The sequence below is a fragment of the Carcharhinus amblyrhynchos genome, chromosome 1 (assembly GCF_965287045.1).
Source record: "Carcharhinus amblyrhynchos chromosome 1, sCarAmb.v2.hapA, whole genome shotgun sequence".
Taxonomy (NCBI): domain Eukaryota; kingdom Metazoa; phylum Chordata; class Chondrichthyes; order Carcharhiniformes; family Carcharhinidae; genus Carcharhinus; species Carcharhinus amblyrhynchos.
The window spans coordinates 91,073,948-91,362,305 of NC_137324.1; positions in this window are offsets into that span (position 1 = coordinate 91,073,948).

Consider the following 288,358-nt stretch of genomic DNA (forward strand, 5'->3'; position numbering starts at 1 on the left):
CGGGTACACAGGTCACAAAGTGGCAATGCAGGTGGAGAAGGTAGTCAAGAAGGCATACTGCATGCTTGCCTTCATTGACCAATTTATTCATTCTATAACTTTATGGAATCTTAGTTAGGCTCCACTTGGAATATATTGTTCAACTCTGGTCTCCAGAAGGATATGGAGGCTTTAGAGAGGGTACAGAAAAGATTTACTGGGAGGTTGCCTGGTATGGAGGGCATTAGCTACGAGGAGACGTTGGGGAAACTTGGTTTGCTCTCACTGGAACGATGGAGATTGAAGGGCGACCTGATGGAAGCCTACAAGATTATGTAGGGCATAGACAGAGTGGATAGTTAGAAGCTTTCTCCCAGAGTGGAGGAATTAATTACTAAGGGGCACAGATTTAAGGTGCGAGGGGTAAGATTTAAAGGGGATGTAGAGGCAGATTTTTTTTTTTACACAGAGGTGGTGGGTGCCTGGAACTCGTTGCTGGGGAAGGCAGTGGAAGCGAATGCAGTAGTGACTTTTAAGGGGCGTCTTGACAAGTACATGAATAGGATGGGAATAGAGGGATAAGGTCCCCAGAAGGGTAGAAGGTTTTAATTAAGTCAAGCAGCATGGTCAGTGCAGGCTTGATGGGCCGAAGGGCCTATTCCTAAGCTGTAATTTTCTTTGTTCTTTGATTATTATAGATTCAGTGACTTCTTTGCCGGTGAGAGTAGTTCATAGGCCTCCTGACACTAGCTAAACTGTAGGACTGAATATAAATCAAGAAATAATGGGATCTTGTAAGAAAAGTACTGTGACGATTGTGGTAGCTTTTAATCTTCAGATTTTAATAGCAATTGTAATAGTTTTACTAAAAGTAAATTTATGGATGCAACTAAATGTTAATGATCTCATCAGCAAAGTGATTAAAGTAATACCCCAAGTTGTAATTAAAGTTTCTAAATCAATATACGGGACAGTTTCTTTGAATCTTAAGACATGATGTTAGAATTGGTTGAAGAAGTTCATTAAATGGTTTTATGTTAGATATATTTGTGTAAATAACATTAGTTCGAATTAATGATGTTTCATAACAATTCTGATTACAAATTATGTTGCTAAATTCACCAATTAATATAGTGCTATCTGAAAACATTTTCTTTCTCTTTGTGACATATATAAATTAGAGTGGACTCACACTCAGATAAAGATAGACTTTAAATCCCAGCAGAGGCCAACTTCTAGAAAGAGCTATGATGGTGAGTATTTGATTGGTCTTTCAGGCAGCAGCTTGACAAGTGACATACTCTGGAGTTAAACAGTTAGGACATCTTTAGGTGATTCTCCATGCCTGTGTAGCCAACGCTGCCTTTAATTGGCTAACTGACAGGTCATTGAAGTGCAGTCCATTACAAGAAACCAAAGCATCATCTGACACAGCGCTGCAGTCACACTTAGAAAACTGCAACAGTCCGTCGCTACAGAGTAAATGCACTGAGAAATGTATCAACTGCAATCAAGGGTATAGGGAGAAGAGCAGACCATTTAATCCCTTAAATCTGTTCCACCATTTTATGAGATCATGGCTGATACTCAAGTGAACTGTAATACACCAGCCTTTGTCCCAAAATCATTTCCATTGGTTAATAATAGTGCATGGATCTCATATTTAAATTTACAATTGATGTAGCATCAGTTACCACTCAGGAAAGAGAATTCCGGACAAGAAGTCTTTTCGAATTCCACTCCTGAAAGATTTGGCACTAACGTTCAGAATAAACCCCTGGTCCTAGCTTACCGGACAAGTGGAAACAGTTTCTCCTCATCTGTTCCATTTAATATCTTGAACAGCTCAATCAAATCATCCTTGAACTTTTAAATTCTAGTGAATAGAAACATATGCTTGTCTAATCTTTCCTTGGAGTTCAAATATGATTCTGGTAAATCTATGCTGCACTCTCTCCAAAGCCAGTATTTCTTTCCTGAGGTGCGATGGCCTGAACTGCTTGCAGTGCTCCAGGTGTAATCTAACCAGGACTTCTACCCTTCGTATTCTATTCCTCCCTAGTTATAAAGGCCAACATTCCATTAGCCCTTTTGATTATTTTCTGTACCTATTCATCATGTTTTCATGATCTGTTTACTCAAAGACTACAAGTCTCTGAAGTTTAGTGATTCCTTGTTTCCCACTATTTAGAAAGTACTCTGTTCTATCCTATTTAGGTCAAAAGTAAATGAACTTAAGATTCCCAACATTGAAATCCATTTTCTACAGTTTTGCCTCTGAATTACTTTGCAATGCCAATTATCTTTGTGTAACTGGTAAATTTGGCTATGTGGCCATCATCTAATGAAAATTCAGTAAGTAGCCAAGGCCCCAAAATAGATCCTTGGGGGATGCCGTTAATCACATTAACTGTCTTCCCATTATCCCTACTTTTTTGTTGCTCAACCAACTTAATAAGTAGATTCATAATTTATCTACAATCCCATGAGCTTCAACTAAAGAGCTTACTAAAGAAAAATATCAAATTATTAGAACGTTTTACAATCTTTCCCTGAAATGTGGTGGATGAAATAGGTCACTGGTGCAGGGTACCAGGCACTATTTATCATTCAGCACCTTGATCAGTTACTGTTTTACTCCTGTATAAACTCCTGCAGCATTTATCATACTGCTATGTATAGATTTTGTTATTCAAACCTTAAGTGAATAAAAGATAACCAACCAAAACTAATTTGCATGTATATTAACTGTATTTAATTCCTGTTAACTAAGTCATCATCACTTTGTATCATCACAATCTTTCCATTTGAGGCCAATGTGTTGTACTGGAAGGATTCACTGGCTGACTGTTCACAGCATGAACAAATGGTTGTAACTATTTGTGCATAAACCAACAGGGAGGTAGGTCCTTCACTACATGGATGTTTGATCTTGCACAACCCACATAACAGGGTTGGGGGAGGGAGTGTCAGGCACCCACTCTGATCAAACATGATATCACATTTGGAACCAGAGCTCTGGTCTTTACCCAATGGGGTTGAATAGAGCAGGGTTCAAACTTCATAACTTCTGACTCACAAGCAGGAATGCTCCACTAATTAAGTAATTACAGGTCCAAATGCCAGTGCAGGAGGAAATATTTAGTGGATTAACAATGAAAAAAAATTAGGGAATTGCCTTTAAGTTATCAATTAACCCAGTGAATATAACAAAAGTTACATTCGCTGGGTTATTTTCTCCCTTGCAAAACCTTGATATTATCAGGCAAAGAATGACTTGATTAATGACCTGGACTCACCCCACTTGCAGCCCTCTTTCTTCCCTTGTCCATGTTCCACTTCCCCCTGTTGGAATATACCTTCAATGATATCAGCATGAAGTCACTAGAAGGGAAATGTGTCATGAAATCCGGTGTTAGTTTCACTTTTCCTTTGAGTGGAGACCACTAATACAGCTCTGATGTCTTCAAGCTTTATACTTATGTAAAACTGTATTCATGCATCTAATAAATGAAACCACAATGCGTTTACCCAATCCCAGATTAGTGTCTTGTGTAGTAAATAGGTTCAATGATTATGTTATAATAACAAATACACTCCCAACCAAGACTTCTAAATCTTCACTCATGTTGCTTTTGGCAAGGCAAGTAATCCTTGTTGAATTGGATCACATGGCCAAACTGTCTCTGGGGATGTGAAAGCAGTAGCTTGCCCAATTATTCAGATGAGGACAATGACCCAATTTACTTTGCAATGTTTGTTCACTTCTTTTCTTCTTTCTCCAATTACAAATAACCACACAACCTCTTGTAGACTGTTCTACAGTCTGCCTTTGGCCCATTGAGTCTGCACCGGCAAGAAAGAAACACCTGAACTCCCACCTAATCCCATTTAGCAGCATTTGGTCCATAACCTTGAATGTTATGAGATAAAATGATGCAACTGATAATTCTCACAAAGATTTTGGAAATATCATGCCAATGAATGAATAAGAAAAATCACTTGTTTTCTTTACTAGAAATTGTAAAACATTTAGTATCAATCCATCTATATATCATTAACTCTTTACGGTATGACATTCAATATGCAAATGACCATGCTTGACCAAATTATTTATTGAGGTACTAATTTAGTTCAATTTGTCTAGTTCTAATCAATCTATTTCAATACAATTCCTAGTACACATCTATTCTGTTCATACGTTTCAAAAAAAAACCTGTTCTCTTGTTGGAGCTAAAAGCTAATTCTGGTATAGATCATTGGTGGAAAATGGATGAATAGATCACTAGCATCCAAGGTTTGACAGGAATCCAGCTGAAAGCCAGTGTGAATACCTATTCAGGCCTTTTGAAGGCCTCAAATCTACTCAAAAGGTAACCGGTTCCATAAAGCAAAATTGACCTTTTTGAAACTGTGAATTCAAAATTTTAGTATCACCTTTGCTTTAAATGTAAGACCTCAAACAAAGTAGACATGGGATGCTTCACTTTGTGAATCTGGATCAACAAGAGTCACAACAACTTCTATTTATAGAGCATCCTTAATGTAATAAAGTACCCCAATGTGCCCAACAGAAGCATTAGAAAGCAAAATCCTGACAAGTCACAGAAAAAATCTAGAACAAGTGATTAAAAGCTTGATCAAAGTGGTAGGTTTAAGGAGGAAAAGAAAGATTGCCAGAGAAGGTTTGAGAGGGAATTCCAACCATAGGCCCCAAGCAGCTGAAAGAACAAGCAACAGTGGAGCAATTAAAATCAGGTGCTCCAGAAACCAGCATTAAAGAACTCTAAAGAGTTGTGAAGTGGAGCAGGTTACAAAGATACTGAGGAATGAAGCAATAGAGGAATATGAAGGTATTTTAAAAATCAGATAGTACATAACTGTGAGCAGTGTAGGTCAGCAAGCCTGATAGGTGTGATAGGTAAATTAGAGTTGGTGTGAATAACTACACAAGTGGCACAATTTTCAATTAAAAAAAATCATTTGTGGGACCTGGGTGTCACTGGCTGGCCAGCATTTATTGCCCATCCCTAGTTGCCCTTGTTCAAAGAACAGTTGAGAGTTAACCACATTACAGAGGCTCTAGAGTCACATGTAGGCCAGACCGGATAAGGATTTCCTTCCCTAAAAGGGCATTAGTGAACCAGATGGGTTTTTATGTTAATTGACAATGGTTTTATAGTCATCATAGATTCTTAATTCCAGACTTTTTTTTAAAATTGAATTCAAATTCCACTATCTGCTTTTGGCAGGATTTGAACCCCGTGTCCCCAGAACATTAGCTGAGTTTCTGGATTAACAGTCTAGTGAGAATACCACTAGGCCATCACCTCCCCTCGATGACTTCACATTAATAGAGGGTAGGATGTGGGACCTGACCACAATTGTCAAGTTTGAAAGTAAGGCATGACTGCAGATTACAGGTGAGTTGGGGGATGGGGAGTGGAAATTGTGCAATTTTAGGGGTGAAACTAGGCTGTATTACTGATACCACAGAAACACTGTTGAAGATCACCTCAGGTTCAATTATGTTGCAAACAGTCTGGTTCAGTGGCAGACGGTTAACAGTTAGAGGGATGAAACGGTTAATTAAGGAATGTAGTTTGTAGTGAGAGCCAAATAAAATATGACTTCTCGATATTTAATTGGAGGAAAATTCTGCTCATCCAGATGTCGGGTGGGTGACCTGATGGAGTAGAACAATTTGCATCATCAGTGTCATTGAGTCCATATTTAAATAGCCTGGCAGCATTCACTGTCTTCACACAAACATGAAGCCTGAGCACTTGAGCAAAGAACTGAACAGCAGCTGATGCCTTTGAAACCAAATGCCGGTGTGAGTTCATACTTTCATGCAAAGAAGTGAGGAAATTGGGAAGTGTAAACACTTAACTTACCTTTCTGTTGCTTTCTCCCATCTCTGCCAATAATATCATCTGGGTCAGAGAGAAGTGAAACAACAGCTGGCTGTTGTATGGACGGACGCATTAGTACAGCCCCTTGATTGATTGAACAGGAACCAGCTTTCAGACAATGGGTTCTGAGCTGATTACTCTTTCCTTCCTCAACCAACAAAACGAGGTTAGACAACATAACCTTAGAGAAAGTGAGAATGAAGCTCTAAACTGGATTTTGGATACTAGCTCAATTTTCCTGGTTGCAAATGCACAAGTTTGGGGAGGTGATGGTATAATTGTTAGACTATTAACCTGGAAACTTAGCTAATGTTTGGAAACCCGGGTTTTAATCTTGCCACGCCAGATGGTGGAATTTGAACTCAATGAAAAATATTTGGAATTAAGAATCTACTGATGATCGTGGAACCATTGTCAATTGTCAGAGAAACCCATCTGGTTCACTAATGTCCCTTAGTGAAGGAAATCTGCCTTCCTTACCTGATCTGGCTTACATGTGGTTCCAAGACCACAACAATATGGTTGACTCTCTACTACCCTCCAAGGGCAACTAGGGTTGGACAATAAATACTGGCCAGCCAGCGACAACCGTGTCCCACAAATGCATAAAAAAAGTAGTCTTACAACACAAGGTTAAAGGCCAACAGGTTTATTTGGTAGCATGAGCTTTCGGAGCATTGCTCCTTCATCAAATGAGAATAATAAAGTAAAAACAATAAAGTATATTATTGCTGGGCTAAACCTATTAGGTTAATGTTGGAAAGATACATTTTGTTATTATGATGCCATGACACAGTATGTTACAAAGCTATGGCTTCAAGCTGTGATTCTGTAATTCCCCACACATCTCATCTCAGGTTGTCAGCATTGATCCCTCAAAATGAGGACGACTTCTGTCAGGCTTCATGCTTTGTCTCTCCCCAGGTGACTCAGAAACCCATGCTGGAGCCACAGTTTTTGGGCAGAGGGGCCAAGAGTTGTCCTGAGGGTTGGTGGGAGTGGCCGGGTGGAGAGGAGGCTGGGTGGTTAAAGCCAGAGTACTGCTCTCTTCTCTTCTGAAGCAGAGTATATGTCCTCAGTTTCCGACTATTGTGACTTGTTGGAGGAGATGCCACCATATGGCTTGATTGCAGCAATTTTCTCCCTTGTACCAATGTCTCATGGAACACCCTTCAGTGCAGAAAGAGGCCATTTGGCCTATTGAGTCTGCACCGACGACAATGCCACCCAGGCCCTATCCCCATAACTCCACGTATTTGCCCTGCTAAGCCCCTTGAAACGAGGGGGCAATTTTACACAGCCAATCAACCTTACCCACACATCTTTGGAGCATGGGAGGAAACTGGAACACCTGGAGGAAACCCACACAGGCAGGGTGAGAATGCAATTTGTCAATGTCAATTTTTCACCTTTCAATGAGGCCTTCAGAGTTTCCTTAAAATTTCCACAGTCATCCATAAAATTGGGTCCTTTCATTAAATTGTGAAAACAGGATGTTTTAAAAGCCTGATTATTTAGAGTTAGATTGATTTTTGACTTTAAAGAAGTCAAGGGTGTGGACAGAAAAGTGGAGCTCAGACCACAATCAGACCAGCCATGATCTAAGCCAATGGCAGAGCAAGCTTGAATGGCCTAGAACATAACAGCGCAGAACAGGCCCTTCGGCCCACGATGTTGCGCCGACCAGTTACAAAAACAATGACCCACTAGCCTATACCAATCCCTTTTCGTCCATAAACCTATCCATAGATCCTACGCCTGATCCTTTTGAACAAGGGATCTCAACTTTCCGGGAGCCCACAAATGACCCCAACAGGTTTTGCCTTTTTTTTAGGCTTCCCGCATGGTGAGTCCCTGTCCGCCATTCAATTGCCCACTTAAGGATCTCAGTCAGTAGAAGGGTGGGAAGGCTTTCCAGGTGCCTTCCCATCTGAACTTAATCAGGGCAGGGGTGTACAGCCCACCCACCACCTTCCTGCTTGATTTAAAACCCCAACACTACCACACTCGCTTTTGGAGGCGGGGGGCATTAAATTCTTACTTATGACCTAAAGGGTCTTGTCTCATTGTCACCAGTTTGATGATGTCCCAATGGGTCTCAGAGTGGTAAATGATATCCAGAGACTCAAGGAGAGTAAGAATAAAACAAAAGTAATTTGACAACCTGTGTAAAATCTTAGTTTTAAATTAGGTTTCATATCAATATTAAATCCTCATCCACATAATTATCATGCTTGCCTCATCATTGTTGCATGCAGGGTTAAAGGTTTAATCTCCGTAGGGTAAGCCTCCAGTCTATAATCGAGATAATTAGAAATTTTTGCCAGCTCCGTATAAAAGAGCAAAATAATACATAAAGATTCTACTTAATTGTATTAATAAACTTTAGCTTTCATCTAAAGTTTGCTGATGTAAAGCTTTTTCCTACCTGAGAAATGCAAAGATTTCAGTTAGATGTGAACGCCTGCTGGCAAAGATTTCCCACAGCTTTCTCCTAGTAACCATGAAAAGCAATAGTGTTGCTGCTCCATATTAAAACCCATTACTAAACACCAGAGATTTTTTCTGAGTTGATCTCTTTAAAAAAAAGTTAATTCTAATAATAAAAATGACTAAACTGAAAATAAATATACCATGATTGTTCGACTCAAAGATCAGGATTCTCCTAACCTGCTCTTGGCAGGTTTGGTGGGAGGAGGGAGTGGAAAATCTCGTGGGAGCCATAAAGTCAGAAACCCACCAATGTGACATCACATTGCAATTCTCCCAATGGTGAGCTGGTCTTCCCAATGGCTGGTAGTGTGAGTATCATTTGCATCCTCATGAATGCTCATTGAAACAACTGCCTGCAGGCGTTTCAAGCTTCTAATCTTGTGTCACACCAGTGTGAAATTGTGTCAGTCTGAAACCGCATTGATTTTTTGATTTGATTTATTGTTGTCACGTGTATTAGTATACAGTGAAAAGTATTGTTTCTTGAGTGCTAAACAGACAAAGCATACCATACATAGAGAAGGAAAGGAGAGGGTGCATAATGTAGTGTAATAGTCATCGCTCAGGTGTAGAGAAAGATCAACTTAATGCGAGTTAGATCCACACAAAAGTCTGATGACAGCAGAGAAGAAGCTGTTCTAGAGTATCTTGGTACGTGACTTCAGACTTTTATATCTTTTTCCCAATGGAGGAAGGTGGAAGAGAACAAGTTCGGGGTGTGTGGGGTCTTTCATCACGTTGACTGTTTTTCCGAGAGTGGGAAATGTAAACAGTGTCAATGGACGGGAGGCTGGTTCGTGTGATGAACTGGGCTTTATTCATGACCCTTTGTTGTTTCTTGCAGTCTTGGACAGAGCATCTATAAATGTTGGTGAGAGTCATAGTGGACATGCCAAATTTCCTTAGCCTCCTGAGAAAGTAGAGGCATTGGTTGGATTTCTCAACTGCAGCATTGATGTGGAGGGGCCAGGTTGTTGGTGACCTGGACACCTAGAAAATTGAAGCTCTCAACATTTCCACTTCATCCCAGTTGATGTAGACAGGGGAATGCTCTTCACTATACTTCCTGAAGTTGATGACTATCTCCTTTGTTTTACTGACATTGAGGGACAGATTATTGTCATCGCACCAGTTCACCAGTTTCTCTATCTCTTTCCTGTATTCTGTCTCATCATTGTTTGAGTGTGGGCCAACTATAGTGGTGTCATCAGCAAACTTGAAAATTGAGTTGGAGGGGAATTTGGCTGCAGTCATACATGTATAAGTTTTTAGTAAGGGGCTGAGGACACAGTTGTGTGGGGCACCGGTGTTGAGGATAATCATGGAGGTGGTATTGTTGCCTATCTTTACTGATTGCAGATGTGTTAGGAAGAGTGGCACACACAAGGCAGTCCACAATTCACAAGAGACTTTAAGGTAAGTGCGACAATGGGTTTTTGTCATAGTGTTGTGCTGCATCAGATAAACTGTACATCACTCTGCTGGGGCATACCAGTTCTGCCCTCCATCTCTACTTTGAGTTGGTCTTCATGGACAGCACTGTGCTGCTGGATCCATGCACCCTCCTATGTCCACTGTCAGATCAGTATTGCACCTGTGGTTTGGGGATACAGGATCTCCTTCCCCATGGTGATACATGCCACTGTTTACTTGGACTGCCCTATACTGTGGGAATCATGCAGTCACCACAACAAATGTTTAAAGTTCAACTGGAGTTGGAGTGCAAAGAGAGGCTGGGGGCAGGGGGTTGGGGGCTGTCGTGTCCTGAAGAAAACAAGTGAGACAAGTGTGAAAGGAGGACTCTGCAAGGTTTGGGGGCAGGGTGATGCCAGGACAAAGGGCTAAATGGCTTCCTCCTGCTCCTATCTTCTCTGTTTCTATGTTCCTATGCATGGCTTTGCTTTAACATCCCATTCAGCTCCTCCATCAGCACAGCTCTCCCTCAATACTGCATTGGAGTACTAGCCTTAATTTCTGTACCCAAGTCTTGAACTGGGATTTGAAACCAGAACCCTCTGACTTAGAAGTGAGAGAGCTTCAATAATGACTGCAATTCACAAATATCACATTCGCTGTAAAACATTCTGGAAAACCCTGAGAGCATGAAAGGTGCTATGTAAATGCAAATGTGCTTGTTAATATGCAGCGGGTTTGCATTGACAGTCGGGTGTAATCTGTAATGAATGGAAATGGATAAAGGTTACTTCATTCATGTAAGTGATATATTGTGTGACATAATTACTGCACAATATTAATGTTACCTGTTAGTTGCAAGCTGGGAGAAATCAATACATGTAATTTAGAATAGCTAAAGCAATTTAATGAATGCAAGATATTTTGTTTATCTCATTCCATTCTATTGCCAGCAGCATCATTGCATTTCGATGAAATAAATACTATGCAAAAAAAAAGAAAAATGGCAGCGCAAATTAATTGAGTGCAAAGGGTATTTGACCTTTTGACTCATGGGATTTATTATTTGGCAAAGAAAAGTTTTGCTGACTTCCAGTTCTGCCTAATCGTCTAAAAGTCTCTTGATGGTATTAGTGGCTAATGGCAATGACAGCATGTTCCTGTAGTACTGTCGAGTTGGCAAGTAAAGCCTGTCTCAGGAAATTTCTTGTCATTGTCTATAGATCTGCACGTATGTTCAGAATGCTGTAATATCAATAACGTGGCTGTTAGCTGAGAATAAGAGAGAAAAATCTATGCTAATAATGCAAATCTTTTTCATTCACTTACATAGAAACATAAAAAGATAGGAGCAGGAGGAGGCCATTTGGCCATTCGAGCCTGCTTTGCCATTTATTATGATCATGGCTGATCATCCAATTCAATAGCCTAATTCTGCTTTTTCACCCTATGATCCCCTTTGATCCCATGTAATATCCAGCTGCCTTTTGAATGCATTCAATATTTTGGTGTCAACTACTTCCTGTGGTAATGAATTTCACAGGCTCACCACTCTGAGTGAAGAAATAGAACATAGAACATAGAACATAGAACATTACAGCGCAGAACAGGCCCTTCGGCCCACGATGTTGCGCCGACCAGCTTTTTAAAAAAAAACACTAACCCACTAATGTAAACCAATCCCATTTCGTCCATAAACCTATCCACAGATCTCTTAAACGCCCCCAAACTAGGCGCATTTACAGCTGCAGCTGGCAGGGCATTCCAGTCCCTCACCACCCTCTGGGTAAAGAACCTACCCCTGACATCAGTCCTATAACTACCCCCCCTTAATTTAAAGTCGTGCCCCCTCGTGCTAGCTTTCTCCATCCTAGGAAAAAGGCTATCACTATCTACCCTGTCTAAACCTCTAATCATCTTATATGTTTCAATAAGGTCCCCTCTTAGCCGCCTTCTTTCCAGCGAAAACAACCCCAAATCTCTCAGTCTCTCCTCATAGGATCTCCCCTCCATACCAGGCAACATCCTGGTAAACCTCCTCTGCACCCTCTCCAAAGCCTCTATATCCTTCCTGTAATGTGGGGACCAGAACTGCACACAATACTCCAAGTGCGGCCGCACCAGAGTTGTGTACAGTTGCATCATGATGCTGCGACTCCTAAATTCAATCCCCCTACCAATAAATGCCAAGACACCGTATGCCTTCTTAACAACCTTATCTACTTGATTCCCAACTTTCAGGGATCTATGTACACATACACCTAGATCCCTCTGCTCGTCCACACTATTCAAAGTCCTCCCGTTAGCCCTATACTCAACACATCTGTTATTCCTACCAAAATGAATTACCTCACACTTCTCCACATTAAACTCCATCCGCCACCTCGCGGCCCAGCTCTGCAACCTTTCTAAGTCACCCTGCAAACTATGACACCCTTCCTCACAATCTACCACACCTCCAACTTTGGTGTCATCAGCAAACTTACTAATCCACCCAACTATACCCTCATCCAGATCATTAATAAAAATTACAAACAGCAGTGGCCCCAAAACAGATCCCTGAGGCACACCACTCGTAACCGAACTCCATGACGAATATTTACCATCAACCACCACCCTCTGTCTCCTATCTGCTAACCAATTCCTGATCCAATTACCTAAATCACCCCCAATCCCATACATCTGCATTTTCTGCAGAAGCCTACCATGGTGAACCTTATCAAACGCCTTACTAAAATCCATATACACCACGTCAACTGCCTTACCCCTATCCACCTCTTTGGTCACTTTCTCAAAGAACTTGAAAAGGTTAGTAAGGCACGACCTACCCGCTACAAAACCATGCTGACTGTCTCTAATCAATTCATTACTCTCCAAATAACTATAAATCCTGTCTCTAATAATCCTTTCCAAAACCTTACCCACCACAGAAGTAAGACTCACCGGTCTATAATTCCCAGGGAAGTCTCTGCTCCCCTTCTTAAACAATGGGACAACATTCGCTGTCCTCCAATCTTCCGGTACTATACCAGAGACCAACGACGACCTGAAGATCAGAGCCAGAGGCTCCGCAATCACCTCTCTTGCCTCCCAGAGAATCCTAGGGTAAATCCCATCCGGACCAGGGGACTTATCTATTTTCAAACCCTCTAAAATGTCTCCTCATCTGTCCTAAATGGTCTACCCTGAATCCTCAGATTGTGACCCCTGGGTCTGGAGTCCTCCACTATCGGGAATAGCCTCCCTGCATCTATCCTGTCTACATCTGTCAGAATTTTAAAAGTCTCTATGAGATTCCCCCCCTCATTTGTCTGAACTCCAGCAAAAATAATCCTAATCTAGTCAATCTTTCCTCATACATCAGTCCCGCCATCCTCGGAATCAGCCTGGTAAACTTTCGCTGCACTCCCTTGAGAGCAAGAATATCCTTCCTCAGAAAAGGAGACCAAAACTGCGCACAATATGCTAGGTGTGGCCTCACCAAGCCCCTGTATAATTGTAACAACACATCCCTACTCCTCTACTTGAAACCTGTCACAATGAAGGCCAACATGCCATTTGCCTTCTTTACCTCCAGTTGCACCCACACGCTTACCTTCAGTAATGAGTGCATAAGGATAGGTCCTGCTGCACACTCCCTTCTCCCAATTTACAGCCTTAGGGCAAAGCAGTTCACTGCAAAGTTTAGGGTGTGGCAATTTTGCATTAAATGTACTGAATTATCTTATTTAATTGTGCCATTCGCAATGTTCATCTCACTACAACAACAAGTTGCTTGCATTTATATGGCACCTTTAACTATACAGGTCTGTAACTAGGAAATTTTAACACATAACTTTTGGTTAAATTTTAACACATTTAACCAAAAGTTTGATCAGAAAGGTAGGTTTTCAGGCACACCTACGAAAGGTAGAAAGATTGGAGGAATGGAAAGGTTTCGGGAATAAATCCTATAGTTTAGTACTGAGGCAGCTGAATGTGCGGCTGCCAATTTTGAAGTCATGGAAGTTGGAGGTACGCAAGAGGCCAGAATTAGAAGAGTGCTAAAAATCACTTCCAATAATGCTGAACCTCTTCATAATACATAATGAAGATTTATTCTACTATAGAGTACAGTGTGCAGAAAAGCCTTGTAAATTAAGATACAATGGGTCTGATTTGGTGTGAGCAGACTAGTCCAAATGGGACAGCAATGGCTGTGAAGATTCTCATTTATTAATTTAGGAAAAGCACTGCTGCTTCACAGCCCCAGAGACTAGCATCCAGTTGCAGAGGAAGGAGCCGAGCCGAGCCCCAGGCCATGAAGTTTGGAGATGAGTCTCGTAAGAATAATGTTATTGAAGGCTGAGTTATAGTCTATAAATAGGAGTCTGACATAGGTGTCTTTGTTATGTAGGTGTTCCTAAACTGCTCCTGAGCATCTCAATATGTGTAGCGTGGGGATTAGTGGGGTTGCTAGCTGGATAAATATGTGAAGTTATGGGGATAGGGCCTGGGTAAGATTCTCAGTCAGAGTTGATGGGCTGAATGACCTCCTTTTGCACTGTAGGGATTCTATAATTCAGTGTTTGGCTCTCCTGCATCATTAGAGCTAGAAACAACCCCTGAACCAATTATATCCTTACTCTTTAAAATGTTTTTCCAAGTAAGCCGACAGAATGTAAATAAAACAATAGCCAGGGTTTTCCAGCTCCCATCGGTTTTCCATTGGAATAGTGACTCACAATTGGAATTTTCTCCCCCCAGCAAAAGTTAGTGACCATTTGCATTACTCACTAGCCATTCAGCCACCAAACTCACTGCGGGTGTTTGGCAGGACTGGAATATCTCATTAGCAGAAAGGGACAGAAAAATCCTGGGTTATGTAATGGTAGAGCTTTGATGAGAGGTATTGGTGATAACATTCATTGAATCCCTACAGTCTTGTAAGAGGCCATTTGGCCCAACAAGCTTGCACTGACAACAATCCCACCCAGGCCCTATCCCCTGTAATCCCACGTATTTACCCTTATAATCCCCGTGACACTAAGGGGCAAATTTATCATGGCCAATCAACTAACATGCACATCTTTGGAATGTGGGAGGGAACTGGAGCACATGGAGCAAACCCACACAGACACGGGGAGAATTGAACGTGGGTTCCTGGAGCTGTGAGGCAGCAATGTTAACTATGGTGCCTCTATGCCGCCCTAGATCGAGAAGGCAGGCCTTCATAAATAACCTCAGGCAGTATAGGAATTGAACCCACACTATTGACATCGCTCTGCATCCAGCCAACTGAGCTAACCAACCCCCATTATTCTTTAATATGAATGAACAGTGGATAATTTCTCAAGCTTTTGAGTTCTGTATTTGTAAATTTGACCCTTATTGAAGTAAATGGCTAGTTAAAGCAAAATAAACATGAGAGGGTATCAGTCACTAAATAAACCAGCAACATAGAAGAGTCCTGAATTATAAACACCACAGCTAGTTTTAAAGAAAACACAAAAATGTAACTACTTTTCTTCATTTCAGTAGAGTACTAATCTGGTAATCTGCTCTCTCCTGACAAATATTTCAGGATAAGGATCTCATTATGGTAAGCAAAATAGGATAAATTATGTACTTGTCGTTTTTATTAATGGCATCATTAAATGGCTTGCTAACATCCAAGGGGCAACTTCAGTAATTCACCTACATTTTACGAAGTACAGCAATCACAAACATTTTGTGGTCAATTAATTTCAGAGTGCACCATGTAGCTCAGTGATTCAACCACATTCATCGGACTGAAATCTGCTTCAATACCAAGGTGCTGTCAATAACAATTGTACTAAACAACACAACTGGTGTTTATAATTATGCTGATAATGCAGTATTAAATAACAAGGCAAATACAATTAACAGGTGAAATGCTTGTCAGTTGCTTGTATTAAAAATGCAAAGTTTCTATTAGTTCATCTGGATAAAGATTATGTCGTCACGATTGCTGTAATTAAAGTGTTGCTCAGATTTCTTTCTCGGTGGTGCAAAAATTTTATATTTTAGGATCCTGATTTGTAGAGCACTTGAACCATGTAGTCGAGTTCTGCAGCTTTAACACTTGTAGCCTGTCCATATCTGAGCATGTTTGTGCTCTTGTATATAAAGCTTGAATATATGTCCTCTGGCTTTTAGCGCCACCTCGCACCCTCCCCCCCCACCCCGCCCAACGTGGGACCTGAACATCCCACTTAAAGTCAACAGACATTTTGCTGGTCCATCATATTTCTATCCCACTGCCATGATTTCTCTGGTGGGCAGAATCAGAAAACTTTGCCCTTAATGTTAAAAGCAAAAGTCTGTTACTGATCCTATCTATATACCTATGCATATGTCTAAGTATATCTCTGTGGGAAATGGTATGAATTTGACAGTTGAATCAGTTAAAATATCAGAACTGAATTACACCAACATCTTTAAAGAGCAAGTGCTGTCTTTTTAGGTTATTTTTTGCGAAGGTACTAGCTTGACCTGAAAGATAAGCTCAACCTGAAGACTGGCATAATCCATTCGAACTTTTCAAAACATGTGTGTTAAATATAAATAAAAATTGCTAAAAAAAAACTAAAAACACATTTTACGGACTTTCTCAAATTGAAAATTGGTTAAACAGAAAGAAAGGGATACTTCTAAGGAGCTGTTTTTTGTGAAGTTCACAAGTTGTGGGAAGCTTCATTGTCTTTAACTCTTTCTGTTGTAAAATGTTGAGGATTTTGTTAAATTGTTAAAGTTAACTTTTTCTTCTTTTGTTTTCTATAATTTTATTACAGTCATTTGGAAGTTGTCAGAAGAAACAGTCATGAATGACAAAATGTACCTTTTCTTCTCAAAGTGCATGCTGAATTACTAATTGTTGGTTTGAAGTAAATTGGGAACATTAACCATTGAAAGTATAAAAAATGTACGGGGGAAAAGAAAGGAGGATATGTTGAGAAACATATTAGTCATGATTGAATGGTGGAGCAAACTCGACGGGCTGAATATATGTTATGGACATATGAGTTACAGTAAAATATTTATTATCCAGCATGTGCGTGAAATGGGTGGTACAAGTTAATCAAAAATGGAAGTTATTATTGTGCAATTTTTGTAAGCGTATTTGCAAGTACTCAGGAAGTAAAGAACAGTACTCCTTTTTTAACATCTGAACTTCAAATCTACATTAGAACATAAACTAAAGTGTAAAATAATCTGGTATACAGATATGGGTTCCGAATAACTTTATAATTGCTTCCAGTTGGTAAAATGATGACTTGAATCAGGGAAACATCAAAAATTCTAGTAAGTAGAGGATTCTGGTTGACAGAATGCCAGAATACACAACATTTACTGTATTACATCAAGTTGTATGTGGGAGTCTTTAATTCCAGATATGGTTCACACATTTATAGCTGACACTTTTGAATTTTAAATGTTTGGCTACATGAATTGGGAATCGATTATGGTTGTTTAATTATCTGGCATACAACTGATAAAGTAATCTTGGATGAAAAGTTTGGACGCAGATGAAGTTTAATCTAAAATGCTGTCTTCTTCAATCATAACGTTTTCTCTCAAAGTTGATAACACGACTAATCGTTTTTTGCTGTTTTCAATCTCCAAGGATAAAATTTGAGCAAAGTTGAAGCAAATATACCAAAGAACTGGAAAAATAAAACAGTCTAGAATAGAACTTGGTTCCTTTCCAATTGAGAACACTTTTCAAAAAGATTATTGAAGTGATGTAATTGTGTGCATCTGAGAATGCTTTACAGCAGCCCTTGCTGTCGAGCAGAAAAGTTAACCCTTTCTTCTGACCACTGTTTTTTAAATTCACCACATTACTTCTCTATTGATTAGTGAAAATGTATTTTACATATTAGACATTATTACATTGTGGTGGTGATAGCATTCATTGCATTCACAGTGCTGAAAGAGGACATTCGGCCCATCGACAGCAATCCCACCCAGGCCCTATCCCCGTAACTCCACATATTTACCCTGCTAATCTTCGTGACACTAAGGAGCAATACTACACTTTAAGTTCTAAACTGACATTCATCCATTGGGCTTCTAAGCAAAGCCACAATGATTTTAGCTTTGTTTTTCATTTAAAACAGTTGATCATTTCCAAGTGCACGCAAATATTGATAACCAAAAATAACAAGAGATCTAAAAGTTTCTCAGAAGTTCAGAACTCATCTGCAGACATCAAATTTCATGGCAGAGTCATGATGTCAGCTAAGGTTGGAATTTTCCAACCTTATCCGTGGCTGAGAATCTCCAGTCCTGCTGCTGTGAATGGAGATTTGGCTGAGCACCAAATTCTCCATTCTCTTCAGCAACGGTGACAGGCAAACGAGAAAAGTGCAGTTATCTTCCGTGAGAAGCAATTTTTGTTATTGACGTTTCTGAAACATGAACTCATGGCACTTATGAATTTGAGGAACAAAGAACAAAGAACAATAAAGCACAGGAAACAGGCCCTTCAGCCGTCCAAGCCCGCACCACTCATTGGTCCAACTAGACAATTCTTCTGTGTCCCTCCATTCCCAGTCTGTTCATGTGGCTATTCAGATAAGTCTTAAACGATCCCAACGTGTCTGCCTCCACCACCCTGCTAAGCAGTGCATTCCAGGTCCCCACCACCCTCTGTGTAAAATATGCCCCTCTGATATCTGAGTTAAACCTCGCCCTCCTCACCTTGAACCTGTGACCCCTCCTGTTTGTCACCTCCGACCTGGGAAAAAGCTTCCCACTGTTCACCCTATCCATACTCCTCATAATTTCATACACCTCTATTAGGTCTCCCCTCATTTTCCGTCTTTCCAGGGAGAACAACCCCAGTTTACCCAATCTCTCCTCATAGCTAAGACCCACCATACCAGGCAACATCCTGATAAACCTTCTCTGTACTCTCTCCAAAGCCTCCACGTCCTTCTGGTAGTGTGGCAACCAGAACTGGACGCAGTAGTCCAAATGTGGCCGAACCAACGTTCTATACAGCTGTAACATCAGACGCCAATTTTTATACTCTATACCCCATCCTATAAAGGCAAGCATGCCATATGCCGCCTTCGCCACCTTCTCCACCTGTGCTGCCACCTTCAAGGATCTGTGGACTTGCATACCCAGGTCCCTCTGTGTGTCTATACTTTTGATGGTTCTGCCATTTATTGTATAGCTCCCCCCCTACATTAGCCCTACCAAAATGCATCAGTGTGACAGTGAAGAAAGTTATCGCCATTTGCAATGGGATCTTGATCAATTGGGCCAGTGGGCTGACGAATGGCAAATGGAGTTTAATTTAGACAAATGTGAGGTGATTCATTTTGGTAGATTGAACCAGAGCAGGACTTACTCAGTCAATGGTAGGGCATTAGGGAGAGTTACAGAACAAAGAGATCTAGGGGTAATGTTCATAGCTCCTTGAAAGTGAAGTCACAGGTGGACAGAATGGTGAAGAAGGCATTCAGCATGCTTGGTTTCATTGGTCAGAAAATTGAATACAGGAGTTGGGACGTCTTGTTAAAGTTGTACAAGACATTGGTAAGGCCACACTGGGAATACCGTGTGCCACTCTGGTCACCCTATTATAGAAAGGATACTATTAAACTAAAAAGAGTGCAGAAAAGATTTACTAGGATGCTGCCAGGACATAATGGATTGAGTTATAAGGAGAGACCGAATAGACTGGGGCTTTTTTCTCTGGAGCATTGGAGGCTGAGGGGTGACCTCAGAGGTCTATAAAATAAGGAGGGGCATAGACAAGGTAGATAGTCAATATCTTTTCCCAAAGGTAGAGGAGTCTAAAAATAGAGGGCATAGGCTTAAGGTGAGAGGGGAGAGATACAAAAGTGTCCAGACGGGCAATTTGTTCATACAGAAGGTGGTGAGTGTCTGGAACAAGCTGCCAGAGGTAGTAATAGAGGCAGGTACAATTTTATCTTTTAAAAAGCATTTAAATAGTTACATGGGTAAGATGGGTATAGAGAGATATGGGCCAAATGCAGGAAATTGGGATTAGCTTAGGTATTTAAAAAAAAGGGTGACATGGACAACTTGGGCTGAAGGGCTTGTTTCCGTGTTGTAAACCTCTATAGCCCTGTGGAGCGTGGAATTAGAGATGATAGCCAATTTTTGAAGTGGCAGCGACATGGGGAGGTGATGACCTAGTGGTGTAATCACTAGACTATTAGCTGAGTTTCTAGATTAATTTTCCGGGGCCCAGGTTCGGATCCCTCCACAGCAGATCACAGAATTTGAATTCAATAAAAAATATCTGGAATTAAGGATCTGCTGATGACCATATCGATTGTTGGAAAAACCCATCTTGTTCACTAATATCTTTTAGGGAAGGAAATCTGCTGTTCTTATCTGGTCTGGTATGCATGTGACTCCAGAGACACAGCAATGTGGTCGACTCTCAACTGCCCTTGGGCAATTAGGGCTGGTCAATAAATGCTGGCCAGCCAGTGATGCCCATGTCCTATGAATGAATAAAAAAAATGAATAAGAGTTTAAGCACAGTTGAGCCAAGACAGGGACTTAGTAGAATTGTGTCAGATGTGGAAAAAGGTGTTTTTGGTGTTAGCACAGGAATTAAATACATCTCAGGGTCAAATAGAAACCTATTCTCTGACCAAATCAGAATTAATGCTAATTATGATCCATGAGAGTTAAAGATGGAGTGAGAAAACATGTTTTTATTGCTGTATGTTAGGAGTGGATGATCCATTCAACAGCTTACAGATGACAGAACTTTAGCAGGTACTACAGTTGACTGTCTACTTTTTTAAATTCATTTGTGGGACATGGACGTCGCTGACTGACCAGCATTTATTGCCCATCCCTAGTTGCCCTTGAGAAGGTGGTGGTAAGTTGCCTACTTGAATCGCTGCAGTCCACATGCTGTGGGTTGACCCACAATGCCGTTAGGGAGGGAATTCCAGGATTGTCAGGATGGTGTGTGGTTTGAAGGGGAACTTGCAGGTGGTGGTGTTCCCATTCATCTGCTGCTCTTGTTGTTCTAGACAGAAGTGGTCGTGGGTTTGGGAGGTGCTATCTAAGAATCTTTGGTGAATTGCTACAGTCCATCTTGTAGATAGTACACACTGCTGCTACTGAGCATCAATGGTGGAGGGATTAGATATTTGTAGATGCGATGCCAGTCAAGCGGGCTGCTTTGTCCTGGATGGTGTCAATCTTCCTGAGTGTTGTTGAAGCTGCACCCATCCAGGCAACTGAGAAGTATTCCATCACATTCCTGATGTGCCTTGCAGATGGTGGTCAAGCTTTGGGGGTCAGGAGGTGAGTTACTCACCATAGTATTCCTAGCTTCTGACCTGCTCTTGTAGCCACTATGATATTGTGGTGATATCCAATGAAGTTTCTGGTCAATGGTAACCCCCAAGGATGTTGAGGGTATTGCATTCAGTAATGGAAACATCATTGAATGTCAAGGGGGAGTCGTTAGAGTGTTTCTGATTGGTGAGGGGGCTTCCATCATACTTAAGAGGTAGTGAGGGCATTCTAAACTTTACAATACAATAGAAGAATCAAATATTCCATTTATATAATTAATTACATCTTTACAAACAAAACAACTTTGTTTCCCTTATTCATGGGATTATGCTGTTTTAAACCTATTACTGTAAGGCAGAGTAAATCTTTATTTTCCATTTCTCTGTTCAAATGTGGAATCATTTTCATGTATAATTAATGCTACTTGATAAGTTAAAGTGAACTTTAGACTTTACTATGTGCCAGAAAAGAGATTTTGACAGAACAAAATGGGTCTTTGAATAGTTTGTGAAGAAAATATATAATTCAGAACAAAACACTTGAAACAGCTACTTACTCAAAATCCTGTCGCATGATTTTATCCAACATTCGCAAATGTCTGCTCAGTTCAACACAAATGTCAATATACACAGAGCATTGATTTCCAAGATGGGTATTGAGTACATTTTAACAAATATCTACTCAAGAATATAGATTGGAATAATAAGGCATTGAGCTCAAAATCCTAAAGTTCCTCAGTGTGGAGGGCAGAAAAAAATATAGGAACTGGAATTTCCTGAGGAATTCCACCAGGATGCAACGTTGACCAAAAGCAACTTTACAATTGATTGTGAGGGTGGCTGTGATAACCCCCACGAGATCCACTGATTAAGCTGTGAGGCTCATTAAGCATGGGTTCCCATGGGAACAGGCAGTGGCCTGCCCAGGTGTCTCACACCTCAACCTTTTATAAGTCCAAGGCAGGGACCTGGTGCATGTACATCACAGTAATAGTTTCACTTTGCATTCCATAATAAATCAAGTTCCTTACCAGCTAGGCTTCTTGAGTCATTACATTGGTGACAAGGAGCAAGGTAGGTTTTGGACAACCACACCCCAAAATGGGTCCAATCAAGATTAAACTCCGGGTAAAATGGCCACACCTTAGACATGGAGTAGACCACTATTGGGGAGCAAACATTTAGGCAATTCTGATTGGGCATATTTTCTTTAAGCCTGCGGGACACCAAGGAACACAACGGAGTTTAAGTCCTTCTTAGGTCTCATAAATTACTATAGAAAATTCATACCAAACTTGTCGAGTCTGCCAGCTCCCTCCACGTATTTGTTTAAAAAAAAATCAAAAATGGTCATGAAAATGACACAAGAGAACGCCTTCGCAAACATCAAACAACAACTGCAGCAAACTTTCCACACACCTGACGAAGGAACAGTGAAGGAAAAGCTTGTGGGTTTACTATCAAATAAACTGGTTGGACTTTAACCTGGTGTTGTGAGACTTCTTACTGTGCTAACAAAGATACCAGCCCATTATGATGCTCTGACACCACTCATTGTAACCTGCAATGCCTCCCCCTATGGGATAGGAGCGGTATTATCACACTGTTGGGGACAGAGCATCCAATCAAGTAAGCATCATGAACCCAAGTATACCCAGATCAAGAAAGGTTTGGCAATGGTGTTTGCAAGTTCCACCAGTACATCTACAGTTGGTATTTCACCACAGAAATTGACCACAAACTTCTGTTGGGCCTCTTCAAGGAAGACAAGGTGATTCCTCCCATCGCATTAGCCTGGATCCAATGCTGGGCACTGTTATTAGGTGCCTATGAATATGCCCTAGAACGTCACGCAAAGCAACATATAGCCAGCACAGATGCCTTGAGCTGCCTGCCATTACCCACCAGCCTACCTTGCAGTGAACCTGAGGACCCCAACACATGGACCCACACATTGGCTCATCCGCAACTGCGACCCCAGAGACTTCATCTTACTGGCCCTCGACCTATCCATGCTGGAGCATGGTCTGGACATCCTCCGATCTCTGAATCGGACCACAGCCCAGTAGTGACCCTAAACGCCCAACAGTGCAGACCCATGTGCATGAGTCGCAAAAACCCAGCTTGCAGGTGCAGCAGGTGGTCAGGAAGGCGAATGGGATGCTGGCCTTCATAGCGAGGGGGATTGAATATAAAAATAGGGAGGTCTTGCTGCAGCTGTATAGGGCATTGGTGAGGCCGCAGCTGGAGTACTGTGTGCAGTTTTGGGCGCCGCACCTGCGCAAGGATATTTTGGCCCTGGAGGGAGTGCAGAGGAGGTTTACTAGGCTGATACCGGAGTTGAGGGGATTGAGCTATGAGGAGAGGCTGAATAAACTAGGCTTGTACTCGTTAGAGTTTAGAAGAATGAGGGGAGATCTCATTGAGATGTATAAGATGATGAATGGGATGGATAGGATAGAGGTGGAGAGACTCTTCCCGCTCAAAAAAGACAGTAGGACTAGGGGGCACAGCCTCAAGATAAAGGGGAGGCGGTTTAGAACGGAGTTGAGGAGGAACTTCTTCACTCAAAGGGTGGTGAATCTCTGGAATTCTCTACCCATTGAAGTGGTGGAGGCTGCCTCGCTAAATATTTTTAAGAAGCGGGTTGATGGGTTCTTGATAAGAGAGGGGATTAAGGGTTATGGGGAGAGGGCGGGAAAGTGGAACTGAGCCACGACAGATCAGCCATGATCTTATTGAATGGCGGGGCAGGCTCGAAGGGCTAGATGGCCTACTCCTGCTCCTATTTCTTATGTTCTTATGTTCTTATGTAACATAGAAACCACAGGTAAAACAATAAATCCTCCTTCCACACATCGACCTAAGTCAAGAGCCTCATTGGACACACCTATACCCTTAACACCACATACTACTCTCACCGTTTCCCAGGCCCGAAAGGAAGCAATCACTCCAGGAAGTGTGGAAAATGTGCAGGTGAGAGAGTGAAACAATGTGGTCAAGGCCTCCCTCGCTGGTTAAATCCTAACAAATGCCCAATCTCTGGAAAACAAGCTAGACGAACTTAAAGACAGACTCACATTCCAAAGAGAATGAGGGACTGCTGTGTGCGCACTGTTTCACGGAGGCATGGCTCCCTTATGCTTCACTAGGCTGTGCCTTACATCCAAAGGGCTTTTCATTCCACCTAATGGACCATACACCACCCTCAGCCAGGACTAGTGAAGGTGGAGTCTTCGAACTAATCAACATCTCATGGTGTCTAGACGTAGCCAAACTGGCAAGTTTCTGCTCCCCAGGCCTAGAATGCCTGCTGCTAAAACATTGCCCCTACTATCTCCTGCAGGATACCTCAGTTATCCTGACAGCAGTTTATATCCCATGCCACGTGGAAGTGAAGACTGCACTGGAGGGAATATACAACATCACAAATAGCCTTGAGATGAAACATTGAGGCCTTGTTCATCGTGGCTGGGGACTTCAATCAAGAGTGTTTTACTAAGATATCACCAACACATTTCCTGTTCCACCTGAGGCCCAAACATCCTAGACCACTGCTACACAAATATCAAACATGCCTACTGCTTTATTGCCCACCTACACTTTGGTAAAATCAGACCATAAGGCTGTGCTCCTGCTCCAGGCATACAAGCAAAAACTTAAATGGGAGAATCTGTCAAAGGAAGTCGTGCGTTGCTGGTTTGAGGAATTAGATGATCTCCTACTGTACTGCTTGGAATCAGTAGACTGGTCAGTATTTAAAAACTCTGACCAGCCTGAACGAGTACTCCACTACAGTAACTGACTTAATTCGTAAATGTGTAGAAGACCATGTGCCAAAGAGGCAAATCTGTGTTTCCAACTGGAAATCACGGATGAACAGGGATATCGACTGCCTGCTGAAGTCCAGGTCTGAGGCGTTCAAGTCAGGCGACCCTTGCCTATATAAAAAAGCCAGATATGATCCATGGAAATCCATCAAAGACGTCAAAAGATTGTACTGGACCAAGCTAGAGTCCCAAGCTAGATACATGGACTTCCAGCAACTGTTGCAAACTCTGCAAGAGACTACAAGATGAAGGCATGTAAAATCACCAGCTCCAATGCACCCATCCCTAATGAGCTCAATGTATTCTATGCCCATTTTGAGTAAGAGGTCAGATGGAGCATGTCCTCCATCCTGGAAGCCTCAGATGGACCTGTATCTGAGATCACCATTTCAGATGTCAGAGCAGCCTTCTCAAAAGCCAAACCGAGGAAAGCTACCTGCGGAGCACTCAGGTCCTGTGCAGACCAACTGGTGGGCTATTCACAGACACCTTCAATCTCTTTCCACCAATCTAAGGTCCCTATCTGCTTCAAGATGGCAACCAGCATCCCGGTACCAAAGCAAAGCCAGGCAGCATGCCTTAATGACTAACACCCGGTGGCTCTGACATCCAACATTGTGAATTGCTTTGAAAGATTAGTCACGGCACAAAACAATTCCAGCCTTTCAGATTGCCTGGATCCACAACAGTTTGCTTATCGTTGCAACAAGTCTACAGCAGATACCATCTCCCTGGCCTACACTCATTTCTGGAAATAAAAAGACATTATGTCAGACTCCTATTCATAGATTACAACTCCATCTTTAATGCCATCATTCCTGTGAGACTCATCTCTACATTTTGTGGCCCAGGGCTCAGATCCTCCCTCTGCAACTGGATCCTAGATTTCCTAACCCACTGACCGCAGTCAGTAAGGATAGTCAAGACACCTCCTCCACGATCATCCTCAACAGTGTGGCCAAATTCCCCTCCAGCTCGATTTTCAAATTTGCTGATGACAGCACTTTTGTGGGTCAGATCTCGAACAATGATGAGATATAGTCCAGGAAAGAAAAAATCTGGTAAACTGGTGTGACAACAATAATGTCTCCCTCAATGTCAACAAAATGAAAGAGATGGTCATCGACGTCAGGAAGTATAATAGGGAACATGCCCCTGTCTGCATCAAAGGGGGATAAAGAAGAAAGGGTTGAAAACTTCATGTTTTTAGGTGTCCACATCATAAACAAACACCTGTCCTGGTCCCTATAGTTGCTTTAGTTAAGAAAGCCCACCAATGCCTCTATTTTCTCAGAAGACGAAGGAAATATGGCATGTTAGTTACAACCCTCACCAAACTCTACAGATGCACTATAGAAAGCATTCTTTCTGGTTCTATCACAGCTTGGTGTGGCTCCTGCTCCGCCCAAGACCGCAACAAAGTATGAAGAGTCGTGAATGTAGCCCAATCCATCACTCAAACCAATACCCCTTCCATTGACTCTGTTTACACTTCCTGCTGCCTTGGAAAAGCAGCCAGTACAATTAAGAACTCCATGCACCCCAAACATTCTCTTTTCCACGAGGAAAAAGATACACAAGTCTGAGGACACGTACCAATCGACTTAAGAACAACTTCTTCCCTGCTGCCATTAGACTTTTGAATGATCCTACCTCACACTAATTTGATCTTTCTGTACACCCTAGCTAAGACTGTAACACTACATTCTGCACCCTTTCCTTTCCTTCCCATGTACAGTATGCTTTGTCTGTATAGCGCACAAAAAAACAATGCTTTTCACTGTGTACTAATACATGTGACAATAATAAATTAAATCAAATCAAAACCTTCTCCATCAAAGATAGATGAAGTTGTCATGACTTTGAATTTCATGGACACTCCAAGCAAATCCAGGCATAGATCGAAAAGGATCTATGTTGGCAGAACTATGTCATGTTGTACTAAGTGGTGGACCACAAGGGTGTCCTGTAGAGAATTTGAAACCTTATTTCTCTAAGTATCAGGAGTTGAGTGTAGGAGATAGCATCATGTTGTGGGGAGCCCAGGTAGTTACCCAGTACCTGGGCCAGTGACCAATACTTTAAGAATTGCACAATAGCTGCCCAGGAATATCTAATTTGAAAATGTTTGCATGACGAAATGTCTGGTGGCCAGGTATAGTCTGTAATATCAAAAACCTCAAATGGTGCCAAACGTGCCAGGAAAATCAGAAAGCCCACCAGCAGTTTTGTTGCACCCTTGGGAATGGCCAGGGAGACGCTGAGTGCAAGTACATTCAGGCTTCACAGGGCCTTTTGTGGGCTACATGTTTTCTAATTCTCATTGATCCATTTTGAATGGGCATCAATGTACATTGGATGGTCTCTACTGTCTCTTAAAATAACAGAAACTCCATCAATCTTTTAGTGCACACAGTAAGCCCAAGGTTCTTGTGATGGTCAAAAGAACCCCATTTACTAGTGGGAGTTTCAAACTTTTGAGTACGAACAGAGTAAGGCACATCCACACAGCACCCCAACACCTGTCCTCAAATGGCCTGGCTGAGCAGGCAGTCCAGACAGAATCCCTGGAAATAAAACTCACCAATTTCCTTTTTAACTATAGCCGTATACTGCATATGACAACAGGAATAGCCCAAGTGGAGCTATTGATGAGACAGTGCCTTTGGACTAGGCTTAGCTTGACATTTCCAAATTTACCCCCAACATCAAGTTAGAACAAGAAGCCAGAAAAGGTGCCATGATGGTCAGAGACCAGGTACAGAATTCAAACCAGGAGATACAGTCTACGTGCAGAACTTCGGCGATGGCTCTTCATGAATTCTGGGAGTTATGCCCAAGAAAACAGGACTGTGTTTTATAAGGTAAATACCAGGAAGAAGACCTTAAATATGTAGATCACCTCAATCATAGGGAACCCTCCAAAGAACCCATCTTCATACACACTTCAGTGGAGAGGTAAGTTTTTGAGGAGAAATGCCCAGACCCTTATAATACCTGGATTGTGATAAACAAGCTAGAATGTGTTAAAAAGGCAAAAAGGAGGGTGTTATTATTCTGAAGTGGTTCCTTTCCCTCAGAAAGATTGAGATAAGACTCATTTAAGTGTCCATCAGACCAATCTTTCTCAACTTTAAGTGGGAATGATCATCTGAGGAGTACACTTAATCCACAATAGTCCCAAAAAAAAGCTAAAGTTTATTTATTAGTCATAAGTAAGCTTACATTGACACTGTAATGAAGTTACTGTGAAATTCCTCTAGTTGTCACACTCCGGTGCTGTTTGGGCCAATGCACCTTACCAGCATGTGTTTCAGATTGTGGGAGGAAACCAGAGCACTCGGAGGAAACCCACGCAGACATGGGGAGAACATGTAAGTGCCATGCAGACAGTTACCCAAGTCAATAATCGAACCCGGGTCCTTGGCGCTGTGATGCTGTGCCACCCAGGGGTGAGGCTTATAATCCACTTCACCAACTCTGAACATTTGAACATGCTATGCCTTGATATTTTCAGTCAATTTGAAAGATAAGTTAATTTACTGTAAAAATCATCTCTATGCACCAATATATTTGAAGACTTTAGTTAGAGTTTGAAGTTGTTGTTGAAGCAGATCCATGCCTTGAGAATATAGTGTGCATATTAATTTTCTCTGCTATGTCATGGGCTTCAAATACTAATTATATCTATTTATTGCAATGATGTGTATACTCCCCCATGTAAGAAATATTGTTATTTTTTCTTATTAATGAAGAAAGCAATTGCATTGCAATATTGCATTCTCCCAGTTGAATCAGGGTAGGTGTAGAATTCAGAACTAAAAGGTTTGAAGAGTGACAATGTGTATTGAATATAAACACACTCTGCCTTGCTCTCGCTTCACAAAAATATATTCACCTCCTGTGTGTACAATTTTATCATTAAACAAATAGCCACACTTTGCCATTATCAGATCACTGAGGCAATGCACTCTTTCACATTTTGCAGAATTGTTGGGTTAAATTTCACAGGCTCAACTGGGTGCGAATAAGATAGTAGCTCTCTGGAAATTTCAGGCTCATCTTACTGCCTCTTTCTCACTCCAGCCAGATTCACCATTGGTTTAGTTTGAAATAATACTATGGATGGTGCAATCACCTGCCTATTTCAGAATGGAGTCCACTACTTACGTGCATATTAAATATCCTATGGCATTTGTTAAGATACAACCATTATGTACCAGTGGTCTGTACGCTCAGTTCATTGGTACAGAGCATAAACTAAGCTAACTGTCTTTAATGGAACTATCACAAGCCACTCCGAAATCAGTTAGCTTTTTGGTCTTTAGAAATTTTCTGGGTCAGGAAGTACAGCTGCTGGCTCATTGTTAGCCCATCCATATCCTATCCCACTTATAACTGTGACCTCACTCCCATCAAGCCTACTGCCCTTAAAAACCAGCTTCCAGCTTGACACCGCAGGGAGGTTTGATTTCCTGTACACATTAGAAAAATTGGAATCATCTTTCAACTATGAAGCTGTGATTCTACTCAGCACTCACTATCTTCTCCTGCCCATTCCCCCCCCCTCACAAACTGACAAACTCTCCATCCTCATGGACCCACAATCCCTTCACTAACTCACCTCTTTCCAAAATGCAACCCGCCTCTCACACACTCTCCATTTCTTCACACTATTTTCCCCACACGCATCATTCTTATAATCTCGCTCACCTGGGGTCTTCAAGGCTACCCCCTGCCTCACTTGTCATCTCCTCGTGGTTAAGGCATGACTTGTGGTGCCACGGCACGTAGCTGCTGGTCTGCCTTAGATTGAGTCACAAACCTTATACTGTGGGAAGAAACCCACCCTGACACAGAGAGAATGTGTTGACTTTGCACAGACAGTGACACAAGCCAGGAATCCAACCTGGTATCATTGATGCTGTGAAGGAGCAGTGCTAACCATGTGTCACTGTGCTGCCCCCCAAAAAAAAAATGCCATGCAATGCCAAAAGTTTGAGCTTTGATTTGATTTATTATTGTCATACATATTAGCATACAGTGAAAATTATTGTTTCTTGTGCACTAAACAGACAAAGCATGCCATTCATTGAGAAGGAAATGAGAGAGTGCAGAATGAAGTGTTATAGTGGTAGCTATGATGTTGAGAAAGATCAACTTAATGCAAGGTAGGTCCATTCAAATGTCTGACAGCAGCAGAGAAAAAGCTGTTCTTGTGTCAGTTGATATGTGACCTCAGGCTTTTGTATCTTTTTCCCAAAAGAAGGTGGAAGAGAGAATGTCCAGGTTGCATGGGGTACTTAATTATGCTGGCTGCTTTGCCGAGGCAGTGGGAAGTGTAGACAGAGTCAATGGATGGGAGGTTGGTTTGCATGATGGATTGGGCTACATTCACAACCTTTTGTAGTCCCTTTTCATCCATGGTTACCAGTTGGGGAACACAGATTTGCTTTGTCTGATCAGTATGGGATATTTTGTCAAAATATTTCTTGCACTCCTGTTAGATGCTTTATGACATTCTCATACCAGAGTTGAGTTTTTTGCAATTGGATTTGAAACATTTCCATTACTGCCATTTGGCAGCGTCATTCACCGACATCTCCTTGCTGCTAGTTTGTTTTTTGCCCCCAAACCAGACTGGTTTCTGAAGCCAGAAACAGCCAGATACTGCTCTAAATTTTGATTAGTCGACTTCTAATGATGCAGAATCCCCCAAAACTGCATAGAATGAGGGATAATGGGATTTATATTCTTGAATTTGATTTAGTCAAATAAACTACTTTATTCAGGAGTGTGAACCTTTTTTTTCAGACCACACCAAATGGATTAGCATGGTCAATTGTGTGTCATATTTTCAACAGATGGGACCAGCCTCTTTCTCATTCTGCATAACTTTACAGTAGTTAAATATATTCTGAGAAACTTTGGTTTGAATTAGCCTTGCTTTGGGGGACAGAATTTTAGCAGGTTTGCATATAAGCAGTTCATCTGTCTCTACATGTAACATACATAGCAATCTCTTGATCAAAGGTCCACTGAGTTTCAAACTGTGAATAAGTTCATATTAATTAGATATTTCTGAGGAAAAACACTACTAGTTAACTATTTCCTTGCTCAATTGTCTAAAGTATTTGGAAATCAATGGAGAAATTATCCTCCTTATTCACTTTTAAGACCAGTTCTAACCTGTACACACATGAAACATAGTATTAATGAGATTGTTACTGCATGACCTGTTGTATTGTAAACACACTAACGTGGCATTCATATTCATAAAAGGAGATAAATCTCCAGAGATACTACATTGATAACTGGTAAAGTAATGGAATTAATTATCAGCAGCAAATTTGGGAATTACTGCTTATTATTGCTTCACATAACATACTCAATGGGGCTTTAAAAGGGAAAAGTTCTTTTATGACTGAAAGGAGATATTTTCTTGGCAGTTTTGAGGAAATTAGATTTCAAGTAGACTGTATAAAACCAGTTGAGTGCTCAGACACTTGCCTGTTGTGCAAATCCCATCTAATTTTTTGAAGTGGTCTTCTGGAGCTTATGGGACCTGGGTGTTGAGAACACAACGGAGGAGTTGGAAATTGCCAGTAGGTGGCCTTTAGAAATCAAACTTGATTACATTTAAATGGATTCATCCTCCTTGGATGCATCAGCCAAAAGATATTTGTGAGGGATGGAGAAAGGTTAGCATCATTTTAATGTAAATTTCAACCTCTGCAAAAGTTTGAATAAGGAATTTTGATGTTTGAAATTAATTCGCTGCCACAATAAATGTACAGATCAGAAACCAAAACTGTGGCCAATCGGTGGAACACCTTGTTAAAAGGATTGTTCAATACCACTTGTGTTTCAAAAACAACATGATGAAGAGGAGATTGAATCACCTTGCAAAGGAAAGTGCTGCAGCATACTGTGATGAGGTGAATGGTGCGGGGAGGGGAGGGGTGCGTGGGGATGGGAGGATAAGGGACACAGATGGCCATTTTAGAATCATAAAGAGCATGGCACACAGATAGAGACCACTCTGCCCATCAGGTCTGCCCTGGCTCTTTAGAAACCAGTTGGTCCCGCTCCCTAATTCTTTTCCCATAGCCATGCAATTTGATTTCCTTCAGGTCTTTATCAAATATCCTTTTGGATATTATTGCGCCTCTACCCACCGCCCTAGAGGCCATGTACTCCAAATGCTAACAAATGCATAAAAATATTTTTCTTCATGACAGCTCTGATTCTTTTGCCAATCACTTAAACCTCTGTTCTCTGGTTATCAACCCCGCAGTTGCTGGAATCATCTAGCCACTAGATGGTTTAAAGCACCTTTATCAATTCTACTCTTCACCTTATTCACCTTACAGAGGATAACTCCAGCTTCTCCAGACTATCCACAGACTTGTAGTTCCTTGGAACAAAATCTTTTCCATGCCCCCTGCAAAGCCTTTGTATCTTTCCTAGAGTGGTGTCCAGAACTATACACACTCCAGCTAGGATTTATATAGGCTTATCATAACTTAACATTTGTACTCTGTACTTCTGTATATAATGTGGAGTTGCCAGCATTGGACTGGGATAGGCACAATAAGTAGTCTCATAACACCAGGTTAAAGTCCAACAGGTTTATTTGGTTGCACAAGCTTTCAGAGCATTGCTCCTTCATCAGGTGAGTGCCAACTGGATGATGTTGTGAGACTACTTCTGTTTATAAAGCCTAGAATCCAATATGCTTTGTAACCTGTCCTACTAAATTCAAGGATTTAGGCACAAAAACCTCAGGTCTTACACACTTTTAAAAATGGTGTCATTTAATGTGTATAGTCTCTTCTCATTCTTCCTGCCACAATGCATCACCACACAATTTTCAACACTGAATTGTATCAACCATCTGTCCACTTATAATACCACCATGTTTATGTCCTTTCAATATCACTACCTTCCTTAGTGTATACTACATTTCAAAGAATCTGGTAATTTCAAAATTGTGTCCAATTACAAGTCATTAATAAATATCAAAATGGCAGTAGTTCTAGTACTGAGTATCACCTTTTACTTTTATTTTGTTTTACCAATGGATTTGGCATCAAAAAATATTTTTGCATTTAGTTCTCCCCAAAAAGGGGAAAAATTTGCTTCTGTTCTACGGACTTTGATCAAGATAGCTTATATTCCAATTTAAATGGGTTGATAATTTGAAAATGCCAAACACCAAGATCTTTCCTAGTGCACCACGTGTACAATACATCCAAGCCATCCACAAACATTGCACGCCCAAATCTTAATATTGATTAAAAAAAAGTGGTCCTAACATCGACTCCTGTACCCAGGAAAACTATTATCACTCTCGTCTGACCAGTTATCTTGGTATAACACTCATCTCTGTTCCCTTAAGTCCAAGTGGTTGCAGTCTTGAAAGCATATAGTGAATAATTAGTTTAAGCATTCACTCCCAGATCTGGCTGGGACATATCAAGCAATATGTGATCCTGCTCTCACCTGCTAAAACTGGTTATTCCAGGATTATCCTGGAATGAACATTGGCTTATTTTCTCTATGCAATCTAATTCTTAGACCCCTCTCCCTACTCCCTCCATTGTTACCTTCAACTCATGGATATCTTTGCCATTGAGATTGACACCATCCAGTTGGCTGCCTCGGTCATGCTTCCCTCCCATTCAATACCCCACAAGGCAAAATTCCTTGAATGCTCCCCCTACTCTAACCATGAACTCACAACTTCCTCTGGATTCTCTCATCTCCCCTTATGCCCTCTCCACCCTGTCCATAAACATAAGGCACCACAGATACCAAGCCCTGTAAATTGTTATTTGAAGTTAATTTAGGAAAAAAGCCTAAAACACTTTTCACATCTTTGATTGGTGATGAACAAGGGATAAAGTGTAAAGGTCATCACCTTAGCAATCATTTTCCTGCTTTGTGTTCCACTGGGGAGACTTTCTAATGGGAATGCAAATAGGGCATGCTACATACAGGTCTCAGCCATCTAAATTAATGGTTATAATATCATGTGCAGCTGGATTTCTAGCATGCTCTAGTGTGTATCCCCGACAGATATTAAGCAGGAAAATTACCCCTCATTCAGAAACAAAACGCATCATTGTTTAGTTGAGTTTAAACTCCACTATAAAAATGAAAATATCTCTGCAATCCATCAAGTTTGGAATTTGCAATTTTAGAAGTATACAATTTTGTTGACCATTGCAAATGAAAGTCAATTTACTTTAGTGCCACAAATTTCTCTATGCACACAAACAATTGACAGAAAATTATTATTTTCTGTGACCATGTATAATGGACTCTGTCAAGCCATCTCATGTAACATTCTATTCGAGATAAACTATATCTCAAAGCTCTGTCAATTTGGTCAATGGGATACTATTATGCTTTTAATAATTGAACAGAAAGAAAGATTAGGGGCCTGATTTTACCATTGCTTCATGCCTGTTTTTGGGCACAAAAACGTGTTAAAGTCAGATGTGAGGCCACTAACGCTAGCCGCACCCGTGTCCGTGCGGATTGCCACTTTACCGACACCCAGGAATGTTTTGTTTGCATGCATTTAAATTGAATTAATGAACTGCCTGCCCAGCTTTATTAGCATTTCCCCCTTTACTACCGCATTTGCCAATCCAGAACTGCACCGTAATGGACCTGCTAAATAAAAGTCTGAATCGGACATTCCAGCTGCTGAAAAGCGTGTTGAGTGCTTCCAACAGCTCTCTGGCTCAGGTAGTAGTAGTGGTCAGATCATTCTCTGCTTGGGGGAGGAGTAGGGGAGTGAGGCCAGATCGTTGTCTTTTTGTGGGGGGAGGGGGGGGGGCGCAGAGGACAAGGCAGATCAGATGTATCCCTGGTGGCAGGGGGGTGGGGGAGGAGAGAGGGCCGATCGTTGTCTGGTGGTAGGGGGGAGGGCTGATCATTGTGAGGGAGGAGCAGGCGGGTCACATCTTCTTCTGGAGGGGAGGGGAGTGAGGCCAGATTGTTGCCTGGGCATTGGGGGGGCAGGGGGTGTGCGGTGGATAGGAGGGAGGCAGGTAAGATGTATCTCGGGGTTGGGGGGGTGGTGAGGGAGGCCCAATTGCTCTAGTGGGGGGGAGCCAGATGGATCTCTGGTTGGGGGGTGGGGGGGGTCTGCTGCCACTCTGTGGACAATCGATGGGGATGGGGAGTAGGAGTGGTGATCGCTCTGGGTAGCAGGGGTCTGAATAAGGGGGACAGTGATGTGTGTGTGCACCATCGCTCCCGCTTTTCACTCCCGGGCCATTTTCTCCGCTTTCTGCAGCCCAGAGCAATCTGACACGGGGGCGCTTCTTCAAATTTTTTTTCTAAATGTGCATGTGCAGTTCAGAGCTCTGATCATTCCAGCCATGCTAAGCCCCGCCCACAGCACAAATGGGACTGAGATGACTGAGTGCATATGAGGGCACCTGAGAGCAGATTTCTAAGTCAGATCTGCATTACGCCCAGATTCGGCACTTAGAATGAAAATGGCAAAATCGAGCCCAAGAGTTATTGATAGGTAATTGTTAAGTATTAAGTAGGTCTTTACTTGCTTTAGAATATCATTGGTGATCATTTGTTAAATGCACTTGCTCAGAAATATCAAATCTAAATGTCAGTATGTGCAGCAAGTAAGGATAAGATTAAGTTTGAATGGTGAGTCTTTGTCTATCTCTTACTGGTGAAAATATCAATACAAAGTGTATACGTTAGCGCAATAGCATGCGGATGGGGAGAGGCAGCAAGGAGCTGCATGTTTGTGTCATTTATTACTGTGTTATGATTCATTCAGCATTTTTACTGAAATAGGTTCAGGGAAGTTTAGAGTCATAGTTCTGAAATTTCTGATCTACATACTTGGATTCAGTAATGAATCTGTTTCTTAAAAGGATCGAGAAGCTAATTTTCTGCCTGGTAATGATGACAACAGGCATCACAGAGTGACTTGGAAAAATTGCTATCATATATGTGTGTATGCCCACTGACTAACATTCTATATTTTGTCAGGCACGAAAACAGACTTCTAGAACGAACAAGGTATTCTGAGGGCACAGAGGCTGCTCCTGAAAAAGAAATATTCCACTGTAAATGAACAGACTGACAAGGTTAAATACTGAGTAAGTGAATACTGGGAAGCTCCTGGATCAGTACCTGGCATTATGCTAGATGAACACCAGTCCAGCAATGCAATTCAAACGTTAAGCAATGTGCTATCCCCTGATAAGGCAAGGTGACAGCTGAACACCGTAATAATGAATGACAGAAACAGAACAGAGAGTGCCAGAGGAGCATCAGGCACATGTTGGAACTATAGTAAGGTGACAGGCAAGAAGTATACAGCACAATAAATGAACAAGGTATAAGTTCCACGTGGGAATCAGGGCATGACTGAACAAACCACACTAAGAACTAGGTGCAGCCCTTCACAGCTGAGGCCTTGTCGCCAGTCTTAGATTCTCTCATGAATACTCAAGTTGCTGCAGATAGATACAACTCAAAAGGACAGAAATAGTACCTACCTCTTGCAAAAATGCCAAACTGGTCAACCCACAAATCATTTTTGGATGTTTTTTGGTTGTATGAACTGTTAATAGTTGGGTTATGATATATGATATGATGCAGTTGATGTACTACTGACAGCAATCAAGTTATAGAACATAGAACATGACAGCACAAACAGGCCCTTTGGCCCACAAGTTGCACCAATCATATCCATACCTACCAGGCCTATCTATAATTCTCAATCCCATTAAATCCCATGTACTCATCCAGAAGTCTCTTTAAAGAAACCAACGAGTTCGCCTCCACCACCACCGACGGCAGCTGATTCCACTCACTCACCACCCTCTGAGTGAAAAACTTACCCCCGACATCTCCTCTGTACCTGCTCCCCAGCACCTTAAACCCGTGGCCTCTCGTAACGACCATTTCAGCCCTGGGAAATAGCTTCCGAGAATCCACCCTATCTATACCTCTCAATATCTTATAAACCTCTATCAGGTTGCCTCTCAACCTTTGTCTCTCCAGGGAGAAAAGACCTAGCTTCCCCAACCTATCCTCATAAGACATGCCACCCAATCCAAGCAACATCCTTGTAAATCTCCTCTGCACCGTCTCAATAGGTTCCACATCCTTCTTGTAGTGAGGCGACCAGAACTGCACACAGTACTCCAAGTGGGGTCTGACAAGGGTCTTATAAAGTTTCAGCATTACCTCCCGACTCCTAAACTCAATCCCTTGATTAATGAAGGCTAGTACACCATATGCCTTCTTGACCACATCCTCCACCTGCGAGGCCGATTTAAGAGTTCTATGGACCCGGACCCCAAGGTCCTCCTGATCCTCTACACTGCTAAGAGTCCTACCCTTGATATTATACTCCTTCGTCCCATTGGACCTACCAAAATGGACCACTACACATTTATCCGTGTTGAAGTCCATCTGCCACTTCTCCGCCCAGTCTTGCATCCTACCTACGTCTCGCTGCAACTTCTGACGTCCCTCCAGACTATCCACAACACCACCAACCTTCGCGTCATTGGCAAACTTACCAACCCATCCCTCTACTTCCTCATTGAGGTCATTTATGAAAATGACAAACAGCAAGGGTCCTAGAACAGATCCCTGGGGCACTCCACTGGTGACCAACCTCCAGTCGGTCATGTGTGTGTTAGACACTTGTCAAGGTAGTACAAAGAGCAAGTATGCTTGCAGTTTATTTCAGAATTAAATCCAAGGCCTGGAATCTAAGATAGGAGGACCCACCTCAGAGCACCTTCCATGATTGTACAAGGATAAAAACACAGGCTGCGCTGGGAGCAACAGAATGGCCGCAGACTGAAACTGAAATGTTCTTGAGGAACCTCTTGCTAAACTGGGTCTTCAGAAGTGTTGCTTCTCTAAGGGATCCAGAAATACGCATCTTTAAATCCATTAAGCTTCACGCCTCCAGGCCTCCACTGAAATTGCCTCACCAACCTGATATTCAATAAAGCAAAACTGACTTATCCGCCTTTTTTGGATAACACAAGAAAAGGAAGATCTCAATGGAAACTCCAATCTTAGAGTATGTACATGCGTCTGGTTCCCTGCCAAAACAAGCAAGACAAACAGACACTCGTGCCTCAGCTCCCAACAACTCAAAGTTCTCACCCTCGATTACAAATCGCACTGCTCCAGATCTCAACGTACCCAAGTAGCTTTGGAGGCAACTTGACCATGTTTGTGAACAATACTGGTCCAGAAAACTGAGTTTATGTCAAACATACATCAAGAATGGCAGCTTTGTACATCAATACTTACTCCTTAGGTGCAACACATTGTCCAGTAACTATTAAATCAAACATACAGCATTACAGGTTACCATGGATGTTTCCAGTTCACAATTACAGAATCACAGAATAGTTGCAGCACAAAAGGAGTGTCTTATCTGTGTTGATGCTCCAAAGTAGCAATTTACTTAATGCCATTCTCCCATCTTCTGAACATAGTAGTTGCAAATTCGTCCTTTTCAGATAATAATCCAATTACCTCTTGATTGCCTCAATTGCACTTGCTTCTACCACCATCTCAGATAGTGCGTTCCAGATCCTAACCATTTAACATGGGAAGGTTTTTTCCTCATGTCTCCATTGTTTCTTTTGCCAATTACTTTAAATCTGCCCTCTGGTTCCTCCCACTAATGGGAACAGGTTTCTCCATGGCTACGCTGCTCTGACCCCTGATGGTTTTGAATACCTCTATCAAATCTCCTCTCTAACTTGTCTTCTCTAAGAAAAACAGTTGTGACTTCTATAATTTATTTGCACAATTGAAGTTCCACATCCATAAGACCATGTGATACTCGGCCATTTGGCCCACCAAGTCTGTTCTGTCATTCGATTATGGTTGATATGTTCTTCAATCCCATTATCCCACCTTTTCCCTATATTCTTTTATCCCCTGATCAAGAACCTACCTCTTTTTTTAAATATACTCAATGACCTGGCCTCCAGAATCTTCTGCGCTAACGAGTTCCATAGTTCTGAAGAAATCCCTCCTCATCTTAGTTCTAAAGGATCATTGTCCCTTTACTCTGAGGCTATACACTCAGATCCTAGTCACTCCTACAAGCAGAAACATCTTCTCCATATAGGATTTCAGTATTCTAAGATTTAATGAGACCTCCACTCATCCTTCTAAACCCTACTGAGTACAGATCCAGCTTTCTCAAACATTCCTCATACGTCAAGCTTTTCATTCCTGGGATCATTCTTGTGAACCTCCACTGGACCTTCTCCAAGACCAACACATCCTTCTTTAGATACAGAGCCCAAAATTGCTCACAATGTTCCAAATGTGATCTGATTAGAGCCTTATAAAGCCTCAGAAGTACATCCCTGCTTTTGTATTCTAGCCCTCTCAAAATGAATGCTAACATTGAATTTGCATTCCTAAGTACCAACTCAACCTACAAGTTAACCTCAAGAGAATCTTGTACTAAAACTCTCAATGCCTTTGCACTTCCAATTTTTGAATTCTCTTCCCATTTAGAAAATAGTCAATGTCTCTATTCTTCCTACCAAAGTGCATAACCTCCACTTTCCCATATTGTATTCCAATTGCCACTTCTTTGCCCACTCTCCAAACCTGTCCAAAGTCCTTCTGCAGCCTCCCCACTTCCTCAGTACTACCTGCCCTTCACCTATCTTAATATCATCTTAGTCATAATACCCTTAGTTCCTTCACCTAGATCACTGATTTGTGAAGTAAAAAATTGTGGCCCCAAAACTGACACCTGTGGAACAGCATTAGCAACCTGCTGCCATCCTGAAAAGGACCCTTTTAACCCCATTCTGTCTTCTGCCAATCAGCCAATCTTCTATCCATGCTAGTACCTTGCCTCTAACACCATGGGCTCTTATTTTATTCAGCAGCCTCTTCCACCTTGTCAAAGGCCTTCTGGAAATCCAAGTAGATAACATCCATTTGTTCTCTGTTGTCTAACCTGCTCATTACTGCCTCAAAGAATTCTAACAGATTTGTCAGGCACAACCTCCCCTTGACAAAGCCATGCTGACTTTGCCCTATTTTACTGTGCACTTCCAATTACTCCAAAATCTCATGCTTAATAAATGGATTCTAAAATCTTACCAATGACCAAGCTTAGACTAATTGACCTCTAATTTCCTTTCTTTTGCCTCCTTCAGCTATAATCTTATTGAATGGCAGAGCAGGCTCGAGGGGCTGAATGGCTTACTCCTTCCTGTTCCTATTTCTTATGGATGCCTGGAACTATTCTTGCGAATCTTTTCTGCACTGTCTCTAATACCTTCACATCCCCTAAATTGTGACACCCAGAGCTGGTCACAATACTTTGCTTGAGGCTGAACCAGTTTCTTATAAACAAGATAAACATAACTTTCTTGCTTTTGTTCTCTATTGTCCTATTAATAAAGCCCAAGATGTTGTATGTTTTATTAACTACTCTCTCAACTTGTTCTGCCACCTTCGATAATTTGTACAGTTGTACATCCAGATCCCTCTGCTCCTGCACCCCCTTTGGAATTGTACTCTATTTTATATAGTCTTTCTCTTCTTTCTACCTAGATAAACACTTGACTCTCTTTGCATTAAATTTCATCTGCCATTCATACTTCATTTACTATTTAAAATATTCTACACTATCCTCTCAATTCAAAATAATTCAGAATTTACATAGAAACATAGAAAATAGGAGCAGGAGTGGGCCATTCGAGTCAGTTCTGCAATTCATTATGATCATGACTGAATGTCCAACTTAACTTGATCCAGTCTTCCCCTCATATACTTTGATCCCCTACAGCTCAATTGCTATATTTATTTGCTTCTTGAAAACATAATGTTTTGGCCACTACTATCTGTGGCAATGAATTCCACAGCCACTCAGTGAAGAAATTTCTTCTCATCACTGTCTTAAGATGTCTACCCTATATCCTCAGGCTGTGACCCCCGTGGTTCTGGACTCCCCCACCAACAGGAACATCCTTGTAGCATCTATTCTGTCTAATCCTGTTAGGTTTTTATAGTTTCTATGAAATCCCTCATTGCAGTGTTAATATAAGCCTACTTGCACCTAATAAATAAAATTCTTCTGATGTCCAGCAGATATAATCCTAATCAACACAATCTCTCCTTATATGCCAGTCCTGTCATCCGAGGAATCAGTCTGGTAAATGTTCTCTGCACTCCCTCTGTAGCAAGGACATCCTTCTTCAGATAAGGAGATCAAACTCCATACAATATTCCAGATGTGGCCTCACCAAGGCCCTGTATAATTAAATCAAGACATCCCTGCTCCTGTACTCAAATCCTTTCGCTATGAAGGCCAACATTCTATTTGCCTTTCTTACTGCCTGCTGTACCTGCATGCTTACCTTCAGTGACTATTGAATGAGGACACCCAGATCTCGTTGTATGTTCCCCTCTCCTAATTTCTGGCCATTCAAATAGTAATCTGCTTTTTGGTTTTTGCTATTTAAGTAAATAATTTCACATTTTTTTCCCAAATTATAATTGCAACTGCCATTCATTAGCCCACTCACTCAAACTGACCAAATCACACTGAAGAATCTCTCTTCGCAGCTCATCTTCCCACCCAGTTTTGTTTCATCTGCAAAATTGAAGATATTACATTTAGTTCACTTATTTAAATCATTAATAAATTGAATAGGTGGGGTCGCAAACATGATCCCTATGGTATCCCACTAGTCACAGCCTGCCATTTGGAAAAATATTTCCTGTATGCTAACCAGCTTTCTATCCTCTCAATAGATACCCCCAATCCAATATTGTAAGTGGGAAAATCTTAATAGGTTAGTAAGATTTTTAAAACATTAGATAGCAGTCTCTTTGTGGACATCCCACTGAGATTTGAACTCAGATCACTGGATTCAAAGTCCAGAGTGCCAACTTCATATGATTGTAAAACACATTTGCTGATATTTTGAATGTATTAATGTATTTTTGAAGATATGTTATTCATTTTAGCCAACACCAATTTGCTGCAAAGCATCATGGTAAAAAGGAACCATATTCCAAGAGAATATTTAGACCTTGGGCTTATGCAAGATATAATCGATAAAGTAATAGGTGCCAGAACGTCTAGGGCACTTAATTATATTTCATGGAAGAGAGTTTATTCACTCCATCCAGTGCCTTTGAATGGTTTGTTAAATAACAAAGTGCTATTTTTGGGAAGCTTTCAATGGAATTCTGGATCTTAGGCTGTCATTTTTGAATTTCTGTATTTAACCACACGCCTGCCGTGGCCTGAATGTGCTATGCAATTTGCACATAAACAGTGTGCATCATTAGCCTCACTACTATTTTGATGATAAATTCCAATACATTGCATTTTCACTCATAGTGGTTTGCCTGAGATTGGAATTTTCAGTGGGCATGAGGATTTTTTCATTCTATAGGGACATAGGACAAGTTTTAACAAGGTGAGAAGTGATAGTAGTTTTTCATTCATTACCACTTTTTAATTTGCTAATGCCATCATTGCACAAATGCAACTCCAGTGAATCTTAATGTAGACTGAAGGAAACCTTGCTTGGAGTCATGCTACTTCGCTAACTATTCCACTAATACTGGACTCATACTGACATACAACATGACCACAGACTTCTAATCAGACTGTGGTACAATACAGCAGGAAGAAACTAAAAGGGCTTTGCATGTTGAACTCACCTGCACCAGTCAAACCCTTTGAAATTCAAATAAGTCAAAAGATATTGTCTAGAGTCAGACAGACCAAAATCGACAAGTGCCTTGTCCTTCCCATGCTCATAATTCACTTTCTCTAACATTGTTAACTGTGAAATACTGCTGAATAATATTTTAATTGAATGCAGTGAACAAGCAAACAATGAAGGTAGATGAGGGCAGTACAGTTGATGTTGCCTACATGGAATTTAGCGAGGCCTTTGACAAGGCACCGCATGGTAGGTTGTTGCATAAGATTAAATCTCATGGGATCCAGGGTGTGGTATCTAAATGGATATAAAATTGGCTTCTTGACAGAAGCCAGAGGGTGGTTGTAGAGAATTGTTTTTCAAACTGGTGACTTGTGACCAGCTGTGTGCCTCAGGGTTCAGTGCTATGGCCACTGTTATTTGTCATGTATATTAATGATTTGGATGAGAATATAGGAGGCATGGTTAGTAAGTTTGCAGATGATACCAACATTGGTGATATAGTGGACAGTGAAGAAAGTTATCTCCAATTGCAATGGGACCTTGATCAATTGGGCCAGTGAGCTGACAAATGACAGACGGAGTTTAGTTTAGAAAATGCGAGGTGATGCATTTTGGTAGATTGAACCTGGGCAGGACTTATTCAGTTAATGGTAGGGCACTGGGGAGAGTTACAGGACAAAGAGATCTAGGAGTACATGTTCATAGCTCCTTGAAAGTGGAGTCACAGGTGGACAGAGTGGTGAAGGCAGCATTCAGCATGCTTGGTTTCATCGATCAGAACATTGAATATAGGAACTGGAATGTCTTGTTGAAGTTGTACAAGACGTTGTTAAGGCCACACTTGGAATACTGTGTGCAATTCTTGTCACCCTATATTAGAAAGGATATTATTAAACTAGGAAGAGTACAGAAAAGGTTTACTAGGATGCTACTGAGACCTGATGGATTGAGTTACAAGGAGAGGCTGGATAGACTGGGACTTTTTCTCTGGAGTGTAGGAGGCTGAGGGGTGATCTTATAGAGGTCTATAAAATAATGAGGGGCACAGATCAGCTAGAAAGTCAATATCTTTCCCCCAAAGGTAGGGGAGTCTCAAACTAGAGGGCATAGGTTTAAGATGAGAGGGGAGAGATACAAAAAGTGTCCAGAAGCATAATTTTTTCACACAGAGAGTGGTGAGTATCTGGAACAAGCTGCCTGAGGTAGTAATAGAGGTGGGTACAATTTTGTCTTTTAAAAAGCATTTAGATAGTTACATGGGTACGATGGGTATAGAGGGATGTGGGCCAAATGCAGGCAATTGGGATTAGCTTAGGGTATTTAAAAAAAAAAGGGCAGCATGGACAAGTTGGGCCGAAGGGCCTGTTTCTATGCTGTAAACCTCTATGACTATGTTTCAATTAAAACATGTGCATAAGAAGATCAATTGAGGTCCAATTTTAACTCCTAGCAAAGATCTGATGGGAATCATTGACGACTTGCAGGGGACACATTCATTGCAGGCCTAGTCAATTTTAACTGCTGGGTTTCATAATGTCCATCTTGGGCAGAATATCACACTTGGCTAGCATGTGAGAGGAGTCAAAGATCGCAGACAAGATGCTGCTGGCTGGCATCAGAAGGAGGTTATCAGTAATAAGTATAGGAGGAATAGGGATAGTGACGATTCAAAATCGGAATGGGCTATTTTGGCCGTCAACCCTGTCTGTCATTCAATAAGATCGTGCCTCATAGCTCTCAATACTGCTAGTTAGAAAAATCTATTGATCTCAAAGCTGAACATTGATGAAGCCTTGTCAGGCTTCAGCAGCAGCAGAATTGTTCTGCATTAAAAATGAAGCGTCAACTTGGTGAAGCTCCAGCACATGACCAAAGCATGATAAAATCCAGTCATATGTAGCATTAGAACAACTAATCAGGCAAGGCAGTCCAAGCAATCAAACCTTAAATGACAGGCATGCCAGTGTTCAGAGCAAAAAACAAGACTGACGTTTATGGCCACTTTTCAGACTTTGTCATATATGATGCCTCTGCTTTATTGATAACTAATCAAACCATCTCCCATCTCTTCTTTCAATCCCTCTGCACTCTCATCCTTCTGTCTCCAGTCCAGGACAAACAACAAAAAAAGAACAATCTGTATTGCTACCTTTGATACTGGTGTTTCCAGTGAAATCTTCACTTACTCCCATCCTGGTCATTTCCCCTTGTTCTTTCCTGCATCGTTCTTTCCTCAAGACCTTACCACATCTACTACACAACTAGTTTATTCAGCCAAAACTAGATCTGGCTGGATTATTTCAAGTGCTTTCAGATAGTTCTGTTAAAAACTCATTAATACAAGGTCAGCATGGCAAACAGAGATAACATTCTTTTCCACTCCAAATCATCTCCTTTAATCCCTCTCCCTTGCATTGTCCAATATTATGTCTAATAAAGAGCTTTCTTGCCACCAACAATTAAACCAGCTATTTAGCTCCTTCTGCTTTCAACATGTTTTTATCCAATTTATCCTCTCATGCCCTCTCAATCTTTATCCTGCCCATGAAATCAAAACCTTTTGACCCTTGACTTCATTCTCTCTAAAATACTGACCACCCAAATTTCCCTCCTGCCTCCCATGATAATTGACTTTGTAAATGGGTTCCTCTGCTCAAGTACTGTCCTATTTTAAAAGAAGTTATCATCTTTTGAAAATCCTTGCCTCATCCCTAATGAGGCTTTCCCATTCAAAGCTTGTGAATGTGCTGTTGCTTCTAACACCTGTGGAAATCTTTGACGTGACTCCAGTTAAAATCTCCCTAATTTGTTTTTTGGCATGGAAATAGCCACTGCTAGGAGGAGGAACCAATAACACTTGGGAAATAACCACTACAGGTCTATTTTAAGATACGTAAAACCAGTTCAGACCTGCACCAGTCATTTCCCAAGTTTTACTGGTTTCTTCAACTGAGCTAATCATATTCACAAATGGGATTTTCTGTGATTGCTATGTTCCCTTCCTCATCCTGTTATCTCTCCACAGCTTCCTACCACCTTTTTTCACTTCTCCTCTGTACCTTTTATATTCAGCCTGATTCTCCCTTGTATTACAAAGTCGAAATTTGTCATTTGCCCCATTTTGCTCTGTAGTTCCGTTATCATGCAGGGAGCTCCAGTCCGGGTTGATACTTTTCCTCATTGTAGAAACATCCTTCGACTGCATCTGAACCATCTCTTGTTTAAAGGCTATCCATTGGTCCATTAGATTTCTGCTTGCCACTCTTCAACTTTATTTTACCCAACTAGATCTCTCCTTAATTTTCTGAAATTAACTGGAGGAGGAAGGCTAAATATTTTTCATCCTAGATTACTCCTTTTCCACAACTGATCACAAATCTATTATATTGAAACCACTATTGCTGATGTTCCCCAAATTTGACAGTCTCCATTTGACCCTTTTTGTTCCCTAGGACCAAATCCTGATCTGCTTCTGCTGCCACTTGGAACAAAACATTGTAATTCAGAAAATTCTGCTCTATATACCTTAGAAAGTCCTCACTCTGCCTTTCACACAATCACTGTCCCATTCAATATCAAGTTAGTATATGTCTCCTACTATCACCACTTCATAATAAATGTACTTCACAGAAATTGTGCTACAAATCTGTTTGTTCTTATGCAATCAATCACAATCAAAATTTAAAGTGTTGATAACATGCAGAGAAGACACATGCAATCGCAAAGCAAGTGATCTTTTTCAGTGGTGAAACTGTCCATCAGCTGAAACTGTTAACAGCTACATGTGCGACTTTAATATTGAGCATCCTGGGCAACAAGGAGGATCTTCATCATGGCCACAACACTCCAGTCCAACAACATTGCTGTTAACACAAGATTTTGAGAGCACGAAGATGGATGGATGTATTCCAAGTTTAAATTTTGCTTGTTAGCCTTTCACAGGACACTGGTTTACTCATGTGTGCACTTCTGTTATTTGTTGAGTCCAGCTTAGTCAGAGCTAAATGTACTGGCACACCTCACAGTTGATACATTTTGATGATTTCAAGGGAGTTATGGACATTTCTGTACTATAGATAAAAATGATGGGTTTTTGTGCCCACTCTTTATTGAATGTTCACCTTAGTGTCTGGTGTTCTACTCACCACTCAGTGGGTCATGGTTGAACTTGCAGTCTCAAATGGCTCTCCCTTTTATGCATTTGTTGAAAATCACTGAGAATAATTGGAATTCTGCAGGTTAACTCGAAGCCCTATAAGGACTGCCAGCCAGCATCTTGAGATAGATCCATAGATGGAAAATACTGACATTTCCATTAAGCTCCTTATTTTCTCACCTTGAATGGTCCCATCACCATGAAACTATGAAGCCAGGCTCTTCCCTACCTCCACACCCAACCCCCATCATACTTGCTGGTTCCAAGTGTACCTGTGACCTCCATCCTTCCCATGTGCTACAGAGTTCAACATGGAAAACAGCTGACAATTACATAAGCTGACTCTTACACATCACTTAAGCAAACATAAACTTGGTGCCTTGAGTTTCGCATGGGCCACTGACTTTGCTTTGATGTTAGAATATAATTAAAGGAAGGTGTGTATTAATAAGCATTCAGTTGGGAACCTGCCTCAGGCTGGTGTGTGTGCTAAAAACCTGCCACTGACTTAACCACTAGATCTCAACCTACCATTGGGGAAAAGAAAAATCAGAATTTCAGCTCCTGCCTAATTCGATCACCCTGTGAGTGATATCTCCTGTTCTTTCTGGTTCTACAAAATCCCTTCAGCATTTTACTCCTGCATGACTTATAACTTGGTTGCATTTCTTTTGGCTAAAAGTTCATTTTGCAATACCATTTGTCCCCCAATGCTCCTTTTGGAAGAATTCTTCAAAAGCAAGTTAGCAGTGTCTTGCAACGAGGAAATGTAATAGGTGGATTAGCATTATTGGTGCTATTGATGCACTTGGCGAAAACAGCTCTGTGATTTTGGGCTCATCTATGATCTTTTGCAGATTCACATTTGGACACTAAATTAACTCTTACATTCCAAAAGCAATGAACTGAATGAGTTAATGAATGGAAAACTAACCTCATGTCATAACCTCATGGTTCACTTCATTTTATACAGTCAGATTTTTTTTGTAAAGAAAAGGAGAAATTAATTAGGTAACGTTTCTGTTCTATGCAAAAAGTCTTTTACTCATAAGCAATTTCCTAAAATATAATACTCTGCTTCAATAAGGATGGCTAAAGTAGCCACTTGAAACTTGGCTTTCTGCCAGAGGATGAATTAATTTGAACTTTTAAGAGCTCTCAGCCTGTCAGGTAAATCGATGGAACAAAGAATACATCAAAATGCTGTAAGAATCCTTGGAACAATGAACTTCACCAATCATCCTTTGAATGGGATTAGAATATATTTTGTTCAACCACATTACAGAATGCAAAACAGGAATCTTGCGCATTAAGTGCAAAACAATAGCCACTGCAGCTCTTCGCGTCTGGCTCTTAATGACTGGAACAACATTATAGCAATAACCAGGAAGAGCTGCAAGAAACTAGCAAACTGTTTTGAAGGGCTTTTAATTGAAACAACAATTTCTTCTTTGTCTTGAAACTTGTTTGAATGCCTTCAGAAACAAAGAAAAGCTTACAATTTCACAACTCCCTGGAACTACCTGACAAAGCTAAAATATCTTTGTGATTAAGGTACAGCAATCTTCATTGATACATTTTTGAGAAAAGTAGGCAGCCGATATAATCTGGTAACAATGCGAAATGTCCGACATTGTAAAAGCAGTATCGGTTAATGTGCTTTAAGTGGCAGTGAGCTCCTGAAGAAATCAGGATATTTCTGAGCTGTGTTGAAGGATGAGGCTTAAAATTCCTAAAATGTCTGCTGTGTTAACTAAGGTGAAGAAAGAAAGGATTTCTTCAGTACTGACAAAGAAAATGAAACCTTTAATAATGTGGTGTCATCAACTCTTTTGCATTATGCTGGTTTTTCATGATGACAGATGATGAATCGGTACAATGATGATGGATCAGTACAATGAAGATGGGTCAGTACAATGATCATGATAAATTGGAATGTCTTCATACTCTTCTTGTAAGTAATTCTTATGTACAAATTAAAGGAAATATTCCTTATGCTATGATCCAGTTGATATTATAACTGGACTGGAAGATCCCAAAATGGAACTCAGGCTCAGACGTAACTTTTACTTTTTTCCTCAATAAAATATGGAGGAACAGAGTCACAGGAATGCTTACTGGTGTTAGTTTTAACAAGAAAATAGCATTAAATACGAATAAAATGAGTTATGATACAAATACCTTTACTCCCCCTTTAGTTTAACAATTACTCAAGTTTTAAGCTTTATACGGATTATAAAGTACATCCTAAGTTACAATGATCTCATTAACAAAATCATTAAGCACGCAAAGGTGACTGTGGTGAAACAAACTCCTCTTTGAACCAAGTAAATGCCTGGTTTTCTCCCCAAATACATTGTCACATGAGTTCCAAACTACATTCCTAAAACTCTTTAAAATCCCTCTCATAATAATTCACTTAGTAGTTTAAATCTGAAATCTAATCGAGGTGTTCCAAATGACTGTTTTAAATAAAGCTTATGCTCCAATTTTAACAGTGAATCCAATCCAGGATTTTATAGCAATCTCTTTAGGATTTCTTTGGGCAAGATCTTGAAGCCACACTTGCCATCCACAGGAAAGGTGGCAGGGGTTCAAGATTTGGTGAAATCCCAGAAGCTCTGATCTTGCAGGTGAGATCATAATTTTTGCCACCCCTCACCAGTGATGTAATCAAGTTCACACCCATAATAGATGTGAACCTGTATATTCATTTTTATTGTATTTACACTTCATTACCACCCCTCCCAACTGTATATTGGCCTCCTGATATATATTCATGCCTTGTTTATGTGGTGTCACATGGTGTAAAGGAGGATATAGCCCCAAAGAAGGGTACAAGGCCAGGCAGTACCCTGGAAATGTCCCCGATCATGGCAGCTTGACACTGCCTGGTTGGTACATTGTCAAATTGACAGTGCCAAAGGGAAGTGCAAGGGGCGGGCCTCGTGAGGTAGGTGGTTGAGAGCAGATGTGGGAGCTGGGAATGCTAGCAATAGCAGTTTGGGGCCAGATGCTGGCTATGGCTGTTTGGGTTGGGGAGAGGAGTCTGATGTTCTGTCAGGAGTTGGGTGAATGCTGACACTGTCTACTGGAGGGACACAAGGGGTTCAATGTGTGGGAGGAAGTGGGTGGAGTACTGACACTGACTGCGGGAGGGGGTAAATGCTGGCTATGGTTGGGATGGCTGGGGGTTGAATACTTGCTCCAATCAGGGCTAGGGTGGGGGGAGTTGCTGAGACTTCCATTGTGGGATGCTGGGAAATTCACTCTTTGTTCAGATGGGCACCCTTTAAATATGGTGCCCCAATCTCAGTGCAACTGGACTTTGCCAGCATGTGGAGGCCCCACACCAGTCCCACTGCATGATGGCTGAAACATGTCCACCATCTCTTTTCTGGCAGAGTATGGCAAGATCTGAAGAGAAGACCAGCATGTTTCTTTGAAGACAAACACACCATGCATCTCGTCAGAACTAACTGCCATTTTTGGTAAGATTTTGCCCTTTGAGTGCTGTGCAAACTGTTCACAATTCCTTTAACTCTCAATTCCCAGACACTTATTAAATCATTGTTAAAATAGCATGGACAATTTAAATTTACCTCTGAAGTTTGTTATCCCACTATAAATGTGGTTACTGCAATTGTCTTTCTTTAGTTCAGAACTTGTTTACTCCACCTTGAATTCTTCTGATACATACCTTGGTCTCTGTTCTCTTAACTCCAGTTGCATTAAAAAATTCTCTGACCCAATTCCCAGGTTATCTGGATTGTATCATGTCCCTTATTAGGAAGCCTGCAGCTTTGCAGTTCTCTTGTCCTGTCCAGCTTCCCCTGGCAGAACTGAGAGGCATTCTCCCCCTCCCCCACCATGCCAGTTTCCTCTCTCCAATTGCTAAGCTAAAACCTGAAGGCACTTTTATCCTGACCGGGCTCCAGTTGCTAAGCAACACCCACATGCTTATGCCTTTTATTTATTCTTTACGCTGTAGCCCTCTCTTAGCACAATAAATCACAGCTGGAATTGAAGGCAACTCACAAACACAAACACCTTTGTCCTGCATAAATCTAACAGTAGGTTTTATCCTTCAAGGCATAGAACAGTACTTAAAGTACAACTTATTTTTAATGTTAATCATACAAAACATGAATCCCTTAAAACTCTTTTCCTGACACTTATCCCAAGTTATTGCCCATTGCATCATTAAATGGCTGCAAAGGTTATTGAGCTCATATGGTGTTATGGTTACCTGTCTGCACAGTTCAATTATAAGAACATAAGAACATAAGAAATAGGAGCAGGAGTAGGCCATCCAGCCCTTCGAGCCTGCCCCGCCATTCAAAAAGATCATGGCTGATCTGTCACTGCTCAATTCCACTTTCCCTCCCTCTCCCCATAACCCTTAATCCCCTCTCCTATCAAAAACCCATCAACCCACGTCTTAAAAATATTTAGCGAGGCAGCCTCCACCACTTCAACGGGCAGAGAATTCCAGAGATTCACCACCCTTTGAGTGAAGAAGTTCCTCCTCAACTCCGTTCTAAACCGCCCCCCTTTTATCTTGAGGCTGTGCCCCCTAGTCCTATTGTCTTTTTTGAGCGGGAAGAGTCTTTCCACCTCTATCCTATCCATCCCATTCATCATCTTATACGTCTCAATGAGATCTCCTCTCATTCTTCTAAACTCTAACGAGTACAAGCCCAGTTTATTCAGCCTCTCCTCATAGCTCAACCCCCTCAACTCCGGTATCAGCTTAGTAAACCTCCTCTGCACTCCCTCCAAGGCCAAAATATCTTTGCGCAGGTGCGGCGCCCAAAAATGCACACAGTACTCCAGTTGCGGCCTCACCAATGCCCTATACAGCTTCAGCAAGACCTCCCTACTTTTATATTCAATCCCCTTCGCTATGAAGGCCAACATCCCATTCTTTATGTTTCTAAGGGATACATGAAATCAAAACCAAGCATGTTCAACCTAAACAAGTGAATGGAATATTATAGTATTGAAGCTATATTTACCTTTCCAATATTTATCTTCTACGTTACACATAATAGTTATTCCAAGTCTTATAATGGTTATTCCAAGCTATGCAGGGTATGGCAAGATAATTTGTTTGCTTGTTAAATCTGAAATGGATTTCTACTTAAATCTCTTAAATTTTCTCCTATTGTTCCTCCATTCTACAAGGTGGCAATTCAGACAAGGCCATAGGCACGGTAGCATTGTGGTTAGCTGCTGCCTTACAATGCCTAAAACCTGGGTCTCGGCTGACGGTGCAAACGCTACACAGACAGTCACTCCACGTCTGTGTGGGTTTCCTCCAGATGCTCTGGTTTTCTCCCGAACTCCAAAGATGTGCAGGTTAGGTGGATTGGCCATGCTAAATTGCCCATTTGTGTTAGGGGGAGTAGCAGAGTAAATAGATGGGGTTATGGAGATAGGGCCTGGGTGGGATTGTTGTTGATGCAGACTCAATGGGCCATATAGCCTCTTTTTGTACTGATGTGGTTCTATTCTATTCATAGGTGGCAGGAGCTCTCTGGCACTTTGTTCGAGTGACTATTCTTCAAATGCAAATCTAGACAGTAGGCAAGCTGGTCCTGGGTACTATCACAAGCAATTACAATAATCTCTTAGTGCACACATGGATTATTATATAAAACTTTGAAACAGCAACTTTAGCTGACTTGAATTTTCCAAGTTGGAAAATGCTGAAGGAAAGTCAGCAATTCCACTGTCACCCAAGGTGACAGATTCATCTCTAATGTAAAATTAAAGACTTTTGTAACTTACAATCCAAACTGTGTTTTGCCAACACACAAGATGTTAGCACAATATTGCTTCCTCTGTAGGCAGATAGTATACACTCTATAATCACATAAATTTAGATGCCTTTACTTGGTTATATGATGGGGTTGATTTTGAGTTCAGGAGGTAGTATGTTTCACACAACACTTTTCAGGGCAACACCATTCCAAGGTGCAGAGGCCCTTGAAATCAGGGCTAACAAAATTTTAATTTGATTTACAGAACCTTTTACCAAACTTTGCTTTGATGATTGTCCATTTTTTCTTAGTTGTAAGCTTTCTCCTGATCAAAATCAGGCTAAAGATTTTACACTAAATTACAAATCTTTGTGCCAAGTAAAGCTATTCCACGGAAGAACAATTTTCCCCTCATACTTATGATTAAATTTAGCCCTGTGAGAACAAACATATTTCTGAAGTCTGACTTCTAGCAGAATTTCATAAATCCTTCTGTAGATCTCGTTATTAATGCTGACATTCCTCAAATTCATCCTATAGCTTCTCCAAGTCATGAGTCCACAAACTTTCATAGAAACAATACAGCCAATTATATATTAGCATCTTCTAATTATGTTTCATCTTTTCTCTGCTTTCAGCAATTTGTTCCCTCAAACTATTTCAACTATTATTTACAGCTGCTAAATCTTTTGGAACTACATTAATCTTCAAAGTGTTAATAAACGGCAACTCAAATGATGCCATTAATTTTCAATCCAATACTATGAAGACCAAACCAATAAAGTTAACACTTGAACAAATGTAGCTAAAAAACTTTTGACCCTCCACAAATGATTCTTGGTGAAATCTCAGAATTGACAAGGATTCATATTTAGGTTTTGTCAACAAGAAAAACTTGTTAGTTGATTGGATTATCTGAGAAAAGGGAGAAAAACTGAATTCATGAAGTACCTTTGGCCTGGTTCAATTTATTCAGAAGGGGTGCAGTATGAACATGAGAATCGATTTGGAGAAAGCTGGTTGAAGTGGAGAGGAATTTTAACAGAAAGAAAACAGTGAACAACATAGGTAAAGAATAATGAGCTGAATTTAAAAAAAATTGAGAAAAATATCACATTTCTACTAACATTTTAATTGTGACAAAACTAATCATAGATATAAATAATTGATATCATGTTAAATTGATACATAATTCCTCTAACCTTCTGGAAATGTCACACAGAAAAAAACAAAACAGCTCTTATTTTGTAAAAGGGGCATGCATGTTCAATACAATCACATTATTAGCCAGGATATTTTGTATCTAAAACAGGCAGGTATGCAAATGGAATTGGGGATGGGAGGAAGTAATTTTGCGTTCACGAGACTTGTTCCAGGGATGGAGGGACTCTTACAAAGAGAAATTGGGCAAACTGAGCCTGAATTCCCTAGAGTTTAGAACAATGATAGGTGATGTCATTGAAAGCTACAAAATACTTAAAGGAATAGAAAGGTAGATGCAGGTAAGATGTTTCCTTGGTTGGGGAATCTAGATCCTAGGGGCCATGTCACTTAGAATTGAGATGAGGAGAAATTTCTTTACACAGAGGGTTGTGAATTTTTGGAATTCTCTACGCCAGAGGGCTGTGGAAGCTCAGTCAAATCTATTAATCCCTACCTCAGTATGTTTGAGGTAGGGATTCACAGATTTCTGATTAACAATAACATAAAGGGTTATGGGGATAGGAATGTAAAAGGCATTGAAGTATCAGATCAGCCATAATTGTAATGAATGGTGGAGCAGGCTTGATGGGCTGAATGGCCTACTCTTGTGTTCTGCTATGTTCCTATGTACGTTGGTGTGGATAAAAATTGCACCTGTCTATTCACATGGTAGTGGAAGGCAGTAATGAGCCAGATGTGTAGTCAATGCTACCATATTAGTTCCTGGCTGCAAAACTGTAAGAGAAATATGTACCTTTTTAGGTATGCATATTCCTTAGATGTTGTGTAACATATTAAATCTTGGTTTTGACCATGATTATGGTAACATTCATTGAAAGTCTGAGGATATTAATAGACTGAAAGGTAATATCCCCCACAATTGGATGGCTTCTCGTAGTCACTGTCCAGGCTCACCAACATGGGTGAGGCACCAGGATTGGGGGGAATCAAAACAGCTATCAACTTCACGAGGAGGGGAAGTGGAGAAAATTGCAATACAAGAAATAAATGTAAAAGCTTAAAAGAAATTTACAATTATACAGCATCTTTCATGACCTCAGGAAGTTGCAAAGCGGTAAACAGGCAAATGAAGGACTCTTGAAATGGTGTCACCTTCTAAATGTAAGAAACATGGCAGGTAATTTACATACAGCAAGCTGCCACTGACAACAATGAAATAATAAGCAGGTAGTCTGTTTTCTTCAGTGATTCTGGCTAACCATTAATCAGGACACTTGGGAGAACTCTCCTGCTTTTCCTTGAAATAATGGCAAGCATCATTTAGATGCACCTGAGAAGACAAACACCTCATCCAATAGAAAGCACCTCTGACCATGTAGCATCCCCTCAGCATTGCATGCAAGTTCCAACCTGGCAATTTTTAAAATGTGCATTTAAAAGATCTACATAAAACACTGGATTTTTTTTCGCCTTTAATATGTTAGCCTTGATTATATTAAGATTACATACGCAGCAAGAGGAATGATGCCAATTATCCTGATCAAACACTGTCTATTTTGCATTCGCTACCCTCTTGTGTATATAACCTTTATATGTTCACAACACTTCAGTTTCACTGTGTCCGTTTCAATTTGCTTCTTGGAAATTGACAATAACTAAAGGGGACATTATCTTGGATATTAGACAGGCATATTTAAATGCAGGGATTTACTAGAATGATAATAGACTACATTCATATTAATGGCAATAATTATGTCCCTCACATTAAATGTCAGTTTTTAATATTGATGCCATTCTCCATATAAATCTCCTGTTTTTATTTTTCTTTGCAATTACTTGGATTGTCACTGCTATTCTCAAATGAAACACACTTTCTTCCAGAACAAAAGATGTCCTACCCACTTTGTTTTTTGCAGTGAGAACAAATATTGTTCTAACACCGTGCGACACAATATCTTTTGATTACATTGAAATTAGAAAGAAAAGTTCCAAATACCAGCTATCTTCATAAAATCATGGATATTGTGTTTTCTGATGAGAAGATTAAATAGCCTTCTTCAAATTATCAATTTTATATAATCATCTTGTACTTCAAGAATTCAAAATTGGGTCCAGTTCCTTTCTCCAGAGGAGGCCGGTGTTAGAAACATTAATACTTCCGTGATGCATTTATCCATTTTTAAAAAATGTTTCTTAAACACTGCATTTGTAACAAGCATTATAAAGCTAGCCATGTTTTGGTCTGTCTCTTTAAATTAAAGTGAAATGCAAGAATGAAAGCCTGTTCTGAAATCTGCCCAAGAACAAGTTTCATTATTAAAGGCTAATGGTGGATAGAATGTGGGGTGGCAGCTTATTTACAGGGAAGAAGGTGCAAGATATTCACACCGGTAGACACTGTTAAGACTGTGCTTTGACTGGTCTGGACTTGTGTCAGAGATGGGGTAATGCAGGATTGGAAATTTCCTGGCCAGATGTGGCTGTTCTTCGAGGTCACAATTTTCATTCTGAGGTGGTGGGTACATTCTGCAGTCAGAGCTGCTGCTCTCAGACAGTTATGAAATGCAAATACTTACCTTGATTTAAAGTTGGAGCTCCAGTTCACAGTCAACGTATCCCAGTCAAATATGGCAACACTATGTTTACTTGCCGCCAATTTCCATCAAACCTAGCTGGCAAGTTGGAAAATCCTGGACTATTGGATACAGATATTTTTAAAGGGATAATTACTTGGAAAGGAATTGTCTTAGGGAGATGAGGGCTAATTTCACACTCATGCTCAAAAATCTCATCCGCAGAGAGCTTTGTATGGGAAATTCAGAGTGATAATTGCAATCCAATTTTAGATATGATCCAGAGAATCTGGGATTATGGGAGGAACCTTATTGAAATAGGACAAGGAGCTATGAATAGCAATATAAGAACATAAGAACATAAGAAATAGGAGCAGGAGTAGGCCATCTAGCCCTTCGAGCCTGCCCCGCCATTCAATAAGATCATGACTGATCTGTCGTGTCTCAGTTCCACATTCCCGCCCTCTCCCCATAACCCTTAATCCCCTCTCTTATCAAAAACCCATCAACCCGCTTCTTAAAAATATTTAGCGAGGCAGCCTCCACCACTTCAACGGGCAGAGAATTCCAGAGATTCACCACCCTTTGAGTGAAGAAGTTCCTCCTCAACTCCGTTCTAAACCGCCTCCCCTTTATCTTGAGGCTGTGCCCCCTAGTCCTACTGTCTTTTTTGAGCGGGAAGAGTCTCTCCACCTCTATCCTATCCATCCCATTCATCATCTTATACGTCTCAATGAGATCTCCCCTCATTCTTCTAAACTCTAACGAGTACAAGCCTAGTTTATTCAGCCTCTCCTCATAGCTCAATCCCCTCAACTCCGGTATCAGCCTAGTAAACCTCCTCTGCACTCCCTCCAGGGCCAAAATATCCTTGCGCAGCTGCGGCGCCCAAAACTGCACACAGTACTCCAGCTGCGGCCTCACCAATGCCCTATACAGCTGCAGCAAGACCTCCCTACTTTTATATTCAATCCCCCTCGCTATGAAGGCCAGCATCCCATTCGCCTTCCTGACCACCTGCTGCACCTGCAAGCTGGGTTTTTGCGACTCATGCACAAGGACCCCGAGGTCCCTCTGCACCGTCGCCTGCTGCAGTTTTTCGCCACGTAAGTAATAGTCCTTCCTACCATTCTTCCTACCAAAGTGGACCACCTCACACTTGCCAACATTAAATTCCATTTGCCATTTCCTGGCCCATTCGCCCAGCCTATCTAGATCCTTCTGCAGACTCTCCACACCCTCCGCACAATTTGCCTTTCCCCCAATCTTGGCGTCATCAGCAAATTTCGACACCCTGCACTCGGTTCCCTCCTCCAGATCATCTATATAAATGGTAAATAGCTGAGGCCCCAGCACCGACCCCTGGGGCACCCCACTAGTCACCAACCGCCAATCCGAATAGCACCCATTGACCCCCACTCTCTGCCTCCTATTTGACAACCAATCCTCTATCCACGCTAACACCCTACCCCCAACTCCATGTCCCCTGACCTTCTGCAATAACCTCTTGTGAGGTACCTTGTCAAACGCCTTCTGAAAATCCAGAAAGACCACATCCACCGGCTCTCCTCTATCCACTGCCCTAGACACATCCTCATAGAACTCCAGTAAATTTGTCAGACACGACTTCCTTTTAATGAAACCGTGTTGCGTCTGCCCTATCAAGCAATTCCCTTCAAGATGCCTCGCAATTTCCTCCTTAATGACGGATTCTAACATTTTACCTACCACAGACGTTAAACTAACCGGCCTATAATTCCCCGCCTTTTGCCTGGCACCCTTCTTAAACAACGGCGTAACATTAGCCGTTTTCCAATCTTCCGGCACTTCCCCGGAATCCAGCGACGTCTGGAAAATAACCACCAAGGCATCCACTATAACCTCCGCCATTTCTTTCAGAAAAAATGTTAGTGAGTAGTTGGAGACCGGTGCTTTCAATGGAAAGAAAGCCGATCACTCGGCTTTATTCACCGATTTCTGTGAGCAGAGATGTGTGGACAATGCTGAAGTAGAGAGCTGCAACATTGACAACCACACAATCTGCCGCCAATGGGACTCGAACCACTGGAATTGGGATCTTAATAACCTAACGCGCTAACCACTATACTACTGCCGCACTCCATATGAAAGGTTGGATTTGACCAGCCTTCCTAGCATGGGCTGGGAGCTGATTAAACGGTATGGGAAAGCAGAAGGTTGAGTTCTGACTGACTTCCTGCCACCATGATATGGAGATGCCAGCGTTGGACTGGGGTAAACACAGTAAGAAGTCTTACAACACCAGGTTAAAGTCCAACAGGTTTATTTGGTGGTAAACACCACTAGCTTTCAGAGTGCTGCTCCTTCGTCAGGTGAGTGGGGAGTTCTGAAGGGAAAGCTAGCGGCGTTTACTACCAAATAAACCTGTTGGACTTTAACCTGGTGTTGTGAAACTTCTTACTGTGTTCCTGCTACCATGCCATTTTAACTGTGGTGATGAAGGTGGATGATGGCTCTCTCACCGAGAGGACATCGAGCCACTTAATTGGCCAATTAAGAGTCTCTTCTCGCTACCATTGGATTTCAACAGCTATGCAAGGGAAAACTGCCTAATAAACCCTGATTCATGGTGAGGTGGGCCCTCCTTATTGGGAGGTTGGTAGCATGAGGAGGGATCCTCCCCCAGTGGCAAAGCCAGCATCTTAACAACCAGCCCCTTGCACTCAACAACCACCCCACTCCCTTCCTGACCCTGTAGCTCTAGAATCCATTCATCTGGTTGACAGCTGCCTGCTCCCATAGTGTTCTCTTCTTCAGCTGCAGTCCCACTAGAAGCCATGGCTTCTGAGCGCCTGGTCCTCCAGTAGTTTGCCTGATAACTGAAATACATGAGCAGCAGTTCCACAGTGGTTAAGAAGCCTTCACTTATAGGCCCAGTGTTGGGGCTCACTCCATGCCAATAAAATACTGGCCAAAACATTGCTATGGCAAATAAAAAGACAACAGTTGTTACAATAAACCAGTGGAAAAAAAATGTTCTTGGGATATGGCCATAGAAACCTGTATTTACTCTTCATTCCTACTTGTTGTAATGGTATTCAGAGCCAAGCGCATAATGTGGGATTTGATTCACGTGTAAGTCAGACAAGATGGAGATGGCAGTTTCCCTTCCCTGAAGTAATTAGTAAATCATTTGGGTTATGCAACAATCCAGCAGCTTTAATGACATTATTCCCTAGTGCCAGCTCACAAATTACTAGATTCATTGAATTCAGTTCCACAGTTTACTATGTCAGGATCTCAATTCCCAACCTCTGGGTAACTAGTCTAGTAATCTAACCACGAGTCGAAGCCAACCATGCGTAGTTCTGTTCCTAAGTTTCTGCATGAATTTAAATCAAGTTAAATCCACGTTGTCTGCTGATAAACTGTTTAGTTTGGGTCAGAAACTTCAAGCAGAAATGTGATAGTTTCCAAACTTTCCTTTACTGTGTTCAATCAATTATTGGAAAGATTTTGCACGATGAAAATATTCAAGGACATGCAATGATCATTATGTGTGGTGAGTTGCTAAGTAATGTGGTTTGCAAATATTTCCCTATTAATTTTCATTATATTTGATATTGTTTTGAGTAGAGTATTTGTTCATGAATGTAACAGAAAGGTTTTGCATCTACACTTAATTTTCTCTATTTTACAAAGCAAAATCCTGCTTTGTTTCCTAAAGTAGAATAATGAACTGGTGGAATTGTATCACTATGGGGCCATAGCAGAGGGACTGTGACGGTGAGAAACAGCCTGACAACACTGCATTATTTCACTCAAGGGACAGTTATTTTGTAATGGAGTTTCACCATTTCATACTCTACATTGTGTTGGCTGAGCTGCCATCTGTAAAACCTATTCACAATGGCTGAAGTGCTAAATTTGCAGGTCTATTTAGCCATTAATACTCATTTTTCACATGCAAACTATGAAGCCAGTAAGAATATTTAACACCCATTACACCAGGCAAAGACAAAGTGAAAAAATGAACAGCTTGCCAAATTCCTTATCAGCTGCAACATGAAAAGAAACACTGTTCTTCTTGCTAGCTATGCTTGGAGTGGAATACTACCATACTGAAATGACTGAACATGGTGAATTTATAGTTGGAGGTTAGAGATGATAGCCGTTCCAATTTTACTGCTTTCAGAATGTGTAATAAATTCTGTGTCAGTATTATTTTATTCACAGCATTGACCAAAATACTTTTGCGATATTAGTTGAATAAGCTTTAATAATTTGCTATTCATGCAAATATCAGGGTAAGTGTAAATGAGCAGTCACATTAAAATACAGTCAAAATGTATAGGTGTCATCTAGTGTAATCCTTGGTTTATCCATATCTAGCATTTTGGAAGAAATGAACCAATAATTGGATTTTATTCTTTACTGAAAGCTACAAATAAAAACAAAAAGGATGATTTTTAACCTCTCTTACCCAGCAGGAACTGGTCAAGCAAGCTGTTAAAAGTGTCTTGGAGATTTAGCCAGTGAAGATGTGAGTATGCGTCTCAATAAATGGTTTAATTCAGTCTTCACAAAAGCAGGCAATAAAGCAGATATTGTGGTTAGGGAGAGAAAAAGTATTGGATGGGATGAATACAGTAAGAGGGGAAAGCATCTTTTAAAGTCAATAAATTGCCAGGCCTGGATGATTTTAGCCTGACTGCTAAAAGAAGCAAGGAACTAAATAGCAGAGGTTCTGATCATCATTTTCCAATTCTTTTCATCTGCAATCACGGTGCCAGAGGATGGCAGATATGCTAAAATTTTGCCATTGTTTAAAATGGGATGATGGGTCAGACGAAGTAGTTACACATCAATAAGCCTAAACCATGGTAGTGAATAAATTATCAGATCATGTTCTGAGAGACAGTAAATTGTCTGTATGGATTTTAGCAAGGCTTTTTATAATGTCCCATAAGACAGATTGCTCAGAGAGGTGAAAGCTCAGAATCCAAGACAAAGTGGCAAGTAGGATTCAGCAGTGTTCATTCACATGTAGCAAAGGGTGTTTTGTGTGACTGAAATACTGTTATCAATGGGATCTTGCAGGGCACAGTATTAGATGCCTTGCTTTTCATGGAGTATGATCAGTGATTTAGATTTAGGGACATAATACATTTGCAGATAACACAAAACTGTGTATAGTTGATAGTGAGAAAGAAAGCTGTGGACTGGGGTGAGATATCAAATGACTGGTCAGATGGGCATAGTATGACAAATGGAACTTGTTTCAGTGAAATAGAAGGTAATCCATTGGGGAGGGAAAACAAGGCAACAGAATTCACAATAACTTGTTGGATAGTATGGAAGAACAGAAGGAACTGGAAGTGCATGTCCACAGATACCTGAAGGGGCAGGATAGTTAGGTGAGGCAAGTAAGAAAGCACAAGGGATACTTTCCTTTAGCATAGGGTAAAAAAGTAGAGAGATCATGCTTTAACTGTATAAAATACTAGGCCATAACTGGGATACTGAGTGTATTACAGAAAGGATGTGCTGCTAACACTAGAGGTTATAATTGACATTTGCTGAGGGGTTTGCAGGAATGGAGGATTCTAGCTATGGGTAATGATTTTTTTTTCTTTACAAAAGGAGGCTGAGGGAAGATTCAGTTAAGGTGTTTAAAATTATGAGCAATATGCCTTCTGTGTCACCCAGGTGCACATTCCTCACATGTTCATTCAGACTGTTGGGTTGACATTCCTGTTTCACTATCAGTAAGTCGCTGAGCTGCTTGCAAGTCAGTCAGTTCCAGGCTTTCTCCATCTCCCAAGATCGATTAACAATGTCAGCTTGTTCTTTGTTAACTTGTTCTCATTTCGCTTGCAAGCAGAAGGTTGAACACTGTTAGCTTTCCCACAGAGACAACATTTATGCTGGTGGCCTATGCTGGGGTCTCAAAAATATTTCCTCTGTACATCTGCTCTTCAGGGGTGTGCTGGAGTTCAACAATGACTAATGGGAACCTCTGAGACGCAGCCATGTAGCTGAAGGGATACAATACTTCCTGGCCCCCTTACCACCAACTGCATGTTCTCTCCTTCCCAATCAATCTATAGATACAAATGGTGTGCAGACCTCATCCTGGTTGAGCTAACATGATCACTGACTCATTTGTGGCACTGCACCCAGGATTGCATGGCAGTGACACCATGGTTGGTAATCTGCTATCTTTATCCAGGCTTGCTTGATCAGGCAGGAGGGTGTTTTCTCGCTGTCCCTTGGCAAGAAGGCCTCCTACCATGCCCATGCAGCTGAACAGAGAACCAGCAGAAGGCATTGCTAAATGATGTGGCCAGCCAGTATCCTCCATCTGCCATTCTCCTTGGGTCTTGTGCCCTGGTGGAAGAGAGCAGGGGTTTTCAATTGTAGTCCATGGTGCAGAGGTATTTCTTATTGCTGGAGGTGTCTTGAACAATGTAGTTGGGGCAATCAACAGCAGAACTGCAATGCATAACGGGCTTGTCACCCTTTAAATATGGCATCAGTGCTTGCCTTTGAACCAGGTGAACCTGCAGTGGTGCTTCATTACCCACTCCTAGTCATGAATTTGAGGGGCCCCGTGCCTCCAATTAGTTAAATGGTCAACCACCGAGTGATCTGGTCAGACGCATGACATTCAAGTGGATGTGACACTATTTCTCGTGCCACAATGAGGGTCTGTATGCAGTCTCTAAACAAAAATCCAGCCCTTTGGGTGAAGATGCACTCTGTGGCAGTAACACAGAATAATGCAGTATATAGGTGAGCTTGGGGAAGGAGTTCTGAGTAGGTCATCCCGATTTCCTCTTGACAAGGGATCTGGTGTCATATGTTTAAATAACATCCTGGACTGAAATAGAAATCTGCATACAAAGGAATGGTTGGGTAAGGAACACAAGATGATGTTTGTTTTAATTAGTACACAGGAGAAAGAAGAGTGTAAATTGCTGTCTAATTTCCCACCTCTCATGAGGAAGAAAACATTCTGACACTGAGTTACAATTCAGTGAACAGTGATTGAAGCATTTACCTGTCTGCTGACTACTGCTGGGTTCTCTCCCACATTCCTTACAAAGCTGTTGATAAAATGGAGGAGAAACATCCAAAGCTCATCAAGCCCCAGGTCAAATGCAGTTGGAGCAACTCGGGAAAAGTGGAGAAGAATAATTCACCGGAGTTGTTTCAAAGCATTATTCGTAAGTTTATGATGAATAGGCGTCTGACGTGGGGATCAGCTAACTTGCATACAAATCAAAGCTGGCTTCAGGGATGGATTATACCTTGGGCTCGACTCCATTACAAACTATAAAGAGGTAACCTGCCAACTGGCTTACCCAGCTGAAATCTCTGTATGCGCACCAACAGTTAAATATACTGGAATCAGCTCTCTGACAAGCAAGCCAAGGGATTGTGCTTAGCTGTTAATTAACTTTCTGGATGATTAAATATATTATCTCTGCAGACCAAGTGCTGGTCATGAAAAAAAAACTCCATTAAATGCCCAAATATCCCTTTCCAAATGTCTGAAGCAAATTCTACTGCCCTATTTGCTGAGTAAATCACATGGAATTCAAACCATCGTGACATGAGAAAGGCGATTTGCTACTTCTAACTGAAGGCACTCAGAATGTCGGTTTACATTGACTGACTCATTGATCTACAAGAGAAAAGACTTGAAGAGGCATATAATTATGATTAGGTGAGAGAAATAGCTGGCATATTTTCAACATAAGCAAATGATCCAGTGCTCCTCATGTCCATTAAAAACTATCCTATACTTCAGAGGTCACCAGAGACTATGCAGCCAGGTAACTTAGGAGAAAACCTCAGCTGACGGAAAGAAAAGACAAACCACCAGGTAAGCTTGGCTTATTCCCAGGAATGGGGAGTATCTACCACAAAGATCTCTGTACTGCAAAAGATGGAACCAGAGCATGAGCACAGAAGTCCTAATTACTAAAATGATAAAATGCTAATATTGCTGAACTCCCACCTGTAAAATTACCAAACAGAAATGCAAACAAAGGAACAGCAAAGCACAACCGAACACAATTTGGCTGCCTGATCACATCACCCGGTAATGATTTGATAAGGAGAACCAACATCACCACAATTGAAATTAGCCATATTCCAAATCCTTTTTTTTAAAACTCACACAGAAGACACATGGACCTGACTGACATCAAATCCTGTTCAGGTGCAGTCAGAAATGAGGGGTCATTACAGAAATTTAAAAAAACACTTGTTCACAGACCTAAGGAGAATAAGGAGAGTGTGTTAATTACTAAAACAGGCAGAAAGGTGGCTACAGGAGAAAATACAACTAGAAATTCAATATTCCTGCAAAATGTGTTGCTGAAACTTTTCATCTTGAAATTATGAGCACAAACACGAGAATGCCAAATTTCAAATGATCAAGACAAATTATAATATAGGAGATAAAAGTGTTGATTGGTTGACAAGTTGATTCTGCTTGGCCAAAGCATCGCCATAGTGAAGGTAGGGAACTATAGGCTCATCAAGGTCCCAGGCAATTAAAAGTGCAAGCTTTGACCATATTCTTCTGTTTATAGAGAACAGGTTTTAATGTACGTAATTTCTTGCCAGTGTAAGCAAACTGGACTTATCATCCTACATTGGTTGCTGGATCAAATTGATGAATACGCAGGGCTGATGAGTCAGAGTCTTTAGGGTGATATAATTAACATCTCCCTGTACTGTGGGAAAACCTGCAAGCGCCACAAACCCTCTGGCTCGATCCAATTGATTCTGCTTGTCCTGTGTGAAACAGCTGTAAATCCCTGCCCTTCAAAACAGTATCAGTGAAGATCTTGATGCAGTGATATTCAAGAGGCTGTGTTATGCCACTGAGGTTTCTACATGCTACCTGAAAGAAGCCTGTTGTAAAGAGGTTGAGCGAAATACTAACCTTCAGAAACATAGCAGAGGCATTGGGTGCCCACAGCACAGCTGGAGAAGATCTCCCCTTTGAGCATGTCACACATTAATGAGACTGTGGCCCTTGCAGTGCAGAACCTTCTCTTGCATTGTGTCCCTGACATCTGCAAATAGCTCAGTCGCTGTCTGCAGACTTGAGGGGCAGCTGCACAAGCCCTTTTATGCTTCTGCTGAGGATGCATGATGGTTTCATTGCCCTCTGCCACTTTCACATACCACCACAGTATCCTGGATCTCCTGCTCTGTCTTCTTCCTCTCACCCTCCTCCTCATCCCCCTCTCGCTGGACGTTGTGTCTGCACTGAGACCACAGTGCCCGTTTTTTCCATTACCAGGGGTAATGGACAAAGACTAAATGGAGCACTCACTCAGCAGGAGGAAAAGGCCTCCAGTTAATAAGTTTTAACTGGAAAATCTGCTTCCTGAATGAAGCACTCCCAGCAGTAACAGAACTCAAACCTGCTCAGGGCCCAGCTGAACCTTTCAAAGCCAACCTAACAAGCTGTCTCATAAAAAAAAAAACAGGAATCCTATATGGCGTCAAACAGACCCTGCAAGCATTTTACTGCAGGCACTATTCCAGGCAATTGGGTCAACAAGGTTAAATACCTGCTTACATAAAACTTGAAAAATATGGATGGCCTCCCAATTTTTAACACTGCCTGCCTGCCTTATTGGCACAAGTGGGGAAAGCTCCTGATTTCAGAGCATATTATTCATTCTGTCCTATGTTGTCAAATTGTCTGATTGGCAGAAAATCTTTCTGGATTGTCACTCGCATCCTATTAGTTGGAAAATATCACTCTTAGCCATTGTACAGTAGCAACATGAAGTAAGTTCCTTAACCTATTCTTCGAATTTGAGATACTTTGTCTTTCCAGAGTAATTTGAGGTAAACCAGACACTCATCAGTTTAAAGTGGTGACCTTCAGCCCATTTGTGACTGTGTGACGTACACAGCAAACGATGATCAGGATAGCCATGGCCCTGTAGGATAGAGTTGGTGCAGTCTATTTTTGTGAGAGCTTCCAAGGTGTGGAAATGGCTAGGGCCCTATTTACAAGATTGGGGAGAATGTGCAAACTCCCACAGACAGTTACTCAAGTTGGGGGTCGAACCTGGGTCCCTGGCGCCGTGAGGCAGCAGTGCTAACTACTGTGTCATCCCATCATAATCCTGACAAGGCCTGGTTATATGTTCAGTGCCTTCCTGGATGAGCATTCACCATTTTGATTGGCCACAAGTCAGGGACTCCAATGAATGGGCAGAGGTGTTTGACCTCTTTAGGAATGTTTTGAGAACATTCCCAAAACACCCATGCTGTCCTCCTGGGAATCTCCTGCTGTGACTGAGTTCTGAGTTGAACAGCTGTTTCGGGAGTCTGATGTCAGGTTGATGAGCAATAGAAGAATGAGGGGAGATCTCATTAAGACATATAAGATGATGAATGGGATGGATAGGATAGAGGTGGAGAGACTCTTCCCGCTCAGAAAGGACAGTAGGACTAGGGGGCACAGCCTCAAGATAAAGGGGGGGGCGGTTTAGAATGGGGTTGAGGAGAACTTCTTCACTCAAAGGGCGGTGAATCTCTGGAATTCTCTGCCCGTTGAGGTGGTGGAGGCTGCCTCGCTAAATATTTTTAAGAAGCGGGTTGATGGGTTTTTGATAAGAGAGGGGATTAAGGGTTATGGGGAGAGGGCGGGAATGTGGAACTGAGCCACGACAGATCAGCCACGATCTTATTGAATGGTGGGGCAGGCTCGAAGGGCTGGATGGCCTACTCCTGCTCCTATTTCTTATGTTCTTATGTTCTTATGTCCTGCCCAGAGGAACTAGCTTTGAATGATTAGTACCTCAATGCTGAGCAGGTTGGCATATTGTGACAGTCACAACTGAGGTAGGCTGGTCATGTAATCAGAATGCCTGATGTTTGCTTAACAAGACAAATTTTCTGTGGAGGGCTTAAATCTGAGGAGTGTCCCCATGGTGGTCAGAGGAAGTGTTGTAGGGACACACTGAAGGGTTTACTTAGGAGCTTCAATGTCAATTGTAAGTCCTGGAAGATCCTCACCCAGCATTGCTGTGCCTGGTGAAACCAAATAAAATGCAGAATGAGGGACAGAGAAAGTGCAAGGAGAGGAAATCCTGTGCCAGTAACTCATTTGAAACTCAAACCGTCTGCTGTATCCTATTCTATTTGCAGGAGAACCTTCTGGATGTCAAGCAGCCTTAGCAGTCAACTACGCATCTACTGGAACCCTACCAAACACCCCAGATGGTGTTTATTCAGGACTGCAGATATAAAATAACCCAGGCCTCACAGGCGTGACAGGTTCACTTTGCTAAATGACGTTATTGAACCAGTTGTATTTTTATCATAATCCAGCAGCTTTTATGTTATGTTTTCTGTTGCCAGGCTGCAAGCAGCCAAGTTTTCTGAATTCAGTTTCAAACATGGGATTTGAATTTACAGCCTCCGGAATTGCTAGTCCAGTAACATAATCACTGTGCTACCCTAATCCCCTAATTTAACAAACTAGAAACAATGTCAGAATTCCTGATATGCTCCTGGCAAGCAAACTCCTAGCAGAAGTGTGATTTCATGGAATTATCCCAAAATAATGATGCTATGGATTACAAGTCTTATCCCAATCCTGGCCAACATCTATGCCAGCTTGTGTAAAATTGCTTTGAAAAACCAGAGGACATTATCGGAAACTTCAGTAATATCAAGCAAAATACAGTGGATGCTAGAATCTGAAATGAAAACAGAAAATGCTAGAAAATTTCAGCAGTTTGGAAGCATCTGTAGAGTGGGAAAATTAGTGATTTGAATCCGTATGACTCTTCTTCAGAAACTTCACCTCTGAGGCCACTTTACTGTAAAAGACTGAACCAGCGAGAGGACATCTCAGTTTTGACACATGCCTGAAAGACTAAAAGTGTGGCTTTTGGTAATTACTTGAGGAAACACCTAAGAGTTAAATGCTAAACAAACCCAGCCACGAATTCAGCATTACACATTCACTTTTAAAACATGCACCAGTTATGAATTTGTCGTTCAGTGGCTTTCCCTTATGCTGCATGAATTAATTAACATCCTCAGAAAGCAGTTGTGGAAACAAGAATCTCTCTCCATCCAGTGATGGATATCTTTGATATAAAAGGAAAAATACAAAGAATTCCACCCCCCCCAATCAACTTTATCTAAAAGATTTCATTAAAAACAAGCCAAGCATAGTTAAATAACAGATTTCTGTGCTCAGTTTTTCAGGTTACAGCTAAAAGGTGTTTATTTGATTCAATAGGGTCGATCTAGCCATAATATGCTAATCGTACACTGGACACCGGACTAGTACCTCAGCAAGTGGCTCACATAAATCCCCCAAATCTTGTTAATGAACTGCCAACACATCTGATAATCTACATGTTGGCAATTATATTGATCTTTTCAGGTTATGAACAAAACTTATTTTGCAAAAGAGAAATACATTTGGTGAGATGAGTAACGTTGCTTCATTTGGGGGAAGCTAGAGAAATACATGAGGGAGAAAAAATTATTGTCAAAAGCTGTTAGGGTTAAAGCTGAACAGAGGGGACGTTCATATGGAGCATAAATGCCGTAAATTCTGTGATTCTATGAAATTTAGGCCAGAGAAAATACATTAGTCTCCCAAAAGCTCCTTTTCCGTCCTCAGCAGTGGCATATTAATTGAGCAAGCCCAGAAACAGGTGAGCTGGGATTTGAGATTTGTGTGTTTTTCTGATTAAACGAGCTTAAAGAAAAGAATGTGAAACAACTCCAAATTTGATTTCAAATGTTAGTCACGATAATGAAGCTGAGAATAATTATTCATTGAAAAAAGGCATATAACATGTTACGAGTCCCTTAGTGACCAATCACATTTAAAAAAGAATTCTGAATTCCCAGTGACCAACTTAAAGGAATTACACGACAAACGTTCAAATTTTGGGACTTTTATTGTAACACAAATTAAAAGCAACATTGACTGAACACTTTTACAGTAGGCAGCATGTGGTGTAAACTACAGAAAAGATCCTCCATTTAATATTTAAATTAACTTATGAATTAATTAGCATTCTCAGAAAGCAGTAGTAGGAATTGGAATTTTGCTCCATCCAGTGATAGATATTTGATATAAAGGAAGGAAAAATGCAAAAAATTGTTTTCTTCCCTAATCATCTAAAAGATCTCATTAAAAACAATCCAAGCATAGTTAAGTATCAATAAATAACAGATTTCTGTGCTCAGTCCTCCAGGTTACAGCTAAAATGTATTTACTTAGTTAACTTTCTCTCTTAAGTAGAGACTATTTTCCCAGAATCAATCCAAAGTGATTCTTTTATTTTCTTTTCCCAACCAGGTTAGTCCTACTCCCTGAACTATCTTCATAGTGAGGGACAAATTGGAGAGTCTTATCTCTAGGTAAAGCTGAGTGAACCTTTCATTCAGCCTCATTGAAATCTTAATGAATTTGGTTCTTTAATCCAAGTGCAAGTTTTCACCCATATGCTTGCATGGTGAACCATAGGGATTTGTGGTCTATCTGTTGGATTGTTGTAGACTTAGACAGTCTGTGAAGTTAAGTGATATTTTAAGAAAATATCCTGTAACCCGATCTTATAATGGCTTACAACATAATTTGCCTCTTTCAGGACTATCTTCATGGCAATATGGATTGCATGGGCTTTGTATACAGGTTAAATATTAATCAGCTATCCTTTAAACTCCCAACTTAATTCTATCTTGAGACTTGATATAGACAGTTTAAAGTATAGCCATTTGCAAAACCTGACAGTCTGTAAAAATTCCTGAGACTTAATGTCACAGATGCTTTGGCCATTGTTAATAAGTTTTAAAACCCTCACTTTCTGTCCAATGGGAAAAAAAACCTGGGCTCCCTCTAATCTTTAACACCCAAGCAATCTAGGTTTCCTGAGAGCAGAATTTAGAACAGATCATATGACTCCTTTATACTGTAAATTAAAGACAGTTTCAAATATAACAATCTTATAAAACCTTGCATTTGCAACAAACAGCTAATAAAATAGTAATGGGCATACAGTAGTTTTGCATAAAGATGTGTCTGTCAACATTGCTAGCCATATTTATTTCTTTCTCTGTTGCTTTTTCTTTCTTAAAATTAAGGAAACTGGTTCATGCACAACACAAAAAGGCGGCAATGGCCATCTCCAGCAAGATAGATTCCAACAATCTTTCCTTGACATTCAATGCCATTATTATTGTTGAATCTCTGAAGCATAAATTGAAATGGTCCATATAAACATTATGACTACAAGAGCAGGAAGGAGCCTGGGAATTCTGCAGCAAGTAACTCTACCTCCTGACTCTGAGGCCTGTCTAATATGTACAAGGCACAAAAAAGGAGTGCAATGGAATATCCTCCATTTGCCTGGATGAGTGCAGCTTCAACAACACTCAAACTGTAACACCATCTAAGACAAAACAGCCTGCTTGATTAGCACCCCATCCATCAATTTACATGTTCACCTCCTCCAGCACCGACACACAGTGGCAGCAGTATGTATCTCTAGAAGATGCACTAACAACTCACCAAGCACCCTCCATATCCACAACCTCTACCATCTAGAAGGACAAGGGCAGCAGATGCATGAAAATATCACCGCCTGCAAGTTCCCCTCCAAGGCGCACACTATCCTGATTTGGAAAAAAAAAATCACTGTTCCTTCATTGTCATTGAGTCAGGATCCTGGAATAGAACATCGAACACTACAGCACAAACAGGCCCTTTGGCCCACAAGTTGCGCTGATCATATCCCTACCTACCAGGCCTATCAATAATCTTCAATCCCATTAAATCCCATGTACTCATCTAGAAGTCTCTTAAAAGACCCCAACTAGTTTGCCTCCACCACCACCGACGGTAGCCGATTCCACTCACCCACCATCCTCTGAGTGAAAAACTTACCCCTGACATCTCCTCTGTACCTACTCCCCAGCACCTTAAACCTGTGTCCTCTCGTAGCAACTATTTCAGCCCTGGGAAATAGCCTCTGAGAATCCACCCTATCTATACCTCTCAACATCTTATAAACCTCTATCAGGTTACCTCTCATCCTTTGCCTCTCCAAGGAGAAAAGACCGAGCTCCCTCAACCTATCCTCATAAGGCATGCCACCCAATCCAGGCAACATCCTTGTAAATCTCCTTCATAACACCACATTCCCTTCATAACACCACATTGGTGTTCCTACACCACATGGACTGTAACAAGAAAGTGGCTCATCACCACATTCTCAAGGACAATTAGGAATGGACAATAAATACTTACCCAGCTAGCAACACCCATATCTTATGAAATAGAGAAAAGTCAGAGGACTACAAAAGGCATTACAATATTGACGACAAGAAACAAAAGTAGGATTATGCTTAATTGTAAGACAGAGAAAACAAATGACAATAAGAATCATGGTAATTATGCATACATGTGCTTGGTTGCTTCAACATGATATTTCTTATTGGCAAGTCTGACGTATCGCTCTCTAAAAACAATTATACAATGATATATTAATACAAAGATCCAATGCATTTGTGCAGAACTAATTTATATTTAACTGCTTGTTAATGCTTAACCACACCTTTCTAATTTAAATTTATTTCCTGATGCAGATGCTACATTAGCAAACAAATGATGTTGTTTCAAACAAGATTAATATGCATTATTAATAGAAAATAGGTCTGCATTGCTCAGCAAAAATAAGTTCACTAAAAACAGAATGCAGAGAGAAGTATTTTCATGGCCTAGTTCAGTGCTGTTTCAGTCAACTAACCCGAGGAGAAAATATAAAATTGATGCATCCATTTAATTGCAATCTTACACTACTGATACAGCAGGAGGCACAGCCTGCCGGTGTGAAGAGATCCTGATACCGCTGGGATAATAAAACACGCTATCATCCATGCCAGTCTAGATACCCATTAGATGGCTACTGCAGGATGGGAAGAGTGAAATGTAGCACTAGTGAATTGCCTTTGATGCACTGGTGATGTACCTTCAAAGATGCTATATGGGACCCTCAGAAGTGCCAACACTGATTCAGTGGGAATTTTCAAAGAAGTTTAAGACTTTCTGCTGGGTAATCCCCTTGCTACCTGGGATCCTCCAAAAAAAAACTCCCCAGCTCTGACACTTCAGACAGTTCTGATTTATTCAACTGGATAGTTACCCAGGGAAGATTAGACCGTAAATCCTAGTCTAACTCCTGGGTAATTATAGAACACATACCCACCTCCCTCTGCCCCACCCCTGACTCCTGCTATAACCCTACCAAATCACTCCCTAACCACCCCCATTTCCCCACCAACCCACTGACTCAGCCCCATATCTAGTTCCCCATTATTTTTCCATGGCAATGCATTGACCAAGGAAATGATCTGCACCTTCTTTCTTCTAAAATATAAATCATCATTTGAAATTTATCACTCTTGCCCGATTAGTGCAAATTAAGCAGCTTTTCCAACATCTCTCTTTCATCAATGTACAAAGGAATTAGAATTGTAATTAAATTACCATCATAAACAAAAATAAATCTAAATGGGGAAGATGATTGGAATGTTTTCTTAACTAGGCTTTAAGACCAGGAGCTGCATTGGCCGTGCTAAATTCTCCCTCAGTGTACTCAAACTGGGTCTGGAGTGTGGCGACCAGGGGATTTTCACAATAACTTCATTGCAGTGTTAATGTAAGCCTACTTTTGACACTAATAAATAAACTTTAATAAACTGAAGTGGACTGCGCATGATGGACAATGAAGAAAATGAAGTCTTCCAACAAATAGAATGAAGTATGAAGCTTGTTTCAGGTTTAAATTGTAACACTTGACTAATTTGACAAATAATTATGCTGCAGGGATGGAATTCATAGTAAGTGAAAGTACTGGTTTGAGAATGGAAAGAGGAATCTACCCTAAGCAAAATTTCCAAGATCAAATACACAATGAAAACATGGACCAGTGACGGATTGCATCTTGAGAAGCATGTTTCGGAATGTCCTCGAAAATCATCAGAATGGTTTCACCGTCACCAGAAATGCACAATTAATTAAGCCAAATTAAACCCTATATTCAATAAAAATTTCAGACCAACATTAGTGGTGAAGTCACTTTATGGAATGAAAATGTTTAGTGTTGTGGGAGAAGAAAAAGATTGCTCAGAAACTACCAGAAAACCTGAAAGGTAAGATTGCTCATTTATTGATTATTGTGGCAAAAACATGACTATCCAGAAACCTCAAATGAACCTGTATCTGAGGTCACCATTGCAGACATCAGAGCAGGCTCCTTGGAGGTTAACCCATGGAAAGCAACTGGCCTGGATGGGGTACCTGGACGAGTGCTCAGATCTCACGCAGACCAGCTGGTGGGGGTATTTGCAGATATCTTCAACCTCTCTTTACACCAATCTGAAGTCTTATTTGCTTCAAGATGATGACTATCTCCCTGGTATCAAAGAAAAACTAGGCAACATGCCTTAATGACTATAATCTAGTGGCTCTGACATCCATCATTATGAATTGCTTTGAAAGGTTAGTCATGGCACAAAACAATTCCAGCCTTCCAGATTGCCTGGATCCACAACAGTTTGCTTACTGCTGCAACAGATCCATAGCAGATACCATCTCCCTGACCCTGTACTCAACCCTGGAACACCTAGATAACAAGGACATCTATGTCAGACTTCTATTTAATCGACTGCAGGGCAGCCTTTAACGCCACTATTTCTACGAAACCCATCTCAAAACTCTGTGGGCTGAGGCTCAGCTCCTCCTTCTGTGACTGGATCCTGAACTTCCTAACCCACAGACCACAATCAGTAAGGATAGGCAACATTTCCTCTACGATCACCTTCAGCACCAGTGCCTCATGAAGCTGTGTCGTCCTCAGCCGCTTACTATACTCCTTATGTACCTATGACTTATGGCCAAATTCCCCTTCAACTCCATTTTCAAGTTTCGTGATGACACCAACATAGTGGATCAGATCTCAAACAATTATGAGAGATAGAGCATCTGGTGAACTGGTGTGACAACAATAATCTCTCTCTTAATGTCAACAAAATGAAGGAGATAATTATCATCCTCAAGAAGCATAGTGGAGGACATGCCCCAGTCTGCATCAATGGGGACAAAGTAGAAATGGCCGAGGGTTTTAAGTTTTTAGGTGTGCAGATCACCAACAACCTGTCCTTGTCATCCACGCCAACACTACAGTTAAGAAAGCCCACCGATGCGTCTACTTTCTCAGAAGACTAAGGAAATTTGGCATGTCCGTTATGACTCTCAATTTTTACAGATGCACCATACAAAACATTCTTTTTGATTGTATCACAGCTTGGTATAGCTCCTGTTCTACCCAAGATGACAAGACAATACAAAGGGTTGTGAACAAAGCCCAGTCCCATCACTCAAACCAGCCTTCTACCCACTGACACTGTCTAAGTTTCCCACTGCCTTGGAAAAGCAGCCAGCATAATTAAGGACCCCACGCACCCTTGACATACTCTCTTCCACCTTCTTCTGTCAGGAAAAAGATACAAAAGTCTGAGGACACATAGCAACGATATAAGAACAGCTTCTTCCCTGCTGCCATGAGACTTTTGAATGGACCTACCTTATATTAAGTTGATCTTTCTCTACACCCTAGCTATGACTGTAACACTACATTCTACACCCTCTCCTTTCCTTCTCTATGTATGGTATGTTTTGTCTTCAATATTTTTCACTGTATACTAAATACATGTGACAATAATAAATCAAATATACATGTCAGCAACATGTCCATGAATTTCAATATGCCCAGCAACTGAACTAGCCTACATCACCAAGAACATAAAATTAAATTGTATGGTAATTTTTGAGCATAAAACTATACTGAAAATCAAGCCCTTTTGGGAGATTGTGTGCATGTCCATGCCAACATTTGGATGGGCAAGGATGGAATGAAAGATTTCACATTTGAAAATGGTGACCTCCTACACCAGAATTGATGTTTGGTGTGCAATTTATCCCCAGTTTTGGAATGGTTTTAGGAGACTTAAGGTTGACTTATATGCCAACGTCCACTTACCTAATTGAGAGCTTATATTATAGATCAGCAGCTAGAGCAGATTTCACAAAAAAAACCTTTCTTTCCCTTTGCCACATGAGGCTCAATGGGTCAAGAATATGGCTCATCACCACTTTCTCAGCAGCAATAAAGGATGAACAATAAATATTGACTTCAACACATCACTGAATAAATAAAAATAGCAATACCTCTTTTAGGTAGCAGGTGACGTTATGTAATTTAGCCCACTCACTCCAGTAGTCACTGCATCTCATTTGGTGTTGCAAATCGAGATAGTTCCTTTGGGAAACCCATTAACATTTTTTGTTCCACTATAATCTGTTGCACAATCACCACCCTGTTGGTAAGATCTCTTTGGTATCTTTTTTGTTATTATGTTCAATTTATAAATATGCTCCCCACATGTACAGTTTATTTCCTCAGGCTTACCAACTGATCTCTTGTGATAGCTCTGAGGTTTTTTTTTCACAAAAAGATTAAGGCTGTGATTCTCCCAGCCCTGCTGTGCTGCTCAAGCAATGCAGCAGGCCAGGAGTCAACAGCAGGGGATTAGTGACCAGTGTCCATCCGATTGCAAGTCTACGACGCTTTGTTTTTATTTTGAGAAAAAGCACAATCAGCTCTGCACTGGAAATAAGTGCAGATCGGATTACCATGTCGAAATTACAGTTTCTATATGATTTGCAGGCCTGGGATGGTAGTGTCTCGGCCTCCTACCATCTCCTTCCCCCCACCCAGCTGGAAGAAGTTCCCACCAGCAAAAGCAGGCATCAGTGAGGCCCTCCCAGCACCCTGACAAGAGGCACACACTGCCCACCTGGCACCTTGGCATTACCCAGTGGGTGGGGTCTGCTGGGAGGAGTGATCAGTTGGGAGGGGTGAATCCACTGCCACTCTACACTGACAGATTGGCGTATGCACAGTGGACCGCTCAGCACTATACCATTGGTCTCTCGGGCGGGATGAGGCCCTGCACCCCACTTTCCAGCATGAACCTGAGGCACTGATCACTGTGTCCAAGATTCATTCAGATAATTATGCCCAAAAGATAAATGGGAAATTCTCCTGTTTTCCTGCCCGTTGGGCACTTAATTTTGGGAAAGTGCTCAGTATGTTTACTTCAAACAGAAGCAGCAGAGAGAGGATCTAGAGTGAGGTGAATTCCCTTGGGTTCCATAGTTGCAACTCAAGATGTCATGAGTTGGACGGACAAAGGGATCTTCTCATTCTTCTTTTATGAGATTAAGACATTCATTAAACTAACAAACTTGTTTCAGCAACCCCACTAACTGGCTGTCACTGAATCAGATATTGTCCATCTAATTTTTAATTAAACTGTACTTTGCTTCTTATATTCAGAAATTCCTATTACTTGGTGGCAATTATCTGGCAGATAACAGCACTCTATTGTACTTTTTTCATGAGAATAATTAACAAACTGAATTAACAACTTCATTTCAGAATTAGTAATTAATACAAATGTGTTCAAGGATTTAACTGGTCTGACATGCAAAATCATAGAGCACAGAAGAGGCCCTTTGGCCTATCGAATCCACACTAACACATTAGAAACGCCTGAGCTCTCACCTAATCCCATCTACCAGCATTTGACCTGTAGCCCTGAATGTCATGATGTGCCAAGTACTCATCCAAGTACTTTTTAAAGAATGTGAGGCAACTCACCTCTACCACCCTCCTGGGCAGTGCATTCCAGACTGTTAGTCTCTAGGTAAAAAAAAAGTTTTTTCTCACATGCCCCTAAATTTCCTGCCCCTCACCTTGAACCTATGTCCCCTTGTGACTAATCCTTCAAAGAGGAATAGCTGCTCCTTATCCACTCTGTCCATGCCTCTCATAATCTTGTACACCTCAATCAGATTGTCCTTCAGTCTTCTCTGCTCCAACGAAAACAACTATCCAACCTCTATTCATAATTTAAATGTTCCATCCCAGGCAGCATCCTGATGAATCTCCTCTATCAGTGCAATCACATCCTTCTGATAATGTGGCAACCAGAACTGCACACAGTGCTTTAGCAGTGGCCTCACCAAAGTTCTATACAATTCCAACATGACTTCCACTTTTGTAATCTGTGCCTCAATTGATAAAGGTAAGAAGGATCTAGATAGGCTGGGCGAATGGGCCAGGAAGTGGCAAATGGAATTTAATGTTGGCAAGTGTGAGGTGGTCCACTTTGGTAGGAATAATGGTAGGAAGGACTATTACTTACGGGGCGAAAAACTGCAGCAGGCGACGGTGCAGAGGGACCTCGGGGTCCTTGTGCATGAGTCGCAAAAACCCAGCTTGCAGGTGCAGCAGGTGGTCAGGAAGGCGAATGGGATGCTGGCCTTCATAGCGAGGGGGATTGAATATAAAAGTAGGGAGGTCTTGCTGCAGCTGTATAGGGCATTGGTGAGGCCGCAGCTGGAGTACTGTGTGCAGTTTTGGGCGCCGCACCTGCGCAAAGATATTTTGGCCTTGGAGGGAGTGCAGAGGAGGTTTACTAGGCTGATACCAGAGTTGAGGGGGTTGAGCTATGAGGAGAGGCTGAATAAATTAGGCTTGTACTCGTTAGAGTTTAGAAGAATGAGGGGAGATCTCATTGAGACGTATAAGATGATGAATGGGATGGATAGGATAGAGGTGGAGAGACTCTTCCCGCTCAAAAAAGACAGTAGGACTAGGGGGCACAGCCTCAAGATAAAGGGGGGGGGGGGGCAATTTAGAACGGAGTTGAGGAGGAACTTCTTCACTCAAAGGGTGGTGAATCTCTGGAATTCTCTGCCCGTTGAAGTGGTGGAGGCTGCCTCGCTAAATATTTTTAAGACGCGGGTTGATGGGTTTTTGATAAGAGAGGGGATTAAGGGTTATGGGGAGAGGGCGGGAAAGTGGAACTGAGCCACGACAGATCAGCCATGATCTTATTGAATGGCGGGGCAGGCTCGATGGGCTAGATGGCCTACTCCTGCTCCTATTTCTTATGTCCTTATGTTCATATGCATTTTTTACTACCCAACTAACATGCACTTCCACTTTCAGAGATCTGTGGACAAACAAGACAAAGTCCCTTTGCTTCACAAAACTTTGTTTCTCCCATTCATTGAGTACTCTGTCAAATTACTCCTCCTGAAGTGTATCACCTCACATTTTTCAGGTTAAATTCCATCTGCCACTTATCTGTCCATTTGACCATTCCATCAAAATCTTCTTGAAGCACAAGACACTGTGCCTCACTGATAACTACCCGTCCAATCTTTGTATCAGCTTCAAATGTACTAATCCTACCCCCCACCCTCCCCCATAGTCAATAATAAATGATGAATAATAGGGGGGCCAACACAGATCCTGTGGTATACCACTGGACACTGGCTTCCAGCCACTAAAGAGAGTTAATGATTATATTTAATATATTATACGATAAAGCTGGTGGTGTATGGTCATGATTAAATGATATGATGCCAATATTGTACTGAGATTATATTATGATGGTAATTAACACAATGGTTAGTGCCAGGGACCTGAGTTTGATTCTGGCGTAGGGTCTGAGAGTGGAATTTGCACATTCTCCATGTCTGAAGGTTTTTATGGTTTCCTCCTAGTCCAAAGACATGCAGGATAGGTGGATTGACCATGCTAAATTGCCCCTTAGTGTGTGAGAATGTGGCTATACTTGATGTGGGATGGTGCCCTTGGTGACAGACTAGTGATCTGGTTCAGGAATAATTAAGCGCAGTAAGAAGCCTTACAACAACAGGTTAAAGCCCAACAGGTTATTTGGATGCACAAGCTTTCAGAGCGCTGCTCCTTCATCAGGTGACTTATGCACCAGAGCGTTTGAGAAAGATTATTTAAAGGTGAGCATTGAAAAACTTGATCCAATCTGACTATGATGCACTTTTATGTTACTTGCATTGTTTCCCATTCTCATAAGTTACAACATTGTAAATAAAACTCCTGAAATTCTGTAGCTATAGAGGGCAGAGAGCAATTACATCACAACCATTATTTGTATTCGACCACAGAGCTGGAATTTGGGGTAGAAAACAGATATATTGGGATTAATTTCCGTGTGTGTTAACTTCTGTCGGGGTTCTCTCGATCATCATTGTAAATCTAACGGAAAAGCTACGGAAACTCTGGAAAAGAATATAAATGTTAAATTTCAGGATTTGTGTTTTTTCTAGCAAAGTTACAATGTATGGTCACAAGAAGCCTTGTGCAAAATACTGCCCTACCATACACACTTTTTTTTAATCTAGCATGGGAAATACTGATCTGGCAAGGGAGTCTTCCATTCTGTGGTGCAATCAAGGGACCATGTTTGAAATAGTGCCTAAGCCATTTAAATTCCACCCAGTAAGTACATACAAGGTCACTGGGCTTCAGAGAAACTCTCATCTTTACTAGGTCTGAAGTTGATGGCCGGACACTTCTCCAAGTTAATATTCATCTACTATCATTTTGCTCTGTTCTTTCTAGTATCTTTCTAGACTGCACTGGGGAAAGGTAGTGAATTCTAGAGAAGATGAATTATCTTCAAGCAAAAGACCCAAATGCACAATTTAACAAGTTTCCTGCCTGCTTCATTTTGGTCATTCCAGGCTTGCATTCTGTCCCTGAAGTAGCAGCATTCTGACATTCCAGGCTGCTGTCAGGATGGGGACCTCTGAAGCATCCTTACAGGTATAGGCTGTCTGGATATGATATGACTCTTTCTCAGCAATTTGGACAGCTTCTTTCATAGAACATAGAACAGTACAGCACAGTACAGGCCCTTCGCCCCTCGATGTTGTGCCGAACTATATCTGAACCCAAGATCAAGCTATCCCACTCCCTATCACTCTGGTGTGCTCCATGTGCCTATCCAATAACTGTTTGAAAGTTCCTAAACTGTCCGACTCCACTATCACAGCAGGCAGTCTATTCCACACCCCAACCACTCTGAGTAAAGAATCTACCTCAGACATCCCTTCTATATCTCCCACCATGAATCTCACAGGACCAGCATAAATTCAACTTTGTGCACTTCTACCAGTGCAATGTAACTCCTAGTATTTTCTTTTGGAATTTGTGGTTTCTATTTGAGAGCCCTGGATAAAGTGGACGTGGAGAGGATGTTTCCATTTGTAGGGAAAACTAGAACCAGAGGGCACAATCTCAGGCTAAAACACATGAGGAGGAATTTCTTCAGCCAGAGAGTGGTGGATCTGTGGAACTCTTTGCCACAGAAGGCTGTGGAGAACAGGGTCATAGAGTGGGTTCTTGATTGATAAGGGGATCAGGGGTTATGGGGAAAAGGCAGGAGAATGGGATTAAGAAAACAAAAAAAAAGCCATGACTGAATGGTGAAGCAGACTCGATGGGCTGAGTGGCCCTATTCTGCTCCTATGTCCTATGGTAATGTAGCAAGATGGAACTCTGCATTTCTTTTTATCACCTAGATTGGAAGAAAGCCACATTTAATGGCTTAGACTTTTCCCCCTCACAAATGGCATGCAAGTGACAGTGTCTGATCAACTCCCAACACAATTGCTCCCATCATTTTTAGAGTTGTGCTCAGACCTTATAGAATTATTGCACATTTAGACTAAAGAATAGTGGATGAGTATGCTGATTTCCTCAATTTTTATAGCAAACCTACCTGCAGTCAGCCTTCTGGTGGTATAATGGGCCTAAGAACTATATACAGTTTAGGAAGGAACATGGATTAGACAATTCAATTTGATCGTAGCTGATCCACTTTGGTCAAAACTTTAACTCTGTTTCTCTCTCCACAGATGTTACCAGATCTGCTTAATGTTACCAGCAGCTTGTTTTCATTTCAGATTTCCAGCATCCACATTATTTTGCTTTTGGATTAAAAACTTAATAACCCCAGATCTTAACTGTTCTATTATCTTCAATAACTCTTTTGGGTGAGTGTTCAAGATTTCCTTGCCCCCTTGTTTAAAAAGCATTTTTGGTGTTACTCCTCAAATTTTAATGTTATGCCCCTCACTTATGGAACCTTCCATTTAAAAGACGATTATCTTGAAGCATCATATCAAATTCTTGAATAATCTCAGAATTTTAATTTGGTCTTCCTTTACTCTTTGATATTCAAGAGAATACCAGGCTAATCTATGTAACACATCCTCATAATTTAACTCTTTTTGCCATGCATCATTCAGGTAAAAGGTGTTGCATCCACTCTAAGAACAGTACATCCTTCCTCAGCTATGGTGACAGGAGCTTAATACAGAACTTCAGATGGAAGTTGATTGGAGCTCCGAGTAGCCATAACATATCTTCCACCTCTTTGGATTCTAGTCTCCTTGAGATAAAGTGCAAAATTCCATTGCCTTTTTATTATGAATGTGCAACTTTGCATGGTGGTTTGGTTTTAAACTGTCTCCTTTAATTAGAGGTAAAACAGAGTGCACTGAAGTGGGGATGATGATGATGATATCATACTAATCTGTCTGGAGATAGGCCCATATGATTTGGTTGTCATGGGAAAAGATGCCTAGGCTGAAACCTACACAAAATGAAGTGCCTGTTTTCAAAACTTGACAAAGACAGGGAGTTTGTCTTTCTGGATGCACACTGAGAAACCTGGAGAAGACGACAAAAATAGCTACATTTGTGTGAAGCAGAGGGAAGTACATTTTCTGTTTGCCAATGAGTAGGATGCTCAGCAGAACTGGTTTTATGTTCAAAGAGATGGGATCTAAGAAGATTTAAGGATCAAGCAGTTTCCAGAATAGTGATGCAGCTTAAAGTCAATTCAGGAAATATACAGAATAGTGTGAAGGGACTTTCAAAAGGTCACTGAAAAAACTTGCCCTAGTGTGGCAGTGAGAAGGGCTATAAAGTCAGTGGAAGTGAGAGACTTAAACTACATGATAACTTCTGCTGAAAATGTGGGATGATGTATAAATGGGCCATGAAGTATTTTGTGTTCTGTTAATGAGGAAGTACCTTTTATGTAATTTGGTATTATAGTTGCCTATTAAGTAATGTTTAAAGAACAAAGACTAGTTCAGCACAGGAACAGGCCCTTCAGCCCTCTAAGCCTGTGCTGATCATATTGTCCTATCTAGACCAACTGCTTATATCCCTCTATTCCCCATTTGTTCATATGTCTATCAAGATAAGTCTTAATGTGGCTAACACAGCTGCCTCAATCACCTCACTTGGCAGTGCATTCCAGGCCTCCACCACCCTCTAAAAAACTTTCCCTACACATCTCTAGTGAACCTTCCCCCTCTTTACCTTGAACTTGTAATAGTCATTTCTGCCCTGGGAAAAAGCTTTCATCTGTTCACCTTACTTATACTGCTCAATTTTATAAATTCCTATCAGGTCACCCCTCAGCCTCCATCTTTCCAGGGCGATCTGCCCTCATAGCCAATACCCTCCATACAAGGCAACATCCTAGTAAAGCTTTTCTGTACCCTCTACAAAGCCTCCATGTCCTTCTGGTAGTGTGGTGACCAGAATTGGACACAGTATTCCAAATGCGGCCTAACCAACATTTTATTTAACTAACATAATTTGCCAACTTTTATACTCTATGCTGCACCCAATGAAGGCAAGCATGACACATATGTTTTCTTCGCCACCTTTCTTTCCATCTGTGCAATCACTTTTAAGGATCTATGGACATTTACTCCAAGATCTCTGTGTATCTATGCTCCTGATGGTTCTGCCATTTATTTTATAGCTCCTACTCGAACTGGATCTACCAAAATGCATCACCTCACATTTGTCTGGATTAAATTTCATCTGCCATTTCTCTGCCCAATTTTCCAATCTATTTATATCCTGCTGTATTCTCTGACAATCTTCATCACTATTTGTTACTCCATCAGCCTTAGTATCATCCACAAACAAGCTAATCAGACCAGCTACATATTCTTCCAAGTCATTTATATATATTGCAAACAGCAGAGGTCCCAGCACTGATCCCTGCAGAACACCACTAGTTACAGATCTCCATTCAGAAAAATACCTTTCCCATGCCACCCTCCATCTTCTAGAGCTAAGCCATTTCTGAATCCATCTAGTTGTTCACCCCTATCCCGTGAGATTTAACCTTTTGCACCGGGTCTGCCATGAGGGACCTTGTCGAACGCTTTACTAAAGTCGATGTAGACAACACCCACAGCTGTAGGGGCAATACTTAAATGACCCGAAAGCTAGCTGAGTGCAACAGAGGATGCAATTGTGCGTGTGCAAGTCTCTCTGCTCTAAGAGCAGCAGAGACCTACCTCTCAGCCTCTGCTGCTTTCAGCTGGCCTAAAGCAGCCATACCCCTATTCCTCCACCACCAACTCCCCCCCGCCCCGTGCATTCCCCAGGTGGTGATAGTTAAACTTTTCACAAATCAAAGTCATGTTAGACCCCAATAAACCTCCAGTCCTTATGTCTGGAGGAACTTTGTTCATGGTAGCCAGACAGTTCATTTTACCTATAGCCTGCACAAAGGTCTTTTCAGCCTTGATATTGCCCTGTGTTAAACCATTTACTTAAATTTCTCAATTAAATGTGTAGCAACCTTCAAGGAAAAAATTGTTTGTGCTTTTATTTTCATCTGCCTACAGCCAATAACATCTAAAATAGCTTTAGTCTGGTTAGCATTTCAGGATTTAAGCTTACTCAGTAAGGTTCAATATGACAGGATGATGTTATCTAATATAAATGCAGCTGCGAAGTTCAGTCCCATTATTAGTTTAATAAAATTTTGCTGGCAACTGGAAGTTTGAGAGATTTAAATAGACTGCACTGTCATCACAACAGCAATTCTTTTCAAAGAATGTACCATGGAATCATGATAACTGCAGAACTCGTTTCTGAGACTACCATAGGATCAAGATAATATTTGAATTAGGATTTTCTGGACCAAATTTATATGTTAATAATATTTTGGCTTAATCATGCGTAAATTCATTGACCTAGAAACCTGTTGATGCCATACCCTTTTTGTAGTTGTAAACCAGGGACCTAGGTGTACAAATGGCAGGCAGTGTACACACACACACGTTCCACACCCAGAGCGTGTCACCTGACATTTTGGTAAAGGATGACGTATGTACAAATATGGGACCTGACTGTTTAAGAATCATGTCTTAAAATTGGAATGTCCAGAATGTTGATGCTGGGAAACCATGATTAAATTTGGTCTATCCAACAATTCTTAAATTGCCTGCTGGCATTTGCCACCAAAGAGGCGAGTTGAAAAAAAAATGCACCTGATAGTTTCTTGCCACAGGATTCCCAACATCTGACTTGGTCTTGTAGCTATGGTATTTAGGTGGCTAACCTAGTTCAGTTTCTGGTTAATGGTAACCCCCAGAATGTCATTCTGGGTGCGAGGCTGATTACAGCACCAGATCAGGGCCAGTAGGATCACAGTAAAACAGAATGTTATTTATGTATTTTCTTGTTATCGTATGAATAAAGAATTACATCTCATTGCAATTATCAGTAAAAAGGCAGTGTAAAGGCCATGAATTTTGCTATTCCTTGCTACAATGCTTATTGCTACACATTTATCTCTTTGCCAATTACCCGATTATTCATTACTTGAACCTGCTGAAATAGGCCCTAGGGCTTTGTTGCCTAATAAGTCAGTGTAGGTGGTTACTGGAGCTTACCTGATCAATCATGAGATCAGAGGGAATTATGATAGAAGTTGGTTATAGGTCTCTGGAGATAACTTCCGAAGGATTGAAAGTTGATGCACAGGAATAAATTCAGCTTAATGATGGGGCAAATCTGAAGGGGTCTAATGAACATAAACTTCACTTCTCTTGGATATGAAACACAGTTATGTCATCAACTTAATATACATCTCAGAAAAACAAGATAAACATGTCTGATGGACAGAAGGCAGAAAGTGGGGACAAGGTGGCCCTTTTCAGGATGGCAACCGGTACAAGTGGTGTACCACAGGGGTCAGTGTTGGAACCACAACTTTTCACTACATACATTAATGCTTTGGAAGATGGAACTGAGGACATGGTTGCTAAGTTTGCAGATGATACCTAGATATGTAGAAAGACAAGTACTGTTGAGGAAGTGGGGAGGCTGCAGAATGACAGGTTAGGAGAGTGGGCAAAAAGATGGCACATGAAATACAATGTGAGAAAGTGTGAGGTTATGCACTTGGTGGGAAGAATTGAGGTATAGACTATTTTCTAAATGGGGAAACAGTTCAGGAATCTGAAGCACAAAAGGGATTTGGAGTCCTGGATCAGGACGCTAAGGTTAACATGCAGGTTCAGTTGGCAGTGAGGAAGGAATATTCAGTGTTAGCATTCATTTCTAGAGGGTAGCATACAAGAGCAGGGATGTACCGCTGAAGCTCTGTTAGCAGTTTTGGGCTCCGTTCCCAAGGATGGGTGTGGTGGCCTTGGAGTGGATCCAGAGGAGGTTCATAAGAATGATCCCAGGAATGAAGGATTTGTCATGAGGACCAGTTGAGGAGTCTGCATCTATACACGATGGAGTTTAGAAGGATGAGGGGGAATCTAATTGAAACTTACAGAATAGTGAGAGGCATAGATAGAGCGAACATGGAAAGGATGTTTCCATTAGTGGGAGAGACTAGAACTCGAGGGTGAAGGAACGCTCCTTTAAAACTGAGATGAGGAGGAATTTATTCAGCCAGAGGGTGGTGAATCTGTGGAACTCGTTACTACAGAAAGCTGTGGAGGCCAGGTCATTGTGTCTCTTTAGGACAGATAAATAGTTCTTGATCAATGAGGGGATCCAGGATTATGGGGAGACGGCAGGAGAATGGGGATGAGAACCATATCAGCCATGATTGAATGATGGCACAGACTTGATGGGCTGAATGGCCTGATTCTGCTCCATTATCTTATCATCTTGTGGTAATTACAAAATGGATTGGCAAAATTAGTACAAGATGAGATAGTTCAAACATAGCTTTTATTGTTCTATTTAGTGATATTCTCATCTGATTACCAAAGTATCTATAACATTAAAAAGTGTGTGCCTCTTTCCTGATCACTGCACTTCAGATGTCACACACTTCATGCAAAATTCCAGGTCTTGGTTTAAAAGTATAAAGGAACGACCATTATATGCAATCTGCAGGACAACTCTCCAGGAGCACAAAATACTGGTGCCAAAGATGAAGCATTTTCAACTTCGCTGCCTGATTTTAATGAGACATGCATAAACAGGTTTCTATCGAATGCCTGCAGAAGTTATTGCGAGACAGTTGGACAAGCCCAAAAAAAAACACTGGCGTTTCATAGGGCATAATGTTTCTGTTTTCAGAGCAGCACATCCTCTAACTTTATAGAAGTATTTAATTAAAGGGATTTGTTTTCAATGACGTAGCAAGGGATGGAGACAACAGTGTTATTATACCAGGTCTCTTCATAATAATGAAGAGAGAACACAACCTTCACAAAGTGCGCCGTGCCCCAAAAAGGACGTCCAAGTTAACGGGAGGCTAGCATTTCATAAAGGCACTTTTTAATGCAAGATTCATTCTAGTTGCATCGGGTTTTTGAATTGGTTATAGTAACATTTAGGAGCTTTAATCGATCAACTTTTCTTTTTATACATATCACTACATGTGCAATTAATAAATCATCTTTGAGTTACATTTAAATCAGTGCATCTGGTGTTTTAGAGGGTGCTTTTCTTTTAGAAAGTCTGTTACAAGTGATGCATGATATGGCCTTTCCCAAGAAATGACAAAATCATGTCATATAAAATTAAAAGACATTTTTAGCTCATCTTGTACCCATTTTTCAGGACTGTGTTTAGAAATCAAGCAATTAGGGGATAACTAAGACAATTTTTTAACAATGGGGCAGGGAAACAAATAAAAATGGCTGAGACCCAATTTATATTTATAGCAACTGTGTTACAAGGGAAGCAACAACCATTTTTCCCAACGGACCAAAGACAAATGTGGAGAATAGTTATTATTTTCAACATATCTCCAGAACAAATAAGTAGCATGATGTTTTACTGCCGTAGCCTGAAGCTAAACAATGAGAATGGAACCACATTTCCATCAACTACTGCATTAGTATGTCTGAATTTTTGCAGTGCCATGGTATTGCATTAGTTTTCAGAAGTTCAACAGGTCCAATATACTAAATTGCAGCCAATTTAAATGCAAATTTTGTAAGTTTAATTGAACAAAGATATCGTTTAAACGAGGGAGCACTCCATTAAATTCACTTGTTTAAATGTTTTTTATTCCCCTTTATGAGCTTACCTCTATATCTTTTGTTCTTTAAGCAATCATCCAATTTTACTTCTTCATTTGCCAATTGTTAGTCTCAAAATAAAAGTTTCCTGTACCTGAATTGTTTGCTTAGGCTTGTGGTGACATTGCTGCCTAACATAGGAGAGATGTAGTGGGAGGGGATAATGAATCCAAGTTATTCAGTAAAATACCATAGATGTTGGAAATCAGAAATAAAAACAAAGTGATGGAAAGGCTGAGCAGGTCAGTGGAGGGGAATAGATTTTATGGATGGGATGCTCTGGTCTTGTCCATGATGGGACCTGTTGTGAGTAAGAATGGGTTTGGCTTTCCAGCTAAAACTCCATTACATTTCAGTGGCACTGGAAAAATCACTGCAATAAAGGAGGATGGAAGAGTTTGGCCAATGATTCACATCCAACATGACTGATTCAGATCTGAAGTGCAGCAGAAAGGGGTTTTATTCTGAACAAAATGACAGAGGATCAAGTAGAACAAAAGGGGGGAGGTCAGGAGTGGATCTGAAGGCGGGGGTGGGGAGAGAGAGAGAGAGATTAAATGACTAAAATGTCATGCAGTAAAAAGCAAAGGAACAAAACATTTGTCTGGAGTAGGTGTTAATCGTAGGTTCTGCATTTACTGTGGAACAATGCTTTGTTTCATTATTATAGCTCCCTTTGCCTTTTGTTCCATGATGTCTTTGTCACTTCATCACTACATCTCTGATCCCTAACTTTCTATTTTCTTCCACCTGACCAACTCTCCCTTTCCAACAGAATAAAACTCAATCACATTGCTACTTCTCTTCGGTTCTCTAGAAGAGTTAGATTAAACTTAACGTGGGGCCTCATCATCTAAGCTTTCCATAGTTAGATTTTAAGGGTACCCCAAAGGTGCACTGGGTAATCCCTTTTGGAAGTTTGCAGGTAAGGTGTGCACAGAACTGAAAGCTTCCTGGAGAGAATTGCCTTGCACTGGGAACCCTCTGAAGATGCAATTTAAAAAAAAATCACAAACTTCCAATGGTTTTGACCAGATTATACCAACTTCACATAGAGGAAGTCAGAAGAATTATTATCACTTCTAACCTCTGCTAACTGTTGTACAAACTCAGACCAATCCCCACAGAATTCCAAGGCTTAACACCTTCCCCTACCCAGAGGCCTGATCCAAACTCCTCGCAGGCTTCACAACATCCCTGCTGAAGTCTAGACTGACCCAAAGCCTGACACCCTCCCCCCACCCAGGCCCAACCACTCCCTCCCCCAGTAGCCCTAATTCAACTTCTGTTCTCACCTCCACCCCACCTCCCCCTGCCCAACCTTCCTCCGTGCCCGTTGGTCACCGCAGGGGCTGAGTTGCGTTATACACCCCGACAATCACATTTTGATTTGACGTGTCTTAAGTTTCCTTTGTACTTTTTGTTTCTGTTCGGGCCGTTCCCCCTCCTTTTGGGGAGCTGCCCCCTTTTTCTTTGCCCGAATGTAATTTAAGTTTGTTTGCTTGGTTTGACCCAAAAGAACGACCTGCTCTCCCAACCTCCAAATTTCACCACCTCCCAAATCCTATCCATTTACTTTAGATGCTTACCTGGTTTACAACAGCTAGTGCCATAAGAAGGGGATGTGCCTCTTTCACTTCAACATTCCTGGATTTTAACTGGGCCCCAGAAACATGCTGTGCTGTTTGGACTCTCTGCAAGGGTCAGAAAGTTCAGCGAGCCAGGCTGGGGAAAAAAAACTAATGTACTAATTGGACATGGAACAGCAGCATAATATGGATTGCTACTCAAATAAATTCGAACATTAGTTATCTCTCCACAGTCGCTGCCAGACTTGCTGAGTTTTTCCAACACTTTTTACTTGTGGTTCAGGCCTTGTGTACTTTTCTCATTAATTTGCTGCCCATATCAGTCCATTGATTCAACTCATTTACTGAAAAGCACATGTTTTGCTGGTGCAGTTAGTTTTACTCTTAATAACTGTTAGTTCATTAAGATCAATGATATTTATCAGGTCTGATACTTATTGGTGCTCGTTCATAATTGAATGATAGCATATCATGGGACCTGTAAAAACATGGATAAGAAAGTAATTAAAGATGACTGCTTCCACAGATTATGTTCAATTTGGATGGTATCCATGCTCGACAAATTATGTATAATTTGGGATTGTCTTGGAAGTCAAATAATTTCTTCAGAGGTAACCAAACAACTTCAGATCAATTCTTACATTTCTGTAATTTGAAGCAGTCCTCCTGTTGATTTCCAAAGATGGTATTTCTGTGGTTCCTGCAGCTTAGGAACTATCATATTCCACGGGGAATTTGATTATTTCTACCATATATACCTTTACTACCTGCAATTTCATTTTTAACCAGAAATTCATAGTGCTTATTACTTGTTTTTTTTCTATATACACATTGTTGTGTGGGTAAATTCTCATTCCTCAGCTATGTTGAGGCTTGTTAATGTTGTACTTGTGTCTTCCAATTTGGCATTGATCATACAAGTTAAATAGCCTACTTAAAATGAGCTCTCCAATTTAGTCTTCTTAAGTGGCACCAGTTTCTAATGAATAGATAGAAACTCCAGGGGATCTTGTAAACTAACTTTCTCCTTTGTTATCACTTGAAAAGAAATTCTTCCCAAATTAGAATAAATCCTCATAATCAAGCAGACAATTGTCTGTATTGATCAGTTTTTTTTGTGATATTGAGTCATGCTGTTTGTGCAGGAAGGATAATGCCTACTATTTGAATATTGTATGTTTTTTAATTTCGTTGATTACTGGGGGCAATGATTAGAATTTGCATACCTGACTATTTATCAGAAAAACTTCTTAAAAAAACTGCTCTAGAAAAGAAAGAAAGTTATGATTGTGATGGATAACTTGATAAGTTTATGGAACAGCAGATACAACAGTTTTAATAAATAGTGATGTCTTGAGGAGTGTACGTATTACAGAGAAAGAGGCACTGGAAGTCTTAAAGTGCATCAAGATAGATAAATCCCCGTGACCTGATGTGTATCCAAGGAAATTGTGGGAGGCTAAGGAAGAAATTGTGGTTCCCCTAGCTGAGATATTTGAATCAGCAATAGTCATGGGTAAGGTTCCTGAAGATTGGAGGGTGACAAATGTGCCTTTGTTTAAAAAGGGCTTCAGGGAAAAGCCTGGGAACTACAGGCCAGCGAGCCTCACATCCATGGTGGGTAAGTTGTTGGAAGGTGTCTTGAGAGACAGGATCTACAGGCATTTAGAGATGCAAGGACTGATTCGAGATAGTCAGCATGGTTTTGTGAGTGGAAAATCATGTCTCAAAAATTTAATTGAATTTCTTGAAGGAGTAACCAAGAAGGTAGATGAAGGCAGTGCAGTTGATGTTGATTTAAAATTACCACTAAGGAGGGGGTGGGGGGGGGGGGTGTTGGTCAGGAAAGACATCAGAAAGTAAGTTGTTAGATTGTAGAAATGCTTACCACAGGAAGCAGTTGAGAGAGATAGTCACATCCTTTAAGAAAATAGTGTGTAAGTGCTTGAGTTGAAAGAAGATACAAGGTTATAGGCAGTGTGAGATAATAGGAATAGTTCTAAATTGCTTTGACAAAGAGCCAGCACTGACAACAGTCTGAATGATCTGTGTTATAAGATCCCCTGTTCCTATATACCAAACTTAAGCCCATTGGATTTACATGTATAGTGAGAGTTGCCCCCATTTACTTGGGTATGCATTGATAGAGTCATGCAAATTAGAACCATGGGCCAGAATCCTCTGGTCTCGCATGCCCCACTACTGCTTTCAGCAAGAACAGAGCAGTTGAGTCTCCATTCACTGCAGTGGATGAGCCGTGGAGGAGGTTGGAAAATTTTGGCCATGGTTTCAAGATACACCTTTCTGTAAGCTACCACATTGCCTGCAATTTAGCAGATCTTAGAAAAAAGTTACATTAATTGTATTGTTAAGTTGCCAAAATAATCACTTTAGTCCAAAACTCTGGCAACTGAGTCTTCATAAAACTCAAACTAAGTGCAAAGGAGGTTCTTAAACTTATTTAAATCGACATTTCTTCTTTGCTGAACAAATGAACACAAAAGAATTCCAATCCTGATTGATTTTATTTTTCATCTTCAGTCAATTTTCATTTAGTAGAAGAGTTACATAAAACTATGTTGGGTGCCAGTACTACATATAGCTTTGACTGTAACAATTTCTGAATTTATTACCAAAGTTTTGTGATTACAGGTTTTTTAATCATGGAGATAAGGGGTTAGATTTTCATGGAGTCAGGGAGACTCCATGGAGATGTAAAAATGGTGGCCAATTACACCATTCAAGGTTCCCAACTCCATTCTTGGCACCCCAATTCTCAGTTGGCTTTTGACAAATAATGGATGCTTGGCTGAGAGCCCAGGCATTTATTAGTTTTCTGAAACAGCTATGGCCCAGGGAAGGCATGGTGTGATTGATAGCTCCTACTCTGATCAATTGCATAATGTTTATTTACAAAAGATATCAAAGTGTTAAGCACTTGCTTTTTCTGCCATTGATATTTTAGATGATTTGGATGATTGACAACTATAGGGCCATAGTAAAGAAAGTAGAAAGCTATGAATTATTCACCTTTTATGAAGCTCTTATGCACATTCTAAGTGTATAATGGGTGAATGGGAATGGAGGTGAGATAGACCAGCATGGGTGGTATGAGGGGCCAAAACAGATATGAGATGTGTTGATCGTACATAGGGAGTATGTGGGGTATGAGGGGCAGATGGCTGTTCTTTGCATTGTAATGATAGCAAATGGAACAAAATCCCACAGCAATGATGAGGGCCTTTTAAGCTTCTAACTTGCGGCTTCCTCCAAACTCTGAAGGTGGTGGGCATGGCTCTTGTTATTGAACCACCCCCCCAAAAAAAAACAAAATCAAAACTGGAATTTTCTCTCGATTTGAGATTAGATTAGAAACCTGGGCTTTCACCTTCACTTTTTATCCTTTACAGCAAAGTGGTAAATACATAGTTTGCATTTTTCCCAGTATCAAAATAAATTATTCCAATATCACTGCCTTGGAAGGGTTTTAGCAGAAGTGTAGCCCTCAAAAAAAAAAGTTAAGCCAGGATTTCCTGGTTCCCTCCGTGGAGGGTTTTCCACAGGTTTGGTGGTAGGCCATTTGCTACTGACAGGATCTTCCCGTTGCACTGAATGTGCAACGTTGTGAGCTCTTCCCGTTGTGAGCTCTTGAATGGCTCACCTTCCTGTGGCTGGGCACTTAGTTGTGGGGGAACCAACTTTAGCAAGATTGGCCAGAACATTCCATCCTTACATATTTGTGAATTACTTAAACAATGAAACTCAGTTCTGCTCAGCCTGTTATAATATAAGTTCCCACTGCACAATAGCACAGAAGTGTATCATAGTAAGGCTGGCTAACTTAGTGTATCAGTGATTTAGCCATCTTCAAAGTAATGCATTACGATTGCAATTCTAAAATCTATGCAAGAAATAATGCAATCCACAGCACCAGGAAGATAACGTATGACAGAAATTTGGATTTCTTGGAGGGTAGATTAAGACTAAGAAAGTTTTAATAATTGTATTTTTAACGATATTCTGTACAACTACTGTAAGTAGTCTCTAAACACCAGGTTAAAGTCCAACATGGGTGCCAAAGGCTGTGGGTCACCTGGCAGTGAGGAGTGCGTTGAATGAGAAATCCTATGATGATGGCTGGACTGGAAAATCCTGTTGCACAGCAGCTCCCACTGCCACGAAAGGGGAGAAAAATCTTGCTGTCCTGGTGGAATATACTGCATCTCCATGACATGTTTGGTAGCAGCCCATCACTGGCTGGTGGCAGGGTCTTCCAGTCCTGCCACTGTCAACAGGATTTCCCAGGGAACCTGTTGTGGGGGTCACTTTTGGTGGGAATAGCTGGAAAATTCCACGCTATGATCGTGGAATTTTCTTGTTGTTACAATAATGAAATAGAAGAATGCTCCAAGATAATACCTTGCCTGTAACATTTATAATCAACTTCCCAGCTAACAATATGGGTGATAAACTAACTACAAATGGGAAGCATGATCAGGTAGCTGCTATGGATATTCATGAAGCAGTCAGCCAACAGTCATACATAGTTAGCTTATTTTAAGTGAATTATATAAAATGGAATCAACTATTTATTTCATTCCTCCAACATCCTTGACCTGATGTAAGCCAACTATGCAGTTGATGACACCCAAGGCCTCGGAGAAGATAATGGAACAAAATTGTTTGTGCTTCTTGAACTGCTACTTGAAATGTATGGAATGGGTAAATCTATAATCACTCTTCGTTTTTTTTAAGTCACACTGCATCAAATAAACAGAATGGCTAAGATGAGGATTAAAATGTCTGTGTAAATGAAGGAACGTTGTTTTGTATAGTGGCTCTCCTAATTCCATTAGCTTCTTTTTTTCACATGATTTGTTGCTGCTTGTCATCTACAATCAGATATTCTTCCCCTGCCATGATCATTGCATGCAGCATGTAGAACTGCCTGCAATTATTCCACAATGTTCCAGAATAGAATACTACAGTGCAACTAAATAGCCATTAGTTGTTTCAACACAACTGTTTGCCAAGGAGCTCTATCGTGGTGTATTTGTTTAGAGAACTGATGCTTGGAAGGAAATGGCAGCAGCCTAATTGTGTATAGATGATGCACAACTCTCAAAGCAAGCAAACAACTTGCTGTTCTAAGAATGGGGGCAGAACCTTTAAGGTATAGACACTGTCACGTTTCTCATTTATGGAACACAACTTAGAACAAGAATGAAACCCATCAAAGCCTTCTTAGGGTAAATGTGGATGGGAAACAAATGCAGTTGCATCCAAAGCCAAAGATATTTTTCTCATCCATGTGAAAATATGCCAGGCTGGGTACATGGTCAGCTGCTGCTGTGATTGAAAATACCCTGGGCTGGAATTTCAGAGGTGGGAATCCAGGTGTCAGAGGATTTCACGATGTTGCAATCTTGCATCCTGACTGGCAATGTTCACGCTATTTTCATGGTAGGGTGGTGGGGATGTGCTGGCATTTTGGCCACAATCTCCTGCACTAGGCCTGTGGTAGAAACCAAGCTGGGCGGATGCCAAGATGAACAGTTTAAAAGATCTGCTTTGTTTTAATAAGGAATCAACACAATTGTGGAGATGAATGTGATGTTCACTATCCCTCATCCACCTACTCCAGTCATCACCCTCACATCAAGAAAGGGAGTAGTGATAGCCCTGGAAATTATAGACCAGTGAGTCTAACCTCAGTGGTTGGTAAGCTGATGGAGAAGATCCTGAGAGGCAGGATTTATAACATTTGGAGAGGTATAGTATGATTAAGAATAGTCAGCACGGCTTTGTCAAAGGCAGATCATGCCTTACGAGCCTGATTGAATTTTTTAAAGATGTGACTAAACACATTGATGAAGGAAAAGCAGTAAATGTAGTATATATGGACTTCTGCTAGGCATTTGTCAAGGTGCCCCATGCAAAGCTTATTGAGAAAGTGAGGGGACATGGGATCTAAGGGGACATTGTTTTGTGGATCCAGAACTGGCTTGCCCATGGAAGGCAAAGAGTGTTTGTAGATGGATCATATTCTGCATGGAGGTCGGTCACCAGTGGAATGCCCCAGGGATCTGTTCTGGGACCCTTACTCTTTGTGATTTTTATAAATGACCTGGATGAGGAAGTGAAGGGGTGGGTTGGTAAGTTTGCCAATGACACAAAGGTTGGAGGTGTTGTGAATAGTGTGAAGGGATGTCAGAAGTTCCACAAGACATTGATAGGATGCAAGACTGGGCGGAGAAGTGGCAGATGGAGTTCAACCCAGGTAAGTGTGAAGTGGTTCATTTTGGCAGTTCAAATAGGATGGCAAAATATAATATTAATGGTAGCACTCTTGGCAGTGTGGAAGATCAGAAGGATCTTGGGATCCAAGTTCATAGGACGCTCAAAGCAGCTGCGCAGGTTGAAGCTGTGGTTAAGAAGGTGTATGGTGTTCTGGCCTTCATCAATCAAGGATTTGAGTTTAGGGGCCGAGAGATAATGTCACAGCTATATAGGACCCTGGTCAGACCCCACTTGGAGTACTGTACTCAGTTCTGGTCACCTCATTACAGGAAGGATGTGGAAGCCATAGAAAGGGTACAGAGGAGATTTACAAGGATGTTGCCTGGATTGGGGAGCATGCCTTATGAGGATAGGTTGAGGGAGCTCAGCCTTTTCCCCTTGGAGAGGCGAAGGATGAGGGGTGACCTGATAGAGGTGTACAAGATGTTGGAGGTATTGATCAAGTGGGTAGTCAGAGGCTTTTTCCCAGTGCTGAAATAGTTGCCACAAGAGGACACAGGTTTAAGGTGCTGGGGAGTAGGTACAGAGGAGATGCCAGGGATATGTTTTTCACTCAGAGTGGTGGGTACGTGGAATGGCCTGCTGGCAATGATGATGGAGGCTAATTCGATACGGCCTTTTAAGAGATGTTTAGATAAGTACATGGAACTTAGTAAGATAGAGAGTTATAGGTAAGCCTAGTAATCTCTAAGGTAAGGACATATTTGGCACAACTTTGTGGGCCGAAGGGCATGTATTGTGCTATAGTTTTCCTATGTTTCTATCCCCATGCTTCATTGCCTCTTCACTTCCTCGTATAGATTCACCCAGTACTCACTAAAGGTTTACATTTGGGAAGTCTTTACAAAGCTCAAATCTGTCAAAATAAACAAACAGTAGTTCAAAATCTGCTCAAAACATAATCTGCATAAGTATTCAAATTCTATTAATATAACCACTCCGTACCATTGACACTATGTCAATAACCTCAGCTGAGTTCTATATATTAGTGGTTTTGGAACATAGCCAAGCTTTCATAACATATTCAATTGTACAACTCTATAAGAACCCTGACTGAGTTGAATCCATTGGTGGGATTGGAACTCTGCCAAGCACAGACTCAATTGAACAACTATGTCAAAAGTTCAGTTAAATATATTAAAACCTTTGAAGTCAGCCAGAATCACTAGTCAAACCTTTGAAGCAGCCAAACAGATGGCTGGGCTGAAATTCAAGAAAAAACTGAATGCAAAGTGACAATTGATTAACATAGTAAATCTGAATTGTACAATGCAAAATAGTGAATAATATATTCAAATGCATCTGAAGATTTTTCCATTTTTACAATGTTGTTCAATTTAATGGTCAGTTACCTTTTCAAAATAAAGCCTTTGTCAATCACAATTTAAAAATAACATTTCAAGGCTGTGGACCAAGTGCTGGTAAATGGGAATAGGTAGAAGGTCAGGTGGTGCAGATTCAATGGGCCTCTTTTGCACTGCATGCTTCTATGATTATGACATTTGAAATTGGCAGCATCTTTTGAGTTTAGTTGTCAAATGATTTCCAACTCCAAATCTGGGTTTTACCATGGTTCACAACACCTTTTTTGAATTGGGATGAACTATGTTGACTTCAAAAAACCTGGCCCAACTCCATGAAATGTGTGGGGAGCCTGAAATGCCCAATACAGATGGGAATGGGAATGCTGGATGCCAGGTTGTGACCAGCTCCCTTTTCTGTGCCAATCAAAATTTGCAATGAAGGCTGGAAAAACTAAAATAGGGTTCTTCCCATTACTTTTAAAACCTGCCAAATGAGAATAGCCCTGCTTCAGAAAAACTAAACTGCATATAGCAAAATACCAGTAAACAACGATTGGCTGATTCTTGCAATACATCATTCCACGTTGGAAGGAACTTGTAACAAAGAAGGTTGGCTTAAGTTGCTCCTTGGCAGTAAGTTTGATTTCAGGAGATGAAAGAGTTATCCATTGCTTTGAATGTGAGGTGAAGCTTCCTCAAAAAGGTGCTGCTCAGTGAGATAGAGGTAACTGTGTTCCCTATAATATGTGGGGATGCCAGCGTTGGATATGGTTTATAATAGCCATGCTGCCTGGGTAGTAGCAAGTTCTGGTAGTCCTCTTCTGATCTCCCGGATGTAACATATTCAGTAAATAAGATTTGCTCATGCATCATAAGGCCATGTAGACTGAGACAGTCACACTGTTCATTAAAAATGTTTCCTGCTGTCCTTTGGTCATGTTTTTCCTGCTGTCTTTCATATTATGTTGAATATATTATTAATTTTAAGGCAAGTGTGACCAAGTTCTCACATTCCCCATATCCCCTCAACAAGCAAAGAAACAGTAATAGAGGTTAATGACAGGTACTGGGTGATGGTTCCAATTATTCACACAAAACCCAAAGCTAAATATTCATCAGGACTATACCTGGGATCCTTCCCTCTATCCATTTAGCACTGGGAATAAATTTATATTCCTTAAAGCTTAAATTACAGTAGTATATTAAACAAGGGAGCATCGTCCATCTTATAGAATTATAAATAGCCAAATGCATCATTCATATGATTTTAGATAGATGTAAAATAAATTAATAAATTTGAATACTAGAATTGAAACAATCAAGTCAAGCTTGTTTGTCATGCCTTAAAGATCACATCACGAAAGGAAAATTTCATGTTTGAAAATGCAGCAGACAGAATTCACAACTCTATAGCTCTATACCTTAAATCTGTCAACAACGTTCATCAATGATTGCTAGAGATAGTTGATAAAGTAATCACTACCTGAGATATTTTAGCATTAGGTCTTCCTAAATCAACCTCTTTTTCCATTGAATATCTTTAACTTGCACATTTGAAGCAGTTTCCTTCAGGTATCCATTTTAAAAACAAATTTTATTAATCCATTTATATAATCATGTTGTGAAAAAAAAACATATTACCCATATTTAATGTGTAGAAGCAAAATTTCATGTCTATTAAATATCTATAATATCTATATAATAGCTTTCCTATTAAGATATAAATTAAGCATTAAAGCTAGGTCAGGAAAACATAAAGGACAAATTCATGATTCTTAATTTCAGACAAATTCAGCTGGACCCAGTAACCTATACAGATAGATTAATAATGGTGGTGATTTAGCTATGTAAATGAGAATGTTGGGTATATATGCTGTGTAGCAGAATTTAATGCATTACGCATTGGCTAGATTGTGCTGACTGTGAAAGTCAGTCTGAGTTCAACATTAAGATATTGAGGATGCTCAAAGTTGTTCAGAGTAATAGCTGCCTGCTTATATGAACTAATTGTGCAGCTCGAGGGGAAGAAAACAAGGATAAGAGTAAATGTTAGAATTAACTTACAACCTGCATTATCTTTACATAAACTAACGCACATGGGAATGTAACTGGCTTGTGACAGATCAATATATAGCAGATGAGGTTGTGTAAAGTGCTGCTCAGATTGGCTCCAGAGAGTTGTGGCTTTGTTTGGCAGGCATTTTTTAAATGTTCTTTCATGCGATATGGGCATTATTGGATAGGTCAACATTTATTGTTTATGTCAATTGACCTTGAAAGGGTGCTTGAACCTTCTTGAAACCTCTGCAGTCCATGTGGCGTCAGTGCACCCACAGTACAGTTAGATAGGAGTTCCAGGATTTTGACTTACTGACAGTGAAGGAATGTTTAAAAACTTCCAAGTGAAGGTGGTGAGTGACTTAGGAGGGGCCTTGCAGGTGATGATGTTCTGATGTGTCTGTTGCCCTTGTCCTCCTGGACGATAGATGTTGTAGGTTTGGAGTGTACTGTCAAAGGCGCTTTGGTGAGTTGCTGTAATGCTTTTTACATAATACAAGCTATTGTCACTGCATTGGTGGTGAGGAGAATGAATGTTTATATTGGTGAATGAGGTGCCGATTAAATGGGTTGCTTTGTCCTGGGTGGCACTGAGCTTCTAGTGTTGATGGAACTGCACTCATCCAGGCAAGTGGGAAATATTCCATCATAGTCCTGGTTTTTGTCTTGTAGATGGTGGACAGGCTTTGGGGATAGCAAGCGAGTTACTCACCACAGAATTTCCAGCCTCTGATAGCCACAGAATGCAGTTAATTTCAGGTCAGTGGTAATCTCAGGATGTTTATAGAGGGGTTCAGGCTTGAGCATGACATTGAATACAAAGAGGAGATGGCTAGATTCTCGGTTGGAGATGGTCATTGCCTGATACTTCCGTAGCACAAAGGGTAATTGCTACTAATCAGTCCAAGCCTGAATGTTGTCCATGCCTTGCTGCACATGACCAGCTTCAGTATGAGTCGTGAATGGTGCTGAACACTCTATCCTCACTTCTGACTTTATAAAGGAACGTAGATCATTGATTAAGTAGCTGAAGATGATTGTGCCTAGGATAGTAGAATCACAGAATCCCTATGGTGCTGGAGGCCGTTCAGCCCTTCAAGTCTGCGTTGACTATCAGAGCATCTTACCCAGGCCTTATCCCTGTAACCCCATGATTTACCCTGCTAATTCCCCTAACCTACACATCATTGTATACTAAGGAGGAATTTAGTATTGCCAATCCACCTAACCTGTACATCTTTGGCTGCAGAAGGAAATTGGAGCACCTGGAGGAAACCCACAGACATGGTGAGAATGTAAAAACTCTATACAGACTATCTGGAGTTTAAGTGTCCAGCTCAAACTCAATGTTTAATTGGGTAATAACACATTTTAATTCTAATCTTTTGACAGAAGACACCAAACATACTAATTGTTTTTCCCAACTCTAATCAGTGTTACTGTATGCCCCATTTGCATTCCCAGCCCTGTGGCCATCATACGCCTAAGTGGAATTTGCGTCCTCATGTATATTACTCAACTGGATTGCCTGTCCTATAATAACTATATGCCCTAATTGGATTTCCTACCCTTCAGTAATTATATGCCCCGGATTGATCATCTGTTCTATAGTAATTGCAAGCTCAGGATGGAAACAAGAAAATCCATGATTGAGATTTTTAAATTGATATCATATTAATAAGTGTTAACCCCCAGGTTGTCAGCTGAAAAGCGACCCCTGTGTTCTTTGTTATTGATCCTTGGGCCTGAGTATTGTTTAGAAGGACATTGGTTAGATAAGTGTACTATACGTGCAAGACAACAATGTAATAAATTAGAAATTTATCAGGTTCTTTAAACAAATGTTAATAATGGGTGGAAATTCCACCCTCTCCCCAACCTGTGATGTTTTCCCATTGAATTGATCTTGGGGGCTGGGGGGTGGGGAGTGAGTTGAGTGGAGAAAGAGGTGGTCGTCATTGGGACTGGAAGATTTCACCAGTGGGAATGGCTGGAATATTTCAGAAGATAGTCAGACCCTAACGATTTACATTGAGTTTGGAGTGCAATGACATCCCCTGCACTTGAGCGATGTTGAATTCTGGCCAACGAAACAATGAGGCAATTATTTTTATTCATTCAAGAGATGTGGGTATTGCTGACTCAGCCAGCATTACCTTCCCATCCATACTTGTTTAGGATCGCTGCAGTCCATATGGTTAAGGTACATCCACATTGCTGTTAGGAAGGGAGTTTGATTGACCAACAATGAAAGATCAATGATATATTTCCAAGTCTGGTTGGTAAGTGACTTGGAGGAGAACTTCCAGGTGGAGTTGCCATGTATCTGCTGCCCTTGTCGCTAGATGATAATAGCTGTGGGTTTGGAAAGTGCTGTCTAAGGAGCTTTGGTGAATTTCTGCAGTACTTCTTACACATGGGACCCACTGCTGCTACTGTGTCAGTAGTGGAGGGAGTGAATAGTTGGGAATTGTGCAAATCAAGCAGACTGCTTTGTCTTGGATGGTATCAAACTTCTAGTGTTGTTGGAGCTGCACTCATTCATCACACTGCATCATAAGCTGCACTTATATTCATCATATTCCTGACTTGTGTCTTGTAGATTGTGAACAAGATTTAAAGTTTTAGTGTCACAAATAGGCTTACCTTAACATTGCAATGAAGTTATTGCAAAAATCCCCTAGTCACCACATTCCAGCACCTGTTTGGGTATACAGATAATTTAGCATGGCCAAGCATGTTTTTGGACTGTGGGAGAAACTGGAGCACCTGGAGGAAATCCACAGACATAATAAAAATGTGCAGATTCCACATAGAAAGTGACCCAACTTGGAATCGGATCTAGCGCAGTGAGGCAGCAGTGCTAACCACTGTGCCACCATACTGCCCGGGGAGAATTTGGAGAGTCAGGTAGTGGATTACTCATTGCAGGATAGACTTCAATCTACTCTTGTAGCCACAGTATTTATATGGCTAGTCCAGTTGCATTCTGGTCAATGGTAATCCCCAGGGTGTTGATAATTGGGGATTTGGTGATAGTAATGCCATTGACTGCCAAAGTGCAATGGTTAGATTCTCTTGTTGGAAATAGTCATTGTCCAGCACTTATGGCACAAATTTTAACATCAGCCCACATTTGGATGTTGCTCAGGTCTTCTTATACTTGAACATGGACTGTTTTAGTATTTGAGAAGTCATGAATGGTCAGCAAACCTCCTCATTTCTGACCTGATGATGGAAGGAAGATTATTGTTTAAGCAGCTGAAGAGGACTGGGCCTACATAAGAACATAAGAACATAAGAAATAGGAGCAGGAGTAGGCCATCCAGCCCTTCGAGCCTGCCCCGCCATTCAATAAGATCATGGCTGATCTGTCGCTGCTCAGTTCCACTTTCCCGCCCTCTCCCCATAACCCTTAATCCCCTCTCCTATCAAAAACCCAACAACCCGCGTCTTAAAAATATTTAGCGAGGCAGCCTCCACCACTTCAACGGGCAGAGAATTCCAGAGATTCACCACCCTTTGAGTGAAGAAGTTCCTCCTCAACTCCGTTCTAAACCGCCCCCCTTTTATCTTGAGGCTGTGCCCCCTAGTCCTACTGTCTTTTTTGAGTGGGAAGAGTCTTTCCACCTCTATCCTATCCATCCCATTCATCATCTTATACATCTCAATGAGATCTCCCCTCATTCTTCTAAACTCTAACGAGTACAAGCCCAGTTTATTCAGCCTCTCCTCATAGCTCAACCCCCTCAACTCTGGTATCAGCCTAGTAAACCTCCTCTGCACTCCCTCCAAGGCCAAAATATCTTTGCGCAGGTGCGGCGCCCAAAACTGCACACAGTACTCCAGCTGCGGCCTCACCAACGCCCTATACAGTTGCAGCAAGACCTCCCTACTTTTATATTCAATCCCCCTCGCTATGAAGGCCAGCATCCCATTTGCCTTCCTGACCACCTGCTGCACCTGCAAGCTGGGTTTTTGCGACTCATGCACAAGGACCCCGAGGTCCCTCTGCACCGTCGCCTGCTGCAGTTTTTCGCCCCGTAAGTAATAGTCCTTCCTACCATTCTTCCTACCAAAGTGGACCACCTCACACTTGCCAACATTAAATTCCATTTGCCATTTCCTGGCCCATGAGGAACTCCTGCAGTGATGTCCTGAAACTGAGATAACTGACCTCCAGTAACCTCAACCATCTTCCTTTGTGCCAGGTATGGTTCCAACTCAGAAGAAAGGCATCACTACCAAATCATAATACAATAGAGCACCAAAGCCAAATTAAAATTAAGAGCCATTATAATTTTACAATAGGTTTGACAATCTATTGCTTTTCAGTGTGTTCCTCTTGAATGCCTAGATGCATTTTTGTAACACCTAGTCTGCTTTTGCATGGAGGTGCCAGCTGAGAGCCAATGTTATGAAAAGTGTCTTCATGTACAGGAGGCTTAGGCCGACTTGACACTTACATCATAGATGAGTCCTGGGATAGATTCAGAGGGTATCAGCTCTTCTGTAACTCTCCAGCCATTCATCCTATAGACAACAGATGCCTGCTATTTGCAGATTCCTGAGAAACTGCAGCCTCATTGGTCAGCTCCAACATTTCCACTGGTGTCAGGCCAAGAACTTGATGACATTTGATCAAAGCTTGTAGATTTAAGAGTTTTCATTTGAATATGCAAGGTCTTGCACATCTGTCCCAAGTGTCTGGAGACTGGAATACAGTAATTTCTCATTTTGCTTCAGGTACTTGCTCAAATGACAGCTTGTTCTTGTTGCTGGAGGGGCAGTGCAAGAGAAAATGACCACAGACTGCCACATGCTCCATTGGTATTTTCAGCTGTGAAATAGCTTCCCTGGCGTGGCTGCACACAATTACAGTTGCCTTATCCTGTACTTGAGCCATAAAAATGTCTTCTGGAATCACTCTCAGACATGGACAGTTAGGCAATCTAATAGAAGTGGAAGAAAACACCCTGCTGTATTTTTCAGAACCCAGCTTTTGGGATGAATCTAAAAGTTTTCTCATTCTCTTTTGACATCTTTATCCTAAGTATAGACTAGAGACCATTACCACTGTGCTTTTGCTGCAGGTCACTTGAGCAGAAGTAACAAGGGATGTTTTAACATCCATTAAGGTTCTATAGCCCAAGATCCTGTCTCAGCTGGGAAATTTCTATCAATCCTTGTATTTTGCAGGAGAATAACCATCTCCTGATTCATAGAATCCCTACAGTGAAGAAGGAGGCCATTCAGCCCATCGAGTCTGCACCGACATCAATTCCACTCAGATCCTGTCCTCGCTTAGCTACCCTGCTAATCCCTCTAACCTATCACATCCAAGGACACTAAGGGTTAATTTAGCATGTCTAATCCACCTAATCTGCACATCTTTGGACTATGGGAGGAAACCGGAGCAGCCGAAGGAAACCCATGCAGACACAGGGAGAACGTGCAAACTCCATAGAGACGGCGACCCAAGCTGGGAATCAAACCCAGGTCCCTGGAGATGTGAGGGCAGTAGTGCTAACCGCTGTGCCACCATGCCGTCCACTATCTGCTTTGTCAGGCAACTGCTTATCCTGTCCCTTGCTTATGCCTGTCTGAGGTTAAAATTTGAGATTCAATCTCCATCACTTACGTCAGCCCCCTCCCCTTTATCCTAGGGAGCTACCAATATCAGACATTGTACCAAGTAGTTGCCATTATCATAGATGCCAATTTCAAAGTTGGCATCTACCAACAAGATGATGGTTTTTGGCAATGAAGCAACTGTTTGCATCTTAAGTGTGATTGTCTGAATTTAAATTATAACACTACCCCTCCACTCGCCCACTCAACATCATCTCCCTTCCATGGCCTCTAACTCCTTCCACTTCAAGCCCTTATTGTTTTACGTGTCAGTTGAAGAGCTTCCAGCTCTTTTCAACAGTGGAAAGAGTTAACTTTCTCACTCAAATTAAGTATTTAATTTAACATTGAATTTAGGTGATGTATTCTGGCTCCGTTTTAAGATGAACAAGCACACCCAGCCCATTTAACTCGCCCTTCTAAAAACTCCTGACAGTTTCAGTGTTTTAATCACAGCAAGTGAACAGATTGACAGATTAACAGTCTGCTGAATCACCCTCTTATGCGCTGAACAGAATGTCTTCTCTACTTCGCATGATCATTTATTTTTTTATACTGGTCAGCATATAGTGGACAAATTGCAATAACACAAACATGTCTGCAATAAGCAACGGTGGCAGTACCAGTAATATTCAGCAAAATTGACACTTGCTGTATATCTACAATATCCTCTCTTAAAAGCAATTTCTGAGGAATATATAGAGTTCCATCAGGCTTATAGCCACATTTTTGAAAGCTGAGTCCAGCTTTCCCTGTAGCCTACTGTGCAATCTGTTTTCCCTTTTGAAAAAAAATGTAGAACCCTTGATTCCATCAAGGCACATCATGAGCACTGTATAAAGCAAAGCATTTACTTCCATAATAATTCAATGCTTGTGGTTGCATACCATCTGTGCATGAAGCAAGTTAGGTTTTCCATTTACAAGATAAGTCGTACCGTGGGAAGGTGCACGAATAGCTTTAGAGTAGAATCAACACTGCCTTATACTCAGAATGTCATACATCTCAAGAACTGGTTATTGCACTGAATACTGCAGAACTACATGTTTAAAGTGTGCTAGAGCAATTTGGGTTCATGTGGCTTTGAGTCATTTTTTTAACATTAGTCCATGCTCACTTTTTAAACAATGTCTCTAATCCCAGAAAGGAAGTGTGAAGGAAATACACGAATGGGATACAAGGTAGAATGAAGAGCAAGTGACTCATATTCAAAAAACAGAAGATGCATTCAAAAGCCATAGTCAGCTTTTACTCCTGATGAATCTTGTGTTCTAGCAGCAGACCCCATGAAATAGATTTTACAGAAAGTTGTTGTACACCCTCCCACAGCTGAAAGGTCAGTGGCAAGCCCATTCACAATCCTGTTGTCTGCCCTGAACCAATTTAATGCTGGAAGCAATAGTAATTAATTTAAAGGAAAAAGGCCAGCCTTAGAGAGCTGCAGTCCAATTGGATGCTGGCAGTTGTGCAGTCTCAGCAGGAATGATGGACACTGTTGGGATCACAGACAGTTCCAACATGCCAAGGAATCCAGATAAATCTGTGGATTTGCAAGGGGAATGTGTTGGGTGGAGACTGGGGGTTGGGGTCAGCAAGGTAGGAGGGAGGCTTGACGGGGATCCTTTGGGGAGTGTGCCTTCAGTGAGTCCAGGGGCACTCAGTGGAGGGCCTTTTCTTTTGCCTAAAGTTATCCTACATAGCTTGGACCTCCCCTTATCACACATAAAATACTAGCAGCGGGGAAGGAAGGGACCTTTAAGTAGCCCTTAATTGTCCACCTAAGGGCTTCAATAGGCCCAAGGACAGGTGGGCCAACTGACACCATCCTTAACCCCTGTAAAATTATAGACAAGTTGGAGGCAGCAGGAAGGTCTGGCCCTAGTCTCGAGGAGATATCTCTGTCTTTGTCACTGGACGGGCAACTCAACGTTTGGCACCCCACCTTCAAGTCCACTGGCAAGGGAGCATAAAATGCAGTCTGAGACTTCAATATTAATGCATTTCATGCTCTCATTGTTTGTATCAATTCCTTCCTGCTGGATCTCCAGTGATGATTTTGTGATTGAATCTTTGGCTCTTGCAATCTCTGCCTGTGTCTTCTGATGGTTCTTTTGACCATCTCACGTTTATTATCATCATTAGGGGGATCAGAGAAACTCCCCTCAGAATAGTTAGCACAGTTTTGATAGCTAGGTGTAGGTTGATGGTTGTTTTTAATTGCTTTTCACTGCTGGCCAAGGCTACTTACCTCTGAGGAAAAATAGATATTCAGCTAAACTTTCAGGCTATACTTTCTGATGGCAGTCTGACATCTAGCATCTGGTGGGTTGGGCTGGTTGTTGCATTAGCTGCTTTCAGCGGTTGCACGCCAATTGTTCTAGGCACTCCAACTTTCCACTTCCTATTCTGTGTTGGCTTCAAATGGTCTCCCTGCTATCTTGTATCTTGCTACCAGAGTCTCTAGAAACATTCAGAATGTAGGACTTCAGAACAGGAGTAGGCCATTTGGCCCTTGAATCAGTCACCAAGTCTCCAACATTTGGGGCCAGAGCTATGTTACAGAGACACTAAATGCTGATGGGAACTGTAGACATGATCAAGGAATCTGCTACAGGATACAAGACAGCAGGAGGTCTGGACTTCAAAAAGTGATCATTATCAGTTTGAGGTGCCAGAGATGTGAGATGAATAAACAGTTCTAAACAATCACCCTCACACAGGGAATAATGGGTAGTGATTGTGATAGATGCAAAGGCATTAACAAAGACATCTGTAGTATTCTGAAGAAACAAAGAATTGCAAACAGACCGTCCCAAGGAAAATAAATATTGTTACAGACTTAGCTAAATCAGGAATCACCTATAGAAAAATCATTGCAGGAGGAAGCCTCAAGCATTTGACTTGAAGACAGAGTTCGATTCCATTCATACCTGGCCAGTACAATTTGGTGGTGACATCTCCACAACTTCACTCAAAGTCATAGTATTGTTTAAACCTACCCTAAGAAATGTGTGGCGGTTGAAAGGAAGGTAAAATCATTTGTGTGTTTTAAACAGAGTATCCTCTTGTTGTAGTGCATGTAGTATATTTTTACAAAGATATAAAGAAGAGGAGGCTGGCTAGACTGAATGTTGGACCCTTAGAGGATGAGAGGGGGGATTTAGTCGTGGGAGATGAGGAAATGGCTGAGGCCTTAAATAAGTTTATTGCCTTGGTCTTCACGGAGGAGGACACGAATAGTTTGCCAGATATTAAAGATAGAAGGATGATAGGAGTTGAGGGCCTGAGTGCGATTACTGTCACTAGAGAGGTAGTGCTTGATAGACTAATGGGACTGAGGGTGGACAAGTCCCCAGGGCCAGATGGAATGCATCCCAGGGTTCTGAAGGAAATGGCAGAGGTGATAGTGGATGCCTTTGTGATTATTTACCAAAGTTCGTTGGATTCCGGGGAAGTGGCGGAAGATTGGAAAATGGCTAATGTTACGCCGCTGTTTAAAAAAGGTAGCAGACAAAAGGCAGGGAATTATAGGCCGGTGAGTTTAATGTCTGTAGTTGGAAAAATGCTTGAACCCCTCATCAGAGAAGAAATAGCCAGGCACCTAGAAAGGAATGGTTTGATAGAGCAGACACAGCACGGATTCGTTAAGAGGAACTCGTGTTTGATGAATTTATTGGAATTCTATGAGGATGTGACTAGTGCGGTAGATAGAGGGGAACCAGTGGATGTGGTGTTTCTAGATTTTCAAAAGGCGTTTGATAAGGTGCCTCATAAAAGGTTGCTACAGAAGGTTAGGGTGCACGGAGTTGGGGTAAGCTGTTAGTGTGGATAGAGGATTGGTTGTCTAATAGGAAGCAGAGAGTTGGTATCAATGGGTGCTATTCTGATTGGCGGTTAGTGACTAGTGGAGTGCCACAGGGATCGGTGCTGGGGCCTCAGCTATTTACCATTTATATAGATGATCTGGAGGAGGGGGCTGAGTGTAGGGTGACGAAATTTGCAGATGACACGAAGATGAGTGGTAAAGCAAATTGCGTGGAGGGTGTGGAAAGTCTGCAGAGGGATCTAGATAGGCTAAGTGAGTGGGCGAGGACCTGGCAGATGGAGAATAATGTTAGCAAGTGTGAGGTTATCCACTTTGGCAGAAATAATAGTAGGAGGGATTACTATTTAAAGGGTGAAAAGCAGCAGCATGCTACGGTGCAGAGGGACCTGGGGATCCTTATGCATGAGTCGCAAAAACCCAGTCTGCAGGGCAGCAGGTGATCAAGAAGACGAATGGAATGATGGCCTTTATAGCAAGGGGGATAGAATATAAAAGCAGGGAGATCTTGCTGCAGCTGTATAGGGCACTGGTGAGGCTGCAGCTGGAGTACTGTGTGCAGTTTTGGTCGCCGCACTTGCTGAAGGATATTTTGGCCTTGGAGGGAGTGCAGAGGAGGTTCACTAGGCTGATACCAGAGATGAGGGGGTTGGACTATGAAGAGAGACTAAATAGACTGGGTCTGTACTCATTGGAGTTTAGAAGGATGAGGGGGGATCTTATAGAGATGTATAAGATAATGAAAGGGATGGATAGTGTAGAGGTAGAGAGATTCTTCCCGCTTAGAAAGGATAGCAGGACTAGAGGGCACAGCCTCAAGATAAAGGGGGGGGCAGTTTAGATTGGAGTTGAGGAGGAACTTCTTCACTCAAAGGGTGGTGAATCTCTGGAATTCTCTGCCTGTTGAAGTGGTGGAGGCTACCTCGCTAAATATATTTAAGTCACGGGTAGATAGGTTTTTGACAGACAAGGGAATTAAGGGTTATGGGGAGAAAGTGGGAAGGTGGAACTGATCCACTTCAGATCAGCCATGATCTTATTGGATGGCGGGGCAGGCTTGAAGGGCTAGATGGCCTACTCCTGGTCCTATTTCTTACGTTCTTAGTGATAAACATTGGGATTTATATCGTTTTATAAATGTGATTTTGATGCAAGAACAACAATGTTGTATCTATCAACTGACTGGAGAGGGTCTCAGCCAACATTGTGGTTATCAATAATGTTCTGGTGACACCAAACGGTCACTAAATTAACTCCCATCTGTTGGAGTTTCATGAGGGCATACAGGGTAATATGTTTTTGGTGCACATTAGACTTAGAGAGGCTGGAAAGCAAATTTAGTGAGGGAGGACTATCAGTAAGGTTTCACAAGTGAACCGAGGTAGACTCAGCAGGATCTATCGTCCAGACATGGACAACTGACAAGTCTGATTACCAGACCCCACACCCTTGTAACTTCCCATGTCATCTGACTAATTCTGATGATTAGTGAGGTCATGACACTAAGGGAGTCACCGTGGGGCACAGTACTTAGCACTGCTGCCTCACAGCACCAGGGACCTGGGTTCAATTATGGCCTTGGGTGACTGTGTGAGTTTGCATGTTTGCATGTGTGTCTGCATCGGTGCTCCAGTTTCCTCCCACAGTCCAAAGATTTTTTTGTATTCATTCATGGGACATGGGTGTCGCTGGCTGGCCAACATTTATTGCCCATCCCTAGTTGCCCTTAAGATGGACATGAGCTGCCTTCTTGAATCGCTGTTCTGTGGGTTGATCCACAATTCCATTAGGGAGGGAATTCCAGGATTTTGACTCAGATACTGCAAAGGAATGGCAATATATTTCCAAGCCAGGATGGCAAGTTGCTTGGAGGGGAACTTGCAGGTGGTGGTGTTCCCATGCACCTGCTGCACTTGTTCTTCTAGATGGAAGCCGTCATGGGTTTAGTAGATGCTGTCTAAGGATCTTTGGTGAATATCTGCAATGCATCTGGTAGATAGTACACACTGCTGCTACTGAGCGTCAGTGGTGGAGGGATTGAATGTTTGTAGTTGTGGTACCAGTTAAGTGGGTTGCTTTACCTGGATGGTGTCAATCTTCAAGTGTTTTTGGAGCTGCACCCATTCAGGCAAGTTGAGAGTATTCTATTACACTCCTGACTTGTACCTTGTAGATGGTGGATAGGCTCTGGGGAGTCAGGTGGTGAATTACTCACCACAGTATTCCAAGCCTCTGACCTGCTCTTGCAGTCAATGTGTTTTTTGGTGAGTCCAGTTGAGTTTCTGGTCAATGGTAACCCCAAGGATGTTGACTGTGGGGGATTCAGTGATGGTAACACCATTGAATGTCTTATTGGTGATGGTCATTGCCTGGAATGAATGTTACTTGCCAGCCCAAGCCTGGATCTTGTTGCATTTGAACATGGACTGCTTCAGTATCGGAGGAGTCGCGAATGGGACTGAACATTTGCGCAATCAGCGAATATCCCCACTTCTGACCTTATGACAGAGGGAAGGTCATTGATGAAGCAGCTGAAGATTGTTGGGCCTAGGACACTATTCTGAGGGTCTCCTGCAGAGATGTCCAAGAGCTGAGATGACGGACCCTCCATAACCATCTTCCTACGTGCCAGGTATGACTCCAACCAGTGGAGAGTTTGTTCCCGATATCCATTGATTCCAATTTTGCTACTCCTTGATGCCACGCTTGGTTGAATATGACCTTGATGATGGTCGAGGGCTGTCACTCTCAGTTCACCTCTGGAATTCAGCTCTTTTGTCCATGTTTGAACCAAGGCTGTAATGAAGTCAGGAGCTGAGTGACCCTGGCAAAAGCCAAATTGGGCATCACTGAGCAGGTTATTGCTGAGCAGATGCTGCTTGATAGCACTGTTGATGATCCCTTTCACTTCTTCACTGATGATCGAGAGTAGACTGATTGCGCAGTAACTGGCTGGGTTGGATTTGTCCTGCTTTTTGTGTACAGGACATACCTGGACAATTTTTCACATTGCTGGATAGATGCCAGTGTTGTGACTGTAGTGGAAGAGCTTGGCTAGGGGAACAGCAAGTTCTGGAGCACAAGTCTTCAGTAATATTGCTGGAATGCTTTGAGAGCCCATTGCCTTTGACTTTGCAATATCCAGTGCCTCCAACCGTTTCTTGATATCACATGGAATGAATAAAATTGGCTGGACACTGGCATCTGAGATGCTGGGGACCACTGCAGGAGGTCAAGATGGATCATCCACTCGACACTTCTGGCTTAAGATTGCTGTGAATACTTCAGCCTTACCTTTTGCACAAATGTGCTGGGATCTTCCATCATTTAGGATGGGAATATTTGTGGAACATCCTCCAGTGAGTTGTTTAATTGTCCACCACCATTCTGGATGGGATGTGGCAGGATTGCAGAGCTTAGATCTGACCTGTTAGTTGTGGGATTGCTTGGCTCTATCACTTGCTGTTTGGCATCCATGTAGTCCTGTTTTGTAATTTACCAGGTGGATACATCATTTTTAGGTGTGCCTGGTGTTGCTCCTGACATGCTCTCCTGCACTCTCCATTGAATCAGGATTGATCCCCCTGGCTTGGTGGTAATGGTTAAGCGCAGGATATGCTGGGCCACAAGGGTGCATACTGTGCTGGAGTACAATCCCACTGCTGTTGATGGCTCACAACACCTCATGGATGCCCAGTTTTGAGTTGTCCTTTTGGCATTGTGATGGTGCTACACAACACGATGGAGGTTACTCTTAATGTGAAGGCGGGACTTCGTCTCCACAAGGACTGTGCAGTGGTGACTCTTACGATACTATCACGGACAGATGCATCTGCAGTTGGCAGATTGGTAAGGAAGAAATCAAGTATGTTATTTCCTCTTGTTGGTTCCTTCACCAGCTGCTGCAAACCCAGCCTAGCAGTTATATCCTTTAGGACCCAACCAGCTCGATCAGTAGTGCTGCTGCCGAGACACTCTTGGTGGTCGACATAGAAATCCCCCATCCAGAGTACATTTTTCGCCCTTGCCACTCTCAGTGCTCTCTCCAAGTGTTGTTCAACATATAGGAATACTGATTCATCAGCTGAAGGAGGACGGTACGTGATAACCAGTAAGAGGTTTCCTTGCCCGTGTTTAATCTGAAGCCATAAGACATCATGGGGTCCAGAGTCGATGTTAAGGACTCCCAAAGCAACCTGGGAGTGCAGGTTAGGCTGAATTGCCCCTTCATGTCAGGGGAACTAGCAGGGTAATTACATAGGTTATGGGGATAGGGCCTGGGTGGAATTGTTGTTGGTGCAGGCTCATTGGCTTCCTTCTGCACTGTAGGGGTTCTATAAAAAGGGAGACTGGTATGAAATACTGGAGATATATTTACAGGGTAAATGGCCTGGATACAGGAAATATATTGATACTTTGTTGGAAGGTTAGGGAATCAGTTATGGAAAGAAATTAGGGCAAAATTGGGAAACAAAGTCAGTAAAATTGAAAAGCCGTTGGCAATGACATGTTGCATGAAGTCCCTCAGTGAATTTGAAAAGCAAATCTGACAGATCAAAGTGATTAAAACAACGCATCGCCAAATGAGAGAAAAGACTGGAGGAAGAAATCAAAGTGTGATTTAAATATCATACATCTGACTCCCTTTTCAGAATCAGTGTGAAAGGCTTCAGGATAAGGAATAGGCAAGAAGAAATTTGGATCTAGCAAAGTCGGAGGCCTGTTATCTGGCATGTGAAAATTCAGATCTTAAAGCAACAGTTCTGGTTCTACATCAGGCTTGAAGTCCCAGTGCAGACCACTCAAAATAGCAAGCAGAAGTAGAAAAGTTAAAATTAGTCTTATCCTATCAGAAAGGAGTAATTTGTACTTTTAAGGAAGTGTTAATTAGGTGATAATATTGATTGGGAATGTCCAGCAAGAAAAGATTCAGATCATGAGGGAGAGAACAAAACCCTTAAAGAACCCCCATCACCATACATAGTTCAGGATTTTCCAGCCATGCTCGGCTCAAAACCAGAAAATCTCACCTGAGATTAATGGACCTTTGCATTGTCTGCCTCTGCCCATGACAATTCCTGCAAGATGGGCAAAATTTCCTCCCTAGCCTCTGCTCCTGAACAAACGGCACCCTCGTCAATGGACATTGCTCTGCAAGGAGAAGCTGCACTAGGTATGCCTAATAACCCAGTAATGACTACTAGAACGCATAGAGAGGATTATCATGTTATATATGCAATGCCTCTAATTCACAATTGGCTGAAATTGCAAAACCAATAAAACCATTTCAATGTGGAAATGATCCAGAGGATTTATTTCAAAAGGTTAACCAGAGAATTTTATATGTTTGGATGATAGTGAGGAGAAGAAGCTGTTGTTTATGACTCCAAGTTCAGCAGTACTACCTGCCCTACCACATCCACAGAATACAGGAGATGGAACTCATCTAGAAATACTAGAAGCTATTAAGGGCTTGTAGAATCAAAAAGGGGCAATCTCGTAGAAAGTATAAACAATTGCCAGCAGAGAAAAGGAGAACACCTGACCTCCTTCACAATTCTGGGTACACTTTAATATTTTTGCTCCAGGAGTTGTACGGGCACAGCCAGTAGCTCACCACTTGGGAAAATGGTTGCATAAAGTTGTACATTTTGATTCCTCAAATGCTGCTCACATAGAGGCATTCATACTGAGACATGTAGTCAGAGCATGGGAGAAGAAGTCAGTTGAAAAGCCTGTTTCTAAATAGCAAGGCAAAATGAATCCCAGACAAGCTGGTTTGGGAAAATGAAAGGGGTGATAAAGGGTGCACACCTAACGTGTGCAATCACACTCAGCCTTCCCCCTTTATTTTCAGAAAAAGAAGGGGCAATCCAGGTAGACAGCTAATAGCTAGAAGGAGTAGTGCGGGACACTTTGCAAGAAACTGTGATGCCTCCAGAAGTCTGTACCCCTGTTTGGGACCAACTGATTATCCCCATTTGAAGATGCACTCTGCAGAAATAGAATATATCACTAGGCTGATAACCGAGATGAGGGGTTTAGCCTATGAGGAGAGATTGAATAGGCTGGGTCTGTACTCGTTGGAGTTTAGAAGGCTGAGGGGGGATCTTATAGAGACATATAAGATAATGAAGGGGATAGATAGGGTAGAGGTAGAGAGATTCTTCCCGCTTAGAAAGGACAGCAGAACTAGAGGGCACAGCCTCAAAATAAGGGGGGGGGGGGGGGGGGTGCATTTAGATTGGAGTTGAGGAGGAACTTCTTCACTCAAAGGGTGGTGAGTCTCTGGAATTCACTGCCCATTGAAGTGGTGGAGGCTACCTCGCTGAATATATTTAAGTCACGGGTGGATAGGTTTCTGATAGACAAGGGAATTAAGGGTTATGGGGTGAAAGCGGGAAAGTGGAACTGATCCACTTCAGATCAGCCATGATCTTATTGAATGGTGGGGCAGGCTCGAAGGGCTAGATGGCCTACTCCTGCTCCTATTTCTTATGTTCTTATATCCCATAAATGCTGTGGTAGAAAATGAGTACACAGGGAGGGAAATCACTACTGTCATCAATGGGACACAGCAGGCTGCCTTTCACCTGGTACCTCAACGTACACGCTAAACTTGTTCCAAATGTCCAATTCTCTTTGTTTGGCCTCTTATTTCCATAATCTCCATTTTATTGGCAGCCACCAGAATTTCCGTCATGGGGGTTTCTACTCTTCCTGTCTAGATTTGATTTCTAGCCTTCCTTGTTAAACCCTAGCCTCTACTGCCATGTCTGTCCCTGTCAGGACAACTCTAGGTGCTTGGGTGCTATGGCATTTCAATTTGAATTTAAAAAGTGGCAGGGAACAGTGTCCCAAAAACTTTTTTTTTAAATGGTGTTATCATTTGATCAGACGGACTCTGCACCCTTAATTTATACTCCTATTATTATCAGAGAACCATCCATCTGAGACTGACACAGTCCAGCAACAATACCACTTCTGGAATCTCAAATTTAAATTTCATTATTCTGATATGGCCTTCATCAAATTCCATTATATGTTCCTCTCTGGAATGGCTTTGTCTGCTAATCCTTTCAAAAATCATTGTTCTCATTCTATGCTTCTAAACTTCATTTTAACTCTTTTAAACTCTTTTAACTCTCTAACAATGCTCTAATTCAATCTCTTACAGATTTGGCACATTAAGTTGAAATTTTTCGACACTCTAGCCATGACTGCAACCCTACATTCTGCACTCTCTCATTTCCTTCTCTATGAATGGTAAGCTTCGTCTGCCTAGTGCTCAAGAAACAACACTTTTCATTGTACACTAATACATGTGATAATAAATCAAATAACTCTTCATAGTTCTCCAAAAATTTGTCTTTTTGTTAAAACTTATCTAGATATTGCAACAGGTGCTGAGACCTTTCTTTATTTAGGCCATCTGCATGCCAGTGAGAAAACACTTTGCTTCTTAGCTTCTTCACTTCTGGCTAGAAGTAAGGCCATATCTTGTTTCTTCCCTTGGTATTGTAGCAACACGGGTCCACATTTCCATTTCTGCCTTCCATTACTGATATGGTTCAGCATCCAAAAAGACATGGGAAAATGAAACAGCATAAATTTGCTTTTACCTTCTGCTATGGTCATGTCTTGAGTCTGTAGCACTTCTACAAGCCTTACAAAGCAAAACCAAGTTACAATGGACTTTCCTCTGCAACAATGTTCATCTAACAGTAAGGATACTCTACAAGGAGGTAGTAAAAGAACTAACTTCACAAAGTAAATCAAAGAAAAGGTTTAATAAAGAAACTTCGTCACTTAGGCTGGGTCACAAATGCCCCTGCACAATCCCCATCTGCTTTCTATCTATACCAGGTCAGTTAACCACCAAATGTCTTTGCCATTGGTTATATTGCCTTCCGGGTCAGCTGACTCTCACAGCATGTTATCATTGATTACATTATAACAGAGAGGACCAGATGGTCCCAGATGAACTTATAGATAAAAGAATCAGAGAAATAGATAAACTATGAATAACAGTAGGTAAAGAAAACGAGAAAATGGACTGGAAAATGTGTTATGATCACGAATGTGGTGATTTTCAGGTCCGAAGTAACAACATCAACAGATCTAACTATCTACAGAAGTCATGTGCAGATGTTTGGACATTGTGAGGTGTTAACTGTAAGGTAACGGAAGGTGAAGACAGCCCCTACAGTGGACCAATCCTGACATCATACATACAAGCCAAAGGACCAGGTGGAGCTTATATTTGCTGTATTGATGTAAATATGTATACGATTGTTAAGATTCCTTTAAAAGAGCAAGTATGTCTCAATTGTTCCCCAGAGTTTCCTGACCTTATGTATGTTGAAGCATCACTTGCAGAGGTGGGGAATCAGCCTAGGTACCACATGATTTTGATAACAACAAACATTTTGACTAGGTGCATAGTTTTAAAGGAAGAAGTTTATACTAAATATGAGTGTGCTGATCCTAGGTTCAATCCAAATAGATTCATCTCAACAGTAACGCTTTCTCATTCTTCTCAACACCAATCAGTATAGGCCCAACTTGTTCAACATTTCCTCATCTGATTTAGTGAACCTTCTCAATACCCATTATTTTTCTGCTGTGCATCTTTCCATTCCCTTTACTGAAAATACAACAGTTTTCCTAATTCCACAAACTCTCCCCTTAAGTCTCAACTGGCTAAGTTTAAATTTGACTAACTTTAGCATTTCTGAATTGCAACTCCCAAATATGTGATGTTCCCCTCTAAAATCAGCTTCTCCTCTATGAATATCATCAGTTAGTGCAGGTAAACAGCTTCATCTTCAACCTTAAATTTTATTTCATTTCTTAAAGCACTGGTGCTATTGTTCATGACATCTCAGTTCTTGTTGCCAATGTATAAAGCTATTCAAAAAATAAGTTCATGAGCCATTGTGTATCTCATGGTTTGGGGGAATTGTCATCAGGAAGTATAGTGAAGTTTTTGGGGTAGAAATTCAGCTTGGACAATAGGACTAAGTGGGCGGAATGGCGTTAATCACCCATTATACCTTCTATTGACATTAATATGACTGAATATCAAGAAGACGAGGGAGACAATGTGATCCAAGTCAGATCTCTATTCAAGTAACTTGCTCATTTTTGTTACCATATTTAACTTCTGGTAGCTTCTGTTCGGTTTTATGGGCTTATTGTGATTCAGTTTGAGTTTCATCTTGGTTGGCACTCAGGATATATAATACAGAAAACAAAGATGTGGGGTGAGGCACCTAATCATTTAGATTCAGGGAATGGGAGTGCTGTTGGACTGAGTATTGTGAAGATGATTTGAACTTGGTTGCACCTGTTTTTGGGCATTGCTACTATGATTCAGAAGACCCCACGTCCATTGCCATGGAGGCTGGCAGCATGCAAATTTCAAGCTGTGGGCTCATCTAGATGATACTTGAAATGCCAGCTCTGCCCCGCCAATAGAGTCAGCAATGGAAGATGGGAGGGCTGCATGCTGGCTGCCAATCTGCACCCTTATTCATTAAAAAATTACCATAAATGGGAATAGGAGGTTGGGAATAATGGAATTAGGTCCAGCTCACTACTCTCGACTTGGCACAACTCTATGAACATCCAGACCTCAAAGTAAATTAGACTCCAATGAAAGATAATAACTTCAAGCCAGCACTAGATTTTGAGAGACAGGCTACATATAACAAATTTATTGGAACTTTTGCAGGATCTAACAGAATTGATGTGTGGCAGTAATGTGATGATGCTATAGATCTTGGCTTTTGGTAATATTTGATAAAATACATCAGTAGACATATATGGCTACAATGAAAGTCCTTGGTGTAAAGGAGGAAATTGCAGCCTTGATTGAGTTCCATTAAAACATCAATAATTGTTTAGTAGTTATTTTAAAAAGACAGTTTAAAAATCTGTGTCTGTTTTTGCAAAATCACCAATTATCCTTTGTAGCTTTTCTGTGTGTGATAGAATACCCAATCAGATGTGAGGAACCAGCATGAATCCTCCTTAACTTTGGTCAAGACTTGGTCAGAGCTGGAGAATAAAGAATCTGGTATTAAATAACATACAAGTTTCAGATAACAAGATTCTGTAAACAATTCTACTGTATTCATGTCTGGCACAATATACATAGGTGATTGAAGTCCAATGGAGTTAATGCAGTAATAATATTAAACAATTACTAAATTACTGCTGACCCAATTTGAGATGAGGTGATAGTCACAGGAGGAGTTAAAAAAACAAGATTTCAAGAGGTATTTTGCTAGCCCAACACTGAGAGTTCCCAAAGCAGAATGCTTGAGCAAGTTCTTAGAGAAACTGCTGTTAAATAAGAGATAAGCAGGTTCTGCTTCTTCAGCCTGATCACCTGAATGAAAACTCTATCTTCTACTGATTTTTCTTATTTTTAATAAACTTCCTTTCGTTAAGTTTTGTCTGTACTAGAACAGTTGATTGAGTCATTTCTCAATTATTGGTAAATTGGTGTGACATAAGCCTGACTGTCATCATTATAGTATTATTACTGCTTGATTGCTTTCATAACTTATCATCACAGTGAGGGGCCTGTATGTTCATAGTTTGCCACCTTCAAGTGGGTATAAAGAGATTCACTGTTTTAACCCTCTCAAAGCCCACCTTCCCTTCCCTGCTTACTTCGAGATGATTCAAGATCTGGCAATGGGCCCGTTTGTCTTGAGGCCATCTCTATCCATTGCTCAACACTGCTCAAAGGCAAAACTGGATTGTAGAGTCCAATGTACACCCTTTCATCTACTCTGTGGTCTAACATATATGGCTAACATGAGGTCACCAGTCTTTCAATGGAGGAGGCCATACACTTGAAAGACCAGACACGTGGCATCACTAATACCTGGAAGGACCTCTCCATCGAATGCACATGGGAGTGAACTGTCTCTTGGAACTAAAACAGAAAATGCTGGAGAAATGCAGCAGGTCTGGCACCATCTGAAGAGAGACAAAATAGAGTGAGTCCTTGGACTCTTCACAGTATTTGGAACTCTGACTGATTCCTGCATATTTTGTGCTGTTGCTTCAGTATCTGCCACTTTCCTGACTGCTCAGTGGAAAGCTGAGAATTATTGGGCCTTTCCTCTGTCCTCTAATGGGGAGTGACTACAGATGTCAGTGCCCATGTTACATGCTTGTGTGTCAGTGCTACGTTCATCATCTGTTGCTACTCTTTCCAAAAACTTATCAATGCTCACCAGCATCTGCTGGTGGAGGGTGTGCTGGACTGATGTAATCCTGTCTTCTTAGGAGGGTAGCTGGTCCATCTCTGGGATCTCATATGGTCCAGGAGTCACCACTAGTCCCCTATCCTCCAATGGACCTATGTGAAAACAGGAGCATTATTCGTCCTTTCCACGTTCACTCAATGCCTGCTGCCGGTACCTGATCTGTAGCTTCTCGTGTTCACCAAGGCACAAAGAGGAACCACAGCTATTTTACATCAAAAGGTTTTATATCCACATCTATCACTTTACTCGCTCTTTATGGGCGCCACATCTGCCTCACCCTCAATGATAGGTTGCCTTGCTGGAACCCATCCTATGTACACTGCCACCTCCTCATTGGCACCACTACAGCAATGAAGGACATATTACCTCCAATTCATCTCTGCTCCCTAACATTGGTGTGTTCACTTCTCCCCTGCAGCCACAGACATACACATAAGGCCATAAGATGTAGGAGCTGAAGTTGACTATTTGGTCCATTGAGTTTGCTCCACTATTCAATGAGAACATGACTGATTTGATATAATCCTTAACTCCGCTTTCTTGCCTTAAGCCCATAACCTTTGATTCTCTTACTGATTAAAAATCTGTGTATCTCAGCTTTGAACATACTTAATGACCCAACCTCCACAGCTCTTTGTGGTAAAGACTTCCACAGATTCACTACCCTCATAGAAAAAAGTCCTCCTAATCTCTGTCTTAAATGGCCAACCCCTTACTCTGCGATCCTGCCCTCTCCTCAAAACCCTCCCACAAAGGATACAACCTCTCAGCAACTACCCTGTCAAATACTCATGAGAATCCTACATGTCTCAAAAAGGCTGCCTCTCATTCGTCTAAATTCCAATGAGTACAAGCCCAATCTACTCAACCTCTCCTCATAAGAAAACCCCTCCATACTTGGAATCAACTCAATGATTCTTCTCTGGACTGCCTCTAATGCCAATACATTTTCCCTTAGATAACTCCCCAGCACCCACTTCCACCCATTAGCCACAAGTGACAAACACCCCGCTGGTTGTTTCTACAGTTCCAGATGAGAAAAATGCCGAGGAAGTCCTGGCACCCACCAGTGTGATCATGTGACCCAAATATGACACCAGGGCTTCCAATCATCTGGCAAAATGCAGTCCCCCACATTGTGTCTCAAAACACTTCAGGCACTAAATAACTTTATTTTATGCAAATGAATGTGATAATCATTCTGTAACAGGATAGCACCACTGAAGAGTATGAGGTAAAAAGCATTTTTTTTGGCATTAAGTTTGAAAAATATGGTAACTAGGGGAAAAGAACCTTGTTCATTTTTTCCCTATGAAAGCTAAACTTTTTGAAGTCACTTGAACCACTGAGAGGATTTGTGTGTGACATCTAATTTTAAGCATGGAAATTTTGCCAATGAAGAAGTGTTCAACAATATATTAAGATTCAAAGGAAAAGCTAGATGCTGGAAATCTGAAATAAAATGCTTTGTGCATCAATTGGGTTATCCTCCTTCTCAGTTTCAGCAAAAGCTTTGCACCCAAAATATAAATCTGTCTTTTCCCTGTAAGAATGCTAATTGTCCCTGCTGTGGGTAAATAGCATTTGCTATTTTGATTATAAATGGAAAAGCCCACAACAATTTCATCTATAGACAGGGATACTACAACCTGAGCCAAAGAATCATTTTGTTCTGTGTTTTGATCGATACTTAAGTTGACTATGGTGATACTGATTGGCTGGGGAAAGAACTATAACATTTTAATTTCATTGCTATTTTCCTAATCTCATCAATGTCACTTGAATTTCATACAGATGGGAATTCAACACCCACGTTACAAATGCTATTGTGTTGCTTAAGCCATTTGCCCATATCTTCAAGAAAATTTAAATAAGAATCTGAAGCAGGTTGTCAAAGTACATTTGTTAAGTGTGTCAGTATTTAAAATAAATAGATTCTGTGGCAACACCTCCTTTAGCAAAAAGAAACAAACAGCCTTAATGGTATGCACAGTTATATATTATTTTATATAAATGGTCTTGTTCCATTCATCTAGTCAGCTGAGATTACAAAATAGCTTTTGGACTGTAACAAATGGACTTGTGATTGCTATAAATGTATAAGAAGCAGAATAAAATGAAACAGCTGTAGAATTCATTCTATTATTAAGTATACAACGTGCACCATGTCTAAATTCTATAAATAAACCTATTATAATGATTAACAATGTAAGTCTCAGAAAATAAACTATTCTCCAGTCCCCACAGTTTGCTATAGTTAGTGAGCCAGTCAGTCAGACACCTACATTGCTCATGGCCATTCAGGTCTGCAAAGCACCAACTATTCCCATCAAAATGTCAAAAGTAAAAACTGCATTTCTTCAGATCGCCAAATTAATCATTAGAAAATAATTTGTGAAATTATTTCCCTGGACCTTTTTTTCCTCAGATTTGTAAACATTCATGAAATTAACAGCCAGTTTAATACCATGTTTATTTTGGTTTAGCTCAGTTAGTGATGCAGAGTGATGCCACCAGTGTGGGTTTAATCCCTCTTCCTATGTGACCACCTGTCCCACCCGTAAACAGTCCACTAGGTTCAAGAGGTTCCAGATCTTTTAAAACTGAGCAATTACCTTTTTCCTGGAAAATGCTGTCTTTTCCAGGGGAGGTTATTCATGAAGACCTTGCTCTCCTTGCCTGAGGTGTGTTGATCCTCAGGTTACATTACCACCAGGTCAATACTCCTGCCTAAAGGAGAGAGAAGCCCATGGTCATCGGGGACTTTTATATATCCCTCTGCCACAAGCTTCCTCTCAAGGGGCAAGAAGTTCTTCGACACATAATACTTTACTTCACCAACCAATTTAAAGTGCTAAAGGTCTGCCTTGATTTTTTTCCCCCCCACCCCGTCCCAACTCGATCTTCCCCCCCCACCCTTCCACAGTTCCACAGCGGCCCCCCGGCCCCGCAGCCCCGACTCACCCAGCAGTATCCTGCACTCCAGTGTCTAGCCCCAATAAGCACCTCCCCTCCCTCTGCCGCATATCCTGAGTGGCAACGGGACCCCCACCACTCCTATCGATCGCGCCCCCCCATATGTCCCAACCCCTTGGCACTGCCGATACCCAGTGGGCAGTGTCAAGATGACTTCTGCGCTGTGTCGGGGGCCCTGCTGGCACTGCCAGTCTGGTAATACCCAGGGGGCAGCCCCGCCTTACCCCTGACCTCCTGAGGGGGCCACCATGATCTCCATTCTCTCCAGTGGGATTGGGTCACCAGCTCCCCATTGATGGGGACCTAATGTAAACCCCGCTGGGGTGAACCACGCCTGGAGGGGGCAGGGTCGGTGAGAGGCTAGCGGGCCCAGAGAATTCAGTCCCGGGCCCGCTAATCAGATGGCAATGCTTATTATAATATTTAAATCCGCTCCACATTGATTTCTGGCGCAGAGCTGACGACACTGGAAATCCAGGATCTGGAGACATGCAGAGGCTGTGGCGTCCAGTGGGGGAGTCTGCTAAATGGCTTTGGCTGATGTCTCCCAGCCCACTGCATTGCTAGAGCAGTGTGGTGGGCTGGAAGAATCGCCCCTGTGCTGTGAACCATTAAATAGTGGAATTATGGACAGTGCACTCCCCCCATCTCAGTCATAACAAGATGCACATTTCATAAATCAACCATATTAATCTGCATTGCACCAGCAGCCTAAATATAAATGGTGGCAAGATTCTCACAGCTCAGACAGTTTGAAAAGTATTGTTTGTGGTCAGCTCCTGAGATGCCCCGTCACTGACCTTATTCACAAGAGCACTGAAACAGACTGGTAACATCATGCAAATTAGATCATTAGCAATGTTAATAATACATAGCTATAATATTAAAAATCATCATGTCCAATATATTAATGATCTTCAACAGGATACATTATTGCAAAATGGCAACAGAATGTAGCACTGGCTCCAATTTTCTTCAAATGACACAGGTTACATTCACTAATGTTCCCTCATGAATATAACTACAAATTAAAATCGAGCTGTGAAACTGTGTATGAAATAGAATAGATGTGTCTAATTAGCACCAGGATAAGTAGCAACAGTGAAAATATATTGTTTCACCAAAGTGATATTTAAGGTGACTTTTGATACCTTTTACTTCAAGGTGTTTTTAACATGTTATCAAATCTTTTTCCTTTGATAGTTATTTTATCCACTGCAAGAAAAATAATTCCATTCTTAATTGAATTCCATAGTCTATCAAGAACTGCAAAAGCAGTAAAAATAATAGAAGTGTTTAAATAAATTCTATTCACTGGTATTAATTGCTGACTGGAAACAATGTGAGGTGTATTTTCTGAATTCAGGTATAATATTTTCATGCAGAATTTCTTTCAAATAGTTTAACACTTGTCTAAAAATAACAAGAGAGAAAAATCTGATGACGAATTGTACATGTTCCTAGTTGAACACTGCAGTTGGAAAATATGCCTTTGTCTGTCTTCAAGTTTTTATGTGCCCAGACATCTAACAAGGTTGAAAGAGGGTAACATGAATAATTTGGATTTATCAGGCAAGAAAATTGCCATTAAACATAGAATGCTGTCACCCTGCTCAAGATGTTACATATTATCCAATTTGAAGTGACTTTAAGGCAGAAGGAACTCTGTTCCAACTGAACAGAAACCCTTAGTTCAAAACTGTATTAGTTTAGCATCAAAACAGCGATACAACTTAAATAATCCAGAGAATGGATGATGGTGGGAAGGAAAGTCAAGGAGGTTCTGCCATGGGTACGCAGTCCTTCCTGCCCAGATTTGCTTTTTGCACTCTGTCAAAATTTATCATTTCGAAGGCAGAGGTGAAATTTTGCCTCATAGATTCAGGCTGATCGGTAGAAGACTGAATGAGGTAGCAAATGTTAGCCTTCCTTGCACACAGTGAAACATTGACACCCTACTGATATACATACAGAAACGATCTTTGGAAAGATGTGTTTCATCTGATATTATAAAATGAAATTATGGTTGGAGAAGTCCATGATCATCGAAATCACTGATTTGAGTACTGATTATAACATTTAGTGCACATTTTAATCAAAAATAAATATCAGTTTAACCTGGAAAATAATCATAAGCAACATTTAGAACTTGTTTATAATGGGCTTGATTTTCCTGCCTCACTTGCCCCAAAACGGGAAAATCCCACCTGAAGTCAATAGAACTTTCCATGGTCTGCTCCTCGTCTGCTCCAATTCCCATGGTGGGTGAGACTGTAAAATTCCGGCCAATAAATCAGTTATAGAATTTCCTTATAATTGGTTATAAATTATTTCTCTATAAAGCTCCAGTGTTGTATAATAAGGGACGTTATTTTAATTTCTCTTGTGCTATACTACATTATTTCAAACCATTGGTCTCCTTAAAAAATTAACATAAGCTAGTGAAAGGGAATGTTGGCCTTTAAACCTTATCTTACATGTTTAATCCTAAATTTGCAAAGTACTCTCACTCAAAGTTCACAAATCACAGAAAATCCAGAGACATATCTCACTTCCGATGTTCAGACATATCAGTGAATGATGTTATTGCAACAACTTAACTGAATACATGTAGGATATTGTGCCCGAAGGCTAGCAAGGCATAACACCTCCAGAAAAGACAAAAGCACAATTCAACAAATGTCCCGGATTGTTCGCAGGCCAGAACAACAGACTGGTGGTTGTAAGTACCAGCAGTACTTCATGACTATAGAAACTTGCCACCAAAAGTTCCACGTTGTCAATCATGTAGACAAGGTAAACATTGTACATTTCATTACTTTCTCTTTTGTTTTCCCTGGGCACCAGCACATTCTTCACCCTCGCAATATTGTGCTGAAGAGAGGTTCTAATTTAACATCTTCCACTATGACTCTCCAGCTCAGTTCTCCTCTCTGCAATAAAATGCACTACCCTAAAATGCTTCCTCTAATATAATAGATTCAATTTCCACATCTATCACTTCACTCACCGTACCAACCAATTTTTGTGCTTTATTTACTGCATCATGAATCGGTGGAAGCAGTCATGCAGTGCTAATTCTAAAATGAGAATCCTCAAATGTTTATCAACAGACAACTAGTGGAATTATAAATAGCCACAGCAGCTGTTTATTTTTTCAAATGGTTTAAAGGGCTTGAGGATTTAAATGACTTGGCAACTAGTCAGTTCTACTGACATATCCACTTCTTATGCTCTTGATCATCCCAAAGAGCTCCTGACTTCTAAAGGAATGTGACACCTCCTATGGGGGCCTGATCTCTCCAAAAGGGTAGCGTAGAACAATAAAATCCCTACAGTGCAGAAGGAGGCCATTCAGCCCATCAAGTCAGCACCAACTCATCAAAAGAACACCTTACCCAGACCCACCAACCCCCCTCACCTGATCCCCATAATTTCACACATTTACCATGGCTAATCCACCTAAACTGCTCATCTTTGGACTGTGGGATGAAACCAGAGCACCAGAAAAAAAACAGAAAAAATACTTGGGGAGAATGTGTAAACTGCACACAGACAGTCACCCAAGATAGCTGCTTTTGAACAGTATACATGGATGTTTGTGGTGGGCTTGGTGGTTGGTGGTTTTAAAGGAAGGTTTCAATAATGCTGTATTTTTCTTGTTCTCTTCATTTTGACATGATAATCTCCATATGGAAAGGAAATTTAGATTTTGAAGAATGGAGTTTCGAACTTTAGAACATTATATATGAACATATGAAAGAAGGAGAAACAAAGTGACCGCAAGCCAATGAGATGTGTGCAACTCTTTCCAGCCACAAGTGAGGAAATAAATGAACCGATTCAGAGTAAAGTCTGGAAAATTCCTCCATGGCTTCATTACACAATAAAAACAGTTCCAGGAAATCACAGTAATTTGTTTTTTTTATGGAATATCGGTGTCGTTTTGTCAGGCAATCTAGCTGCTTTTTAAAATTTAAGTGCCTCATGGATTGATTGTTGAACCTGCTCTTAATAGAGTCATAGAAGTTTACAGCATGGAAACAAGTCCTTCTATGCCACCCAGTTTTTACCATTAAGCTAGTTCCAATTGTCCACGTTTGGCCCATATCCCTCTATATCAACCTTAGCTGTGTAACTGTCTAAACACTTCTTAAAAAGCAGATTGTACCTGCCTCTACTACTACCTCTGGCAGCTTGTTCCAGTTACTCACCACCCTCTGTGTGAAATAATCGCCCCTCTGGACTTTTTTGTATCTCTCCCCTCTCACCTTAAACCTATGCCCTCTAGTGTTAGACATCCATCACAGAAACCCTACACTGCAGAAAGATGCCATTTGGCTCATTGAGCCTGCACTGACCACAATCCCACGCAAGCCCTACACCTCCCCCCCCCATATCCCTACATATTTTACCCACTAATCCCTCTAATCTACGCATCTCAGGACACTAAGAGGCAATTTTTTAGAATGGCCAAACAACCTAATCCACATATCTTTGGACTGTGGGAGGAAACTGGAGCACCTGGAGGAAACCCACACAGAGACAAGGAGAATGTGCAAACTCCATACAGACAGTGAGTCAAGCCAGGAATCAAACCCAGGTCCCTGGCGTTGTGAAGCAGCAGTGCTAATCACTGTGCTACTGTGCCACCCACCTCTACCTTTGGGAAAAGATGTTGACTATTTACCTCATCTATGCCCTTCATTATTACCTAGACTTATATATGATCATCCCTAAGCCCCTGACACTCCAGAGAAAAAAGTCTCAGTCTATCTAGCCTCTCCTTATAACTCAGACTATCGAGTCCTGGTAGCATCCTAGTAAGCCTTTTCTGCACTCTTTCTAGTTTAATTATATCCTATTTATAACAGGGCGACCAGAACTGTACACAGTATTCCAAGTGTGGCCTTGCCAATGCCTTGTACAACTTCAACAAGATGTCCCAACTCTTGTATTCAAATTTCCGACCAATGAAACCAAGCATGCTGAATGCTTTCTTCACCATCCTGTCCACTGTGACTTTCAAGGAGCTATGAACATGTACCCCTAGATCTCTTTGTTCGATAACTCTCCCCAACGAATTACCATTAACTTAGTAAGTTCTGCCCTGATTCGAGCAAACAAAATGCATCAATTCGCATTTACTAAATTAAACTCCATGTTCCATTTGTCAGCCCACTGGCCCAGTTGATCAAGATCATGTTGCAATCCCAGGTAACCTTCTTCACTCTCCACTCCGCCACAAATCTTGGTGTCATCTGTAAACTTACTAACCATATCTCCTAAATTCTTATCCATATCATTGATATAAATGACAAGTAACAGTAGACGCAGCACCGATCCTTGAGGCATACTGTTCGTCACAGACCTCTAGCTTAAAAAACAACCTTCTACCACCACTCCTGTCTTCTGTCATCAAGCCAATTTTGTATCCAATTGACTACCTCACCCTGGATCCTGTGAGGTTTAACCTTATGCAACAACCTACCGTGAGGTACCTGATTTGATGTTTTGTATTCTGAACCAAAGATATGCCTCATGATCTGTTCCCATTAAATCAGTGTTTATGTTTTCTCAACTGTTGAAAAATGTAATCACTTGTGGTGTGCATAGTCCATCAGATGATCGGGACATGGAGTACAGAGGACATCGGGACAAGGAGTGATTAATCCTGACCAAATGTATTTTCAGTGATCCTCAAATATTGGACTTTTTATTAATGACAGGGCATGGCCTTAATATGGTGATATGGAGTGATTACAACACCAGACATTCTGACTGCAAATACCTCATGTAAATGGTTTTCTTCCTGCCTTATCTGAGCTAAGGTATACACCTGGTAGCCCCATTTCACCCCTGTTGCGAACATGAAATTGCCACATGCTAGGTGGTCATGAAGGATGCGGTAAGGTGCCTGGAATGAGTTACCAAGGGATCAAAGGCCAATCTGATGGCCATTTTGGGGTTTTGCCTTATGTGTTGAAGAGGAAGGTGCTGGAATCAGAAAGGGCATATAATAATCAAAACCCAAAAAGATATTGAGACTGCCACCATAAGATAATTGGTCTGGTCAGCCACTGGAAGATGCGTAGAGACATCATCCAGTAGTTCTGTAGAAGGATCATTTAGATCTGAAACATTAACTCTGTTTCTTTCCAGAGACACTGCTGGGCCTGCTGAGTTTATCCAGCATTTTCTGTTTTAGTCCAGCAGACTGACTACTTGAAGGGTGAATATGTGCATGCAGGATCACTAAGCACCCAGTAGTGTAGGCACCTCTGAAGTAGAAATTACATCCAAGATTAGTTTTGTTTTGTTGCAGTCAAGAGTTTGGGTTTCAAAACTTATCAGCTAGTGAATTCAAGAACCATCCCTAAATGCCTTGAGGAGGTGGCAGTAAGCCCCCTTCATGAACCACTATTAGGAAGGGAATGAAGCATCATGAGTCATAATTAGTTAAGCTATGCACTGCCAATATTTTCCAATGTACTTTATCTAGCAATTTGTAAAAACCTGCATTGCACCCAAATTCACCACATCAATAAATTAGGAGTGTATTCTCTGAAAAATTAGATACTTAATGGCAGCTTGTCCTGATTTATTTTACCATTGTTTGACAATTGTCACTGAATGGTAAGATTGTATTAAAATGAATGTTTTTTTGCACAAGCAAAATCAAACTGCCATGTTTTTTGTGAACCATGTCTGAGTATTCATGTCTGGGAATTTCACAGTAACTTCATTTCAGTGTTAATGTAAGTCTTACTTGTGACTAATAATAAATAAACTTTAATGACTAAGAGAAAAGAGAGAAAATTATAGAATATGCTACATAATGTTTTTTGCAATCGATACAACTAGTGGTCAGAGTGTTGTAAGCTAGCAAGCAGTTTAGACACAGATGAGGTGTTGAAAAAGCAGCAGCAAGATAGAGAGAAAGGCAACCATCCCCAGGAACCAGTTCAGCCTGAAATTAGAAGCTGAAGACAGCAGAAGAGCAGGAAAGAGGAGCAGCCATCCTCAGGTAACAGCTCTGCTTACAATAAAGAGCTCAAGGCAAAAGCCAGCTTATGTCTTCACTGAACCGAACAGCATTCCTGAGTCCTGGTCACATAAGTTGTATGGTAATCAATGGCTAGACTTGATCAATAGGTTTATAGCTGTTTGCAAAACGGTCTCAGCAGAATTTTGAATTACAGGGGAAACAGATACTTCTGGGTTCAATCTTTGAGGGACTATGTGCTTACTGTTGTCAAAATATAAGATTGTTCTTTGTAGTGTTTTATTATCTTTCTTCTACTTTAATAAACACCTTTTATTTGGTGTTTAATGAAGGAGAGGTCTGAGTTCTCATGGTTTTCACTAACATTTCTAACTAATATCCAAAAAAACTATACACCATGGAAAACTAACGTTTCAGATTGGAATGTTTTCACACATAACATCAGCAGGGTTTGTCAACACAATCACTATCTGTTTCAAACTCCCTGTTCAAATCAACTTCATCCTATCATTTGAGAGATTTAAATACATCAGTTGCATTACCTGGGTCTATGAGGGTATTTTTAAAGTGCAGATTGAGATTGTATAAGTGTACAATATGATCTTGCTAAGATCAAGGTTGTACTTGTACATGGGATTAGTTAATTCCAAATTTAACGCAGGAACAAGCCCACAGAAATACAGCCATTACTTTATTACGAACAAGATTCAATCTGGTCCCAAACAAGAGACTATACTCTGCAGTTTAATCTGTTTAACATTAATAAGACATGGAAGATGTTATACATCCTGTTTACATCTGAATCTTGATCTCATTTAGGATTTCTTGACCCATGGAGAATTTGATTTTCTTGGCATACTCATTGATCTTTGGCCGCAGAGTCTGGACATGCTGTAGATGGTGCCAAACCTCTTGTCTGGTAGATATAGTCTTGCATGTCAGTTGGACTAAAACAGCAGAAGGGATTTGAGTCAATTTGTTTGCCATGGTCTAATCTGAATATATTTGTTGCAATTTATTTTAAACTGCCGAGATATTTTCATTAATGGAAATTTATTTGCACCACCTTATGTCTTTGGACTCAACACTACACTGTATTTGCAAGAGAATAAAAATTGTAGCTGAAGTATAAATAGAGCTAAGGATTGAACACAGACCAAATGGGGGAGGTATCGAATTAGAGAAATTAATACTTTTTTTTCAAGCACTTTGGCAATTTTCTCTAAGTTCTCAGTTTCTTCGCACACGTTGAGGATTTAGAACGGAGGTAATTATATATTTGAATGTATCATAAATCCAACACTCAATCAGAGGGCTGGCAGCTCAACAACATTAGCAACGCCATTGGGAGTAATGGCCACTGCTGAGACTCCAGCTGGAGGGTAAAGTCAGGCACCCTCACAGCCACTTAAGAGAGGACAGCAGATGCCTGTCCTAAGGTGTGACAGTTGCTCCCTTCGGGCAGTGCATCAGCAATCTGAGTAACTGGTGGAAGTGATTGGTTGATGTGCCTGCTATACCTGAATAGCTGGAAGATGTGGGTGTCAAGCTGCAATCCTGATCAGCACCCCATTAACAACGTTAAATACTCACTGCCTTCATCACCAATGCACACTGGTAGCAGTGCGTATCATCTACAAAATGCACTATAAAAACTCACCAACGCTCCTGAAACAGTACCTTCCAAACCCACAAACATGACCAGCTGGAAGGACAAGGGCAGCAGATGCATGGGAACTTCCCTGCCAAATCACTCACCATCCAGACTTGGAAATATATCGTCATTACTTCACAGTCACTGGTTTAAAATTCTAGAATTTCCTCCCTAACAGCACTATGGGTGTACTTACACAATATGGACTACAGTGGTTTGAGAAGGCAGCTTACCACCGCCTTCTCAAGGGAAATTAGTGATGAGCAAAAAATCCTGGCCTTCCCTCTGAGGCTCCTATCCCATGAAAGGATTAAAATAAGTAATAAAATATATGAGGGTAAGGTGAAATACTTCTGTTTGCCCCACCATTCAATACGAACATGGCTGATATATGCTGGCCTCAACTCCTTTTCTGTGCCATTTCCCTTTAGTCCCCTATTTCTTGATCTGTCAAATATTTATTCACTTTCACTTTAAATAGCTTTAATGATGCAGCCTCCACTACCCTTTGGGGCAGAGAAGCTCTGGTGTGTTTCTCCGTGTAGCCATTTCCTGAACCAGTAGCTTCTATGTAATGGCCAGAATTCTCCCAAAACAATTCTAAGTGTGTGCTGGGTAAAATAGTAGGGAGTTTCTTCAGGACAACTCTGCAAACGTTTCTGCTACCAGGGAAGTTTGGAAATTTGCCAGAGATGAGCAGGAAATTGGGTTGACTGCCCTCTGCGTGGAGGCAGGCAATCAATTATCATGGTGAAAGCCTCACTTGGGACTTATTTTCTCACCGTGCCCACATTTTACTTGGAGCAGGACCGTTCCCCAATATTTCCCAGAAGGAAAATACTGTTCAAAATTTTCAAAAGAGCAGGTTAACTTTTGAATTGCTTCAGTTACTTCAAAAAACTTGTCAGTCTGCTAATGAGAAAAATAATGCAATTTTAATTTATTTTATGTTGACCTTTTTAAAAAGTTACCATGGTGTTGTATAACACATTTTAGAGATTATCATCATAACGGCTGCTCCTCATAATCAATCAGTTGTACATCGAGATACATTTGAAAATTTCAAAAGGATTCAATGTTCAATTTCTTTAGGATTATTTCTAAACAAATTACCTTCAAAGTGCTTTCACTTTGGAGATAGAAGTGGCAAAATAATCAGGTGCAGTAACAAAACCATCCATATACTGAGAAAGAATTCATTGCATGGGTAGTAACCTTCAAAAGTAGAAAGACCACTAGGGGAAGAAATTCCAGTCTTTTTGATCACAGGGATCAGGATTTGTGATTACCCTGTGCTCGGTGACTTCGAAGCAGACAGCACATAAACTTTGTGCTGCCTCCTCATGTAAATACTTTCAGCAAACTACTGGTAGACTTCACATTCAACAGCAGGCAAAGGAGCATATGCAGCCAACATGTGTTTCAATAGCCAATTTACCACGTTATTATCAAGGTCATTGATATAGGTGATAAACAACAATGGATCCAGCACTGATCCCTGTGGCACACCACTAGTCACAGGCCTCCACTCAGAGAAGCAATTCTCCACTATCACTCACTGGCTTCTTCCATTGAGCTGATGTCTAATCCAATTTACTATCTCTCCATGTATATCTAGTGACTGAACCTTCCTAACTAACCTCCCATGCGGGACCTTGTCAAAGGCCTTACTGAAGTCCATGTAGACAACATCCACTGCCTTCCCTTCATCCACTTTCCTGGTAACCTCCTCGAAAAACTCTAATAGATTGGTTAAACATGACCTATCATGCACAAAGCTATGTTGCCTCTCCCTAATAAGTCCCGGTCTATCCAAGTATTTGTAGATCCTATCTCTTAGTACTCCTTCCAATAATTCACCTACTACTGACGTCAAACTTACCGGCCTATAATTTCCCGGATTACTTTTTGAGCCTTTCTTAAACAACGGAACAACATCCTCCAATCATCCAGCACCTCACCCGTGGATACCAACATTTTAATTATATCTGCCAGGACCCCTGCAATTTCAACACTAATCTCCTTCAAGGTCCGAAGGAATACCCTGTCCAGTCCTGGGGATTTATCTACTCTGATTTGCCTCAAGTCAGCAAGCACCTCCTCCCCGTTAATCTGTATAGGTTCCATGACTTCCCTATTTATTTGCCTTATTTCCATGGACTCCATGCCAGTTTCCTTAGTAAATACGGATGCAAAAAACCCATTTAATATTTCCCCCATTTCTTTTTGTTCCATACATTGCCGACTATTCTGATCTTCAAGAGGACCAATTTTATCCCTTACTATCCTTTCACTCTTAATATACCTGTAGAAGCTCATAAGATTATCCTTCACCTTGACTGCCAAAGCAACCTCATGTCTTCTTTTAGCCCTCCTGATTTCTTTTTTAAGTGGTTTCTTGCACTTTTTATACTCCTCAAGCATCTTATTTGTTCCCTGTTGCCAATACATTTCATACATCTCTCTCTTCTTTATCAGAGTTCCAATATCCCTTGAGAACCAAGGTTCCTTATTCTTATTCACTTTGCCTTTAATCCTGACAGGATTACAAACTCTGCACTCTCAAAATTTCTCCTTTGAAGGCCTCGTACTTACCAATCACATGTGGTGCCTAAAGCACCATACCCAGAGAACCAACCAAACTCACACCTACCACCCAGACACCACACATACCATGCCCCTGCCCAAAATGTTACAGGTTTAATGACTTCAATCAGGCCATTGAGGTTTGCCTATTGGAATATGAACTCCCTAATTAGGGAGTCTATCTACAGATCCAGGCAGTGGGCGATCGAAGGGGGCATCCAACACAGCTGTCTGCCCCTCTGCCGCAGCTAAATTCACAGCCAGGTGTTCCTAGAGAAGGAGCGTGTGGTCTCCAAGGGCACAGTTGATGTCTTCTGTGCCTGCTGGGCACCACAGGGACTGGGTGTGTTATTGACCCCTTTAATCACATGTTAATTTAATCTTTTAAGTTTCCTTTCCACTTTGTCTTTTATTTTGGGCAGTTCCCCTCCTTTTAGGGACCTGCCCTTTTTGAGTTGTCCTTAAGTTGATTTTATATATTTGGTTCAACACAAAAATACGTCCCTGATTAAGGAGACAATTGATGGGCCAATCAGGAAGTCTTTTCCTTATATTTAACTGAGTTGTCAGTTCCTCCGGCACTCCTGTAGGTAGACTGTTGACTGACAGCACTCTGTATGCTGCTGTTGGAATTGTGAGTAAAGGGATTTTGGTGAAGGGACTTCAGCTTCTGAAGACTTATTACAACAGGTTATAGAACTCATTTGATGTGCCGATACTGGAAATGACTTTGGAGATTGTTTATCAACTGTAATTAGTTCCCAGTACCTTATGACTACTGTAGGGAGATGATGGTTTTGTGGTAAAGTCACTGGATGAATCCACAAGCTCTATGCTTTGGGGACATGGGTTCAAACTTCACCATGGCTGCTTATTCAACTAATAAATCTGGAATATGAAGTTAGTATCAGCAACGGTAACCACTAATTCTCATTGATTTGTTGTGAGAAAATCAATCTGGTTCATTCCTGCTGTTTAGGAAAAAAAATCTGCCATCTTTACCTGATCTAGCCTACTTGTCCAGGTCCACAGTAATGTGGTTGTCTCTTAACTGACCTCAGAATTGGCCCAGTAAATCACTCAGTTCAGGGCAATTAGGGATGGGCTACAAACGTTGGCCATGCCAGAGATGACCACATCCCATGGAAAAATAAAGAAAAAAAACTTCTTGTTTTCTGCTTTGTAAAGTGCCACATATTGGTCTGAGAAAGATCTTTGTCTGTGTTGCTGAATGAGGTCACTGACTCATCATTGAGTTTGCTGCATTGAGACTGGATTGATTTTCCAACAAAACCTAAGCATTGTAAGAGATAAGATCAAGAGAGCAAATGTCTAATCAACGAAATATGTTGCACATTGCCCTGCTCCAGACAACTCTGCCCCAATACATCACTCATTGCAGCAAATCACTTGTCCAATTCATGATTACAAATTGTTCTTTACTTGGTCCTCCTTTCTTCCACACTACCTCCAGCAGCGCACTTGTTTGGATTCTTGAGAAAAAAGCAATAACCTTTTAACACATCAGCTAAATGTTGTTCGTGTTGCCTACTTGTGACATTATCCATCTGGATGTTGCCCAGTGATGTACATCAGCTATCCATGTTAACAGTGGTAAAGGATTTCATGCTGAGCAAACGGTGGCATAACGAGAAAGGAAATGAATAATTCTACTTTGATGCTCCCTGACAGCTGCAATCAGTATCATTTTGCATCACATGAATATTGCTTGGCTGATGTTATAATATTGCATTTTAAGAGGTAGCCATGTGATGAACTACACAAAAATAACTGCATTCTGTTACCTAACAGAATGGAAGGATGGCATGGTGGCACAGTGGTTAACACTGCTGCCTCAGGGCGCCTGGGTCCCAGGTTCAATTCTTGGCTTGGGTCATTGTGTTGAGTCTGCATGTTCTTCCCATGTTTGCGTGGGTTTCCTCCAATTGCCCGAGTTTCCTCCCACAGTCCAAAAGACATGCTGGTTAGGTGCATTGGCCATGCTAAATTCTCCCTCAGTGTACCCAACCAAACTGGTGCCCAAGTGTGGCGACTAGGAGATTTTCACAGTAACTTCATTGCAGTGTTAATGTAAGCCCACTGTGACATTAATAAATGAACAAAGAACAAAGAAAATTACAGGAACAGGCCCTTCAGCCCTCCAAGCCTATACCGACCATGCTGCCTGACTGAACTAAAACCCACTACCCTTCTGAGGACCAGATCTCTCCATTCTCATCCTATTCATGTATTTGTCAAGATGCCCCTTAAAAGTCACTATGGTGTCTGCTTCTACTATTTACTCCAGCACTGAGTTCCAGGCACCCACCACCCTCTGTGTAAGAAAACTTACCTAGTACATTTCCTTTAAACCTTGCCCCAGCACCTTAAACCTATGCCCCCTAGTAATTGACTCTTCCACCATGGGAAAAAGCTTCTGGCTATCCACTCTGTCCATGCCCCTCATAATCTTGTAGACTTCTATCAGGTTGTCCCTCAACCTCCATTATTCCAGTGAGAACAAGCCAAGTTTCTCCAACCTCTCTAATGCCCTCCATACCAGGCAACATCCTGGTAAACCTTTCATGTACCCTCTCCAAACCCGCCACATCTTTCTGATAGTGTGACGACCAGAATTGAACATTATATTCCAAGTGCAGTTGAACTAAGGTTCTATAAAGCTACAACATAACCTGCCAATTTTTAAACTCAATGCTCTGGGTGATAAAAGCAAGCATGCGGTATGCCTTCTTGACTACCATCTCCACCTGCCTTGCCAGTTTCAGTGACCTGTGTACCTGTACATCCAATCCCTCTATCAATACTCTTAAGGGTTCTGCCATTTACTGTATATTTCCTACCTGTATTAGACTTTCCAAAATGCATTACCTCACATTTGTCCAAATTAAACTCTATCTGCCATCTCTCCGCCCAAGTCACCAACAGACCTATATCGTGCTGTATCCTCTGATGGTCCTCATGGCTATCTGCAAATCCACCAATTTAGTGTCATCTGCAAACTTACTAATCAAACCAGTTACATTTTCCTCCAAATCACTTATATATAGAATACCAACAGCAAAGTTCCCAGCAGTGATCCCTGAGGAATGCTACTTGTCACAGCCATCCATTCAGAAATGTACCCTTCCACTTCTACCCTCTGTCTTCTATGACTGATGATATGGAGATGTCGACGTTGGACTGGGGTAAGCACAGTAAGAAGTCTCACAACACCAGGTTAAAGTCCAACAGGTTTATTTGGTAGCAAAAGCTACTAGCTTTTGGAGCACTGCTCCTTCATCAGATGAGTGTAATTTCAGCTCACAAAGAGGGCATATAAACAACACATTCTGTGTACGGAACTTGGCTATCAGTCTCCGCTCAGCGACTCTGCGTTGTCAAGTGTCGTGAAAGCTGCCTTGGAGAAGGCTTACCCGAAGATCAGAGGCCAAATGCCCATGACCGCTGAAGTCACAGCAAGCCGCCACAGCAAAAAACCACACCGACTTTCTCCAAAGACAAACACGAGACACGACAGACAGAGTACCCTTCATTGTCCAGTACTTCCCCGGAGTGAAGAAGCTAAGACATCTTCTCCAGAGCCTTCAACATGTCATTGATGAAGATGAACATCTTGCCAAGGCCATCCTCACACCCCCACTTCTTTCCTTTAAACAACTGCATAACCTCAAACAGACCATTTTCCACAGCAAACTACCCAGCTTTTGGGAGAACAGTAACCATGGCACCACAGAACCCTGCCACAGCAACCTTTGCAGGACTTGCCAGATCATCAATACGGATGCCATCATCTTGCTTGAGAACACCATCCACCAGGTACACAATACATACTCTTGCAACTCGACCAAAGTTGTCAACCTGATACACTGCAGAAAAGGATGTCCCGAGGCATGGTACTCTACGACAATGGACAAATGAACACTGCTCGACAATTACCAGGCATGAGTGTTCTCTTCCTGTCGGGGAACATTTCAGTAGTCACGGGCATTCGGTTGTGATCTTCTGGTAAGCATTCTCCAAGGCAACCTTCACAACACACGGCAACACAGAGTCGCTGAGCAGAGACTGGTAGCCAAGTTCCGCACACATGAGGATGGCCTTAACCGGGATCTTGGGTTCATGTCACACTATCTGTAACCCCTATGACTTGTCTGGGCTTGCAAAGTCTCACTAACTGTCCTGGCTGCAGACAATACATATCTCTTTAACCTGTGCTTAACCCTCTCTCCACTCACATTGTCTGTACCTTTAAGACTTGATCAGCTGTAATGGCTCACATTCCAACCATTATTTTGTAAACTGAGTTTGTGTCTTTATATGCCCTGTTTGTGAACTGAAATCCTACTCACTTGATGAAGAAGCAGCGAGTGCTCCAAAAGGTAGTGGCTTTTGCTACCGAATAAACCTGTTGGACTTTAACCTGGTGTTGTGAGACTTCTTTCTATGACCGAGCCAGTTTTGTATTCACCTTGCCAGCTCACCCCATGAGGCATCACCTCCTGCACCAGTCTGCTATGCGGGATCTTGTCAAAGGCCTTCCTGAAGTCCATGTAGACAACAACGACTGCCCTCCCCTCATCAATCATCTTCATCACTTCCTCGAAAAACTCAATCAAGTTAGTGAGACACGACTTCCCCTTCATAAAACTATATTGCCTCTCACTAATACGTCCACTTACTTCCAAGTGGAAATAAATCCTATCTCGAAGAATCCTCTCCAATAATTTCCCTACCACTGATGTAAGGCTCACCGCTCTGTAATTACCTGGATTATTCTTGCTACCCTTCTTAAACAAAGGAACAATGTTGGTTATTCTCCAATCCTCTTGGACTTCCCCTGTAACCAGTGAGAATACAAAGATTTCTCTCAAGGCCCCAGCAATTTCCTCCCTTGCCTCTCAGTATTCTGGGATATATCCCATCAGGCTCTGGGGATTTGTCTACCTTAATGTCTCTCAAGAACTCCAATACCTCCTCCTTTTTGATCTCAACATGACTCAAACTACCTACACACCCTTGCCCAGACTCATCATCCACCAAGTCCTTTTCTTTAGTGAATACGGACGCAAAGTATTCATTTAATACCTCACCCATTTCCTCTGGCTCCACACATAAATTCCCTGCCCTGCCCTTGAGTGGGCCAACCCTCTCCCTGGCTACTTTTTTGCTCTTTATGCATAAAAAGCCTGGGGATTTCCCTTAATCCTTCTAGTCAATGACTTTTTGTGACCCCTTTAGCCCTCCTTACTCCTTTCTTAAGTTTCTTTCTACTTTCCTTGTAATCCACACTTCATTGTGTGTTCCCAGCCTCCTAGTTTTGACAAATACTTCATTTTTCTCTTTGACTAGGCTCACAATATCTCCTGTTATCCAAGGTTCCCAAAACTTGCCAAACTCTTCCTTCATCCTTATAGGAATGTGCCAGTCCTGAATCCCTATCAACTTACTCTTGAAAACCTCCCACATGCCAGACATTGACTTGCTCTCAAACATCTGCCCCAATCTACATTCTTCAGTTCCTGCCTAATTCGTTGTGATTAGCTTTCCCCCAATTTAGCACCTTTAACTTGAGGACTATATTTACTTTTATCCATTAGCACCTTAAAGCTTGCTGAATTGTGGTCACTGTTCCTGAACTGCTCCCCTATTGAAAAGTTGACCACTTGGCTGGGCTCATTCCCCAGTCCAGTACAGCTCCTTCCAGGTCCAGGTCCAGGTATAGCTCCTTCCCTAGTTGGACTATCTACATACTGTTTTAAGAAGCCATCCTGGATCCTCTTACAAACTCTGCCCACTCTATGCCCCTAGTACTAAGTGAGTCCCAGTCAACTTAGGGAAAGTTAAAATCTCCCACAACAACAACCCGGTTACTTTTACACCTTGCCAAAATCTACCTACATATCTGTTCCTCTATCTCCCACTGGCTTTTGGGCAACCTATAGTAAACCCCCAACACTGTGACAAGACCCTTCCTATTACTGAATTCTACCCATATTACCTTGCTGTATGAGCACCCTGTTGTGTCCTCCCACAGTACAGCTGTGATAGTCTCTTTAACCAATAGTGCAAATCCCCCACCCCTTTTACATCCCCCTCTATCCCGCCTGAAACATCTGTATCCTGGAACATGAAGCTGCCAATCCTTAACCAAGTCTCTGTAATAGCAACACCATCTTAGGTCCAAGTATTAATTCAAGCTCTAAGTTCATCTGCCTTACCTGTTACACTTCTCGCATTGAAACAAATGCACTTCAGTCCCCCAGACCCTCTTTGATTAGAAGCTATACCCTGCAAGCTCTTTCTCTGAGTCTTACTGGCCCTACTCTCTGGTTCCCCTTCAGTTAATCCACCTTTGCTTTGTTTCCACCCTCCCCCCCCCCCCGCCAAAGTACTTTAAATCTTCTTATGTGACACTAGCAAAGCTCCCGGCCAATATATTTACGCCTTTCAAATTTAAGTCCAACCCATCCTTCATGTACAACTTAAAACTTAACAATAAAAAAAATCAGAATGAAAGCAAAATGCCGTGAATGCTGGGAATCAAAAATTAAAAGGGAAATGCTGGCAAGCCTCAGCTTCTGAGGAGACACACACAAAATTAACTTTTCAAGTCAATCAGAATTAATGAAAGGTCAATGACTTGAAATATTGGGTGTACTTGGTTCAGAGGTTGCAGATCCTGGTGGCGGCATTGGAAGCAGGTGTCACTTCCATTCACATACATGGGGCAGACCAAACCTGATCACTCAGCGATCAGCCAATTCATCATCTAAAGGCATCTAAATTAAAGAGCGGGGACAATGCAACATTGTGGAAGACCCTTCGCTGGAACATAAAATCCCTACAACTTATCACCAGAGCAGAAAATGCATAGAGCTGACTAAGCCTGCTGCAATCATGGTGCAAGAAAGGTGCTGGGTTACCCAGGATTTAGCAATGCTCCTGGATGGTTAACCTCCAGGCTGCAAGGACAGGGTGGGAGATTCTCATCCCAGAGAATGGAGAGGGGTGATCATTCCACCTGACCGAGTAAGCCTCGATGAAAATTGCAGTGGAGATCAGGCAGCTTTGGGGTCCAGCATCATTCATTGGATCAGTGCTGCAAGGGGGTCAATGTAATCCACCAGGGTGCCTTCTCCATGCCACTTTTATCTATAGACTTTGCACATGGCACTAGATAGGGAGGGAGTGAGCACACAATCAATGGCAAGAAGCTCAGGAAGTTTTGTACCTTTCCAGATGCACGATTGCGCCCTGTGAGAAGTACAAACCTGTCTTTGTTGAATGTCACCATATTCCTGAAGAACAGACATATGAGGAAGTTGCATATGAAGCCCCATCATGGGCCAAAGAACTTCCACCTGCATAAATATTATGCTATTCTCCATGGTGCAATGAGTAGAGTTCAGCATCCTGCATTCAGGAGAAATAGGTACAAATTAATAAAGAATAATCTGGACATTCATTAAGTGACCTTGGGTGAGGGTGAGCCACTGCACTGGCTGGCTTGTATGCAGCCGAGTGATGCTGGTGCTGAAACAGGAATGTCAATGCAAGAGTGTGAATGGATGAGTGCAAAGGCACAAGGGTGCATCTGGGAGGCAGATCAGATGGCCTCCCTGGGAGGGAGGCAGGCAGATGGCTCTATGGTTGGGGGGGTGGGGGTGGTGGGGGGGCGGGGGGGGGCTGGCGGTGTGCGGAGGGTGTAGGGGTGGGTGTGCATGGGTGGTCCACTGCCACTCTGTGTGTGATCAGTGGGGGAGGGAGGGACACAGGGAACTGCGATCAGTCTGGATAACGGGGTGGGGGGGTGCCAGAATAAGGGGGTCAGTAATGTTGTGGGGGTGGGACTGGGGAGGCAGGGAGCAATGTGGCAGGGGAACGTTTTTCTTTTTTTTTACTGCATATGTGCAGTTGAAGGCTCTAATCAGAGCAGCAGCATTTCGGGCGTGTTCGACCCCACTCACAGGCTTCTGCAGCAGAATTCGGAATCAATGATATATTTTCAGGTAGAGTGCATATGGGGGTGTCTGGGAATGAGTCTAAAAATCAGATCCGAAACACTCCCAGTTTCAAGTCTGCCCAGCACTTAGAATTAAAATGGTAAAATAGCGCCCATGTGTGCAAACCATGTCATTTCCTTTGTGTGTAAACCCACAACCCCTAATATAGTTAGGAGATTACAAAACATATATATGTCAAGGACTGGGAGTTTGAAGTGGCCATCAGTAACAATAAGCACTAACGGACAATGAGCAAGCTCAACATTAACTTTAAAATTCGTGCCTGCAGGTAGATCATCAGACATGTTGAGTAGATAGGGAGATTTGACATTGTGGCTGCTTGACATGACAAACATTGATTGATTTTGTGCTCCACAATATGGTCAATTCCAAGGAATCATGTCTTTTCCCAAAGGAGTTGACAACTCTATGGGCTAATTCTACAACACGTTTTCTGTGACTGTGAAATAACAATGCAGTTGCCAAGTAACATGACATCAGATGTGTTTGCAATTGTCAGCTTATTTTGAATGTTGCTCAGCTCCTGTGTCTGATTTTTTTTTGCAGATGTGCTCTTGATTACATCTTTCCAGTTTTCTGATTGCATTGTTGTCACATACAGCTGCAATGCTTCTTTTTGCTTTGTTGCTGCTTTGATGTCAGATAATTTTAACAGTTTTAGCAAAACATTTATGCTCACGCCTCACTGCCCCTTGACATTCAATGGTGTTACCATCACTGAATTCCTCATTCTCAACTTCCTTGGGGTTACCATGGACAAGAAACTCAACTGGACTCACTGCATAAACACAGTGACTACATAGGCAAGCCACAGATTAGGAATACTACGGCGCGTAACTCACCTTCTGATCCCCAAAGCCTATCTGCCATCTACAAGGCAGTAGTCAGGATTTGATGGAATACATGGGGACACCACCACCTGCAGATTCCCTCCAAGCCATTCACTGTCCTGAGTTGAAAATGAATTGACGGCTTTTTTGTCAGGTCTTGTAGCAGCACAGGCAGTGTAGCAATGCCAGAAATGAAATGACTTTGGTGCATGATGAGCCCAAAGAGACTATGAACTTCCTGCATGTTTGTAGAATCTGCAACGTTTGCAATGGCTTGAACTTTCCATGGATCAGGTAATACTCCTTAATCCCAGGACACACGACTCCAGAGTTCAATTTTGTCTCATTGAACAGGCACTTGTCTTTGTTCAAGGTGAAATCACACTCTCTAACACATTGAAGGCATGGCTTGAACTTAGTGTGGACGTGAAGGTGTGACTAGAACTTAGTGCGGATGTAGAGGAGAATATTGTCACTGATATTCAATATGCCTTCAAGTCATTGAAATACAGAGTGAATCGTGTGCTTACATACCCCAGATACAGAGTTTGCTGCAAAATTGAGCTTCCTGTATGGAAAAGCCCGACATGAGTGGAGACTACTATAAGTCTCCTAGATTCTTACTGTCTGTTTCTGACATGAAATGATATTTGTGTGCGTTGATACGTGACTGGAGGCACATTAGAATCTACAGGCAGCTTTCATGTAACACCTTTCAGTTGGCCAATATCAGTGAAATGGTCAGCATACAATTCAGGAATGTTGTTGATAAACATGGGAACTGTGTACATGACTGCAATCATATGCAAATCTGTTGCTGTGTGAAGCTGGTCAGCATGTCACCTTCTCCGGACATAATGTTGAATACAGCACTCATTCTGGTGTCTTTGAATGTGACTAGCACTCCCCAAGAACTTCCAGTGACTTGTCACTGCTATGAGGGAAGCTTGTTGTTTTCCCTGGCTTGCTGAGAATGTTGTGGTCCTGAAGTTTGCTGAACTTGTTATCTCCTATGATGTTGACAGATTCTCCTGCATCAATAAGAGCATCTATTTTTAAGCAGCCATTGATCACAGCCACACATGGCTGGTACCAGGAACTGAAAAAAGCATATATTCAGGGTAATTCACCTCTACATTCTTTCTCTCTTTTGGTGTCGAATATGTACAGACCACTCTTCTAGTAGTATTGGACTTAAGGGTTGTTTTTGTTGATGAGCGTCAAATGTAGGCAAAATGGTCTGTCAACATCAGGTACCCTGTCTGCTGTGTATAAGCACAATCACATTGGAAACATTGCTAAGAGTTACATTTCTGTTTATGAAACTGTGTGTGGTTTCTTGGCACATGAGCAATGAACACTGTTCACAGCAGTTGAATTTGGAGCATGTTAGTTACTGTTGGCAGCCTCAATTTCAGTAGCTCTGGGCTCTGAAAGCAACATTAAATTATTTGTGCTTTTTTTTCAGGTCATTCATGGAATGTGGATATCACTGGCTGGGACGGCATTTATTGCCTATCCCGAATTGTCCTTGAACTGAGTTGTAGAGGCATTTAGGAGTCACATATGACAGGTAAGGATGGAAAATTTCCTTCCCTAAAGAACATTACTGAACTAGATGGGTTTTTATCACAATCAACAATGGTTTCATAGTCATCAATAGACTTTTATTTCCAGATTTTTATTGAATTCAAATATCACCATCTGCTGCAGTGGGATTCAAACCTATGGCCCCAAAACATTACCCTGATACCATGGTGACTAGCCCAGTGACAATACTACTATGCCACCACCTCCCATTTGACTTGTTCAACATTTGCTAGCTGCCTGAGTTGCATCCAACATTGGTCAATTGTCTCGGTTTTTCTCACTTGGTACATCAAAAGACTACTGTTTCCGATGCCATTCTTCTTGTTGGCTTATTTTGTACAGGCATAAGTGTCTCAAAAATATTTTCCAACTCTTCACATCAATTGTAGAGAAGTAAGGCCTTTTTTCTCTTGTGAGCTACAATTGGGAAATCTGCTGTTGCACCATTGAAATGTCACAGCCACTTCTGTCAATGTGGGAATACAAATGATTGCTTGGAATCCAAGTCAAAGTGGCGATGGATTGATCATAGTCATTGCCATCTTTGTTCACACACTGCTGCTCAAATGAGATTGCATTCCTATCACAGAAAAGCTTCTCTGCAATGATCCAAAATGAATTTTTTCAACATTTATTCAGCGAGCTGTTTAGTGATCTTCAATGGCCTTGTGGTACTTTACAGCAATGGCCATGCCCTGTTTGATCTTTAAGAGCCCAGTTAGAGCTGTCTATTATGTTTTTCCTTCCAGTTTGTATGATTCTTTATGTTTATTCTGTGTGTGTGTGTGTGTGTGTGTGTGTGTGTGTGTGTGTGTGTGTGTGTGTGTGTGTGTGTGTGTGTGTGTGTGTGTGTGTACGTATTTTCTGCTAAGGGTGTTTCTCCCAAGCTGCAAAACCCCAGGTTGTGTGTCCAATCACAGGCTACAGCCTCAACATAGAACACAGAAAAACTACAGCACAAACAGGCCCTTCGGCCCATAAGTTGTGCCGATCATATCACTATCAACTAGGCTTACCTATAACCTTCAATCCTATTAAGTACCATGTACTCATCCAGAGGTCTCTTAAAAGACCCTATCGAATTTGCCTCCACCACCACCGACAGCAGCCGATTCCACTCACCCACCACCCTCTGAGTGAAAATCTTGCCCCTGACATCTCCTCTGTACTTACTCCCCAGCATCTTAAACCTGTGTTCCCTCATAGCAACCTTTCAACCCTGGGAAAAGCCTCTGAAAATCTACCCGATCTATAGCTCTCAACATCTTATACATCTCTATCAGGTCACCTCTCATCCTTCATCTCTCCAAGGAGAAAAGACCGAGCTCCCTCAACCTATCCTCATAAGACATGTCACCCAATCCAGGTAACATCCTTGTAAATCTCCTCTGCACCCTTTCAATAGCTTCCACATCCTTCTGTAATGAGGTGACCAGAACTGAGCACAGTACTCCAAGTGGGGTCTGACTAGGGTCTTATAAAGCTGCAGCATTATCTCCCGACTCCTAAACTCAATCCCTCGATTGATGAAGGCCAGTACACCATATGCCTTCTTAACCACATTCTCTACCTGCGAGGCCAATTTAAGAGTCCTATGGACCTGGACCCCAAGGTCTTTCTGATCCTCTACACTGCTAAGAGTCTTACCCCTTGATATTATACTCCTTCATCCCATTTGACCTGCCAAAATGGACCACTACACATTTATCCGGGTTGAAGTCCATCTGCCACTTCTCCACCTAGTCTTGCATCCTATCTATGTCATGCTGCAACTTCTGACATCCCTCCAAACTACCCACAACTCCACCAACCTTTGTGTCATTGGCAAACTTACCAACACATCCCTCCACTTCTTCATCCAGGTCATTTATGAAAATTACAAACAGCAAGGGTCCCAGAACAGATCCCTAGAGTACTCCACTGGTGACGAACCTCCATGCAGAAAAAGACCCATCTACAACCACTCTCTGCCTCCTGCAGGCAAGCCATTTCTGGATCCACAAGGCAACAGCCCCTTGGATCCCATGTCCTCTCACCTTCTCAAGAAGTCTTGCATGGAGGACCTTATCGAATGCCTTGCTGAGGTCCATATAAACGACATCCACTGCTCTTCCTTTGTCAATGTGTTTAGTCACATTTTCAAAGAACTCAACCCGGCTCGTAAGGCACGATTTGCCTTTGAGAAAGCCATGCTGACTACTTTTGAGCATACTAAACTTCTCGAAATCAGGATCTTCCCCATCAGCTTACCAACCACTGAGGTTAGACTCACCGGTCGGTAATTTCCTGGACTTTCCCTATTCCCTTTCTTGAATATAGGAACCACATCCGCTATCCTCCAACCCTCTGGAACCTCTCCTGTCTCCATCAATGATGCAAAGATCATTGCCAGAGGCTCTGCAATCTCTCCCCTCACCTCCCACAGTAACCTGAGGCACATCCCATCCGGTCCCGGCGGAACATATTCTTTAAATCTCAAGTACATGTTGGCACGGTGGCACAGTGGTTAGCACTACTGCCTCACGGTGCCAGGGACCCGGATTCAATTCCGGCCTTGGATGACTGCCTGCGTATAGTTTGCATGTCATCCCTGTGTTTGTGTGGGTTTCCTCTGGATGTTCCGGTTTCCTCCCATACTCCAAAGATGTTTGGGTTAGATTGATTGGCCAAGATAAATTCTCCCTTAGTGTCAGGGGGATTAGCAGGATAAATATGTGGGTTTATGGGGATAGGACCTGGGTCAGTGCAAGCTCAATATGCCTAATGACCTCCTTCTACGCTGTAGGAATTCTATGATTCTATAAAAATGGTGCTTCCAGGAATTAGGCAAACACTTTCCAGAAGAACCATACTCAGGAGTAATTTTGTCTATTTGTAAAATTCTCATCATCATTATAGAGCTCTCAATAAGGACAGACTTGGCACTATTGCTACAACCAGTTCCTTTATTACCTTTTCACACAATCACGCATTGTGCATTCTTCAATAACGCGCATGCTTAAATTACATTCTGGCATTGGCTATACACGATTATCCAGAGAGAACATAAGAACATAAGAACATAAGAAATAGGAGCAGGAGTAGGCCATCTAGCCCTTCGAGCCTGCCCCGCCATTCAATAAGATCATGGCTGATCTGTCGTGGCTCAGTTCCACTTTCCCGCCCTCTCCCCATAACCCTTAATCCCCTCTCTTATCAAGAACCCATCAACCCGCTTCTTAAAAATATTTAGCGAGGCAGCCTCCACCACTTCAACGGGCAGAGAATTCCAGAGATTCACCACCCTTTGAGTGAAGAAGTTCCTCCTCAACTCCGTTCTAAACCGCCCCCCCTTTATCTTGAGGCTGTGCCCCCTAGTCCTACTGTCTTTTTTGAGCGGGAAGAGTCTCTCCACCTCTATCCTATCCATCCCATTCATCATCTTATACGTCTCAATGAGATCTCCCCTCATTCTGGATCTTTGCATCTCCTGTTGTGGCCCTGCCACTGTCTGGACCTCCTTCCCTGAATGCTGCTACTCCTCTTCATCAGGAGAGAGAGAGAGAGAGACACCATGAAGATTGGGTGGATCAACCCTTTTTTAAGTGGTCACTCTCTCCTTCACCTGTGTGTTTTTGGCAGCCCTCCTCTGTGCAAACATTTCCCTTGTTATTCTCTTGGCAGCAGGTGCAATTGTCCCTCCGTGTCTATTGCTGAATGCTAAACCTGTTCCCATTCCCCAGTGGTGCTGCCACCTGCACAGTGGCCCTCCTCACACTCTCCTGTCAATGCTACCACATTCACCCTCCTTCTGCTGCCACGCGATAGGCCTTCAAAACCCGGCGATCCTTTGGAAATGCAGGAATCGTGAACCCTAAAGCTCTGAATGCACCGTAAAATTTACATTACCTAGTTACTAAAAAAAACCTTGGTTGCTCTCCTGCTGCATTGTGATGGGAATTCCACCCTACATTGCTTCCCCCCCTCACCACATACAATTCAGAAAACTCACAACATCAGACTTCCATTCTAACACACCTTGGTCCTGCCAAATGTTTCCAGTACTTTATGTTTTTATTTGATAAAATGGCATCATCAGTCCTTGACCACCACCATCCCCCCCCACCCCCCACCCGACCCCCATCCTTCATAAGGCATTCAACTGGCATTCTGTCTTAGAATGGTGTCCAGGCAGCATTTGTGTGATCACCTTTTCACTCCCAGTGCAATGAATTAGGCCCTTCAGCAAAGCCTCATGAAACAACTTCTAATCCTTGGAGTGCTGCCAGCGCATCTTGTGTGTCATCTTATCAGGCTGTGATTGCACAGCCAAGGTCACTACGAAAGAACTCACTGAGTGGTAGTTATTCTTGTATCATAACTAAAGATTACAGTGCAAGTTGCCCTGGTTGCTTCTATGACAGAACGATGTCACTTTTGACACTCGTTTGAAATTGGACAGGCTGCAAAACCACAGTTAAAAGTCAGTCCACTGTCAATGTTTAGCACTTCAGTCCTACTTCCAAAAGTGCTAGCACTCGGCCGCAATGGGAAAATGTGTGGAAAGTGAATTTTAAAATGAAGTAAACAAGAAACGGAACAGTCAGGATAGCATATTTTAAGTTAGAAATCAAGTTAAATCAATTAAATTCCAGGAGAGATAGAATGAGAAAGTGAGAGGGGAACAAAAGAACAGGATAAGCAAAACTGATATTTTTTCATGAAGAAATGTTTCCATTGTAGCAGCCGATTTCCTGTGACATCTGGAATCCAGGTGTAACACTGAGCCAGTAAACCTATTGGCTCTTTAACACAACTGCATAGCTATTTCCCTTGGGCTTGTCGTGAACAGATTTTATGGTGGGTCAAAGGTTAATTGGTATAAATATTCAAAGTTTCTGCAGATTGGACAGTGCTTGGTGCCTCTCCTTATTATTTCAAAAATCTTCTCAAGGTTATTTGAAAGGCAGCAAACTCTGCCAGAGATAGTTGGGTCTCTGTTTCTCATTGCCTATACAGTGTATAGTTCATACAGTTCAAATTTTGGAGATAGTATGTAACAGACAGTCCAAAGTTTTATGTCAATGTTCAAATCTTTTACCTCCCTGGGTTTCTATGAGTGAAACGTGAGCCTGAATTTTACTCTCAGGGTGCGTCCAAAGTTGGCGTGGTGGGAATCAGAGGTCTAAACCCACTCCCAGCTGAGACCACATTGTTAACATGATATTATACTCGGTCTCCAATTTAGGCCCCTCAAAATTGTACGTGAGCACAATGGTGTCAGGAAGAATATCCAACGTCATTTGAGAAATTTTATGTTTGGGCGAGTCAGTTGTGCATCCAACACCAGACATCAAATTCTAGCTGTGGTTTTTTAACAGTGCTGAAAATCTTCTCTCAAAATGTTGAAGCCCTTGGAATTCAAATAAAGAAAATCAATAAAGAAATAGCAATGAAACAAAAGTAGTATGGAGATGCCTGGGCTTTATGGCTTGGCTTGCCTTGGCTCACAGGCTGCATGTGGCACACAGATCATCATTCTTTCATCCCCAACATAAACAGAGAGGTAGATTCACATTTCATGGTAATAAAATTAACTCTAACATTTGAGAGAATTTGGCTCTGTAATAATGGGTTAGTTTTAATATTAAAGTGTGTGAGCTGAAAAGTTAATCTCAAAAATGTGGAATTTAAAGAACTATACTGGAATTTTAACATTCATCAGCTTGTATTGCACAGCTGCTTAAGTATACATTTATAGTCCTGGTGTTAAAATATTATGCAGCATCGCTATTAGTATCAATGTAGAGGCTGTGTTGAAAGTCTTCTACTTTGCATGTTGATTACCATATATACATGTAATTACCTTAATTTGGGGAAGTGATTGCATTTCACATATGGTCCAAAGGTGACATGAAGAGGATACGTGTTTAAGCTCATTATAGCTAGTGAAAGTTTAACAGACAGAATATATATCCAGGTTTGTTTTCTTATCGGTTGCTACAAACTGTCGTTGTTTCTGTTGTTGTTGAACCTGATATACTGAGATGATTATTATTTTGACTGCAATTTGGTGTGAGTTTGCCCTGTCTTTCTCCAGCAAGTCTCTTTCTTCCCTGTGAGTGACAGTGTGATGCTGCCACAATTGACATTTTCATATTTTATGCCACCGCTTTGTCAGTTAAGTGACGAACCCTGGGTGGCTTATTATTTTTACTTAAAGTGAACTCCATCAGAGTGTAATTAAGAGAAAAGGGCTTCCATTGCATACCTAGTAGAGATGCACCGACAACTGCAGGATAAAGAAACAGGAAGGTAGGATGAATGTAAGCAAAAGAAAGGCTGTCATTCAGATGAAAAAAGAGAAAAGCAGCCAAAGGATATTCTGTATCCATGCAATGACTGAATTTGAGTAGTGGACAACTCTTCAATTTGTACTGATTTGTTTCAGGAGAACAATATACTTTCAGGTCCAGTTTATTACAACTTCAAAGGACTAAGTTTATAATGATACACTTTAGTAAACACCAAGATATATGTGGTTGTATGCTCACAAATCCCAAATTCTGGCCTTAGATCATATTCTTTGTTAAACTATAGATTTGCCTGTAACAAATACTGCTTGTTAAACAAGCAATACAAACTATTGTTGTGGTCAGCAATTACTAGTCCTTTGACAATACCACTAAATCACTGTCCACCCCTTTTCTCCACATTGGTTCTCTAGCTAATATGTTAGAGCAAATCAGGTTGGGATGCTCTGACCCACTCTGACCCTTTTAAATATTCTCATACACTACAAACTATAATTGATATTCTTTGAACTGAAAGATAGGCCGGAATTTTACGAACATAATTCTAAGTATACAGCCAGCTTGAAAGTGGGAGAGTTACATTTTTTGGGCAAGTTTTTATGCCCAATCTTGTGCACATTGTGCATGAAAAAATGGGCTAGACCATTTCTAGCTACTACAGGAAGTGGGTGGGGCTTAATTCACCAGCCAGTAGCAGAGGGAGCTATTGCGCATGTGATGCTGCACATGCATAATAGCAACTGCAGAGACAGAGGGAGATGTCAGGCCCCTACTGCTGGAGCTGGCTTAACACAGACCCCCACTTGCAATCGTGGAGGCTCACTTCCTCTGCCATCCCCCCACTGTCAATAGTAGTCATGATGTGGAGATGCTGGCGTTGGACTGGGGTAAACACAGTAAGAAGTCTGACAACACCAGGTTTAAGTCCAACCGATTTATTTGATAGTAAACTCACAAGCTATCAAATAAATCAGTTGGACTTAAACCTGGTGTTGTCAGACTTCTTACTGTGTTATCCCCCCACTGCCCAGACTGATTGCAGTTTACTTTTCCCCACTGACCTGATGAAGAACGGCAGTGGGTCCCCTTCCCGCACCCCAACAATTGCAATGCAGAGCAGCAATGGACCCCCATCTCTCTCCAGTTGGGCTGGCCCTCCCTGGTCCCACCCACTTCAAGCCCTCCACAGTCCTCACTTCCCCTAGGCCCTGCCCCTCATAGGGCCCATCCCCTGTCACTACCATGGATAAAATGTCTGCCATCCTGTTTAAGAGGTGAAAGGCAGGTTGGTCTGAAATGTTTGTACAGTGTTATAATCCTTTTAGGGACCATTAACATTTAAAGAGGAAGCCGGATCAACCTGCAATTAACAAGAACTCATAATTTTAAACAAAAACAAACTTTATTGAACGTTGGAAATAAGTGAACACTATTAACACTATAGTTTATAAAGAAGTACACTTTCTTTATATTTCACCCCATGAGTTTGTAATCTTACAAAATCTTTCAGGTTCAATCACATTTCCTTGTACCAACTTATATCATATACCATTCTCCAGAATTCACTCTGGTTTCTCTTCAGTATTCCAGCTATTCTCCAAGGTCCACAATTTCATGGTGGTCCTTTCATTAACTTTTGGTTAAGTGAGACTTCAATTTATTTACCTTAAATTACAACTTTGCATTCCAGAGCTCAAACATGGGTTTCCCTGTGGAGTCTGTATGGTGACTTAAAACATCAGAAAGCACCCTTGGTTTCCAATAGCCCACTGCTATGTTTCAAACTGCAACCAAGCTGATTACTTTCAGAACTTCAATTGCAATAAGGTTAGCTATTATAATGACTCAGGAAGCCTGACTGGAAAGGAACATAGAACAGAATGCAAAGTAAGATCAGTACCATCATGTACACACACTAGTCTTCGCTTGGAACTACAATTCAGCAGGCCTACTTCTGAGCCCCACAGGGAGATCAATCAGTGATTCCCCATGGAACTCATGGGGTTTATCACAACTACCTTTTAGTGAGCATTATTGTAGGTTTCTTCCTTTAGCTTCTAGCTAAACAAATCTTCCAATCATTTTTGTTCCCCTTTATAATTTGTCTTATTTTGAATACCAGCTCCCAACTGCAGGCTGCATCATGAACAATAGAACTAACATTTACTCTCGTTCAGGTAGACGTCTGGTTTTCTCTCTCAACTTCCAAGGAATTACAAGCTACACAAAACCCATAGCTGACACTGTCTCTTAGTTTCTTTTCCAATAATCAGTCTTGATTGCTGGCTATGCCCTTTCTGAATTCACAGAGATAACTTAAAATGGAGATTCTCAGTATGTTCCATCCATTCCCATGACAATGTGACACATACGATCTGTAGTTAGATAGAAACGTGAATTAACCGCATTTTTTGTTCCAAAGCTTTCCTTCATTCTGGGACTCTAAATGAATAACTTATCTCTTTTACTGGAATAACTGTGCATGTCAAATGGAATCGTGTTCTAGCAATGGGGATCTTGGCTGCCACTTCATATCTTTCTAAAAAGGCACGTCAGTGGCAATCAGGCAGTTCACAGGCCAGTGGTGAGCTTTTTTACAGGAGGTCCTGACTATACAGAGATGCTGGTCAATCAGAGCCAGCAGCTGTTTTGAATGGTGGCGCCGCCAGGGATGTGATCACTATTGCAACAGCAACAAGGCCCAGGACTCATGCCAGTGGAATGGTTAACAGCCAGAGGAGCTTTGTGGGTTGGGGATCGAGGGGGCAGTATAGAGAGGGTGTATGGCAGTCAGCAGCAAGGACAGGGGGCATGGAACTCAGCTGGCCTCCCCTTCCCACTTTCTGCCGTTAGGCCTCTCAATGAGGCTTTTGAACAAGGTACCCACCATGGCACTCTGAAAACAAACATACCAAGGTTTACTTGTCATGCGCACCACATGGTGAGCTTCCCACCAGCTGTTGGGCTAATACAAGAGGCAGTTTATTTATTAAAAGTTTACTTATAAGTGTCACAAGTAAGCTTACATTAACACTGTAATGAAGTTACTGTGATAATCCTCCAGTCACCACACTCCATTGCCTGTTCAGGTACACTGAGGGGAAATTTAACATGGTCAATGCACCTAACCCACACATCTTTGGACTGTGGGAGGAAACGGGAGCACCTGGAGGAAAGCCATGCAGACACGGGGGGGAGCATGCAAACTCTACACAGACAGTGACCCAAACTGGGAATTGAGCATGTGTCCCAGGTGCTGCAAAATAGCAGTGATAACCATTGTGCCACCCCTGAATGAGGGAAAAGGCCTTTTCACTGACCATTAGTTGGGCCTCAATTGTCAGTGGGTGGAAAGGCTCTCACTGGGTCATGACCTGTATTGTCTGCTTTGAGAGCTATGATTGAAGCTCCATGGAGACGGCCACTATCTCAACGGCAGACATTCTCACATTTCCTGGCACTGCCAATTAACTTGATTAGTCTTGGTTAGGCTTCATCATCCTCTCTTCTATTGTGGAGAGTGTCCTTGGCTGATGCATCTCTAGCATTCTCCTTCTCAATAATGGCCTCTGAGATTTGTATCCAGCTGAACAGAGGTGGTTGTGAGCTCAGGCATGGTCTCCCCCCCGCCGAGCTGTCCCTAATTTTAGTGTCAACTTGTGCTAAAAGTAAGTAAAGTGGCCAAATCCCAGATGACCATAGGCTGCTCTCCCCTTTGAGGGGGAGAGCTGACTGGTGGTGATTTAACCTGAGGATCACCACACCTCAGCTGGTATGGGAATTGAACTTGCACTGTTGGCGCCACTCCACATGATAAACCAGTCATCTAACCAACTGAGCTAAACCAACTGTGCTCACTATGACGTAACCAGGAGAAAACCTATTTTACTGTCTGAAGGAAAAAATTGAAATGGGAGTATCTGCGCTGGTATGTGGCTGCACATCCCTTGATCATACATCTTCAACATGAATGAGCTCCTCCTATGAAATTTCCTCACCAACATCCTGTGACACATGCTATTATATGAAGGCAAAAGGAAACAAGGGCAGTGATTCACCCATCGCGACCCGCAACTTTTCTCGTGAGTCAAGATGGGACGTCCATGTTGCCTGTCTTGTTCCGGGATTTGTGCATGCGTCGGGAATGCACGTGCATCTCCCAGAGCCGGTGAACAGTCGCTGGTCAGACCATGCGGGAAACCAGCGGGAAGACAGGTAAGTTACTTGAATCTGTTTTAAATGTATTTTAAATATGTTTTCAATCTAATTATCAGGAACTTTCCGGTCCCAATTGAATCTCCCACCCTGCCAGGAATACTTCATTCCAATGGGATTCAGGCGATCTCCCAACATTTAGGGAACTAGTGGGACACTCCGCTGGAATGAATTGGGGGGGGGGGGAGGCACAATCGGGGCCACCCCCAAGGAGTCAGGCAGAAGGGAATGGTTCCCCCTGGGCATGGGCACCCTGGCAGTTTCGAGCCTTTGGCCCAGGGGGCACCTTGGCATGGCCCACTGGGCAACAGGCAGTGCCAAGGGGACAGGGCCTAGGGGTGATTGGTGAGGGTGGTGGGTCCCGCTGCCACTCTAACAATCAAACCACATGACTCATTCTGAAGTCTAACAGCAGGCCATCTGACACACTTCATTTACCTTAAGTCCTGTGGGATGGAGGAAGGACAGCGGTTGGGGTGGACTGGGTCAGGGGGGTGATCTACAGGGGAGCCTGCCTCCAGGAGGGGTCTGACCCCAGGGGGATCCGCACAGAGTGGGGGGGGTCTGCCAGGGTGAGGAGGGTGGGGGCCGTCACTGCTGGGGGGGGGGGCGCCGGTGGGCTGTACATTGGAGTGCTCCAGGGTTGGGGACGGGGGGGGGTTCAGCTCTGGCTCAGGAATTGCTGTGGGAGCTGTGATTGGGCCGTAGGAGAGGCTGGAGGTGCAGCGCTGAGGGGGTCCTGGGCTGGCCAACGATCGAGCATGCGCAGAGTCCCAGAACTGTCAGACTCTGGTGCAAATAGGCCCCTCTGGGTTTTTAATAAGATTCACTACTGGGACCTCTGCAGCGCACTGCGTGTGGAGATTCAGCTGAGAAGCTGAACTGACAAAACAGTCGAGATCTAGAACAGCTCTCCCACCAATTCAGTGCTTTTGGGAGAATTGCGGCCAAGGTGCTTCAGTCATGGAAAAGTCATAATCTTTACAATCACCAAACTTAGACTTCCGCTGGTTCAGTCATTGATGAAATGAAATTCATATATGTGGGTAATTCTGTCACAAACTATCGATGAGTGTTTTGTTTCTCCATTTCCATCTGAGAGTGCACAGACATGCAACTTACCTCCAGGGCATCTGCTGCCACTTCTATTTCGGCAAGCCACCTCCAACTCTCTTCTTCTCCCTTGCATTTTGAATTATTTTCTATAAGGAATGAGAAAATAAACCTGTGACTGAGCAAAGGTGAAATATTCAGCTGATGAATGGGGTGTGTTCAGTGACAATAAAGGTTTCTTTGGATAAGGATCGGGGTGAATGTCAACATTCAATGGATAAATATGGCGAAGATGAGTGCATAGGAAGTGAAGACTGGGTTCTTCTGTTTCATAGGTTTGAGGAGTAATGTAATGGAGAATGCTTTTTTTGTTCATTCCTGGGACATGGACATTGCTGGCTGGCCAGCATTTATTGTCCATCCCTTGTTGCTCAGGGCAGTTGTGAGTCAATTACATTGCTGTGGCTCTGGAGTCATAGGTAGGTTAGACTAGATAAGAATGTCAGATTTCCTTCCCTAAAGGGACATTATTGAACTGGATGGGTTTTTTTTCCCAATAATCGATAATGGTTTCATGGTCATCCGTAGATTCTTAATTCCGGATATATTTTATTGAATTCAAATTCCACCATCTGCCATGGTGGAATTTGAACCCAGGTCCCCAGAACATTCGCTGTGTGGATTAACAGTTCAGCGATAATACCACAAGGTCATCACCTCCCCTATGACTTGACATTGTGAAGCAGAAAGTAGGCTTAAATCAGAAGAGGAAGTTTGATCAGCAAATGTACTCATTCTTGTTAGAAAAATAAATCACCTGCATTGCATTAACCATGAACAAGCACAATATTCCTATTTCTTAATTGGTTTGTGTTATGCTTGTTTCCTTGTTTCCCAGATGAAGAACCCATTGTGTACTATTAGTGGGACAAGTTCCAGAGCTGCCCCATTTCAGCTTTCCTCTTGAAGCCTGTGGTTGACAATAAGAAATGCATTCTTAAAAAGCAATCTATTCCTATGTATGAGAACAGCCAGACACGCTCCAGGAAGTTGAGTAGACAGCACAATTAGGAAATATATTCTGGCAGCTAATTTGTTATTTCTAACTTCAACTTGGATAGAAGCAACAAATAAATACTCTACTACCTGGTATTTTAATTATGAGGGCATTTGACCCAGGATCAGTGACAGTGAGGAAAATTCATAATTACTTTAAAATGGTTAGGGAATCGAAAATTCTGCTTTGTTATATCTGAGAGAGACATTTAAGAGTTTGTCATTGCTTTTAAAAAGATCAATCGTAATTTTAGGATAAGGGGAAATACTGGTCCATGTGATCTTGCAACCCTTGAACTGGAAGCAGTACCAACAGGAAGGAAATTAAATTAGGAGGCTACATGGTGGACACACAGAGGAGAGTGGAATGCTGGAGAGTAAAGGCTTTCAGCAAGTTAATTTGAAGTGCTGGATTCCTGAGCTTTCACAAAGCATGTCGAGGATTGCTGCCATCTCTTATTTCATTTCTAATTGATCGAATGTCCAGAATCCGTCATACCATGTCACGGTTGCTACCAGGACCAATGGAAGCTGAGACTGGAGAGGGTTCAAAATGAAGGGCACACTTGTAAGGAAGATTGCCATGGGCAGAACCCTGTTTACATGGAAGCTACTGCTTGCAAAGTATCAGCTAAGATCTAGTCACCTAAGTGACTAGGATTTTACCTCAGGAACATTTGAGCTTGGAAGAATTTTGTAGCTATGTAATTATACAAACTTGTATATCCATGAAATACCTTTGTCATATTTGTTCTTCCATGTTTAAGATATAGCTTGCTCCAATGATGATTTGCCTATCATCTTAAGTTTAATGTATGTAGATTCTGATTCATGGTACAGTAAAAGCTACAGGATGTGAAACCTTTTTTAATAACTTCTTCATTGAGGGGATAGTAAAATTGGTTCTTTTGGGATTGTAAATTCCCAAGGGTAATAACAATAGACCAACACTTAATTTATTTTTCAAGTTCATATGCAACAAAGGGTGAGGAAAAATACAGCTGATTGATTCCAGCCCCACACAGCCAGATCTGACAGTTCATCCAACCTGACCTGAGTTACAGAGGAGATTCTCAGGAATGATTCCAGGAAGGAAAAGCTCTAGCCAAGAGGATAAATTAGAGAGGTTGACCCAAGGCCAGAATTGAATCCTGGTCCCTGGCACAGTAAGGCAGCAGCGCTAACTACTGTGCCACTATGCTGCCTTTAGAAGTGTAGAAGTGATGCAAGGAAAAATGTTTTCACTCAGAGGTGGTTGGAATCTGGAGCAAACTTCCTGAGAGGGTGGTGGAGGTGGTTTGATAGAGGCATTCAAAAGGGGTTAGATTGTTTTCTGAAGAAAAAACGTGCAAGGCTACAGGGAATAAGGCAGGGGAATGGGATTAGGTCGACTTTTAGTGAGCTAGTGCAGGCTTAATCAGCTCAATGGCCTCTTCCTGCACTGTAAAGATTCTGTGATTGGTTAATGTTGGCAATTCCTACTGCCTATTGGGGAAAAAAAGCAAGAATTACATTGAATTTAACTGAATTTACAGCAGCAAAACAGAAGTGTGCCAATATTTATGCTCTGCATGATTCTATTCCCACCCTTCTTCATCTAACTCTATTCCTTCATGTAATTATCCAGATGCCTCTCAAGTGCTATTCGAAGATGCAGTCCCTCATGTCAATTCCTCTCATTTTATTTGTTTTCCCTCAGCTTAGACCTTGAAGAAAAAGTAATCTGTAGAATTACATTGGACAGTTTATGCTAAATTGCTTGGAATTCTTAGGCAGATGTAGCCCTTTGTTTTATTTTGGGCTGTATGTGTGATGTGTGAATGTTCTGGTGATTGGAAGTTTAAAAAATCATTAAAACAAGGTATTTTGTGCAATTGGGCACAGAAGGCGATTTTGTAAAATGTGTGTTGAAATGTGACACAAATTAAATTCCTCCCCAGTTACATCAAATAACTAATGTCAGCACTGAAAATATTCATTAACTGCAAACAGTCTGCTTTATTTCTCTCCAAGCAGTTGGAATTTCTCTATGATGTTAATGTGCTTGCCAAAGTATTAATCTCAAGTTTCTCTGTGCTATTTTTAATTAAGTCATCAGTTCTTTCATTTTAAACTTGACTTTTTTATTTCAAATGCACTGATTACCTGATTAAATATCTTGTGTGGGAATTTAAGGCTTATCTACTAAAAATAGCACATAAAGAAATCCCAACCTTCAAGTGATCAACAAATCTTTAACAACAGAAGCAAGAAAAGGCCGACAACATCGTTGCTGGAAGGAGTAGGGTAAAAATTCCTCCAACAGAAACTATAGGATTCCTATCTTTTTAATAAAAGATAATTTCCCTTGTGGCACACTTGATGGAAAGTTACATATATTTTTGCAAGGCTTAATGGGAATTTTTGAGCAGTCATGAAGATGAATTTGAAGTCTTTCAAGATAAGAAAGTGTGTATTTAGATCACACTTGAGATTAACCTGCATGTACTATCAGTGGAGGCAATGAGAATAAATAAGCATCTGAACTCATATCCATAAAGACTGTCAGAGTGAGAATTTCTCATCCAAGACTGCTGGAAACTTCTTAAACTCTTCAGTTTCTGTCAGAGTTATGAAACAATGAAAATTAATTTTGACTTTCATCATCAGACGGAAACTGGATGACAGTCGATCAGCATGACTTCGATGGTCGAGTAATTTACATGAAGAGTAAAATGGGCTGAATTGCTTCTACTTGGTGATAGAACTTAATATTTTCTCCTGTAAGGTGCTCCATACGGCATGGAGGTTTTTCATTCAGACCAATTTGATATTGAAGATTAAGTATCAGGCTAATTGTCAGAGCATTAACTGATCCTACAGAGAGAGGCGGGGGGGAGGGGGGGGGCGATGGTAAGGGAGGGGGGCTCAGCAGATGATGTCTCTGGTGGAGACACTGTGTGAACTTACTGCTTCTAGAGGATGCATCGGTTTAAAATGTGCAGGTCTACAGTGATGGCAAAGAACTGTCACTGATACTTGTACTCACTGACTTTTCTCCTCACGATGCCCACCAATCTGCACTTAGAATACTGAGCGTCGATGACTCTCTTCCTCATGCACCTGTCACCATTCTTAAAGGAGTTGAAGTTGGCCATGACTGTGCCTTGATGCTTCAAAACCAATGCCTCCATTACAGCTTAAGAATTGCTCCAAACTTCTTTATGGCCTGCAAAACTGAAGCCTACATTGTCAGTGCCCTCAATGTTGTGAAGTGCTCAGTGGAATACTGTAGCGCAGACTCCTCCAGAGAGTATAATTTATCAAGCAGATGACAGCACATATCAGACATTTTCAGTACTGTTCAGACAACTTCCTCTGTTGTGTGCAAAAAAGCAAGTGTTCAGCATTGCTGCTAATACACTAACTTCCTGTTCTAAAGCAGACCATTAGGATTTTTGCAAAGAATTCAAGAAGCACTGAACTATCAGACTTTCACAAACCATGCTGCTACTGTCCCTTGCTCAATGACTTACCTTGTGTTTCCTTCTTCTCATCACTGTATCCTTCTCAGTTGTGTCTATCCATGACATTTCCTGCTTCAGATGAGTGGTGTTCTTTGTACTTGGCTAGGCTTTCCTTGTTCTGTGAAGGGAACAGATGATACATTCTGAGTATATAAGTACGCTTCTACACTTAGATTCTATAGATGTAACAGCCAGGCCACCCCAGGAGAAGTAACGGCTGTCAACAGCACTGGAACTGAGTAAATACCAACAGGTCTGAAGGGAAGCAAAATCAAATATGTGTGAAGAAAGCTCAGGAAAGCAGAACTCTCAACATGGGCAGTTTGTGATTTGTCAAAATGACATTTTCTGAAGTGAGTATAGTAGCTAATTAGATTTTCATCTGCAATTGTAACAGTTGAGAGTGGCTCCACGCTGTAGGGCTGAATATGTATTTACCATAGCATGTTAATGTTATCAGTGAAAATCATAGGAATCAGGATCAATGTATAATGATCAGCTGAATCAATATCACCTATTATGCATTATCACCCAAATCAAAGTTATCCTCATCATGTATAATGAAGTGTGAGAAAAATATCAAAGTTGAAGGTCTTAACCAGTTATCTTGGTATTTTTTTCATGTGCTCACTATTGAGACTGGCATGGACACACAGACCAAGCAGGATAATGACTCACAATTTGCTGTATGAGATTTCCACTTACTATGACACAATGGCTCAACCTCACTGCACAAAAAATTGGAGACTAAATGCAAGATGCAATTATATTTTTAGCTTTTGATTCAATTCAATAACATTTCAGATCATTCTGTCTCTGATTCTCTTCACAGAAGCTTCCAGGTCTGCTGAATATTTCCAGCAGTTTCTGTGTTTATTTCAGATTGTCAGCATCCACAGCATTTTGCTTTTGATTAATTGTTTAGAATCTGGTTACTCGGAGATGATGGACAACTGTTTTCATTTTCAATAAACCTACATCACATTCCTTCCACTTCTAAATACATCAAGGAATATGTTTTTGATACCAAATATTTGTTGCCAAAACTGAAGTCCCAAAACATAGCCATGGCAAGGATGCTGGTTGATATGCCAATAACTTTCATGGAGAATTGAGCAAAACATTAATTCTGAAAATGAGCTCACTTTTCATGCAGATTGTCAATTATGTCCAAAGCAGAAACACTATGGGGGTTAACTTGATGAAAAGGTGAATGAAATGGGTATTCTGCTAACAAGATGTGAGCGTACAAAGATAAGGGGGCTGGAGGTTGGTGGGGGGCAATTCTCGCAAAAATTTTCTAAGTTTCAAATTTGTGTAAAAACTGGACTAAATCCTGCTGTTTTTCGCAGCATGGATTTTCAAAAGAATCTTCCATACTCTGTGCACTGCAGAGTGCACGAGCAAGAATCACATGGAAATTCAGTGGGCGGGGCCTATTCTTACTGGCGAGGCCGGCATCATAGTGCGGAGCAGGCTGCTGTGTTTGCGCTGTTCATTCAGCACAAGATCAATGCATGCACAGTAGCCCCACACTGCTGGCCTCCCGATTGCTGGCCAGCTCGATCACTGGTCTGCCCTGTGACCCCTCATCGCCCATTAGGCCCCACCCCCTCTGGTCCCACCCCCTTGGCACTGCCAGATGCTTGATGGGCAGTGCCAGGATGCTCCCTGGGCATTGCCACATTGCCCCTTGGGCAGTGCCAGGGGCCAGCCCAGCACCACCTAGCTGCTAATGATGTGGAGATGCCAGCGTTGGACTGGGGTAAACAGAGTAAGAAGTCTCACAACACCAGGTTAAAGTCCACCAGGTTTATTTGGTAGCAAAGGCTATTTATTAGCTTTTGAAGCATAAGGAGCAGCAAATGCTCCGAAGGCTAGTGGCTTTTGCTACCAAATAAACCTGTTGGACTTTAATCTAGTGTTGTGTAGCTGCCAATGCATAGGGGGACACCCCCTTCACCCCCAGCTGCCCGGGAGGCCTCAAAGGACAAAGAACAAATAGCGCAGGAGCAGGCCCTTCGGCTCTCCAAGACTGCACTAATCGTGTGTTCCTAACTAGGCCATCTGTTGTATCTCCCTATTCCCAATCTGTTCATATGGCTATCTAGATAAGTCTTAAATGATCCTAGCGTGTCTGCCTCAACCACCTTGCTCGGTAGTGCATTCCAGGCCTCCACCACCCTCTGTGTAAAATACATTCCTCTCATATCTGTATTGAACTTTGCCTCCCTTACCTTGAACTTGTGACCACTTGTGTTTGTCATTTCTGACCTGGGAAAAAGCTTCCAACTGTTCACCCTATCTATGCCCTTCATAATTTTATAAACTTCTCTTAGGTCTCCCCACAACCTCCGTCTTTCCAGGGAGAACAACCCTAGTTCACTCACTCAATTTCACCTCATAGCTAATACCCTCCATACCAGGCAACATCCTGGTAAACTTTACTCTCTCCAAAGCCTCCAAGTCCTTCTGGTAGTGTAGTGACAAGAACCGGATGCGATATTCCAAATGTGGCCTAACCAACGTTCAATATAACTACAACATCATATGCCAACCTTTATACTCTATGTCCCTTCCAATAAAGCAAGGATGCCATATGCCTTTTTCACCTGTGCTGCCACCTTTAAGGATCTGTGGACTTGCATACCCAGATCCCTCGGTGTGCCTACACTCCTGATGGTTCTGCCATTTATTGTATAGCTCCCCACTGCATTAGATCTACCAAAATGCATCTCTTCGCATTTATCTGGATTAAATTCCATTTGCCATTTCTCTGCCCAATTTTCCAGCCTATCTGTATCCTGCTGTAATCTCTGACAATGCTCATCACTATCTGCAACTCCAGCAATCTTTGTGTCATCCGCAAACTTACTAATCAGACCAGCTACATATTTTTCCAAATCATTTATATATATCACAAACAGCAGAGGTCCCAGTACAGAGCCCTGCAGAACACCACTGGTCACAGATCTCCAATCAGAAAAAGACCCCTCCACTGCTACCCTCCTTCTTCTATGACCAAGCCAGTTCTGTACCCATCTGGCTAGTTCACTTTTGATGCTGTGAGATTTAACCTTTTGCACCAGCCTGCCATGAGGGACCTTGTTGAATGCTTTACTAAAATCTGTGTAGACGACATCCATGGCCCTTCCCTCGTCAATCATTTTTGTCACCACTTGAAAAACTCAATCAAATTTGTGAGGCATGACTTCCCTGGTACAAAACCATGTTGTCTATCGCTAATGAGATTATTCAGTTCTAAATGTGTATAGATCCTATCTCTAAGAATCTTCTCCAACAATTTCTCTACCACAGACATCAAGCTCACTGGCCTATAATTACCAGGTTATCCTTGCTACTCTTCTTAAATAACGGGACCACATTTGCTATCCTTCAATCCTCTGGGACCTCACCTGTGTCCAATGATTTCTGTTAGAGGCCCAACAACTTCATCTCTTGTCTCTCCCAGTAATCTAAGTCAGATGCATCAGGCCCTGCGAATTTGTCCACCTTAATGTTTCCTAAAACACCTAACACTTTCTCCCTTGTAATTGCAATTTTTTCTAACGGATCTACACATCCCTCTGAGACACTACCAATCAATGTATCCCTCTCCTTCGTGAATACTGATGCAAATATTCATTTAGGATCTTACCTATTTCCTTGGGTTCTAAGCATAATTCCCCTCCTTTGACTCTTTCTCTGACAACCCTCTTGTTCCTAACGTATGTATAAAATGCCTTGGGATTCTCCCTAATCCTGTCTGCCAAGGATATTTCATGACCCCTTTTTGCCCAAGTAACTCCCTGTTTGAATTCTTTTCTACTTTCTCCATATTCTTTCAGTGCTTCCTCAATTTTTAGCTGTGTGGACCTTATGTATGCCTCTTTTTCCTTTTTGATTAGACCCACAATTTCTCTGGTTATCCACAAATCCTGCCTTTCCTGTCCTTCCTTTTTATAGGCACATACCTGTCCTGCAGCCCTATCAACTGCTCCTAAAAAGACTCCCACATGCCAGATATGGATTTACCCTCGAACAGCGTCTTCCAATCAACAGCCACCAAATCCTGCCTAATCTAGCTATAGTTAGCTTTCCCCCAGTTCAGCACCTTACCCGTAGGACAACCTTCATCCTTTTCCATGACTATCCGGAAGTTTACAGAATTGTGGTCACTATTTGCCACATGTTCCCCCGCTGAAACCTTATTGAGCTCATTCCCCAGTACTAGGTCCAATATAGCCCCCTCTCTAGTTGGACTATCAACTTATTGTTCCAAAGAACCTTCCTGGACACATTTTATAAATTTCTCCTTGTCTGGGCCCCCAGCCCTAAGGGATTTCCAGACTATATGAGGGAAGTTAAAGTCTCCCACTACAACAACCCTATTTTTTCTACCCCTGTCCAGAATCTCTTTACATATCCATTCTTCAACTCCCCATGGGCTGTTGGGAGGGCTGTAGGTTACTCCCAGCATAGTGACTGTGCCCTTCCTGTTTCTGAGCTCCACCCACAGTGTCTTGTTACATGACCCTTCTAAATTGTCCACCCTCTGTACTGCTGTAATATGTTCCCTAATCAGCATTGCTACTCCCCCACCTCTCCTAGCACTTTCTTTGTCTCGCTGCCAGTCCTGTCCTTTTAACAAAGTCTCTGTCACTGCAACCACATCCAAGTTCCGTGCATACATTAAGGCTCTAAGTTCATCTGTCTTGCCTGTTACACTCCTTGCATTTAAGCAGATGCACTCCAGACCTCCATGCCCAATGAGTTCATCCTCCCCCAGATTGCTCTTCCTCTTAGGTAGCCTTTTCTTTGTTCCTTGCTCATCTCCAGACTCTATGCTTGCTGACCTATTGTTTTGATTCCCACCACCTCGTCATATTAGTTTAAACCCACCCGAACCACACTAGCAAACCTCCTGGCCAGGATATTGCTGCCCCTCCAGTTCAGATGTAACCTGTCCTTCTTGTGCAAGTCCCATCCTCCCTGGGAAACTTCTCAGTGATCCACGAATCTGAAACCCTCTATCTAACTCCCTAAATTGCTCTTGCAGGACCTCCCTGCTCTTTCTGCCTACGTTATTTGTACCAATGTGGACAATGATGTCTGTCTGATTACCGTCCTCTTTTAGGATGCTTTCTACCCGCTCAAAGATGTCCAGGACCCTGGCACCAGGGAGGCAGACTACCATCCTGGAGTCTCATTCGTGCCCACAGAATCGCTGTCTGTGCCTCTAACTATTGAGTCCCCCTTTTCCTTCTGAGCCACAGAGCCCAACTCCGTGCCAGAGACCTGGTCACCGTGGCTTACCCCTGGAAGGTCACCCACCCCCTATTGTATCCAAAATGGTATATTTACTTTGGAGGGGAAACAACCACAGGGGATCCATACACTGACTGCTTCCTCCCCTCCCTTCTCCTGACCGTCACCCAGCTAGCTTCAGTTTTAGGTGTTACCACTTCCTGAGAACTGCTATCTATCACCTCCTCTGTCTCCCGAATGATCCAAAGTTCATCCAGTTCCAGCTCTAATTCCCGAAGGCAGTCTATGAGGAACTGGAGCAGGGTGCACCTCCTACAGGTGAAGTCAGCAGAGTTACTAATGTTGTCCCTTACCTCCCACATCCTGCAAGAGAAGCACTGAACTGCCTTATCTGCCATCGTCTCCACCCAAACTCCCAACTAGATAAGAAGAGTTAGAAAAAGAAAAAGAAAAGCTTACCTGTTCTCACACTGAGTCTTTTTCTTAGGTTACAGGAGGGAGGGAGGGTGGGAGACACTACACGTGAAGATGGTCATGAGCTGCCTTCTTGAATTGCTGCAGTCCACATTCTGTGAGTTGACCCACAATGCCATTAGGGAGGGAATTCCAGGATTTTGACCCACTGACTGCGAAGGAATGGCAATATATTTCCAAGTCAGGATGGTGAGTGGCTTAAAGAACAAAGAACAAAGAACAACCCAGCACGGGAAACAGGCCCTTTGGCCCAACGAGCCCACGCCGCTGCATCACCCTACACCTATTCTACCCTGCGTGTCTACGAATGGAACCCCTAACTTAGCCAGATTCAGGGGAGAATAGTGTCAATTTGGTACACCAATCAGCCTAAGAGCACATCTTTGGGGTGTGGGAGGAAACCGGAGCGCCCGGAGGAAACCCACGCAACCACAGGGAGAATGCACAAACTCCCACAGACACAGGCCCAAATCCATGTATCTGCACAGCTAGCAGTGCTAGTCACCGAGCTGTTGCGGCGCCCGCCTACCGGTCCAGGATCAAGCCCACACACCGACACGAAGTACTAGGCCACTCCCGGAACCTCCAAGAGCAGCCCACACACGACCCACTGTGTGCATGCCCCTCGTTTGACAACAAGGTGGACCTCCACCTCCGGAATAAAAAGACAAAAGAGGGAGAGCTTAGAGGGGGACTTGCAGGTAATGGTGTTCCCATGCACCTGCTGCACTTGTTCTTCTAGATAGAAACCATCTTATCTCTCATTCTTCTAAACTTTAATGTATACAGGCCCAGAAGGTGGAAGGGAGAATGGTTTTAGTTTAAGCAGGCATCATGATCGGTGCAGGCTTGGAGGGCCGAAGGGCCTGTTCCTGTGCTATACTGCTCTTTGTTCTTTTTCTTCTATTTTAATAAATACTTCCATTTTGTTATTTTAATGAAAGCGAGGACTGAATTTTCACTGTTTCCACAAATGTTTCTTGCTAATATTCAAAAAGAAAAACACCACAAGAATCCAGTGTTTCAGGTTGAAACTCTCTCATATGTAATGTCGACAAGATTTCATAGTATACAAAATTGGGGGCTTGACTGGGATATTTTAAAAGCATAATTCATAATTTCACTTTGTAAAGGTAATGAATGAATATTGTTTGTATCCTCTAGAGTGAAAACAAATGTAAAACATCTATTCAATTCACCTGCCATGTCCTCATTTTCCATTATAGACATATGGATAATATTGGAATAGTTTAGGTTAGAAGGTCATTAGATTGGTTCCACTGGTCGGCGCAACATCAAGGGCCAAAGGGTCTGTACTGCGCTGTAATGTTCTATGTTCTAAAATGAGGCTCTGCATCAGACCCAAGAGGCGATCACAAGGAAACAAGTTTACGAAAAGAATCAATGCGGCCAAGCTAAAGAACCCCAGCATAGATTCAGCACTGGCTGAAGACTTAGAAATCAAGCTTGCTGACCTTCACCTCACAGACAGTGCTGAGGACGACTGGGAACACTTCAGGGATGCTGTCCATTCATCTACACTGAAGAGGCTTGGGCCCTCTACCTGCAAGCAGCATGATTGGTTCGATGAGAATGATGAGGAGATACAGTCTCTACATGTTGAAAAGCACCATCTTCATGGGGCCTGTCAGAACGACCCATCTTCAGCCGCCAAGAAAAATGCTTTTACCAGTGCTCGCAGGAAAGTCCAGAATAAACTGTGTAAAATGCAGGATGCCTGGCTGAGTGCCAAGGCAGATGAAATACAGGGATACACTGACAAAAACGACTTGAAACGGTTCTATGAAGCCCTCAACACTCTCTACGGACCTCAATCTCTCGGGAGATCCCCCTTCCTGAGTACAGATGGTACAACTCTCATTACAGAGAGTGCTCAGACCCTGCAGAGATGGGCTGAACACTTTGAAGCTGTCCTCAACCGACCGTCATCTATAAATGATAAGGCAATAGACAGGATTCCCCAGCTCGATATCAACAGCGCCATGGATGACCCACTGGTAGTAGCCAAAGTCACGAAAGCTGTCAGCCAGCTATCCAGTGGTGAAGCCCCAGGGGCAGATGCCATACCCACAGAGATCGACAAAGCTGCTGTCCTGTAATTATCAAGAAGCTCACTGAGTTGTTCCAGCCCTTTTGGAAGCAAGAATCCATCCCTCAGGAACTTAAAGATGCTTCCATCGTACACCTCTACAAGAGGAAGGGCAATTGGCAAGTATGAGACAACCACCGAGGAACCTTGTTGCTCTCCATCACAGGAAAATCCCTTGCAAGAGTCCTGCTAAATCATCTGGTCACTCATCTGGAGCTGGGCCTGCTTCCAGAGTCACAGTGTGGCTTCTACAAAGGTTGCAGGACTATTGACATGATTTTTTCTGCGTGCCAACTTCAGGAGAAGTGTCAGGAGCAGAATCGCGAGCTCTACACAACCTTTGTTGACATTATGAAAGCCTTCGACACTGTAAGCCGACAAGGCCAGTGGAGGATCATGTCAAAGTTCAGCTGCCCCTCCAAATTCATTTAGATAGTACACCAGTTCCATGATGGCATGATAGTCAGAGTACTGGATGGCGGAGAATCCCCGAGGCATTCCCAGTCACTAATGGTGTCAAAAAGGGCTGTGTGCTCACACCCACACTCTTCAGCAGGATGTTTACTGCCATGCTGAATGATGCCTTCCAGGACAGTGTTGCTGGAATCAGCCTCAAGTACAGAGTGGATGGGAAACTCTTCAGCCTGAGGAGACTTCAAGCTATTACCAAAGTGAAGGAGACTGTTCTGAGAGATTTCCTCTTTGCTGATGACTGCGCCCTGTGTACTGGCTCAGAGCCAGAGATGCAAGTCAGTATGGACAAATTTTCCACGGCTTGTCCACGGCTTGGACTCACCATCACCATTAAAAAGACCGAAGTCATGCACCAGCCTGCTCCTCATGCACTGTACGCAGAACCCATAATCACGATGAAAGGGCAGAAACTACAGGCAGCTCACTGTGGGAAAGGGTGCTACCAAGATAAATGATCCACTGTGGAGGATCATGTCAAAGTTCAGCTGCCCCTCCAAATTCATTCAGACGGTACGTCAGTTCCATGATGGCATGATACTTATCTTGGCAGCACCCTCTCCCAAGCAGTAACTATTGATACAGGAGTTAACTGCAGAATAGCAAAGGCAAGTTCTGCTTTCGGTAGATTGTGCTCCACTGTATGGGAACGCCGAGGAATCAGCCCAGCAACAAAACTGAAGGTCTACAGCTCCGTGGTACTCAATACCCTCCTGTATGCCTATGAAACGTGGACTGTGTATCAAAGGCATGCAAGACAGCTCAATCATTTCAAAGGTGCTTTTCAACATGTAGAGACTGTATCTCCTCAACATTCTCCACAGAATACTACGCATCAGATGGCAAGACAAAGTACCAGACACTGAAGTTCTCTCTAGAGCAGTCAACCATCAGTCCACACACTGCTGATGAGATCATAGACCTGGTGGGCAGGTCATGTCATCCATATGTCAGACGAGCGCATACCCAAGCAGCTCCTTTTTGGGGAACCCTGCTGAAAGACGCTCGCATGGAGGGCAGAAGAAACATTACAAAGACACACTCAAGGCCTCCCTGAAGTCGCTTGGCTTAGACACGACCACTTGGGAAACGCTGGCACAAAACCACCCTACTTGCTGCTGTCTCATCCACAAGGGCTGCCAAGCTTACAACGCAAGGTGCATTACTGAAGCACAACTTAAGTGCGAGCTGCGCAAGTCCAGAGTCACCAGCGCAACAACTACAGTGTCTACACAAGTCTGTCCAATATGTGCCAGGATATTCTGTCCCTGAATTGGCCTGATCAGTCATCTTCGGACACACCGCATCCAGCCAAAAATGACTAATGGTGTCGAGGCCCTCTTCAATGACGATGAATGAACAACCAACCAACTGCCATGCAGCATCCTTAATGAGGGGTGGAAGACTATCAGTCCCTGATGATCCTCTGGATGACCAATTACATTTGGCATCATGCACTAAACACAGAGTAAACCAGCTTTCTGGCTTAAGAACCCCACTTTGGTCACCTTCGACATCTTTGAGATTAATTAAAGCCTCAAAAAGCCTGCTAAAGTTATGCCCAAGGCCTTTGCCTTTTACAGTGCACAATAATAAAACATGTTTACAAATGCATTTATAAAATGTATGTAGTTTGGACGTACAGATGAGTTATATGCTCTCTATATTAAAGCAGTGGAGATTACATTTATCATTGGTGGTAGTACAAATCCCATTGTAACATCTGGGGAAATTTAAAATGCTATTAATAAATCTGGAATCGGAAGCTAATCTTAGAAGTGTTGACCATGAGACAATTATTTCTTGTTGCAAAACCTATGTGGTTCATGAATGTATTTCAGAGAAAGAAAACTGCTGTTCTTTCCAAATCTAGCCTACATGTGATTTCAGATCACAATAATGTGGTTGATTTGTAACTGCTTTACAAAATGGCCCAGGAAACCACTCTGTTGTACAAAACTGCTACAGAATAGATTGCAGTGGTTCCAGAAAGCAGGTCACCATTTCCTTCACACTCTTCCACATTGCTGAATTACAGCCTCGAGGCACTTTTGCAGAGAGTTTCCCAAGTCCAATACCAGCTGTAAGTTCCACTATGGTGATTCCCCCCAGCTCCCTCCCTACACATGCTCAGGATGAATCTAATGAAATCCTTAGGTAGCTGCAGAATGCAGGAGGGAGAAAGTTCTCTTCAATCAGACACTCTCTCCCTCCCCCATCCAGCTTTGATAACTCTCAAAGAAACTACAGGCTTTTCTCTCCATTGAGCACATCAGCTTCTGTTCTTTTCCACGCTTTCTTCTTTTTTCTGTGCCAAAGGCTTGGAGCTGGTAAGACTATTTAATGTTTGCACAACTGCTCTTGCCCTTTGTTCTCAGGTGTGAAAACCTTGCACCTTGCTCAGCCAATCCCTTGGTCTGCTGTCAGGTAGAATTCAGAATAGTCATACGATTCCTTTTGATTGAACCTAAGCTTAAATACATGGAGCAAAATTATAAGGTTTTCAATCTTATAAACCTTATAATTATGTTACTTTGGGATTTCCTATAGCCACATTTCCTCTTTGCCACCTGCCAGTCTAACAGTTTTCCCTCTGTTGGCCTTTCCTCCATGAATTCTATTTGTTGGGTTGGGTCTCATGGTTTGATGGCCTGTTGAAAACCCTTTTTGTGATGCTTGTTCCTCTCTGGCTCATGATCCATTGGGAGCTATGGCAAGAACAGGGGTGTTCAGCTCCTTTGAAATGATCTTTTCTTGTTCCTTCCTGGTTTACTGTTTCACTCATTGTCACCTGCATGTAGCTTGATGCTGCATTTTGGATAGAAACCAATCTTTTTTTCCCAGTTTTCACTATGTATATCTGATGATCCTATTTTATGAGCTAATGCTTCCCTTAGTACTCTCGTATTGTGTGTGCCTGTTCGATCCTAACAAGTCATTCCTCCTATAGCATTTGTTGAGAAGGGAATAATGAACTGATTGACTGCTCCATCTCAGAGGGTGTCATTAAGGTAGATATACCAGCAACTGAGTCAACCGTACTCATTTTCTTGTAGTCTGTCACCTTCCTCGTTGATTGTTCATTCTGGAGACAACCTTGTTGGTCTTGTGCCACAGTGATAGTGACCCTATTGCTGGATCCAAGTTCAAATTGAACATAAGGGCTTGTTGGCTACATTCACATCATGGTTCATTGGTTGATAATAAGCTTGGGAATCCTTCCAGCACTTTCCCACTATTCCCAAAGTGAAAAAGTGTGTGTGCGGAGAAATACTGAAGTAAAATTGGAGACAATGTTGACAATATCTGGCGCTTGCCCCTCAACATATTGCACTGTTCCCCATTGGTTTTCCCTGGAGTAGCAAATGGGGAGCCCCGTAAGAGTGATTTCATAAACCTGCACTTCCAGTTCAATATCTATTTCAGATGGCAAATGTTGCTATGGCATTTTATCAATTATCTACGGACTCCATTTGCTGGTTCCATTTGTTTTGTCTGCCATTGGCTGTCTGTCTCGAAATAACCATTTATTTATAACGGGTTGCTGCACACATATAAACAGTGCAGTGGAATAGGGAATCAATGGATGGCATTGACTGACTGACTCCCTCAAAGGCATACCCTCCCCACACTCAGTATACCCTGTCTGCAAGTAAACCACAAGCACCAAGCATAGGAATAGAACCAGGAGAATTTAACCTTATTTTATTTGCCCTTGTTTTCAATTTGCAAGCAAAAGATGTTTGAGTACCTCTGATTCTTACATAATGATGCCAATAATTGGTCTCAACTTTATACTTCAAAACTGGATCTTCAAAAGCTTTCAATCACTTTGAACCAGAATGACATTTGAATTTCATTTATATTAAAAAAGGGATTTTGTTCCATTTTTCATTAATATAATGTTAATGACAAAGTTCTTTTCTCATACCTTAAAAGCAACAGGATACACTTCACTAAAGGGTGAACTGCATGATAACTGTATCTGTCTCTTTCTTGACTGCGCAAAACTTTCACATTCATGGTGATTAGCTGAAATAACTATCTGAAATTTAAAGATGCACAAAATGCACAATGAAGTCAAAATCTTTTCGTAATAAATCACTTTATCCTTGACTATTCACTTACTACAATGTAGCTCTGCAAAGTCGGTTTCTGTGTGAATTATCCCTGCAGTGCTTCTTATAGCAATTCTGTTACTATATGAATATTAAAGAGACACACTTAAACTCTTCTTATATAACTCTTGATATTTACTTACTATTTCCTGGCTGACAGAGTGAGTAGCTGATCTATTAAGTAAGCTGCTTTTGTATTTTTTAAAAATATGTTCCTAAATAGTTGGACCTGCTCGGTATCTCATATCTGGTCATCCGATTGAACACGCTAAGAAGACATCTCCAATACAATTTTAATGTTCCATAATATCCACAGTGTTTAATTGAAATACTGAAAATTTCAGAAATTATTCTAAATGCATTGAAGTAGAATTTTTTTTTGTAATAGATATTATCCAAAACACTGCACTGGAGGACTGCAGGGTTATATTGATGACTTTTAGGTGTAAATGGCCATTTAAAAAAGAAATAAATGACTCATTTGAAGTTTTGGATTACAAAAGAAATACTTTCATCAGCCCTGATCCAGCATCTACAATTTTATCCGGGGTCAGGTTCAAAGTTGGATGGTATAATTGTGGCTTTTTAATGCCTATTCTTTCATCAAAAGTCCACTAAGTTCACTAAGTGACAGAAATAATGGTTCTGAGGCTCAGGGTTAGGTTTCATTAGATGCTGAAGGTAAATGTGGAGATAGGCTACAGAGAACTTTCTTGGTTCTGTATTCTCCCATTTTGCTAAGTGTAACATTGCTGAAGAGGGGAAGCATTGTTATATGTAATTTAATTGAAGTTTAAGGAAGTCAGTCAGGTTCATATAAAGCATTAGACCTTTACTGTGTGAAACAGTAAAAGATCTAGAAAATGAAATTACCCAATAAAAGAAAATGAATTTTCTAGAAGTTCACATGAACAGAATAATGTTTTCTATACCTGAAGTTATTAGTTTTACAATAGCAGTTGTTAAAGAATTAGTTCCCTGGTGTGGAATAACTTCACCTGAAACAGTTTTTTTTTAGTGACAGTAGTCACATTTACAATGGGCCATTCCTTCCATACAGAATGCCAGCTTGCAGAGATTGTATGCTGTACATGCATGTCAGGACAACACAGAACTCCCAAAACATGGAAATGTGCACTGAATGCCACAAAGTTCAAATCTCCGATCTTGTCTTTTCCTGTAAGTGCTGTGCTGAAACAACTGAATGCAAATAAAAGATGCAACTCTATAATGTGGCCTGCTTGCTCTGATGTTGGGTCAGTATTTACGCTTGATTATTTGAATATTTTTTCCTTCCAGAATCAGCAAGGAGTCATATTTCAGAGGAATTTTTAGGTGAGGTAATCTTCTGTAGTAATGTTTATCATGTTTAAAAAGCTCAAAAAGTGAAAGAAAGATATAGGCCAGAATTTTACTGTCCTGCCCACCACACGAATCAGAGCGGGCGAGGAGGTGGACCATGGAAAGTTCAGCTGACATCAGGTATGATTTACTGGTTTCAGGGCAAGTGAGGCTGGAAAATGCCACCCATCTATTTTTTTCACTGTTTGTCATGAGACTGTTAAAAACTATAATGGTAGAGTGGGTTTGGAGTGTATGTAATAAACTTTTGTTTATTTTGATAGTGTAATATATTTTAAGCTGTGTTGTTTGAGTGCCTCCTTGATGTAATGTTGATCCTTACAAGCATCAGTGATTACTTCAATTTTTTTATTCATTCATGGGATGTGGGCATTGCTGACTGGAACAGCATTTATTATCCATCCCTGAGGGCATTTAACAGACAACATTGCTGTAGGCCTGGAGTCACATGTAGGCCAGACTAGGTAAGGAAGGCAGATTTCCTTCCCTAGAGGACATTAGTGAACCACATGGGCTTTTCCTAACAATCAATAATGGTTTTGTGGCCATCAGTAAACTTTTAATTGCAGATCTTTTATTGAATTCAAATTTCTGCCCTGGTGGGATTTGAACCCGCATCCTCAGTATTACCCTGAGTTTCTGGATTACTCATCTAGTGACAACACCACTACACCACTGCCTCCCCTTTCAAATGCTTCAGAAAAGCATTATTTGATGTATGCAAATCTCCTGTAAACTGATGTGAACTATCTCTTTGATAGGTATTGCAGAATTCAGTGCAGAGATTGAGAGTAAAAAAAATTCTTTAGGTACTAACGTCATACTTTCCCCTAGAGCTTCTGCTGGCGTCCCAAGTTGTTATGGTTCAGGTCAGAAACTCCAAAGTGTTTTATGAAGGGAAGGCTAATGGACAGCAAGGAGAGGCCATTTTTGGCTGGTAAATTACAGCTAGTAGAATGGTATAACGCAAATGGTATAACGCAATACTTCTATGGTCCTCCAAACCTTTTTGGGAAGGTGCAGCCCACCTCAGTCTTGTAAAACCTTGACCCAGCTTGAGGAGCCAACCGTGATACAAGCCAGCAGGTGGTATCTTGAAGAAACATGAGGATAGGTGCCCACAGGGATCACTTCATCTGCTCCTTGGTTACCCTGATGATAACTGAGACTGAACTACAAGGGTCTTAAAATCTACCCTTTCTCATTTTCTCTGAACAGCATTCAGAAAGAAGTATGACATAAGAAGAATGCAACATTTTTTAAAACACATTTCCAGAATTTTTTAATAAAAGAAGTTCAGGCTCTTCCATTTCATTTTTATCTTTAACCACTGAACAGAATAGCTATTGTGCCACACTCAAACAGATGTAACTGATACCAAACACATTATCTGATAAGTCCAGACAACTTGCATCCACAGTGCTATTAGCTATCTAGCAGCCATGTGTGAGAGTCTAAAAAAGAAGGCATTGTAAAAAAGAAAATGTCATAATCATGGATAATGATTCTGATTTTATAAGAGTATAAAACATAGGAGCAGAATTAGGCCACTCAGCCCTTCGAGTCTGCTCCACCATTCAATCATCATGGAAACAAAAAGGGATACAGTTATTTTAGACTTAACATTGTGAAATCTCATATTAATAGGCTTAATAGAATGGAGTGATCATAATGTGATAGAATTTCATGTGACATGTGAGATTGGCATACTTAAATCTGAAACAAGACCTTAACTTTAAACAAAACTGATTATATAAATATGAGGGATGAATTGGCTAAGATTAGTTAGGAAAATAGATTAAAGCGTATGATAGCAGATAATCGATAGATCACATTTAAATAAATAATTGAAAATTCTCAGTAAGACTGAAAAAAGTGATCAATCCATGGCTGACTAAAAAAACTAAGGACAGTATTAGATTAAGAAAGAGTTCCATATCATTGAAAATATTAGAAATCAGCTTGAGGGTTGGAAGAGTTTTAAAAGCACCAAAGGCTGACCAAAAAATGATGTAAAGGGAAAACATTAAACTATGAGAATAAACTAGCAAAAACTACAAAAAACAGGCATAAGACTTTCTATAAGAAGGTAAAAGGGAAGAGGGTAGCAAAAGTAAATGATGGTCTCCAGAGGTGGAGACAGCAGAAATTATTATGCGGAATAAGAAATAGTGACAAAGAACAAATACTTTGTAGCTGCCTTTATAGTAGAACATTCAAAAATCATACCAAAAACTGTAGGGAACCAAGGAGTTAATACAAGTATGAAACTTGAACTAATCAAAAGCAGTGAAGAAATTAATTGGACTTAAAGCCAATAAATCTCCTCGCCCTGATGACCTACATATTAAGGTTCTGGTGGCACAGAGGTTAGCACTGCTGCCTCACAGCTCTAGGGACTCAAGTTTGATTCCTGGTTTGGCTCACTGACTACGTGGAGTTGGCATGGGTTCCCCTATATTTGCATGGGTTTCCTGTAAGTGCTCCAGTTTCCACCACATCTGAAATACGTGCTGGTGAGATGCATTGGCCATGCTAAATTCTCCCTCAGGGTACCCTAAAAAGGCACTGGAGTGTGGTGACTAGGGGATTTTCACAGTAACTGCAATGTTAATATAAGCCTACTTGTGACACTAATAAATAAACTTAAATTTAAAAGATTCTAAAATAGCTAGCTGCGGAGGTAGTGAATACATTTGTTTTGATATTACAACATTTCCTAGGTTCCAGAACAGTCTCAGGGGATTTGACAATAGCAAACGTAACACTGCCACTCAAGAAAAAAGAGAGAATGAAAACAGAGAATGATGGGTCAAGTATCCTGGCATCGGTTAACAGGCAGTTGCTGGAGTCCAATATTAAAGAAGCTTTAACAAGACACTTAGAAAATCATAATAGGATTAGGCAGAGTCGACATGGTTTTTATGAAAGGGAAATCTTGTTCGACAATTTTTCAAGTTTTTTGGGGATATAACATGCAGTAAGTAAAAGGAACCAGTGGGTATAGTTTGTATATGTGAATCACCAAAAGACATTTGATAAGGTAACAGATTACAAAATCATTTAAAATACTTCAAATACATCAACAACACAAGATACATTTAGAAAGATGGTGCTGCACTGTACTAGTAATCTGGAGATCCAGGCTAATGCTCTGGAGATATAAGTTCAAATCCTACAGCAGCCAGTGGAATTTAAATGTGATAATTAATAAATCTGGAATATGAAGCTATTTGCAGTAATGGTGATCATGCAACTATTTTGTTATTTAAAATTCGATTTAATTATTGTCACATGTATTGGGACAGTGAAAGTATTATTTCTTACAAACTCATCTGGTCCTTTGCAGAAAGAAATCTGCTGTCCTTACCTGGATTTCCTACATGTGATTCCAGATCCACAGCAATATGGTTAACTCTTAATTACCTTCTGAAATGTTTTAGGAAGCCACTTAGTCTTAGGGGGTGGCACGGTAGCAGTGGTTAGCACTGCTGCTTCACAGGTCCTGGGTTCGATTTCTGGCTCAGGTCACTGTCGGTGTGGAGTTTGTACATTCTCCTTGTGTCTGCATGGGTTTCCTCCGGGTGTTCCAGTTTTCTCCCACAGTCCAAAGATTGCAGGTTAGGTTGATTGGCCGTGCTAAAATTGCCCTTAGTGTCCCGAGATGTGTAGGTTAGAGGGATTAATGGGTAAATATGTACGGATAAGGGGGTAGTTCCTTGGTTGGATTGTGGTCGGTGCATGCTTGATGGGCCAAATGGCCTCTCTCAGTACTGTAGTGATTCTATTATTTCTATGATTCTATTAGTTTAAGGGCAATTAGAGATGGGCAAAGCCTACATCTGAAGAAAAGAAAAGGTAATATAATAGCATGGATGGAAAATGGTTAATGGACAGATTTATAGAGAAAGGATAAATGGGACACTTTCAAGATGGCAGGCTGAGGTGCCAAAAGGATCAACACCAGGGCCTCACACATTTACAGTCTGTGTTAATCACATAGGTAAAGGGACTGAAAATATCATATGCACGGTTTCTGTTGAAAGTTAGGTACAGGACAATAAACTATAACAGGGATAGAACGAAGCTGCAAAAGAATGTGGACAAATGGAATGAATGGACAATATGTGACAGATGAAGTGTAATGTAGGGAAGTGTGAGGTTATTCATTTTGTTAGGAAGAATTGACAACGAGAATATTTTCAAAATCATAAGAAACTTTTAAATGTTGGTGTCCTCATGCAAGAAATGCAGGAAGTTAGCATACAAGTACAGCAAGGAATTAGGAAGGCAATTCTTGCTGCAGTTGGACAGGACTTTAGAATACAGTATACAGTTTTGGTTTCTATTTCTAAGGAAGATTATACTTGCATTGGAGACCGTGCATCAAAGATTTATCAGCTTTATTCCTGGGAAGAAAAGTTGTTCATGATCATGTTCCAAGATTCTGAGCAGGTTTGCAAGGATGACTGCTTACTGGCTTTTTTCACAGGCTGCAGAGCTGGAAGGCATGGTCTCAGACTGAGCTGAAATGCAATTCTTCACTCAGAGTGCTGTACATCTTTGGAATACGCTACACCAGTAATCTCAATCATTAAAAATTTTCAAGGGCTGGGATTTATCAATTTTTGAACTCTAGAGTATTTATGGGATATGGAACTAGTCAGAGAAGTTGAATTGAGATAGAAGTGCAGTCATGACCTAATTGAACGATGGGATTGGCTCAAGCATGGTCTGGACCACTCCTATTCCTCTGTTCCTTGTGCTCTTAGGTCAATAGAAACTGGTGGGCATTAAAGATATGCTCCAGGATCACAAGGAGATCTTAGGTGACATCTAGAAGAAACCTGATAATAGGTGTCCATTTGGAATTCTATACCAGCACCTGACTAACCCTGATACAGAGAGATCAATACTGCAGAAAGTATGGAAGAGTATAAAAATGCAGGGGTAAAAATTAGAAGGAAATTAGGGCACAAAGGGAGGATGTGAATCAGTTGGCAAGTAATATCAAGGAAGATCCAAAAATGTTTTAAGGATCAAGGGGCTAAGTGAAGAAAAGGGTAAAGTTTATTAGAATATCCAATATGTAACCAACGTGTGGAAGTGGAAGGCATGGACATGGTTCTTAATGTATACTTTGGGCAGGATTTTCTGGCCATGCTTGCTCCAAAACCAAACCTTTCCACGGTCTGCCCCACAACAATTCCCGTAGTGGGTGGAAAGGGAAAATTCACCCCTTTTGTGGCTGTCTTAGTAAGAGAGAGACACAGTGCAGACATTGAAGTTCAGAAAGAACATGAAATATTATTGAGATTAGCCCTCTCTCTTCAATTTCTTAATTTACATGTTTTATTTCATCCTCGAACTTTCTACACATCTATAGGTTTTCTTTAATATTGAGCTCTTGGTACATGACATAAGCTTTCCTTTTTGCCTTACCCTACTTTGACATTCAGTGGGATAGGGCATGGGGATCCAAGTTTAGCAGTCACAGTTATTTTCTTTGAGGGAATAAGTTTGTTCTGAACTTTCCCGATCTCTCTTTGAATTTGTCCAACAGTTCCAACCTGCTGTTTCAATTCCACATTTTCCAAATTGCAATGCAGCTTCATAAAATTGGCCTTTCCCCAATTTAAAATATTTACTTTTAGTCAATCTGTGTCCTTTTCCATAACTACTTGAAATCTAATTGCATTGTGATCACTATTACCAAAATGCTCTTCCCTCTGCTCAGCTTCATTCCCTAAAGCTAAATCTAAAATTGGTCTTTCACTTGTTGGTCTTTCCACATATTAGCTGAAAAAAAACGTTTTCCCGAAGGCATTTTTAAGAAATGTTACACCCTCTATACCTTTTATGTGAATTAATAATAGGACAATATTAGGGTGGTGGAATTAGGGTAGTTGTAATCCTCTGATATTATTGCCTTATTGTGATGTAAATGCCCATTCACTTTGTTCCTCCAGGATTTGCACTGATCATCTGCTGAAGTTGTGGCAGAACCCCGAGAGAAATTCTATCAATACATATTAAAAATTCAACCTACCAAACTGCTTAGCTGTCTGTTATTATGGTTGAATCATCTGAATTCTTAGAGACTGAATATCTCTAATTGGACATATAAAGGTACAAGCTAACTCTCCTTGGGGGAATCCCTATCTGCTTGCTTAGTTCAGAATTTTGCTGCCACTGTGAAACTGGCCACTTAAAGCAGCTAAGTTCCAAGTTTGTGTCTCCATTTGTGATGAGCTAGCTGACCTCAGTTGGGAGATGAGCAAAGGTTCTTCAAATACCTCCTCTGAAACATGGATTTTTTTTACTGCATCTTCATTAAATGGTCTAGGCTACCACACAGCCATTAATTAGCACTGCCAAGGAATAATATTGAAAGCTGACTATAGACGAAAGCTGACTTTTTCAATGTTGCAGATGTCCGAAAATACAAAATGACTATTCAGTGGAGACACAGCACTTACGCCAAATGCAGAATTTGTTCAATTTACTTAGTTGAACTGAATAAGGTTCTTACTATTCAGATACATGTTTTTCATCTTCTTAGCCTCCGAAGAACAGAATTCTCTATCTTCTTGCAATCAAGGTGATTACTTGTCTGGAGGTCTTAGATCTATTTAAAAATGATGATCGCTTTGTGCTGTGTCATCAAGTTATTCAGGCTATGCAGTCCTAAACTTAACCAAGCACATCGATTAATAATGTTAATTGGAATTCATTTTTTCTAATTAAAGAACCACAGTTGTAGTCAGAAGTGTAAAAGTAGCGAAGTTGTATGCCCAAGTGCCACCTGTGAACCACTCAGCAGTAATGTCTCTGTGGACAGTACTCATTCACAGAGCACAGATGAACATTAACTACCAGTTCACTAATTATTCACATATCAACTTAGATGCTCAAACCATTCATTAAGCTTTCTTTTTAATTTTGAAAACCCCTGAGGCACTTTGCTCCTTGCGTCCAGTTGGCAATTTTAATTAAATTCTGCTTATGGAAATGATAGAAGGTAAAATTATTGATAAGATTATTTTCATGCATTTTATAAAATGAAAACTTAAAGGTCTCTTAGAACCATAGAAAAGTTACAACACAGAAGGAGGCCATTTGGTCCATCTTGTCCATGAAGCCTGAGGACAGTTGTGCTTTCTAATCCCATCTCCCTGCACCTGGCTCATAGCGCTGCAGCTTATAACGCTTAAGGTGCAGATCCAGGTACTTTTTAAATAAGTTTAAGGTCTCTGTCTCCATCACCAACTCAGACAGCGAATTACAGACACCCACTACCCTCTACATAATGTCCCCTCTACAAGTTTCTTAAATCTATGGCCTCTAGTTTGAGAATTCTCCGCCAAGGGAAATTATTTTATCCTGTCCACTCTATTTCCCTCATAATATTGTATACCTCAATCAAGTCGCTCTTCAGTCTTCTTTGTTCCAAGGAAAGTAACCCCAACCTTTCCAATCTCTCCTCATAGCTGCACTTTTCTAGTTCTGGCAACATTCATGGAAATCTTCTCTGTCCAGAGCAAACAAAGAACAACAAAGAGCAAAGAACAACCCAGCACGGGAAACAGGCCCTTTGGCCCAACGAGCCCGCGCCGCCATTTCAAAGCATTTTCCTACACCTACCCTGCCCCGTGTGTGTGTGAATGGTACCCCTAATGTAGCCAGATTCAGGGGAGAATAGTGTAGGGTCAATTTGGTACACTAATCAGCCTAAGAGCACATCTTTGGGGTGTGGAAGGAAACCGGAGCACCCCTAGGAAACCCAAGCAACCACAGGGAGAATGCACAAACTCCCACAGACACAGGCCCAAATCCATGTATCTGCACAGCTAGCAGTGATAGTCACTGAGCTGTTGTGGTGCCCGTCTACCGGTCCAGGACTAAGCACACACACAGCGACACAAAGTACTAGGCCACCCTCGAAACCTCCAAGAGCAGCCCACGCACGACCCACCGTGTGCATGCCCCTCGTTTGACAACAAGGTGGACCGACACCTGTGGATTAAAAGAGACAAAACATTAACATGTAATACTACATTTCCAGTGTCGTCCCGAAGCTCAGACCCTTTTTAATACTGTTTACTGTAACCCTCTATCCCTGTTTCGCTCATGTGTCTATCTAAATAAACCTTAAACAAGTCCAACGTGCCTGCCTCCACCACCTTACTTGGTAGTGCGTTCCATACCCCCACGACCCTCTGTGTGAAAAGAACAAAGAACAAAGAACAACACACAGCACGGGAAACAGGCCCTTCGGCCCAACGAGCCCGCGCCGCCGTCCCATTGTCTCAGTGACCTATTCATGATTTTAGTCTACGCCTAATGTGCGAGGATCAGGGAGGTCCAATATAGGGACAATTTGTTACCCAATCAATCAGCCTAAAAGCACATCTTTGGGATGTGGGAGGAAACCGGAGCACCCGGAGGAAACCCACGCAACCACGGGGAGAACGTGCAAACTCCCACAGACACAGGCCCAAATCCATGTGTCCGCACAGCAACAGAGATAGTCTCTGAGCTGTCATGTTGCCCTTGAGATGGTCCAGTTTAAGCACACTAACGACATGAAGCAATAGGCAACTCCCGAAGCAACGTCCAAGAGCAGCCCACTACAACCTGCCGCATGCATGCCCCTTGCTGGTCAACAAGGTGGACTTAAATGCCTGTGGAGACAAAAAATTCATTATTAAACAGGCAAAGACTGTAACATCCCTGAGGCAAAAACGGAATCCCAAGCCTACAATGTTTAGTAAGGCCTGCTATATCCCCCTATATGTAGACCGCTCATGTGGCTGTCTAAGTGACTCTTAAACAACCCTAGCATGCCTGCTTCCACCACCTTACTCGGCAGTGCATTCCACACCCCCACTACCCTTTGCGTGAAAAACTGCCCTCTAATATTTGTCTTATACCTAGCCCCCCTCACCCTAAGCCCGTGACCCCTCGTTCTATCCATTTCTAATAGCGGAAAAAGCTTACCACCATTTACTCTATCTATCCCCTTCATAATCTTATAAACCTCTATTAGATCCCCCCTCAGCCGACGTCTCTCAAGGGAAAACAGCCCAAGTTTGTTCAATCTTTCTCCGTAAGACAGTCCTTCCATACCAGGCAGCATCCTGGTAAATCTCCTCTGCACTCTCTCCAGGATCTCTACATCCTTCCGGTAGTACGGCGACCAGAACTGGACGCAGTACTCCAAGTGAGGCCTAACCAACGTTCTATGCAACTGCAACATCAGACTCCTACTCTTATATTCTATACCCCTTCCTATGAAGGCTAACATACCATACGCTTTCCTCATCACATTCTGCACCTGCACCGACACCTTCAGGGACTTGTGCACTTGCACCCCCAGGTCTCTCTGCGTATCTATACTCCGGATAGTTCTACCTTTTATCGTATAACTCCCCTCCACATTATTCCGGCCAAAGTGCATCACCTCGCATTTCTCCGGATTAAATTCCATTTGCCATCTATCTGCCCAATCTACCAGCCTGTCTATGTCCTGTTGCATTGCCAGGACATTCCTCTAGTATACAAATTATACTTCTCCCCCCTTACCCTTAGATCGTGACCTCTCGTAATTGTCCCCAATCTAGGGAAAAGCCTACCACTGTTGACTCTGTCTATTCCCTTCATTATTTTATACATCTCTATCAGATCCCCCCTTAATCTCTGTCTTTCTGAAGAGAAGAGCCCCAGTTTTTCCAACCTTTCCTCATAACTCAGTCCTTCCATGCCAGGCAACATCCTGGTAAACCTCCTCCGCACCCTCTCCAGGGTCTCCACATCCTTCCGGTAGTAAGTTGACCAGAACTGGACGCAGTACTCCAAATGCGGCCTAATCAATGTTCTGTACAATTGAAGCATTAGATGGCAGCTCTTATACTCTGTACCCCTTCCTATAAAGTCTAGCATTCCGTAAGCTTTCTTCACAACCTTCTCTACCTGTGTTGACACTTTCAGAGACTTGTGCACCTGCGCTCCCAGGTCCCTCTGTATTTCTATACTCTTAATCGGTCTACCTTTTATCATGTAACTCCTCCCTGCATTATTCCTTCCAAAATGCATTACCTCGCATTTGTCAGGATTAAATTCCATCTGCCATCTATCTGCCCAATGTACCAACCTATCTATATCCTGCTGTGTCACCTGACAGTCTTCCTCAGTATCTGCCAATCCTGCCATCTTGGTGTCATCTGCAAACTTGCTGATCACACCATGTACGCCCTCTTCCAAGTCGTTTATATATACTACAAAGATGAGAAGTCCCAGTACTAAGCCCTGCGGCACACCACTGGTCACTGGCCTCCAGCCAGAAAAGGACCCTTCCACTACTACTCTCTGTCTCCTATTGCCCAGCCAGTTTTTGATCCACCTAGCTACCTGTCCTTGTATCCCATGTGCCTTAACTTTTTCTACCAACCTACCGTGAGGGACTTTGTCAAACGCCTTACTGAGATCCATACAGATGACATCAACGGCTCACCCATCGTCAACCGTTTTTGTCACCTCCTCAAAAAATTCTACCAGATTCGTAAGGCAAGATCTCCCCGGATCAAAGCCATGTTGCGTATCCCTAATCAGATCACAACGCTCCAAATGCTCATACATCCTATCCCTAAGAATTTTTTCCAATAATTTTCCTACCACTGATGTCAAACTCACTGGTCTATAATTACCAGGGTTATCCCTACTACCCTTTTTAAACAGCGGTACCACATTAGCTACCCTCCAGTCCTCTGGGACCTCACCTGTGTCCAAGGAAGAGACAAAGATTTGCGTCAGAGGCCCAGCAATTTCATCTTTCACCTCCCTAAGCAGCCTGGGATAAATACTATCAGGCCCCAGAGCTTTATCCGTTTTTATGCTACCTAAAAACCCTAGCACTTCCTCCCTCGTAATGGATATTTCCTTCCACTGATCTACAGCTCCCTCCAAGACATTACACAACACCAAACCCCTCTCCTTCGTGAATACCGACGCAAAGTATTCATTCAGGATCTCCCCCGTTCCCTCAGACTCGACGTATAGCTCCCCTCCTTTGTCCCTAAGAGGACCAATTTTCCCTCTAACCACTCTCTTGCTCCTAATATAAGAGTAAAATGCCTTTGGATTTTCCTTAATCCTATCAACCAAAGCCATTTCATGCCCTCTTTTTGCCCTTCTAACTCCCCTTTTAAGCTCCCTCCTACTCTCTCTATATCCCTCCAGCGCACTCTCCGTTCCCAGTTGTTTCGACCTAACATATGCCCCCCTCTTCTTCCTGACTAAGTCTTCGATACCCCTGTAATCCACGGCTCTCTAATCCTGCCTTTCCCATCCTTCCTCTTTGCTGGCACATGCCTTTCCTGCAACATTATCAGTTTGCCCTTAAAAGCCTCCCACTTACCAACCGTGGACTTGCCAGTTAACAGTCCCTCCCAATCAGTGTCCTTCAGCTCCCTCCTAATCCGGCTATAGCTCGCCGTCCCCCAGTTCAGCACCCTCCCCTTCGGACGGCACTCATCCCTTTCCATTTTTATCCTAAAGTAGACGGACTTGTGATCACTGTTAGCCACACGTTCGCCTACCTCAACCTCAACCACCTGCCCCGGCTCATTACCCAACACTAAATCCAGTATAGCCCCCTCCCTAGTCGGGCTAGTTACGTGCTGCTCCAGGGACTCTTCCAACACACACTTTACAAACTCCTCTCCCTCTGTACCCCCAGCTCTAGGCACCTTCCAATCCACTCCAGGAAGATTAAAGTCACCCACTACAACCACCTTATTCTTTCTGCACCTATCTAAAATGCCTCTGCAAATACCTTCCTCCACTGACCTTGGGCTGTTGGGTGGCCTATAGTATACCCCTAGCATCGTAATCTCTCCCTTTTTATTCCTCAACTCCACCCACAGCGACTCAATCCCTAACTCCTCCATATTATCCTCCCTCTGCACTGCTGTGATGTGCTCCTTTACTAACAATTACATCTTTACTGTAATGTTGTGAGAAGGACCACACACAATACTCCGATTTTGGCCTCAGCATTTTATACAATTCCAACATTATAACTTTACTTTTATATTTTATATGTCTGCCAATGATGGAGAGCATTCCATATATCTTCTTTACAATCTTCTTTACTTGCACAGCTGCCTTTAGTGGACTTATATGCCCAGATCTCTAGCTTCATCTAACTTCTTGGTATATTCCCATTTATTGTGTATTCCTATAACTAAATGCATGAGCTCACACTTCTCTGTCTGCCATTTTACCAGCCACCCCATCAACCCATCAATATTGTTTTGGAGGTTATAGCTAGACTATCCACTACTTGGCCAATTTGTGTCATCTGCAAATTTCTCAATCTTACCCCTAACATTTACATCTAAATCATTAATATATAACAAACAGCAAGGGTCCCAACACTAAGCCCTATGGATCTAAAGACCCTTCAAGAATTTTTCTTTGTGACGGTAATGGTGGTGTAGGCGTAGTCATTATATACTATTCTGTTATCCCTCGGATTAAAATACCATCAAGAAATCAAAAGTAACTCCATGTTACTAAATTATGAAAGACAGCTTAATAAAAACACAATATCATGTTGAGTTAATGTTGTTAATTGTAATAAATTGCACTAATCATGGTTTCACATTGTTATAACTGAATTTTGTAAAAATGTAGCGCATGATTAATGATAAGCCCTTAAAACATGAACTTTTCTTTTGGTTTGCGGACATAAAGAATAAGAATGTGTAGAGTTTGAATGTCAAATATAATTTAAAATAGAATGTGGGTGACTTGCCTCATAGTCAGTTACTGAAATCAGTATGAACTGAGCCAAGTAGAAGTTTTGGGTTCAAACCTGAAGGGCAATTGGGTTCTATGTTTCTTGATATCATGAGTTGAATTAATTTTCCATTTTCCATCACTCCCAAATCAACAATGCTATTTGCACCATGCATCCATGTGGTACAATAATACAATAAATGTAAAATTAAAAATGCTGGTAATGGCCTTGACTTCATGTGAACCTAAATTGTGTGTCATAATCAGTATTAGTTCTTGATTGCCAAATCAACAACTGCAAATAAGCCTCTGTATCTCAGACCACACATTTGGAATAATGTTGTTCAATTTAAACTAAATCAAGAGAAGTGGAAAATGGGTTCTGACTACAATTTTTTTTTGAAAAGAAACAAATATTACTAAGATCCATTTCCTATACGTGATCATCTTCAATTCAAGTTATGTCTCAATTGCATTTGACAGAATTTCTGTTCAATTATAATGACATGTTGATGAGCTTCTATTAGGATAAAATATGTTTATATATAAGCAGATGTTCAAGTCAATATATTTTTATAAAGCTGCCCTGTTCTAAGGAGTTTCTATTGTTCTTAAAAGTGGGGAAGCATAGACTTTGGAAAATAAACAGAAGGAATAGATGACTAACCCATTTCCTGACAAACCACCACAGTCTGCTTCTGACCACTTGGACTCTATCAGATACTTCAGTGTGTACAGAAAGGCATGGTTCTCAGGATGCAAGCTTCAAGCTATGGGAAGAGATTCATCAACCTGAATTTGCTTTTATTAAAAAAAAAGATTGAGGAAGATTTGTCACTTGTCTTTCAAATGTTGGGAAGTACAGGTAACAAAGACCCAATCAGACTGTTCAACTCTGAGCACAGAATAAACTATTCAAATTTAACACAAACAACATTCACAAACTGTGAGACCACAATAATTTGTTACTACCATAGTTGTGTAGAATAGCATTAAATATTGTTGTAATTAACCATTTCCAAAACAAGCTGTGATCTAGCTATTATTAACTTATTGGATGAAATGCAATAAACCTAATATAGCATGGTATTTATTTTTACGAATCTTTGTAACATTGTGGCTGGGACTTCCATGGTAACCAGCCACAGTATTCCATGCACAATCAGCAATTGCAACATGAAGGCTATGGTAATGGACTGCCACTGAAAGCATGAAAGCAAATGGTTAGAAAATGGTGGCATTATATCATTGGCCTGACTTTGCACACATTGTGGGAGACCCCACCACTTGCTTCTTCCACTCATTCCCGAAATGAGAAGCGATCAGGGCATCCCTTTGAATATCAATTCCGGCTCTCTCCACTGCCCAGCCTTCTTCCTCTTCCTCCTCAGCATCATCAGGCCCACCACCTTGTGGGCTTATATTGAACATTTGATGTTAGTATATCCCCAGAATTGAAGACAGAGAAGTTGAGGAAGGAGAGAGAAGAATTGAATGTGGAACATGTGTGGGTGAGTGAAGAATTGAAATTGGAAACAAAGTTGAAGATTATAGCAAATAAATGCATCATAAAAAACTTGAATGGGGGCCCTGAGTTAGGCAAGGAATGTTTCTCAAATGCCACAAAATTCCAAGTATAGCTAGGATACATGTGGGTACATAGAAATACCTTTTATTTGGGAGTAGTGACTGGAATCAAAGGCTAAATTTAGAGTGAGAACACATTCAGCCAGGTAGAGGAGCGTAGTGTTGCAAGGGAATTGGCAGGGCCTCCAAACAAAGAACAAACAGAAATCCCACAGACCATCTCGGTGAGGACAGAGTTGTACGGGAATTGGATGTCCATAACAAGGAGAAGGTGGTTAAGATCACAAAACAGAAAACTGTTAAATCGGTAGAGGGTATTGGAAGAGTCACATATGTGGGCGGAAGGAAATAGGACAAGGGAAAAAAAATTGAAGACAAGAAAAAAATCAGTACAGTGGGTCACAAACAGACTGAAATTATTGATCTGATGGTACTACTTATGGTTTGGGGAATTGGATAGAAGTGTACTGTTCGGGATCAGAGGATTCTGAGGTTGGCGCCTATGGAGGCCAATTTATAGTCTCAATTAAGAACAATAAATCTGAGAAATGTCCAATTAAACTGTTTTGGCAGTGTTGATTGAGCAAGGATGCTGGCCATGACATAGCCAATTTCCTGCTCTTCTTCACTTGAATGCAATAAGGATGTTTTCATTGCCCTTGCACGCCACAATTATCTGTTCTTCATGCATCCATTATAGACTTGAAAGCCCTCCCCGATTCCCTTCCAACTTTTTAGCCTGTTTTGGAAACCTTCTCAAAACTCTTTGCCCTGTAATCAGCCTCTGACACCAACCCAATCTGTTTTTACTTTTCTTTTCAGCCCTCTTTCACTGTATTTCCCCTTTAATGTAAAGTGCTTCAAATTACCGTCCTGGTAATAGTGAAATATCCATGGGGGCTTCAGGGACAAAAATCAGAAAAGAAATTCACTGCCAACTGCACTTCCAACCCCTGGAGTCCAATCCGTCACTTGCACCTTTTTACATCCCAGCTCTTATAGAGGGAGGTGGGAGTTCAGTTCTACAGAGCCAATTGTCTTAATTTCAGTATTTGATATTTTGCACCCAGCCAAACTTGTGAACAGCACTTGCCAAAATTGCAGCAGGTGTTCTCTTGAGAGTACAAGTAATTTTTCAGCCATTGTGGTTTCAATTTTTGATACACTTTTTCAATATGCTTGGTGGTTTGTTTTAGAACAAAAGAGAATCAAAACACTCAATCCTGATTTTTACTTGTGTGGCTTATGTTCCAATCGATTTGATTTATAGTAATTGCAACGCATACTCAGTAAGTAGTACGTTTACCTCTGTGGGTAAAGTTTAACAAAAAATAGTGCTATGTATTTATATTAGTTCCTACTATTAATTCACTGCAGTTCTGCTGTATTAATGTATGCACCAGGAATGATGTAATAGACGCAGTGCAGGAAACAGAGAGAGAAACAGCCATGGAAGAGATCACGCAACATTAATAAAGCTCTGCTTGTTCTTAACTGTAGTCTGTCCCGCACATCATATCTCCAATAAAAAACAAACTTTGGTGAGCAGGGCTACAGACGTGAGCTTGATAATCACCCAGAAAGAAGAAATTAAAAGAGAGAAAGTCAAAATAAAAAAGGGAACTTTCACACATGCTAAAGGCAAAGTTAACATGACTAAATGATACTCTGTAAGCAGATTGTAGAGTTTGCTGTGATAGACAAGAGGCTGTAGCTCGATTAGGTATCTTGTGTGAAAGAAAATCAAGGTAGCTGCTGGATATGTGGGTGTGAAATGTTCATACGGGAAACCTGCTCAAGTGAAAAAAAATGGTGGGGGTTTTTGCAGTGTGGAATCCTTTGATGAAAATGGGGAGAAATGGAGCATTTTGATCATTTTGCGCAGGCACACAAAATAACTTAAGATATTAGGGTACCCACTTTCCTAAGTGTGATGGGGGCAAAACTTTAAATCTCCTCCATAGTTTACCGCAGGCTGAAAAATCCAGCATTAAAATGTACAAACAGATTGCTGACATTCTGCAAACACATTTTTCACTGAAACACCTAGTGATTGCAAACCACTTTAGAAACCATAAGAGAACCCAAAAGGAGGGGGTGCCAATCACACAATTTGTGGTAGTGCTTAAAGACTTGCAGAATTTTGTGGGATTGGAGATGTGCTGAATAACACTAATTGAAACAGATTCAATTGTTGTCTATGCAGTGAAGTGATACAAAATAGGTTTTTTAACTGAGAGTGATCTTTCTCTGCAGAAGGCCATTGAGATTGCTGCTTCTATGGAACTGGCGCAAAGAAAACCTGGTAAGTGAGTTTGTGTGCTTGAATGCATAAAATGTCTGCTGAATGCCATTTCAGTGTGCAAAGCCAGGGCATATGGTTGCTGAATACTAGTATAAAGACATAGAATGTTGAAGCTTTGGGAAAAAAGGACAGTAAGAAGTCTCACAACATCAGGTTAAAGTCCAACAGGTCACTAGCTTGTGGAGAGCTTCTCCTTCATTAGGTGAGTGGGAGTTCTGTTCATAACAGGGCATATAAAGACACAAACTCAATTTACAAAATAATGGTTGAAATGCATGTCTTTACAGATAATCAAGTCTTAAAGGTACAGACAATGTGATTGGAGAGAGGGTTAAGCACAAGTTGACAAGATGTGTATTGTCTCCAGCCAGGTGACATGAACCCAAAATCCTGGCTGAGGCCATCCCCATGTGCACGGAACCCAGCAACCAGCCTCCGCGTCAGGTTAATGCAATAATGCCTTCATGCATGTCAAAGAAAAGTTACTTAAACCTGAAGCTCTCATGCACTTTGATCCTACTTTACCCATACAGTTAGCTTGTGAGGTATTCCTTTGTGGTGCAGGAGCAGTGGTCTCACATCATACAATCGATGAAGAAAGACCCATTGCTTTTGCTTCTCAAACCTTGTGCATAAATGACGATGCACAGATTGAATGGGATGTATTAGGAATCATCTTTGGAGTAAAGAAATTACATCAATTCCTGTAGGGAAGAGAGTTTACATTGTTGATGGACCGTCGTTCACTCACCACCATTTTTGGACCACAAACAGTAATTCTGTCACATGCAGCATGTAGAATGCAAAGATGGGCATTATTTTGTCTGCATATACTCATACCATTAAGGCAAGTTTACTTCGTAACATGGATGGCCTTTCAAGATAGTCACTACTAGGCAATTTGTAAGAATGCTCAAGAGGAATATCTTCTATTTTGAACAAGTAGACAGCATACCTGTCACTCCTAGACAGGTAATAAATTGGAGTGATCCTGTGCTCTCAGGAGTGATGGATCTATTTTGTCGGTAAAGACTTTGGAATTAACACCTATCCTGAAGCTCTGCTACTCCAGGAGATTGGAGCTGTCAGCACAGTCAAGGTGTTTTCCATGGAAACTCAGAGTGATCATTCCACCACCATTGAGTAAACAGGCGTTAGAAAAGCTATACAATGCCTATTGCGGAGTGGTACTCATGAAGGATTAGCAAGAAATTCAGTGAAGTCTTGCTGCCATTCACACTGTCAGGATCTTATGGTCTCACTGACTGCACCCCCACGTTGCAGGTTATTTGATGGCAAGGAGTATGTTCAATGGAAATCCCATTGGTAACAGTGAGACCAGAAGATCCCACTACCATTAAGCAGTCTGTCACCTCCTGGTGCCACAAAATACACCATGGAGAGGGAGAAAAACCCACCCGTTATTTCTGGTGGCCTGGTCTGAATGTGGAAATTGAGATGAAAGCTAGAACATTTCTTCTTTGTGCAAAGGTAAGAAATCTCCTGCCCTTAGCACCACTATGTCAATGGAAATGGCCTGAAGATGCTTGGCGATGTGTACAAGTGGATTTTGCAGGACCTTTCAAAGAATATATGTTTTTAGTAACGGCTGATACCCACACCAAATGGACAGAAGTCACTGTGATGACATCTACCATATCTAAGAAGATGATTGATAAGATAAAATAGAAATTAGTCACTTTGGAGTTCCTGAACAGTTGATAAGTAACAATGGAGCTCAAGTTGTCTTGCATGAATTTGAAAACTTCCTACAAGAGCAATCCCACTATCACATTCCCTGCCTCACCATTAATATTCAGAGTACCAAACTTTTGAGTTGCTTGGATCTATAAGTTCATTTACATAAATACATATGAACAATGCTAACATAAAAACATAGAAAGGCTGAAATGATAAAACAGATAAGTCAATTAATAGTTCCCTCATCTTTTTCAGTAGCTTATTTCATAACGCAACTTCATAACACATATTTAAAGCCATCTATCCATGGTAAAAGCAACATACTGTAATACTGTATTTGAGAGGAGAGCATCAGCCAGTATTTGGAACTATCTCTAGAGTTAACATATTATTACAGTTGGTGCAAATTGAGGCTGCCACCAAGAATTGACAATCGTAGAAACAGGGTTAATTAAAAAAAATCTAAATCTGGCATGAATTGCTGCCATATGGTGAATGTTAGTTGGCTAGTCCACAGGCACAGAAGGTTCATCAAGTATTTTGTAAAACAAGCTTCACAAAGTCTTTGTTGCTGCAGAGTGAGCTAACTAAAAATTGTGTGAGCTAGATAGATGAAACATTCTTCATGTTATGTACAAGTAAGGAATCTGAGAATGCAATATTAATATGGAGTTTAAGACTCATCAGGTTCCTTCTGTGAATGCAAACAACTAAAGGATAGAGTAGAAACATTGGAAGCAAAGAATAGGCAATCATCATTTTGATTTTGGATTTGTTATTTTCAATATAAGGAATAGTTCATTCTTCATTAATCAAAAATGTAAATTACTATTCCTAATGCTCTAGGCAAGTTACATAGTTAGTTGCTGCTTGATTGTTATTGACATGTGAATTAGTGAGAAACTAGCATATCTTAGAATATATTTAGTATTAACAGTGCTGCATGTTTTGTGATATTAACAAACATTTATTGTTGTGACATTAATGTTGTGTTCTTATTCTCTGCATCTCGACTCAACACCAATGGTTACTTTGGGCATTCGACTTGATGGAATTGAAAGCTGTTAAAATATGAAGTATAAAATCAGTTTCCAGAATTATTTGGCCTCCAAAAAAAATAAGATATTGAGTAATCTGAGTGGTAGTGAATGGTGGAAAACTAGTGATGAACTGGTGATGAACTGCCGGTTGTTTGCTTTGTGCCTAAAAGCAGGTAACCATAAGTTAAAAACAATGGGGTGTTTGTTTTGACTGTAAACTTGCCCATAAAAAATGGCAAAGTCTTTCAACCTTGCCCTCTTCCTTTGTTCATCCCAATTAATTATAAGGCAGGAAGGCATGTGGATAGCCTTCTCATCCCATCACCAATTGACACCCTTAAATAGACAATGAATGCAGTGGTGCACAGGAAACTTAACATGCAGAGAGCAGGGTGTGATGGTGAGATACCTTGGTCAGAGGACTCAATGCTTCATACATGACAGGCAGTGAGGGATACTGTGAAATCTACCCACCTCCACCCATGCTATTGACTGCCCTCCTCACCACGATCCCCACCAGTGTGACTCCCCCTCCAACATAGAAGATTGGACTGGAGAGGCCATTTGGCCCTTCAAACCTGTTCTGCTATTAATTACGATCAAAGCTAATCATCCGACTCAATAGCCTAATCCTGCTTTTTCCTCAATCTTTGATCCCATTCACTCCAAGTACTATAACCAGCCACCTCTTGAATACATTCAATGATTTGGCATCAACTACTTCCTGTGGTAATGAGTTCCACAGGTTCACCGCTCTTCGGGTGAAGAAATATCTCTTCACCTCCATCCTAAATGATCTACCCTGAATCCTCAAACTGTGCTACCCTGATTGCTCAGGCTGTGATGCTCCTTTGGTCTTCACTTACCTGTAACTGGGGTCCCTTCCCAACCTTAGGCCTCAGGTAGGTGTTGCACCTGCAGCAGCAACGACCTTCCAAGTGGGGCTACTGGGTACAGAAAAGCTGTTGGCTTTGGATTAGCTGGCTGTTCTCAGCAGGGGCACTTCTGCCTCTGGGGTCCTTGGCACCTTGTAAAGGCCCTCCACTGGCCTATTAGTTGCCTGCGTGGCATTAGATGTGGTTGGCTGAAACCAGTCACCTCCACAATATACCGCTCAAGGAAACCCACCTAAAATTAACAGTGTTTTCCTTTAGCTACATAGAGTCTGATGAAATTAGTAGCCCTCCACTGCAATTTTAACTGTTGCCAGAGTGGCACAGCCATTATCGTTAATCCGTTAGTTGAAGACAGTGGCAGAGAAGCTGGATGAAGAAGTGTATTTATAACAATTTTGTATTTGACTTAATTCAAAGAAAGCATTGGCTATTTCTGCCCTGCCAGTGTTCGGGATATCTGCTGGGGCCTGGAGACCTTGCAGTGGGAGGGAAGACCCAGCAATCATGATTCATGAAGGTACTAATGACATACGCAGGATAATGAAAGAGGTTCTGCATTGTCAGTATGAGGACCTCGGCACCAAAATAAGAAGCAGAACCCTAAAGGCAATAATTTCTGGATTGTTGCTTAAGACAAAGTGCAAATTAATATAGGAAAAATCAGATGCGAGAGATGGATGTGTGGTTCAAAGACCGGAGTGGGAAAAGTGAGTTCCGGTTTGTGGAGCATGGACACCGGTTTGTGGGGTATGGGCACCGGTACTGGGGAAAGTGAGATTACCGTTGAGACCATCTCCACCTGAACCATGCTGAAGCTGGTGTCCTTACAAGCCACACAACTGGAGAATCAAAATAGTTGGGGCAAATTTGGGAATATGTGGTAAATCGAAGAACAGAGGCAAAGCAAAAAGGAAGTTATTATGGAAAATGAAAAACAAACTGACAGGATGAGATAGAAAGTGCAAACCTAACAGTAAATCAGCAGATGAGATGAGAGATTATAAAAATAAGGGTAAAACTAAATGCTCTGCACGCACATTGTTTTTGAAACAAAACAGCTGAACTTAGAGTACGTATAGAAATAAAAAGTACGATTTGATAGCCATTATCGAGATATGGTTGCAGGAGGACCTGGATTGGGAGGATATTGAAGGACACAGTATATCTAGAAAGGAGAGGAAGTGAGAAAAAGGTGGAGGGGTTGCTCTCTTAGTCAATGATTAGTTGCTAAATAGAGAGGGATGACCTAAGCTCAAGAAATCAGGATGTGGAAACAGTTTGGGTGGAGATGCGAAATGATAAAGGTGAGAAGTCATGTACAGCCCCTCTAACAGTAACAAGATGGTAGGGTGGAGCATATATGAAGAAACAATAGCATCTTATCAGAACAGCACAGCAAAATCTTGGGAGATTTTACTCTACATATAGACTGGAAAAATCAGATAGACAAAGTAATCAAGATGAATAGTTAATTGAATGTTTCTGTGATAGTTTCTTAGAATAGCATGTTCTGGTGTCAATCATTAAGTAGTCTATAGTAGACCTGGAATTATGAAATGAAATGTGTGTAATTAATGATCTCATAGTAACGGTACCCTTAGGTAGCAGCAACCATATCATAATTGAATTTTACATTCAGTTTGATGGAATTAGGAATGAATCTGCTGTTAAGGAATTTCTAAAATTACCAATATTCCAAGAATTACAACTTCCACTCTTAAAGAAACATTCCAACCTGATTTTGTAATCAAATAGAACAGTCCAAATCACATATTTTCATCATTTTTTTTTCCATATATATTAACACAACAGGTAAAAGTGTACCACAATGTCTTATGGCCTGAATTTTTCACCAATCTCTCACACGCACTAGGTGGGCCTGGAAGCAGGTACGAAACTTACTTCCGACTGTAGTCGGTCCCAGAAGGCGATTTCTCATTGTTTGGTTAATTAACGGGGCGGCCAATATGAAACAGATGCTAGGAAAGTCTCAGCTCTTCCAGGGAGGATGAGGAGAAGGTGGGTGCTGAGAACAGGGAGGGTATGTGATGGAGCTTCTTCTGGGCTTCCTGAGGAGGACAGCAACTTCAGACCTGTCTCAAGGAGCTGCAAACCTTTAACAAGTAAACTGCAATGGAAAAATAATGTAAAGAGTATCAAGGCATCACATTCGAACACAAGACTCAGTCCCAAGACACATTTTTAAATTTTACTTTTGTTAGGGACCAGGTCAGAAACTCCAAAGTATAGTATGAAGTTAACCTAAACCCAATTTTTTAAAATTTTGGCATAAGTGCAAGCATAAGCTGTTTGCTCCAGTTGAGATTCTATTGACTCACTAGGAAGGTATTTTTAAAACAAAATTTTTTAACAACACAGTTAAACCAACAAAAAGAATTAGCATAACTTTTACCAACTGAAGTACTCAAACACAACAAGGTATAATTCTTAACAGCTAGCTACCTCTATAGTACCAATTTAAGCAATATCCCACAGCTGTAAATCTTTCTTCTGAATCAGTTAGCAAAAAAAAAGGCTCATGTGGATACTAGATTTCTAATCTTTTAACCCATCTGGATAAAGATGCACAAAGATACCGGTTTTCTGAAGCCTGTACTGGAGTCTCGATAAAAAGATCATTCTTCAAACAGCAGAATTTTGGAGAAAGAGACTTATTTCCTGGCAGATCCTCATCTCCAAATCCAGAGAAAGACAGAGGGACCTACTTCTCTCAATTACTGGCTGCAACTGTTTGTTTCTCCATGTAAGCCTAATCCTGCCCAGTCATATGATCTTTACTATAAACAACCTACTCTGAAAAACCCCAGGGGGACTGCATTAGTCTAGATTAAAGCAAACACTTTAGCAATTCGGATCAATTATGCTTCTGCAGTATCAACATGGGCTGCAGGTTATAGACAAAATTCCACCAGTAAACAGAACTGACAGTTAAAGAAAATTCTGCACAAAAAAAATGACACAAATACATTTCTTAGAGGGACAATATCGTCACATCAACCTGGACAGTCCAAGCTGCCCCATGTTAAGATTGAAACCAAAATGTAATGGCCATCAGGCCACCAACTAACCATAAAAGCAGATGGGACATGCAAAATTGCACTTAATTGGCCCCTTAATGGACTAAACTGCCCATTAATTGACCATTGGAGTGGCACGGTAGTTAACACTGCTGCCTCACAGTGCCAGGGACCCGGGTTAGATTCCCAACAGTGAATCTGAACATTCTCCTTGTGTCTGCGTGGGTTTCCTCCGGGTGCTCCGGTTTCATCCCCTTGTCCAAAGATGTGCAGGTTAGGTGAATTGGCGATGCTAAGTTTTCCCTCAGTGTACCCGAACAGGTGCCAGAGTGTGGTGACTAAGGGATTTTCACAGTATCTTCATAGCAGTGTGAATGGAAGCCTACTTGTGACTAATAAACTTTTAAAAAACTTACCAACTTGATCATCAGTGAGTGCACTTCCCACTCTGGCACATGCTTGCCAACCAAAATATTGTGCAAGTGCGCAATACCACCTGATGTCTTTTTACACAATCTCTGTGTCTGGCATACACCTGCCTAAGCAGCTTAAAATTCTGGCCCATGAATAAAAAGCACCTGTGGAGTAAATAACATTCTAATGAGAGTATTAACATGATAACACTGCAACTACCAAAACTGCCCTGTGTTAAGAAAAAGTGTTTTAATATTGCATTTTACAATGCTAGTTTTAAAATTGCAACCACCCAAATGGACCTTCTGCAAGTCCCAAAAGTAATTTATTTGTGACCTTTACTTAGCATTTAAGAGACAAGTGATCTTTGTTCATGCATAAAAAATAAATAGAACTATAAAATACAAATGAAGACTGGTAATCACATTAGAAAGAAATATTGTTGAAACATTATATCAAAACTATAAATTAATATTTCCATATATATAAAATCAGAATTATTTAATTATGAACTAGAACAATTTTCTTACACGTATTTTGTCATTCAGATAAATTATTACTGTTTTGATGAGGCTATGTTAAGTGTGATATATGATCCTTAATTCATTAATAAAGACAGAAAATGTGTATAGCTTCAGAAAAGCATATCTGAGTGCCTAAGGACATTTACAGTATAAGTCAACAACCATACACAAAAATCCAATATTTATAATACCCATGAGTTTATCTGCAAGTTGATCATATATCTAACACTCCTCAAACTACTTTACACTTTATATTAATAATGGGCAACCTAGGCTAGTGAGTCAGCCTCATGAGTCACCCTCCCTCAATTCAAAATGCAAGGCTGAAATCCATGACCACATGAATAATATTAAATACATCTAATACACACCGAATATTTCATAATGAGTTACAGAAGATGCTAAATCATTCATACCTCAATAAAACTGTCATTGAAACAAGACATATTTACACTTGCCTTGCATATATTAGTTTACTCTGCTTATCAAAGCTAACACCAGCTATAACTAAAAGTTGTATACTTCTTATTTACATGGATACATGCCTTAGATACTTTATTTATTTAGTTTTATTTAATTAATAAAGCCTACTGCTCCTGATAAACTTTACTATTATTAAAACCGTTATTAAAACTTTATTATGAAGTAAACCTTGCAGTTACCAATAAATTATTATAGTATATAAAGATAAATGATGAAATTGGACTAATCGTTCTGCTCTCAGTCTCACTCTTTCTCATGCCCTTTCATCCTCCTGGCCCCTCTCTCACCCTAACAAACCTTGCTCTCAGTCTCTCAACAAATGCGTCGCAGGCTGCAATCAGAACCCTGACGGGCTTAGGGTTACCCAACACTACTTTATATTACCCTGTTTTATACATGATATTTCTTAAACATCATTATTCTCATCAGATATTTCACCAGAAGATTTAAGTTAGATCTCTGTGGTTGCAATTTCTTTCTAAAGTGTTTTACAGTTTGCCTTTAGAATTTTAATTTTATTTTGAACATTCCTGATGGTGTGAGATGCCTGAGTAACTTCTTGTCTTCAGATGTTTTTTTCCAATTTATTCCATTGCTTTCTCTTCCTATTCTACTGACATGAATCTCTGATCACTGATAAGAAGGTTTTCTTTTCCAGGAAAGTTTGGCATATTATAATTGATTATTCAATTGTGTGATGGTTGGTAGAGGCAGGCTTTCTAATATTATTCAGAGAATTACACAAACTCAGCAGAAATCCCCATCTCTTGTTTCTGTCTCCAGGAGGCTGCAGCTGGTTTGCATCACATCAGTGTCTCTACGATCCACATGGAACCATGTGGTTTATTTTCAGATCTCCCAACTAGACTTTTAAACATTTTGCAGGCTGTGCAAATCTATTATTAAGGATGAAGGATCACGAGAAAATCCAAGTGAATTCTTTTGCATAATCTATCTTTCATTCCCTCTCCCCAGCTATCTTGTATTCCAAATGTAGCTATTCAACACCAAGGGGGCAATTTTACCATTTTGATTCTTAGTGCTAAATCTGGACATAATTAAGATCCAACTTGGGAACCTGGTATCAGGCACCCCCATATGCACCTAGCCTGAAAAAAAATTGCGAGTCTGAATTGTGCTGTGGGCGGGGCTTATCATCCTGAAACACTGCTGCTCTGATCGGTGAATTCAACTGCGCATGCACAGTAAAAACAAATTAAAAAATGCTCCCCTGCCACACCGTGACCGGGCCAGTTAATGCCTTCCTCTGGCCCCCACAGACACTGCCCTATCCCCACAACATAACAGCCCCACTTATCCCCCCACAAGCCAGACTGATTGTGGCCCCCTTCCCCTCCACCGATCTGAGGCAGAGTGGCAGCGGAACCCACCTTCCCCTCACTCATCTCCGACAGAGTGATCAACCCTGTCCCCTCCATTCTACAGATATCAGGCACAGTGATCCCTCTCACCCTCATCCCAAACCTCCCTCCCAACTTGCCCACTCCCAAAAGGCCCCGATTTCCTCTGGACTCCAATGGCTATGTGACACCTTCCTCTCTTTTCCCTGTCCCCAGCCATTGAGGTATTGATCCAATCTCCTGTCCCCCTCTCTATCAGCACATCTGCAAGTGCTCACTTCCCTTCCCTTCAATGCTAACAAGCAAACTGCATGGAACTTGCTGGAATGCTCTGCCAAACTGTCTGCAACTGATCTGTCCCAACGAGGGCAGCTCCATTGAAAACACAAGAATGGACAGGCAGTCATGCAGGAAAAAAAGGGTGCGCACAACCAGCTCCCTGATTTACTGAGGGCGGCCCCAGGAGGCTGCTGGATGCAGCAGAGGTGAGGCAGGACACCCTCTTCCTCCCAGGAGGACGCACACCCAGGGGAGCTGATGGAGATGTGGCCTGGGAGGAAGTCGCCACCCTGGTCTGTGCCAGGGCAGTGCCCCCCCCTCCACCTACTGAACCGGGAAGCAGTGCTCAAAAATATTCAATGACCTTATCCGTGTAGCAAGGGTGCAAGGGGCAAGGTATAAGGGTATGAGGTGTATGTGGGTAAAGATGTATAAGGCATATTTATTTGCACAGAGGGGGTGCTGGGTGCCTGGAACTCACTGCCAGGAAGGTTGTGGATGGAGATACTATAGTTCCCTTTAAGGGGCATCTCTACAGCTATCTGAATGAAATGGTAATAGAGACATATGAACCCCAGAAGGGTGGTGACTAACAAATCAGAGGGTCAGCCTGGTTACTATAGGCTTGGAAGGTGAAGGGCCTCTTCATGTGATATAATTTTTTTGGTGCTTTGCTCTATGTTCAATGGAGACATGAGAATCACGTGTTTGGCATTCCCAATTCCTCTCCCTTCCTTGCAATTAACCTTGTGTCCAATGTTGCAGGAATAGATCAGGATGCCCCAGGGCCTTCTGGGCCTCAGGCCTCGGCTACAACACCCCCCGATCACGACAGCCACGCTGGACTAACTACAAGGCTATTGGGAGGAATCCCAAAGCTTTCGGGTGGACCAGCTATTGTCCGTCTTGTGTGCTTCCCAGGCCAACACTGCAAGGGTGGTGTCTGCAGTGGAAAGTCTGGGCAGGGGATTCTCCCCATAAGTGGTAGGCTTAAGCGATGGCCAAGTCACAGTAGGCTACAGCTGAGGGACTGAACAGGTTTCTCGAGATTCTGTGGCCCATGGCTGAGAGACTTGAGAGCTTGCAGGAGACCCATTGGACAGCACTGAGACACAGTGGACTATGGCAGCAATTCTTGAGAACGCGGCCCAGTTCCTGAGGGCCATGACTGAGGACTTGCAGAGCATGGCCCAGTCTCAGAGGGCACAGTCTGAAAGAGATGGCCCTGATTCAAGTGGCCACTGCGGAGGGTTCGACCACCAAGAGTAGGACGTTGGTGGTCGTCCAGAACTGGTAGTGCCAGGCGACAACGGAGCTTCTGGAGCTCACTGCAGAAATACCAGTGTCTCATGGAGTGAGCCAGGGGCCTAAAGAAACCCCGATGGAGGAAGAGGATTCGAGCCCATGCCAGGGCCTTCCAATCAGGAAACTGTAGCTGTGGTTACGCCTTCTGACTCCCCCCTTCCTGACACTGGGGCACCTCAGAGGCAGCAGGATGAAGAGGGTGGCATGGAAACATCCCAGACACCTGGAAGCAGGCCAGGGCCTTCAGGGTCCAGTGCCTCCAGAGGACACACGCATCACAGGCCACAGGGTGAGGTAGGCAGTTGCCCCTCCATTTCCGATGTACATCCTGGGGAGTCACTGAGATGTAGTGGTAGGCCACATAAGGTTAGGAAGCTGTAGTTGTACTGAGATGGCATAAGTGAAGGGCTGCATTAGTTAGAAAGAAATGCAAGTACCATAATGTTTTCTGTTCACACGTTTTTATGTTGCAACAGCTTATTTAAACACCTTTATTGTAAATAAATGTCTTTTTCTGCACCTACCTGTGACTAATTTGTCTCGATTATGATTCCTGTCCCATTGGCTGACGGATGCCTCATGTTGATGTCAGTTGGGGAAGCCCCTCAATGCTGTGTCCCTGAGAAAAAGCTATTGGTTTTGCAGACCCCTTGAGCGATTCCCTCCTGTCCCCCACCTCACCTACCAAAGGGTCCTGTATGGGGGTTTCAGATCCCTTACCCACTACACAGACAAGGGCCCAACTGCCAGCATGCATGCGGAGCTCAGGTAGGAGTCAGATTAGTTTGCACCAATGCATCATCATAGTGGTGCTTAGCGAGTCATTATCACTCTTCTGCCTGCCAAAAATCTCACCAACACTGAGTACCCAGGCCCATCACTCTGGTGTGACAATGTGCAGGATATACAAAAGGCAATGTGGGATTGGGAGAGGAGGCAGGGGGAAGGAACCCACAATCACCTTCCCCTAGCCACTGAACTGTCTGATTATCAGCGCCTCCCTTGCCACCCTCGTATGCCAGATTTAAGCTGTCAGCCCTCCAGCGCCTGGTTAATGTTCCAAGGCTGATCTTCCTCCTCCTCTTCCTGCTGGTCATCCTCCCCAGTGACGATCGGCTGGTCATCCTCCACATCCTCTTCCTCCTCCTTGCTGCAGAGCCAGATTGTGCAAGGCACAGCATGCTACCACAACACAGGAGGAGATCAGGAGGTTGCATTGGAGGGCACCTTCAGATCGGTCCAGGAACCGGAATCACATTTTAAGGAGCCCAATGCACCTCTCCACTATCACATGGGTGGCTACATTGCCCTCATTATAGCAGGTCTCCGCATCAGACACAGGTCTCCGCACAGGCATCATCAGCCATGTCCGAAGCGCGTAACCCATATCACCCCGGAGCCACCCCCCACAGCCTGGGTTCCTCTTCGAGTGCCTCCAAGTGTCCGAGCTGTGACAATGAAGCTGTCAAGCACGCTGCCTGGATGTCTGGTGCACATGTGCATGACGGTCATCTTGTGGTCACACACTAGCTGAACATTCAGGGATTGGAACTCCTTCCTATTAGCAAATCTTTGTGGATTTTGTAAGGGGGCGTTAAGGGTGACGTGCATGCAGTCAATTGCCCCTTGCATGTACAGCATCCCCGCAATGGCTGCAGACCCTGCTGCCTGGCTCGCTGCTGTGCCTGGTCCAGGTTGAAGTTGATGTATTGCCCAATGACCAGTGGCCAGCCTCACACAGGTGTGCTCAGCTGACTGGGAAATGCCACAGACATCTCTGCTAGAGGTCTGGAAAGAACCAATTGTGCAGAAGTTCAGAGCGGCCATCAATTTGACAGCCACCAAGAGTGGGCACAGCATCCCCCCCCCACCCCCCTTCCCCCGGCAAGGTGCCAGATCCTGCAACACGTTGCACAGGTGTTGCATGGTCTCCTTTCTGAGTTGGGGTCGGCGGCGGCACACAGTGTCCAACATCTGGGCAAAGGACACTCCTGCATGGAACTGCTGGGGTCTCTGCTCCCTCCTTCTCCTACGCCCTCGCTCTGGGTGAATGGCTGACACCTCGTGCCTCTGATGGTCATCTCCTTCTATTCCTGCAAGTTGTAAGGCCCGCTTGTCCTGTGCCCACAATTCTTCCTCCAGCTCCTCCTTCTCAGCTCCAGCAGCAACCAAAAGAACAGCAAGATCAATTGGTTGCATTGCAAAAGCCATCTCGTCATCCTGAAAGTGGCGGGGGGGGGGTGATGGTGGTGCGAGATGGAGCAGAACAAATGTGGAATTAATGCAATGCTGCTTGCCCCAGCACATCTACAATCATAGCCACCACCCCCCCTCGCCCCAGCCACATTCTCCCCACAATCACAGTCCACTGCCCTCCAATTCTCCCAGACACATGCTCCCCACAATCACAGCTCCTTGCAAAGTTGAGAGGCTGCAGCAGGGCTGTTTGCAGGGGCTTCGTGCACATCTTTCAGCTGGGAGTAAGCTGAGTGCACTAGGACTCAACAGCACCGCAAGACCCGAGGTCAGTGCTAAGACCCAGGTCTTTGCTGCAAGTCGAACATTGGAGACCCTACAAAGCAACAGCCCCCCAACCACCGCAGAGCCGCCACTGGCCTGAGACAGAAGATGGTCGCAACAACAGGACACCTGTGAGTATCAGAAAGCCTTTGGACACCATGCACTTACCTCCTCACTGACCTTCACTGATGAAGTGCCCAAATCGGACTTAAATTGAGCATGTCTGTTTTGCGCTGATTCGGGATTGGCGGACGCATTGGTAAAGGGGGCATGCAGCCCATTAATTCAATTTAAATGCGTGCAAATACATTTAAATCGCCGTTGCACCCGTTTCCGCTTTTTTTAATTGCAGCCACTTTTGGGCCTTGGTAAAGGGGGAATCGGCACGGATGCTGGCATGGGTCGTACTATTTGCCTTACGCCCGACTTTACCAAGTTTTCGCACCCAATGGTAAAATTGTCCCCCAAGACCAGAGAACAATTAAAAAAAATTTAAACACCAATCAACCTAACACATGTTTCCCTCTTTATTTAATAATCCAGCATCACCTACCTGGTTGCATTCTAGTTAATTCATGGGAATTTAAAAATCAAAGGTTTTGTTTTTTGGAGGTATTAGAATTGGTTCAGGGTGTTGTTTTGCTGCTCTACCTTTGGGAGAAGGTCTAGAGAACTACTGTTAAAATTAGATTCACCACATAGGACACTTGTTAGACCTCAGCTGGAGTACTGCGTGCTGTACACGTGAGGCAGAATGTGGACACATTGGAGAGAGTGCAGAAGAGGTTCACAAGAATGGTTCCTGAGATGAGAAATATCAGTTATAAAAGCAGATTGGAGAAGTCGTGACCTCTTTGGAGAAGGCTAATAGAAGATTTGATAGTGGTGTTCACAATCATGAGGGGGCTGGACAGAGCAAATAGGGAGAAACTAAAAGGATTGAGAATGAAAGAGCACAGATTTAAAGTGATTTGGAAATGAAGCCAATGCAATGTGAGGAAGAACTTTTTTACACTGCGAGTGGTTCGTATCTGGAATGCACTATCTGGAATTTTAGCGGAGGCAAGTTCAATTGAGACATTTAAGGGGCAATAGATGATTATTTGAATAGAAACAATATGCAGTGGTAAGAGGAAAAGGCAGGAGAATGGCACAGCCATGATGGTCATTTGGAGAGCCAGTGCAGGCATGACAGGCTGAATGGCCTCCTCCTGTACCATAACAACTCTGTGATTCCGTGATCATGAACGGTACATCAGAGAGCATTCAATGCACAAATATTTTCTTTAAACACTACTTGATAACACCTTTCCTTCATCCATACCACATTAATGGCTTGAAAATACTGTGTATACAAAGAAATGTGGAGCCGGCATGGAAGAAAAATGATAATAATTATACTTTGGAAACTGGTCATAATGTCACTTTGGGAAATTGTCTCATGGTCTTGTTATTTCCACTTAGCTTAGGAACTAACCTTCTCCCTGGCCTATTGTTTTCAATAGGGCCTTTAAACTCACATGCATTATGGAAGCTAGTGCTGTAAAAAAGTGTCCCTCTCTTTTGAGTTTTGATGCTAGTGCCAGGGATGCATTATGCTGCCTGAATCTCACCCAGCCTGAGTCAGGAAAGTCAGGCGAGACAGGTACTGAAGAATTTTAGCACAGGTGAGTGGGTAAAGAGTAGCAATCTGTACTGATTGCCATTGTGGGCCATACCACAGGGGAAGGAATGGTCATAAATTATTTTTTCTTTAATTCAGTGGTGAATGAATTTGTTCTTTCTTTAACTCAAGTAAATCGTGTTTGACTGGCTCCTTATTGCTTAGAGCGATAGAATCCATAGGAGGCCATTCAACTCATTGAGTCTGCAGCAACCACAATCCCACCCAGGTCCTATCCCCAGAACCCATGCACTTACCCTCGCTAATCCCTCTGACTCTAAGGGGCAATTTAGCATGGCCAATTCATCTAACTTGCACACCTTTGGACTGTGGGAGGAAACCAGAGTACCCGGAAGAAACCCACGCAGATACGGGGAGAATGTGCAAACTCCACACAGACAATGACCCAAGTCAGGAATTGAACCTGGGCCCTTGATGCTGTGAGGCAGCAGTGCTAACAACAGTGTCACCATACTCCCCTTAAATAGGTAAATACATTTTGATTTGGAAAAGGCAGAACCTTGTAAACCAAAACTTAAATCTTTGTTTTGACCAACTGAGCAGGTTGGATAGAGGGAAGCCAGTTCACCCTTCTCACCTCATCGGAACAGCTGGATGCTTATGGAAATGACCTCCCATTTTACCTCTCAGTGACACAGCGTAAATTATCCACGCCATATTCAATAGAAAGGGAATGACTGGCACTCCAGTTTTTTACTACAGGTATTAATACATCATTGAGCCTATCCAGTTAAAGTAATTTGAACAAAATGTATAATTCAACTTAATTTGCATTTCCCTTATTTGTTAACTACCGCAAAATTCATTTTACTTGATAGGTTCAATGCTCTTGCTCTGTCCCTCGTGAGTACCAATCTTATGTTACAGTTTTCCTCAGAATTCTCTTGCCCCTCGATTTGTAATTGACACATTACATCTCCAACGATCATCTGCAGGAACAGATTAATTTGGAAATATACTTAAAGAGGTCAGGCCTTTTTCCCCAGTTTACTCTTGATTACTTCAAAGGCAACAACAATGCACTGAAAATGTTTCTACGTGACAGCAGCTCTTCGGATGCTCTCTTAAGTAAAAGCCTTTTCTTGTGAGAGCAGATAGTGAGCATTTGACAATTGCAGTCATTACAACTGAGCATCATCCTGAATTCATCAGACGTGATATGCATACAAACACATCCTGGCATGCTTCAGGGTCTTTTCATCACTTTAATCTACATGCAATGGATTTTGAAATTGAGTTATGCTTTGGATCTATATTTTGAAAGAAAGTAAATTTGCACTAGTTTGAAAGAAACAGGAAACAGACATTGAACTTTTGCTTCCCTTCATATCGGGTCAGCCCTTGCTTCGGGGAGATATGCTGGCTGCCAAGCAGGGATCACTTCTCAGTATCTCCATGCTGAGAACAGTAGTTGAGTGGGTGCCCTTCCTTGTTGGGAATTACAAAATGGGTGAGGGGCAGCCACAACAGAGGGGTATTTGGGTGGCACAATGGCTCAGTCATTAGCACTGCTGCCTCACAGCGCCAGGGACCCGGGTCAATTCCAGCCTTGGGTGACAGTCTGTGTGGAGTTCTTGGAGTGCTCCAGTTTCCTCCCACAATTCAAATATGTGTGGGTTAGGTTAATTGGCCATGCTAAATTGCCCCTTAATGTCAGGAGGATTAGGAGGCTAAATTTGTGGGAGAGCATAGGGCCTGGGTGGGATTGTTTCCGTACAGACTTGATAGGCCAAATGGCCTCCCTCTGCACTGTTGATTCTAGTAGCAGGTGCAACTATGAAGTCGTGGGGTCCTGCTTTGTTAGACGGCAGGTTGCAAAGGCAGAGTGGGGGTTTCAGTGATGGGGAGCTACCCTTGCTCATGAGGCATAAAGTCTCTCACACTTGGGGGAGAGTGAATGCAGTGAAAATTGCACACCTCACTCTGTCAATGGTGTGAGGACAGAGAGGATTACTGGACAGGTTTATATTGACTTCTCTGTGAGATTTCCCTCCCCCAGGGTTTTTCAGATATCACACAAAGGCAAGCAGAGCTAGTAAAATCCAAATGGGTTCCTCTGGCAATAGTTTTGATTTGGAGGAAGTGAGTGGAGATAAAAGAGAAGTTGTTCATGATGAAAACAAAAGTTTAGTCAAGCAGTTGAGGGTGATGTTGAATGGAGACTGGTTAGGTTTCCATCCAAAAAAGAAACAGGAAACCTACAGATCATCCTGGTGGGAGGAATAGGAGTGTAGAGAGATTGAAACTCTATGGTGAAAATGAGGCGATTAGGGATTGGAAATTGATAAAGCGATGGATGGCATCAGAAAAGTCATGGCTGTTGATGGGAAGTGACAGGACAAGAAGGGAAACAATGGAGTTGAGATCTAAAGAAATTGTTTCACTGGGTAAGAACAAAGGGAAGGATTCCCCATCTCGGATTAAGTCCTGTGGCAAGGCCGAAACGGGGATTGTTTCCCACTGCTGAGGCTGGCAGGGAACCATGCTATATATTTTGGACCATCATCTCAGTACCACTTCTGTGGTAGGGTGCGCTTGATTTCATGAGTCTCACAGTCATACCTGAAAAGCACCCAACATCACTGACCCATTGTTAACAAAATAAGGTGAACTTTCTGAAAGAAATGATGGATATCCAGGAAGACTCTGACTCTGACTGGAAGATGTACCTTCCTAGTGACACTAATACTTGAAGATCTCCTTGATAGATGCTTCCCCAGATCAACTGCTGTGGTATTCCAGGATCCAGGGTGGCCTCCATCCCAAACTCTGCCGGCAACTCCAGACATTACTTAAGTCAGTCCAGGTTTCTGCTACTTCAGGATGTTCCAGATATGTTCTAGACCAGCGTCTTTTCCCATTGACATCATAGAGAATCAGGCATGGCAGGAAGATTCCTGTCAGGTCTTCATCTGCATTCGAATAGGATGGAGATTGAGTGAGTCAGTGCTACTGAGAGGCAGAGAGCATGTATGTAATGGTGCACGCACTGAGTATGGATCTCAGGATATAGATGAAGCAGTGCTATACTGACCGGTGAATATTTTGGCAATACTGGTACTTATGGATGGATCCAAGACATCTGGGATGGAACTTTTTGTGGAATCCACCAAAAGTTGGAATTGGAGACAGTTGCTGAGGGAAAACCTGTGAATGTGAGTTTTGATAGATAGCTGATCAAACACAAGGAAAGAAATAAAAATCAGTGAAGGTGAACAAGGTAGAAGAAAAACAGAAATCCCATTGGAATGGAACAGAATTACATCACAGAGGCAATCCTGGAAGTGAAGTGGCTGTGAATTAAGCACTAAAGCAAAAGCTAAATTCTGCGAATGCTGGAAATTTGAAATAAAAACAGAAAATATTAGGAATATTCAACAGTTCAGGAAGCATCATCAGGCGACGGTGCAGAGGGACCTCGGGGTCCTTGTGCATGAGTCGCAAAAACCCAGCTTGCAGGTGCAGCAGGTGGTCAGGAAGGCGAATGGGATGCTGGCCTTCATAGCGAGGGGGATTGAATATAAAAGTAGGGAGGTCTTGCTGCAGCTGTATAGGGCATTGGTGAGGCCGCAGCTGGAGTACTGTGTGCAGTTTTGGGCGCCGCACCTGCGCAAAGATATTTTGGCCTTGGAGGGAGTGCAGAGGAGGTTTACTAGGCTGATACCGGAGTTGAGGGGGTTGAGCTATGAGGAGAGGCTGAATAAACTGGGCTTGTACTCGTTAGAGTTTAGAAGAATGAGGGGAGATCTCATTGAGACGTATAAGATGATGAATGGGATGGATAGGATAGAGGTGGAGAGACTCTTCCCGCTCAAAAAAGACAGTAGGACTAGGGGGCACAGCCTCAAGATAAAAGGGGGGCGGTTTAGAACGGAGTTGAGGAGGAACTTCTTCACTCAAAGGGTGGTGAATCTCTGGAATTCTCTGCCCGTTGAAGTGGTGGAGGCTGCCTCGCTAAATATTTTTAAGACGTGGGTTGATGGGTTTTTGATAAGAGAGGGGATTAAGGGTTATGGGGAGAAAGCGGGAAAGTGGAACTGAGCAGCGACAGATCAGCCATGATCTTATTGAATGGCGGGGCAGGCGCGAAGGGCTAGATGGCCTACTCCTGCTCCTATTTCTTATGTTCTTATGTTCTTATGAGAAAGAAATAGAATTAACGTTTTTGGTGGTTAACATCCACCTGAACAGGCAAATACAGCATTGTATAATATTTAACCAAAATACATCATTGATCTAGAGGCAAGACTCACAACTGAGCCATGGCATTAAAGACACCAGAGTTCATAGACATTTGGGGCAGAATCTCTCTATGGATTCAGGAAAATCTGACCTTCTCACTTTGCAGCTTGCAAGCTTTACATCCTGTCAATATGTAACTTCACACGTCTGATTTGTCTTTTCACACTGGGGTCACGTTTGCAATGCCACTTGAGAGTTGGAGTGCATGACGAGTGTGGCTGTGGAGGTGGACCAGTTCAAAGGCCCAGCTCTCTCACGCCCATCCCCCCTCCATGCCAGCCCATGTACCCTCTGATCATAGAACCCAATGCTGCCTCTATGCTCCATATGTATTTCCATGCCCCCTCAAATAATATATACCATCCTATGTATCTCTATGCCTCTAAGATATCCTACATAACCACTCACCGGTATGCAGTATGTACAGTCCTCAGATTTCATGCAGTATCAATAAGAAATATTTTCCACTTCTTGAGAAAAAAATAAATAAACCTCTCACCATTTAATAAAAGCCTCCATATCACTGAATCTGAGAAGAAAAATATACTCTGCTGCAAGAAATAACCTTGTAATATTTGAAATCTTATTAGCTGGTCTCAACAAATCTAAAAACATATCACAGGGACAATCTGTTATTTGTTTTTGAAACTGTCATTTATTCACAGATGAATGGAATATCAACTGTGTTGAAACCTGTTACCACTTGAAACTCAGTCAAGCATCATCAATGGCCACAGTCCTCCAAATAATAAAGTACTCTCTAGGAAGGAAAGAAGAACAGATGCATGTTTCAATTTCAAATTAAAATGTAAACAATGTAACAGATAACTTTTATCAAATGCCAAAATCATTTTTAATTATCCTGACACATTTAAATCACAGTAAAAAAGATGACAGCACAGACTGATGGAAATTGTAATACATTTTTCACTGTACTATGGCGTTTTCTCAATTGGATGAATCATTATAAAAATACATTTAAATTACAATACAGCACCTAATTGTGACATTTGAAGGCATGAAAACACTTTAAATTTCCCTTTCAGAGTGCTCCAGGCTCCTCAGCAGGTTTTCTATTTGCTTCACAAACTCTCAAACCTGCTATGCCTTTAATGCAATTCCAAAACCCTGCATCATCAGATGAAAATAGCGTTTGGGAGGAAATTTCATTTTCCTCCCCCATTGGAAATAGGAAACCCAACCTCAACAGAGGGATAAACGGGCCAGAGAAAGATGACGTGGAGCTAGGAACATGGAGGAAGATTGGATTTTTTCCAAAAAAAGTGGCCATTCACAAACTGAAGCACACTTCTGCACTCAGACAAAACTTCAGCCCCTGGAGCAAATATAACCCTGCAACGCAAATTATTGGGTGACTGCACCACCAATCACTCATAATTTCATTGTGCCATTCGAAAAGCGATGGTACTGGCACTTAATGCAAATATTCTCATTTTGTACAAATTCAATGGCCTCATCAGGACAGGTAAGGTAACACTGCACCTCTTCCTTTTATTCTTTACCTATCTGGGCAGTGATATAATTTTGACCCTTTTACAGGCATAATTGTACAACTGAACTGTCACAGTATGCACCATTAAATGGGAACTCACACTTGGGATCTTACCCAACATTCTTAATGTAATCTGACGATGGGTCATCTAGACACGAAACATTGGTTCTATTCTCTCCCTACAGATGTTGTCAGACCTGCTGAGATTTTCCAGCATTTTCTGTTTCTGTTTCAGATTTCAGCATCTGCAGTATTTTGCTTTTGAACTTAAACACTGATTTCATGTAGAGTCCTGAAACCACTTCCTACTCTGTAAGAAACTTATGTCATTACATTACCTCAATTTTCCCATTCCACTTGTCACAGCATGGTGGCACAGCGGTTAGCTGCTTCACTGTGCCAGGGACCCAGGTTTGATTCCTGGCTTGGGTCACAGTCTGTACAGAGTCTGCATGTTCTCCCCATGTCTGCATGGGTTTCCTCTGGGTGCTCTGGTTTCCTCCTACACTCCAAAAGTCATGCTGGTTAGGTGCATTGGCCATGCTAAATTCTCCCTCAGTGTACCCAAACAGGCACTGGAGTGTGGCAACTAGGGGGATTTTCATAGTAATTTCAGCGCAATGCAGCATATTGTAACGCTAATAAATAAACTTTAAACATACTCCTTAACATCTAGCCTGGCCCTCATTTATTCAAATTGCTTGAATGAGAGATTAGAACATTGGCTCTCAACACTAGATCACAGCAGGGACACATCCCCACTTTCCAGCACCTCATTCACGTCAAGGAAAATATCTTACAGCTCAGTTGTGGCTATGTAGGATCAAATGGTTGGCAGTGTGTTAGTGGCTAAACAGTTACTTTGTCCACATGTAAACTCCAAGAAGTTCCACCAAAACATTTGTTTCTTCTCTCTTCTGTCCCAAAATCAAAGAATAGACTGGTTATGACAAGGAGGAGATGACATGGCCTGTCCAATCTGAACCAGCACTCTGCAAGATTAGTTCAGCTATTCCCACCCCACTGCCCTTTCCCTGAATCCTACATTTAAAAAAAAATGGATTTGAAAGCCACAACTGAGAGCAGAATTCTCCCAATCTGCCCTTGGTGGATTTGGTGATGGGCGGATACCAAAAATCTGGCGGAAGCCAAAAAGTCCGAAACCTGCTAGTATAAAATCACATTGCAACTCTCCCAATGGTGGATTAGTGATGGATCGCTCATTCCACTGGCAGATGGTGCGAATTCATTTGCATTCATTTGCATCTCATGAATCCACATTAAAACAATCGTACGAACAGGAGTTCAAATCTTCCATTATTCCAGTAGGAAATCACGCCGGTATCAAACTCGATTGCTAAAGAGTGGCATGCACTAGATGGCAAGAGACTTTGAGGCGAGTGCAACAGTGTCTTTCTGCCATTGTGCAGTGCTGCTCCTGATGCACTGCAGGGCGAGGGTTCACGATGGCAGGCGGAGGGACAAGAAGGTGTATTAAGAAAAGGAACAATGGGAGGCGGGAGGAATACTGAATGGGGGGAATTTGGGCCCCAACAAGGCTTCATGAGCATCTCACAAAGAAGGGGGTCAAAGGGATACCACATTGTCTGCTGGAAGGAAATGGATGAAAATTTCTGAAGTTCTGTGTAGAGATCCAAGTGGGACATGGTAGTCTCACATGCCGGCAAGGCTGATTTGAACCCGTCAATCAAGTGCGGGTAGCAAATCAACTACCAGCCTGCCAAGAGAGTTGGAGCGGAACTTGTCTGCGCATAATTCATGAGATTTCAAGCACAGAATTTGGAGCAGGACCCTTCCATTCTGGTCGATGGGGATACCATTGCATTCAGTCTCAAAATGGGAGAATTCCACCCTGAATCGGCCCCACCACCCTGTCAGGCAACAGATTCCAAATTCTAACCATCCATTGTGTAAAAAAAAGTTTCTGTATTTTCAAGGGAGTAATATATATTGGACAGTGGATTAAAGAAATTTATCATTATTTGAAATGGTAGAAGAGATAAGGTCCAATGTCGATAGTGGTATCACCTTATGACACAGTGGAGAATACTTGAGTGATGACATGTGGTCATGCAGCAGTCACAGTGGAGCTTTCTCAGCAGAGGTCATCATAGCTCCAACAAGGTCAGCACCTACTTGCCAGAACTGTCAAAGAAGTGAAAGGCAGGAGAGGCAGCATTATTTGTGACACATGATTTAGAGCAAGCTGTAGAGCTCCTCCTAACCTATTCAGGCAACAAAAGTAGCCCTTTAAGGCTCAAAATGTCATCTTGATGGTAATTGCAGCAGAGAATGCATCTTGATGTCCTGTTCTTCTGTTGGTGTTCAGCCATTCTTAATATAATCATTTTCCACATGGGGATAGGCTTGTCAACCAAGTTTTCCTTTGGTCTGTGGCTGCCTGAAGTGAGCCAATGTTATAAAAGTTGAATGCAGAATTCATAGCGGCAGCGAGAGAAATGCAGGCAAATTTGTGCATGAACCTCCCTATTACCAGTTTGAGAAGAACACAGTTTTTATTCTCACCTCCTCAGTAGGATCTTCATACACTGTGTAGGCTGTACATTCTCTGATGAGTGGGCAGGAGAGACAATATCTTCCCCTTAAATTGTGCCTGGCTTTACTTTGTTCCATCCTATTTGTCCTCCTATTCTATGACAATGGCATACAATGAGATGATGTTGAGATGCTGGCGTTAGGACTGAGATAAGCACAATAAGAAGTCTCACAACACCAGGTTAAAGTCCAAAAGGTCTATTTGGTGGCACAAGCCACAAGCTTTCAGAGCGTTGATCCTTCATCAGGTGAGAAAGGAAACTTGAGAAGCTTGAAGGAGCAGCGCTCCGAAAGCTTCTGGCTTGTGCTACCAAATAAACCTGTTGGACTTTAACCTGGTGTTGTGAGACATCTTACTGCACAATGAGATGCTCATGGAGGATCCCATAGCAGCTCCAAATAAGTACTCACTGTGGACATGACTTCAGGGGTCTGGAAATCTGTCAACATCTTGACCCTTTCCAAAGTAGTGAGAAGCAAGACGAGGTGTGTATGAACAAAATGGCAAAAGCAGAACTGCAGCAATTGTATTACTCACCCGCAGAAATTGCTAGTCAAACTCTCCAGATACTTCAGGGTCAGAAACTCTGAAAACCTGTCTCAGCTGGTTCTGCCTCAGTTTAAATTACCCAGACTGTATTGTCTACGTACAAGCAGGGAACTCGGATCTGCACATCATTGGCCCTCATTACCATACATTTAAATAAGGGCTGTCAAGACTCCATGAATGATTATGGGAAGTTGTCAAAAGGAACAATACAAATTGAGGGAAACAAATCAATGGCAGAAAGCTAGTGGAAATGGTTACTGCTCAATTTGCCCGTGACTAAAGAATTACCTGCTTTAATATGCACTGAAACTGTGATGAGAATTTCGAGGGAATTAAAACACCCAAACTGAGTTGTTGGATTGTCCAGATTTGAAGTATTTCTAGGATTAAAAAATAAACAATTTCACAATGTAACTGCACTGTAAACTTTAACATTAATATCATCTTAATGCCGTAAGATTCAGACTTTGCATTGGCTAGCTGTGTACAGATTTCACCTTCACGAAAAGTTATAATATATAATAACATTTTTAGTAATTGGGCTAACAATCCGCTATTCCTGAGGAAAAATGATGCCAATGAGTTCAATTAAAAATATGTTCAGCTAATTATTGACCCCTGTAGCAACAGCTTTACAACAATTTGAAAATATATCATAAATCAATCCAATTTTTCAGATTGCAAGCCTTTCAATAACTAACCTGCACAACACAAACTATTACATTGTTACATTAATTAACGCTAAAGTCAAGCCTTCTACTCTATGACATCAAAGCAAAATTACTCATTATTAGCAAATGACTTACTTCATTTTCCCTTCTCTGAATGAAACAAGCTCTATAGTTCTGAAGCTTCTGGCCAATTACTGCATCAGAAACAAAAATACAGGCCAGCTCCTGGCACTTTCTTGCACTGGGGATTATAGAGGTATGAAAGCCCTCCCATTAGACAGTGCAAATTAAGTATTAATCTAAGCGGCTTATGTTTTGTTATATTGATGCCATTGCCAGTTGGTAAACACTCCTCAGTAATTGGAAACACTATCATTCTTCAGTAAGAAATGTCAATTCTGCATGATATTTAATAACATAAATATCAACATTTGTCCACATTTACTAGTTATCTTCAAATATTACATTTACATAGGAACTTAATGCTTAAATCTCATAGGAATATTGAGATATTTCTCCAGTACAAATATCGCTCAAGGAAGAATCTCCTGTGTTCAGCTTTAATCTTGATATTTATCATTACCTGGAGTGGATACAGGTTCTCTCACGAGTGATGATGATTTATCAGATTACCTCCTTTATCAGTTGATAATGATCGGGGTGCTATTGGATGTTGTTTATTTCGGCTGGGAGACATATTAATAGCATGCTTGTAAAAATTGCTTCGCTCTTTTTGCACTCACAGAATATTCCAGTTAATTAGACCCCTGAGTTCAGATGATTCAGGTGAGTAGTTTGGGACTCTGGAATGCACTTATTTATATGACTAAATATCAAAAGTCTGTACTGAAAGTTTTTGTCCCATAAATAACAAAACAACCTGTTTATTGGGTTGCCAAATAACAGAATGTTGGAGGACAGGTAGGGCTGGATGTTAAATATTCCTGGGTACAAAGTATTCTGAAAAGATATGAAAGAAAGGAAAAGGGGTGGGGTACAGTGACAGTATTGATTAATGAGAGCATTGCTGAAAAAACTAGCTGGAGCGTGGAGGCTTCTTGCAAACTCTCCCCAGCATACCCTCTAATTCTTTTACTCTCGTTGTATGCTTTTAAAATTCTACTATAGCTCTTATAAACTATGACTGTAATGCTACATTCTCCAGTCTCTCCTTTCCTTCTCTCCTTTGTACTCTAACATGGTATACTTCATCTGTATAGCGTGCAAGAAGCAATACTTTTCACTGGATACCAATACAAGCGACAATAATAAATCAAATCAAAAAACAAGATGTCCCAGAGGGTTCTATGGCAGAATCAGTTTGGCTAGAGCTAAGCTACAAAAAGATTGCAATTATGTTACTTGACGTAGTCAGGAGACCACCAGCTAGTGGGAAGGACGTAGTGGGACAAATCTGAAAGGAACTTACAGAGAGCTGCAAACATTGTAGAGTAAATATAATGGGGGGTGGGGGGGGGTTGGCTTTAATTTCCCAAGTGTAAACTGGGACATGGATGTGGACTTTCAAAAGGCATTAAATACAGTTCAACGTGACAGATTGTGAGAGAAGTTCTAACTCATGGAATAAAAGGAACAGTAGCAGTGTGGATACAAAATTACCTAAGTAATGGGAAACTGAGAATTAAATAGAAGAAAATTATTGCAGATTCTGGAATCTAAAACTAAAACTGAAAATGCTGGAACATCTTAGGAAATGGCAGCATCTGTGGAGAGAGAATAGAGCTCTATATTCCTTGGTTATTGACTCTGCTGCATATGGAGGCAATATTCCCTAATGTACTCTATCAAAACTACTTATGATTTTCACAACTCTATCAAATATCGATTTAAGAACAGTGTCCAGTTCTGCTCACCACACTTTAGGAAGGATGTGGAGGACCTTCAGATGGTACAGAAGAGATTTAGTAGAATAAGAACATAAGAACATAAGAACATAAGAAATAGGAGCAGGAGTAGGCCATCTAGCCCTTCGAGCCTGCCCCGCCATTCAATAAGATCATGGCTGATCTGTCGTGGCTCAGTTCCACTTTCCCGCCCTCTCCCCATAACCCTCAATCCCTTCTCTTATCAAAAACCCATCAACCCGCTTCTTAAAAATATTTAGCGAGGCAGCCTCCACCACTTCAACGGGCAGAGAATTCCAGAGATTCACCACCCTTTGAGTGAAGAAGTTCCTCCTCAACTCCGTTCTAAACCGCCTCCCCTTTATCTTGAGGCTGTGCCCCCTAGTCCTACTGTCTTTTTTGAGCGGGAAGAGTCTCTCCACCTCTATCCTATCCATCCCATTCATCATCTTATACGTCTCAATGAGATCTCCCCTCATTCTTCTAAACTCTAACGAGTACAAGCCTAGTTTATTCAGCCTCTCCTCATAGCTCAATCCCCTCAACTCCGGTATCAGCCTAGTAAACCTCCTCTGCACTCCCTCCAGGGCCAAAATATCCTTGCGCAGGTGCGGCGCCCAAAACTGCACACAGTACTCCAGCTGCGGCCTCACCAATGCCCTATACAGCTGCAGCAAGACCTCCCTACTTTTATATTCAATCCCTGGTTCCAAGAACCTCCTTTCCTCCAAGTGGAGGTCTGATAGAGGTGTACAATACCATGCCAGGTTTAGATAAGGTGTACAAAGAAAAGATGATCAAGCAAGAACAAGGAAAATTAAGATTGGAATTTATTTTATGCAGCACATAATAACTGGAAATTCATCATATGTGAGGCTGGTGGAAGCGAAGATGATAAATGATTTCAAAAGGAAATTAGATAGGTCCTTGAAAGAAATAAACATCTAGGGAGAGAATACAGGGGACTGAGTCTGATTGGATTGGTCCAAAAGACCCAGCATGGACTCAATGGGTTGAATGGCCTCTTTCCATGTCATTATAATTCTACGATTGAACAGCTCTGACAAAGGGTCATCCGAACTCAAAAACGTTGGCTCTATTCTCTTTCTGCTGATGCTGGGATTTTCGAGCATTTTCTGTTTTTGTCTCTATTCGATTGTCTGAATGTCTTACATGTGACAGAATGCTGAATGCCTACAGTGCAGGTTCTATGAAGCATATTGAAGGAGGGGAGGGAACAGCCTGGCTGAGTAAGAAGGGTCACGGAGAACTCTGATTTAAGAAAAAAAAGTCTGTGGATCTGAAATAACAGTTGAACAAGAACATAAATAATGTATTCCCTGCAACCCAGAAGCCAAATCTAATTTTCAATATTACAAAGGCTAACAAACTCCAAAAGTCATTAAATATGATAAGTGGATGCACAATTATCCAATTTAGTGACAATTTAAATCTCTACAAACCAAAATGCATAAAGAAATAGGATGATTTGTCTTGAATTAGACTAGAGCCGAGGCAGAGATCTAAAGGATCTCTGGGATGGATTTTCAGCTTTTCGTCCAGGGTAAAATTAATGTTTCTGATTGAAATCTGTGGAAATGAATATCAGGCTGTTTCTGCAAGGATAGCTGTCTGTATCTTACGACCCAAGCCAGTGTGTAAATAAAGCAATCTTATTCAGTCAAGTTGTCTCTACAACAGTTGCACCTTTCTCTCAGTGTTAATAACTTTGAATCCATTAAACATGTCTATAAATTACTGCCTATAAATATAACCTATTGTGCTATGAAAGGATGTCCATAATGAGTAGCCTGTATTTTGAACAGTGTTAATAATAATGATCACTTTCTTCTCAGGAATGTTCACAAATCCTTTTTAAACAATATTTCACCATTGGCAATTCTCCACAGCGCCAATCCAAAGCAATTAAATTGCTTTAATTTAAGAGTTTTTGTTTGAACACATTTACTTTTTTGATTATCTGAAACACTTCTTTCATGCTGTGGAATTTGACACAAATGTATCAATTTGGAACTGACTCTGAACCCAATTTATAAAGGCTGGGACACAGGGACAGGAAAATTGCCCCTGAAAAAGTTGCCCCATCAGAAAAAATGTCTATCTCTGCAGAATTAACTGATCTCAGCTATGCTATCAGGAAAGTGCAACTGCCCTCTGCGTTTCTGAATTAGAGAAGACAAAAATGGCTAAGGATTATTATCATACATTGCAGTATATAAGTTGACCTGGCGTACAAGACAACCCCATATCATTGACCCCAAAAGTCATACTCTCACATACACGCAGCTCTTACTCTGTGCTATGTTTATCTAAGTGTCACTTCTCTCCCCAGTCTCTACACTGGCCTGCTGTTCCGGTTCCTACCCACCTGCCACACAATCTAGTTTAAAGTGTAACAATTGTTATCATCAGTTTCTTAATTAAGTCTGTTATAATCTCATTGTTTTGTTATTGTAATTGGACAAAACTGTCAGTATTGACAAACATAAATTTTTAACTGGATTGGAGATGGGATGGGAAAATTTACTGCAGCCATTTTCACTCATTCGGTATTTACTTGCAGCATTTGTTTATGTTTCTCTGCAGACTGTAATTTCACTTGCAGCCTGTGCATGATTTTCTTTTGTCCTTTGTTCTGCAGCCAGTAATGTTACTTGCAGTCTGTACGTGCTTTTCCTTTGTCTCTTGGGGTTCTTTGTCTGTTTTCCTTTGTTCTTTCCAGCAGCTGTTGGCAGATTTTGAACATTGTTGTGTTCTTGAGTTCTGTGTCTTCTCTGCTACTTTTACAGGTTTCAAATATCTATTTTTTTGCCACTCTGTCCTAACATCATGTTGCAAGTATAAGGACAGCAGTCTTAATTAGTGTGATTCTGTGAAAGGCTCTTAGTTAAAGATGTCTACCTCCGGAAGGACAGAGACACAAGTGGCATCATCACGTGACTACAGAAAGCCTGAGGTGTGAGTCAGACTGGTTGTATTTCAAAACTCAAATGCAATGGATGCAGCATTCAAATATTGAATCAGTAATCTATAGAGGGTGAAAAGTTAGTATTCGACGTACAATAGTCATTAATTGAAGCTTAGTTATGGTGAATGTTGCCTAAGTTGCTGAATATCTGTCAGCATTTTCTATTTTTTTCTTTAATTGGCATTGGCACTGACTCCAGTAAAGAATTATTGGCTTTGAATCATTCATCCATGCCCTATACCTTCCTCCCCTTTACATCACCAACTTTTACAGATGCACCATAGAAAGCATTCTTTCTGGTTGTATCACAGCTTTGTATGGCTCCTGCTCTGTCCAAGACTGCAAGAAACTACAAAGGGTCATGAATGAAGCCCAGTCCATCACTCAACGCACCTCCCACCTATCAACTCTATCTGCACTTCCCACTGCCTCGGAAAAGCAGCCAGCATAATCAAGGACTCCATGCACCCCAGACATATTCTCTCACACTTCCTTCCGTTGGGAAAAGATACAAAAATCTGAGGGCACATACTAATCAATTCAAGAACAGCTTCTTCCCTGCATCAGACATTTGAATGGATTTACCTCACATTATCTTTCTCCACACCCTAGCTATGACTGTAACTCTACATTCTGCACTCTCTCCTTTCCTTCTCCCTGCATGGTATGTTTTGCCTGTATAGTGCACAAGAAACATTACTTTTTACTGTATTCTAATACATGTGACAATATTAAATCAAATCAAAATTGAGATAAAGGCTGTTGGTAAGTTCTGCACTTTTGTGACTTGTTTTACTTGTTTCTGCATTTTTTTTTATTTTCTTTCAGCCTTCTTGTTTCTTTCTTGACACTTTTTGGCCCTTGGTTTCCCGTAATTGAAGTTGCCAGAAATTCTGATACTGTCTAAGGTGCTCCCAGCACGCTAGTCTAACTGATAGTTTTGCTGACTTTACTGTGTTGCAACCTTTGCCTGTCACTGCTATCATCAACATGTTTACGGATAACCTTTTATAGGAGCCTTCATTTCAACAGAAATTTCTCCAGAGCCTGTCTGAATGCACTGACAAGGAACTTATCTTTGGAAATTGTATTCCAAAATATGTTAGTCGATGTTCAAAGTCAATGAAGTACCCAAAATAATCCAAAAAACCTTTTCTTTGGTGGAGGATATTGAAAGGAAAAGACTCCATTGAAAAAAATACACCAGTCAGCACAATGATGTTGGTGTCAACATCATGCCAAGTTTATAAAAAATAACAGATGCTAAACTTGGACCAGGTGCATCTGGTATTATTGCTAGGGGCTTGTCTAATTAACAATTTGTTTAACATACTTACAAAGTAAAATGTGCGCACGAATCTTTTGATGTTTTATGCTGCAGTGCTGCAGTGACATTGGGGTATTATTCAGAAGCTACTGTTTATAAATGCTCAAACAAAATACCTTTGCTGATATCTAATACTGACTCATTATTAATTATCCTTTACATATCTTCTTCCTATTTTGTTTCCATCATCTCAGTGAAGGTCAATTTGAACTGCATGTCATTTGCTAATTCATTTCTCAATCAGAAGAAGACAACACGGTCCTAATCATCATTATGGTGTTAAGTATTTTCAATGCCATACTTGGGCAGCCATGAGCACAGACTCTTTGTAGAGACACCCAAGGGACCAACTACATCTTTGAAAATCTCCTCTGTTAAATGCTGAAGTAAAATTACTGATACATTCCAAAATGTAATTATACCTAAAGACAAAGTAAGTACACATGGTTCCCAAAGCAACCCTTAGCCCTTAGTTTTCAATTTCAGTTTATGCAGCAAAATTGCTGGGAGCCCTCAAGATTTACTTGATCAGCAAACCCTAAAGGGAACAAAAACATTTTGGAAACAGAATTTATTTACTACACTGCAGTTCTCCAGTCTTGTGTACGAAACCTGAATATCATCTAAGAAACTAGTTTAGGAATTAGATTAGGATTTTCCCTGACTTGACAACAACTAACATGCTTTAACATTTTGTTTTGTGAAGCTATCAGCTTTACTGCTAAAATTTGTATTGAATCTTATTGGTAAATATACACAAGAACCATACATAATATACCTTACAGCAAAATTCTTCCTTTACGATGAAGCACATAGCATTGCCTCAGACAATTCTAAAGCTTTTGACAGGTACTTACATCGCCCAAAGCTAAACCAAAGTATGAACTAAGCTATGCAAAATATTTAGTCATCTAGATGGGAGCCGGAATTTACAAAGGACATAGACAAATTATGCAGTGATCTGAACTGGTAAATGGAGATTGATGTGGTTAATTGACGGATCAATTGAATACAAAGAAGAGAAATTGGAGAATATTTCAAATGGTGAGAAATGGAGGAGCAAAGAGATTTGGGAGAATGGATTTACAATTCGTGAAAAGCTAATAGACATCAAAAGATGTAATAGATAAGACTGAAAGGAAGGAAAGAAAAAAATGATGTAGACACAAGGAGACATTAATAAAAATTGGAAATAATTGGACAATATATAAAATAACATTTTAAAAAGATAAATTGTTCTACAGGTTGTTCATTCATTAATGAAGGTAGGAAAAGAAGTAATACAAACCAGAAAGAATGGGGTATATAATGTAAAGTGGGTGATAATGTAAAGTGGGTGATTGTAGTCAGCAGACACTTTACATCTTTCTCGCTTTTTCTTTCCACTGATTTCAATGTGATGATACCATCTACCATCCACCTGAACACTGGAAATAATTAAAATGGGCCCCAATTTTGACACGCCAACATCAACTAAACCTATCACTGATAGACTAGAACAGTGACCATAATAAAGTTTATTTATTAGTGTTACAAGTAGGCTTGCAATGAAATTACTGTGAAAATCATCTAGCCACCACACTCTAGCATCTGTTTGGGTACTCTGAGGGAGAATTTAGCCAATGCACCTAACCAGCTCATCATTTGGACTATGGGATGAAAATGGAGCACCTGGAAGAAACCCATGCAGACATGGGGAGAACATACAGATGCCACATAGACAATGACCCAAGCTAGAAACCAAACCTGGGTCCCTGATGCTGTGAGGCAATAGTGTTAACCATTGTGCTACCAAGATCACTGTATAAAGGTGACGTTGCACCACCAAGGCTACTTACTATATGCAGACAAGTTTAAAAGCGCTCATGAAAGCAATTACTCAAATCTTGACACTTTACATACCTCATAGTTTTCCTTGCAGGATGGATGTAGAACATTTAGGGTGGTGCAAAAACCAGTGGAAATGTTGTAATTTTTAAAAGTCATGATTGTGCATGGCGTTTTTGATATCTGTTCTTCCCATCAGCTCCTTGCAGAAAGTGATCTGTAATGGAGGCTGAGTTTCTTATAATCTGCAGCAATGAATGTATGGAATAGGATGATCAGGATTAACAGTTACCATCTGATAATATTATATGATATATCTGAGATAAATAGGAAAAGGCAGTAAATATTATATATCATATACCATCATATACAAATAAAAATTAGGAACTGGAATAGGCTATTTGTCAATTAAAGCATACTTAACCATTTGATAAGATCATGACTAATGACTCGCTGTGAGAAAAAAAGCCTTCCCATCTTCACCTTATTTACAAACTGTGCCCCCCTAGTTTAGACTCTCCCATAAGGAGAAACATCCTCTCAGCATCCACCTTGTCAGGATCTGCTAAGAGGCTGCAGGGTGACATGAACAGGCTGGTCGAGTGGGCAAATACCTGGCAAACGCAATATAATGTGGATAAATGTGAAGTTATCCACTTCGGTGACAAAAACAGCAAGGAAGATTATTATCTGAATGGTGGCTTGTCAGGAAAAGGGGGAGTGCAACGTGACCTGAGTGTCATGGTGGAAAAGTCGCTGAAGGTTGGCATGCAGGTACAGCAGATGGTGAGGAAAGCTAATGGCACCTTCATAACAAGAGGATTTGAGTTTAAGAGTAATGATATCTTGCTGCAGTTATACAGGGTCTTGGTGAAGCCATACCAAGAGTATTGTGGGCAATTTTGGTCTCCTAGTCTGAGGAAGGACATTCTTGCTATTGAGGGAGTCCAGCGAAGATTCACCAGGCTGATTCCTGGAATGGCAGGACTGACATATGAAGAGACTGGATCGGCCTGGCTTGTACTCGCTGGAATTTAGAAGAACGAGAGGGGATCTCATAGAAGCATATAAAATCCTGATGGGACTGCACAGGCTAGATGCAGGAAGAATTATCTAGACGTTGGGGAAGTGCAGAGTTAGGGGTCACAGTCGAAGAATAAAAGGTAAGCCATTCAGGATCGAGATGAGGGAGAACTTCTTCACTCAGAGAGTTGTGAACCTGTGGAATTCTCTACCACAGAAAGCTGTTGGGACCAGTTTGTTAGACATGTTCAAGAGGGAGCTGAATGTGACCCTTGTAGCTAGAAGGATCAAGAGGAGAAAGTAGGAGTGGGATATTGAAAGTGCATGATCAACAATCATCATATTGAATGGTGGTGCATGCTCAAAGGGCTGAATGGCATACTCCTGCACTAATATTACTATGGCATTTGTCTGGGACACTTGTAAAATAATGTGTGTGTGTGTGTGTGTGTGTGTGTGTGTGTGTCTGTGTGTGTGTGTATTTTCTTACCCGTGGAGTGAGAAACTCAATTTAAAATAACACAGCAGTGAAAATTTTTACTTAAAAAAAAGGTTACTTCATTTCAGCATATTGTTCAGGGAGATTACTGAAGGAAAGGAAAAGTTACTAACACATGCTCGCACAGTTTAGTTGGAAATAAAGATAAAATGATACTTGTAAATGAAAACCATGGTTAATTTTATTTGGTGCAAGCAGGCCTGGTGAGTTTTGAAGTCAAGTTACTGCATTGTCTCCCAGAAGGAATAAACAGCTCAAACCAATATTCTTATTTCCTCATTTTACTGGCCTTCCATTTTAAAGTACACAACTTCAGTTCAGATCAGTATTTTTATTTCCCCGTTTTTCTGCTTTTTTCTCTCTGGTGAAGGTCTTGAGGTTGTTGAGCTGTCTCTGCAGCAGCGATGGTTTCCACTATTGAATTGCAGGTGAGCTTAGCAGTTGTAATCAGGTTTGCAGGGAGGATAGGTGGTCCCTTTCTTCTGTTTTGCAGACTTGGGACTTTCAGCTGCCTAGTTAATTTACAGGAGACTAATAGCTATTTTTAGATGCCTTTCTCTGCCTCACCCTGGATTGAAGCTTCTTCAAGATGGTACTCTGTGGATCTGCCTCGAGGCAGTTTTCTACCTTCTTTGTGTAAGTATAAAGATGGCTGTTGTGCTGAGTCATTGTTCCATATGAGTTAAGTTATAATCCCATTAAAAGTACCTGAAATAACCTCACCCTCTGTGGTGATGAAAAGGGCCAAAGTTGTTCATACTTGACAATGGCTTTTGCGTTTGTGTCTATGTGCTTGGAGGAAAAAGCCAAAGCGTCAATGAATTTCTATTTACTCTTTTGGAATACACATTAAATCTTAAATGTATATATCTGACGCTATCTTCTCTTTCTCTTGGCAAAGAAGTTTCTGCTCAAATCTACATGGAAACAATCTTTAAATTCAGTCCAAAGTTTACAAAATGCGAACTTTGAAACAGTTTTTTCTAAAAATTTGTAATATCTAACTGCACACCATAACACTTTCCATTAGTTACAGCTTACCAAACCAAATATGACACATTTGTCCTGATTCTCTGTTTCCTGTTTGCTAACCAATATGGTGCCTGGCAATGCTAGCAGAGACATCATGCAGATTTTCATGTATCCTCATCCTGTTTTTTTGGTTCTTACTTCTGACTCATCCTACACACTCGGCATGATAAACTGTTTCTACTTTAGCTAGACATGTTGTTCCCATATCTCTTTTTGTAGGAAAAAGCAGCGCTTATCCCTCACTCATTTCAGGTGTTGAAAATGTGTCATTTCTGGAACACAAAATCAAAATTTCTGATTATTTATCCTTATTAATTAATTTGCCTCTAGCAAGTACCGTCTCAGAAAAGATACTTCAGAGTCTGCACTAGACGATGTGTTTTTCCCATGGTGAATCACTGACCATAATTGTGCAGGGATTAGGACAGGGTTAGGATGCCCCAGGAGTCAGTTCATCAGAGCATGAGAACATAGAGTAGATCTGAGCCTGAGTCCTTAGAAAGCCCAGGCTGCCAAACAAGATGGGCATACATCAGGAAATGCTAGATAAACTGGTAAACGTGGCCAGTAAGGGAAATAGTGAAGTGGTTTATAACATTTTGTGGCTATTCCAGAATGGAAGCATTGCTCTGATAATTACTGTCACTCAAGTTCGAGCTGGCTGGACCTTGCAGACACTTGACTGGATCCAAAGAACTGATCTACCTCTCCCTTCAGGAAAAGAATCAGCAAAGAACATGAGCTTCTTCCAGATAGCTGTCTGTTAGAAGCATCAGCCAAGTTCTAAACAGCCTGGATATAAGGGCTAAGGGTCTTCAATAATGTATCTCCCCAATTAAGAGTATACAATGAGGAGTTCTTGGACGTGTATACTGAATGCTACATGAGACCATATTTAAAACATTTTTAAAAGTTATATTAAAGAATCAAGCATGTAACTCATTTTAAGGGCTAAGCACATTGCAGCATTAAATATTATTAAAAGATGGGAAAAATAATTTTGGTTCTAATATAGAATTCAAAAGTTCAATCTCTACAATGTTATACCAAAATATCTGCATTGTCAGAACCAGGCGCTCAAATAATTTAAGGAGATGGTGTCCCAAGGAACAAAGTTTAAATTTATTTATTGGAGTTACAAGTAGGTTTACATTAACACTGCAATGAAGTTAATGTGAGAATCTCCAAATCACCGCACTCTGGTGCCTGTTCAAGTACACTGAGGGAGAACTTAGCCAGTGCACCTAACCAGCGCGTCTTCAGGACTGTGGGAGAAAACTGAGCACCTGAAAGAAACACACACAGACATGGGGGGAACATGCAGACTCAGCACAGACAGTCACCCAAGCTGGGAATCGAACCCTGTCCCAGGCATTGACACAGTAAAAAGTCTCACAACACCGGGTTAAAGTCCAACAAGTTTATTTGATAGTAAACCCACTAGCTTTTGGAGTTTGCCCCTACGGCAGGTGAGTGGAGAGGTCTGGTCACAAACAGAGCATATAAAGGCACACACAGTTTACAGAATACTGATTAGAATGCAAATCTTGACAGCTAATCAATTCTTAAAGGCACAGACAATGTGAGTGGAGATAGTATTAAGCTTAGGTTAAAGAGATGTGTATTGTCTCCAGACAGGACAGGAAGTGAGATGTTGCAAGCTCAGGCAAGTCATGGGGGTTACAGGGAGCTTGACATGAACCCAAAATCCCGGTTGAGGTAATCCTCATGTGTGCAGAACTTGACTATCAGGCTCTGCTCAGCAACCCTGTGCTGTCGTATGTCAATGTACAACAGCGCAGCGTCGCTGAGCAGAAACTGCCAAGTTCTCCTCACATGTGGATGGCCACAACCGGGATCTTGGGTTCATGTCACACTATCTGTAACCCCCATGACTTGCCTGAACTTGCAAAATCTCACTTACTGTCCTGTCTGGAGACAATACATATCTCTTTAACCTGTGCTTAATCCTCTCTCCACTCACATTGTCTGCATCTTTAAGAATTGATTAGCTGTGAAGACTCACATTCTAATCAGTATTCTGTAAACTGTGTGTGCCTTTATATGCTCTGTTTCTGACCAGAACTCTCCACACACCTGATGAAGAGGCAGACCCCAAAAGCTAGTGGGTTTACTATCAAATAAACTTGTTGGACTTTAACCTGGTGTTGTGAGACTACTTATTGTGTTTACCCCAGTCCAACACCAGCATCTCCACACCCAGGCATTGAGGCAGCAGTGCTAACCATTGTGCCAGTGTGCTGCCCTTGGTGCCACAGCATTGCCTTTTGTGCCACTGTGCTACCCTTTGTGCCACCATGCCGCCCTTAGTACACCATGCCGCCCTTAGTGAGGGGAGAATTGGGGAGGTTCAGACCAATGGATAAATGACGTTTCTTCAGTACTATATCCATGCTGAACAAAGCTGTTTAAACTGCAACTAACAGAATGATAGTTGTTGCTGCTTTTGCACTTCTGCTATAGAACTTTTTTTTAGCTTGCATTTCAATTGCTGTAAAGGCTTATTCTTTGTTAGTGGAGATGTGAAGGTATTCCTTTAATATGCCCATTACTGATTTTATTTCCTCCTGTGAACATTCACTCTGTCAGTCATTGGATCATTGAGTAATGTGGGAGGCAGTTTTGACAAGTGTCTAGATTTATTCAAAACTATGCACCATCTCTAAGAAGTATTTTATTGTTTTTTTATTAAAAGGGGCATTTGATGCTTTCATTTTTTGACTTTTAAAATCATAGAAGAAAATAAAGGACTTTTGTCACAGATGTTGGCAAGTTTGCATAAAGTGCGCACATGAAACCAAAGAAAACTGTACAGTGGAAAGTTTGCAGAATACTGTCAAGATCTCATTTGAAAGGCAGTATTAATCATTCAGAATTAAGATTTAACTAATGAACTTTATGACTCAGTTGATGCATGGCATTCATTTATTTTCCACAATAACATAACAACAAGAGAAGCACAAAATGGTCTTTGAGATTTCCAGAATATTTAGTACAAATACTCTTGAGCCCAATGCTAATAATTAAACTGCAATGGAATCATTAAAATGCTGTAAGTGTTGTAACACCACACAAATGCTAAATTGACTTTGGTCAGTTAATTCTGACTGGGGTTGGCGTGATTGGCCCTTAGAAAACGCTGATCAAAAATTGGCATCGAGATAATGTGGCTAAATTGGAATTTTATACTTGCTTTGCAAGTAAATTGGTTACACAATCAAGCAATTTGCTAATGTTTGTACTGAAAAATCATCAGTTAGGAGCATTCAGCAATTAAAGAGAGACAGTGAAATAGATTTAGTTTGTAACACAGCGATGATGGTACAGCATATTTGCTAGTTTAGTTTTCTAAAGGTGGGTTGGTCTTCTCGCACAATATTAATAAATGTCTTTAGGCCTGATCAGTGGGAATGGAGTGGGTGGATCATTAAATTAATGATAGAATATTTAACCATTGCACTCTGGATGTCCTATCGGCCATTGCTATCTAACAGTTGGTGCACTGAAATGTCCAATAGCTATATGTAGTGACCTCAAATTTATTTCTGTAAATTGGGACCTAAGCTACAATCGGGACCTCAAGATCCCAATATCATTTTTATGTGAAATTCTAGAAGTACCACCAAATACCCAATCTGCCAATAAAACCTAGTAAGATTGATCTCCCTGAGCCACTAAAGTAGCATTTAAATAATCTTCAAAAACTAACCTGAGCTGAAGGAAATTTGATTCTGGAGTCTTTCTGGTAACTGGATTGCCAGAAGAATTCCCAATTCTATATTTTCCTATTTCTGATAATGTTCTCCTTGTTTATCTTTTAGCAGCTCATCATGAATGTTATTGTTATTGCCCATTTCATTTGATGGAAGAACAATTGGAGGAAAGGGAGTCACAGCCTCAGAAATCAATATGACCAGCAGCTGATTGTATGAGAAGACAGCAAATGAGGGAGCTGGCAAATGAGACCCCACGCTTAGTGCTCAGTGTGTATTGGCAAATTTTCTGAACGCTCGAGTCTATAAGGGCTTGACAACAGCTGAGGTGGACAATGGTCCAGGTAACTTACTGGCAACCAGATGAGTATTGACTCAGGGGGTGGTCAAACAGCAGGTGGGCTAGCATTTTGAGACAGCCCAACATACATTGTTCCCATCACTACTATACCCAAGGGGCTGGGATTCATCGCTTCCACTGGTCGCTGTGAAAGACAGATTGCAGAAAATGGGTGATTCCTTCAAAATTCCTCCACTAATGTCTCCAAGTTGGCCATTTGTCTCCACAAATCAATATCTACTTCTCAGAGACAGAGAATGTGTTAGGGTGCAGAGTTTGCATGGCAGCTTGCTGAGCTTCCACTAAAGGTTTATGAAGCAAACACCCTCATTGAGAGCATTGCTGCAATGTACTGTGGAGTGGTGTGGAGGGGAGTGTTGTACAAGGTGACTTCATGCAGGCTGGAAGCTGTCTCTTCCACACTTGTAATCATAGTGCTGAAACTTTGGCAAGCCTTTGGATAGCTGTAACCTGGGTTATCCCCACCAACAGAACTGGCAGCTGCCGACTGGTGCTGAGTGGCTTACCACATGCAGCCTCTTCTGCTCAACTGTCTAACTCTGCACCATATCAATGGCTGTGTTGGTGTTTGAGAAGATTGGGTCTTCTGCTGGTATATTTGCTGGAGGTTTTTGCTGCTGAGAAGGGTCTAGACAAAAGAGAAAAGGGACAGAGATGAGAGATGTCACTGTGGGCCTGGACATTAGCAGGAAACAGCTGATCTATTGCAGATTGAAGTAGCCACATTTGCTAAGGTGAATGAAGTGTTACCATTAACTTGCAGACATCAAGGTTCTAGTCTCATCCTCTACACTGACCATGCACTGACTGAGTTATTAATCCCAGGGTGTTACTCATGGCTGAGGGTGAATATGTTGAATGCTAGTTTCCCAACTCCAGGAATTATCTTGCCTCTCGTTTGCAGAAAGAAGGAGGGTAAGTTAATCAAAGCTGTTTAAAGTGCCCATGGAGATGTGTGGAGTATGTGCATACATAGCATGTGCTGACCTCATGAGGTGAAGCAAATGGATTGAAATGGAAAAGTAATGAATGTACAGCCAAGTGCACATAATGTGAAACAAGTAAAGATCATAGTGAGGAGTTAATGGCCAGGAACCTACAACCCCACTGCGGTATATTGCCCACTAGCGGTTGCAGTGGGCTATTTAAATTGCCATTTACTTTGGCAGCACCCTAATGTCCCACTGGGTAGGAGGGACCATAAAAGCCTGGCCATTGGCTCTGCAAATGACAGGCTGCGATGACAGCAAAGACAGAGTAATGCAATTTTGGTAATAATACATAGCAGCAATAACCATCATCAATGCCTCTGCTGCATTCTTCAGATTCAATTGGAGGACTGTCAGACAGACATTTCTTTAAGTTCTTCTTAATGTCAGGTCTACAGCATTCAGGCAAAATCTTACAATATCGACTTTCGAACATAAGAACATAAGAACTAGGAGCAGGAGTAGGCCATGCGGCCCCTCGAGCCTGCTTCACCATTCAATAAGATCATGGCTGATCATTTTGTAGACTCAGCTCCACTTACCTGCCCACTCACCATGATCCTTATTTGCTTATTTGTTCAAAAATTGCCTTGCCTTAAAAACATTCAATGAAGTAGCCTCAACTGTTTCACTGGGCAGGGAATTCCACAGATTTACAACCTTTTGTATGATGAAGTTCTTCCTCAACTCAGTCCTAAATCCACTTCCCCTTATTTTGAGGCTATGTCCCCTAGTTGTAGTTTCACCCGCCAGTGGAAACAACTTCCCTGCTTCGATCTTATCTATTCCCTTCACAATCTTACATGTTTTTATAAGAGGTCCCCTCATTTTTCTGAATTCCAATGAGTATAGCACCAGTCTACTCCATCTCTCCTCATAAGCCAACCCTCTCAACTCTGGGATCAACCTAGTGAATCTCCTCTGTACCTTGTCCAGTGCCAGTCTCAAGTAAGAAGACCAAAACTGTACTTTGATGGACAGGACATTGCGCATGTGAGATTTTGTTTTTTCAGCTCCCAAAAGACCAAAGTTTCAGGAGAGGACAAGGAAAACCCTTTCAATACATTCTGAAGCTCTCCTTGAAGCATGGTGGCATTGATTTGAGGAGCTCTCTACCAATCACTCAGCTTGGTGACAACTTGTTCATGAAACTGCAAGATGGTTTAATGAATATAGAACATAGAACATAGAACATTACAGCGCAGAACAGGCCCTTCGGCCCACGATGTTGCGCCGACCAGTTAAAAAAAAACAACAACAATGACCCACTAACCTAAACCAATCCCTTTTCGTCCATAAACCTGTCCACAGACCTCTTAAACGCCCCCAAACTAGGCGCATTTACAACTGCAGCAGGCAGGGCATTCCAATCCCTCACCACCCTCTGGGTAAAGAACCTACCCCTGACATCAGTCCTTTAACTACCCCCCCTTAGTTTAAAGCCATGCCCCCTCGTGCTAGATTTTTCCATCAGAGGAAAAAGGCTATCACTATCCACCCTATCTAAACCTCTAATCATCTTATATGTTTCAATAAGATCCCCTCTTAGCCGCCTTCTTTCCAGCGAAAACAACCCCAAATCCCTCAGCCTCTCCTCATAGGATCTCCCCTCCATACCAGGCAACATCCTGGTAAACCTCCTCTGCACCCTCTCCAAAGCCTCCACATCCTTCCTGTAATGTGGGGACCAGAACTGCACACAATACTCCAAGTGCGGCCGCACCAGAGTTGTGTACAGTTGCAACATAACGCTACGACTCCTAAATTCAATCCCCCTACCAATAAACGCCAAGACACTGTATGCCTTCTTAACAACCTTATCTACTTGATTCCCAACTTTCAGGGATCTATGAGGTGGAACGGTGACAGAGAAGGAAAGAAAAAGAAGCAAAGCCTCCAGATTTCACTACCCTATGGGAAATCTGGCCCCATGGGCTCAAAGGTCTATAGCTCAGCAACTGGCCCACTGAGTTACACGAGGAATCTCACAGTCCTCAGATTGAGGAAGAGCTGATGACAATGGTACTATTCCGGTGAAGAATGAGCGAGTAATCCCCATTGTCTTGGCCAATATTTATTCCTTAATCAGGATCACAAAAACAGATTATCAGCTCATTATCATATTGCCGTTATGGGATTTCACTGGGTGCAACTTGGATGTCCAGTTTGTGACTTGACAACAGTGAGTTATTGCAAAAATATTTCATTGACTATAAAGTGCCTTGAGACAGTTTTTGGTAGTGGTGCAGATCTTTCTTTTTCATTATTTTTTGGTTATGCATTCATTACAATCATCCCAATGATCACTTTTATCCCAAATTTTCTTCAAAAGGCTGTGCCTTTGACTGTTTTTATGTGGTGATTATTTGCATTAATCATTGGCATTTCTCCATGCAACAAAGGAAGAAACACATTTTAGTTTGACTTTGGGAAATAAATTGGGACAATCAATTGTTGTGTGAGTAACAACAGCATTTTATATTTATATAGCACCTTTGATGGAATAAAATGTCCTAAACCAATTTGCAGGAGTATTATAAAATAAACTATGACACCAAACCACATAAGGAGATAAGAAAGTGGGAGCAGGAGTAGGCCATTTGGCCCTACTATATGCTCCTATTCATTATGGCCATGGCTGATCCTGATATGTGAGGAGATAAAGCAGGAGAACTATGAGGAAACAGCTCCCGCACTGTATTTAGGTTTGATGTAAAGAGACTCTCACGGCTGGTGGAATCTTCCCCTCAGTGCACTAAGCGTTGGCTGAGATGAGAAAACTGTTGTGTAGCTCTCCAGACTTCAGTGCACTCTGTGAAAAAAAAATTGGGGACGTGGTTTTCACTATCATACCAGTGGGTTGGGACCTGGTAGACCTGGCAATGAGGTGCCATCTTTAAAGGATCTGTAATAAAAGTAAAATCCCTCTATGGACATGGGAGACTCCCCATTCCAACAAGCATCGGGGCGACACCCCCCCCACCATGCAGGCATCAGGGCAACACCCACATTCCTTCCATCCAACATTCCAAGGTCCCTCCAACACCCCCCCCCTCCACCTCACCTTGCAAACATTGGGTTACGATCCCTCCCATAAACATTAGGGCTCTCACCCCCTCCATTCAAAATGCATTGGGGGTGCCCAATCATCCTACACCACACATAAGGGGAACACCCTCAGTGGAGCTCCCCAGAGGCTCTGCCCCTGGTACTACCATCCTAGCATATCCCTCTCCCCTTGGGGGCTATACATACCTTTCCCCCCATGGTGAGTTCCCCTTGACTGCTTTAAACTTTTAAGAACATTTTGTAAACCTCGTCAACATAACATCACAATGATGATATTCAGCGAGGCGGGCATATTGTGGGGAAGCCCTATAATGGCATTTATATTTATTAAAATTTGTTGAAGTGTGGTCCCCACCCTTTTGGTTATATCACAGGCGAGGGGCGTGAAAAATCCAGCAACAAGAATTTTGGGGGCAATTTTCCTATCCCGACCTGCAACATTTCTGGCAGGTCGGGCTGTGAGATATGCATTGCCACCTTTTTTCCAGGATTTGCACATGTGCCTAGAACGCTTGTGCATCTGTCAGAGCCAGAGAATAGCTGGAGTTCAGACCACGCTGGAAACCGGCAGGAAGACAGGTAAGTAATTTGAATCTTTTTTAGTTTAAACTTAGTTTAACTATATTTAACGTTTCATTATCGGGAACTTCTCGGTGTTGATTGAATCTCCCACTCCGCCAGGAGTACTTCATTCTGGCAGGGTTTAGAGTAGCTCCCCACATTTGGGAAACCAGTGAGAGACCCCGCCGGTATGAAGGGGAGTAATCAGGCCCCCCCAAGGTGTCGGGCAGTGAGGGGCTGGTGCCTCCTGGGCATGGGCGCCCTGGCTGTGCCAGCCTGCGCCCTCTGACACTGCCCAAGGGACAAAGTGCCCATGCCCAGGGGGCACCTAGGTACTGCCCGTCAGGTATCAGGCAGTGCCAAGGGGGTGGCACCTATTGTGGACGGAGCCTACAGACAATCAATGGAGGTATGGGATCCCGCTGCCACTCTGCATGGCGATTGGTCTGGGCTGGAGGGATGCCAGGGATCAGGACGGTCTGGGGGGTGGGGGGGTGGGGGGGTTGGTCTGCCAGGGGAGGCCTACTTCCTGGGGTGGCCTGACCACATTGGAAGGGGGGGTGTTCTGCAAGGTGAGGGGGTTGTGGGGATCGCCACTGTTGGATGTGGGGGGCTGGATAGCGGGAAACTCCGGGGCGGGGGTGGGGGAGTGGTTCAGGGTTGGCCTGGAAATTGTTGTGGGGGCCACGATAGGGCCATGGGGGTGCTGGAAGGGCAGCACCGTGGGGGTCCCGGGCTGGCCAACAAATGAGGAGACTGACAAATCAGGACCACTGCGCACGTGCAGAATTCCAGAACTGTCAGTCTCCAGTGCAAATAGACCCCTCCAGCCCAGGTTTTTAATGATATGCCTGATTGTGACCTTTGCACTGCACAGAGTGGGGAGATTCGAGTGTGAAGTTGAACTGAGAAAACAGTCGTGATCTAGAACAGTTTTCACATCAATTCAGCACTTTTGGGAGATTCACCCCCTTGTTTCCTGACCTGATACAGGTCTACAGAATTATGAGAGGCATAGATAGGATGGATAGTCAGAGGCTTTTTCCTAGGGTGGAAGTGTGAATTACAAGGGAGCACAGGTTCAAGGTGAGAGGGGAAAGTTTAAGGGAGATGTGCGGGGGAAGTTTTTCATGCAGAGAGCCTGGAACGTGCTGCCAGATGAATTGGTGGATGCAGACACATTAGCAACATTTAAGACGCATCTGGATTGGCACATGAATAGTAAGGGAAAAGAGAGATGCAGACCGAGTAAGGGAAGAAAGTTTTTTTTAAGTTTAGTTAGGGCATCATGATCAGCATGGACTTGGAGGGCTGAAGGCCCTGTTACTGTGCTGTACCTTTCTTTGTTCTTTGCTTTTTTTGACTCTAGTGGGATTTTGGGTATGTGATGTTGTTTATGCTGATGACTAGTGCAGGCTCAAAATCGCACCCAGTATCCTTGAAATGGTGTGAAGCTATGAAAGGTACATATCACTCAGAGATCCTATCCCAGGCCTTGACCATCCTACCCCACTCATCCACCTGATCTGCAGCTGAAGTCCTTGTTATTAGAGATCAACAGTCAAAAAGCCCAACAGTTTGAACATCAATTCGTCTGACGCTTGGGAACATTGCTGGGATATTTCTCTGCTTGATTCAGTGGGGGTCTCTAGTTTTGGGTACACTCCTGGTACACACACAGGAAATTGAGAATGAGAGCTGTGAATTCCTGCTCTTGGCTCATTAACATGGGACATAGAAGCTGTATCAGTTGTAAGTTCTGGCTTTGTACATTCAAAGGTAATATAGTGCCTTGTTGCAAATGAGAAGTGAGTATCCTTCAGTCATTGAAAAGAAACACCAGTCTGATTTCTGGATGGATCATAATGATACTGCAATCTCTCTTTCACTGGATCACTGGCACAATATATGCTTCAATAAATGTTTGGAACTGGATTAAATAGTAATGGAAGATGGATGACTGTTTAGAAATTTTTTATATACAATTGTTCAAATTTTTACCTTCCAACAGATTTAGTACTAGAAATTTATAGAAGCATTTAAAAAATATACTATGGGGGTGATACTCCTAGCCTGCTGCGTGACTCTAGCTGCAGTCCAACATCCACATCATGACTCTAGCTGTGCAGTGGGCCAAGGCTTCCAGCTTTGCTCCATGGCCTCCATGCTTCTCGCCCCTCCCCTCCTCCTCCTTCTATCCCAGCACTATGCTGCCAGCCTCTCCAGTGGAGTAAAGACCCACCCACAGCTTTTCAATGAGATTCACGTGAGTGCACAGAGCATTAGAGTTTCATTTTGAAAATCCTGTTGAAAAAAGCAGTGTGATTTACTCTAGCTTTTACACAAATTTGGCACTTAGAATTTTTTGGGGAGAATCCCACTCTATATAATTGGACCAGAACTGACTTTGTCTGGGATTCTCCAGTCTGGCTGCTTTAACGAAGATTTGATTGGGTGGGGGCAGGGAGTATGACATTGGAGGATTACAGCCTTTATCTGTACTGCTCAAAGTATTACTTTTTTAAAATTCATTGGATGTGGGCATCATTGGCTGGACCAGCATTGATTGTCCGTCCCTGAGGGTCATTGCTGTGGCTCTGGAGTCACATGTAGGCCTGACAAAGTAGGGATGATGGATTTCCTCTCCTAAAGGACATTAGTGAATCAGATGGATTTTTATGACAATTGACAATGGTTTCATGGTCATCATCAGATTTTTAATTCCAGGTTTTATTGAATTCAAATTTCACCATCTGCCATGGTGGGATTCAAACCCAAGTCCCCACATCCTGGGACTCTAGATTACTAGCCTATTGACAATACCATGACTCCACTGCTTCCGCTTTATAACTTTTGAGCAGAGCAGTATGTATGCATATTCATCTGGGGGTAAAAGCTACTGACCCTTAAACTTTGAACGAAGAAAGATATGAATTGACATATAATAGTAGTGGCATGGTAGCACAGTGGTTAGCACTGCTGCTTCACAGCTCCAGAGAGCTGGGTTCAATTCCCGGCTTGGGTCACTGCCTGTTTGGAGTTCTCCTCATGTCTGCATGGGTTTCCTCCGGGTGCTCCAGTTTCCTCCCACAGTCCAAAGATGTGCGGGTTAGGTTGATTGGCCACACTAAAATTGCCCCTTAGTGTCCTGAGGTACGTAGGTTAGAGGAATTAGTGGGTAAACATGTAGCAATATGGGGGTAGGGCCCAGGTAGGATTGTGGTTGGTGCATTCTCGATGGGCTGATTGGCCTCTTTCTGCACTGTAGGCTTTCTATGATACTAATTCTATGATTACATCCAGATCTGGAGTCCATGAAAATTGTAAAATTGGTTTTATAAAATACCACATTTCATGGGATTATCTATTTATCTGTTTACATGATAGTACATCATGAACTACAATGTACTGGCTTGAGGCTTAGATTATAAAATTCACATGCAAATTTGTACTCCTCCACGGTTAATGATTAGATTGCTGTTGACCTTTTTTTCAATGATTTTAAATAATTCATTTTGGTTTTGCAATATGAACACTAGTTATTATTTTGACAATACTAATAATTCCATTAATGTTTAATGGATATTTTAACGCCTCTTGTTTTTCTGATCCAAGCATAAATATCTTTGAAATTACGTGAAAATTCAATATGAGAACCGAACCAAGCAAATAAAATTCCTATGTATCTAAAATCTGACATCGCTGTGCATTTCCATTTCTGTGCTTTTGCTTTTATAAATTTCAATTCCACTTTATAATTTAAACTGGCCATGATGCCAAATACGTTTGTTTAAAAAGGAGCAGTTGGGACTGAATATTGACTATATTGTCGAGTTGAGCTTTCTCCAACCTCCTAATTCAGTTCAACCTGATGATTCTACTTGATTCTCTCTATGCTTATTCAAAAGATCAACTATGTTCAATATATTTCACTTGCATATACGTATGCCAACAAACCTTATTCCTGTTGTCATTTTTCTTTGCTCTTTCTTCTGGCAATTATTCACATTAATTTGCCTACCCGCAATTTCCATTCAGTTTTCATAGTCTAATGCTTCATGTTATGGCATTGTCAGAGACTTTGTTGACATGGTGGTGTTTATTAGATTTTCCTCAATAAATCATCCAGCTAGTTCACTTCCCACAGCTCCTAAAAATTCCTCCACATCTGAAAATTAGCCTTTCCTCAGTGCCAACCTTTTTGAAGGCTCTTGATTTGACCACTTTTCACTTGGTATGAATGGGCAAGGCTGGTGTAGCTTGGACACTGACCATTTGTAGGTCAATATTGCATCAGAGTCCCATGGATATTACATTTTGATTTTGGGATATTGATGAGCACAATCTCACCTGTTTCAAGCTGGAGTCTGGTTCACTATTCTGTTGGCTGTTCCAAAACTGCTGTGATTGAAACTGTTTGGCCTGACAGGCATTCATTTCCTGCAGATAAAAAGGGATTGTAATAAAAATAAATCTTTCCAAGAATGTCTTTCCTCATCCTAATTTGGCAAATCATACCAAAATAAACACAATTTAATTAAATTTTGAAGCAAATGGAAAATTCAGGTCAGGATGCAATTTGACATAAAGAGGGACTTGATTCCATTGTCCTCGATGATAGAGTGGCCATGATGGCAGGAAGGGAATTGAAGGAATTTTGATCATTCATGGGACCATAGGATGACAACAGCACTAAGGAGGCCATTTGGCTTCACTGGGTTCATACCAGCTATCTGCAAGGGCAACTTAGTGAGTCCCATTCCTTGCCCTTTCCCCCATAGCTCTGCAAATAACTTCCTTTCAGTTTCTTATCCCATTTCCTTTTGAAAGTTAGGATTGAATCTGTCTCACGACATTTTCAGTCTGTGCATTCCGAATACTACCCACATCACACCACCTTAAATCATTATCTTCTGGTTCTCAACCCTTCTTCCATGGGAACAATTTCTCTTAATCCACTCTATTTTGACTCCCTCATGATTTTGAACACTTCAATCAAATCTCCTCTAAGCCATCTCTTCTCTAAGGAGAGCAGCCCCAGCTTCTCTGATCTGTCCTATAATTGACAGCCCTCATCTCTGGAAATATTCTTGTCAATCTTTTCTGCACCTTCTTAATGCTTTCACATCCTTTCTAAAGTGTGGTGTCCAATACTTCACTTGAAGATAAGCTAGTGTTTAATAAAAGTTCATCATAACCTATTTGCTCTTGTATTCTGCACCTCTATTTATAAAGACTTGTTTTTTTAAATAATTTCACAACCTGTGCCATATCCCCAGGTCCCTTTGTTCTTGCGTCCTCTTCAGAATTGTGCCCATGTATTTTCTAATATGTCTCCTTATTCTTCCCACTAAAACGTATCACTTTACAATTCTATGTACTGAATTTCATCTGCCATGCGTTTGCCCATTCCATCTGTCTATGTCTTCTTGAAGTCTGTCATCGTACTTTTTATAGTTCACAAAATTTCTAAATTTTGTATCATCTGTACATTTTGACCTTGTGATTTTTACGCCCAAGAATAAGTTATTAATATGTTTATTTATCAGTGTCACAACTACATATACATTAACACTGCAATGAAGTCACTGTGAAAATCCCATAGTCAAAATCCCATGGTGCCTTTTTAGGTACACCAAGGGAGAATTTAGCATGGCCAATGCACCTAACCAGTACATTTTTCAGACTGTGGGAGGAAACCGGAGCACCCGGGGGAATCCCACACAGACATGGAGAGAACATGTAGACTCGTTGTAGACAGTGACCCAAGCCAGAATAAAACCCAAGTTGCTGGTGCTGCGAAACAGCAGTGCCAACCATTGTACCATTGTGCTTTATATCAGTAAAAGAGTGGTCTGAGCACTGAATCATGGAGACCCCATTGTGGATCCTCCTTCAGTTTGAAAACTAACTGTTCACCACTGGTTTCTGTTTCTCAATCAACCTTGTAACCACTTTCCCTTTCATTCAACAGATTTCAACTTTGGTGGCAAGTCACCCATTATCAAACATTGGCCAGAATTCTCTGGCCTTGCCCGTGATTGGGATTCTCCGGTCTCGCTGCAGTGAGTTGAGTTTTCGCTGAGAGCAAAATTCTCCATTCTCGTTGTCAGCAGGAGCAGGGTGTAGGAGTTGGAGAATTCTGGCCAGTTTTTTTTAAAATTCAGTCAAGGGATATGGGCTTCGCTTGCCAGGTCAGTATTTATTGCACATTCTATTGTAATACATCCAATTGACTATAAATACTGCATCCATAGTGGTGGAGAAGTGGGTATTGAAGGTAGCTTCTAAATGGTAGCATAAAACAAAGTATTGTTAAGTCACAGAGTCATAGGGTCATAGAGGTTTACAGCATGGAAACAGGCCCATCAGCCCAATGTGTAGCCTTTTTGTAAACTGCTAAGCTAATCCCAATTGCCTGCATTTGGCCCATATCGCTCTATACCCAACTTACCCATGTAACTATCTAAATGCCCTTTAAAATACAAAATTGTACCCGCCTCTACTACTGCCTCTGGCAGCTTGTTCCAGGCACCACTTTCAAAAAATTGCCCCTCTGGACCCTTTTGTATCTGTCCCCTCTCAACTTAAATCTATGCCCTCTAGTTTTAGACTCCCCTACCTTTGGAAAAAGCTATTGACTGGCTAATCTGTGCCCCTCATTATTTTATAGGCCTCTATAAGATCACCCCTCAGCCTCCTATGCTCCAGAGAAAAAAGGTCCTAGTTTATCCAGCCTCTCCTTATAACTCAAACCATCAAGCCCCGGTAACATCCTAGTAAATCTTTTCTGCACTCTTTCTAGTTTAATAATATCCTTTCTATAATTGGGTGAACAAATTCCCTGTTATGCAGCCTAACTTGAAGATGAAAATGATCTGAATGAGTTCAGTGGCAGGGGCACCAATCCAGGAATAATGATGCTTTAAAGTCAAAATTGTTAATTAAGGCTTGGCTGATGTCACATGCTTTCAATTACTTGGAGCCACAGTGAGAGGTGGATGAAGGTGAGGACCAAAACAGAATGAGCCACTCCAAAGGGGAACCAAACCTGCTATTGAGAGGTACAGATCTTCCCTTACACCCCAGGCCTGTTACAACTTTCCAAACTCAAAACCTGAGTTCAATAATTGCCAAACATAAGTGCTTTTTTTTCCCAGACAGCAGCTCTTGGTAATGATTCTGTTATTACCATTTATGATTCTTTTGGACATCTGTTTTTTCTTTATCATTTCTTTTTGTCTTATGCCATCATTCCTTTTTCCATTTAATCACTCTTGCCTCCCACTCTATCACAAGCCTTTTCTTTAAGGAGTCCTACCACCACCATTTCCTTGCCTCTTTACTTGCTAAACAAGGTTGTTACCTATCTAGCTTTCTTGAGATCTGACAAAACGTCATTGACCTGAAAGGATCAATGTTTGGCACTGTCCTATTTTTCAATTACATGCTGCCATTTGTTGATGCCATTTGAAAACACATCATTTGTTTTGCTGTGTACGCTGACAAAATCCAGTTCTATGCCACCACCATCTCTCTCTACTGTCACTAAATTATCCAAGTTTCCTGTAAATTCCTACTGGGGAGATTGAAGCCATTGTTTTGGCACCTGCTCCAAACCCCATTCTCGGGCTACCAACTCTATCTCTCTTTCGGGTAACAGTCTGATACTTAATCAATCTTTACAAAACATTGCATCATATTTAAGCCTAAGATGAGTTTCTGAAGATATATTTGTATGATCTCTAGGACCATCTATTTCCACCTCCATAATATTGCCTGACTTCACATCTGTCTAACCTCATCTGGTGCCCAAATCCTTCATCATAACATTCTTATCTCTAGACTCGACTATTCCAAAGGATTCTTGACTGGAATCCCACATTCTACCTTCTGTAAGCTTGAAGTCAGTCAAAACTCTGGTGACCAGCTTGGCAACGAGCTCTGATCCCGATCATTCCTGTGCTCACTGGTCTACATTGGCTCCTAGTTAATCAATGCCTTGATTTCAAAATATTCATTCTTATTTTCAAATCCCTCCATACCATCTTATGTCCCTAACTATATCACTAGCTGTTCCTCGATTCGAGGGTGATGTCTACTCAGGGTCGTACGTTTCTGCCATGGGTCTGCCATATGACTGAACAGGCCAGTTCATGACCTGCAGGTCTTTCGTTGCATGAAGAAGAATGCCCCACTGGATAGTAGAATTCAGAGTGCAGGAAATGCGTCCGTTCTTTCCCTCCTCTGCCTTTGGTCTGCACCATCATTAAGCTGCTGTGACTTAAAATGCGATGCTCCATCTACGCCTTTGCACTGGTTCCAAGTTCACCTGTCCTGAGACTCAGAGAACATTGCTACCCCAGAATTAAAATTCCTCCTTCCTGGGATGTGGAGCCGGGAAATGTCCTGACTCCAAACCCCTGACCCAGGAGCAAAAATTCAAGCCCTGGTCTGAGATTTCTTTGAAGGGTCTAAAGCCACTCTGTCTCTAGAAGGATTTCCTTAGCCACAAGAGGTAGGCAATTCAGGACAATATGGGCCCTATTTAACCATTTTGATCCTAAGTGATGGGCGGACTTGAAATTGGGAGTGTTTCAGGTCCAATTTTTAAACCTGTTCTCAGGTGCCCCCACACACACGCTGCCTGAAAAAATATCAGCAATTCTGAATTGTGCTGCAGAAGCCTGTGGGCAGGGTTTAACGTGCCCAAAGTCCTGCAGCTCTGATCGCCACCTCCAACTGCGTATGCGCAGATAAAAGATGATAGAATGCGGCTCCCCTGCCACATCGCTCCCAGGCCAGATAATGCCTCCCCCACTCTCCCAACGTTATTGACCCCCTTATCTCCCCACCATCTCTGCCACCCAGGCCAATCATGGGCCCCACCCCGCACTTCTCCCTCACTGATCTCAGGCAGAGTGGCAACGGACCTCTTTCCCCCTCACTGATCTTAGGAAGAGTGGCAGCGTACCCCCCCTTCCCCCTCACAGGTCTCAGACAGAGTGGCAGCAGAACCCCTTTCCCCCTCATTGATCACAGGCAGAGTGGCAGTGGACCCCCCCTTCCCCTCACTGATCTCAGGCAGGCAGCAGACCCCGCTTTCACCGCACCCTCCCCCTCCGATATCAAGCAGAGAGCCGTGGGACCCACATTCCCACCCCCAACCCCCTCCACTGATCTGAAGCAGAGAGCCGTCGAATGGTTAGCACTTACCTCCTCACTAACTGGAGTGCCCAAATCGGACTGTTGTAGAGCATGTCTGTTTCGCACTAATTCTGGGTGGGCAAATGCGGTGGTAAAGGGGGAAATGCTGGTAAGGTTGGGCATGCAGCCCATTAAGTCAATTTAAATGCATGCAAATGCATTTAAATTGCCATTGCATCAGTTTCGGGCACGATCCTGATTGCAGCCATTTTCTGACCTTGGTAAAGGGGGATCAGGTGCAGAGGTGGGTGCTACTTGCCTCACACCCGACTTTACCAAATTTTTGTGTCCAAAAACTGATGCAACATGGTTGTAACATTGAGCCCCATGTGTCAGCATTTTCTCTGCTGTGAATAAGGGGGAAGGACTTTTGTAGGTTGCACAGCATGATTCATCTCCCTTCTTAGTATGTAATCATTTCCAGCCCTAAAAACCTTCAAAACATCTGTACTGCTTCAATACTGGCCTCTTGTGCATCCCTAGTTTTACTTTCTCTACCATTAGTGGTCATGCCTTCAAAGCTCATAGGCCCCAAACCCCTAAATTCCCTCCTTAAACCTTTCCATCTCTCTGTCCGTCTTACCTATTCAAGTTAGTCTTTAAAGCCTACCCAGTATTTCCAGAATTAACTATTTTGTTTCAGATTTTAAGCACCTGCAGATTTTGTTTTTCTGATATTCGTTATTCATTGTCCATGATATGCACTTCTATCGCTAAAGCGGACGGAGCTAGGTCTGCCACTAAGATTAGTTCTGCCTCCTCACACGTGTAGGCCTTTGTTCTTTTGCTTACTGTTGACTAATGATTTGGTCGGATTGTTGGTTCATTGTGTTATTTTTTTAAACCATTTTAGCCTTTTGCTCTTTCAGCACCATTACTCTCTCGAAAATCTTGAATAAAATTCAACTGGTTTTCCCAGAAATAATAACACTTTAACCAGCAAACTGTAAAAGCAGCGAAAATAATGAGTCGGTTATTAAGATTGCCAACCTGACATTTTATTTAAGTTCAGTAATGAAATACTTGACAGAAGGAGCTTTTTGTTTTTTAAAAAAAGTTATTATTTATCATTTGTAGCCACCAATTCAGTGTACTGCATTGAAGATAATAGACAAAACAGCAGCAGGTACTCAAAAATTTGGAAGCTAAAGCTGATGGAACTGTCTCACCTGGGTGGCTCAAAATGCAAGTGTGCACTGTTGTGTATGAGTTCTAATTATTTCACACTGACAGGCTACCTGTGGTTTCACAAGAGCAAGAAGAAGAAAATTGCCTATAGGAAAGCTGAACTGGAGCGAACTTACCTATAAATTATATATTTGAATATTTTAAGAAAGACAATAAAGAGAATTGTGAATCTGGGTCGTACAAATCATTTTGTGAAAAGGTTAAGATTTCCTCTCTTAATGGAGTAAATGCAAAGTATGACAGGCAGATTTTTGATTGATAAAGGGGTCAGAGGACATGGGGGAATGGGCAGGAAAATGGAGTTGAGGTCAAAATCAGGTCAACCATGTTCATATTGATGGGCAGAGCCTGCATATGGGGGGCGAATGGCCTATTCCTGCTTTTATGTCTCATTTGCTTTTGTTCTTACGTAGAATATTAAGTTGGCAAGTTACTAATAAAGTTTCAGAAACTGGCATGCAAGTACTAACTGGATTTACTTTGCTAAAGTTGCCTCATAATTATGCAGGCTGTATGGATTGCTGAAAAATTGTGGATTGGGGTGGCATGGTGGCACAGTGGTTAGCATTGCTGCCTCACATTTCCAGGGACTTGGGTTCGATTCCCAACTCAGGTCACTGTCTGTGTGCAGTTTGCACATTCTCCTCATGTCTGTGTGGGTTTCTTCTGGGTGCTCCGGTTTCCTCCCACAGTCCAAAAAACATGATGTTTGGGTGCATTGACCCGAACAGGTGCTGGACTGTGGCGACTAGGGGAATTTCACAGTCACTTCATTGCAGTGTTAACTCAAGCCTTACTTTTGACTAATAAATAAAACCTTTAAACTTTGAATAGAATTTGAAAAATCTAACTGTTCCAAGAGTTGCAACTCTCATTGGCATCAATAATTGCAAAACTATGCTGATAAGGTTCAAGATAACTTCGAATTTTTTTTTGTTTGGATCATATAGGGCCAAGTTTTAGCTTTGTCCACCTTGCAGATTTGTGATGAGTAGTTAAAGTAGTGATCAGGCACTGATTGCAATGCTCCAGATAGCTTTGAGCCTGCTGATCAAAAGACTTTTGGCAGCTGGGGGTGGAGGGTGGGCACATTCCACTTTAGAGATTGGAGTCTCACAATATCATTCAGGTCCTCCCCAACTTTAACTGAGGATCACACAAGTCGTACGTAATTCTGTACCTACCAGTGAATCGTGGTAGCAAGCATGAACTGGGCCAGACGAAGCCCAAGCAAGTTACATTTTTAAATTTTCAATGTTACCTTAGAGGTTAAATAGAGCAGGAAACGCTTTGGTTTCCCTTGCTCTAGGCTTTCATGTATTCCCCTGTTCAAAATGTCTCCAAAGCTGCCCTTTAGCCCTTAACTGGTGCCCCCCTGGTGTGAGATATCCCACTTCAGAACACTGACCACCTTATCATTCTCATCATGTCTGTGCTACAACTCCAGAATTAATGAAGTCCAAAAATGGACTGGAACTTCATGCCATGTCATCATGGGGGCTTTCTGCTGTCCTGAGTTAAAATCAGTGCTAACTCCTTGGTCCACCTACTGAAAATGGAGAACATTTCACCTGTCAGAGTTGGTATCACTGTGGTACAACCTCTAGAAAAATTAACAACCTGAGGATTAAGATTCTGCAATTACCATTCTCCACTTTTGAGGCAAAAAAGGCCAATTGGCAGTCATAATAATTTTCATACTGTTAAAAGGTCACCTACACTATTCATTACTCAATTTAAGTTTATGTGGTGAGATTAACAGGGAATTAACATGCAAGTGCACCAACTTTATGAAAATAATGTGGAGGTTGAATGCTAGTTACAGTTCTCATGTTGTTAATGATTGGCATGGATGCTTTCAAAGGTGTTTCTCCAAAGTCACCCATGAGCAATGTATTTGTATGTATGTATGTTTTGCCCTTGAAGTGGGTAATACAATTTTAAAATGCAGCAGCAGAGCCCTTATTACTTAAAGAGGAAAGTTTAATTTAATTCACACTGTAACTCTGGAAGTTACCTAAGGAAAGATAAAGTTACTAACACATATACACACAAAGATGATTTACAAATGAAGACCAGACAATACTTACAAGTGTGACTTCCTTTCAGTCAATTTTGGTGTGATTTTTTTGAAATTGAGATTTTACACTATCTGAAGTGAAGGGCTCTGAAGCTGTGTTTTTTGTAAGGGTTTGTTCTGTGTCTTGCAAGCAGGTCTGGAGGTGTATGTCTTGCTTATTAACAACACATAACTGTATATCTCTTCAGGGTATGGATTTAACTTGGACTATCTCTGTGCTGGCTTCTGTTAGACCTTATTGTAGTCAGTCTAATATCATGTGACTCTTTGCATGATACTATGGGTGGTACTGTTCTCCAGTCCCACAGTACCCTTGCTATGCCGTCTACTTTCCTACTGCATCTCCCTGGCTCGATCTTTTGACTTTGTGTTCAACCAGGTCTGGCAATGGAGCATTTTTAGGCAATCTCCAGCTGTGTCTTTGGTTCAGGTGCATGCAATCAGGCCAGGGCTTCAGTTTCTTTAGTTTACCATGCTATAAGATTCTGTGTTTCTCCTCTAGATTCTGTAGTTCTGGGTTCATGCATTAGTTGCTATCATGTTTCAAGGGTTTTTCTGTGTCTCACAAAGAGATATGGAACCTTTTATGGTTGAACATGAAATGTCTATTAACAATTTATGTTGATATGCACCTCTAGGATATTGATTAACTAGGCACTATGTCTATGCTGGTTTCTGCTAGACTCTATGATACTCAATCATGTGACTCTCCATCACATTGGGGCATGACTGTTCCCCAGTCCAACATTAAACCTTACAATGCTGAACACCCTTCTACCACAGTGCTGGCTCCCACTGTAAAATTGCTGATGCAGATTTAGTAGGTGGACTTAATAGGTGCAATGAAGTTTACAAGGAAGGAAAAATGTTCCTTGTTCCAGTTCTGCAGGCGTGACATTTTTAGTTGCCCACTTTTTTATAGGAAGCCATTACCAGTCTGGGATGTCCTGTTCTCTTTGGATTGAAGTTTCTTACAATGGATTCCTGTGAATCTGCCCTTTCGTAGACCACTGCCTCAAAAATACTATATTATGTTCCAAATAAAGAAGGCATTTAGCCCAAGCCAGAGGTCTATCATTGCCATTCTTTGAGGATCCACTGAATTGTATTTTTTGTATCCTATTCAGGTAAGCATAGTCTCATCCATACTGGGTGGTAAGGATCAAATATATAAGAGAAATTTTGTGACCATTAGAATCAAATTGTTTCAGTTTTATTTTAAATCAATTCAAGTTGTATGAAGAGAAACTTGAAATATAGTTTCTTTCAAAATTCATGAAAATATTGCTATGACATGATGTAGCAGTACAAATCGTTCAGCAAATTATGGGATTCACAAGTTATCTCCTTGCTACAAGTTGCTGGTCAAGTTTCACATTAACAGCAGACATCATTCTGATGCCATTACACTTCCAGCAAAACCAAATGTTTCCATTTCTAATTAGTTTGCGTACTCTTGCTCATTTTGGAGAATGTGGGTTCGAAAGAAATGAATTGTTTCATTTAACCTGATTGATTCTATCATCATCTTACAATTATAATTTTTTTTAGATTTAGAGGTCTTTAGCTTTTCTCAGACTCCCTGTCCCCTCCTACAGCCAGCTGGGAATGACATTTTGCCAAACAGCATATATTGTGGCAATGATTGTGAGAGCAACATATCTGTCTGTTAGTTTTGAAAATAATACTTCAATATTCCTAATTCAATCAAAATCATCTTCTACTAATGCAAAAGCACTATGTTAGCGCTGTACGGTAAACTGGAGAAAAAAGTTGCTCCTGTCATACTAAAAATATCAGAACGTGCTCAGGTTTCAATGTTGACAGATAGGTTTACTTTTCTTCTGATACATCCTGTCAATCCACTGTTGCCTTTTGACAAACATTCAATTACTTCTCATGGGGATCCAGAATTTGACAATAATTGATGTTCTGAAGCAAATAAAGCCAATTAGCTAAATGGCTAAGGATTTTTGAAATGTTGGACTAACCAATTATGTTTCATTTTATTTCTTCTAGATCAGAAGCCTCAAGGCCTTTCCGATTCTTATGTTTCCTTCGTCACCTGTGATGATGGGCTGCTGCTCGGGGAATTTTCTGAGGGCCTCCCTCTGGGGGTCCTGTATTGAGTTGAATTCAATGAATGGATTGTGAGAGACAGTATACAGTCAAAGACGTTCTTTATTGACCAATATGCATTGGGACAGAGGTGTCGGATGGATTCTAACCTCTCATGAACACATCTGATATACTATTTTTGAAGATTTGTATTCCCTGCTCAATCTATCATACAAACGGAATGGTCCAATTACATGAATACACATTATTTACCTTGGCCAGCAGCACTCTACCCCTTAGCATAATGAACTCATTGGTTAATTGGACCTGGATGTCTTCCCCCACTCCACCACACCACACACCCCGTCACCACACACCCCGTCCCACCCTCACACAACCCCACTGCTTAGCAATCTTACCCTAGCCATCTCTAAGGAGAAGGTTCTAGGGAAACTGAAAGGGCTGAAGGTGGATGAGTCACCTGGACTGGATGGAATACACCCCAGGTTTCTAAAAGAGTTAATTGAGGAAATTGTGGAGGCATTGGTGGTGATCTTTCAAGAATCACGGGAGGCAGGGAAGGTACCAGGGGATTGGAAAGTAGCTAATATAACACTGCTGTTTAAGGAGGGAGGGAGGGAGGAAGCAGAAGGGAAATTATAGGCCGGTTAAACTGACTTTAATCATTGGCAGTATTTTAGCGTTCATCATTAAAGACGAGATTGCAGAGTAGTTGGAAGTGCATGATAAAATAGGACTGAGTCAGCACAGCTTTGTCAAGGGAAGGTCATGTCTGACAAATCTGTTAGAACTCTTTGAGGAGGTAACAAGGAAGTCAAAGGAGAACAAGTGGACATGTTTTATTTAGATCTTCAGAAGGCCTTTGACAAGGTGCCATGGCATAAGAGACTGTTAAATAAGTTAAGTGCCCATGATGTTAAGGGTAGGATCCTGGCATGGGTTGGGGATTGGCTAACTGGCAGAAGGCAGAGAGTGGGGATAAAGGGGTCTTTTTCAGGATGGCAGCCGGTCACTAGTAGTGTGCCTAAGGGGTCAGTGCTGGGACCACAACTTTTAACAATATACATTAACAATTTGGAGGAAGAGACTGAAGGCACTGTTGCTATGTTTGCAGATGATACAAAGATATGTAGAGGGACAGGTAGTATTGAGGAAGCAGAGAGGCTGCAGAAGGACTTGGACAGGTTAAGAGAATAGGCAAAGAAGTGACACATGGAATAAAATGTGGAAAACTGTGAGGTTATGCACTTTGGAAGGAGGAATGGAGGCATAGACTATTTTATAAATGGGAAGATGCTTCGGAATTCAGAAACATAAAGTGACTTGGGACCCACTGTTCAGGATTCTCTTAAGGTTAACAGTGAGGTTCAGTTGGCAGTTAGGAAGGCAAATGCGATGTTAGTATTCATGTTGAGAGGGCTAGAATATAATCTCAGGGATATACTGAGACTATATTGGGCTTTGGTCAGACCCCATTTGGAGTACTGTGAGCAGTTTTGGGCCCCATATTTAAGGAAGGATATTCTGGCCTTGGAAAGGCTCCAGAGGAGGTTCACAAGAATGATCCCTGGAATGGAGAGCTTGACATATGAGGAACAGTTGAGGATTCTGGATGTGTATTTGTTGAAGTTTAGAAGGATGAGGGGAGACCTTATAGAAACTTATAGGATACTGTGAGGCCTGGATAGAATGGACATGGAGTGGATGTTTCCACTAGAAGGGAAATCTAGAATCAGAGGGCACAACCTCAGGCTAAAGGGACTATTGTTTAAAACAGAGATGAGGAAGAATTTTTTTTCCGCCAGAGAGTCGTGAATCTGTGAAACTCTTTGTCACAGAAGGCTGTGGAGGCCACGTCATTGAGTGTCTTTAACGCAGGGATAGATAAGTTCTTGATTAATAAAAGGATCAGGGGTTATGGGGAAAAGGCAGGAGAGTGGGAATGAGAAAAATATCAACCATGATTGAATGGCTGAGCAGACCTGATGGACAGAATGGCCTAATTCTGTTCCTCTGTCTTATGGTCTATGCATGCCTGACAGGTTCAAAGTTCCTTCTCACCAGTTGCATACTATGAGAACTAAAAGGGAGTCAAGGAATCATCTTGTCTAACTAGCTATACCTTATTATCACAGCCCCCACAGGGATGAGGAGCAGAATGCTCCTATTCATTTTAATTAGCAATTGAATCCTTCAATTTGTTCCATAATTTTCGTGCCTTACAGCTATAATGTCTTCTAAAGCCTTTCACCGATTAAGTTCTACACTTCATTGTTCCAGAGAATGTGACCTGTCTGGTTTTGCTTTTTCCCATTATACTTTTAGGGCAGGCCATCCTTGGCCAAAGTTTGCAAGATATTCAAAACTACATTATAAAATTACAATATTTGTTAAAAATTCACTACCATTGATTATATTGTGTTTAACAGGCAATACCTTTGTATAATCTACGCAGGAGGCACATCGTGATACCTTTGGTATGTATAAGGCACATTATCGTGCCTATTTTAGGCTAGTCTACTTAGTTTTAAAAATTTCAGAAGGCAGGGGTTTTGGCATCCCCTGCTACAGCTGTCTCCTCTGTAAGCACTGAATACTCTAATCAGTGTCTCACACTTCTCAACATTGTGGTGCTGTTATTGCTTGGGGCAACCTATTAATTTTGGTTCATTGCATAGATTTATCACCAATTCATAATCAATGGAGAGAAGATTGTGCTATTGAGTTTTTGCTGTGTTGAATTTTCATCTGGATAAAAGGTTTGATCAGTTCTAATCCGCTACAGGAATAGAATTAAAATCCCACTGCATTCAGAGGGCACATAGTTGATATGATCACAGGACCGTAGGTTAACTTTTACCCTCACTGTTTGGGTGATAAACCAGTAGAGCAGATCACCAGCCCATTGTAGGAAATTAGGTAGGTTCTGTAACTGAGAATGCATTTGTTCCCTGCTAATGGTGAACAATAACCCTCATTATTTCTGTAGAAGGATGATAAGATGCACCAATGGTCACCTTATTTAGTAACATAGAGAGACATTATCAGAATTTTGTCACATTCATGACCATATAAATTTATCAAAGTGCTGCTCAAGAAAGGAAGGTTAAATGTCTTTCTATTCATTCACGGGACATGGGTGTCTCTGGCTGGCCAGCATTTATTGCCCATCCCTAGTTGCACGAGGGCAGTTGAGAGTCAACTACATAGGTAGGCCAGACCAGGTAAGAATAGCAGATTTCCATTTCTGAAGGACATTAATGAACCAGATGAGTTTTTCCGACCAAAGGTTTCATGGTCATCAATAGATTCTTAATTCCAGATGTTTATTGAATTCAAATTCCATCATCTGCCATGGTGGGATTTGAACCTGGGAACCCTGAATATTAGCTGAGTTTCTGGATTAATGACCTTGTGATAATACCATGAGGCCATTGCTTCTCCATGTACATATTTATTTGGATTGCTTTTACACTTCAAAGTGATTCCTAGAAACTGATGATATGTGATTACATGGGACAATAGATTAATTTCTAAAATTAGATTAATGTATGTTTAAGTAGCTTACTTTAAAAATAGATATTTATTATCCCTTAATATAAAAATGGAGGATCAGATGTGCTCCATTGGCATGAAACAAATAACTGCTCAGAATGTTCCTTTGGCAGGATACAAATAGGTATCAAATTGATGGGTATAAGTGTAACACCTAATAGTTGTTCAAATATGGAAAAAATGTTAAACAAAACTTGGTCGTTTCTGGTCATTAATCGATTGAGAGTGAAATTATTTATCGGGCAGTAATGAAAATGTGTGTCAGGGTGCTGACAGAGCGCTTATACCTGATTTGAATTTCTTTACTCAAGACATGGTGGGTGATCTTCTCAGAATGTGGTAAAATATCAGCACCTGATTAAAGACAGCATGTTTCCCTCCAGAGAAACAGGCTGAGTACTCTCCAGATCTTCTGACACTTCGACAAAACAAAATCTGGAATTAAGAATATACTGATGATCATGAAACCATTGTTAATTGTCAGAAAAACCCATCTGTCAAAAAAAGTCATGCCGTCACGTTGACGAGTGGAGCCTAAACATATTGCTGTATATGGGAGCTTGCTGTGTGTAATTTAGCTGCTGTGTTTCATGCATTACATTCATGATTACACTTAACTATATACTGAGTGGCTGTAAAGTGCTAAGGGATGTCTGAATTTGTGAAAGGTGATATATAAATGCAAGTTCTTCTTTCTTCCACCCAGAAGGACAAGTGGCATCAGGTGCATGGGAACATCATCACTTCCAAATCATGTGCCATCCTAACTCATTCCTCTCATGGTCACTGAGTCAAAAACCTTTAACTGGCAGCATTGTTGGAGCAGCTTCTTTGCATAAGCTGCAAAGATTCAAGATGAAGGCATCGCTTCTCAAGGACATGCAGGGAACTTTGTCAATGATGCCAACATCCCAATAATCAATAAAAAAAAGCTCCCTAGCATTTTGAACACAATTAGGCCCTGGGACAATATGTCCTTATGTTGTTATTTCTTCAGAGCATTCAGCGTAATGGAGACTCTCACTCTGGGTTATTGGCTGAGCTGCTGCGACATGACACTTCTACTAGCTGCATACAGAGAAAAAACTTGCACCCATGAGCAAGGACGGGCTGTCTATTGCACTTTTCCTCCTTCCACTGAGATGCAATTACAGTTTGTTTGTGCCCACTGGTGAGTTAGTTCTGTCTATAGTTAGTTCTGGCCACTGAGTCTGTATGGGTAGAACTGAGAAATAAGAAGGGGGAAGTCACTTTGATAGGGTTGTACTATAGGCCCCCAAATAGTCAGTGGGAAATTGAGGAGCAAATATGTAAGGAGATCACAGACAGCTCCAAGAAAAATAGGGTGGTAATAATCAAAGATTTTAATTTTCCCAACAATGACTGGGACAGCCATAGTATTAGAGGGTTGGATGGAGAGAAATTTGTTGAATGTATTCAGGAGGAATTTCTTATTCAGTATGTGGATGGCCCAACTATAGCGGGGGCAAAACTTGACCTCCTCTTGGGAAATAAGGAAGGGCAGGTCAGAGATTTGGCACTAGTGACCATAAATCTATTAGTTTAAGATAGCTATGGAGAATGATAGGCCTCTCCCAAAAGTTAATACTCTAAATTGGGGCAAGACCAATTTTGGTGGTATCAGGCAGGAACTTTCAAAAGTTAATTAGAGGAGACTGTGGGAAGGAAAAGGGATGTCTGGTAAGTAGGAGGCTTTCAAAAGTGTGTAAACAAGGGTTCAGGGTAAATACATTCCTCTTAGAGTGAAGGGCAAGGCTGGCAGAATTCGGGAACCCTGGATGAAACGGAATATTGAAGGTCAAGAAGAAGAAAGAGGCACATGAAGTGCATAGGCAGCTGGGATCAAATGAATCCGTTGAAGAGTAGAATTAAGAGAGAAATCAGGAGGCCAAAAGGGGACACAAAATTGTTTTGGCAGATAAGGCAAAGGAAAATCCAAAGAGCTTCTACAAATACATAAAGTACAAAAGGGTAACAAGGGAGAGAGTAGGGCCAGTTAAGGATCAACAAGGTAATCTATGTGTGGATCCACAAGAAATGGGTGAAATCGTAAATGAATACATCTCATCAGTATTTACTGTTGAGAAAAGCATGGATGTTAGGGAAGTTGAGGAAATAAATATGGATGTTTTGAGGAGCGTACATATTACAGAGAAGGAGGTGCTGGAAGTCTTAAAGTGCATCAAGGCAGATAAATCTGGGGGACCTGATCAGGTATATCCCAGGACATTGTGGGAGGCTGGGGAGGAAATTGCGGGTCCCCTAGCCGAGATATTTGAATCATCGATAGTCATGGGTGAGGTGTCTGAAGATTGGAGAGTGGCAAATATTGTGTCTTTGTTTAAAAAGGGCTACAGGGAAAAGCCTGGGAACTACAGGCCAGTGAGCCTCACATCTGTGGTGTGTAAATTGTTGGAAGTACTTTGAGAGATAGCATCTACAGACATTTAGAGATGCAAGGACTGATTAGGGACAGTCAGCATGGCTTTTTAAGTGGAAAACCTTGTCTGACAAATTTAGTTGAATTTTTTGAAGGGGTAACCAAGAAGGTAGATGAGGTATTGCAGTTGATATTGTCTACATGGACTTTAGTGAGGCCTTTGACAAGGTACCGCATGGTAGGTTGTTGCATAAAGTTAAATCTCACAGGATCACGGGTGAGGTATATAAATGCATACAATATTGGCTTCTTGTCAGAATAACACAGATGCTATCATCTCATGTGAGAACACCATCCACCAGGTACATGGTACTTACTCTTGCAACCGGGCTAACATTATCTACCTGATATGCTGCAGGAAAGGATGTCCTGAGACATGGTACATTGGGGAAACCATGCAGATGCTATGACAATGGATGAATGAACACCACTCAACAACCACCAGGCAAGACTGTTCGCTTCCTGTTAGGGAACACTTCAGCGGTCATGGGCATTCGGCCTCTGATCATCGGGTAAGTGTTCTCCAAGGCAGCCTTCATGGCACACGACAGTGCAGAGTCGCTAAGCAGAGACTGATAGCCAAGTTCCGCACACGTGAGGATGGCCTCAACCAGGATCTTGGGTTCATGTCACTCTATCTGTAACCCTCATGACTTGCCTGGACTTGCAAAATCTCAATAACTGCCATGTCTGGAGATGATACACATCTCTTTAACCTGTGCTTAATGTTCTCTCCACTCACATTGTCTGTACCTTTAAGACTTGATTATCTGTAAAGACTCACATTCCAACTATTATTTTCTAAATTGAGTTTGTGACTTTATATACCCTCTTTGTGAATAGAACTCTCAGTCACCTGATGAAGGGGCAGCAAACACTCCGAAAGCTAATGGCTTTTGCTACCGGATAAACTAGTTGGACTTTAGCCTGGTGTTGTGAGACTTCTTACTGTGTTTACCCCAGTCCAACGCTGATATCTCTACTTCTTGACAGAAGCCAGAGGGTGGTTATAGAGGGTTGTTTTTTAAACTAGAGGCCTGTGACCAATGATGTACCTCAGGGATCAGTGCTAGGCCCACTGTTATTTGTCATTTATATTATTGATTTGGATGAGAATATAGGGGGCATGGTTAGTAAGTTTGCAGATGACACCAAGATTGGTAGCATAGGGAACATTGGTAGCATTGGTTATCTCCAATTGCAATGGGATCTTAATCAATTGGGCCAGTGGGCTGATGAATGGCAGATGGAATTTAATTTAGACAAATGTGAGGTATTACATTTTGGTAGATTGAACCACGGCAGGACATACTCAATTAATGGCAGGGCGTTGGGGAGAGTTACAGAACAAAGCGATCTAGGGATACATGTTCATAGCTCCTTGAAAGTGGAGTCACAGGTGGACAGAGAAGTGAAGAAGGCATTCAGCATGCTTGGTTTCATTGGTCAGAACATTGAATACAGGAGTTAGGACGTCTTGTTGAAGTTGTACAAGATACTGGTAAGGCCACACTTGGAATACGGTGCGCAATTCTGGTCGCCCTATTATAGAAAGTATGTTATTAAACTAGAAAGAATGCAGAAAATATTTATTAGGATGCAAACCAGGACATAATGGATTGAGTTATACGGAGAGGCTGAATAGATTGGGACTTTTTTCTCTGGAGCATAGGAGGCTGAGGTGTGATCTTATAGAAGTCTATAAAATAATGAGGGGCATAGACAAGGTAGATGATCAATATCTTTTCCCAAAGGTAGGGGAATCTAAAATTAGAGGTCATAGGTTTAAGGTGAGAGGGGAGAGATACAAAAGTGTCCACAGCGGTGGTTTTTTCATACAGAGGGTGGTGAGTATCCTGAACAAGCTGCCAGTAGTAGTAGAGGCAGGTACAATTTTGTCTTTTAAAAAGCATTTAGATAGTTACATGGGTAAGATGGGTATAGGGGGATATGGGCCAAATGTAGGCAATTGGGATTAGCTTAGGGGTTTCAAAAAAAAGGGCAGCATGGACAAGTTGGGCCGAAGGGCCTGTTTCCATGCTGTAAATCTCTATGACTCTGTACTGACTCCCCAACAACCCTATCTTCCACCTTTATCTTTTTCCATGACATTCCCAAGTCTTTGCTCACTCCATTCCACCCTCACATCTATCTTCCTTATCCCGCTCCTCCTCTTTTTCCCTCGGTTCATTGTCCAGCACTTTCCCCTCCCATTAAGTTCCCACTCCCTTGTCCCCTTCCCCACCTTTTCCTTATGTCTCCATCCTCCTCCTTTCCCCTCCCTTCTTCTCCCACCTTGGTTCAATTAGCCCCTGACTAGACTCTAGCTCTTCATTTGATACTAAACACCTGTCAGGAGTCACGTCTCAGGGAATTCTAAGTGCATTAACATAATTTTCTGCTCATTAACTGTAATGCTTACAGGATTGTGGGAATGAATATTCCTGTGAATTCCCAGTGCTGCGTTTGGTAATGTTGCAACTGCAAAAGGCTCACTTCTCATAAATGTACAGTTACAGTGCCTATACTGATGATATAACCCACATACCTTAACATATGTACAATATACAATACTTAACCCACAATAATAAACTTTCTCCATCCCCACTACATCATTGTGTTTATTCCTTATTAATTTACATTCCATTATACCATAACATAACAGACTTAATATTCATGAACACTCATCATATCATTACATTGCATTATTAATTCTCAAGAACCAATAATCAACAATATCAATTTCATGCTGTGTTTTCTTCTCAATTTCCTGTTAGAAAATTTATTCATGCAGCCCTGTAACTGTGTTTGTACAATTAAGCTAACACAATACAAGGCGAGTGCAAATGCATAAAGAAAGCTTCAATTCTGCATCAGGAGATATATAGTAATCTCGATACCTGCTCCCTGGAACAACACTTCCCATTATGTCTGCATGAAAGCAGCATTGCTGTTGTTCATAGTATTCAAATTTTGATTGATCTCCTATTCAGACAGAGTACTTGTTAACTTTTGTCTATGATCCTAAAGTTACTCTTGGGAGTAAATAAGCACATTAGCACACTAACCTGCTGTTAAAATATTTTGTAGCAAATTTACTCAGAATTTATTTGGTTCATACGTCATGCCAATTTCCCACATCCAGAGCTGCTATAATAACATTGTAGTGACTAAATGAGGTTTAGAGGGTGGGCAGAGCAGAGGCAACAGAATTAGTAAAAAACAACCGCACAGTCATTGTGATAATACTACTACATGGTCATAAAAAATATATCACATCAAAAATTTCTGTATTCCAGACACTTTAAAGAGAAAGGACTAGGAGCTAGAAGAGAAATGATGGAAGGTTTAATAGGGGAGGAGGCAGACTACCAGGGTTCAGGGTAAGTACATTCCTTTTAAAATGAAAGGCAAGGCTGGTAAAAGTAGGGAACACTGGATGACTCTGGATATTGAGGCTCTGGTCAAGAAGAAGAAGGAGGCACATGACATGCATAGGCAGCTGGGATCAAATGGATCACTTGAAGAGAACAGAGGTGGTCAGAAATAAAAGAGAAATCAGGAGGGCAAAAAAGGGACACAAGATTGCTTTGGCAGATAAGGCAAAGGAGAATCCAAAGAGCCTCTTCAAAGACATAAGGAGCAAAAGAATAACTTGGAGAGAGTAAGACCTCTTAAGGATCAACAAGTTAATCTATCTGTGGATCCACAGAAGATGGGTGAGATCTTAAATGAATATTTCTCATTATTATTTACAGTTGAGAAAGGCATAGATGTTAGGGAACTTGGGGAAATAAATAGTGATGTCTTGAGGAGCGTACATATTACAGAGAAGGAGGTGCTGGAAGTCTTAAAGCGCATCAAGGTAGATGAATCCCCGGGACCTGATGAAGTGTATCCCATGATGAGCCTAGGAAGGAAATTGCAGGTCCCTAACAGAGATATTTGAATCATCTACAGCCATAAATGAGGTGCCTGAAGATTGGAGGGTGGCAAATATTGTGCCTTTGTTTAAGAAGGGCTGCAGGAAAAAGCTTGGGAACTACAGGCCGGTGAGCCTAACGTCTGTAGTGGATAAATTGTTAGAAGGCACTCTGAGAGATAGGATCTAGAAGCATTTAGAGAGGCAAGGACTGATTAGGGACATGGCTTTGTGAGTGGATAATCATGTCTCACAAATTTGATTAAGTTTTTTGAAGGGGTAACCAAGAGGTAGATGAGGGCACTGCAGTCAACATTTTCTACATGGACTTTAGCAAGGCTTTTGACAAGGTACCGCATGGTAAGTCGTTGTATGAAGTTAAATCTCATGGGATCAAGGGTGAAGTAGTCAATTGGATATAAAATTTGCTTGACAACAGAAGAGAGTGGCTATAGAGGGTTGTTTTTCAAACTGGAGGCCTGTGACCAGCAGTGTGCCTCAGGGCTCGGTTCTGGATCGACTGGTATTTGTCATTTATATTAATGATTTGGATGAGAATTTAGGAAGCATGGATAGTAAGTTTGCAGATGACACCAAGACTTATGGCATAGCGGGCAGTGAAGAAGGTTGCCTTGGATTGCAACAGGATCTTTATAAAATGAGCTAGTGGGCTGGTGAATGGCAGATAGAGTTTAATTTAGATAAATTTAAGGTAATATATTTTGGTGAATCAAACCAGGGCATGACTTACTCAGTTAATGGTTGGGTGATGGGGAGAGTTACAGAACAAAGAGACCTATGTGCACAGGTTAATACTCCTTGAAAGTGGAGTCACAGGTGGACAGCATGCATCATTTCATTGGTCAGAACATTGAATACAGGAGTTGGGGTGTCTTGCTGAAGTTGTACAAGACATTAGTAAGGCCACACTTGGCATACTGTGTACAGTTCTGGTCACCCTCTAATAGAAAGGACATTATTAAGTTGGAAAGAGTGCAGAAAAGATTTACTCGGATGCTACCAGGATTTGATGATTTGAGTTATACGGAGAGGCTGGATAGACTGGGACTTTTTTCCCTGGAGTATAAGAGGCTTTGGGGTGATTGTATAGAAGTCTATACAATAATGAGGGGAATAGATAAGGTAGATTGTCAACGTATTTTCCCAAAGTTAGGGGAGTCTAAAATTAGAGGCCATAGGTTTAAGGTGAGAGGGGAGAAATACAAAAGGGTCCAGAGTGGCAATTTTTCACACAGAAGGTGGTGCGTGTCTGGAATGAGTTGCCAGAGGTAGTAGTAGAGGCTGGTACAATTTTGTCTTTTAAAAAGCATTTAGACAGTTGCATGGGTAAGATGGGTAGAGAGGGACATGGGTCAAATGCAGGCAATTGGGACTAGCATAGTGGTAAAAACTGTGTAGCATAGTCAAGTTGGGTCGAAGGGCCTGTTTCCAAGCTGTAAACCTTTACGATACTTTAGGCCCGATTTTACCATTGAGTTGCTTCCATTTTCAGGCATGAAAACTTGGTAAAGCTGGGCGTGAGGCGAGTAGCATGATCCACGCACTCCTCCACACAATTCCCCCTTTACCAGGGCCTGAAAATGGCCACAAATGGGACTGTGCCCGGAAAAGTCACGATCGTCATTTGAATGTATTTGCATACATTTCAATAGACTTAATAGGCTGCATGTCCAACTTTACCAGCACTTCCCCCTTTACCACAATATTTGCCAATCCAGAATCATGCAAAACAGATATGCTCCATAAAAATCCAAGTCGGGTGCTCCATCAGCGAGGATTAGTGAGGAGGTAAATGCCTAGCGTCTGATGGCTCTGTGCTGCTTACAGAGGTCCTTTCATTGTGGCCATTTTGTTTCTCGGTTTGAGATGGTTGGGGCTTTGCAAATGTGTGGGGGATGTGGGGGCTGATGCTCTGCAGTGTCTCTGCTGTCCAATTTGTAGCATAGACCCAGGTCTCAGCACTGACTTCGGGTCATGTGGATGCTGATGGGTCCTAGTGCACTCAGCACTCTTCCAGCTGAAGGATATTCAAAAAGCCCTCGCAAATTCACTGCTGCAGCCTCAGAACTTTTCAAGGAGCTGTGATTCTGGGAAGTATGTGGGTGGCGGAAGAGAGGTCCACTGTCACTCCGCCTGAGATTGGTGCGGGGGAAGAAGAGAGGGGACTGTGATTATTCTGGGTGGCGGCAGGGTGGGGGATGGGGAGGTGGTCTGTGAGAGCCAGGGGGAAGCAGTATTCAGCCCTAGAGGGATGTGGCAGCGGAGCAGCATTCCATTCTTTTTTTCTGCTCATGCACAGTTGAAGGCTCTGATAGGAGTTGTAGGATTTTGGGTACATTAAGCCCGTCCACTGGCTGCTGCAGCACAATTCGGAATTGTGGATATTTTTGCAGGCAGAGTGCGTATGGTGGTGCCTCAGAACAGCCTAAACATCGGATCTAAAGCACTCCCAGTTTCAAGTCCATCCAACACTTAGAATCAAAATGGTAAAATAGGGCCCTATGACTCTACCAAATATTGTCTGGACCCCATGTAGCTTCAGTATGTCATGAAGAAATGTGCAGTCAAATTAGAGTATTGAGAATAATAATTATAGAAGATTTAGACCTAATTGGATTGAAGAGGTAACTTAAACAGCCAGGGAATAGGGATTCTGTAAAGTGTATAGGGCTCTGTATAGGAGGCAGGGAGGGTACCAGAAGACTGGCAAGTAGCTAATGTAACACTGCTGTTTAAGAAGGGAGGGAGGCAGCAGTTGGGAAATTAGAGGCCAGTTAGCCTGACTTCAGTTATTGGCAAGATTTTTGAGTCCATTATTAACGATGAGATCACAGAGTGCATGATAAAGTAGGCCTGAGTCAGCATGGCTTCATTAAGGGGATGTCATGTCTGACAAATCTGTTAGAGTTCTTTGAGGAGGTAACAAGGAAGTTAGATAAAGGATTTATTTAGATTTCCAGAAGGTCTTTGACAAAGTACCACATAGGAGACTGTTAAATAAGTTAAGGGCCCATGGTGTTAATGGTAAGATGCTGGCATGGAAAGAGGATTTGTTGACTGGCAGAAGGCAGAAAGTGGGGATAAAAGGGTCTTTTTCAGGATGGCAGCCAGTGACTAGTGGCGTGCCTCAGCGGTCAGTGCTGGGACCACAACTTTTCACAATATACATTAACAATTTGGAGGAAGGAACTGGAGGCACTACAGATGATACAAAGATATGTAATATTGAGGAAGTGGGGGTCTGCAGAAGGACTTGGATAGGTTAGGAGAGTCAAACCCCATTTGGAATATTGTGAGCAGTTTTGGGCCCCATATCTAAAGAAGGATGTGCTGACCTTGGAAAAGTCACAAGAATGATTCCTGGAATAAAGAGCTTGTCGTATGATGGACAGATTCACCAAAGAATAGTCAATCTGTGGAACTCTTTGCCACAGAAGGCTGTGGAGGCCAAGCCATTGAGTATCTTTAAGACAGAAATAGATAGGTTCTTGATTACAAGGGGATCAGAGGTTATGGGGAAAAGGCAGGAGAATGAGGATGAGAAAAATATCAGCCATTATAGGCCGAGTGACCTAATTCTGCTCATAGGTCTTATGGTCTCTTTTATAACCCAATATGTAAAAAGTCCAACAGGAGAAGTTCCACTGTTGGAAGTAGCAATGGAGAATGAACCAGAACAGATACGAGAAGTAAAAGTAGGGAACATCTAATCAATATTAACCACAATATAATATGCTTTATGATGATAACACAAAAGGAGATAAACATGTGAAAAACCTGCTTAATGGATTAAGGGAAGACTGATTTTGAGGGACGGATAAAGAACTTGGGACAATAAAATGTGTAAAAATATTGGCAAACAATGATATAGCACAAATATGGTAAAGATTTCAAATAGTGCTCAACAGAGCATAGGAAACATATTCCACTCAAAGAGAAGAGCAAATTAAACACTATTCATGAGACTTTGGAAATCTCTTCCACTGAGAATAGTAAATGTTGGGCCACTGAATATATTCAAGTTTGAGTTACAAGGGAGGTTATGGAGTTGGCAGTAACAATAGGATAGTAGAGTTAAGGTCATAGTCAGATCAGCATGATCTTATTGAATGGCAGAACAGGCCTAATGGAAGAGCTTACAGTTAAGTACAACCTTCTGTGTCATCGAGATTACCAGACGTTCTTTGGAAACTTGAGAATCATAGAATCACAGAGTTCCTACAGTGCAGAAAGAGGCCATTTGACCCATTGAGTCTACACCCGATCACAATTCCATCAGGCCCTATCTCTGTAACCCCAAGTATTTACCCTGCTAGTTCCCCTGACATGAAGGGGCAACTTATGATGACCAATCAACCTAACCTGCACATCTTTGGCATGTGGGATGAAACTGGAGCACCCGGAGGAAATCCAAGCAGGCACGGGGAGAAATGAAAGAATGATAGAAACCCTACAGTACAGAAAGAGGCCCTTCGGCCCATCAAGTCTGCACCGACCACAATCTCACCCAGGCCCTATCCCCAATCCGTACATATTTTACCCACTAATCCTGTCTAACCTATGCATCTATGGTCAATTTAGCATGGCCAATCAACCTAACCTGCACATCTTTGGTCTGTGGGAGGAAACCGGAGCACCCGGAGGAAACCCACGCAGACATGAGGAGAATGTGCAAACTCCACACAGGCAGTGACCCAAGCCGGGAATCGAACCCATAAGAACATAAGAAATAGGAGCAGGAGTAGGCCATCTAGCCCTTCGAGCCTGCGTCGCCATTCAATAAGATTGTGGCTGATCTGAAGTGGATCACTTCCACTTTCCTGCTTTCTCCCCATAAACCTTAATTCCCCCGTCTATCAGATCCGTGGTCCCTGGAGCTGTGAAGCAGCAGTGCTAACCACTGTGCCAACGTGCCGCCCATTTATTTTAGAAGGCAGCTCACCACCACCTTCCCCAAGGCAATCAGGGACGAACAATAAATACTAACCTAGCCAGCGACGCCCATAATCCCATCATAGAAATAATAGAAACTCTATAGCACAGAAAGAACTCCACGCAGATAGTGCCCCAAGGCTGGATTTGAAACTGGGTCCCTGGCACTGTGAAGCAGAAGTGCTAACGACTGTACTACCGTTCTGCAGGTTAGAAGGCGGCACAGATGGATGTTGGAAATAATTTGATGTAGAAAAATGATGCAATACATAATGGGAGGAAAAATGAGAGAAAATGCATTTATTGGTAGTACTTTGCTTATACAAGGGCAGAGAAATGTAAAGGTTCAAATGTGCAAAACATGAACTATTAAGAGTAAAGATTAAAACAGTAAAAGAGGGAGCATTGTGAATTAACAAAAAAGCAAGACACTGAAGATGCTGGATATCTGAAAGAAAAACAGAAAATTTTGGAAATATCCAGCAGGCCTGGCAGTATCTATGGAGAGGAAAGCAGAGTTAACATTTCAGGTCAAGGACATTTTTTCAGTACATTTTAGAAAGAGAACATCAAGCATTTTGAACTGTAGATTTTACTAAAGAAGGACAAAGAATTCAAAAACAAAGAGATGTTACAGTAATCATTGGTAATCAGACTATAATTCATCTTCAGCAGGAACACAAAACATCAGTGGCAAAGTAAATCAGGCAGAATGCAAAACGTGCTGCACTTGCCTCCACTTGTAATGTTTTTTGCATATTTAAATACTTAAGTTTCATGCTAGCTTTAAAGTTAAATTTCATCTTCCGTGAGTTCAATTCCAGATGGTTGTGAGTCCAAGTCCTGCTCCAGGAGCCTGAACATGAAAGTTAGGCTGACACTTCAGTGCAGCACTGAGAGAGCACAGCAATATTGGATGAGGCAATATTCAGATGTGAGGCTAACCTGACACCCTGTCGGCCCTCCCAGCATAGCTGCAGCACCCCATAGCAATATTTCAAAGAAGAATTGGGGAAGTCTCCCCAGTTTTGGACAATATTAATCCATCTACCAGCATCGAATAAAAACCAGAATGTCTGATCATTATCACATTGCTGTCTGTGACATCATGCTGCTCACAAGTTGGCTGTCACATTTCCTAGATTATAGCTCTGATTGTACTTCATTAGCTGCAAAGTGCTTGATGACGTCCTGGGGTTGTGCAAGGTGTTATATAAACATCCAAGTCTGTCTTCCTGTCTTCTGAGCGCATTACTTTAGAAAGCATCAAGGCCATGGAAAAAAGTACTGAGATGACAGCAGGGATGAAAGATTTTGATTACATGAAGGGATTAGAGCAGAGGGGCTCTTTTTAGTAGAGCAGAGAAGGTTAAGAGAAGATTCAACAGAAGCATTGAAAATTATAAATCTCTTTCATGAAATAAATTTGCTCAAAATATTTCTGATATTCAGTGAATCTTAGTTACAAAAGGCAAACATTTAAGATCATCACAAAGAATAAAGGGAATTGGGAAAAGGGATCATATAGAGGACTTTTTTAGGTCTTGCAAGGGTTGTTTTTCCAGTCTAACATGCCTGGGGAATGCTCAGTTTATTTGAACAAAGGAGAAGTTACATGTTATGGATTAATTTCCCTTGTAATAGAAGCTGGGAAATTTTGCTGAGATCTATTGAAACTTGTGCAGCTATGGATTTCTAAACCGTAATGCTGTCATAAGTCAAATCATATCCACTGTAAAGGAGAGGATATATGGTATCTGCAAATGCATGTTCTTCTAGTGATACAATGTGGGTCAAGTGATGAATTGTGAGTCAAGTGTTAAGCACAACTGTTTCAACAGAGGCTGATGCTGGGGTGGTTCCTCCAGCAAAATGCAATTTCAGCCAAAGCTGAGAAATGACTGAGGTGAAAGAAAAGCAATATTAACAATATGGAACTGTGCCAGGATACTGAAATTAGACAAGTGAATACTTTGATTTACCACATGGGTGATAAAGCATGATTCAACCTGGCAAGTGATAAAAATAAAAAGTATGGGAAACTTTGATAGGCATTTCACCGTAAAGAAAGAGCATGATTGATGACAGGGCTAAATTTCATAAGAATAGCAGAGAATTCCCAGATGAATTCATACCAGCCATCACAGATTAGTGAAACACTGAGTGTGAATAAGCTGTGCCTAAGATGTAGCTAAGGTCTTGACAGCATACCTACAGTTTAATACTGCAATATCATGGAAAGAAGCACCAAGCAGCAAATGCTGTTTCTCACAGCAAAAAGACCCACTGCGAGCCATAGCATCTGTATAAACAATAAGGCAAGAAAATGTACAATATCAAGCATAAAATAAGTTAATAAATCAAGCAAGTGTAATTGATGTGCATGATTACCATACTGTAGTGTCAAGTGGCAGAAGTACAGAAAACATCTGATATTGCACGAATGCATATTTTTCAAGCAAAGGGCCCTAAAAGAAATGATGTGTGATCTGCAGTGTGATCAAGAGAAAGTGTCTCTAAATGAAATGCACATCAGTTCTCAGTTGGGCATGGAAGCAGTGAATGTTAATGATGATTAGGTTGAAGCTATTATGGTCAGCAATTCTGAAACCAATTTTAAGCTCAATAGCATGGGAGCAACACAGGAAATACAGTTCAAGGGCAAGCCATTAGAAATATTCCCTATCAAGCTGGTATAAGGCACCAAGTCTCAAAATCCTAGAGGGGGAAAAGGATGGTGTAAATTTTGACTTGAACAATAAAATGACAGATCCAAATCTCAAACACAATGCAGAACAAATCCAGTGTCTATTACCTTAAATTTAATTAAATGGATATCAGGCAAAATCCAAAATGAGGAGGGAAATTGCTTTGCCATTTTACCACTCCAGCTAAACAAAATCACAAACTTTTTAAGTTTGTAGTAGTAAATTGTAACAGTGAAGCAATTCTTAGTAAGAAATTCTCTGTCATTAAAACATCAGGTAGAATCATAATGAATGGAATGCTGATTTGACAGACAGTTGTAAGCTGAGCAATTGTGAAATGAAATCACATCAAGAGATAGTCCATTTAGCTAGATTACAGCCAGTGTTCTATAGCAAGGTAAAGAAAGAACAGGAACATATGGTGAAAGTAGTTCATTTGCAGTCTTTGACATGGAAATAGCACTATGCAGTTGAGCAAATGTACCCCACCACCCCGACTCCCCGCCCACCTCCAATTCCTCTATTCCTACGTTCTTTAGAACCGTGCCATTAATTCCATATTGTCTCTCTTTCTCTCTTCTGCCAAAAAGTATTAGCTCACATTTCTTTACATTTTTAAATTCCATCTGTCACATGCCTGCTCATTCTGCTAGCCTATCCATGTTATGTTGTAAGTGATGTGTACCATCCTCTTGCCTGCCACTCCTCCAAGTTTGATATTATTAGCAAATTTTGAGATGTTACTCTACATTTCAAGATCCAAATCACTTATATATCTATTAATCCCTAGTGACCCTTAGTGCTGATCCTTAGGAATATAATGCTCTACCACTTTGCTGTTTGAAAAGTAACCATTTACCATAAATCATTGATTTTGTCCTTAGGCTCTTTTTTTAATCCATTTGGGTACTGACTTGTCAATTCCATGAGCATTAGCCAGCATTTTGTCAAAAGGTTTTCTTAAAATCTACAAATACAGCATCACTGCATTCCCTTTATCAGCTTCTCTGTTACTTCATCAAAAAATTCAACCAGATTAATCTCCTTAGATAACACCATCCAAACCCATGACAACTACCATCTGGAAGGACAAGGGCAGCAAAACGTGGAAACACAACCAACTGAAACTTCCTCTCCAAGCCACTCACCATCCTGATTTGGAAATAAATCATCGTTCCTTCATAAATGCTGGGTCAAAATTTTGGAACTTCCTCCCAAACAGCACTGTGGATGTACCTATGCAACACGAACTCAGCAGTTTATGAAGGTAGCTCACTGCCACCTTCTCAAAGGCAATTTGGGATGGACAATAAATGCTAGCCTAATCAGGAGCTCCCACATCCTACGAATGAATAAAAAAAGGCGTAATATGCCTTTTAGAAATCTATGCTGGCTTTCCTGCCTCAAGTTATCATAGAAACAGGTGAGGGTTGCACAAGGTGAGTGTAAAGACTGGAAGGAGGTATCACTGTCAAATGTGGCATTTATATATAGAACAATTTCACACATAGCAATGGAAAAAAGAACAGCTGAGCTGCTGTTTGGACATCAAGGTGCCAGAGCTGAGGGACATCAGTGTCGATCAGGAAGTTTGAGTCCCTGGTGCTCAGAAGAAGGGATGCTGCAAAGATTTTTCAGACCATAGAAGGAGAGATATATAGTCTGGTGTGATGCCAATAATGAGTCAGGAGAGCCTGAGGAAGATGAATACACCATTTTACTCCAAGCCATACGCTGTCATTGTCAAGAATGGAAACTGTGTGACTGTGCAGTCGCCAAAGGGAGATCTGCATGACAGAAGTTCTTCATGTGTCAAAACATATCATGATGACAAAGGTACAGTGCAGATGAACCAGATGTAGGGGCTGAGGCAAAGCTGGCACCCAGTGATCCAGAAGTCCAAGCAAGAGATGCTGATTGCAGGCAGACAGCTTAGATCCGGAGGGAAAAACATCAATTCCAGATGAGATGATGGCATTTCCAAATGCTGACGTGATGACCAGAATTCCTAAGACAGCAAGCAAACCACAGCATAAGAGAAGGGCTGCAAAACCATCTGAAATTTTTTTTTGAGATTTAGCAACAGAACATAAAATGGAAATCATTTTGGAATAACAATTTGTCGTTTAAAACAATGTGATTTTAAATTGAAAATAGCAAATCTTGACACAAAACATGTGCCTAGATGTGCAGATTTGTGTGTTGGGATTCTGTTCAAACCAGAAAGGGTGTATGTCTAATGCTGCCCTTGTGATTTGAAATATCTGTTTGTGATGTTTGCAAGTGCATGAGAAAGCAATCGGAACTGATCATTGAGGAGCATCATATTACACACTGATGGTGATCACAAGGGATGCCACAGTTAAATAGTAAAACTGAAGTAACAGTTCCAGAAAGTGGAACACTGAACAAAACACTGAAACTACATTTGACTGTATTGCACTTCTTTCACCTTCTGGCCTGACAAAACAATGATGGGCCTTACCAGCTCACTGTACACCTGCAGATCGTAGACTTATCGGTCGACCTTGATGCTTCAATGCTGGAAGAAACTGAGTTACAAAAACTAGTCGTCTGCTCGATTGTGTCATTAAGCAATAAATAGTAACAGTGATACTTTGCAAGAGGGACCTAAAGCACGCAGGAGACTAACACAGCTAAGCCACCTTTCATAAATGTGCTGCCATTTCCAGGACACAGTTTACCCTAATCGTGTATGTACTGAAGCCAGTAAGAAGGCTGTAAGTAGCACAGTGGCAGTGGTTCGAACTGCTGCCTCACATCCAGAAACCCGGGTTCGATTCCCAGCTTGGGTCACCGTCTGTGCAGAGTTTGCATATTCACCCGTGTCTCCGTGGGTTTCCTCAGGGTGCTCCGGTTTCTTCCCACAGTCCAAAGATGTGCAGGTTAGGTGAATTGGCCATGCTAAATTAACCTTTAGGGCCCAATTTTACCATTAAGTTGCACTGTTTTCAGGCACGAAAACTTGTTAAAGTGATCCACACCCACCTCCGTGCCCATTCTACCTTTACCAATGGCTAAAAATGGCCACCGTCTGGAACGCATTTAAATTGACTTAATGGTTTACACACCCGAACTTATCGGCACTTTCCCCTTTATCACTGCGTTTGCCTGTCCAGATTCGGAGTGAAACAGACATCGTCCTCAAAGGTCTGATTCGGGTGCTCCAGCTTCTGAGGAGGTAAGTTTAGATCTTCCGGCGGCTCCCTGACTCAGATTGGTGGTGGTGGGGAGGGGCGGGGGGGGGGTGTGGGTGGTGAGAGGGGGCAGGTCAGATGTCTCTCTGGTGTGGGGGGGGGGGCCAGAGACAGCGGAGTCTATTGCCAATCTGCATGCGATTGGTGGTGGGGGGGTTGGGGGGAAGGGAGTCTGCTGCCACTCTGTGTGCAATCAGTGGGGGAAAGGGGAGGTCCACCACTCTGCATTCAATTGGTGGGGGTGAGGGGCAGGGGTATCGGGGGGGGAAAGTGGGCAGGGAGCCAAGATTCGCCTGTGTAGCGGGCGAGTGGGGGGATAAGGGGGTCAGTTATGTTGTTGGGGTGGGGCAATGTCTGTGAGGCTGGGGGCTTGTATTATCTGGCCTAGGAAGAATGTTGCAGGGGAGTGTTTTTCAATTTTTTTACCGCGCTTGTGCAGTTGGAGGCTCCAATCGGAGCTGCAGTGTTTTGGGTGTGTTAATCCCCGCTTACAGGCTTCTACAGTGCGATTCAGAATCGCTGATTATTTTTCAGGCAGAGTGCGTATGGGGGCGCTGGAGAATGGTTGTAAAAGTCAGATCTGAAACACTCCCAGATTCTAGTCCCCCCAGCACTTTGAATCAAAACGGTGCAATCAGGCCTTTAGTGTCAGGGGGACTAGCTAGGGTAAATGTATGGGTTTGTGGGGATAGGGCCTGTGTATGATTATTGTCAGTGCAGACTTGATGGGCCAAGTGGCCTCCTTCTGCGCTGTAGGATTCTATGATTCCATGAAAAGTGTAGAAGTTGCTGCCAGCTCTTTGCCATTGTGCATTTTTCCTGTACTGGAAAACAACATAAGAACATAAGAACATAAGAAATAGGAGCAGGAGTAGGCCATCTGGCCCTTCGAGCCTGCCCCGCCATTCAATAAGATCATGGCTGATCTGCCATGGCTCAGTTCCACTTTCCCGCCCTCTCCCCATAACCCTTAATCCCCTCTCTTATCAAAAACCCATCAACCCGCTTCTTAAAAATATTTAGCGAGGCAGCCTCCACCACTTCAACGGGCAGAGAATTCCAGAGATTCACCACCCTTTGAGTGAAGAAGTTCCTCCTCAACTCCGTTCTAAACCGCCCCCCTTTTATCTTGAGGCTGTGCCCCCTAGTCCTACTGTCTTTTTTGAGCGGGAAGAGTCTCTCCACCTCTATCCTATCCATCCCATTCATCATCTTATACGTCTCAATGAGATCTCCCCTCATTCTTCTAAACTCTAACGAGTACAAGCCTAGTTTATTCAGCCTCTCCTCATAGCTCAACCCCCTCAACTCCGGTATCAGCCTAGTAAACCTCCTCTGCACTCCCTCCAAGGCCAAAATATCCTTGCGCAGGTGCGGCGCCCAAAACTGCACACAGTACTCCAGCTGCGGCCTCACCAATGCCCTATACAGCTGCAGCAAGACCTCCCTACTTTTATATTCAATCCCCCTCGCTATGAAGGCCAGCATCCCATTCGCCTTCCTGACCACCTGCTGCACCTGCAGGCTGGGTTTTTGCGACTCATGCACAAGGACCCCGAGGTCCCTCTGCACCGTCGCCTGCTGCAGTTTTTCGCCACGTAAGTAATAGTCCTTCCTACCATTCTTCCTACCAAAATGGACCACCTCACACTTGCCAACATTAAATTCCATTTGCCATTTCCTGGCCCATTCGCCCAGCCTATCTAGATCCTTCTGCAGACTCTCCACACCCTCCGCACAATTTGCCTTTCCCCCAATCTTGGTGTCATCAGCAAATTTCGACACCCTACACTCGGTTCCCTCCTCCAGATCATCTATATAAATGGTAAATAGCTGAGGCCCCAGCACCGACCCCTGGGGCACCCCACTAGTCACCAACCGCCAATCCGAATAGCACCCATTGACCCCCACTCTCTGCCTCCTATTTGACAACCAATCCTCTATCCACGCTAACACCCTACCCCCAACTCCATGTCCTCTGACCTTCTGCAGTAACCTCTTGTGAGGTACCTTATCAAACGCCTTCTGAAAATCCAGAAAGACCACATCCACCGGCTCTCCTCTATCCACCGCCCTAGACACATCCTCATAGAACTCCAGTAAATTTGTCAGACACGACTTCCCTTTAATGAAACCGTGTTGCGTCTGCCCTATCAAGCAATTCCCTTCAAGATGCCTCGCAATTTCCTCCTTAATGACGGATTCTAACATTTTACCTACCACAGACGTTAAACTAACCGGCCTATAATTCCCCGCCTTTTGCCTGGCACCCTTCTTAAACAACGGCGTAACATTAGCCGTTTTCCAATCTTCCGGCACTTCCCCGGAATCCAGCGACGTCTGGAAAATAACCACCAAGGCATCCACTATCACCTCCGCCATTTCTTTCAGAACCCTCGGATGCATTCCATCCGGTCCTGGGGACTTGTCCACAATCAGCCCCTCCAGTCTGTCGCGCACCACCTCTCTAGTAACAGCAACAACTAACATTTATATAGTCCTTTTAACATGGTAAAATATGCCAAGGAGATGTTATCAAGCAAATGTTGTTCAAAAAATTAGAAGATCTTAGGGTCAATAACCAAAAGCTTGGTCAGAGGTGAGGTTTAAGCAACACCTTAAAGGAGGAAAGAAAAGTAAACAGTTGGAAACATCATTTAATAAAGATGTCTGTCAGGGAAAGAAACCAACTGTCCTTACCTGGTTTGGTCTACATGTGACCTCAGACACACTGTGGTGTGGTTGACTCTAACTCCTCTGAAATGGCCTAGCAAACCATTCAGTTCAAAAAAAAAGAGTAAAAAATGTCACTTTTTCATAAGCTCATAAGGCATAGGAGCAGAATTAGGCCACTCGGTCCATCGAATCTGCTCTGCCATTCAATCATGGCTGATATTTTCCTCATCCCCACTCTCCTGCCTTTTCCCCATAACCCGTGATCCCCTTATTAATCAAGAATCTATCTATCTCTGACTTAAAGACATTCAATGACCTGGCCTCCACAGCCTTCTGCCGCAAAGAGTTCCACAGATTTGCTGCTCTCTGGCTGAAGAAATTCCTCCTCATCTCTGTTTTAAAGGATTGCCCCTTTAGCCTGAGGTTGTGTCCTCTGGTTCTAGTTTTTCCTGCTAGTGGAAACATCTTCTCCACGTCCACTTTTTCCAGGCCTCGCAGTATCCTGTAAGTTTCAATAAGATCCCCAGTGATGTCACAACTCATGAAAAAAAAGTAAAATAAACCATTTAGGTAGCTAAAACAACAGCCATAAATGATGGAGCAATTTGTAGATGGCATCAAGGAGCCCCAGCAAAACAGAAGTTAGTGAAAACCTGGCGGAAAACCCTTTCATGGTTTGTGTCATGCTTGGCACAAAGGAAGACGGCTGTGGTGGTTGGAGGTCAATCATCTCAGATTCAGGGCATCACTGCAGGTATTTTTCAAGATATTATCCTAGGCCCAAGCACATTCAGGTGCTTCATCAATAACCTTCCTTCTATCTTATAGTCAGAACTGGAGGTGTTCAATACCATTTGTGACTCTTCAGGTACTGAGGCAGTCCTTGCCAAAATGCAGCAATTCCTGGACAATATCCAGGCATGGGCTAACAAGCGGCAAGGAACATTCGCACCACACAAATGCCGGGCAATGACCATTTCCAATAGGAGATTGCCCATTGACACTTAGTGGCATTACAAACTCTGAATCTCCCACGATCAACATCCTGGGGTTGCCATTGACCTGAAACTGAACTGGGCTAACTATATAAATACTGTGACAACAAGAACTGGTCAGAGGCTAGAAATTCTACAGCAAGTAACTCATCTCCTGATTCCTTAAAGCCTGTAGTCAGGAGTGTGACGATATACTCTCCAGTAGCCTGGATGGGTGCACAGCTTCAACAACATCCAAGAAGTTCAAAGCCATTCGGGACAAAGCAGTCCACTTGATTGGCATCCCTTTAACAAACATCTACTATTTTCCATCAGTGCACAGTAGCAGCAATGTGTACCATCTACAAAATGCACTACAGGAACACGCCAAGGCTCCTTAGGCAGCACCTTCCAAACCCATGACCTCCACCACCATAAAGAACAAGAGCAGCAGGCACATAGGAACACCACCACTTGGAAGTTTCCCTGCATGACATATACCATCTTGACTTGGAAATATATAGCCATTTGTTCAATGTCGCTGGGTCAAAATCCTGGAACTCCCTTCTCCAGAGCACCATGTGTATACCTCCATCACGTAGATTGCAGCATTTCAAACAGCTAGCTCACCACTACCTTCTCAAGGGCAGTTAGGGATGGGCAATAAGTGCTGACCTAACCAGCAAAGCCCACATCCCAAGAATGAAGTTTTAAAAACTGAGACTGCGGAAAAGTCGGAGCCAATGTAGCCAATGAACACATGGCTGATGGGTGCATGGGGCTTGGCGTGTGTTAGGATATGGACAGCAGAGTTTATGTCTGTAACAGGTGGAAAATGGAAGGCTGGGCAGGAGTGCACTGCAATAGGCAAGTCTAAAGGCAATAAAGGAATAAAAGCATGGATGAGACTTCCAGCAGCAAATAAACTGAGGCTGGAGAGGAGTCAGATAATGTTAGGAAAGGAAAGGTATCATAGAATCTCTACAGTATAGAAGGAGGCCATTTGAACCATTGAGTCTGCACCAACTTTCTGACGGAGTATCTTACCCAGGCCCTATCCCTATAACCCCACATCTAATTCCCCCTAACCTACACATCTAGAAACACTAAGGGGCAATTTATCATGGTTCCTCCACCTAACCTGCACAACTTTGGACTGTGGGAGGAAACCGGAGCACCCGGAGGAAACCACACAGACACATGGAGAACGTACAAATTCCACAGACAGTCGCCCAAGGCCGGAATTGAATCCGGATCCCTGGTGCTGTGAGGCACCAGTGCTAACCACTGTGCCACAGTGCCACTCTTGTAGGTGGTCCTGCTTTTGGCATGGATACCTGATTAGAAGTTCATCTCAGGATCAAATGTCATACCAAAGTAGCGATTAGTTTGCCACAGTCTCGACAACAGCCAGATAGAGGGGTGGGATCCATAGCTGGGGAATAGAGCTTATAGTGGGGACTGACAACAATGGCTTCTGCCTCCCCAGCATCTTATTGGAGGAAATTTGTGCTCTTAATACTTGAATGAAATGTTCTGTCCTCTTCCACACAATGTTTATTCTGCTTCTGGTGGTCTTTGCTTTATTTTATAGATTTCCTGGCTTACTGTTTTTCATTCCCAATTATTATTGTTTACCATGTAAGCTTCTATTACAATTCAGAGGATACCCTCCAGAGAATGTTTTGAGGCATTCCCATATAGATGAAATATTAGAACAAGATTGCTTCAATACCACAAATCCCTTCTAAAATGATGAGAACCAACAGTTGTACCTCTGTTTTTGTTGTTGTTTATTCGCTATAGTTCATCTCCGATCGTTTTCCTGACTTTGTAGTGAATTGTATTTTTTCCAATTGGCATAATTAAATTTTCTCACCTCTTCCAATGCAATTCTGTTGGTGGAGTAATGTTTTGAACGCCTGCCCATTCAGGTCGGCTGTCTGGTAAATAGATTAGGAGTTAACTTCTGCATTGCAGTACTCCACAGTACTTCTTTTAAGATCAGAGTAGCTTTAAGCTCTGTAAAATACAGCTTCCTTGTTTTCTGCGCTATTAAGTTGCAATTTTCAATCACATAATTAGATTATCATCCTCTTGGAATCTCACAAGAAGCTCATTTTCTGCTTGTTGAGGTGCTAAACTTTGATTGTCATGGTTGAAGACTGATATTAAGCCTTAACTTGTCACAGAGGTACAGGACACAATTTCTGAAAGGTGACATGAAACTTAAACAGGTATAAAGGGACTTCAAGGAGATATGGACAGGCTGGGCAGGTACATGGCCGACAAAATTTAACACAAATGAGGGAAGTAATAGACTTTATTAAGAAAAATGAGAAGAGAGGTACAATTTTAATGAGGTACAAGAATTGACAGGTCTGGAAATGCTTGTGCACAAACCTTTGAAGATGGCAAGGCAATTCGACAAAGCAGTCAAAGGAGTATGGCACCTTCGTTCATATAACCATAGAACCCTATAATACAAAATTGTTGCAGTTACCTGTGGGTTTATAAATAGAGGTAATGTATAAAAGCCAAGAAATTTTGCAAGCCTATATGAATCAATAGTTCAGCCTGAGATGGAGTATCATATCCATTTCCGAACACGACACTTTGGGAAGGGAATTGAAGACTATTTTTAAAATTCATTAATTGGATGTGGGCATTGCTGACTAGGCCAACATTTATTATCATTCCTTGGTTTATCTTAAGAAGGTGTTGGTGAGTTGCCTTCTTGCGAGCTGTAGTCTCTGAGGTGCAGGTACACCCAAGGTGTTAGGTAAGCGTTCCAGGATTTTGATCCAGCGACAGTGATGGAACAGCGATATATTTCCAAAGCAGGATGATCAGCAACTTGGAGGGGAACTTCCAGGTGGTGGTGCTCTTCTGCTTCTAGCTTGTACCAGTCGTGGGTTTGGAAAGTGCTGTCTAAGGAATCTTTGTGAGCTCCTGCAGTGCATCTTGTAGCTGACATGCATGGTTGCCACTGTTTGTCAATGGTGGAGGGAGTGAATATTTGTAGAAGGGATAGCAATCAAGTTGGTTGCTTTGTCCTGGGCAGTGATGAGTTTCTTGTTGTTGTTGGAGCTGCAATCGTCAGTTCAGTTTCTGATAATTCTCAGGATGTTCGTAGTGGGATATTCAATGAGCAAATACCTCTGTCAAAACTTCACTCAACCTTCTCTTCTCCAGGGAGAATGGTCTCAACTTCTCTAATCTACCGACATAACTAAAATTATCTGCATCTCTCTAATGACTTCACATCCTTCTAAAGTGTAACATTTGGAACTAGAAGCAATACTTCAGTTGCGGCTGAACTAGTGTTTCTTAATAATATAACATATCACCCTCTTTTTTGTATCCTAAGACCTAAGTCCAATGTTTTATTACCGCTCTGTCAATTTGTCCTCCGACATTCACTGATTCCTCCACATATACAGGCAAGCCAATCTGCTCCTGCAACTCCTTTATAATTGTACCCTTTACATTATATTGTTTCTTTCCATTTTCCGACCAAAATCAATCACGTCACATTTCTCTGTTAAATTTCATCCGCTACTTGACTGGCCATTCCATCAATCTGTCCATGTTCTTTGAAGTTCTACAAATTCCTTCTCATAGTTCACAATATTTCTAATTTTTGTACCATCCCCAGCTTTTGAAATTCCTGGAACTGCTTTCCCAACAGCACTGCAGTGAATCAAGAAGGTGGTTTACCACCACCTTCTCAAGGGCAATTCCTTGCCAGTGATGCATACATCTCATGAAAGATTCATAGTTAAAGCTGCATTGAGCTGTCCTCAATCTATTGCAGTTTCCTTCTGAACTGCATTTCCTAAGTTTATAATTCTAATGTAACTAACGACCTCTTCATGTGTCCTTGCCATTTTCCTTGCCTAAGTGACCATGTGAAACATACCAGGCTATTTCACTGTCTGGGTATTGCAGCCATAAAGCCTCCAATCATTAATCACTGGATAAAACTAGAAGCCCAGGCCAAATTTTTATCTCTGTAACCCAGGGCTAATTTCAGTTGTAGAGCACTGGCAAATGCCCAACTCATATCAAATAATTCATTGTAGACTAAGGATCAACTTTGTAGTGAATCTTTGAATCAATAGGACTTAATTACTAAACAGATAAAAGCGAGTTTCTGCCAATGCTGGAATCTGAAACAAAGACAGAAAATGCTGGAAAATCTCAGCAGGTCTGACAGTATCTGTGGAGTATCTGTGGAGAGAGAATGGAGCTAATGTTTCGAATCAGGATGGCCCTTTGTCATAGTCATCCATTTTAAAATGTAACCAATGATAACATGCTGTGGTGGTCAGCTGACCAGCTGACCCAGTATAAATAGAAAGCAGATGGGGGTGGGCTGGGGCTGCCATTTGTGGCCTAAATTGTGATTGTAATGAAGTTTCTTTGTTGAACCTTCACTTTGAGAAGTTTTTTTTTATTGCTTGCTACTTGAGTATCCTTACTGCCAGATAGAACAGCCCAGACTTGAATCAATAGCTTCACTTGCTCTCTACAATTGCTGTCAGACCTGCTGATATTTTTCAGCATTTTCTGTTGTTGTTACTTAACAGACAACAGTGGGGAAAATGTGAAGTTGCTGCTTATCAACAGATTTACTCTAATATGGACAGTATTTCAAAGCATTTAAAGACATTATTGGGGCAGAACTTTGTGCTGGAGAACTAGTGTGAGTCCTGCACAATGCATTTTGTGTCACTCAGGCACTGGCTAGGAGCAGGACTTCAGCTGTGATCAAGGACCCTGAGGATTGAGGTCCTACCCTCTGAGAGCTGCTGGCCAGTTATGGGCTGGGAGATCTGCTATACACTGTGGAGTCAGTGGCTGTTGCTGGTATCACACTCAACTGAGGCCTTGGATTGAGAAAGCACCCAGGCACAGGGCTGCGCGGGCTTGTAGGGCCGAAGGGCATGTTTCCTCTGCGGTGTTGTTCTTTGTGAGTGATAGCAGGAAGGGAAGGTGGCACAGCAGTTAGCACTGGTGCCTCACAGTGCCTAGGATCAGGGTTTGATTCCTGGCTTGGGTCACTGTCTGTGTGGAGTTTGCACATTCTCCCCATGTCTGCGTGTGTTTCCAGATGCTCCGGTTTCCTTCCACTGTCCGAATGTGTGCGGGTTAAGTGGATTGGCCATGCTAAACTGTCCCTTAGTATCAGGGGCACTAGCTAGGGTAAAAGCATGGGGTTATGGGGATAGGCCTGGGTGGGATTGTGGTTGGTGCAGTCTCAATGGGCTGAATGGCCTCCGTCTGCACTGTAGGATTCTACGATTGTGTGATGGTGGTTGAGGGGGGGAGGAGAGTTATCAACATGGGAAGAGGGTGGCTTTCAACAACCATACCCCCCTTGCGGGCGAGATTTGTGACACTGAGTTTTCGCTGCTGATTCAGTGATGGCGAACGTGGACTCAAGATCCCACCCAGGATCTGAAACTCATCTTGTGACCCACTCAGTTTTCCTTTTCACTGTCTGCCAGCTCACCTAGTGCCAGCATCAAACTGCCTTAGTAAAATAATATTATAATCGGTCACGTACTGACTTCACTAAGCTCATTATGCTTTCAAGTGGGAACAAGAAACATCAACTAGAGGCATCTTAGCCAATTATACAGCAGAGACACCATTAAAACTGCTGATTCCCGATTAAATGGGTTCTGAAGTTCAACCAACAACAGATACACTAATGGTTGCATTGTAGCAAGCAGATTGCAGATCTTGAACTTAGAGCAATGTCAGAAAATATTTTATTTTTACCCTTTTGAGAGCAGGAAGACTGCGATTGGAAAAGCAATCCAAAACAGCATCAGTCCACCAGGCAAAGGAATAGACTAGATTATCAAAGAGACTGGAAAATGAAACCAACTTAATCCTCTTCAAATACAGCTTTTTTGTCGGCTATTAAAAAGAAATATAAGTGCTGGAGAATGCAACCAGAGTCATAGCTCTCTGTCCAAAATGTAATGAGGACCCTGGATGATAATAATGTGGCTTCATTATCAAGAATGCCAGTGGGTTGTCAAGGTTATAAAAGTAAAGGTGTAATTATCTAGATAAAATAGGATAATGATGTAACCAGCACTCTCCACCAAATTTGTAGTGAAGAAGATGTTTACTGACATCAATAATGAACTGGGCGACATGGACAAGTTGGGCCAAAGGGCCTGTTTCCAAACTGTAAATCTCTACTTCTCTCATAAGGGCCTGCTGGAATGATCATCTTACAGATGTTTTATTACAGTCTTTTAGATTTGAGCTTGAGGTGACAAGCTGCTCTTATACATCTAACTGTTTAAAAGTGCAGCAGTATTCATTTGATTAAATCTAAGAATCAAAATAGTGGCCTCAGACATTCAGCAGCAGATTCATGTGTTTTTTTTTAAATTCCTTCATGGGATAAGGGCATAACTGCCTGGGCCAGCATTTATTGCTCATCTCTGATTGTAGTTACGAAGGGGCTGGTGAGGCCTCCTTCTTGAACTACTCCAGGTCATATAGTGCAACTACACCCACAGTATTTTTAGAAAGAGGGCGGCACAGTAGCACAGTGGTTAACACTGCTGTTTCAAAGCTCCAGGGATCTGGGGGTTCGATTCCCGGCTTGGATCACTGTATGGAGTTTGCACATTCTCCTCGTGTCTGTGTGGGTTTCCTCCAGGTGCTCTAGTTTCCTCCCTCAGTCCAAAAATGTGCAGGTTAGGTTGATTGGCCATGCTAAAATTGCCACTTAGTGTCCTGAGATGTGAAGGTTAGAGGAATTAGTGGGTAAATATGTAGGGTTATGGGGGCAGGGAATGGCTGGGATTGTGGTCAGTGTAGATTTGATGGGCCAAGTGGCCTCTTTCTGCACTGTAGGGTTTCTATGATTCTAGGTTTCCAGGATCTTGACTCAGTGACAGTAAAAGAACGGCAATATATTTCCAAATGGGGATGGCATATGGCTTGGAAGGGAACTTGCAGGTGGTAGTGCTCCTATGCATCTGCTGCCCTTGTCCTGAAAGGTGTTAGCGGTTGAGGGTTTGCAAGGTGCTGTTAAAGGAACTTTGGGTGCTGAGAGTAACAGTTGAAGGTCACAGATTGTTATATTTTCTGGTATTACACTATAGCAGGTCATTGGTATCATTCATTCTTAAAAACAGCTAAAGTTGTGTCTCAAGAGGTTAACTCCATGGGACAACAAGCCTGGGAGATAAAGATTAGCATTCAAAAGAGGAGGGAAACAAGATAGTTCAGCTATGAAAGTTAGTTGGAACATTTTTATAGGTTGCAGATATATTTGCCAGTTCTCCTTTCTGTCATGGCCAAAGACTATGCAGAATATAAAATGCATGAGACTGTGTTACCATTCTATGTATGAGTTCATTGGGCACTTATATGCTGTGCAAAGAATATGGTTGAAATAATGTGGTTATTTATTTCCACTGTTTAGCCATCCCATCATCGCTACCGAGAATAGTTTTCATGCCTTAGTATGGTGGCAGCTTAACTACAACATAAATTAGATCACTGTCCCGCAGGACTCTGCATTGAGGCTTAAGAAAAATTTTCAATACAGAATGATGAGCTGAAAGTCTCCCCTGACTAGATATAAGAAACTTACACAAGACTAGTTTTCATAGTTTCAATCTCAGTCCCTATAGTCATAGGTTTACATTACAAATCTGATGCTAATTGACAATCTCATCCAGGGATACACAGGATGCTGTTGTGGAAAGTGAGAAATCTTATACTAGTATAGGAAGGCAATTGTACCCAAGACATAGCTCATGGACCATTACAATGTCCCATGTGCCTTGGAAACAACCTCAAAATTCATTCATAGTTCACTTTCTGAAAGATGTCAATGATTAAATCAGAAAAAGCTATGCCATCTATGATTGATGATCATGAGACCATAAGAAATAGAAACAGGAGTAGGTTGTTCGGTCCCTTGAGCCTGCTCTACCATTCGAAAGGATCATGGCCGATCCGACATTTCTAATGTCCACTTTCCTGTCATTTCCCTATAACTCTTGATTCCCTTACTGATCAAAAATCTATCTATCTCAACCTTAAGTACACACAATGACTCTACACCCACAGCTCTCTTTGCAAGAAGTTCCAAAGACTCACAACCCTCCGAGAGAAGAAATTCCTCCTCATCTCAGTCTTGAATTGATTCCCTTTCATTCTGAGACTGTACCATCTGGTCCTAGACTCTCCCATGAGGGGAAATATCGGCCGGAATTTTACTGTCCCACCCGTCATGAGAATCAAAGCGTGTGAGGGGCGGACAATGGAAAGATCTGTTGACCTTTGGTGGGATTTTGCGGTTTTGGGGTGAGTGAGGCCGTGAAATCCCACCTATCCTCTCAGCATTCACCCGTCAAGCCCCTTAAGAATCCTACATGTTTCAATGAGATCACCTCCCATTCTTCTAAATTCCAATGAGTAGAGTCCCAACCTGTTTAACCTTTCCTCATAAGACAATCCCTCCATACGGGATAGGAGGGATCCTGGGGATCATACTAGTGAACCTTCTATAAACTGCCTCCAATTAAATAATATTTATTATCTAGTAATAAACCAAGGAATCTCCACAGCAGAAAATAATATAGGAGATATCAAGATGAAGGGAAAGATTCACAATCTAAAGTTGTTGAACCAGAGAGAATCATAGAATCCTTACAGTGCAGAAGAAGATCATTCAGCCCTTCGAGCCTGATTCGCCAACAATCCCCCCCAGGCCTTCTTCCCGTTAGCCCACATATTTACCCCGCTAATCCCTCTAACCTATGCATCCTGGGACACTAAGTGACAATTTAGCATGGCCAATGCACCTAACCTGCACATCTTTGGACTGTTGTATGTGTAGATTTCATTTTAAGAGTTATGTGGTTAACTGTTCCTATATTGCAACAGTGTACAAAGATAGTGGTGCTGTTTATTTTGCTTGGGGTGAGGGTGAGTAGGAGTATGTGATGGTTTGGAGTGTGAGTCTATCCGAGCCAGTACTGTTTTATTTGGTTCTTTGTAAGCTGTCTTCAAAGACACCTACATCTGTTTCCTGTGTCCTTCTTGGAAAGGCACAAATCCAATAAATTGGCATCAACTGGGATTGAAAATAAATATTTAATAAACTGAACAAAATGTAGAGTGTAACTGGTGCCAATCCATCAGTTTTTGCCACCGTTTACAGCAAATTGCAAAGATAACATTAGACTGAATGGTTTGAGCTATATCTTGCTGCAAACAGCTTGAGGATGCCTAGTGCAGATAGTGTTATAAACAACGTGAGGGTAGTAGAGATTCTACTGAATTCAAAAGGAGCACAATACTATGGAGTAATGAGAGATTTGGTTTCACTAGATAAACCCAGCAGCAAGTTGTATGACAACTTGAAGATGAGACTATGAAGACACCTGGAAAAAATGCCAGTAACAGTGACAGAGGACAGGATCTTGAGCCCCATTCCAGGAATCAGCCTGGTAAACCTTTGTTGTACGCCCTCTACAGAAAGGACATCCTTCCTCAGATAAGGACACCAAAACTGCCCCACTGTCTGGGGCATTGCTGACAGGGGCACAACATGTGCCAAAACCCAGAAGTCACGGATTGTGTGGGGGAGAGACAGGTGTGGCGAACTCAACCACAGACAGGAATTATGTTTGTGCAGGAAGAATCATGGTAAATGCTGAGTATGTAAAGCCACAAAGGAACGCGCAGAACCAGGAGAAGAGCAGTGACAAGCAAAGGTTCTGCTTTCCACTTGGAACAAGTCACCACCCTGAGGTGAGATGGTTTAAATCAGTAACTTGCAATGTTCAAAAGCTGAACAGAGAGGAAACACTGAAGCCCAAGTCACAGGCACATTAGAGCCACACAAATTATCCATGGAAAATGGCAAAATAAACATAGGTTACTGAAGATGTACATAGGTGGCAGTGGGAATGAGAACGATGGCACCAATGTCAATATCGTGTTGATGTTTTGTGATGATGCAAAATTTAGCATTGGGGCAATAGATACAGTGTGTAAGGCTGTTAATTTAAAGTCGATACTGAGCCCAGTGTTTTGCCTTCTATGAAGACAACTTGGATCATTTAACAATATTTGCAGCAGACAGGTCATTTGCTAGTTTCAAATGAAGAAGTATCAAGCTCACTGGAAAGATGATGATGAAGATTCGATATGTTAACTTCAAAAGTAAGCTGAGTTTGGATGTTGTAGAGTAAACAAAGTCAATAGTACTGGGTCAAGATTCATTAGAAGTAATTCCTCTAAGGTGGGAGTCTCCATCCATGTCAGTGGATCAGAGGGCTACGATGAAGGGAGAAGTACATTAGACTTAGCGAGCATGTATTGAAGAAACACTCAAAGTTGTTTGATAAGAAGTTAGGTAAGTGTTTGCCTGTCAAGGCAAAAGTGACTGTGAAAGAGGGCGTGAATCTAATCAGAACAAATACGTACAAAGTTTCTTATGCGATGAAAGACAATTGGAACAGGAGTTGAATCAACTCAAAATGCAGCGTCTTGACATTATGGGCGATCTTGGTCCCACTGCTGCCATCCGTTTCAACCTCCGAAAGTCTCAGATCTCACCAGTGAGATTGTGATTCTGGATTTTCCCTGCAAGGCATCACATTGGTATGGTTTACAAGAGGCTCACCCACATGTGAACCTATCATGGAATGCCGGCTCCAATGTAGGGTGGTGAATGAGAGGGGGCAGCTCCTGAGACCCCCATGATGGGCTGGGGAGGAGGTTTATTGCCCTTCTGATCGGAACGGCCTATAAACATATCAGCCTGATGTCAGTTCAGCTAGCCTTTGTCGGCATGTTGAGGAATAGTCCCTCTACATGATGGTGTGAAACATGCCTCCTTGACCTTTTTTGGCTGAGTGTTGTAAGATACAAAGGGAAAACTATTCTACTCCCCTGGAGAGAAACATGCCAGCTTTTATTGTCAAAAACAACACTCTGCCATTTTTTTGGTAAGATTTTGCCAATCAGTGCCACATTGGAGTTCAGGTTTCATTGCAGTCCCAAAATAAATTAGTACACTTCGATTATAACAAGAATATCAGAGGGGGTCAGGGTGGGAGAAGGCGGTTGGAGCAGGAGGATGGAGTCAGATCTGAAGGGATGCTTGGGGGCAGCACGGTCGCACAATGGCTGCACTGCTACCTCAGCGCGCCAGGGACCCACGTTTGATTCCAGCCTTGAGTGACTGTGTGGAGTTTGCGAGTTCTCCATGTGTCTGCATGGATTTCCTCCAGGTGATCTGGTTTCCTCCAACAGTCCAAAGATGTGCAGCTTAGGTGGATTAGCCATGATAAACGTGTGAGTTTACAGGGATAGGACAGAGGGAAGGGCCTGGATGATGTGTTTTTTCAGAGTCAATGCAGACTTGATGGGCCGAATGGCCTCTTTCTACACTGTGGGAGTTCCGTTGGTGGTTGGTTGTGGGTAAGGGTGCTGTTACAGGTCCCCTAGGAGTGTCATGGGTGGGGGAAGGAGGGGGGGTGGGGGTGTCACTTGCAAGGCTGGGTTTGAGTGTGAAAAAAAGTTACACTGGAGTTAGAAGTGTTTTTCCTTCTAACTGTTTCAGAGTAACAATTAGAGTAACACTGGCAGAACTGCCTAAAGTTAGTAATTTAAATCAAATGGTACCAAGCCCAGCGCTATTGTCTAGAGGAAGTTAGTACTTTTGGACAATTGCCGGGTAAACCCTTACATGGGAACCTCTAACATGTCATTGAGGTGCCTCCAAATCCCACGCCGGAGAACCTGGAAGTTATGGGACCCGGAGTCTTGGTATTGACTGCACCAACTGTTGTGGATTATGTTAACATAAAGCACAAATTCAGAGCAGCATAGCACCCAAACACAAATAGACAAGTAAAGCATTTTGTTCAAACCACTGAAGCCAGCAAGGTTCAATCTAGACTAGGCTACAGAAGTTCCTGTTAACATACAGAAATGTTGTTCATTGTTTTGAGGGAATCTCCATTCACCTTATCCACAGGCAGATCCCTAGTCATACACCTAAGCAACACATGCTCAAACATTGATATTTAATATAAAGAGCAGTTATACAAACAGACATGGGATCAAGATAAGCATAGTGGGGTTGGCAAACTGAAAGTGTTGATGCCTGCTACAAATTTAATAGGTAAACAGAATTGTCTCTGGGAACAATAGTAGGCAGGGAAGGTTCAGTCAATTGTAAGATTTATGTGCTAACAGTAATCTGGAAACATTATGAAGGGCAAGCAAAATTTTCCTAGAATACCTGGAACGTGAAAGGAACCAGAGTTCACAGCAACAAGTGGATAGCAAGTTTCACTTCTTCAGGCTAATGATACACCCATCGATTGTGATGAAAGGTTTGATAATTTATTATTCCTATACGCACTTCCATACCTTATTAAGAGTCCATGTCATAAAAATCTAGAGGTTGATATTAATGATTCAGCATGAGGGCTGTAAGGGGCAAGGATTGGAGGGTCACATGATCCATTGACCAATCAGGTCAAAGTGAGCAAATCCTGGCTGTGCATGGGCTGTCCATGGCAGTCTAGGACTTGGACTCAAAGCAATCAATCTCACTCTCCATTAATAATTATTATAGTTAATAAATAGTTTTGTTATTACTCCCCTTGGTGGTCGCCACTCCTTCTAAGATACCGCAAGCTGGCTGAGGTAGAATTACCGGGAAATCTAGAGGGAGACGATGGAACAGAAATGAAACGGGGTTCACCCACTACTGAATCTCCGAGCAGCATGACAGGATCATATCAGAAAAGGAAATCTCCTGACCGGTGGCTAACATGGGGGTGGGGGGATGTGAGAGGCTGGTGCGCACCATCACCTCTGGGAATAACATTTTAATTCAACTAGTTAAGTTTATTTTAGTTAGAATGCCCCATCAGGGTCTTTCACCCCTGCCATTGTGTTTAATTTATTGATTGATTGTTTTTTATTGATTATATCTGGTGGTGCCACATTCACTGCAATCACATGCAGAGTAACATTGTATCAGTCCATCAGGCAAATGGAAAACAGCAAGAAAGAAATCTGAATTAAAAGTATGATTATTTTGAACTTCTAGGAACTAAAACACATATGGTAGGTCTTACCAAAAAAATCTAAGTGTCGAATTTGTGTAAAAACTGGAATGAACCCTGTTGGTTTTTCTCAGTGGGATTTTCAAAATGAATCTCCCACACTATGCATCACAGAGACCTCTAGTGTAAATCCTGTTGGAGAGGCTGGCAGCACAGCGCTGAGAGGGTGTCTGCGCACGTGCCGATCTGTCAGAGTGGAGGCCGGCGCACGCACAGTTGCCCTGCACTGGTAGCCTCCCAACTGCTGGCCAATCCCGCAACCCAGCAGTCCCACACCCACCGATCTCCCCCTCAAAGACCCTGTCCCCTTGGCACAGCCCAATGCCTAGTTGGCAGTGCCAAAGTGCTCTGTGGGCAGTGCCAGGGGCCAAGCTTCAACACTTTAAATATTCCTTCTCACACCTGTGAATTTTTTTGCTTTGCTCCTGGCCTAGGCACAACTTACATTCTGACATGAGACATCAACAAAGTGTCAGCTCCTGGACAAAACCAGTGAACCATCACTAAATTAAAAATAATCTTTTGCTCCCTTAGAAGAAGAGAATCAGTCTGAAATCCACAACTCTGACTGTAGCTTGGAGCCATTTTGGAAGTCTTTAAATTCAGTCCAAGGTTTCTTTTAAATAAATGTATCTTTACACCAATTTTTCTAAAACATATGTACTACCATGACTGCAAACTCCAACAGTTCTTCTATTGTAACAGTATATGAAGGTGATGGGCACTGTTCCCTTCTGCATGGGCGGTTTCTGGCACGTGTATCCGGAGGAGTTGGTTGAGCATTTTTTTGTATATGGTCTTTGAAGCCATTGACAATTTGTCCTTCTTGGAATGATCTGATTGCTCCAAATTTAGTGATTAGCTTTTATCCTCTAGGTTCTGGAAACTTTAAATCGTTAGATGCTTCCAGGTTTTAAGGGAGGGAGAGATTGAAGAGATTTGCCGAAATCTTGCTGCCGTTTACAGGTCCCGGTGATAGTGCACCCCCGCCATGGGTTTCACAGCAGTGAGGGATGCGTTCAAAAGGAAACCCCGTTGACAGCAGCGGGACCATAAGCTCCCACCGCCAGTGAGTAGTGTCATCGACTTTGGGTACAGACAACACTTAAATCCAGAGTGCTCAATTTCTCAAGCTTTAATAA